This window comes from Colossoma macropomum, unplaced genomic scaffold (genome assembly GCF_904425465.1).
Source record: "Colossoma macropomum unplaced genomic scaffold, Colossoma_macropomum, whole genome shotgun sequence".
Lineage (NCBI taxonomy): Eukaryota > Metazoa > Chordata > Actinopteri > Characiformes > Serrasalmidae > Colossoma > Colossoma macropomum.
In genome coordinates, this window is record NW_023494799.1 from 40,075,598 (window position 1) to 40,363,955 (window position 288,358).

Consider the following 288,358-nt stretch of genomic DNA (forward strand, 5'->3'; position numbering starts at 1 on the left):
GCAGTGCTGAGAATGACCCACCACCCAAATAGTACCTGCTCTGTGAGGGTCCATGGGGGTCCTGACCACTGAAGAACAGGGTAAAAGGGGGCTAACAAAGTATCAGAGAAACAGATGGACTACAGTCTGTAACTGTAGAACTACAAAGTGCACCTATATAGTAAGTGGAGCTGATAAAATGGACAATGAGCGTAGAAACAAGGAGGTGGTCAGAATGTCACGTCTGATCGGTGTATGACCACAATTTTCCACATTTTTCCTGCATACAGAGATGTAATTTGAATTAACAGAGAATTAACTGCCCTAACAGTTGTGAAAAAGCTGCAGGGGTCAACAGCACAGAAATATTGTGCAAATAATATTCAACATATAGGTCACCTAATAGTCAATATGGAACCCAGCCCCCCAAAATCTATGCCAAAATTTGAACTCTGAGATCTGTGTGTATTTCTCTATTAAATGAGCTCTACCTATCCAGCAGTCAGTTAACACAGAAAACTAGCATGTCTAGCATGTTTAGCACTGTCAGACACACTTTCATCAACCTTGTGTGATAAAATAATAATTACATTATTATTACCTTATCAGGTTATTATGCTGCCCTTTCGCAAAAGAGCTGGTTAACAGCTTAATATTGCGTTACCATGAACTGCCGGCCACAAGGTTAGTTAGAGCCATGCAGATGTGTGACTGGAGCAAAGCTGCAGACATCGAAAACATACTTCACTGATTCACCATTTCTAAAGCTTTTTACATTGGCTTTCAGATGAAGTTAATGGAGCTTTATATTCTGTTTGAACTCTCAAGGTCGCTCACTTCCTGAAACTTCAGTTAGCAATTCACGCTTTTTGGAAGAGTTTATCCAGATATCAGCAATCATATCGAACCCTATACAGGATTTAACTGTTTAAAAACCTGCTTTACTGCTATTACTGTAATATGATGGCAGTCTTGCAGTTTACAGCAGGACAGCACGTAGGATAAATACAACTTTAATCATATTAGAACATTTAGCTCTGCTTCATGTTAGACAGTGTATAGCAGTAAAATTTAACAGCTTATTCGGAGAAGGAAAAGTAAAATCAAATGTTATAATTACAAAACTGTTATATGGCTGAACCATTTCTGTTTACATGAGTATTACATGCACTATGTACACTGAATTTAACCAAATGTGCTGTTTGATCTTTTTCAGAACAGCCAGTTCAGCTTCAGACTGGCCAGTTTATTGTGGTAGAGTTGAGCAGCTTCAACAAGAAAACCTTTGATAAGTTTATAATAGCAAAATTGTTATAATATGATTATATACAAAACCCTAATCATGTACTTTTGCTGATGAGCTCTTACACATATGTGGGTTATTCAAGGTCCAGATGACCTGCTACCATAGGTCATCCCATTTGAACACTGCTTGCCCACTTCATTCTCTAAGCAAGTGGTTGCTTACGTGAACATCCCTAAAGCAGGGGGTCAGCACAGTGGGGAGGGTTAAAGGGACCAGGATATAAGATACACGACATGTATGGCATTTCAATTCACTCATAAATTAGTTTAAAATTCGATAATTGTGACTGACAACTACAAAAATTGCAAATGTGATGTTAGATTAAGCAAATAACCTATTAAAGACATCGAATAATGCTAAAAAAGCCCTTTGCCCTCCAGACGAGGACGAGGTTAATTCTCCGTCCTTTGTAAAACTATTGGGTCTCTTCATAGTAACAGCAGACTGACTCGGTTTTCTCGCGTCAAAGCCCCAGACTCAGATGATCTAGTGGCAGCGTTAAAGACCAGCAGTGCTGGGTATCAGTGGTGGCTCTGTCTGTCTTCTGTCAGCGGCTCTGCTGGATGTGGGGCCTCTCCTGAAGAATGGCTCTCTGGGTAATCGAAATTGAATCTACCAATCCAGCATCCCCCCCAGTGGTGACAGTGAGGGGTGTGATTTCTAGTGGCCCTGTGTCCATACACAGACTGGACCATGGTTCAATAAAGCTGTGTTAAACCGTTTGAAGTGTGTGTGTGTGTGTGTACACCGATCAGACATAACATTCTGACCACCTCCTTGTTTCTACACTCATTGTCCATTTTATCAGCTCCACTTACTATATAGGTGCACTTTGTAGTTCTACAGTTACAGACTGTAGTCCATCTGTTTCTCTGATACTTTGTTAGCCCCCTTTTACCCTGTTCTTCAGTGGTCAGGACCCCCATGGACCCTCACAGAGCAGGTACTATTTGGGTGGTGTATGATTCTCAGCACTGCAGTAACACTGACGTGGTGGTGGTGTGTTAGTGTGTGTTGTGCTGGTCTGAGTGGATCAGACACAGCAGTGCTCCAATGTAAAAGTAATAAATTGCAATATATCATAGTGTATATATGATGTCATGTCACAGTATGTAGCATATTGCAGATTTTGGAAAACTGCAGTGGAAATTGGGTCATGGGGAATCTAGTGGTTCCCACATCTGGAAGGAGATATAAAATTTCAGAATTTAAAAGATTTTGAATTTCCTTGGGAGACATAAACAATGTATGCATTTAGTAAATATTTACATATGATATAAAGTGAGATAGTGTTTGTGTTTAGGTTAATCTTATATCACTCACGAGTCAGAACGCAGCCTTCAGTGCTCATTTTCATGGACGCTTCTCCTAAATCATCTTCGTTAATAGTCCGAAGGCTTTTTCATGGGCCTCTAACTAACAGCCCAATTACGCTAAGTGTGACGGCTGTGATTTGGCTGTGATTGCAGGTGTGACTGAGCTTCGCCCAGCCCCCACTCATTTACACCTTCCCCTCCATCCTCTCCAGGCACTCTTTTGAGTGCCCCGGGCTATTGAGTCACTGACCTCCCACCCACCACACTTTGGCTGGGCACACCTCCTCTCTAAGCGTGATGAGGGGCGAGTCGAGTGTTTAAAAAAAGAGTAAAAGAAGCCTAAATAGTTTCATCGCCCAGAAACGTGTCACATGACCTTTACAGTGCTCATTACACATTGTGCACATCGCACGATGAGAACGTTCCTGTTGTTTGGACCTTTTTGTCTCCTCTCTTCTCGCCCTCCTGTGGGGAAATGGTAATTAATTGAAATCATTTCCACGTGGAAGGTGGGCCAAGTCCCTCCTTGCGCCGCGGTGTCAATGGGTCGATAGGTATTTGGAGCATACAGTGGACACGGGTGATAACAACTCCAGTCACACTGCGTTAAATGATTGCCAAAGCAATGTGAGAGGTGGGGGGAGAGTAAGACTCAAGGGCAGAGGAGCTGCAGGAGAGAAAGTGAGGGATAAGCAGCAGGAGGAGGAGGAGGAAAGGAGCATTCCTCGGTGGATGACATTCTGGCTGCCTGGGCCTGATGGTCAGCACCCGCAAAATTGAAATATTTCAGGTGATTCAAGGCTGACCACATTTTTCACTTTTTTTTCTTCTCTCTCTCTCTCTCTCCCTCTTCCTCTCCCTTTCACTCTCTCTCTTGCTCTCTGAATTATCAAAAGGTTGACTGTAGGAATCAAACAGTCTCCTTGAGGGGAGTTCATGCGTGCGTTTAGTTTCATCCTCAGCGCTCAGAGTGAGAGAGTTCCAGAGCAAAAGAAAGCGCACTTCAAAAGCGAAGGCTGCTCTCTCTGCGGCGCGTGCCAAGCGGCGCTGTATCTTTAAGAGGCCTGTTACATGCTGTTGATTAGTTTTACTGAGTGGGTATGCAGAGACCAATAAATTAAATATGAATAAATTAAAAATGTACTCTAGCAGAAAATTGCTTGGAAAACAACCACCTCCCCATTAAAATATGTATAGTAATGCCTTTTATGTCTGGCAACATGGGATTAGATATCACTGTAAATTAACACGCCATCCGACCGTAGTCGAGAACTTTTCACTTTTAACAAGGACTTATGAAAAAAGCATTTACTCCAGTGTGTTCGCTAATTAATTTGATATTCAAATGAGCTAATGTATTATAATTGCAAATATCCCAAATAAGAGCAGTTCGGGGTGGGGAGGGAGTGGAGTAGTGTCAACAAAGATTGATGAAGCTTGCTTTGAAAAATGCCATCTGTTTCAAATGTTTACTTGAGGCGGAGCTAGGAAACATCTGAGAAACGGACGCCTCCGTCTCACCGCCGTTGTGCACACGAATACACATACACAGAAACACACCCACACCCTCCCTGACGCACGAGGCTGCTTCACTGTGGAGGTGGTCTTTCGGGGTTCACGCTCATCGTGAGGAGACAATGGTGTTACGTGTGCGATGAGTTATGAACATCAACTTTTCAATTGGATCCACATGTCAGGCTCAGATATGGAAGGAGTTTACAGGACTGTTGAAAAGCCAGAGACCACCCTTCATTTGTTTGAGCTTTAGTCAAAACAGACATTAAATATATAAAGAATCTCCAAATCTCCAAAGTTCAGTCTTAGAGGTTGGTTGCACTTTTTGTGATCCAAGTAATCCCAAACACATTCAGTGCCACGCCTCCTTCCAGCTCTGCTGCTACTTCTCAGACTCTTGTGCTCCCGAACTCCAACTCCCAGAATTCAGAGGATCACATGTCTCAGACCTCTCAGGCGCCAGCCTATCCTAGATCAGCTTTGCCCGATTACTGGTTCTCCTCATCTGTCTAGCCCCATACATACTGTTTGTTTGTCCTTATTTGTTTGTGAAGTATTGCCCCATTTTCACTGAGCGTACTGAGCGCTGTTGATCTGCATGTCCTGCTGTGTTTTTGACCTGATTTACTCTTTTGACTGTTTTTATGAAGCACCTTTTGTGCTGTTTTATCTTTTCTGGTTTTTGACGCTGCTTGTTACCTTTCTCTGAACGTCCCTTTTGGCTTTTGTTTTCTCTCTCCACCTTGTTTTCAACTTGGCCTGTTTCGTCACTACGAGTTTGGATTTTTTTCCTTTTTCATTAAAACCTCAAAAGTACTTTTTTATCTGCAAGTGTCTGATTTTTTTCTGACTTGTTACTTTCAGTGATGTTGAGGTCAGGGCTTGCGGTGGTCAGTCCCTTGTTCTGAGACCACCTGCAGCTTCTTTCCTTAACCCTTGTGTTGATGTGTTTGTTACTCAGTGGTCTGCTGGATCCTCCACATTATTGTTTTAGTAAATCAATACAGCCATAACAGCTTATATATAAATACCAGATGTTTAAAATATCATGTGTCCAGCGTAGGGTTCTCCTTTAGCTGTAGCCAGTCAGCAGCCTGTCTATGTTGTCCACCCTCTCACACACACACTCACACACACACACACACACACACACACACACACACACACATTCTTCATAGAAAATGATCAAAGGCCAAGAATCTGAGGGTGAAATAATAAATTGCATCGTTTTTTCTTTTGGTAAACATTGAAAGTGGGTCCCACAGACCTGAACACCACACAAGGGTTAATTTGCAAATTCTCCTCTTTTTTGTCTGTTTCCTTTTCTCAGTAACTGATTCTTGACAGTTTCTCACAGTGGAAGGATGGACAGAATCACCTGTGGATGTTTTCAGATCTGATCAGCTTGATTTTCTCCTCTCTCTCAGAGATGAAAGCTGTAAGTGTTGTTTATCTGATGGTGACAGTTTTGCTGGTCTACCAGGTCTTGCACTGTTATGGTCTCATTTTCTCTTTCAATATTTTTTTGAACTCCATCTTTAAAAGCTGATTTTTTCACTTATTTTCCTTTGAGTTTTCCCTTCCTCTGCACATGAATTATCCTATATCTAATCTTTTCAGAAATATCTCCTAAAATAAAGAACTTGTACTTAGTGGTCTTTTGACTTAACTGACATTATCTAACTTTGTTATTTTTCACACAGCAGAGAAATTTAAATAACAAAATGCAGATCCTTTCAAACTGAAATCAGAATGGACTTATTTAATGATATTTAATGTTCCTGGGCATGTTAAACCTGACTCATCATGTCACTCCATTTAAAAGACGAAATTCTTGTTCTCTCATAATCTTTTTCATAATCTAATGACTTTTGCCGCAAAAAAATCTTCTGACTTATTTACATCACAGTGCAACAGCAGGTGGTGAAAAACAGTCTTAACCCATAGGATCATGTTTGACCTCCTCCTTCTTCCCACCTGTCATTGAGTACAACACTCAGAGACCCTCCCTAAAAACACAGTTCGCTTGTAAATCCCTCACAGTAAAGACGGAAAATGCATTATGAATTCCAACTTACATTGACTTTAAAGCAGCCAAATTAGGACAATAGATACAGATTTTTTAGTGAGTTGCTCTTTTTTCAAAAGGATGACAATATCAACAACCAGGACATTTAAAAAAAGACCTATCAGTGATTTTGAAATATGAATATCACCCGACCCTACAGTACTTCACAAAAGTCAGAGGCCTCCCTTAGCTTATTTAATTTCAAGTCAAAACAGCCATGTAGTACAAGATATTCATTTTTCAGTGCCAGGATAAAATCACAAAAAATTTTTTCAGTATATAATCAGTCCATGCTTTGCCTTTATTGCTGCATCCATTCTTATCGTGAGACTTAGGCCCCGTCCCATTTCACCCCTCGCCCTACCACTGAGCCCTTAGCCCTCTGCTTTGCGCGTTCTCGTCTAGGGGTAGGGTGTCCCAATTCTTGTTGAGATAGAGGGGGTAGGGCGAAATGTTGGGGCTACATGACCCTCCAAACGGAGGTTTTTCAGAGACTCCAAACAGAGTGATATGAGAAATAAAAGAAAAACCAGTAAGATGGCTGAACAAGAAACCAAAGAAACCCACAAATGTGAGAATTTTCTTCGTTAGAAAAATGACAATAACCATCATATTATCTTAGTTTAATGTCGTTTCAGTGTATTTTGGTCGTTTTCCTCATAACAAGCATTAAAAAGTCTCTAATAGCATGCTAATGTCTCGGTAGCTAGCTAGCTAGCTAACTTTCCCGTTCCACCTTAAATAGTCCAGCTGTTCTGACGCCTGAAGCGCCAGAATGTAACCGCTGCATCATTTAAGGTGGAACGGGAAAATTCGTACAAGCATCTGGTGAATATCTGACTTCAGCTTCATATCACTGAAAAATTAGTGGTGGTGATAATAAATAATTGCCCCCCTCTTTGAAGATCATATGATGCCCTAAATGTAACTAAAGCCCAGCAGTGAGGAGCTGAACTTTACCCTCCTCTGCTGTCACTGCAGACTGGCAGGGTCGCCTACAGAGCAGCGCTGGTAGCTGTTAATGAAGTGATGCTCTTTTTATTTGAGGGTCCCATTTCAGAGGGAAGATTTCAACCACTACCCTGTAACTCAGTTCCAAGGGGTTAGGGTGACCCTCGAAAACAAGGGGTAGGGGTGAAAAGAAGAAATGAGACTGGGCCTTGCTTTCAGTTTCCCAAAAGAAATCTGCAGGGATATTTTTCCACACTTCCAAAGTTCAGTCTTAGAAGTTGCTTGTATATCTGCTTTGGCAGTTGGAGGTGGTACCCCAAGCCATGCGTGTAAGGCTCCTCCCCTGATTATAGAAGCAGGGACTGACTGTGGGAGGAGCCAGGACAGTCAGCCTGAGCCAGTTGGAGAGAGGACTTAGGGGAGAGAACCTTGGCTGGAGAGTGAGCTGTCTGAACTCAGGCTGTGTGTTTTCAGTTTAGTATTTGATTTTGTTTCTCATGTTTAAATAAATGCACCCGTGTTTGGCCTCTGTGTGTTCCTTGGGGTTCACCTTAGCCTTCCTGCCAGCATGGCTCTGCCTGTCCTGTATCAAAGCTGAAAGCTTTAGCACTTTTAATCTGATGGTGACCGTTCTGGTGGTTCTGCTGTTAAGAGTCCCATTTTCTCTGCATCAGTGAATGAGTTGTTCTTAACGGTAGTTTTGACAGAATGACGGGTGGTCTCTGACTTTTGCACAAAACTGTACATAAACACTAAAGGGGATACAGGACATCAGCGCATGCAACGAGCTTCCACAAAAAACATCCAAAACCAGTGCATTCACTACATTTTCACTACTGATTTACAGAATGTGAATCAGCTTTAGCTACTTTTTGCACAAAGTATAAAACTAAACTAGAACTTAAAGAAGCCAGCTAATCATGGTAAAACGGTAAACGGTGGAAGACTGTTGATGGTTGTTAAAATGTAGCGGATGCTGCAATACCATAAATGCTAACCCTAACCCGTAAATGAAATTCCACCTTAAATTCCATGGCATCTTAATTTTAGTGCTACCTTAAATGGAGTTCCACCTTAAATTCTGTGTCCCCATAAATGTTGTGCTATGTTAATTGCAGTTCCACCTTAAATTCGGTGCCATATTAAATTTAGTTCCACCTTAAAAGGAGCTCCATCTTATATTCCGTGCCACCTCAAATTTAGTGCTATGTTAATTGCAGTTCCACCTTAAATTCTGTCACCTTAAATTTAGTTCCACTCTAAATGGAGTTCCACCTTAAATTTAGTGCTATGTTATTTTAAGTTCCACCTTGATTTACTTTGCCACCTTAAATTTGGTGCTGTGTTAACTGCAGTTCCACCTTAAACTCTGTGTCGCCTTAAATTTAGTTCCACTCTAAATGGAGTTCCACCTTAAATTCTGCGCTGCCTTAAATTTAGTGCTATGTTATTTTAAGTTCCACCTTGATTTACTTTGCCACCTTAAATTTGGTGCTATGTTAATTGAAGTTCCACCTTAAATTCATTATTTCTGCTGCTATTGCTGTGCATTAGGCTGAGCGTGTGAGTCCGTGTGTACTGTGTGTGAGTGTGTGTGTGAGAGATGTCCACTCTGGCTGTTAGTTTAAATGTCCCGACCCTATGGGCAAGAATGTTGTCTTTGAACGATAATTTTACGAAAATCGTACGTCGAATTCCTTAGAAAAGCAGAAACAACCTAATCAGATATGGGCCCTACGATCCTGCGAATTTCGTGGCTCTAGCTCGAAAACTGTGGGATGAGAAACATTTTATTTTTTGAGCGTAGAATAATAATAATAATAATAATAATAATAATAATATCACGAAGAACAGTAAGTTTGCTTTTTCAAGCCAACTTAATTAGAAAATGCCTAAAAATTCCACCCAACCACAGGAAACAAACACACTGAAGGGGATCGGGGACATCAGCGCGCGATGAGCTCCCACAGATAACGTCTGCTCGACGTTGGGACTGACATTGTAGCCGCATTAGCTCATTACTACAATGTCACAGGCCGCACGGTGAGGATGCCGTGCATTAGGAGGGGAGGGAAGGTGGGGTGGGGGGTCTCAGCTGCAGGTATCGGATCTCTGCATATGAGCTGATTAATTAAGGGAGCCTCCATTAAGGTTATTGAGATGCAGCTCCCCTGGCTGAGGAGATGCTGGGTCTGGCAGGGGTGAGAGGCATTAGGGAGTCTCTCTCTCTCTCCTCTCTCTCTCTCTTTGTCTCTCTCTGATGACATTAGCACCCCTGCACCCCTCACCATCCCCAGGGTCGCACCGCAGGCCCAATCTCCGCCTCAACCTCCAGGATCTAAAAGGAGCCACCAAGTTTTAATCCTCCCCCCTCCCCCGGTGCCCATCTGTCAGGCTATACAGCTGGAGAAGAGGAGGAAGGAGTACCTTGTTCCAACTGGCCGCCTTTCTAATTTCCTCTGCCTCCATGGGCTCGTCCCAAACAAACGCCCCCTTTCTTAGCTGCCATGCTCCCCTGCTTGTTGCGTTGCACTCTCCCAATTTTGGCAGAAAAAAAGTTTAGCCTGCCTAAAACCTTTCGGGGACAAAAAAAAAGCCCACTTTGACGCCAGATGAAAGCCTGGCCTCGTACGTTGAGCATGAAGGAGTATAAAAATATCAGCTCTGCTCCGCCGTTCCCTACGTTCTCCAATCATCGGCTCTCTTTAAATTTCGTCTCTCTATCCCCGAGGCCTGCAGATGCACTCTCATAATTTACTGCAGGTCACATTCCACCAGCACAATTCAATTTGGGAATGCTCCCCCCCCCCACTCTCTCACTATCTCTCTCTCTCTCTTTGTCTCTCATTCTGTTTCTCTCTCTCTCTCTCGCTCCTTGCTATAATGAATTAGAACTCTGGCACGAGAAAATGAAGACCATATGTTGAAATCCCATCCCAGCCTCTGACAACACATTAGCCATACAGGAGGTTGTCTAAACAGACCTTATGCAAATTCTGCTCACTGCTTTGAAGAGGGGGGATGGGGGGGGCGCTTTTCAAACTGAATGAATCATTGTTATCTACAGAGACCTCTCCTCGCTAAGTCCAGAGCAGTTCTGGCTGAAATTCCGACCGATGGTGGCGAACGCCGCCTTAATGGTAAGCCGAACCGGAATGCGGAAAGTCCTAGATCAGGAGTTATTGAGATGATTCATCACACGCAGGTAACGTTCACAGTCATACATTGTGATTATTTAACGCCGCAATCCATCAAATTTGAGCATGCAAACATAATACACTGGAAACCTAACGCCAAACTAGTGTGGTCTACCATTCTGAGGAGGATAGTTGTTGGGGCTCTTTGTAGCGCCATCCGGTGGTAACCTCGAGGATATATCTGTCATTCTGTGCATCTGTGCTTCTGGCCTCTATCTCAGCAACAGCATCACTCTGGAGCCTAATCCAATGGCCAAAGTCATTCAGAAGTCCAGTTCAGAGTACAATCATAGAGCTCAATGGGGAAAAACAATATATTTTGTCGACAGGGTGGCATCATTTGTCATTATTTCCCTAAAAGTTTCTCCGAACCTCAACAGGAAGTGTGCACTAATTGGAAGTGTCACTTCATTGTTCCTATTTTTGAAGATGGCTGCGAGATAAATAAATACAACAGTGAAAGCTCCAGTGATGAGTGGCTCTATATACTCTACATGACATGCTCCACTCTAACGTCTCAGGGCACAGACGACATCACACAATGAACAAATTTATCATGCAGATTATCGGCAGCAGAAATATAGCTCACGTTTACCTTCAAAGAGTCCCGTTTCTGACACACACACACACACACACACACTACTGAATGCAAATAGGATTCTAACACAGCCTCAGTGAGTTCTGCTTGACTACTTTAATATTGTATCCATACTAAGGATTATTCTCTCCAGCAGAAAGACCAGTGCTTGAGTGGCACAGTCCTCAAAGTATCCCCTGCTGCTTTCAATGCCCATCCAAACAAGATTAGAGTCCTATTCACTCCGACTCCCAATCCTGCACTTTTCATGGTAACCGCCCTGCTGCTCTCCGCTTATACTGATATCGAATGGCTAATGTTAAAGCCCTATATGGCCTAATGCTTTTATTTAAATTTGAGATGCCCGTCACATTTAAGTGAAATTATAAAATAAAAATAATGCTCAGAGAATGGAGAAGGTGAAGCTGGGGGTGGACAATATGACAATATTTTATCATTATCATGATCATGCCACAATATGCTGTTGTGACAATATTGTACTTAAAGAACACTGAACTGCATGTTTTATTAAAAATAGAGCATAATTTGCCCTGTTTAATTAGATTTAGTGCAGTGCAGTGTGTGTGAGATGTACAATGAAAACTAAGTATTTATAGTTTTTGATATCATATTGTAAAGAGCAGCGCTTTTGTTTTTAATGTGTGGTGTGAAAATGTCTTGATGTGTCGTGATATTTTAGGCACACCGCTCACCCCGGTTGAGGTTGTGCAAAATACACATGGAAAATGAAATTGAAGGAGCATGAATTAGTGTTTATTAGACATGTAAAACAGTTTTACATGAGTTTCCCTTTAATGATTTGGCAAAAAGGACGTCTTCGACTCGGTTAGGTCATATTTAAGACTATAAAATAACATTTGCATTGTTGAAGCCATTGCGTAAATGTCATTAATGTCAATGTCATCTAAGGCCTTGTGACATTGGATCTAAAGCCAAAACTAGAGCTACCAAACCCTGTAAACCTCCGATACATTCTTTATTTCTTTCAACCAAGAAATATGTGCATTTTGCGTTAACAAATATTCAATTAATGTGCCTCAGGTAGTGTCTGCTCACTGGCAGAAGGTCAGGCAAATGAGGCTCAAGCTAGACAGGCTCACTGGGTTCTAACAGCTGTCAAATAGTCCACGGACCTAAAGCAGCAGGTTGGTTTTCCTTTAACTGGTATTTGCTCTCTTTTGCGAGCTGAGGATAAAGTACCTCATCCTTGACAGATGAGAGATATGTACAGTTCATTCAAAGACTGTCCATGGGAAATCACTGGCAGGTGATTGGGGCTCTAGGTATCCTTTCAGTCATCTGTCACACACGTGAATGGATGGGCTCACAGCTACAGCACTAGTGATCTCACCTAAGCCAAAGGTATAGTCTTAAAGACCCTACGAAGCTCTCATGTGTCCAGCAGGCCCGCCACACCCCAGCAAACCCTGGGCACGGCACTCCTCTCTTTTGGCACTCGGCGCAGCTGCTCCACCGCCAGCCTCGGTTGCTGCTGTTGCCGCAGCTCGGCCTGGGGCCTAGCTGTTCTTCTTGGCCCTCTGGCTGGGGCCTGGTTTATGGGGGCGGTGGTCTGTGGGGCCGGGGCTGGGGATGTGTAGTGATGAGCTCTCGCACTTGCTTGGGCACGCCGCTGCAGTTGGTCCTGCTGGTTTGGGAGAGGAAGCCCTGCCGCCGCTGCTGAGACTCTCCATCTTGTTCGGTGGGGCGTGGCGCTTTGCACTCGGCTGAGCGGAGGGTTTGTTACCTGTGTGGGACTGCAAAGATAAGACACTCACATTCGTTTCGCACGGGAGCAGCGAGCGCCGGCCCTCTGCCTGAGGCTGCCAAACTGAGGGAGTGGCACGCACAGCGCTGCTGCTCATGGGTGATGCTGCCGCCATCTAGTGGCAGCTTTTCAACACTGTAGGTTGCTTTTACTGCAACGGCACTACTACTTTTACAATACTTCAGATGATTTTGGCAAATTACAAATCAAATACTCAAATTTGCTCCAGACTGTGGAAAGCTGGCTCTGCACTTTCAGAGACCTGAGCACTCACAAACGACCGACCTGTGCACTGGACGAGCTGAGAGTGTTGCACATCTTTACAGGAGGTCCGTTCTTCTTTGTACCATTGGAAGAAGAAGAGGAATTTTTCTTCTTCTGACGCTACAGTAGATGATACATTGGGAAATGTATTATCAGTTGTGGTGCGTTTCAACATTTAGGAACTACAATGAATTACTGACACGAATATGCAAGTTGTGCAGTAAGGATTTGAAGTGTGCACCCAGTTTGGTCACCCCTGGTTAAATTGCATGTTTTGTTGAAGTGAAAGTAGGTACACATCCTCTACAGAGAAGAGACATCTGCACATTTTAATGCACAGTTACTGTTTTTTTGCCTATTTGCTGAATTTAACACATTGGGGGAAAAATATAACATAAAATGCAGACTTGTGCAAAAGTTATGCCATATTTTATACTTCATATTCTGTTTTTTCCTCAATATATTGGCTTATTTTCACTTAGAAAACTGACAAAATATGTCATTTGACCAGGGTGTTCAAATTTGCATGACTATACAGGCCCTTGTCTGCCCTGAGAGAGAGTGGCGACCTGTCCAGGGTGTATCCTGCCTTCCGCCCGATGACAGCTGGGATAGGCTCCAGCACCCCACCGTGACCCAGAAGGATAAGTGGTTTAGATGATGTGTGTGTGTGTGTGTGTGTGTGTGTATGTAGGCGCTTGCAGTGAAAGGGTTAAGTCACAGCTGTGTCATTATTTACCATTTCCGAGATACTAATAAGATGAAGATGGTTCAGGTTGTTTAGATTCTACTAATAAAGAACAAAAACTGGCAAAACAAGGCGAATGCTGCTTTCCAAATGGAGCATAGTGGGTGCTTACAAAGTGTAGTTTCAGGGCTGAGGCCTGAGCTTAACACAGGGTGTGTGATAACTGTCTGGTGTGACTGTGATATGTCAAGGTAATGATACCTCCTCTTTTTCTGTTACATGACAGGAAGCGACTGAGAAAGTACAGGATGTACAGTGTGCAGTATGCGGAATGGGCCACTGAAGCGCATGATGAGTACCTGTACAGTCCACAAATAAGCAAGTGGGGATCACCTACCTGTTTAGTGGGCGTGGAAGGTTTGCTGCTGTTGCTGTCTGTGTCGACTTCAAGGCTGAGCGCTGGAACGGAAGCGGGAACAAGAGCAGGAGCAGTAGGAGGTTCTGGGGAAGCCGCAGGCTCGGCCAGGCTGTCCTGGGAACGGCTGAGGGAGAGGCTGCTAAGGCCCGTACTCGGCTCGTCGCTCTCGCCATCCTCTGGCGCATCCCGGAACTGCCGCATCATCTCCAGCACGTTAGTGGGGGACGCATTCGTGGAGTTGTCTCCCTGAAACACATTTAGTTTGAATCTAATGGAATCCGTCATAAAGCGTAGTATTTCGGTGTAGAAGCCATTATCTTGAGATTTGTGTAGTGCACTACACAGATAGGGAGCCGTCTGAGATTAATCTGAAGTCTACGTCTCAGTCATTCTCTTACTTACAGGCCTAGACACAGATATTTGATGTGTCACTTCCAATTTCCACTAACCTACAATAGCCATACCCATCTTAAAACAAAGGGTAACATCTGTCAGAAGACCTTATACTGAAGTGAACGCACTTACTGTGACCCAGGGGTTATCCAGCAGCTCACTAGCTGTGATGCGATGTGCCGGGTCAACTTTCAGCAAACAGCGCAGCACCTTTTTTGCTATTGAAGAAAAACAAAGAATGTAACAACATCATCCACAGAGGGAAGCTGAGGAACGTAGTACGAGCCATAGAGGGAGGTGAACCTGCATCGCTGATGGTATCCCACACAGGACCCAAGAAGTTGAGCACTCCCTTCTTGATCAATTCAAAAAGATGTTCCTCGGAGCTGGACATGAAGGGCGGCTCTCCACACAGCCTACAGGCAGGGTTAAAGAAAAAAATGAACTCCGCCATTTTATGAAACATTTATGTAAAAATGGTATTTCTTTGACTGTCATTTGAGGCTTGGTACGGTAAGAGCTCCCAGCTACATTAGAAACACAGCTCCAATGCAAGGCTAATGAAGCAAACAAGACACTAAATGTATCTTGGATGACTGATTCCATTTGAGACAACTGGAAAATTGAGCGCTTGCAATGAAAAAAGGAACATGTAACATTTTTTGTACAAATCATATTAGCATGGTATGAAATTGTTTGGTGCCCTGTATTTAAAATAAAGGGGTCACTGAAACATAAATAAAGCAAAGTTTGGATTTTTAATGATACCATGACTTTAATGATACTTTTAATGATATCACCCACCCTCACACCTAACATGTCTCTACTACCCTCACTGTCCATTTTATCAGGGCCACTTACAATATAGGTGCACTTAATAGTTCTACAAGATTGTAGTCCATCCTCTGCATATGTTAGCCCCACTTCACCCTGTTCATTAAGAACAGGACCCCCATGGGACCACCACTGAGCAGATATTATTTGGGTGCTGGATCATTCTCAGCCCTTACTGTGTCCACTCTGTTAGAGACACACCCATCTTATTGGTCCACCAAAGTTAGAGATGACAGCTTGTCTGTTGCTGAACAGTTTGTGGGTCATCCTCTGTCATCCCTTTATCAGTGGTCTGCTTCTGGCAACAGGACACTGTTGTAAGGATATTTTTGGTTCATGAATTATTCTCAGTACAGTGAGTTGACACTGAGTTGTTTATAGACTCCAGGAACAAAGGCTGTTTGACTAACATCCCACTACTACATCAGTGTCACTGCAGTGCTGAGAATGATCCACCACCCAAATAACACCTGCTCAGTGGTGGTCCTGTGGGGGTTCTTACCACTGATGAATGAAGTAACGGGGGACTAACAACTTGCGCAGAGAAACAGGTGGACTACAACGTGTTATTGTAGAAGTACAAAGTGCGCCTGTATGGTAAGTGGGACTGAGAAAACAGACAATGGTAGTGGCCAGCGTGTGTATAGTGCATGTAACTGAATGGTTATCAGTGTGAAAGAGTGGGTGCTTGTGAACGTATACATGCACAAGCCTGGCTTGCGTTTCATGCATGTACGTGTGTGAGTGTGAAGATGATGAAAGGCCAGGATCTTCTTACAGCATGTACATGATGACACCGATGCTCCACACGTCACACTGCTGGCTGTATTCGTGGCCATTGATCACTTCAGGTGCTGAGAGGGCAAAGACACACGTCAATAATGAAAGACGCCCGCGGCCTCTCTGGTGTCTGAAGCCTGACGGCTGATGTTTGATGCCGTCTGCGGCTTTGAGCTGCAGCTCCTCTTCTGAAATGCTATCAGCTTCACATCACTTAAATTAGGTCAGCCCCACTCCACTGCTGCGGTTTAATCAGCTCTCATAGAACTTATTAGACCAGCTAATGTAAATTCATCAAATGACAAGCAAATGGGAGCACGGAGGATACGTGCAAAAGTGTGTTTATGTGTGCGTATGTTACCCATGTAGATGGGTGTTCCACATGTGGCCTGCAGCATGTTCTCACTGCCAACTCCACCCTTCTGAACAGACAGTCCGAAATCTGTGACCTGAGACAGAAAGACAAGCGAAAGTTAGGGTATTAAATAAAGACTGTACGCAGAGGTCAACGATGCCTACTGCCCGGTGCTCCTGCCCACATTTCACATTTTCTAAAAATGAAGAGATTGTGGCCCAAGTGGCCACATACCCTGGAGATGTTTTTGTGCTTTTTTCCGTTTAACAAGCCATCACACCAGTTTTCACACATAAGCTATGGTTTTGGTTGATTTTTAACGAGAATTTATTTTGAACGTAAACATAAATGTTCAGTAATATTTAATGAATGTTGACAAAACTGTTTTCTGTCTAATTTTAGCAGAAAAAACGTTTGTTGATACCTGAAATGTTGCAAAAACCTACACTGGATTATGCATTTCCGTATAAATTTAGTGACAGATTTCTCTCACACGCCTTTTACTCAAACAAACACAAACCGCTCGGTGGAGAGGCATAGTGAGCCCGAGGAGGAGGCGAGTGTGTTTTTAAAAGGAATGCTGCCACTTTTCAGCTCTTACAGAGAGAGATGTACAGTCTTTCTAAATGTAAAGTGCTCAAACAGCTCTATATAGCAGAGAAACATGGCCTCTCAGTTTGGATGGAAAAATAATTACCACACAGTAGGGGTGGGAATCTTTAGGCACCTCGCGATTCGATTCGATTACGATTCAGAGGCTGCGATGCGATAATAAAACGATTATCGATGCATCTTTTTTCTCTATACAGGATTTCTATCTTCCGACTGTCTGAGGACTTGGTAGTTTTAAAGCAAAGTATTTGTAATGATCAATAATGTAAATGGAAGTGATGTGGCAAGTGAACTAGAAGGCTCTTATTCAGAGACGCTGCTGCCACTCATCTGCGATAAAATGCGCTGTTGCCCTGAAATAAGATCCAGGGACAATGGGTGTCCACGCAGCGCGTTACAGCCACCCTTCCCGTTTTCTTTAGTGATCTTATAATTTCGGTTTGGTGGGGGCGCTGAATCTCGGCTCCAAAGTGTGCAGCATAGCGCGAAAGCCCTGGTTCTCAACGACCGAGAACAGACAGCAGACAGCAGGTCACACAGCCCCGAGGTCTGGCCTCGCCAGTAGCGAACGAAAAAACAGAGATTAAGACGAACATTTGGAGACTTATTCGCGTTTATAAGCAGCGCGGTGGTTAAATCTGCTGAGAGACTGTCTTTCTCTAAAAAGTTGCGAAAATGAACTCGCTTCTCTTTCTAATTTTCCCGTTCCACCTTAAATGGCACAGCAGTTACATTCGGCGCCTAAGGCAGAATTTAAGGTGGAACGGGAAAATTAGAACGAGAAGCGACTTCAGCCACGTAAAACAGCCGGACGCTGAGACATTTTACAAGAAACTCTTCTAGTTTTGGAGAAAAGGTTTTCTGGCGGAGATGGAGGAAAAGCGGCTAAAGCTGAAGCTTAAAGCAGAGGGAAGTAAATCTGCGCTCTCGTTTATATTTTTAGCCCATACTACGACATTAACACACACTGGACATTAAATGTTGTGGCTCCTAAGGTGGTTTGACTTTGCTGAAAGGACAAAACGGCTCTTCTTATCATTTGTGTTGTGACTCCTGATCTAACCTGGCTTTAATGCAGAGGGAGCCGGTCGGATTTCTCACTCACTCAGTAGTGTTTTTGTTATGTGCCCCACAGACTGTCCGGGCGCTGCACTTTCCCACTTCCAGTTCCGCCTTTTGCGTTCCGTCAATATCACGTTATAAATTAAATATTTAGAAAATCGATTTTTGACATTTATGAATCGATTCAGAATCGTTCACGTCCGCATCGCGATGCATCTAAGAATCGAGTTTTTCCCGCACCCCTACCACACAGTAAAATAACCAAATAAAAAGAAATATCATCATCAGTAGGTTATGGACAGCTTGGGGAAGTTGCAACATACATGAAGTTAGAAACGGAAACATGTCAAATGCAACTTTCAGTCAGATGGGAACAAACTGCTGGGCAGCCAAAATCACAATTATTTTTTAGTGCATTTTAGGTCAACAACTTAGCTACTGACATATATCCACCCTTAATAACAACTACTTTACACTAGGCCTGGGCTGGGCACTGTACTGGTAACGAGGTGTGAGTAATTGTGTTGAAAATAACCGCGGTAAATGGTAAAACTGGGCTGGGTGTTTTTGTTTCCTGTTCTTCCAGTAATTCTGGGACAGCCTCATACACTGAAGTGTATACGGGAGAAAACACAATGATAGCATATGAGCTTAAACTTATAGTCAAATAAACAAACGTAACTAATCTAGTCAGCAAATATTACACAAACTTCACTGTTTGTGGTCATTTAGTCTGATGCCTTCTTTTATAAAGCTACTTTGGCTGTTTCACCTGATGAACGAGAGCCAAGAAATGATTTCTTACCCGATGTTACCAAGTTTTTCCCAAGACATGAAGTCATTATTTCTGATGTTTTTCATGATATCTGTGTGCAGCACAGAACGCACTTATCACCTCACCCAGCACGTTGGAATAGTACTGTCTTGCAGTGGTTTGCATGAAATAAATCAATAAATGAACAAATGTTTTTTAACCCGGCAGTAGATAAGGTTTTACCGTAACTGGGGACTGTTACTGTAATAATTCGGTTAACCGCCACCAGGCACAAAAAAAATAATTAATATTATTTTTATTTTACATTTTCTCGTGAGACACACACACGGTCCATTTCAGCTTAGACCTACTTTCTATGCTGTCCTGCACTCACATGCTTTTTAAACATGAAAATCTTTAATAAAACGACATTCAATAATAAAACAAACTCAACATTTCTTTAAAAAGCACACAAAAGTGACTTGAATGCTAATAGCGCTCCCGTTTGGAGAAGCCTTGGACTGCTGAACTGCCAAGAGCGTGTGTGAGCTCTTATTAAAGGAACGATATGACTTTAGACAACTGGGTGCCATTACTAACCACCTCAGGAGGAGTGGTGATCTACAATTAGTATTTATGACAGTGACAGTCATAAATACAGAGGAATCTGATGTAAGATCAGTCCTGCTCAGAGAATACTAGCACTAGTGTTGTCTGAAATGGCTGCTCATAATAGGGACGTTTTGTTCATTTTTATAGTCACACTGTGGTCTAAACCACATCTAGAAGTCTCTAATGACCCTAACGAGGACTTGGACTCAGTTTGAGCAGCTGAGAGAAGATTGGGGATGTATTTTCACAGAAGCAATTTGAGCTATTCGGGTGACTACTGAGTTCTAGCATTTGCCTCATAGCTCACGTCTAAACTAAAACAAAATACAAATTGGACACTAAACATGTCTTGGCTGACCACCTGCATATGGGATAAAAGGAAAATTTGGTGAATTAGATTTTTGCTGAGCTATTCCTTTAATCTAAAATGAAAAAACAGTTTTTTAAAATTAAAGAATGTTTGTTATTTGCAAATACAATAAATGTGTTTCTATAATTCTTAATTTTGGCCACATAATTCAGTACTCTGGTGGCCTGAGTGACCAGTGCAGTTTTTAATATCTGTCTACCCCTGACGTTCAACCGAACCCAGATCAATAATGTGAGATGCACACACACCCACATCCACAAATAGCACGAGATTAGTCTGCCCATTTCCTTCTTTATTACTTTTAAAGCTTTTCACAATTAGGTTCTATTCTATACTGTTGGACCTTTAATGTAATATACTGCAGACATCCTGAGCTTGATCACTCTATCTTCTTTACGTCTTCATCTCCCCTTTACGTCTAGACTCCAGTTTGAATATTTATGGGCCAAACTGGCTTATGAGGAAAGGCCTCAGCCTAGCACAGCAAACTCACACACACACAGCGTCCCCCTGGCCCCGATGAATAATACATATGAGCAGTATATATGGTTTCAGTCGGGCCGGTAGGGGCGGGCAGGATAAATATCCTGGAGAGATGACCACCTTCTGCCAGATAAAAGGCTGTAATACAGGGCCAGGACAGCGCTGTCTCTCGGCCCCTTGGCCACTCTGATTTATTCCTCCGGCCCTGGCTCATCTCAACCCTCCGCTCTAGGTAGCAGCGTCCGCCACCTCCCATCAGCCCTCCGCCGCAGCCGCATGCTGAGGCCCAGCTGGTCGTTTGTCTCCGAGAGCTGCTATGCGCCGATTCGTTTTTCTTTGAGAGCACAGTATAAAAAAGGAGTTAGGCGGGAGGTCTGGTGTAATGAGACAGTGTTTAAAAAGGCAGTTACAGAGCGCGGGCAGGAAGCGGGACGGCGGGAGAGCCGAGCAACGGTGGAGAGAGCGTGGAGGTCCCGCCGAGAGTGAATGCCATACCACATGCCTGGGCGAGGAGGGAAGAGAAAGTTTTTTTGTACCTCTTTGGCACGGTCGCCCTCACCTTGATATTGACTGCGCCGTTGTCGTCGCTGTGGTGATAACTCTTTACAAGAATGTTTTCCAGCTTGAGGTCCCTGTGAACAATGTCTGGAGGAAGGGAAGAGTGAGGGAAGAGAAAAGTGTGAGGAATTCATTTGAACAATGAGAAATGCAATATTTTAATGACATTTTACAAAGGTTAACATATAGTACTGTGCAAAAGTCACAGAGCACCCTTTCATTTATTTAACTTCCAGTCAAAAACATTAAGCCAATAAGTAAAAGTTCATTTTCCAGTGCCAGAAAAAAAAATTAGGAAACTTCAACACTAAGTATTTTACCAAACCTGAGTTTTTCATTTGTTCACTCTTTACTTTTGTGCAGCTATTGTGCCACTTTAACCCTTTTATCTTTCAAATCTTAAAACCAAGCAGCTACAACTGTGCCCTTCCAACAAAAGGTTCCCAAAAGTTTCAATGGCATTAATATGTCACCCTTCAAAGATACACTAACCCTTCGTTCACACCGGCAGCGACTTTTTGCCTCTTGTCGCCCAAACCGCTGGTTGCTCATCGCCTGTGGGCATTTCTGAACTCGAGTGGACCGTTGGTTGTAATGGTTTCACTGACTCCAAGCACAAATCAGACGCATTCCAGCTCGAAATTAAAATCCTGGTGAGAAATCACTTGTGTGCCTATTTTAATTGAATCCTCATGTCTGTGCAGTCAGTTTGTGAGGAAAACGCTATTTGGTCTTTGTGATAACTGTCTACTGGAGACGAACGCGCCGCCGCCATTATTCCACCTGTAGTAGGAACAATTACCTAGAAACCAAAAACGGAGCGCACCGTTTCACAGTGGCGGAGATGAAGCGCGTACTACGCTGCTCAATGCTCACTTCCCATTGGTAATCGCCACATCGCTTCGCTCCTTATTTGCATAAAGTTAAACTCCGCCCAACTCTGTCTCATCGCTGACTCTCTTGCAGGGTAACATTCAAACTCACCTTAGCTGCCTTTCAAATTTCTTTCTCATGTGCATCTAAAATGGCTAAAGGAGATATTTCTGAACAGATTAAAGTTATCAAGAGTTTCCAAAACTGGAGTTTGATATACAGAAAATAGGACTCCTAACTGCTTTGCAACACCTGGTAGACAAAACTGTCACCTTCAGATAAACAGTTGAAAAGGCTTTCATCTTTGAGAGGGTGGAGAAAATCAAACTCCACTTTTGCTTCAGATATGAAAAAATCCACAGGTCTGTCAAGAACCTGTCACTAAAGAAAGTTTAGTGAAATTTTTCACTAAAACAAAAAAAACTGGACATGTGAGTGCACGTGGACATTTTATGGACTGATGGGTCTAAATTTTAGATCTTTGGAAGTAACACAAGGCAGTATACACACTGCTGATGTCTACAACCATCAGTCAGTCATGATGGAGGATCACTGCGAACTGTAAACTTTAAAACAGAACCATAATAGGAAAACCACACTGTTCGGCTGGCTGACATTATAATGGTGACGCCACTCCTTTCAACCATGAACTGGAGATCATAATACCTCTTTATGACTTTGCACATAATGATCTTTAACATAAATGAAAATAATGAACTTGAGACCAGTGTGTGTGTGTAGTTAATAAAACTGTGAACCCTCATAACCCTATGCAATGCACTCTAGTGCCCGCACTGCTATCGCCATCATTAGCTTTTCTAGATGTAAGGCACACCAACGCTTGGGGACTGTTGGAAAACACACCTATTAATCAGTATTCCTCCCCTGCTCGCCGTTAATGACTCATTAGCCCCATGTAATGGTGTCTCATTGCCAAGCAACGTCCTAAATTGCCTCTAACTGGAGATTTCAGCAGGAGAGAGAAAAAGGGGGGGAAATTGCAAAGTATCTTCAAATAAACCCCTCAGACTCAATTAAAATAGGTTGATATTTAGTCTGGCAGTTGTTCATTATTATCTCATGATCAGAATGGAGTCTCAAGCCCAGACCCCGGTAATGGCAGAGAGCCTTAATGTGGGTGCAATCATAAGAGTGATTATCAGACGTCAGTGGGAACAAAGCAATCAGGGTCCTGCATATGATCCGGTTACGATGTGACCAATTTGTGTACAAGGCCTTTTTCTGAAGGCATCATTGCAATAATTCAATCATAATGAGATTACATATATGAGAATGTGAATGTAAATGCTGTTGGAAAGAGTCTGGACCTCCCACCCTTTCACTTGTGCTTGTCGTGAGCTCTGGCTAATCATTCGTGTTAAAATCAAACATTGGTTCGTGAAGATTCACGAATTATAGGTTGAATGATGTAAATTTCAGTGGCAGGTTCTGTGGGATATACCTTTTTTGTGAAGGTAGACGATGGCCTCAGCTAAGCTGCTGATGATGTGTCTGGTCTCCTCCTCACTGAAGCGCTTGCTCTTCTGCAAGAGCCTCTTCAGCTCTCCACCCTCACACAGCTCTATCACCAGGTACATTTTCTGGAAAACACACAGTTCCACTTATTCCAGTGGTCTCTTCATGCTATGGGTCTTTTGATTCACACTCTTGGTCCTGCATTATATGTTTTGATGTTTTCCATGATCCAACTGATCAGCTGATGAACAAACATTTCCTGAGTGGACCAATGCTTCTGGCCACAACATTTCACATTTTGGCCACTAAAAATGCATAACCTGAGGCTCCGGTTGCCTTTGGGATTTTTCCCTTTTAACAAACCTAGGTTGGGTTTCCTGAAAGCATCTGATCACAAAGATTGGTTGAGTTATCGGTTAAGATGAACTTAACACTAGAAAAAGGGCCGTCTTTGATCAGACACGGAACTTCATCAAATTAGATTTTGTCAGAATTTGTTAACTGTAACCACTGCAGTAGCTAATGTGATGGTGTGGTGACCGTGGTGGTCACCCCTGCCAAGCTGTTGCTGTAAGATGCTGTTTCATTGGCTGAAATGTGCTAATATCACTCTAAGTAATAAGATCTTAAATACAATAAGGTGTTATCTTCAGTAAGGGGGGCGTAGTGTTGTGGTGTTTGTCAGGGCGCTGGGGTTTCTGAGTCTTTCGCAGGAACCGTGAACCAGCCTTGTGACCGGAAGGTCGCCGGTTCGATCCTCTGACCCGACAGGACATGACTGAAGTACCCTTGAGCAAAACACCCAACCCCCCCAACTGCTCCCTGGGCGCTGTGGATAGGGCTGCCCACCACTCTGGGAATTTCCCCGTTGTGGTTTTTAATAAAGGGTAACTTAATTAAGCTGGTGTTACACCAAGGCCCAGTCCCATTTCACCTCTTGCCCCACCACTGAGCCCTTAGCCCTTTGTTTTGCGCGTTCACGTCTAGGGGTAGGGTGTCCTGACTGTTGTTGAGATAGAGGGGTAGGGCGGAGTGTTGGGGCTACATGACCCTCCAAACGGGAGGTTTTTCAGAGTGATATGAGAAAAAGGAAAAACCGGCAAGGTGGCTGAACAAGAGAACAAAGAAACACACAAATGTGAGACTTTTCTCTGTTAAAAATTACAATAACCGCTGTATTACCTTAGTTTAATGTCGTTTCAGTGTATTTTGGTCGTTTTCTTTCTAACACGCATTAAAAAAATCACTAATAGTATGTTAATGTCTCGGTAGATAGCTAGCTAACTTTCCTGTTCCACCTTAAATAGTCCAGCAGGGCAAGATTTCAACCACTACCCCTTGTAACTCAGTTCGAAGGGGTTAGGGTGACACTCGAAAACAAGGGGTAGGGGTAAAAAGAAGAAATGGGACTGGGCCCAAGAAGCTATCACTGCTGTAGTTAAACAGTATCTAAGGACATAACCCAGTCTGGATCGTGTCAGGGCGGACGAGATCGCCAAGGAGGACCATCACAGTCACCACAACAGCAACGGTCTTATCAATGTCAAGTTTTTAGGAAAATTTCATTGTAACTCAATGTAACCTCACTTTTTCAATGTAACACCTGACTGGTTTTTAGTACATGTTCGTTAACTGTAATTGCAGTGTGTATACAATAAACATGCTTCTATTATTGTGGCCACAAATTCTTGGTTTTGGCCATGAGATTCATTGGCTTAGTGGCTTGTGTGGCCAGTGCAAATGTTTATATTCATCTCCCTCTGGTTGGGAACAATACACAAAACTTCAAACTAAACAGTGTTTGATCTGCCACCTGGCTTGGCCTTGCTCATCCTTACCTGTGGTGTCTCAAAGACCTCCTCCAGATGGATAATGTGTGCATGGTTGACTCGCTTTAGGATGCTCACTTCCCTTTCCAGCAGCTTCACCCCAGACCTTCCAGCCTGCATCGACAAACATGACACGAGATAGCACCGTGAGCCAAGCGCTTCAAAAAATGAACCTCCATCCATCATTTTAAACAGCAGCATGAAACATAATTACAACAAACTTACCTTCTCTTTGTTCACCTTCTTAATAGCCCACTTCTTCTGCGTCTCAAAATGAGTGGCTTCAAAGACGACCCCAAAGCTACCTTGACCTAATTTCCTCCCAAAGGAGTAGATTTGCTGTGGGATCCAAATGAAAAGGGCAGCATTAGGTCAAGTATTACACATCTCCCTTTCCACCCTTTTAACAGTAAACAACCTTCCATCGCTCCCTTAATGGGGACACAATGAGGGCGGTGGGGGCGGGGCAAGGGAGGGGAAGTTGTTTTTCAGCCTCCCCACACTCCATTAAGTCGAGACCTGAATCCTTAAAGTGGAACTTAATTTTCAAGTTTGCCAGTCTCTGGAGTTTGAGAGAATATAGTATTTCTAATCAAGTTACAAATGATTAAGTTGCTGCCGCAGTTCATTCAATCTCAGGTCTAATTAACTTGATCATTATCTCGACGCATGCAAGGCTGAGCACTGCCTGCTGCGGATTTGGCAAAGACAGCAGTCAGAAGCCTCCAGAGAGGAGGAGGCCAATCAAAAGCACAAAGAGGTGCAATTTGCCTCCAGGCCTTTGGGGGAGCTCTGACAAGAGGAGAGGGGTATAAGGTCACAATGTGGAGATGGCTATGAATGCACTACATGTCATAACAGGCCAGAAGTTAAGAGTTACCCATTGAAGTTGATATGTGGGACATTCTGCACTTGGCTTGCTGAAAGCAAGGAAAACAGATTCTAGCTCAGGACAGACAGTTCAAGGTGTTATGAAGGCATCACAGACGCTCAGCTGGTACCTGAATGTCGGCCTCATCCTCTATGCGAGTGTGTGCCACCTTTTTCTCAGCGCTGTTTACGCGGGTCCACTGGGAGGCCATTTTCTTAGCAGCTCCGGAAGCATTCGCCTGAGTCATCTGAAAGTGAGTCACAGTCTTTAGTGACCTGAACACTTCGAAGTCTAAATCTCCTTTATAGCCACCTTTTTGAAGTGGACTGGACTGGAGTTCATCCTTTTTCTTATTCTACTTTCCCTTTCTTTGTCTTTCTCATTTTACTTTAATATAATAATTACTTTTCATTATGTAATCTGATTTATGAAGGGGTTTTTTTTTACACTTGTCAAGATGCTAAACAAATTAAGTTTAAAAGGAGTTTAGGTTCGCTTAATTTAAAATGAAATATGATCATTACAAATGAAATTCTTGGAATAGCCTCTAATATAATTTGATGAAATATTAAGAGAGGAATATTATTTAAAAGTAGTACATGTGGACTGCTGCACGGCTCTGTGCTGTGAGGCTCGTAGCAGTGTGTCAGCTGGGGAAATGTGTTTTTTTCCGTAATAGCAGAGCCGTACAAACCACAGTTTCAAAAATGTGACAGCAAGTAAAATACAAATAAAAACAGAAAGCAGTGATTTGAAAATCCACTTTGGCCTGTATTTAAACAACACAAAGACGAGATACTTAATGTTTTACCTTTTTTGAAAATATATGCTGCGTGTTTCAAAAAAAGGCAGTTTAAGACTAGGATGTTGTGAAATACCCAAAAAACCACCTTAAACAAGTGACGCAGTCGTGCTTGGCTATAAGAAAAGCATCCAGGAAAAGCCTACTGCTTTATGAACAAGGGTGGGTCGAGGCTCCTACTTTGCCAAAAAGTGCATCAGCGAATAATCCAACAACGGTGTTCCTCAATGAAAATCAAAAAAGACTGCAAGCATGTTTGGTATTTAACCTTCTATGGTCCATAATATCATGAAAAGATTCAGGAAATCTGGAGAAATCTCTGTACTGAAGGCCAAAAACGGCGACTAAACCGTGACTTTCGATCCCTCAGCATTAAAAACTAGCATGCAACTCTGATGGATATCACCACATGGGCTCCGGAATACTTTGACAAACTAATGTACAGAAACGCCACCGACTTCTCTGGTCTCGAGCTTGTCTGAAATGGATTAACACTTAGTGTACTGTGGTCTGACGAGTCACCCTCTCATGCTGTTAATGGAAATAATGGTTGTGTTTTACAAGCCAAAGAAGAAATAGACTATCCAGATTGTTACCAGGGTAAAGTTCAAAAGTCAGTGTGATGGTGGCGAATGGCACGGATAACGAAGAAAAATGTTTTGCCTTTTAAATGACTTCTTTTTCAGATATCTCCATGCAATGACAACACCCTGCCACACTCTGCATATGTTAAAACAGTGTGGCTGTGTTATATGTAAGCAGTAGAGCACAGAGGAGTGTGTTATCGAGAAATAACATCACGGCTGTGATTTGGTCCCGTGATGTTATTGGCGATAACACACTCCTCGAGTGTTCTACTGCTTTAATACAACAGTTAAATAAATACAGTAATAAATTAATAAACTGGGCCGTGAACGCGGCGTTTAATATGCTTTAATGTTCGCAGTTCCTTCACCAAATTATAGTTCCTTAACGAGCAGCTTGTTGCTGCGTCAGAGTAACGAGCTCCGCCCACTCGCTGCACAGCCGGCAGTTCGTTCTCCAGCTCCTCACACTAAATTCCCAAACTGTCATCACCACTGAGCAGCTTTTCAGTCGGCAGCTGTGACAGAAGAACAGCTGAACAACCTGGAATCAGCCAGAAATGAACCCAACACCATTCGCCAAACTAAATGGGCTGTAAGATGCTTTACAGACTGGCTGGAACAAAACAACACTAATACTGATCTGGTAAAAACTGACAAAACTGAGCTGAACTTGATATTGTGGCAGTTTTATGGCTCAGTCTGATTTGGTCAGACTCTGAAGATCAGACTACACGTTTGACGAATGGTCTTGGGTTCATTTCTGGCTGATTCCAGGTTGTTTAGCTGTTCTTCTGTCTCAGCTGCCGACTGAAAAGCTGCTCAGTGGTGATGACAGTTTGGGAATTTAGTGTCGTCTCATCTTCAGAGTCTGACCAAATCGGCTGTCGGTCAAATGTGATCTTAAAAGTGTCCATTTTCTGTTTGTGGCAAAGTAAGAAGTAAAAACGTTCAAATGTCTTGAGCGTCTCCTACAGCTGTCAAAGTCGTTGCTTAGCAACGGCGTCTCAGCGGAGTGATAGTGTTTGTGAGCACAGTTTGAACGCTTCTCAACCAATCAGCTTGCGTGGCCGGAACTAACTGTTGTATAAAACAGCATGGCTAGTATGGCCTGCCTGCAGTCCAGACCTGTCTGAAAACGTGTGGCACAATACGAGTACAAAATAAAATAACGAAGGCCCGGCCAGTTGTGCAGCTGAAAAGGTGGCTTTTAACCTCCATTAATTTGAAAGGTGACATAACATAGTTGTAAACATGCTCGTGTCCCAACTTGAAAATTTGGAAGGAGCTTATATTTACCAAAGAAAAAAAAAAAAGATGTTCACAACAAGTTCACCACAAACACATAACCATGTCCAAACTCAGTCTCTTAGCTCGATTTCACTCCTCCCTCTTTACCCCACAGTCTCCACATTACCAGTTAAGCACAATTTACTCAACTTGAAAAACGTTCTCCGAAGCCAAATTAAATGTAAAGCAATTACAGAGTGATGACTGGGAGGCGGCGGAGTGGATCCACCACACGGGCTCTGATTAATTATTAACGAGGAAGCGGTGTCTTTAACCTCTCCTCTCTCCGCAGCATGATCTAGGCCTGCTGACAGGCCCCCTCATAACCGCGCAGTCTTCCTATTACTGCCCGTCTATCTGCTAATCAAAACGATTGTGACAGGCTCTGGAAAAGCCCAATCAGCTCAATCACGACTCGTTTAAGAGCAACAGAGGCGCGTGATGAGTGTATCAGAGAGCCACGGTCCGGTGTGCCTTGGGCTCGTGGGCCTCGGAACGAAGGAGGAAATGAGATATCGAGGTCAGGTCAGGGATGTGTCTGACCCTCCAGCAGCTCGCCATCACTCCTTAAGCTGCCTGGTGTTGGATCCCAAGCAAGAGCCAAGAGAAGGGTGTAGGCTTTCAGCTAATGAAGAACGGCTGAAGATAAGCAGGTCAAAGTGTGGTCAGAAAGTGTGTGATGTTTTTAAATGGCCTGGAACAAAAATACGTTATACACGGCACAAGAACAGGGGAATTTCTTTGGCATTCATTAACAGAAATCAGTAAATGAGTCAGTGTGGCACAGGTATTAACAGACGAGGCAGAAGCTGCAAAATAACTCTAACTCTGACATTCACTTTCAACATATCGACGTCTGAATGTGTTAGAACTATGCTTCGCGTAAACGACATAAAAGCCACATTTCAAATGGCACGGCGAGGGCTGAGTAATAGCGCAGCCTGACAGCACTCCAGCTGTGCTGAAATGCTGGATATGCCGCCGTATCCCATACATAGTGTTGCTGGTGCTGTCACCTCAGGAGGTGCCATTAGGCTAAGTGGAATGAAAGGATGTATGCTCACCGAGAGGCTGCGGTCTGCTTGAAGGCCATGTCAATTAACGTTACCCCCAGCACTTTAAACCTGCACAAACATACAAATACAGAGACATAAACACAGTGTATTTGAGATTTAAGGCCACAATCATACACCTCAGGAGTATCCTACCAGGCCAACATAACAACGTCATCACAGTAAACAGTTTCACAGACCGAAGGTGACTGCAACATCAAGACAAACTCGTACCAGAGTAGAAATTCACCTAATCAGGCAAGCAGATAACAGGCATCACATGATAATTGTCACAGAGATAAATGTTAGTTGCCTCAAAGCGCACCTTCTACCAGCTAGGAACCATGTGTTTCCTCCCATGTCCCCCAGATCCCTGTAAGCACTCAGCAGAAAGTAATTATGGCAGATAGGATGTCAGCAATCGAACCCCTGCCCGCCACCCCCCCTACATTTTTCATTCCTCGTCCATAACTGTCAGAGCCCCATTAGCGTTTTATTTACCGATTGTTTGCGGACGGAAGCGCACAACGTTCCTCTTTGCCTGCGAGAGAGATGCTGTGCCTCTGGCTCCAGCGCAAATTAAATGTGACAGCGGTATGATGCCTGGACACACAAAGATAATACAGGACCAGGATAGAGTTCTCTCCTCCACTCTCCCTTTTTTGCCCTCCCTTTTCTACCTCTTCATTACCCTCCTCTCTCTCTCTCGACTGAGTCTCTCTTAGTGAAATATCAGAACAGTGACATGAGATTGACTTATTAATAAAGATTAAATTAGGCCTAAAGATAATGGGGCAAGCCTTACGTATTGGCCACATGAGAGTTCCTGTTCTATTAGGATTTTCCTTTTTTTGATTGCTGTATGTTAAATGTAAAGGTTCTGATTAAAATAGTCTGACTGATTTTTAATATCTCTCTTTACAGGGGCAAATCCGGCAAAACGAGTTATTTATATTCTGAGAGTACACAGATCTTTTTCCCTACCTAAATATTTCATCCTCTTCATCTACAGCCTAATTATTTATTGACAGCTGGCTTTGATGACAAATGATAAACTTCACAGTCCTAATGAAGCTTGGAATTACATTACTTAGTGACAGAGCGCTCTGCATGTCTAGACTGCGAACGCTATTGGATTCCTTTTAACGCTTTATCTAAACATTTCACCTCCGAGTCCAGATGATTCTGGAAGGCTTAAAGGCACCTTTTTCAGAGCAGCAGTGGCAGCCGTACAGTTGGAGACCTTCAGAGGTTTCACGGAGAGAGCTCTGAATGCGAGAACCATCAGTCAGCAGCACAGAAAAGCATTTTACGGCTCTAAATGGTTTGCGTTTTTATTGTTTGGACACAGCAGAGTTCCTATTATGTCTGACAGGTTAAAGGTATTATCTTGAGCAGTTAATGGAACAGTCAATTCCCTATGGCCTATAATTTGCTGACTCTAGGACTCGTGACAAAAAACTGTGAATTGCATTTGCACTACAGCTCGTCTTGCACTAGCTGCACCATACATTTCATAGCAATGCGCACCCTTCAGTGTTTTGTGTTCTACGTTATTATTCCACAGTAGTGTTTTGTCTTGTATGTAAGGTTGCATGATCACTGTCCTGTTCCGGTTGCACCATCCTGCAAAATCACAACATAGAAAGTTATTGTCACTCCATGTCAAATGTACCATTTACTTTCATCTGAATTTTAAAAGCATCAAAAAATGGGAAGATGGGCTTACAGAGACAATTACTTTCCCATAGCTGCTTATGGATTAAATGACCATTTGCAAAATAATGACTGAGAGGCATCTCTGCATCTCTAAGGCTGTAATGATCATGAAATTTTAGCTGATGATTAACTGTTATATTAATAATTGTGATTAATGATTCAACTGCAGTTTTTGTTCATTATTTGCATAATTTAAAAAGTAGCCAAACTGGCCTTTTTTTGCCATTTTGCTTCCTAGTTATGTTTACTAGGCAGCTAACTTTGGTAGTACTGTCACATTTTTACACTGCGCTGTTGGGCATTAAAACACACTCTCGTAAAAATGTCTCTGTTACATGAATCATGCGCAGTCAGGCACAGCTTATAATGTTTTCTTTAAAGTGAAATATAAGAAAAGAAGACTTCTGTTCAGATGTATGATGCAAACTTTAGAATTAGCCACATAATTAATAAATAAAGGAACATTACTTGTGCTGCCCTCTAAACAGCCATACAGCTGGAGACATTCAAACAAGTTAGAGCACCAAGTTAAATGTTGGAATTTTTTTTTTTTGTGTCTCAATTAATGCCTCCTGTGCTTTATTTACATTTATTTGTCTCAACCCACCACATTCAATTCCCATCTTGTTATGTACTATACCAGAAAATGATTGCAGTCAGATTAAATTGCGATTAGGCAATTAGGTAATACAACCCCATTTCCAAAAAAGTTGGGACGCCATGCAAAATGTAAATAAGAACAAATGCAATGACGTGCAGATCATTTAAACCCTATATTTCTTCGAAAATAGTACAAAGACAACAAATCAAATGTTGAAACCGAGAAATGTTATTGTTTTTTGACAAATATATGCTCATTATGAATTTGATGCCAACAACATGTTCCAAAAAAGTTGGGACAGGAGCAACAAAAGGCTGGTGAAGTCAAATAGTGCAACAATTCAAGAATAACCTTTCTCAACATAAAACAGCAACAGCATCATCTACAGTACAGAATATCATTAAAAGATTCAGAGAATCTGGAGAAATCTCTGTATGCAAGGGACAAGGCCAAAAACCAGTGCATATGAACAGCATCCAGAAATGCTGCCACCTTCTCTGGGCCCGAGCTCAATTAAAATGGACTGAGGGGAAGTGGAAAAGTGTCCTGTGTTCTGACGAATCAACATTTGAAATTCTTTTTGGAAATCATGGACACTGTGTCCTCCAGGGCTAAAGACCACTCAGCTTGTTATCAGTGCACAGTTCAAAAGCCAGTATTCATGATGGTGTAGGGGGCATTAGTGCACATGGCATGGGTGATGTGCACATCTGTGAAGGCACCATTAATGCTGAATGATATATACATTTTGGCAACATGTGCTGCCATCCAGACGACGTCTTTTTCAGGGAAGGCCTTGATTATTTCAGCAAGACAATGTAAAACCACATTCTGCATGTATTACAGCAGCATTGCTCCGTATTAAGAGTCCAGGCGCTAAACTGCAGCCAGACCTGTCACCACTGAAAACATTTGGCACATTATAAAATGAAAAATATGACAAATGAGACCCCAAAGTGATCAGCAGCTGAAATCCTGTATCAAACAAGAACAGGAAAACATTTCACTTTCAAAACTACAGCAGTGTCTCCTCAGTTCCCAAACGCTTACAGAGTGTTGTATAAAGAAGAGGTGATGAAACACAGTGGTAAACAGGCCCCCGTCCCAACTTTTTTGGAACGTGTTGTTGGCATCAAATTTAAAATAGGCATATATTTTTTAAAGTTGGTCACCCATGCCATGTGCACTAATGCCCCCCTAAACCATCATGAATACTGGTTTTTGAACTGTGCACTGATAACAAGCTGAGTGGTCTTTAGCCCAGAGGACACAGCGTCCATGATTTCCAAAAAGAATTTTAAATTTTTATTTGTCAGACCACAGGACACTTTTCCACTTCCCCTCAGTCCATTTTAAATGAGCTCAGGCCCAGAGAAGGTGGCAGCATTTCTGGATCCTGTTCATATATGGTTTCTTCTTTGTGTTTTAGAGTTTTAACTTGCATTTGTGGAGTGATGAACTGTTTTCACAGACAGTGTTTTTCAGAAGTGTTTCTGAGCCCATGCAGTGATTTCCTCTACAGAATCATGTCTGTTTTTAATGCAGTGCTGTCTGAGGGCCCAAAGATCACGGCCAGCAAATACTGGTTTTTGGCCTTGTCCCTTACATACAGAGATTTTTCTTTTCATGATCTTTTGTACCGTAGACGATGAAAAGCAAAAGTTCTTTGCTGTTTTACACTGAGAAACGTTATTCTTGAATTGTTGCACTATTTGATGGTGCAGTCTTTCACAGAGTGGTGAACCCCTCCTCATCTTTACTTCTGAAAGACTCCGCCTCTCTGAGATGCTCTTTTATACCCAATCATGTTACTGACCTGTTGCCAATCAACCACCAGGTGTTTTTTTTTTTTTTTACATTACACAACTTTACCAGGCTTTTGTTGCCCCGTCCCAACTTTTTTGGAACATGTTGTCTGCATCAAATTCAAAATGGGCAAATATTTTTCAAAAACAATTAAATTTCTCAGCTTCAACATTTGATCTGTTGTCTTTGCACTATTTTCAATCAAATGCAGGGTTTAAATGATTTGCACATCATTGCATTTTGTTTTTTTATTTACATTTTGCACAGCTTCACAACTTTTTTGGAAATGGGGTTGTACATTTAAGTATACTGACCCAAAAAAAACACTTTTTATGTCGGCAAAACTGCAGATTTTGCCTTTAATACAGACGTCTGTAGCAATTATGTAAGTGCTTGTGCAACATTACATTCAGTGAAAGGCTCTAAAGGGTTCCAATCCGAATCCTCACCCAAACGAAGGAGCTGCAAACCTGTGTCAGCTTTTCATCACATCTTACCCGCTGTGCTCGGACAGAGCTGCTATAACCGTTTTTTTGGTTAAATAAAGTGATTTTGGACTTGTGAGGTTGAACCTGAAGCTCTTCACCACTGCATCACTACCACAGCTCATACCACAGCTTTCAGAACTGTTATTATCACTGGTACAATGTTCAAAATGCAGAAATCATTTAAATGAGTCTTATTAAAATTTTTCCAGTTTGTGTGGGTTCATCAGCAGGCTCATGTTGATGTTTCTAACAATGTAATTTACGACACCTTAAATTTGTTTGCATTGCTGTAGGATTTCGCATTATTTGCCTCATTAAGCAGGTGGCAAGTAAAGTCCTCTCGGAGAGTTCAAATAAACGCAGTCTATTCTCCAGTCATTTATACACGTCTGAAGTCTGATCAGGGTGTGGAGGCTGTAGAACCGACCGAGAGGAGATCAAGTTGCTCAACAGAAGTTGCACTGAGGACCATTCTACACTAGAAGTTGCTAAGAGACCAGAGCGGACATATTCAGAAACACAACATAGTTCAAGAACATCTCTCTCCCAACATGACTTCTTCCCATTCACACCAACCTCCACGCAGGTTTCAAAAGAAGGTCATTCAACAAAAACTTCTCTCCTTCCTACAACAGCCATGCAACTGTGTTTTATTATACAGCCTTTGTATGCCAGTCTGCACAGGCCGAAAAGACACTAAAGTGGGCCTGTAGTGGTCAAACTGATACGCTGAGATTTAATTAGATGTGATATCGGATCTGTTAACTAACCAAGTAAACGACATCGCTTATCAGACGTGCTGAATGTTGGGCTATACAAACACTAAACGTGTTATTTACTAGAATGTCGTCTTAATCTGTCCACAGCATCTAACGTACTCCATATGACATGAAACTGGGGCAGCGCAGTGAATCCGAACCGAGAAAGGCAACGTTGCAATGGCAACCGATATTCAGCAGCTTGACGCCAATAATTATTTAAATCTCACAGAAGTAGCAATTAACTCCCCCGTGACCTGCTCCAGCTAAATATAATTATCTGGCATAGAACCCGCATAGTAATAGGTGTCTTAATGCTCAGTGATGTTTCAAAACAGCCAGTATGCGGTGGGCTGAAGTGGCCAGCTAACTAACTCGGGAACATTAATTATAGGAAATCTGAATTATTCCATTTTAGGTTTGCAGTCCACACTGAATACACTGAACGTGGTGCTATTGACTGGAAGTCCAACTAATGCTGCTTTCTTTCTTTTTTTTCTCCCAGAAGCAAAGGAGGTTGGCTGTGCAACGTTAAGGCTGTATTAATTGCCATCCTCAGCAGGACGGTAGGTAATTCAGGTCTGTTTGGGATCAGCGTGATACGACGGCGTTTTAGGGCCACTGCTAAAAAAATAAAAATAGTAGAGTTCGAGAAAAAAGTCGTAATATTTCAGAAATACCAGGAAAGGTCACAATATTGTGGCCAAAGGCTTTGCGAAGGGAAGCAGCCCCTCCTGGTGTTAAATGAGGGGCGGTGAGTTGGTGGAGTTAGACTTTCATATCGATTCACCCATAAAGAAACACTCAGTCTCCCTGTCTCTCCTGCACATCAGCACCAGCCTGTTATTAGTATAAGAACCGGCTGAAACGGCTGAGCAGGAAACTGAGTTTACCTAGAATAAAGAGCCAGACGGACTCGGAGGAAACTGTCTGTCTGTGTTGTTGAAGGAGAATCTCAGGCAGGGTCGTCTACACGGCTGTCGGGGCTCCATCTCCCCCCATTCAGAGAGGACATGAAGTTTCACAGACAGTGAGAACGATGATCAAAATTGGAGCTCAGCCCTTAACCCAGTCCCCTCTGTCAGCTGGTTCTGAGACTAACTAACCCACTGACCCCTAACACACAGTAGCCTCGGTCCAGCACTGCCAAATTATCAGACACAGTAAAAACACCTATCTGGAACATTGGGACAGCGAAACCAGAACTCAGTCTAAATTACAGAACTATCGGGCCCTAAACAGAGTCTGGACTGGCAGAGTGTCTCTTCACCATCAGAGACCCACAGGAGAGACAGATCCTGACCAAGTACAGGCTCAGTGACCACAGTCTGGCCATAGAAACGGGCAGAGAGAAGACTGTGCGGTCACTGTGAGAGCGGTGAGGTCGAGACAGAGCTGCACTTCCTCCTTCAGTGTGAAAAATTCAAATTTGCACGAAAAAATTTCATAATAAAATTAAAAAACATTCTCCCAAATTTTGAAATTCTAACAGAATCTGAAAAACTACCAGTCGTCCTTGGAGAAGGCGGCACAGCGTCTCTCGCTGCGAAATAGGTGGCAGCTTGTCACGGCCTGAGGGACAGTAACACACCCCACACCCCCACCTCCCTGACCCCCCAAACCCTTCACTGTATATAGGTTAAATACACCGATTGTAATTATTTTTATTATATAAGTTGTCTTATTTTATTTACTGTATTTATTAATTTACTTTACCAAGCTTTACAACATTTATTATATTGTCTTATTTTATTTATTTAGTTCATTTATTTTAACATTGTTGCTGTTATTTCAATGACCATTACCATTGTTAATATTAATTACAGTACAGCAACCGAGACCCCCACGCGTTATGGCAGCCCCCCACAGTTAGACTACTTTATCCTCCAAATATTACGACTTTCTTCTCGAAGTCCGCTGTTTTTATTTTTATTATCAGAGGCCCTAAACGCCGCCGTGGAGTGAAACGCTTTGGCCTTTATCAGATGAAGCACAGCTGAGCTGGGTTTGGCTGCGCACGGCTCTACTCAACACCAGCTTCAGCGGCCCGGCAGCAGGTTAACTCGGTTCTCTGTGAAATCAGAGTGAAGCCCATTTAAAAAGCGTTCCTTCGCCTTTAGGAGCCAATCAGACAGCCTTTTCACTAACCCAGACCTCTCTAAAGCTAGCGTAAGAGTTCTGTATTCCGTACAGTATTTCGGCATTTTTCGCGTTTTAGTAGTTATTGCGGAAATACCCGAAGTCATACACGATTTAATGATTGGTTGGACTCTGCAAAATCTGCCTAGCAACCAATAAGCACTTTGATTGGCCACATTTGGACCAATACTTTTAAAGAAATAAGAAAAAAGCGTCATCTGTGTCGGTGTGCAGTCAGTACTCCCTACACCAGCTTCCCCAGAGGGAGCGGTTTTCCCTGCAGTTTATTAAAAGTTTTATGAAATCTAATTGCATAAAAATAGACATTAACTGATTATACTGATTATAAAAGTGAATTAATATAAACAATGTGTGCAGTGAATGAGGCTACCATGGAAAGAAGCCCAGTAAAGTGAGGCAGTGCTGTGAAGCTGCGCAGCTGAAAGGAGTCTGCTTAGATTAACAGCTCAGTACTGAACACGCTGTGTTTCATGGTGATGGTCCATTGTTTAAGTGTTAAATGTGATATTTAAACGTGCTAAAACACATTTTAACCGGCCGTGAAAGTTTCCCCCACCCCACTCACATTCGCATCCCTGGGTTTCCCCACTCGCCATGTTCGGGTCACGCCGGGGGTCGGTCACTATCTGCATAGATTTGACGTCCAAACCCAGCTTAGATGGTCTTTCCAACCGATTTGACGGAAAAAGGGATTTCTGACAATGTCTCAGCTGCATCTTTGACAAATGTCAAGAAAGTGTTTTTTATTACACAGACAGAAATATGTGCCAGTGTACGGAACACGGTGCTCTTACGTTACCCAGGTTAGCCGGCCGGGTCTGCCGTCGAGAAAGGGAGATTAAAGTTGAGTCGCGACGCTAAAACTTCGGCGAGGGTCGCCTTGGCGCGCCGTTAGTCGCGGCTCTCCGGTAAAGAGGAGAGTAGACCGTTCTACCTGGTTCTTAAGCAGCCGGTTGGGAGTTTAGACGCCGTCTTAGTTTTAACTTGTTGAAAATCAGCCCGCTAGCTTAGCTTAGCCACACTGCCGCTCCAGCGTGTGTTGCCATGGCAACCGTCTTAGCGCTAACCAGGCTAACTTAGCTGGTCCAAAATATCCACAGCAGAAGATTTGTTACACGACAAAGTTCTCCTTTAAACAAGCCGTATACTCACCTCCCGTAGCGGCTGTGCGGCTGAGTCCCTCGAGTAAAGCCGTCTCTGCTCATTGAAAAACCCGCCGCGCCGAGTTTCACTCAGTCCGGCGAGACTCTGAAGTTTGTCTCCCTCAAGGCGAGAAGCTCCAGCTGCGGCGCTGACTGAGGAACGAGAGCGCCCCCCACAGGCCAGCGGCCAACTGTCGAAAGTCCCCACAGCTCCATCTTTAACCCTTAACAACCCAGCGGTGACGAAAGCACACAGACCAGGTACTGGAGTTAAAGTAGAGACACCCAAGGTACAATATTACTCCAGTAAAAGTAGAAGTTCCTCCCTTTAGACCTCCACTTGAGGAAAAGTACAGAAGTATTTGCCTTCAAATGTACTTAAGTATCAAAAGTAGAAGTACTAAAAGATTAATTATGGCTCTGATGTCCTATTATCATTTTTTGTAACAAGACTCGCTTCATTAACTCATTTTGAGGTGAAAATACTCCAGTGTCTCTCTTGGTAAACCAGTCTTTTAATAGAGTCATTAATTAGTGACGCTGTTGTCTATTAAAATTATCATCAGCACAAAACACTGAAGGAAACAGTTTTAAGTAGAACTGAGTGGCTCTGAAATCACTTTTTACAAACAAACAAAGTTTCAGTTTAAGATTTATTTACAAGTTTAAGTTTGAATAAAAACTTTAAACTCAGATTCACAAATGAGTTTCCTTTACTAAACTGCATCTGTAGGTCTCTGTTCATAAACATAAACTAGCCAAAACTAATTTACTATAAAATGAAATGTGTTTGTTTAAATTCAGAAAAAGACACGTCAGTCACGACTGCATATGAGTACATATTTCTATATTGTGGTCTGTTTACACAAAGTTAGGTTAGTTCATCATTTATGTTGAATAGACTCTCCCAAAATTTTACGCTGCTGCCCTGATGTTGATGCTGCACTGGGTCGGTATGACCAACAGGTCAAAACAAGCTCAAAACAAAGTGACCGCTGTGCCCTGATTGGTGTTCTTGCTTTGTGCTTCTTTCATTTTGACATGTTACGTTTTTATACACACATAAACCAAAAGGAACGACAGATTTCTCATAATGTAGCGGAGTAAAAAGTGAGATATCTGACTTTGAAATGTAGTGGAGTGAAAGAAAAAAGTCACCAAAAATGGAAAAACTTCAGTAAAGTACAGATACACAAAAAACTACTTAAGTACAGAAATGAATTACATTTACTTTGTTACTGTCCACCACTGTAAAAACATTAAAAATTTCATTACTCATAATTTGAACAAAACTATTTTACAAAAACTAACGTTAGTACAATAAGACTGACCTTATAAAGGGTTTGTTAATGGTTCAAAATGAACTTAGTTTATTAATGGTTATTAATCAGGTCATAAACACCTTATAAATCATTAACAAGCTGTTATTACACATAAATAAAAAGGGCAGTGACCTTGCCGAATAGTGAGCCCACATTGATCTATAATGTTCTGTATCTATAAGTCCAGAATGTTGTTTACTGACCTTCATTTGTCTCCATCAGTCATTATTAAACCTGGCAGCTTCATTATTGTTCATATTCATATCCGTAAGATAGAACAGCTCACTGTTGCCCTTTTTATTTATGTGTTATAACTGCTTTGTAAAGTGGTACCGAATTTGTCTTTGGTGGGCTTCACTTGGTGTTTGTGCCCCCAGTGCGCTCGCTGTAGTGAATGTTCATTGGTATTTGTCTCCATCTGGTGGAGGCCCACAGCACTACAGGATGTAGCTGAATTTCTGTGAATTACATCAAAGTACAAGAATCCTTGATATGCTAACCCACAAAAAATGTAGTTCCATGACCACAGGACAGTTTTTCCCATCAATATGCTTGTTTTCATTGCAAATATAGGCCAAATTGGGGATACGGAGAAAACGCAACACCACAATACTTCAAGACATTTTCACAACACACTGTTTACTGAGATTTTCTGCCTGTTCCAAGTTATCAAAGCACAAGGAGTGTCACATTTTAAAAATACTGTCAAAAACTGTTTAAAAAGTCAGCTTTTCATTCCACCGACTTTTCTGCATAGTTAATCATTTACATAGAAACAGTCATTCAAGTGTTTTGATGTGAAAGTGGTTCATTGTAGAAAAGCTGACCGACTCAGATTTCTTTACTGTTGTGGTGATAGGAACCCAGGGTGACAAAACAGATATAGCCATTTTATTTTCCACAGTTTCTAAAATGATCAGTGTAGCAACACGAGTACTTTTATAGTGGTAAAAATTCTATTTTGCCTTTTCAACAGAAATCTTATATGAAAACTGTTATAAAACAATGCCATAGCCATCAAGTTTTATATCCTTAACTGTTTTGTGTGATCACTTTCTGTAAGGTAGAGTTTACAGGGATTAAGTACTGTGGACGTCTGGTTCCTTTCACTACTACTGTCAACAATTCTGTAACTGTCTCTGCAACACAGCATCTCCCATCAAACTACTCTGAATGACTTTCATTACATCTTTATTTAATTATGGAGAAATTTAGAAAAATGTGGTTCAGAATTCCTCTTTAAGTATAAGATATTCATTTTTCAGCATCAGAAAAAAAACAGAAAAGATATCATGTCATCTTTTCACTGTTTAATGTGTCCACAGCTTCCATTTTTGGGAGACTTTCAGTTTTTCAAAGAAATCTGCAGGAATACTCCAAAGTTCAGTCTTAGAAGTTGGTTACATTTACTGCTTCTCACGATTCGAGTGATCCCAAACACATTCAATAATGTTGAGGTCTGGACTCTGGGCTGGTCAGTTCATGGTTCTAAGACCACCAGAGGCTTTTTTGCTTGCTTTGCAGATTTTCTCAGGGAGGCTTGTTGACGGCTACACATCCTCTCAGACCCACAGTTGTCCTCTCACAGTGGAAGGATGGACAGTAACACCCGTGAGTTGTTTACAGATCTGAAGCAGCTTGATTTTCTCCAAAAATGAAAGGTTTCAGTTCTGTTTATTTGTTGTTCGGAGCCCCGTTTTCTCTGTATTTTTGTAGTTTTGGTAACTCGTCGTAACTGATTACTTTTCCTTTAACTTTTCTTTTTCCTTCCTTAAACAAGTAAATTATCTTATCTAATCTTTTCAGAAACATCTCACGAGAAACAAATAACTTGTAATTTATGGCAGGTTTGCCTTAAGGTAATAAATGAAGGTTGACTTTTGCACAGTATACATACCTGTGTATGTAGGTTGTGTGTGTGTTTGAGAGAGAGAGAGAGAGAGAGAGAGAGAGAGAGCAATGAAAACTGGTATTTATTTTTGTTAACATGTGACTCAATTTTACAAGACAGGAGATAAAATATAACAAGATGACTCGCTTTTATTCAGAGAACAGGCTGAGCAGAATTTCAGAACCCATGCGATACAACTAAGGAGCGAAACAACAGTAAATCTCCACACCACAGTGTTCCAAACCCACACAGTCTCAAGGTCGACCCGAGTTTCTGCCCCGCACTAAAGATAACAATCTCCAGATGAGGGGCAGCATTGCATGCAAATTGTCATTAAAGCTCTTTATATACTTAAAGCATCTTGGTCTTAATTACTACAGTGCTGGCATCCACTGACCTCACTGTGCTGTGGATTATAAAGATTAACTTCAAAGTGAATCAGTAAATTGGGCTTTATCAGTCAAGAAAAATAGACCATCAACTGTAGTTGTGCCATCCAGCTCCAGGCAGTGGACCAACAGTTTCAAGGATCAAAAAAAAATAAAAAAAAATAAAATGGGTTTACCAACAGTGCTCCTTTAATGCTTTAAATAATGCTTTTAAATACAATGATGCTGTATCAAAAACATCGAGCGCGATCATTCATCATTCCTCAACAATGAATGCCGAAACTGACAGCCTTTGAATAACGAGCGTCAATACTGACCATGGAACGCTCTGCTGCAGGTATAAGTATCTATATGTCATTCACTTATTACACGCATTCCATTTCAGCTACATAAAGAAAGGCTCAAGCCCACTTTTGTTCTTTCTCCAGAGAAAAGTCATTTTATCCATTGTAGAAACACAAAATGAGAACCAGTCAACACAAGAATGCCACAGCTGAAATGCGAGATTTATTTGAAGTCGTATGCCATAAGCTGTTGTTGGGGAGGCAATTTGCGCATAATTCTCACCTCATTACTCCAGCCAGAAAGATGAAATTTGCTCAGACGTTGTTGTTGCATTCCTTGATGCAAACCCAGACCCTTAACCATAGAGGGCTTTCAGAGAGAGAGAGAGAGAGCAAAATATACACACGGCACTTTGAAGTGAAGAGGAAAAACCTCCAGCTTTTGTAAACATTCCCCATCTTCGGTAATGATATTTGAAATCTGATTGAAGTATATACATGCAGCAGATGAAAAGGGTTTCAGAGGAAGATTTGGTTACCTGGAGCTCTCAGCTTTTCCGACTTCGCTAAAAGCACGAGGGCATGGAAGTGATTTCACATATGAAAGCAACGAGTGTGGATATCATTTAAGTTCATTGTTCTCAAGACAATGTAACTTTTGGACACATTAGCCGTGTCATTGATTTAACGTCATTAGACATATTGATGAGTAATGCTCATGGGAATTACACTACACCGATCAGGCATGACATTCTGACCACCTCCTCGTTTCTACGCTCATTGTCCAGTTTATCAGCTCCACTTACTATATAGGTGCACTTTGTAGTTCTACAGTTACAGACTGTAGTCCATCTGTTTCTCTGATACTTTGTTAGCCCCCTTTTACCCTGTTCTTCAGTGGTCAGGACCCCCATGGACCCTCACAGAGCAGGTACTATTTGGGTGGTGGGTCATTCTCAGCACTGCAGTAACACTGATGTGGTGGTGGTGTATTGGTGTGTGTTGTGCTGGTGCGAGTGGATCAGACACAGCAGTGCTGCTGGAGTTTTTAAATACTTTGTCCACTCACTGTCCACTCTGTTAGACACTCCTACCTTGTCAGTCCACCTTGTAGATGTATAGTCAGAGACGATAGCTCATCTGCTGCTGCGCAGTTTGTGTTGGTCATCCTCTAGTCCTTCATCAGTGGTCGCAGGACGCTGCCCACAGGACGCTGTTGGCTGGATGTTTTTGGTTGGTGGACTATTCTCAGTCCAGCAGTGACACTGAGGTGTTTAAAAACTCCAGCAGCACTGCTGTGTCTGATCCACTCGTACCAGCACAACACACACTAACACACCACCACCACGTCAGTGTTACGGCAGTGCTGAGAATGACCCACCACACAAATAGTACCTGCTCTGTGAGGGTCCATGGGGGTCCTGACCACTGAAGAACAGGGTAAAAGGGGGCTAACAAAGTATGCAGAGAAACAGATGGACTACAGTCTGTAACTGTAGAACTACAAAGTGCACCTATATAGTAAGTGGAGCTGATAAAATGGACAATGAGCGTTGAAACAAGGAGGTGGTCAGAATGTCATGCCTTATCAGTGTATATGGCACGTCTCCCAGGCGGTGACCATTTGCTTGAAATAATTCTCAGTGAGTCAGTTTCTCTCCCTTTAATACATTTCGTAGTAGCAGTCATGCCTATACAGAGTACGCTATTGGCTGCTTTCCTCTAGTAATCAGACTATCTTTGATTACTGTCTGTTGCCATTTTTGCATACAGACACATCCAAAAAGAGATTAGACTCAAGGTAACTTGCCCAAGCTACAATATCGTTCCCAATTCATGTAAGATTGCCCCAATATTTCTTGTGTCCTTTCGTGTCTGTGTTCAGACAGACTTCCTCCGCTTTCCAAAGACATTGTTAATAAGCTTGGCCATGGACTTTGAGCCGCTGTAGCGTCTGCGGTCAGATCTGTACTTCATTTGTTCCATCACGTGACGGATGAGTTTAGTGAAGAGGTTTGCGATGTCCAGGTAGTTCTCAGCAGCGGACACCTCCTGGAAGAGGCACTTGTGCTCCAGGGCTAGAGATCGGCCCTCTTCCTCACTCACCTGCCGACTGTGGCACAGATCCTGCTTATTCCCCACCAGGCAAATGGGTACATCCATCTCACTGTCCAAATATAAACCAATCATATCACATCAGGACTCCACCACAGAACAACAGCCTTCATAAGGAGAAACAGTAGGTGGAACAGTAAACACTCAAAGCTTAAGTTGATCTTAACGGTCTGCTATGCTTCGCCCACCACAGATCACGTTCCACCAGTGTTCAGTATTACACTGAAAGGCATTGTTAAGAAACTAGCCAGCACAGCAAGTATCATACCGCGACCAGTACATAACACACTGAAAGGAAATAGCTATAACTAATCAGAAGCACTCGATCCACAGATAACATTAGAATGAGAGGTACTTTTCTGGGGCTACCAAAGGAGCATCAGAAAGCATGATGTCCTGCTCCAGTGATTGATTGGTTTGGAAAACCAAGTATGGAAGCCATGAGATAGACTTGAGGTGGAAGACAGAGGGGGGGAAAACTCCCACAGAAGGAACCGCGGCTCACCATCTCTTTGTGTGAAGCGTCAGGCCATTATGGTTGTATTTGAGGGAACACATTAGACAGAACTAGGTTCTAGCCACCCATGTGATTTCAATTGCCTTGTTTGAGGACTCTAATAGGATCCAGCTGTCCAGCCTCACACTCTTACTCACCATTGTCTCCAGATGACTTTCAAATGACACAACAACTGAAAGCCCAAACCTTTCTGACTTTTACAGCTCTCTAATAAGGGAGTCGGCTTGAAAAAAATGGAGCTTATTGGATTTAGTTGAGCCCAGTGGACCAATTAGAGTTGTGATTCACTACATCGAGAATAATGGGCACAAAATTTGTCTCATCCTTGACTTTCATCACAGACAACCAAATGCATGTACATCCAGTTAGAGTGTGGCACTTTCTAGTCTGTCTCTTGAGCTCTTGCATCTGCATAGTTCTAAGCAGACAGCCTCCCCTCCTGCCCCACAAACGGTCTTCATTAATTCATTAAAGCTTTGCCCTCCTATTCTGGTCCGCATGAGCTGTCAGGTAAGCAGGGTACGACAGTGACTGTTACTCACCCTTTGCAGGTCTCCCTACGGCTCTCTTTGATTTGGTGCAGGATGTTCTTGGCATTGAGGAAGGTCAAGCGGTCGCTGATGGTGTACACCACCACAAAACCATCAGCCCAGTCCATAGGCTCCTCCAGGATGCATCTGCTCTCTCCACTCTGCCGGGAAGAGAAGGGGCACACGGGGGGGGGCCTTGTCAACAACATCGCGTGTCTCTGAAGACCTGCCTGACTGAATGGAAAACTGGACATCATGGCAGCGCCTGGGTCTGGGTTAATTAACATCGGTCCCTTTAGAGAGCATTGCAGGGCCGGAAAACAAAGGGAGAGCAGCTCCGCACACGTTTGAAGCTTACAGCACCCTTCGGTTCTCTAAATGAGCTAATGTCATTTCAGGATATCTGTTCTGCAGGGCTTTGACCGCATACAAAGACTTGTTGCATCCCCCAAAGAACCCCCCAAACGTTACAAAGCAGGACAGTGGTCATCTCATAATCTGGGCTTTGAGAATCAAAGTCCAGCAATAAGCACTTAAATAAGAGGTCCCAGATGCAGTGGCTATAAGCAGAAAGAAGCTCGGTTTTCAAAGGCAGTGCACTGTATGCGGCGCTCGAAGGGAAAGATCGTAAATCCATTCAGGACATAACATACATTTCCCATATGGAGGCATCCCAGAGAATCCAACCCTATGGCAGTATCTGCACAGCGACACAGTGATCTCAGAAAAGCCGATACTAGCACATAAACACATACCTGTGAGCATGGATCAAAGACTTCCAGGTTCAACTGTCTGCCATCAATGGAGAGCCTTTTATGGTATAAGGAGTCTGAAACGAAGTTGAAAGAAATTCTGAGAGTTACAACATACGCATGTACTGCATAAAATAAAAGATGGACTGTTAAATGTAAACATGGAGCATGGAAGGAAAAGAGGAAGAAGTGCATGCTACAAAAATCTTTGGCATCAATACATACTCAGAATGGGTGGATTAATAGAAGGCAGACATGGAATGGATGGTAATTGTATATTAAAACCTGCCTCTACATGGCGATGTTACAGCTGCTCCTTTTATACGTACGGTATGCATTGAGGATCTTAAAAAAGCAATCTTTATAAAGTGTCTACCTTTTGAAAGTGTGCTTTAAGTCAGCTGCCATTGATTTGTTTCTCATTTCCATTGCATGTAATGGGGAACCTTATTCATAAGTTTTGAACCGCGTTCCCCATGGATAGAACATAAAATAAAACTTAGTGCTGTAAGTTAAAACGGTTGGGGTGATGCCAGAGGCAACAGCACTGCAGTTAAAACAGTCACTGGATTATGTGTGTAACATATGAGTAAGATTCTGGACGTATTGTCACCTCATTAAACGTCAGACAGAAACTGTGCTGCACTTACTTGCATTGGAGGCGTATTCCCCAATGAAGCGCTTGGTCAGGAATCTCACCAGAACCGCTGAAGACAAGAGAAGTGAGATTCTTATTGAAAGCGATCATCTGAAGTAGTGCTGGAAAAAATTGAATTGTACCCTCAGGAGAGGAAAAGGGGGTAAACAGGTCCAGCTTCTCATCAAAGATTTGGCCAGTTGACAGCAAGTGCTGGTGCATATTTGGCACTGAGAAATCAGGTATGTTTGTTTTTGTATATTTTTTTTTCCACTACAAAATCGTGAACACACTGCCTGCTCTATATTAAATATTTGAGCCATGAAGCTGCCCTGGCTCATTCGCTCATTGAAGTCAGGGCTTGAGTTTCCACGCAGACACACTGTGGCAGCCACGTGAACACTGCTTTCTCTGCCCCTGCCAACTAACTTATACTCCACAGCTGTCAGGAATACAACCGTGATGCTGTGTATTTCCCTCCTAAATCCCTCTCAGTCCTACAAAAACATACCAGGCATGTCCCTCTGTCCTCACCTTTATCCCTTGCCTCTTTGATCAGAGCCCAGAGAGAAAAGGGCTCCACCACTACCTCTTAATTTTTCGGTCAGAGGGGACACTGTCTAATTATTTTCCGGTTATTTAATAGTCATCAGCACAGGTATGCAGCCAGAGGGGCTCAGCCTGTCCTTAGTCTGCGGAGAGGAACAAAAAATAATCCCTCATCAGTTTTAGCAATTACTCGCATGTTACAACCATCAATTTTAATTTCCCTTTCGAGTGATTTGAATAACAGTGACCTCGTTCCACCCCTCCCTCCCGTTTCCAGTACACAAAGTGCTTTCACAGTGTGCGCACAGGGCAGACAAAACGTCTCTCTGCATTGAGCAAGCCTGACACACATTACTGTATAGATGCATTGCAGCCGAACAAATGTGTGCAGATACGGTCCGATGCAGCAGATTGTTCACGCAGCTCACTCTGAATTCAAAACTCATGCTAGTGCAAAGGTTAAACTACTAAAAGTTTAGTCATATCCATGAAGAGCAGGAGAGATGGAGAACTCACCTGATTTGCCTGCTCCCTCACTTCCCAGCAGGGCTAGTTTGATGTCATTCATGGCTGAGGAACTGACACTGGAGCTGAGTTGCTGCTGGAGCTTTGTTCTCTGTACTGTCCTATAGAGGAATTCAACTAGTCTGTTGTTCCTACACGGCTCAACTGAAGCTCTATTCAGCAGGGGCGAGGGGAGAAGCCTCTTTCCCTACCCCTCTCTCTCTCTCTCTCTCTCTCTCTCTCTCTCTCTCTCACTCTCTGACTCAGTTACTTACTTGCTTGTACACATCAACGGATTCTGATCTCTCCCCTCTCTCCTCCCACAATGCGGGGAGCTCAAAAGCTGGGTTGCCAGGAGGTCATTCTACCATGGAGCACAAGCAGGATTTCACCTCCACAAGCATTAGAAGCCATTGTTCCACTCAGCAGAGGTTTTCCATGGTGAACTGTCTTAAACTGCTCTGCACAGAAGGCCGGAGCCCGTAAACCACCTCTTCTTCACCTTTATACTGGATCTGTGCAATCGGGAGCCTTTAGTTTGTTTGGTTGTCATGACGTTCCAGTCAAGGATCTATGTTCAACCACTGTGTACTTTCGAGGTGAATAGCTGCCAGAGCATTCCACTCAGACCCACTTTGTTGTCTACAAGACTTTCTCAAACAGTTCCCCGTGTACAGGCCGCAAATGAAAGCGATTCGTCATGTCCCGTTCAGCGCGGATGCAGACTTCGAGACAGTTGTAATGGGTCAGAGCATGGCTGCCCGATACCGTCCAGCACCCAGTGCAGTTAATGCTGAGGCTGTCTCCTGTATCACGGCTCACACACGACCTCAAACTGCAGAGCTTTCCATGCGGCCAAAAGCTTCAGCCGTATTTTGATTGCAGGGATTGCGTTCTTTGAAAGGGGAGCGCAACAATCAGTTTTCCTTCTTTCCACCTCATACAGTTCCAAAAGAATAGGGAGACGTTCAGCCACTAAAACCTCAATTTCATGGGCTGCTTCACTGGTCAGAAAGTATTTTATTACTTTTTTTTACTCTCAGACAGTTTTTCCCCTCCTCTCGACCCTTCAGTCTTTGACGGAGTTCACTTTGTGGTGTCCCATTATTATCCTGTTAGGTTTGATTTCTTTTCTGCCGACTGAGGACTTGCAGGCCTTCTGGAACACAAAGGATCAAATGTGCCCAGCACCGAAAAATATGTGGCACATGTTAGGCTATCTACTGTCTGACCATGGCTACATCTGTTTTGACAGTTTGGAATTTCATAAAGAAAGTGGTAGCAACGAGTTCCACCTCAACAGTCATGCAGAAAGGCAAGAAAGCAGGAGGCGACCAGATCAGGTGCATAATGGAATGTAAAACCGTGATGGATGTATTTTGAACCTATATTAATTATAAACCAAACTCACTCTACAATAATGCTAATTTCTGATACTGTCCTGATGGGATTCTAGTGGTGTGAAGCCAACATCGAACATTTTTTGGCTTTCTAAATTAAACACAGACATTTGAAGCTTCTAAAAGACAGTCCATGTTTTACTTAAAGGTTGTGATGGACATATGAACCTAAATTTGACCTTTTAGCAGTTTCACGGTGAATCTTTCAGTAGAGAGGCTGGCGTAGAGTCTCCTCTATGCCCATTGATTAGGCTGTCGCTTATATTTACAGCACTCGTTGATGTAACTAGGATCTCCAGAAGGCCTAGAGTAACAATTTTGGTCCTGCCTTATGGAAATTAAAATGTGATTGGTTGATTCCTCAATTTGTAAACATGCTGATGGTTAATCTAATGTGTAAGGCCTTCAATTCAGCCCTTGAAGTCTTAACCACTGGAAGAGATATATCTACCTAGAAGCCAATGAGAAAAACAATTCCTTATTGGCCAATTTTCTGCTGGGACTTTCAAGAATTTAACTCTAGACTCAACATTTACATTTACAGCATTTAGCAGACGCTTTTATCCAGAGCGACTTACAAAAAGTGCTTTGTCTATCTAGAGAAAGTATCTCTGCTAGAAGGCATTACATGAGAGAGAAAGCCAGTCCTGAGCTCAGATACTGCTAGAAACAAAAGTCCATGTTGATACCCAGAGAAAAAGGAACAGAGCAGTGCAACACAATACAATACATTTCAATAAGTGCAGTACATTACATTACAATGAATACTTAACTCAGTGCTCATTTAAGTGCTGTATAAAGAGACGGTCTTCAGTCTGCGTTTGAAGACAGCGAGAGACTCTGCTGTTTGGACAGCCAGTGGGAGTTCGTTCTACCACCTGGGTGCCAGCACAGAGAACAGTCTTGATGCTTGTCTTCCACGTGTCTTGAAGGATGGCGGGTCGAGGCGAGACTCAACAATTCTCTGAAGGCCTAGAGGGCCCTGAGGGTTCCCCACTGCGCCATCCAGTACCTTTGGGATGAGTTGGGTCGTGTTTGTGATCCAGGACTAATCATCCAACATCAGTACGTGACCACACTAATGCTCTTGAGGCTGAATGCAATTAAATCCTCACCGCAATGATCCAACATATGCAAAAAAGACATGTAAAAAGACAGAATATTCTTTAAGGGTTCTTTAGTAGATGGTTATATTTAGAACCATGAGTTCCATATAGAACCATTTAATGCTTGAATGGTTCTTTGCATGGTGAAATGGTTCTTCACAGTATTGGAAAATGTGTTGTATGTGGTTCTGTATAGAACCTTTTTGAAAATGGTTTTATATGGCATCAAAAAGGGTTCTTCTATTTTTACATGCAATTTAATTTAAATTTACATTAATTTAAAAAACAGGCCAACAAAACTCTCATAAAACAGTGTCTCAGGTATCAGACAACACATTCACAACCATTTCATGTAATACCTTTCTCTGAGGTACCTTTTAAAGGCTTTAAAGGGGACATCCATCAATTTTTCAAAATTTCTGCTTGATTAAATCATCAAGATTTTAACAGAATCACTCAGAGTGGTTCTACAGAAACTTACTGGGTTAGAATTGTTCAGTGTTGGTGAGGAACCAGAGGTCAGAAGCATTTATTGCCTTGAGTTTTATGACAGTTTTGAGAAGATTTTGGCCTAAAGCATCATCTTTTTTTTTTTAATCTGCTCATTGCCTTCCTTCAGATGTCTGCTTCCTATCACCACCACTGTGAACAATTCTGACTCTGTGTCTCCAGAATGGTGCATTCCACATTAAATCAATCTGAATGACCCTTTTTCACATCTTAACAATTGAATTATGCAGAAATGTTGCATTATTAGTGGAATTCACCTTTGAAACAGAATTTTATACAGTACAGCCTCCTGAACAAAACAAAATCACTTCAGCAGTCTAACACTCCAACTCATTCAGCCCACAATTCCACACTGCCTGGCCTTACTAACCCACACTTACCTCTGAAGTAATGCAAAAGCAGACTCCTGCAGGATCTAATTCCCCACTGAACAGTATTGAAGGCATTTATACCGACAGACGAAGAAAAGAATGAAAGGAAAAATTACCATTAAATTGCAGCAAAATATGACCTCTTTTAAAAGAGTCGTTAGCAATGAGCTTTCAGAAGCTGAGGGGGGTAAGAATGAGGCCAGCTGCTTCTCCAGAGTACAAAAAAGATTTAAAGGCTGGCACTGGAGTTATTGCATCACGTCTGCGTTAAGGACAGCCTCATGGGGGCCCCGTCTTTATCCCCCAATCTTTAGGAAGGCAATCAGGGGAGTAATCCTGCAAGTATTGGGGGAATTTTCCTTCCGACCCGGCCCGAGCTCTGATCTGATTTAAGTGTCATCAGGAAGCTGTCAGTAAAGATGAGGGAGGAAGTATCCTGTGGGATGAGATTTACAGTGCCTTTGCAGGAAAACTCAATTTGCCAAGACTGAGAGAGAGAGAGAGAAGGAGATAACGCAGAAGAAAGATGACCACCTTAGATGGTATCAAAGCTGACTGCATCAGTTTGGAGAGCGCTGAATCTTCCAGCCAAGGTTGCTGTGCGGTGATTAAGTAGAAACGTTATTTACATGGTTTTGATTTTTGCCAGATATGGCACGTTGTAAATAGTATGAAGTATGAGCAATTCTCTCGTTTACTAGGGGTTTTATTGGTATCCTGGGCACCGAGTTTTTAAATCCAAATTTAGACATAAGCTTAATTCAGTGTACAGTGAAAAAAATGCATTGTGCTTATGTGTACAGTACTGTGCAAATGTCAGAGACTGCACTTCATTTATTTGATTTTCAGTCAGGACAGTTATTACACAAGCTATTCATTTTTCAGAGGCAGGAAAGAAAGAGTAAAATATATTTAACAGAAAATTACACAGAAGCCTCAACAGCTAAACATAACATCAATTTTACAGTGTTCAGTGTCTTTATTAAGCCTTTATTACATCTCCCATTCTTTTCAGGATACTTGCTTTTAGCTTTTTCAAAGAAATCTGCAGGGATGTTTTTCCATTCTACCAAAATTCAGTCTTAGAAGTTCTCATGACACGTTCAGTAATGTTGAGTTCTGGACTTTGGGGCGGTCAATCCATTGTTCTGAGAACAACAGCAGCTTATTTGTTTGATTTGCATACACCGATCAGGCATAACATTCTGAGCACCTCCTTGTTTCTGCACTCATTGTCCATTTTATCAGCTCCACTTACTATATAGGTGCACTTTGTAGTTCTACAGTTACAGACTGTAGTCCATCTGTTTCTCTGATACTTTGTTAGCCCCCTTTTACCCTGTTCTTCAGTGGTCAGGACCCCCATGGACCCCCACAGAGCAGGTACTATTTGGGTGGTGGATCATTCTCAGCACTGCAGTAACACTGACGTGGTGGTGGTGTGTTTGTGTGTGTTGTGCTGGTCTGAGTGGATCAGACGCAGCAGTGCGTCTGGAGTTTTTAAACACTGTATCCACTCACTGTCCACTCTATTAGACACTCCTACCTTGTCGGTCCACCTTGTAGATGTAAAGTCAGAGACGATAGCTCATCTGCTGCTGCACAGTTTGTGTTGGTCATCCTCTAGTCCTTCATCAGTGGTCACAGGACGCTGCCCACAGGACGCTGCCCACAGGACGCTGTTGGCTGGATGTTTTTGTTTGGTGGACTATTCTCAGTCCAGCAGCGACACTGAGGTGTTTAAAAACTCCAGCAGCACTGCTGTGGATCTCCTTTTCTGTCTGTTTCCTTTTCTCAGTAACTGATTCTTGACAGCTTCTCACAGTGGAAGGATGGACAGAAACACCTGTGGATGTTTTCAGATCTGAAGCAGCTTGATTTTCTCCTGCTCCTGGAAGCCGTAAGCGTTGTTTATCTGATGGTGACAGTTTTGCTGGTCTACCAGGTCTTGCACTGTTGTTTGGAGTCACTTTTTCTCTTTTAATAGTTTTTTGAACTCCATTATTCAAAACTCCTGTTTTTCACTTATTTCCCTTTGACTTTTCCCTTCCTAAAGAACTTGTGTAGCTTGTATTTCCTTTTCTCTGTAACAGCTTTTTGACAGCTACACAGCCTTTTCAGACCCCCTAGCGTTGTCCTCTGACAGTGGAGCGATGGAGAAAAACACCTGTGGATGTTTTCAGTACTGAAGCTTCAGTTTTCTCCTCTCTCTCAGAGACGAAAGCTGCAAGTGCTGTTTGGTGACAGTTTTGGTGGTACATGGTTGTTATGAGTCCCATTTTCTCTACATCTTTGAATCATTTTTTATACTCCATTTTTTTACTTAAGTGGAAACTTAAGTACCCTGGCTTTGTTGAACTAGCCTGATATGGAAGACTAGATCTCGTCCTTTTAAAACTGTATCTTTGAAATTAAGATAAAACTTGAGGACATCATTGATTGCAACCCATTAGAATTTAATAGTAATGAGAAGATAAATTGAGCTATTCATCCCCATCCAGGCTTGAGAGGAATTTCGCCTGAAAGAAGTCGGTAGGCGAGTTTCTTTTCTTCTTTGAAAATGAAAGTTAGAAGAAAAAAGCGTATTGTTTCAGTGTAGCTGAGAGAGATGTCCAGTGTTTTTCACCATTAATGAAATTATCCAGGGCCCCCTCTCTTGGATGTGCGCCTCTTTTATTGGTGTAAGGCCAAACTGAAGAACAGACTGCACTTTATTAGTCCGCTTGACGCCCTCATTCGAACACAGCCTGAAGAGCTTCAAGCACACCTGCCATTCATTCCTTCTGTATGCTAAAGCCAACAGAAAAGCCCTTCGTCACTTATAGAAAATGTATCAATCATAATGAATCTCATGTATTTAGCATGGGCCAAAACTAACAATGGTACTGTTATTCTAAGGCATTTCAATATGGAATTCTTTGAAAGTTGAAATGATAATTTAATTAATTTCCTCTAATAATAATTGAATTAGAAAAACTGGGCAGAACAGACAGAACTTTTCAAAAAGGGCCAAGCATTCATGTGTCCATGGGTAGTAAGGAGTGAGTCGCATGTACTCAAGTAAGGATTTTGCTGGATTTGTACTCTCGAGTATTTTCAAATGATATGCTTTTATGTCTACTAATACAGTACTGTGCAAAAGTCGAAGCGGTCACTACGCAGAAGCTGTTCATTTTTTAGAGACATTTCTGATGAAATTGGATAGAATTCACTTGCATAAGGAAGAGGAATGCCAAAGGAACAGACATTTCCAAAAGTGGAATTAAAAAAAATATGAAAATATAAAATTAAAAACGGAACAACTCCTAACAATTGTGCACGACCTGGTGTACCACCAACTGACCCGGTCAGATAAACAGTACTTACAGAGAGGAGAAAATCAAGCCCTATTCATGCTTCAGATCTGAAAAACTCTAAAAGTGTTTCTGTCCATCCTTCCATTGTGATAAAGCAGCTCATGGCTGTGGATCTAAAAGGACGCTGTGACGAAGCTGAAACTGAGGAGATAGAAAATAGAAAAACATTTGCAAATAAACAAAGAAGCCTCTGCTGTTCTCAGAACAATGGACTGACCACTCCAGAGTCCAGACCTCGACAGTACTGAATGTGTTTGGGATTATTTGTATTGTGAGAAACACAAAATGCAACCAACTTCTAAGACTGAACTCTGGAGGTGTGGAAAAATATCCCTGCGGTTTTCTTAAAAAAACTGAAAGAAAGTCTGAAAAAGTAGTGTGGACACAACAAATACTGAAAAATTAACATTATATTTGGTTGTTGAGGCAGCTGTAATTTTCTGTCAGATATGTTTTCTGCTTTTTTTTCCTGATGCATGAAAAATGAATAACTTGTACTTAATAGATTAGAATGAAAATTAAGTTAATGGACAGTCTCTTGCACATTACTGTATATGGATATTGCAAAATTTCTATAATTAAATCATGAAAAAACTGAAATATTGATTGTTTGTACAGAAACTCAGAGAAAAATGCTTTATGAGAAACGTGGCTCTTTGGCTACATAGACCAAACCTGCAGTACAAAACCTGGGTGTGATCTTAGACTCTGAGCTCTGTTTTATCTGCATATAAACGCAGTCACTAAAGTAGCTTTGGTAACACTTTCTATGAATGTCACCTTTGTAAGCATCTATAAACACATTCATAACGTTATAATGCATTCATAAGACATTATAAACATAGCTATAAATATTTATAAAAATGCATTACACATTACAGCCATGTTTATTATGCATTGTGAATTGTTAACATCATACATTATAAGTACTGTTCATAACAAATTATAAGAGTTCATAAGTTGTATTTGTCCGCTCTAAGTAAAGTGAAGCGTACTGTACTAAAGCCTCCTCAGAGTGAGGCTTCAAGTTGAAGTATTTACTGAAGGATTTACTGAAACACTAAAACATTCACAGTAAAGCACATTACAGGCTTCAAATGTCAGAGTTTAAACTAGAGCTGCCATCAGTGTTTTACCCAATGTGGGAAAGGTAATGTACACCACCGTTAGCTTGGTATGTGTCTTTACACTCTCCAAGCTGGGACTGACTTCTTTGGCACTGACATTATAACATGTTATTAACACTATTTATAATGCATTATATTAACAATTCATAATGTATAATAAACATGGCTATAAAGTGTAATTCAGTGTAATTCTATTTTATAAATATTTATAACCATGTTTATAATGCCTTATGAATACATTATAACATTTATAGATGCTTACAAAGGTGACATTCATAGAAAGTGTTACCGTAGCTTTTTATCACCTGAGAAATTTCACTAAAGTTCAGCCTTTTCTCTCTCAGAGCGACGCAGAGAAACTCGTTCATGCATTTGTTACAGCAGAGTTGATCACTGTAATGGTCTTCTTACTGGATTTCCTAAGAAAACATTACATCCTTTACAACTCGGACAAAATACAACAGCATCCTAACGAAAACAACACAGAGAGATCAGATCAGTCCTGCTTTAAAAGAGCTGCACTGCCTGGATCGTTCAGGATAGACTTTAAAGCTCTGCTGCTGGTTTTTAAAGCTCTAAATGACCTTAAAGCACCTCTTACATCACAGAGTGTCTGTTTATGATCTTAGATCTGCAGATACTGACCTACAAACACCTTCAGTAAAACACAGAAAACGTGGAGAGACTCTTTCAGTTATTCTGCTTCTAAACTGTGGAGCTCAGTTCAGCTTTTATTAGACAGTCGAGCTCAGAGCTCACTTTGAATAAACATCTGAAAACGCAGCTCTTTAACTCAGCGCTTCACTAAAACTCTACATTTCATGGTATTTATCTTTTTATCACCTGTCTGTAAAGCACTTTGAGCTGCCACTGGCATGAAAAGTGCTATATAAATAAATTACTATTATTATTATCATTATTATTTGAGAGGAAAGCGACATACTTTTTAATCCATTGCATTTAATTATTTAGATTAGTTACCAATTTGTTTAATTTCGTGGCACTGGTGACGGCGTCTGTACTGCTTCGTGACGGGTCACACCTCTTTCTCAAGCTTTATCAAGAGCGCATCAAAAAGAGAAAAGCAGAACTCTATGAACTTCTGCATAAATGACTCACAGCCTTGACAGTAACTCCTAGATTAGATATTAAAAGATCTAGAGCTGCTTAAGCGTCTTATGGAAAAGCGTCTTAAAGGTAAAGAGCTATGAGAGGTAAAGTCAGGATGTCCTGTACTTACAAAGCATCTAGTTTTTATGAAATCCTGTCAGAGCAACTGTAAGTTATGTTGTAGGGGTGTGACTGTTTCTGAATTATGACACATTCTGAGATGTTTCTAACTCAGCACTGTAGCTATGATAAAGGCAAGGACATCTTCATCTAATCATTACTTCGGCTTTGTGTGCAGCGCACAGCACAACTCACTCTAAACCCTGAGTGCCGTGATATTTATGAGACATGGACGAAGCTGTCAAACAGCTGGACAGAGATCTGATCATTTCAAGATCTGATTTATAAAACCGTTGATCAGCAGGGAGAACCTGCCCAGGTTAAATATGTATTGGTATCTGTTTGGTCTGCTAACACACCACAATGAAGCAAAGCCACATCGTTCACATCTGAAAATTATTTGGCAGTTTTTCAACAATGTACCATGGATTGTTTGCACAATTTATACAGAACAGACAGCAGACATAAAAACAAAAAGGTACTGTTTTGTTGGAAATAAGCGTCAAACACTTGTGAGTTCAGCCTTTGCACGAACAATATTACAGAATAAGCAACCTAAACTGGAGCACTATAATCTTTCATAACTATGGACCATTAGAATGATTTGTAAAGTGGGATCTGAAAGGTAGGAAGAAACAAAATGAGCTGAACTGCATATTCAAGTCTAGATATATTTTAGTTTGAATACATTGCAACAATCCAACTAATTATAGCGTATATGATTATGGGAGAAATATATTCTACACAGCAGGATTAGCAGGTATGAATGAGCAGTATTACAAAGTTGATGTATCTATATTTCATTTCTCACGTACCCTGTCACTGAATTACGTGGAGGGAGACGCCACACTAAAGTTTCCGCTCCTTCCGTTCCACCTGAGAAAGAACTGCTTGAATATTTTAGAACTGCTACTAAATGAAAAGACATATCTGTAAAATATATGAGGGTAACCTAGCAACATCCAATTAGAATCCACTTCTCTCCGGAATAGGAGTAATATTTCGCCTCATAAATAGTTAAATCGATTCAACATCTCTTTATGTCCAATGTGAACTGATTTTTTGTTTTTAAGGCTATACAAAGAGCTCCCTCTACAGGTCGATTGAGTTAGTACAATAAAAAAAAAACAAAGCTGGAGTAATACCTCATTATTACATATATGGCATATAAAGCATACAAAACCATACAATATCACATTCTCTATAATAAATATATAATATCATATTACCAATCAACATTGCTCGTCTATGTCTACTCAATAGCAGTCGCCAGCAACCAGTCAGTTATCAAAAACAACTCCAAATAAAAGCTCTATATGCACTGACATAAAGTACATACTAGTGTGGAACAGCATAGCATAAAGATTAAGCTAAAACTCGGCTTATATTCCAAAGACCAACTTCCAGTTAGGCAATATGTAACAGCATAAGATGACTGATTTGTTTACAAAAGCTAGAGGAATAGCCTTTTTAAAAAAGTCACCTTGGAGCTCTATGGTGTATAAAAGGAAAGTCTTTTCTGTCCATTCTGTAAGGCAGAGCTAATAGTGGTGCCTCCTCCAGTTGAGCGAGTGCCTCCTCTTCCTCTTCCTGTGGCTCTGCTCTCTCCTCTCGGGCCAAGGAAAGCCGGCCGCGGCTGCCCGCTCAGCCTCCTCGTACTCATCGCTGTCCGAGTCGTCCTCAGGAGCAGTGCAGCTCAGCTCTGGGAACACCTCACTCAGCTTAGAACAGAAGAAGGCCTGCAGACTGTGGCCCGCCTGAGCCACTTCAGAATCCGGCTGGAGAAGGAAAAGCAGCAAGAAGAGAAGAGAGCAATACGTAAAGGAAGAACACCTTAATGAAGAAGAGGTTCACTTAAGACGAGCATCTAAAAGTAGGCAATCATGCTCAAACTACTCAAACAGCCCACTAACTAGGGCTGGTCTGAATAATTTGAAATCTTAAGTACTTGTTGGTGTTTTGTTTCTCTATTTAGTATTTGGACGCTTGGTCTTTTTTTAAAAAAGAGCTGGGCGTCAGCTGACTAATAATAGTCTACTAATATGACTACTAATAATCTTCCCAGCCTACTGAATGTTTTTTTGCAATGCAATAATAAACATATTTAAAATGAATAATTTTGAAACATAAATATTGTTTTTAAGGGTGATTTTGAGTGCTCATCTGAAAATACCAACCAGGATTCAAAGCCTGTAAAATGCTACTACTCACCCATAAGGAGATATACACCGATCAGGCATAACATTCTGACCACCTCCTTGTTTCTACGCTCATTGTCCATTTTATCAGCTCCACTTACTATATAGGTGCACTTTGTAGTTCTACAGTTACAGACTGTAGTCCATCTGTTTCTCTGATACTTTGTTAGCCCCCTTTTACCCTGTTCTTCAGTGGTCAGGACCCCCATGGACCCTCACAGAGCAGGTACTATTTGGGTGGTGGATCATTCTCAGCACTGCAGTAACACTGACGTGGTGGTGGTGGTGTGTTAGTGTGTTAGTTGTGCTGGTACGAGTGGATCAGACGCAGCAGTGCTGCTGGAGTTTTTAAACACTGTGTCCACTCACTGTCCACTCTATTAGACACTCCTACCTTGTCAGTCCACCTTGTAGATGTATAGTCAGAGACGATAGCTCATCTGCTGCTGCACAGTTTGTGTTTGTCATCCTCTAGTCCTTCATCAGTGGTCACAGGACGCTGCCCACAGGACGCTGTTGGCTGGATATTTTTGGTTGGTGGACTATTCTCAGTCCAGCAGTGACACTGAGGTGTTTAACAACTCCAGCAGCACTGCTGTGTCTGATCCACTCAGACCAGCACAACACACACTAACACACCACCACCATGTCAGTGTTACTGCAGTGCTGAGAATGATCCACCACCCAAATAGTACCTGCTCTGTGAGGGTCCATGGGGGTCCTGACCACTGAAGAACAGGGTAAAAGGGGGCTAACAAAGTATCAGAGAAACAGATGGACTACAGTCTGTAACTGTAGAACTACAAAGTGCACCTATATAGTAAGTGGAGCTGTGTCAGAGTGGTTCTTTTTTCCCTCCGTAATCCAGTCCAGCATTTTCTGCTTTGCTCTTACTCTTTGCCTCAAACTTTTTTAATATAGTGCCATGGCCTTGTTGATACAATATGCAAAGAAACAATGAATATGTTTCATAGTTTCATTAAAATATTCATGAAAATGAATATTTTAATATTGAATGCAAATGTGCAAGGTGAACTGAAATGATTGTCAGTTATTTTAGTGAGATAACAAACCGGATATGAAAGTGTCACAGGACCACAGAAAGCAAACAATTATTGCATATGGACAAGACAAGTGAATTAATCAGATGCCCGGGCATGGTAACCTATTCAGTTTTCATTAAATGTGCAACACTAATAAACAACAGAAAGTAAAATGAGCTGAGGAAAATATTTCACTCACGTAGTTGAACTTGGCACAGTTTTTAAACATCAGTAGGACGTCAGCCACGAAACTCGCTGGGGGAGTTGTAGTGTGACGGGCTGCTTTTGTTGAGCCTGCTTCGGATAACAGATAAGTCCATGGGCCTCTTGATGATCTGATAATAATGACGGGCCTTGTACAGAAATAGAAATGGTTTGTTTATCCTTTTTAAACAGAAGACTCTTTAAATAAATAGTGAAGTTTTTTTAAACATTGTTTTTGAGAGTTTTTAAGTTACCAGTGGGCTGACAGGCTCATGGAAAGGAGCGCTGAGAATGTTGCTGTAGATAAGCAGAGTTAGCTTCTCACATTTCTGTAACAAAAAAAATAAAAAAATCAGTTCCAGACAGTTTATTAAGTAAATACAATAGTTACCATTCGCTAACTGAGTTACTCCCACTGGACCCACAGTTTTTTTTTTTAGTTCATCTGAGAGGACACAATTGATTTACAGGCCTGTGCAGGAACTTTGAAAGACCTTTCTCATTTTTTTTGGATCTTGACCTCAAGGTCTTAAAAGATAAATCACACTGAGGACAGATGAAACCCAGCATCTCCCCTCTTACCCTCTGGTCACATGCAGACAGTCCAGATGGCGCGATGGCTGTGGGCAGTCGAACATCCTCGCAGTCATAGTTTACCTCCGGCTGCTGCACATCTCTGCACAGAGTGCACACCCAGTCACCTCTGTAGGAGTGAGAAAAGAGATAAAGATGGGTTGGATCAAGCAGAGTTGAAGGGGAAGGGAGTAGGGGTGGGTATCACTAGGAGGCCCCATGATACAATATTATGATCCAAAAATATCCTGGTATCCTAGATTACTGAGCCACTAGCCACTTTTGTTTATGTCTCTAAAGGAAAACTTTCTGTCTTATCTAATTAATTATGTCTGTCTCACTTCAGTCATTTTTACTGACACAGAACTGTGAAGTGGACAGAGCACCGTTAACCCTCCAGGCTCCATGAACTCACCCGCACATCACATTCGATCATTCTGTGTTTCTCTATCTCTGCAATAATACCGCGAAATCCGGTTCAAACAGTTCCTGAAACTGTAGAGTCGCTCTTTCGATTCCATCTTAGTCAGATCGCACATGACTCACATCCAGAGTTATGAGGCTATGAAGAGAGGCTGAGATACACGTCATCTGCCTCTCACCATAAGTAATTGGTGGACTCGTGTTCCGTCTACATTCTGTGTGAAACTGACCGATGGACACTCAGGAAATCACTAAGGACTGACCATCACGCCAGAAACCCTTCATTCTTCATTCAATCCACATCGGAGACACAAGTGAAATGGTGTGCAGAGAGTTTACAGCTGCTGAAGCTGCTGGGCATTATGGTCATTATCATGTCAAAAGGCGAATTTAAGAAGATATGCAAAAATCGAGAAAATGCCCTTTGACCCCAGAGGGTTAAAACAACTTCTAGCAGACGTTTCATGAAGAAGATGTAAAATGTTAGAGGAATACAGGGTTTTCACAAGGACTCATGCTGGTATAACAGTGGGATTCCTGCCTGAACGAGGAGTCAAACTTCCAGTCTTTGCAGGCAAACGCAGCAAAGCCCTACACTGCCCAACTGCTTCTACCTACAGTACTGTGCAGAAGTCAGACACAAGCCTACCAGACAATGGCCAGTCAAAACAGCCACTATGTGCAAGTTACTCATTTTCCAGCATCAGGAAAAATACAGAAAACTTATTTTTTCAGAAAGTTACACAGAAGCCTCAACAATTAAATATATCATTTTTTCAGTATTTAGTCACCTTTGACTTTAACAGCTTCCATTTTTTGTGATATTTGCTATTTGGTTGCAGTTTCTGCTTCTCATGATCTAAGAAATTTAGACTTATCGGTCCAAAAAAGAGTCCACATCCCAAATACCCAGTTTCGGTATTCCAGTGCATATTTTTGGGTATTGTATGCATCGCTTTTTCTCAGCGAGTCTTCTTGACAGCTACACATCCTCACAACGCTGAACTTTCTTCTCACAGTGGACGGATGGACAGAAACACCTGTGGAATTTTTGAAAGATGAAAGCTTTAAGTACGGTTTATCTGATGGAGAGTTTTGGTGTCTACCAGGTCTTTGTTTGTCCTATTTCTTTCTGTATTTTTTAAATAATTTTTTAACTTCAATTTTGGAAACTCCTGTTTTTTTGTTTGTTTGTTTTTTTTTACTTATGTTTTTTGACTTTGTTTCCTTGTTCAAGTGGATGATTTTATGTTTATTCTCCTCATAAATATCTCTTTTGGCTATTTTTGATATACATGAAAAGAAATATGCAAGTCAGTGAGGGTGTGTTTGGGCAGTGTGTGTGAACGTTAGTGTCTCTTTGAAGGGTCAGTGACCTGTTTGAGAACAGCTTTTGTTGGGAGGACAAAGCTACAACTCACTGCTTTTAAGACTAGAAGGATGTTCGAGTTAAGGTGGCAGTAGGGTTCACAAAACCTAAGAGTGAACAAATACTCACAGATTTGATTTTATACTTTATACATTTGTGTAATTTTCTTTTAATATATATTCTGTTTTTTTCTTGACATGAATGAAAATGAATAGCTTGTACTTTATTTCAATTCTGACTAAAAATGTAATAAATGGAAGGGTGGTCTCTGACTTTTGCACAGTACTGTGTTCCTCCACTGGCAGGTCTCACCTGAAGAGAAAAAAGTCTTCTTACTGGACGAAGATTTTTCTGTATAATTAGTCTATCAATAGGTTTAATACATATGAAAAATATGAATATTTAAATAATAAAACAACAATACTTGGGGCTCTGTGTATGGATACTATTTTTCAGTCATGACACTATATCATATCATTCTTTTTCTCCCATCCCTGGAAGCAAAGGAGGGCTAGCAGAAGGCCTTACGTGGGAAAGCTGAGGAGAGAAGGCACATGGCAGGCCAGGTGGAAGACCTTGGGGCAACGGTCACAGCATAGCAGGTCCCCTCCGATGAGGCAGACAGCGCAGAAATCCTCGTTCTCCATCTCTACGGGTTCCTCTGCAGCCTGATCTACTGTGGCCACGTCAGACCCTGCATTTGAGTCAGGAGCGACTTGCTGCTCCGCCTCCCATTCACAGTCCTGTTCGAGATTCAGAGTCACTTCTGCTGTGGAATCAGGTTCTGATTCCAGCTCCGGTTCAGAGTCTGCCGAGAGCTCCAAATCAGGGGGCTGCTCTGACTCCAAGTCAGACTCCACGTGTGGTTCCAAGTCTGATTCAACTTGTGGTTCCGATTCAACGCTCGGATCCGATTCCACTTGGAGTTCCGATTCAACTTCTGCCTCCGAGGCAAATTCAGCCTCTGTCGTGGATTCCAGATGTGACTCAGACAGTGGCACCGATCTGGGTTCAGATAAATTGTGGTCTGAAGTATGTTCTTCTTCAGATTCAGGCTGTGGGGAAGGTTCTGCATCACTGGATTGGACAGGGGGAACGTTTGCCTCTGTGCAATCCTTGTCCTTGTCCTGGTTACACAGCTCCTGCACTTGTAGCTCTGACGTGCCAGGAGAAGTACTGCATTGCAGATTCTCTGCTTGTGGTGGCTGCCTAGGTAGTACAACATCCTCTGGTCCATCGACTGGTTCTGCACTGGACACCTCCTTAAAAACACGTAGCATATTGACAGGAATCAGTTAACTGAAGGATAGAGAGGGGATGTTCCTATGTTTAAAACTACTGTTGGCAAAGCTACCTCAGTGGGAAGTTCTTTCTGTAGCTCCTGAGGGACAGCCCCTTCAGACTTCAGGCCTGATTCAGTGGGAGAACCGATCTTCTGATGTCCCTGTGGTGGGCATTTAGACACCAGGATCTTCAGTCGCTCCAGGCACACAACTGGGACCTTAGAACCCTCTGGAGCTTCTCTGCTACCATCGTACCAGAACCAAAGACAGATTACAGTTTATAGCAGTTCATAATTATATTTTTGTTCATTTGGAAGAATGAAAAGTTCCAAAAGTTCTACCTGGTTTCCTGAACTTCTCTCGACATCCTGCATTTTGTCCTAGATTTTAAGCCTGTATTTTCATAGGCATACGCGTAGACATTATCTGAAACAGAATTCAAACTCTGACATACTAGACAAGCCATAATGTTCATCATACAAACCCATGTTATATATTTAAATGTGTTTGGGATTTTATTTCTAGGTCTAAATAGTAATAATATTGTAGCATGTTTTCAATATACTGCATTTTTACAAAGATACACTGCTAAGCAAGTGAAATAGCGTCAGTACCTGGCTCCGTCTTGTAGGTGGTCAGAGAAGAACCGTTACCGCTGTGCGGATGGGCTTGCACTACTCCGCTATCTGACCGTGGCCTTCTTGCTTTGGGCTGTGCACAGTCCTTCTAGGGGATAAAAGTAAACAACTGTCTAAATTCATTCCATCTGTCATGTGAAGAAAACGTCAGATGATGTGGGGCAGAAGCAATCTGAAGACCAGAAACCAAGAAGTTTCAATCTGAGTGAACATGCAAAGAGCAAGACCAAGAATAATAATTAACGTGGGCAGCTTCATCTAATTGGTTCTCAGAACAGCAATGTGGAAAAAAAGAAGTTAGAGGATCTGTTTCCAAGACAACAGTTATCTCTTTTGATGTAAATCATCTGGTGCATCCTTTAAAGGAAAAAGACAATAGTGCCCTGTGTATTAGCGAGCGCAACAACTAAGGTGTTTTGGTCTGTTTTCCAGAGACGTGCTCTTTGAAATGAGGCCAAAGCTAGACACTAACACTCAAAAGGCTTGTGGTTTCGGTGTTTGTAGCGTTTGCCAAACAACCGCAGAAGCACTGTATGATTGTTTGATGCTTATACTGATGCTAGTTATTCATATGCAGATGCAAATGCAAAGTCTTCTTTTTTGCCAAGACTCAGAGCCACCACCACTAATGCTGGAGCAACTGTCTGAATGTATAGGTCTACCTGTTGTGCTGTGCATCTCTGCTCCCCAGTCACCGTTGCTAGACAGTGGGCATCCCCAGAAGGCCTGGCTTCAGAAGGGCCATCACATGGTGAGCTTAGCTCTGCTGGGACGCTGCTGGATCTGGTCCTCATCTCTGGACTGGCCTGGCTCTGAGCATCAGCGGCACATCCTCCAGCCAGCATGTGAACGTCCGACCCCGGGGAACTCTGCAAGAAAGAAGCCTGTAGTGATCAGTACTGGTGCTAAGCTAACACTGACGATCACAGCTCAACCTTGGTGCTAGCACCATAGCAACAGTGACAACAGAGGAAGCAGAGGAGAGGGCAGCAACTCTGAACATGACAAACACTGAAGCTGCTGCAAGAAGAGTTTTGAACGGGAGGCAAACAACGTCGCACCCACGCTTTTCTGACACACACGGGGACAAGAGACAGCCACCACAATTCGGAAGAGTAAAATAAGTCTCCTGATAATGAATGGCTTAGTTACAGCACCAATTATCGTATGTAAATCCCACATCTGGGGCACAGAAGGCTTCTTTGAATAAGCAGCATTAACACATCACAGATTAGACTCGCTCTCTCTGTCTTCCCCTCTCCTCCATGGCCCTTTTTCGCGCCTTCTTCCCTTGTCATAATTTCACTAATGCGAGAAGTTTCCAGAAAAGCCCAAGCGACTGCATCCTTCGCTAATGCCAACAAATGTCAGAGTTGGGAAGCAGTAGCCCGTGTGCTCAGCAGAGCCCCTCCTCCCTTGCTCCCTCTCCCTCTCTCTCTCTCTCTCTCTCTCTCCCCCTCCTTGATAATTACCACAGGATTAAAACACTCACCACCTGATAGGAGCCTCAGAGGAGAGGGTAGAATGAATCAAGCTGCGCGGAGTGTGTGTTTGTGAGCATGTGCGTATGAGTGGGTGCAGAGTGTAGGTAGGAGGTCTCCAAGTCTTGGGAGCTAATAGTGAAAGCTTCACAGCAAGTAAGAGAAAAGCCCAACTGCCAGCTCTCTCAATTCCCTCAGCTTCTCATTAATCTCAGGTTAAGTAAATATGTGGCTGCACCCAAGTGCTTTTTTCTCCCTTTCATATTCAAGTGACTGTTATGGGCAGAAGATGATAGATAGATATGAAACTACACTAATTTGCCCCAAGAGTACAGATCTTTGCAGGAAGCCTGCAGTTTGATTGGTGTTTGTCTTGCAATTTTTACCCAAGTACTGACATCAAGAGATCTAATAATAACTTCTGTTGTCTACTTTGTTACTCCTCCAGTTCTAGAGTTCGATGACTTGGAGCTGTTGCTGAGACGTGCGGTTGGCCTGCATGTGTGTGCGCGTGTATATGTGTGTGTGTGTGTGTGTGTGCGCGTATCTGTGAAGGTGGTCTTAAAAATGTGTCTGAATTCGTCCTGCAGACATGCTCAGTGGCGTCTCACCGTCTGTCTGCAGAGGTGCTGTCAGCAGCTGTCATGATGAAAACACATTACCTTGGCACAAATAAAGATGCCACATGCGTCGATTCAATTTCCTTGCTCTCTCTCTCTCTCTCTCTCTCTCTCTCAATTAATAATGAAAATGAAGGCAACCTTGCTGTCATAAAGAGCTCATGTCTACAACCCTTATCCTATCAGGTTAAACTATATGCAACATATCATCCTATAAATGCACTGCATTTGAGCTGAAAAGCACTACAGCTAAAAAAGACCACAGCCTTGTGTTTTGAAAGGCTAAGTCTCTCTCTATTTCGTCCTTGCTCTTGGCTATTCACTTGCATACATGAGATTCTGCTGTTTTCTGTGCATCAGTGAGGGCTTGTGGTGTGGGCCGTTTGAGCCATGCGGTTAAGGTGTGACCTTTTGCAAGCACAAAGAGAAAAAAACAACAACACAGGGTCTGGGGATTGTGGTCAGTGTGCAATGCGGTGGAGGCCTCTGCTTTGCTAGATGCACATGAGCAAATCTCCGGGCAATCCAGCTACTCACCTCTTCATCTTGACAGTTTGTGAGAGACTGCTGCTCTGGTGCTGGTGTAGGGTTGGACTCTGCGCTTGGCTGTGCTGGAGGCTGATCTTGTTGCTGTTGTTTGTGTAGAATGGATTCGAGGTCCTTGGACACCTGTTTTCGGCTGCGGGGTGACTGACCAAACGTGGACGCTCTGTTGTCCACAGCAGCCTGGTCGGTGACTGCAGATAGCTGCTCGTTCTGCGGCTGGTGGTTGGACCTAGAAGGCTGTCGGAGTGGAGCTCTGCCGGGGCTCAGCTGGATGGGCTCAGGCACAGGGGGGTGGCGTAGGCCGCTGAGAAGAATGCACCGTAGACTGGGGCTGCAAGGCTGTGCTCTCAGGCTCCCAGCGCCTCTGGAGTCTCGGAGGAGAATTGCAACTGGGTTGCTGGGGGCACTGGACCGAGTACTTGTCCAGCGGCGCTGGGTATTTTTCCAGCTGTACAGACTGGGCTGGTCTGCAGTGGAGGCAGCAGAGCTGAGGCTGGCAAAAGGCCTGGTAGGCACAGTCTGGCTCTCGGACCGAATGGCACAGGGTGGACATGGCCATGCAGGCCACGGGCTGCGGCCTCAGGATACTGGGTCGGCCCATGCCCTCGGAGTATGAACGGCTTCCGCCCTCAACGCTGAGCTGACCTACAATCGAGACATAAAACGTAAATGGAACGGCTGAGACCCAGCATCCTTAGGGTGTTACGTGTGTAAAGATGACAATCAAGATACATAAAAACTTTTAATCAAAAATTCAAATTGCAATTAAAAAAAGAATGAAAGCTATTATGCCAATTAGCATGAGAGCCTGCACTTTTAGCATCATCAGCATTATGCCTTTATCATAAATTCAAACAATGCGTTATATGCAAAGCAATTAACCTCAGAACAGCAGTAATTTCAATGGCATGGAAAAATATCAGGTTGGTCAGTCTACCCACCAAGAGTGGAGATCTGCTTGGTCCAGAAGCTGGCATCCCAGTTGAACTTAATTTTCAAAGGGGCCCAGGCTTCTGAGTGTATCAGAGGCTCCAGTAATTGCTGCATTTGAAGAGCAATCTGACAAATGAATTATAGATCAAACCTCACGATCACAGACAGGCACATCAGATCATAAATATGTATGCAATTCAAGCACTTTGCTGAAGCTTTTTCGGGCCGCTGTTCAGTGCTGGCTTCAGTTATATGTGGTCATTAACAAAGCCTGATGACGACTGTGTGAAAGTGTGGCCATCTCACACCTCTGTGTTTCACCACCCAGATGATGGCGTCAGCTACGTTTCCCTAAGAGTGATGTACCACAAAAGTCATTTGGGGACAATGGAATAAGTAATAATGCTTTTGACCATTTTATTTGGCCTAAATCATTTTAAATGTTCTTATTACAGCAATATTCTGTGGAGATCTATATTCTGGAGAAACCAATACAATCCTCCACCTCCTGACTCTCTAAAGCCCCACCTTAGCTGACTGTTCGCAACATCTCGGGTTGTTGGCGAGCCCGGCTCTACGCACAAACTGGACGACAAACTCATCAACATTTTACTGATAAAAACAGTAAAACACAATATTTATTATGTTGATACTTTCTTTGTCATTTATCTGGAAGAAAATCGTAGAGGGGAGGAAATTAGGTCATGAGCCAACCCAAGGTGTACATTTAAGGGTTAAGGCCTACCAGCTCTTTGCTGAACAGCAGTGGGTTCCTCCTGTGATGGGCCACTGCCCAGGTGATGAAGTTCTGTATGTGCTCCAGCTGACTGCACAGCTCTATCGCCCCCTGTAATTGGTCCTCCAGGCGCTGCTTAAAGCCACTGGAGATACTCTATTGAAGAGGACATCAATGACACATGTATTTCTTCCTGAAGAAGCAGCAGCCAAAGTCTGATATACATCATCCTAAGATTCACATCTGGATTCACGCAACATTACACAATTACATCCGCCTTTGCATGTGATCCAATCTGATGACATTTTGTTCTGCACGCACCATCTACGTCCATGGTCAGCTGGATACTTGGAGATGAATATGTCTAGAACAGCGCAGACAGGGAGAAAAGGAAAGGGGGAGAAAGTAATTACCTCCAGTTGCTCTATTAATAGGTTGGCCCGTTTGTTCAGCTCATTCATCATAATCATCTTGGCCATTTTAATCTGGTTCTCTGCCTTCCTCTGTGTGATCTTTACGCCATGAAGTCTGGGAAAACGGACGGGGGGAATGAACAGACATGTTGATTATTGATCGATGATTGGAGGATGAAAAAACGTAAAAAGGTATGATGTGGAAAGTCTTGGGCCCTTCGGGCTGCTGCGCACATCTGTTATGATCATTGGAAGAAAAGAGATCAATGGTGTTTGTGTCACCGGGCTTTAAACTTTGCATGCAATCATAACATTTCCCTGTCCAAGTTGGACTGAGTGATAGCCACAGCCAGCCCTGGCTCAACTTAGCAAACAATACCTTTACTGCTGCAATCATGCAGAGGTTGGAGTTCATCACTCTTTCATGGATTTTGCTATAAAAGGATTCTGGCTGCATGGACTGAGTGTACAGGTTCTTACCTGCCCTGGATCTGCTTGGCTGTGTTCTCCACAGCTGATCTTTTCTCCTCTACCCGAGCCATCAGATTCTCCAGGAGCCATCGCTGATCCTGTAAAGCCTTGTTGACGTGAACCAACCTGAGGACAAAGAACCCGGCCCTTAGTCATCAAAGTTATGTAGAAACGAGCGCATCTCACAACCTTGAATGACGGACAAACTACTCTGTGTCTGATTCATGAAACTGCTGTACGACATCAAAACAAGTGGTGATCTGAGCGCAACAGATGAATCAGCGTCTGTGCGTGGAAACTATATTTATAGTGAGCCAATAAAATGAGAAGCCTTCAGTATTAGTGCCTTTGGTCATCTTAGGTGGAGTTTGGGAGTGCGCTGCTGCCCCTACTGGCCAGAGTTTAACCAGATTTATAATTTTAAAATTAAAAAATGTGAAATTAACAAAACATATTATTTTAAGACAGTAGAATTATGTGTGTAGTGTGATTATTTTCCTAAAACATTGGTTACTTGAACTTTATTATTACAGTATATGAGTTGGTTTCTCCTGTACTGGCTAAGCTATGTTCTGGTTTTTTTTTTGGACGGAAGTTATTTTCTGTATCAGTGGTTCAAACAAAGGCATAGTGCAATATACACAGATCACGCATAACATTATGATCCTTGTTTCTACGCTCATTGGCTGGAGTTTTTAAACACCTCAGTGTCACTGCTGGACTGAGAATAGTCCACCAACCAAAAATATCCAGCCAACCGCGTCCTGTGGGCAGCGTCCTGTCACCACTGATGCAGGACTAGAGGATGACCAACACAAACTGTGCAGCAGCAGATGAGCTATCGTCTCCGACTTTACATCTACAAGGTGGACTGACAAGGTAGGAGTGTCTAATAGAGTGGACAGTGAGTGGACATAGTGTTTAAAAACTCCAGCAGCACTGCTGCATCTGATCCACTCAGACCAGCACAACACACACTAACACACCACCACCACTACGTCAGTGTTACTGCAGTGCTGAGAATGATCCACCACCCAAATAGTACCTGCTCTGTGAGGGTCCATGGGGGTCCTGACCACTGAAGAACAGGGTAAAAGGGGGCTAACAAAGTATCAGAGAAACAGATGGACTACAGTCTGTAACTGTAGAACTACAAAGTGCACCTGTATAGTAAGTGGAGCTGATAAAATGGACAATGAGCGTAGAAACATGGAGGTGGTCATAATGTTATGCCTGATCGGTGTACGCCGATGATCCAAAAAATTGACCACTCACAGATGTAGCGTATAACACTGATTATCTTGCAACAACGATGCACGTTAAGATCTGGGTTATATTAGACAGTAAGGGAACAGTTGGTTCTCATGGTCGACGTGTTGGACGCAGAAGAAATGAGTGACTTTGACAAGGGGCCGAATTGTTATGACCAGGCGACTGAGTCAGAGCATCTCTGAAACGGTAAGACTTGTGTGGTGCTCCCGGTCAGCAGTGTTGAGAACCTATTGATGGGATATGATCTGCAGCAGCTCCGACACACAACTTACAGGACTTAAAGGATTTGCTGCTACAGTCTTAGTGCCAGATACAACAGGGCACCTTTAGGGGTCTAGTAGAGTCCATGACCCGGCAGGTCAGAGCTGTTGTGGCAGTACATCCACTTTAGTACAGGTATTGGTGTGTGTACTTTAATTATTAGTATTATTTTCTATTTTTTCTGTTAGTTCTTGATGAATGAGGGCCATGTATGCTGACATCTAGGGCTGCATGGGAGGGACAACATTACATATGACTATTTTATTGCTACAGTGTGATAATAATTAATAAACAGTATACTGTGCAGAAGTACTCACGGCTCTGTACACCAGCAAAAAACATTCCACTTTATTTCAACTACAATAAAACAACTCAATAAAACAGCTCAACTAATATTACCTGAGAAATCAGGCTACATATGGATGTACTTGAAAGCAATATGCGACAGTGGCCACCTGACATACGCGTGTTTTTGTGACTTTGTGTCCATGTGTCTGAATGCGTGTGTCCTCCATGCTCACCGGTGGTCCTTGTGGGAAGACAGATGACAGATGCTGCAGGCCATGAGGTCACACGTCTCACAGAAGAGTTCCAGAGGCTCCTGCTTATGGATTGGACACATGACGACAGCATGCCCGCAACAAGCTGAACCTGAGGAGCACAACATGAAACGAAAGACAGAACAGCTAATCAGGACACACGCGATTAAAGGAGAATAACATCAGAATGTGTGAGTGGACTTACAGTCAGGGACGAGATATAAATATGTAAAATGCCATTTTATTTAAAGGTCATTTGATGCAAAGAAGGAGTCCATTGCTTTTTTATAGTTAGTATACCTTCATTGGCCATTCTTCTGCCAGCCCTCCTCTATCCCCTAATCAGTGGTCACTTTCTGACCACAGAACCACTCTTAGCTGGGTGTTTTTGGGTTCCCTCTCAATTTAAACGTGCTACTGACATGAGTAAAAACACTGATACACTTGTACCAAAGTGTGATACACACTACCATGTGAATGTTACTGTTGTGTTGAGAATAGCCCACCACCCAAGTAATATCTTGGTAACAGTGGCCCTGTGGTCAGACCAATGGTGAGATTAGCTGTTATGTAACTGTGCCTAACAAAACATGGTCTTTAGACTGTAATCATACATGCACAAAGTGGACGTATAAGACAGATGGACATCATAAAGTGGGGAGTGAGCGCACAAAGTAGGAGTTTCTAATAAAGCAGATGAGGACAGTATGATATTATAAGTGATGATGCTGGAGCACTTGATCATCCCGACACCTGACAAATACGTATATTACAGACACCTGACCACTGAAGGACAGAGTAAAAGGGGGCTAACATAGTATGCAGAGAAACAGATGGACTACAGTCTGTAACTGTAGAACTACAATGCCACCTATATCGTAAGTGGAGCTGGCGAAGTGGACAATGAGTGTAGAAACAAGGAGGTGAACTTAATGAAGTGACTGGTCAGTGACTACCAAACATATTCTACAGCAGTACATGTGTAGTATGATGTGGTACAACATTCAACTAATTGCCATAATAAACTAATTGGCACTATTAAGGACTAATAACTTCACAATCTGTGAATTTTATACACATGTAAGGACATCAGAACACAGTTCTGTATGACCGGCGCACGTTTAAAAGACGTCTTGGCTTCAATGAGTCCACCATTTTGTTAGTCTGTTTCTTTTTAGTTGGAAGAAATGCAAGCATCATAAAAAGCCTGTAAATATTTCTGGACTTATCCACACATCATTTTTCAAGAGGGAAAAAGTGGAGCGTAGCGTACCTTTGATCAATCAGCTCATGACTTATTAAAAGGCTTTGCCAAATATGAACGAGGCGACGCTGGGCTGCATTTGAGGAACCAAACAAAGCTTTCGGCGTTGCAGGATAAATAAAGTAACAAGCGGCGCAGGGGAGCAAATTACTTTCATGTGTGCGAGCAGGACGGCCTTTTTTTTAGAGACAAAAAAACGAGCACTGGACATTTAGTCATTCTGAGCCATTCGGAGTGGAAAATGTGCTATTTAAACCTCATTAAACATCACATCTTATAAAAACATTCATAAACCAATTTAATGCAATTTTCAGCGAAAAAAGTCAGACTGAGTAGCGAACCAGAGCGAGCTAAACATTAAATATTTAAATATTAGATCAGTTTGTACTGCGTGACAGCCTTTCCAGTTTTATACTCACTGCAGAATAAATAGCTTGTCCGGTGTTCATTCATGAACTGGTATTTTACTGTGGTTGTAAGGTCGTCACTACTGCTTAGTAATTAAGTAACACACCAATCAGTTAATCCAGCTACTGAGTATTCAAAGTTAAAAAGGCTATGAAACAATAAACTAAACAATACAATAAAAATGAACACTAACTACAGGTTTTAAAAATGTTCAAATACCGTAAAAAAGATGAACAAGGACATCTTAAAAACAATGTAAAGCGTCTCAGCGAGGTGTTCAGTCCCCACAAGCAGCCACAACCGCTTCAGTATGCCTTTGCATAAATCCTATAAGGTCCTGGAGACACACTGCCCTGCACATTTTAGTGTTTTCACTGCTCTCACCACACCTGATCTAACTGATCAGCTCATTATCAACACTTCACTGAGTGGTAGTGGGTGTATAAAAGCAAGGAAGGCTCTAAAATAAGGACCAGGGTTGGGAAACACTGGTCAAACAGGCCGGTCCAAATTGTGGGTTGAGATCTGGTGACTGTGAAGGTTACAGCATATGATTTATGTCCTTTTTCATACTCATGAAACCGTTCAGTGACCCCTCGTGCCCTTCGAATCGGGGCACTGTCATACTAGAGGAGACCACTCCCAAGTTTCATTATAGGATCATAGGATAAAGGTGATCAGTCAGAATAACTCTGCATTGCTTTGAAGGAACTCTCCCCTCTGAGGGAAATGTGGACCCAAATCATACCAGTAAATCACAAATCACAACCCCCCCCCAGCATTACAGGGTCAGTGAACCCCTGGGTCAGATATTCAGGCCTGTGCTGTTCTCCTGGTGTATGCCACACATGCACTTGCCCATTGCTGAGAACATAATGAAGGATGACTCATCTGTGTATATCACTTTTTTGTAAACCACATCTCTGTAGGCCAGTGTCTGTGGTTTTAGCACCACTGAACTCTTAAACATGCATTCGTCTTTGTAATGAGAGGTTTATGCACTGCAACCCAATAATAATATTCCTCAGTCTGGTCACATCCTGTATCGATGTTGCTCTTCTGTTTGTCCTACCGTGCTGCACTAATGTGCATCGCAGTCACTGAATGTGCACTTTTGATTCCAACTTACAGTCTTATTTACTGATGTTGTTCCCATAGAAGTAAATGCAGACGGTAATTAAGTCACCATTCTTACTGAAACTCGCCAGCTGAGCGGTGTTTGTGGCTTAAGCTCCTGTCATCAATGCCTTAATAATGAACCCTCTTTTAATCAAGAGTCAAGAGCCTGCTCAGTATATTTATACATGCTGCACAGCATGAAAGGATGTTAATAGCTTAATTGTACAGTCATGGGCAACATTTGGGCACCCATGGTCAAATGACATGTTCTGTATGCTGACTGAAAACAAGTTAATGCATCCTCTACAGAGAACTGTGTTATCATTTGAATGCACATTTCCTGAACTGAACATATTGGGGAATAAAATATAAACAGTGCAAAAGTTGTGGCACATTATATTTTATGTTTAATTTTTATACAGAAATAATACACTAAAGTTTGCAAAAAAATATCATATGCAAGCATGTCCTTGTAGAGTAAATGTAAGCATATTTTAGAAAACTGTTCATTTGACCAGGGGTGTGCAAACTTCTGCACATGACTGTATTGTGCAACATACCTCTCTGCAAGCATCTGCACTTGTTATGCTTCTCCACTCATTTAACCTCTTAAACTGCCAGCGCTCACAGTTTTATTACACACTTCTATAACTAAAGAACAGCTCAGCCGGTTTGAACTGAATCCCTGTAATTACTGAATAATAAGCCTTAGTATGTAATAAGCCTGGGCTTTTAAAGGTTAATTAGTCAAAAAATGCATGCAAATCGGTGTCCATCACTCATGCATTCCCAAATATTGGAAGTTCTGTTTCTTACCGTAAGACTAGTAGAAGAATTCTAAACAAACTGGCTATTTTTAAATGGAGTAATGGTGTTTAACTGAGTCATCAGCACTGCTGTGTTACTGGAGGCAGCCAGACGCAGTGAGGAGCTCTGATAGTGAAGAAGTGGAAGGTTCACACGGACAGCGCCTGCCATATTTGATTTACAGTGTGTCAGTCGCAATGGCCAGCAGGCCAGCGTACGCAGTACACGGCTCGCAGTCTGGAGTAGATGGAGGCATGTTCACACGTTCTGAAGTGTCAAAGAGAGAGAGAGAGAGAGAGAGAGAGAGAGAGAGAGAGAGAGACCACACGCTCCAGCAGCACCCAGCAGCCACAGCCTCAGAGCACTCTGGTGAGTGACCACATCCTGCACACAGGCTTGTACTTTCTCACTCGCATCTGCTGCTATTCTAGCTCTCTCACACACACACATAAACATTCTCTCTCTCTCTCTCTCTCTCTCTCTCTCTCTCTTGCTTTCTCTCTCTCACACACAGATTCTGTTTCTCCCTCTATTTATCTCACACATTCACCACATAAACTCTCTCTCTCTCTCTTTCTCTCTCTCTCTCTTTCTCTCTCTCTCTCTCTCCATCTCTGAGTCTCTGTCTCTCATGGGCAACAAATAAACAGATGTACAAAATACATACATTCTCTCTCTCTCTCTCTCTCTCTCTCTCTCTCTCTCTCTCGCTCTCTCGCTATCTATCTATCTGTCTTTATCTCACACATTTGCCACTTAAATTCTCTCTCTCTCTCTCTCAGTTCCTCTCTCTCTCTATCTTTATCACACATTTGCCACTTAAACTCTCTCTCTCTCTCTCTCTCTCTCTCTCTCTCTCTCTCTCTCTCTCTCTCTCTCTCTCTCTGCTACCTTGCAGAGACAGAGCTGTCAACACCAAAACATGCCAACCCTAATACACGAGCGAGCCGCACTGTGTGTTGTGGATTTGGTCATATCAGGCTGTGCGGACGATCGACGGAGCATAAGCAGGCTCGGACCGGCTGGACACATCGTGCTGCCTCAGCTGAGCAAGTATCGCTTTCAGAAAACTGGGTCACATAAAAAATAAAACACTACAATGCATCACGGAGGATAATTATTCACACTTATTATGAAATGCATTATTCATCGCGCTGAGCCCCACAGAGAGAGAATAAAGACAGCGGAAAAAGGGAAACAGGGGAATATGGCGCGGGGCAGATACGGCCTACGAAAGCTTAGAGCTTCCAAGCACCAAAGCTGGAAGAAGCCAGAGTGGAAAGGGATTATGAGGGAAAAGTGAAAGAGCATCTTGCCTGTTTCAGGCGCCACTGGTGGGCTGCTGGCTGTCTGGTGGAGGCGGGACTCTGAGGCCTGAGCCGAAGCTCTGTCGTGCTGGTGCAGGTCTGTGCACTGGAAACACAGCCACTTGTTGCAAAAGGTGCACAAACTCTGGGCCACTCTGGGCTCCGGACAGTCCGAACAACACTGAGAATACAAAAACAAGGATGAGACCTGGACCAATACAGTGGATGACCCCTTCAACACTCATCCTATTTACAAACATAGCACAGACTCAGCACTGGTATAATATAATAACAGAATAAGGGTCAGGCTGATACCAACAGAAAATGCAGGTGTAGATATCAGAGGAAAAAAGAATTCCGTAATGAAACAAGACGAAAATATCACAGAATTGCTCGTAGCGCAACATAAAGTAAAGTAGGTTACATGATAACTACGGACGCACTGGGCCAACGACAATACCCAGTATTCTTACATGTACATGTACACTGGGACTACATCAGAGGAATGTAACATTTACTTGCAGAGGGTTATAAAATTAATTAATCAACAGGCATTTTAGTGTAGAAGCCCTTCATCTCCAACACATTCTGCTCTCCAGTAAATTAATGTATCACCAAATATCAGTTTGACATATTGGTCAAATCCAATGCCAATACTACTCAGATACTATCGAGCGTCTTTACTGATAACAGTAGCCACAAGTGTCAAATTTAACACAAAAACGAGTAGCATTACACATCCTTTATTTGTGCTTTAGAGTGCTTTGAGTATAATATTTCACTTATCAGCTCATTTTAAAGCTTAGCAGGTTACAAAGAAAAAATAATTGGTTGGTATCACTTTCAGTTTCAGTATCAACGTTGGAAAATAAAAGCAGTACTGTACTACCTCTACTATTTCAACAACTGCAACAAAACTACTATGTAAACTGTATGCATGTAGTTGTGAGGGTGAAGAAGTGAAACGTAGAGCCACACAGTGATCCACTGGAGTTTAAGGGGTTAAACTCAGACTGAGCTGCTCTGTTACTCTCTAAAGCAGGGTTTAAATATCCAGCTCACCCCTGTAGAGACTTTCAGGCTCTTTGACTTGAGCTCTTTTGACTGGTTTCCAGGTTAATAAGTGTGAAACAGATTTGCCGTGTTTCAGTATTCCGGGAAAATTGGATTTGTCGATTTGCCTGTCAGTAGCCCTTGACTGACAGGGAAGCCTCCTGAGATCAAGTCCAGTGGGAGGTGCATTGGAAGAAAGTGGGCATGTCAGAGAGGCCACCCACCACATTTAAAAAAAAAGAGCCTTAGAACTACACAATAAGTTCAATTTGTGATGTTTTAACAAAAAAAATCATTTTGAATTCCAATGGCTTTTTCAAAGAGCTTTAAAAAGCTGATTAAAGAATGTAAATTTCACCTTTATTCTCCTGGCAGATCCAGACCATCCTCACTCTCACAGCGGCATACAGTACATATTACTTTCACGGCAGTTTCTAAATAATTCATAGTAGTTACAGCATAATAAATCTTAAGATTAGTAATGTAATAATAGGTTTAAGGGCTTGAAATAAGGGTCTTAAAAGAGGTAAGCTAACAAGTGCTCCTTCCAAAATATTAACAAGACGCTGAACAATGCAACACAAACACAAAGGCATGCATCATTCCAAACAATAACACGGCATTTAACAGCACGCAAAAGCACCAGCGCATTCCTCAACGCCCTCAGCAGAGGAGAGCGAGCGTGTCAGGGTCTTACCTTCTCCATGGCAGAGGCGTGATGCGAGGCTCCTCGGTGAGAGCGTGAGACGCTTCAGAGCTTCCAGCTCTCACTGCGCTCTAGAGCTCTGTGACAGCTCCTACCTGCGGCAGGAAGTAGTGCACGCTGCACACACTTCACACTTCAACCCCCAGCGGAGCCGCCTCCTGTGTGCCTCTCTCTCTCTCTCTCTCTCCGTCTCTCTCTCTCTGTGCGTGTCCTCGGGTGCAGCAAGCCGTGCTGGACTCCTCGCCGCCTCCCTACAGTGGCCTCCAGACCCACGCGCCTCCCGCCGACAGCCACCGTCATGATCCTTTTTCTTAACTAAGCCCTGTTCATAATAATTGGGAATTGGGGAGAGGTGATAATTATTTCTTTTCTAGGGCGAAACATCCCCGCAAGCCCTCCTTTTCCCAAAATGGAAGTGCCGAGTGACCTACAACGGTTTAAGAGGAAACGCAGTACGTGGCATGCATGAGGGGATAGCAGTACAATGTGTGTGTGTGTGTGTGTGTGTGTGTGGGCACAGGGGCGGCGAATCCTGCCCTCGCCCTCCTTCGCTCCTCACATCCCTGGATGGGCGAGAGGTGGGGGGACGGGTCCCACCGGAGCCGCGTAACACAGCGAAACGGGGTCATCCCGGGCTGCAGGACCAGATGGAAGCCGAGATCAGCTCTCAGAATGCCCCCCAAAGCGTGAAATCAATTAAGATTTTATCACACACGGCTCTGGAGGAAAGGAAGAAGCGCCGAGAGCTCCCCAAAAAATCTGCTTCACTACAGCTGTTATTAGCCGAGCTGCCACGATTAGTCGACGAAGTCGATTAGCCACGGACAACGTCGATTATGGAAGAGAGTTCACACATTGCTTAATTGGCTTCTTAACCTGCTGACTTATTAATCAGTTATTAATCTCAAAGCTCATTACTCAGTAGCTACTTGAAACTATACAAAACTATATAAAGCAAATATATAATCAAATAATGTGATCAGGAGACTGAAGAGCTGAACTCTGGATCCAGCAACAGGTTACTGAGGTTTGAGAGCTTAAAACAAAAACAGCTTATACGGCTCAATAATGTTAGACATTCCAACATACTGCTGTTCCACGGACGCAGTAGAGGTGATCTGGCCTCCACTCTTTAGGCTGTCACCATCAATTACATCATCATGTCAGTCATCATGTAATCTACCGAATATTCTGATGATTAATCAAATAATAAGAAACCATGTACAGAATATCAAAGACTCCAGGATACTTCACTGAAAAAAAAGGTAAAGACGCCCTTAAAAGACTTTATTTTTAAAAGCATATAAATAGATGCGTCGATCAGGCTCTGCAGGAAACCAGCAAGAGAATTCAAAACATGCATTACCATCATGCGAATGACAGCCTGCTGGAAATTTTTATTTGATGATTTTTTAGCAATGCTGCTAAATGGAGTTATAATAACTTTGAATAACCGAGTTTGGGAGGAGGAACATGCCTGAAACCCCGCCTCCTTACAATCTAACCCCCTATAAATTCACATCCTCACCTTTTGTTTTCTGTGACAAAATCCTCACAGTTCCCACCTCCACCTGATCTCCTTCCTGTCCCTCAGTCCAATGACAGGCCTACACCAGTTATAAGCGAGTCCGGCCTTATAGCTACAGGCAGAACCCGCCCAGAAATTCAGCCCAAGTTCTCAGAGTTCTCTCTCCTCCCTCAGCCCCTCCTCCCTCACACTACCACCACATGTTAAAGGCACAGTCCGAACTCGTGAATGATGATTCAGTACTCTGGACTGAGTTACCTGCACTGATTAATCTTCATGGTTTGTTTTTAAAGTGAAAAAACAAAAAAAGCTCTATTTTCTTTTCCAGTAAAGAACTTAAATGTAGTTTCAACCATTCACTAAAACAAGTGCAACTGCTAAGCAGATCAAGTTGTGCTGTAGTCCAGGCATCAAACGACTTCCCACGCAAAACATGAACATGGGCACAAGTGATCTGTTGTACAGACGTTCTAGCTACTGTAGGCTAACTTTGCATTGCCAGCTTTAGCCTCATTGTTATTATAAGTGATTCACAGGCTTTAAAGAAAAACATGTATTCACACTGCACTGTGCAAAAGTCAGACACCACCCTTCATTTAATCTCCAGATTTCTAGTCAAAATGGCCAATAAGTACAACTTATTCATTTCTTATTACTTATTCAACAACTAAATACAGTATGAAGCTTTCAGTATTTAGTGTCTCCCCGTTTCGTCTTTATTACAGCTTCTACTCAGGAGACTCGCTTTCAGTTTTTCAAAGAAATCTGCAGGGATATTTTTCTGCACCTCTAAAGTTCAGTCTTAGAAGTTGATTGCATTTTCTCCCTCCCACAATCCAAATAAACCCAGACACATTTGCTGATGTTGTGGTCTGTTGGTCCATTGCTCTGAGAACACTGATCAGATTCTTTGTTTGATATGCAAATTTTAATGTTTTTTTTTGTGTTCATTTTTGTCACTTTTGTGACATTTTTGCCCATTTCCTTTTTCGGTAACAGCTTCTTAACAGCTACACATCCTTTCAGCCCCATAGTGTTGAGTTGTGTTCTTACAGTGGAAGGATGGACAGAAGCACCTGTTGAATTTTTCAGACCTGAAGCAAAAGTGGAAGCTGATTTTCTCCTTAAACATAGCAGCTTTAAAGAGCCCATATCTATTGGCATCCTTGCATTTTATTTGAAACTTTCGATGTTTACATACTAGATCACTTTCCAAAAAGTGAGGAAAACTCATTTTCCCATAATGTGGGTTATTTTTCTAATTTGTTTATTTGGTCTACCAGGTCCTGCAATTTAGGTAACTCTTTGGCACTTTTTTCCTTTGAAAAAGAAATAACTTGTACTTATAATAACAGCTGCTTTGACTGGAGATGAAATATATGAAGGGTGGTCTCTGACTTTTGCACAGAAGTGCAGTAATGGTGATGAACTGTCCTAATGACTATTTAATTGTGTAACTGAGTTTAACTGAGTGATTGTAACAGCTCTATGCATTGTAAAAAACCGCCTGTTGCAGAAATGTAACTTTAAACGACTGTGACATCATCCAACGTTCAACAGCAGAGCGAGAGGAAATGGCAGAAAGTATAAACGTCTGATTCGCTGATTAGTTGATATAGAAATGACTGTAAGACACATCACTAGTTATCAGGCGGACGGATCAGGGAAAGGGGGGAGGGGGGAGGGGGTGAGTGGTGTGGCAGCGGTGTGGCTTAGTCAAGCAAAGTAAACAAGCCAAACAGAAATATCACACATCAGCACCGAGCAAAAAAAAAAACCCAGTATGAAACCACCTCTACCGCTGCGAGTCTGCCTGACAACAACCCCTGCAGCCTGACCTACAAATCTGACAACTCTCTCTTCCTCCAGAGCTGCACAGGGGAGCTTAAAACCAGCCGATTCCCCATTGTGTACTCGCAGACCCACTTTAAAACACAATTAGCCTAGCCAGGCACTCCGACTCGAGCTGGCGAGGCAGGCAGGCAGGCAGACGCGCCAGCATTTCAAAACTGCTGTCTTGCCTTTCATGCCCTTCCATTTAGCTTTTAAAACCAAAGAGCTCCCCCTCTCCCTCTCTCTCTCTCTCCCTCCCTCTCCCTCTGTCTCTCTCCTTGCCTCTCCCACTGCCAGCTATGGCTCCTCTTCCCTGCTAAGTGAATTCAGTGTGGGGTATGTTGCTGCCTGAGTGAGCACAGCTCTCTCCAGAGAGGGCACATTAATAGAAACTCAAGAGGAGAGGCTCTCCCCTGGAAGCGCACCTCGCTAACATCCATTAACATTGCGGTTATGAGATCACGATGAGGGAATGTCAGATTTATCCACAGCAGATGGTAATCTCATATTTCAACCTGCCCGTTTCATAACATCTTCATCGTTCCTCAAGGCACTGGTTCCCAACCCCAGTTCCAGGGACTACACACAACAATAGTTTTCCTGTGTCTTAACACACCTGACTCAGCAATGCAGAGCTGCTAATTACCTGATGAGCTCAATCAGGCGCAGGAAAAACACAGAAACGAACAGCCCAAGGGTCCGCAGGACTGGGGGTGAACATTTCTGGCTTACTGAAACGACAACGTGGGTAAATCCAAACTTTCCCAACTGAAAATATCAGATTTTTGTAAAACACTTATAAAATAATGTGCGAAACTGTTCAGTTAATAGGCTCAGTGTGGTTTTTAGTTATGTTAGTTAACTGATCTCTCTGTAACTGAACAGCCTGTTTGTCTTATTTTACATTTCTCTCTTCTGTAAAAAGGCATATTTGATATTTTAAATAATACAGTTGAGCTCAAAACACCAACTTCATATTTGGTATGTTTGTTAATTCATAACTGCTCTTTCCAGTGGTGTTATTTACTTTATGGCGGGCTTAGCCAGGCATGAGAAATATGCATTTGAAATGTGACAGTTTTCATTTTTCAAGGCTAATAAAGCAAAAGCCTTTATTACTCTATGACTAATTTTTGATGCAATGCACAAAAAATGCTGGAGAACTGTTTTTTGTTTTTTTTTTCCTTTCTGGTTTTGTTTTTTTTGGCAAGGTACAAAATGGCAAATATGTATCTCTGTTTTGGTAGTTAAACACATCTGCAGTGAAAGAATAATAGTCCTTGACAACTTCATAGCATTAATACTTCAAAAGTAATAAACTCAGCCGTTTGAACTCATTTAAAGGCAAAGACAAGAGCCATGTCAACTGTTTTTAAGATTATTTCAGAAACTGATGCACCGAACCTCTGAGCACAATGACATTATTTCTTAATAGTATTCAGCACATCTGAGATGGCCGGTCTGGTGGTGATTTCACATGGACCATCCAGGTTTTTTTGGAAAGCTGACGTCACACTGAAGACAAATAGGTGGTGACAGCTGGACAGTGTATTACTTCTGCTTCATTTAGAGGTGAGGCAATAGCTAAGCCTGCGGGGAGAAGCTTCTTCAGTGAAAACAGGGATTCTTCCTGAAATCCTCAATCGGGAATTACCAAAACAGTTTCACCATTCCCAACGCTGCTATCTGAGAGTGAAATCAGTAAACATTACTGAACTCTTACAGTCCTGTTGTGTAAAAGCCTGATGGTGTGTGGCTCCAAAGGCCTGGCAGAAGCATCATTTGGAAAGTGGGACTCTAGATGGTTCATTTCAGAGACACAAACCTCTTCCTCAGTCAAGGATCTCGTGGTTAACTGTGTCTAATTAAAAAGGTGTGATGTTCTACTATCACGCTATAAATAAACAGCCGCTAAAAAGAGCACGAGCCTTTCTTTAGAGAAAAGCAGCCGAGCTTTTCCTTCATGCAACACTTCAAGCGTCAGCACACCTCACCTCACACTTGGATTATACCAAAAATAACTGCCACATAGTGGATAAAAAAGGTGACAGGTAAGACAAGCCAACCTCTCATAACTTTAAAAACACACCACTGCTTTTGGACTGAGATCCTGCAGATGCGAGAAGAGTCGGGTCCTTTTAACTATTAGCCAACTGAAAAAACACTGCTTTGAATTTACATGATTAAAATGTGTCACATCAATGCAATTCATGTTAAAAGAAGCGAAGTGAAGGACATCAATCTGGGTCGGAGTTCGACACACTGTTTCAATCATGAACCATTTTTGTCAGTGTACTTTCAAAATATCAAACCACCCATGTAGTCCTATGTTTTGTGGATCATACCTAATGAAAAGGTGGGCTGGTGAGTGAGGGGCAGAAAAAATGAATACACTGGACATCAGCGTCATCAGTGACTTAGACATAAACAAGAACTCTCGGCTCTTAATCCTGGCCTGTCTGCTGTATTATTCTCGCTCTCTAACGCACCCAGTTCATCTAAAGAAGGGCTTGTTAATTAGCTCACTGGCTGGATCAGGTGTGTTGGCAGTGCTTCTCCAGGACTATGATTAAGACACACTGCTTTAGACTCAGCTGGCTTAAACACTTTCTGAGGACGGCTTATCCCGGATCATTTTTTAAGACTACACTCATCGTAAACAAGGCGAGAATCAGATCCCAGATCGGAGCTTTTCTGCTCAAAGATGAGAATGGATTTTCAACAGATCCACTACAGCTGTTAGAAAGTAGGTATGTCACAATCAGCCCTGAGGAAACTTTATTACAGAAGAACCCAGAAGAAGCACTTCAGTCCACATCTTCGCTCTACATCTGTGACTTTTTTGCCAGGAAAAGTTTGTGCCATTATTTACTGTAGAGTCCACTCTGATGAAGCTGCGGTCTCCTAATCAGAGTCATATGTCTTCTGAGGTTTTGTATGTAATGCTGATGGTAAAACTGTGGTAAAGCTGGAGAAATAAAAAGTATATATATATATATATATATATATATATATATATATAAAAACATACGTTTTATACCAATACCTCAGGCATCACACTGCATACATACGTTTAATGTAAGGTAGCTTTAAGAGGCATTAACCGCTTTGGACGTCTGGTTCCTATCACCACCACTGTGAACAATTCAGCCCCAGCAAGTTTTTCTACAACAGCATTTCACATCAAACCACTCCATGATTTTTTCTCACATCTTAGAGATTTAAATACTGAGAAATAAAAAAAATCATCAGATCCCTTTAAGTCCAACAAACACTGTAAGGTGTTTATGTTCTATAATGCAGCCTATACTGGACAAACGATCCTCCCAGTTACCTGACTGGTGCTGAGTTGAAGGGAGTTTTTCCTTTAATAACAAGTGCAACTACTGATTCTATCGAGCTGAAGCGAACACTGTTCAGATGCCCACATCACTGCCTTTACCACTGCCTTAACCCCCCCCCAGCTCTCCTCCTTCCCAAAAATCCTCACTCGGCGAAGGTAAAATCGCAGCATGCATTCCTCGCGGACTACGCAGCCTCCTAAAAGCGCCCGCGCGGCCAACTATAAACTCCCCTCTCAGCCCTTCCCTGCTGGTAGTGGCCTGTTAAACGGGGCTGATGAGAGAAGCGCATTTCCCAGTTTTAAAAAGCGCCAAATGATGCGCATCCACACACGACAGCGCCAGAACGATCCAGCACAGCTCACCTCAGCGACGGGACCCCGCTTACAATCCTGCGCAAACTGGTTGGAGCCGAGACCATCAGCGGTTAATGACGCAGCCTAATAAACCGCCGCTGCGCTGCAGGTTAACGCGCTCGCGGCTCTCAGACCGCACCTCGCTCCTCGGGAAGGAGGTGCGTGTAGATCCCGGCGATCCTCCCCGCCAGGCGCCCGGAGACGCCGCAGCTTTCGGACGTGCCTCTGTGCCGAAACTGTGACCGTCCTTCGCCGCGGACAGTCCGACTTTTTCCCTTCGCTCGCCAAACTGTGAGAAGCCGGACCGAAGTACGATCGAACCGCAGCGATAACTTTCCGCTGAGCTAGAGCTCCGAGAACGCGCGCCTCGCACGGCTTCGCTTCAGCGCCGCCCGAATATTAAAGTTGCAGCCTGATATTCGGTCAGCTGGCACGGAACGGCCAGTGCAAACGCATCCTGCCCACTGAAGTTCTTTACCTTGACCTGCCCGCCGGTCCAGTCCAGTCCGGTCCGGTCCAGCAGATGTCGCCTCTGTCGCACTCGTATTATTTCTATGCTGAGGGAAAGTATCGCCTAAAATCGCGAGATTCTCAAAAGCGCTTCTCCTCCGGCCGCGCGGCTCCAGCAGCCAGGTGATGCTCTGACAGCCCTTCCGAATTTACTGACCGCAGTGTGTTCAGATAAACTGGGACAACAGATAAAGTGGCTCGTGCCAATGACAGCCAATGACAACACGTTATTTAGAGGTTGCTGTATTGAACACGATCACGTTTTTGATTGACGTGACATCATGACGGTGGGCGTGGCTGCTTTTATTAAACCAAAATGCAAAGAAAAATACAACAAAGTATGACAGCAGAAAAATCCTGCTCTGAAATGTTAAGGCTGTTTTGTCATTATGTCACTGTTTGTTCTTGGGTTTTAAAATCATAACTGACCATGATTTACCAACAAATTGCATAGTGCATAATCTTATATGACCTTCTGATAACGCGCTGTTCTGTGGGAGAAAGATTCTCATTATTGTGACGTAATATCTCTTAATATTTACTTACTATGTCATAATAGTGAGAGAATGTTCTCATAAGAAAGTTATGAGATGCTAAGTCATGATTATGACAGTCAATATTATGAGATGCACTTAATATCTCATTATTATGAGATGCTAAGTCCTAATTATGAGATATTTAGTCATAACTATCAGAAAATAAGTGATAATTATGGCAACGTCTCACAATTATGACTTACTTTCTCATAATTATGGCTTAGTATCATAAGATTCAATCTCACAGTTGACTTAATATTTCATAATTATGACTAAGCATCTCATAATAATGAGATATAAAGTCATAATTATCAGAAAACAAGTCTATGACGTACTTGGCTACTAAGTCATGATTATGAGACAGTTAGATGTAATTATGAGATTGTAAGTTGTAATTATGACATAATAAGTCATTATTGTGAGATGGTAGAGATAGCAAGTCACAATTGTCGTAATTATGAAATAGTAAGTCATAAGTTTGGAGAACCTTCTCACTAGTATGACTTCCTAAATAGCTCTATATTTTCCCAGTGGTGTAAATGGGCTTCCACTCTATTCAGTAGCTGACTAGCAGCAGTGCAGGTGGGGTGGTTTGCACTGGTGCCCACTAACATCTTTACTGGACATTGTATAACTCCACTTACATACGTTAAGACCCATAACTCATATATAGCTACTTAATAACTTAATAATATGCAGTACTGTGCAAAAGACAGAGACCACTTCAATTAATCTCCATTCAAAGCGGCTGAGAAAAGAGAAAGCTGTTCATTTTCTGGATGTTTCTGAGGAGATTAGATATAAGACAGTCCACCTGCACCAGGAAGGAGAAGGTCAAAGGACAATAACTGAGAAAACAGGAGGTTCAAAAACTGGAGTTGAAAAGTATTAAAAGATCATGGAAGACCTTGTGGACCAAAACTGTCACCAGCAGATATAGAACAGTAGTAAAACCTTCCTCTTTAAAAGAGACAGGAGAAAATCAAGGACTGACCACCCCAGAGTCCAGACCTCAACAACGCTGAATGTGTTTTTGCTCACTTGGATGGTGAGAAGCAGAAAATGCAACCAGCTTCTAAGACTGAACTTTGGAGGAAAAATACCTGCAGATTTCTTAAAAAATGTACAACAATTTTACAAAAATAATGGAAGATGTTCCGAAGCCAAAGTCTGGACACACTAAATAGTTTTTTTTGTATTTATTTGGAGTCTCCTGTGTGATTTTCTGTTAAATATGTTTTCTACTTTTTTCCTGATGCTGAAAAAGCAGTAACTTGTGTTTAGTGGCTGTTTTGACTGGAAATGAAATAAATGAAGGGCAATCTCTGAATTTTGCACAGTATTGTTTGACAGCCTTTAGCCTACAATGGAGCCCCAACATTGAGACATAGCAGTGGTGAGTAGACAAGTATTACACTGCCATTTGTTTAATCACTGTCAAGGCAAATGATATATGCTGGGCCGATACGATCCTAGTTAAACCACAGGTTCTACTGATAATGTATTTCAAATGTGGAAGCAGCACCTTCATCACTCTGACTGCCCACTCCAGCTGAAAGCCACCCATACGAGATGAGGTAAGATGAGAGACATTGACAGGCACTAATTTAAATGGAACAATCACCTGCAGGTGAGTGGTTTTATGGGACTGTTCTAATATTTGCCAAAAAGTGTACTGATTTACTTGAACTCACCCCAGTGCGTGCAGTAACACTGGGGTGGCACTGAGTCTCAAGCAAATGACTGAAGTCCAAACGAGCTTCTTGTTAAGCGTTCAGTGGGACGAGCGCCATTTCCTGTAGAGCCCTCCACATGGGCTTCCGTCCCACTATTTGATTGTGATAGTTTTTAAAAGCACATTTAGGCGGCCACACGTTCTGACATAGAGTTACACCATCTGTGCTTACTTTCAGATTCTTTGAAGAAGTACAGTCTGAATTCTGCCTTTAACCCATTTTCTTTCTCGCTGGTCTCTGCCTTGGCTCTTACCGCCTCTCTGCCTTGTTCTTTTTTTACAAATGTGCTGGGCAAAGACAAGCTCCAACGGTTCTTTGCCATTACGAGGGTAAAATGTTTAATGAGAGGAAATGAGAAGAAGCTCGTATAACATTGTGAGTCACAGACAAAGAATAATCTGAAAAGCTTTATTGATTTTTTTTACAAAGCACTGCAAGTATGGTAATTATACTCTTCAAGTGTTAATACATGTACAAAACGCAATGCACTGAGCAACATCTAGCGTTAAATACTACAGAGAAACTGTACATCCACCTCACATTAGTTGCCATTTATTCATCCGACCACATTCGGTACATGCACTTCTGATTTGAAAGCTACTGCTGTACCAATATAACCGTTCATCCATGCAGTACCGTTCTAGCGTTACTCTACTCATAAACAAGGTACCAGGAAACTTTACGACAGAACTACATATGAGGGTCACAGGCACTATTATAAATATGTACAATAGATTTAATTACTCAAGTCAATCCAACTGATGCATCTTCAGATATATGAGTCGTGTTAGACCTTCAAACGCAGTGATTTGCCATCGGTTGATGTACAAATGTCCTTAATTTTTGGTTCCATGTTCCATCAGTTCTTTTTATGGAGAAGCTTCCCTGGAGGAAGATTGAAAAAGAAACAGTGCTATTGATTATAAAGCATGTCCAGTCCGTTTAGTGTGATGGATTAACAAAGACAGGCCCTTCAATAAAAACCTTCTCACATTGTTTCTCAGTATTAAAGAGTACAGCAGACGTCTGTATCCTGGTGACACCTATTTGACTGATGTTCATAAAATGACTAATGTGATGTAAGTTTAGTCAGTGGGTGTACAGAGTAACAGAAACGCCACATGGAATACTCATTGGCCGATTTATCAGGTACATCTACAATATAGGTGCACTTTGTAGGCTTTACTTTATTGTTCCTACAGGGGAGATTTGTACTTTTGCTGCCCAGCCAGGGAGCAGCACAGTGTCGCTAGCAAAGCAGGCCAGCATGGGGCAGTGGGGAGTTGTGTCTTGCCCAGAGGCACAACTAGGAATACCTGGTCAGTTCTGGGATTTCAACTCACAACCTTCCTGTTACTGGCTCATCCCTACTACCACCAAGATTGCCACACAATTTAATCAGCCCCCCTCTGGCCCGTCCATCAGTAAAAAAGGACCACTATAGTACCACCACTGACCTGACGTTTTAGGGTGGGGGATCAGTTTCAACACAGCAGTGACACCAGAATGGGTGTTGCAGCATTAGCCACCGCAGCATTAGCTACCTTATTATAGTTTAAGGTCCCTGGGAACACTGTGTAAAATACTAAAGATATTTGTACGATACTGGGGTGATATATTAAACACACAGCACAGGTTGAATTAAGGGAGAAACGAGTGGCTTTACATATGCAGGTCGTGTTGACTCTCCACTGTGACCCCCTAAAAACATCATCCAGCGTTTACATGGAGATGTCTTTCAGAAAGTTAAGGGTCTTATTCACTTTTCTGCTGGACGTGCATCCAGGGAATGCTGGCATGGCCATAGAACAGACAGATAAATGGACAGACAGACAGACGACAGGCAGACAGATGTGCTAGCTTGATAGCTCAGTTATGTTTGCTAGGTTTGTTTTCATTAAGTCATCAACTTTCACTTGGCATATTTCTCCAACTCAGACATTGAGAGACCACAGAGGAATGCAGTTGTCTTCAAGCTGTGTGGGTGGGAGGAGCCATATCAGCCTGAGGATTGGTGAGGATATTGCATTTATATACACACCGATCAGGCATAACATTCTGACCACCTCCTTGTTTCTGCGCTCAATGTCCATTTTATCAGCTCCACTTACTATATAGGTGCACTTTGTAGTTCTACAGTTACAGACTGTAGTCCATCTGTTTCTCTGATACTTTGTTAGCCCCCTTTTACCCTGTTCTTCAGCGGTCAGGACCCCCATGGACCCTCACAGAGCAGGTACTATTTGGGTGGTGGATCATTCTCAGCACTGCAGTAACACTGATGGTGGTGGTGTGTTAGTGTGCGTTGTGCTGGTCTGAGTGGATCAGACACAGCAGTGCTGCTGGAGTATTTAAACACTGTGTCCACTCACTGTCCACTCTATTAGACACTCCTACCTTGTCAGTCCACCTTGTAGATGTAAAGTCAGAGATGATAGCTCATCTGCTGCTGCACAGTTTGTGTTGGTCATCCTCTAGTCCTTCATCAGTGGTCACAGGACGCTGTTGGCTGGATATTTTTGGGTGGTGGATCATTCTCAGCACTGCAGTAACACTGACGTGGTGGTGGTGTGTTAGTGTGTGTTGCGCTGGTCTGAGTGGATCAGACACAGCAGTGCTGCTGGAGTTTTTAAACACCCCAGTGTCACTGCTGGACTGAGAATAGTCCAACAACCAAAAATATCCAGCCAACAGCATCCTGTGTCTGATCCACTCGTACCAGCACAACACACACATTTCACCACCACGTCAGTGTCACTGCAGTGCTGAGAATGATCCACCACCCAAATAGTACCTGCTCTGTGAGGGTCCATGGGGGTCCTGACCACTGAAGAACAGGGTAAAAGGGGGCTAACAAAGTATCAGAGAAACAGATGGACTACAGTCTGAAACTGTAGAACTACAAAGTGCAACTATATAGTAAGTGGAGCTGATAAAATGGACCATGAGCGTAGAAACAAGGAGGTGGTCAGAATGTTATGCCTGATCGGTGTATATTCACATATAAAAGACAAGAATTTCTGCAAAATATGTCTGCTATTCAGAGGACATATAAAAGTTATTCCTAGGACAATGTATGTGTACACTGTGTGTCCAGAAGAGCAAGATTTACCCTCTTAGAAAGTAAACACACATTTAGATTTCCAGGGGCCTTCTAATACTCTCAGAGACTGTCACTCATCTTTTTCCACGCACAATTTGTGTCAGTCATCGTCTAGAACGTCCACAGTGTTCTTTTTCTGACCACAGGACCCCTGCTGGGTGGATGTTTTTTTGTTGGCAGACTATTCTCAACCTAGCAGTGACATTGAGGTGTGTAAAAACTCCAGCAGCACCGCTGTGCCTGGTGCAGCATCCCACATACTACTGCACTAGTACGCTGTCAGTGTTACTGCTGTGCTTGGCAAAGTCCACAACCCAGACAATATCTGAGAAGTGGTGACACTTTGTATTGAAAGATGGGCTACAGTATATAACTGTAAACATATACAATGCACCTACATGGTAGGTATGCCAGATTAAATGGCCAATGAGTATCTCTTGTGGTGTTTCTGTTATTTTGTAAATGCCCTGTATAGAACACACTCCAGGTCTTGCTTCAAACTAATGAAGGGGCTCAGAACAACTGCTAAACTCACCGAGTCCTTTCAGAAACTTGTTCACTCCACTCTGCTCTGTATCTGGTAACTCCTCCAGGTACTGCTCTACTCTCTGCTCAAACAGACCTGAAACAATACAACCACATTTCACATATTCATTTCATTTTCATAGTTAGGCATTGAGTGATTTTAGCCATTTGTCAAAACCTCAAAGTGGCACCAAAATCACCAACAGATGGCAGCAGAGAGCTGGATTTAAACTTGCCCCACCACTGTTTTCCAATTACAATGGGTGTGGGTTTCATAAAGCCTGCAGCTAACATGATGTGATGTTTTGGTGGTCACTGACCCAATTTAGCAGTCCAACCTATAATTCCCCTTTACCTTTGGCCCTGCACTTCCTCAGCTCTCGGTCCTGAATGAACCCAGCAAACATCTGTGACTCCATGAAAACACCCAGGAAGCGGCGGACGCTCTTGGAGGCCACAGACTTGCGGAAAGCTTCGCGCTGGAAAATGCGCTCCCCCCTCTCGCTCTGGGTCAGGAACAGAGAGTAGTGGCCGATGGTCTCCAGGAAGAAGCGGATGAAGGCTTCCGACACCACGCTGTTCAAGGAGTTGCACTCTGGGGAAATTGGAAAAAGAGGCATCACCGACATTCATTAATCAAACGACTAACAGGAAATTAAGGATGGGCAATCCTTTAATTATCATGTTAGATGATATTATCATTTATATTTAAAAAAAAGGGATGCTCATAAAAACCCACCGTTCATCCTCCATTCTTATCTTTCATATTTGAAAAGGGGATGCTAATAAAAATCTGCAGTCTATTAGACTAATTTGGCACCTTTAAATTTTGTGTTTTATATTGTAACTTTTTACAAGCAGAAGCTTTTTTCTTTGCAGTTTATCTCCTGATTACAACTGTGCATTACTTCCATCTCAGGCTCTAATATTTGTCCTAGGTCATTTCTACAAGCACTGTATGCATCTGAGAGTGACTCATGCACGGTTTCTTACGCAACCTGTGCGCAACTAAGCGGTAAATGTATTTATCAGTGTCTCAATGCAAAAATACAGTGATAATATGACGACAATACTGTCAAATCACTCAAGCTTACAGGAGGTTAAAAAACAGAGATTGGTGGCCTTGCCCTGTGCTCCAACATAGTGAGTGTGTTAAAAAAACAAACAAAAAAACTATTATTACATTTACTTTTGAGTGCATCAGTCTTACTGACCAATAAACAACAAGGACTCTAGCTGTTTGGACTACATTCAAATCTCTGATCCAGTGTTGTGAAGTTCTACCTCTTTACGATGGTTTAACGAGGCAGCAGCAATAACCTGTTACAGTCAGCTAACAGCTCAGCTGCGCTGTCAGTCTCAAGCTAACCAGATGCTACTGGTTTGATGCAGTGTCAGTCTCTTTACCATCATCTGACTCGCTGTCAGAGTCTTGATTGATGATGTCGTTCCTCTGCTCCAGGGCCTGCTCCAGCGCAGCTTGTAGCTTGCGTGGTAAGAGGGAGGCCTCATCGTCCAGCTGCACAGTTACACAGTTACAGCGTTGACGTTTATTAGCAACATTTGTCTGCATAAATTCTCCTTAACAACACTAAATCTGACAAGATCCACTTGTTTGCATTTCACCGGTTCCTAAATAGGAGTTCACACAAAAAATGTAAATGATGCTAACAATAAAAGTTCATAGAGGCTGGATAGCATTCAACAAATACGCTCATGCTAACTGATTCCCATTAGCTTTGATTTATAGTTAGCCATCATTAGCATAAGTTTAGTGTATGTAAGGAAGTCACAGCAGACATGAACTCTGTGGTCTACTTTAACACAGACACTGAAGTAGTTTTTTTTTTTGAGTATTTTGACAGACATACCTGTCTAATGAACTTATCTGTTCCTAGATCAACCATCAGGGCCTGAAATGAGAGAAGATCAGTTAGAATAAGACCAACATTCTGCTTTAATCACATGGCATTCATTTGTCGTGGGAACTGCACTAAGTCACATCATCTCCAGATGCTGATCCACAACAGATGGCGCTTGACAACCAATTAAAGCTGCAGAGTTAAAAATGACAAGCGTCTTAAAGTGCTGCTTGTACGTACGCGTTCACCACACAAGGTCAGCACTAATGGACTTTACAAGAGCACTCGTGGTCAAGAAGTAACAGGGTTGACGCCTCTTCCTACAAAACTGCTCAGTGAGTGTGAAAGGCCCAGTAGGGAGCAGTCCTGAAGGCTGTGGCCAGCCTGGCACTGCCCCTCAGGCAGCTGGGAGCAGTGCTCATGAAGGAGAAGGGGGGGGGGAGACAGGCTGCCAGAAACACAAAGCTGGAGCTTAAGGAGCTGACGCCAATTTAAAGACTCGTACACAGGAATTGGCCCTTGTTCTGGGCACAGTGTTCCATGTGTGATGCTTTCTCCCTGCTTCCTGGAAGCAAAGATGAATCTGGCCTGACTCCCTTCATTTCTTGGTATATGAGCTCAACGCGGCAGGTCAACGGCCAGGCAGTTTATTTGACTAACTGAGGACTGAAGAGACAACAGCAACAAGGAACGTTAAAAAAAAAAAACAAAAGAAAACAAAAAACGAACGGTTTGGGTGATAGAAGGTTATGAAAAGGTTATGATTAGGGAAAACTCACTTTAAACAGCAGTGGAACAGGAGCTGCTTAAAAATTGCCTGAAATCATTTTTCCTGTGTAAAATGGACGAATATGTTAGAACATGCCTGTGAGGGCATGAATGGGCTTAAATGTAGGTGTGTTTGTGTGAACTTCTACATCATACGTTTTAGTGGTGACGCGGCTGATGTGTTTGCAAATGTAGTCAGAGTTTGGATGAGCAATAGTCAAAAAAAAATACAGAAGGAAAAAAAAAGCTGTCTGTCTGCTGGGGGCAGATAAACAGCCTGCTGAATGGGTGTAACTCCTCTCAGCTCGGCTCTCTCAGTCCCAGCGGTGATGAATCACTGTTCTCTCTCTAAAGCTCATCAGATAAACCACAATCTGGCCTGGACTGGTACGGGCACAACATCTACCACAACCGTGCCGAGAAACCTCAGACAAAGAGTAACTCATTAGAGAGCGAGTGACGAGACGAGAGCCGTCAGAATTGCTCCATTAAACTTTTGAAATATACATTGAAACTGCTCAACAAATCAGCAATGATTCAGGCTTAATGATGATAATGCAAAATTTACGTTCTCTTACTGGTCTCTCAGTGTTTTCAGTGGCTTTAAAGGGTTCCTGGTTTCTTTTCCCCAGTAAAGTCTTTTGGAAATGTTTTAATGTTTTTTGTTGTGTTCTTATAATTTGGCTTAAAAAAATACTTTATTAATCATAAATATATTTGGTTGATTACCTGATTTCTGCTAAAACTGATAATGACAGCCTTAGACAAAATAAACTGCTGGTATGCTAGTCTCACGGGGTTAGATGTGATCTCATACCGAGAAAACATGCCTGGGGACAACTTGTAACAACTTGTGTGGACCTTTCAGTTATGTCTTCCAGGCCTGTTGAACGCTAGAGAGCGCTACCGAGCAAGTCCAAAATGAATGGGCTTTGGTTCAAGATCATTGTTTGTGAAGGCTTCATCATTTTTAAATGAACACAGAACATCATAACATATTAAAATAAATAGTGCCGTTATTTTTTTGAGCTTTTTAAAACTCCAGTTTTAGGTCTTTCTAAAAATGCCTCATGAATGTGTTTGAGTGGAGTGCAAAGGGAGTGCAAACTGCTTTGCTCAGCACACCAATCAATGAGCACTCAGTAGCAGTAATGCTAGCGTCCTACTGCCCAAAACCTGTTTGCTGTAGAAAATCGGTAAGACACTGGTCATTTCTCTGTGACTTGTCACTGGAATACATCCTCCTACTTTCAAAAATGAAAGAAGGTCCACACAAATGGTTCGAAACAGGTCTAAAGTTCTCATTTTTAGCATGTAGATCTATTCAGCCCTAGAGCTTGTAGGGCGCCCTCTAGCATTTTGCAGTCAAGCTTTTGGTATAACAGGAGGAAGCAGCCAGGCTCTCTTTAAACTGGCTCTGATTAAATGTTTGTTCCTGGATTGCAGTGAAATAGCATCCTCCTTCTAAAACCCACCCCCAAATTCCTCTAGTCCGAACTCTTTCATTGTCTGGAGTACAATCAATAACAAAAACAAAACAAGCTAGCTTGTGAAATGCTTTTGTAAGCTAAATAAATTGTTTTTCCTTGTAAAAGGTAACGTTCATTTTTACCATATTAAATATGTTCTCTGCACATCCATGAGTTGATGACTTAAAGGCCTGTAGCTGGTCGGACAGTATTGACGAGCGCACCCACTTTGATCTCTGCTTTCATGATGGATTGGCTTGATTTAGGACTGTGTCCAAAACCGCATACTACATACTACGTTGCTGAAGGCCCTACCATTGTTGGTCAACTCTTCAGACATACTATTTAGTATGGTAGTAAACCGTTTTGGACGCAGCCAGAAATTTCACATTCAGTTTGTCCCACCTCTAATAAGTCTACCACCCCACCCACATTTAGCCCAAAGTTTCTCATGGTGGTCCCCAGACGTCCTCATGACAAGATCAGGACTAGTGCCATGAGACTACTTATATATATGCTTACATACATCAAAAGTGTGTAAGAGAAATGAGCATTACCTCCTCCACTGGCAGTTCCTTAAGTTTGGGCAGTGAGCTGGACAAGATACCCACAAGGAAGGGCGTGGGGCAGCAGACAATGTCCACCATTGAGGTGGGCAGCACGGGGATGAAGGTATGCTGCCAGGAGAAGGGGTACAGCAGGGCCACCACCGCGTGCACACAGCTGGACAGGGTGCTGCAAAGAGACAAAAACACACTTGCTGTCATCACCTGGCCTTAATAAGCACAAACCCACAGCTAAATCATGCACAGCTCCTCAGCAAACTCGGTTATGGACGCTGCTGTGGAAACAGAGCACGGCCAACCCAGAGTTTTCCAGTTTATCCTGGCTTTGCAGAAGAGTCAGTGGAATCTGTGATTACTTGAGTATGCAAGAAAATAACCAGTGGCCGGCTCATTAGATACTGAGGAAGTGCCACTTAAATGCAGGCTTCTGCACACAAACCAATTGGATTTATCAACTCCATAAGTGAGGGGGAGTAAGTTTATTTGCACTACTGAGAGCAATCACAGGTCAAATGTATTCTATGACGAACACTTATGTCACAGAGTGGGAGCAGTTTAGTTAATAGGATATGTTCCTCTGGAGGCCATGATAATCAGTCAGGGACACAGACATGGTAACATCCAGCTGCTACAAGCCGTGTTTTGTCTAAGGCAAAAAGGAAAGGAACCATCATGTGTTGCTGCCAGGGCGAAAAAGACAGCAAAAACAAACAGACAGCTTTCTGGGGGACTCCAATGCTTAACTGGTTTAGAATCCACATTCCCAATTAGAGACAAAGCCGTGCTTTTCTCTACTCTCTTCTAGCTTCAGGGCGAATGATGAAGCAATAGATGACATTATAACAACAATAATAACCTGTCCATCTTGCCAATCCCTTTTTTCCTTGTTCTAAGTGGTGGGATTAGCTTGCTTTTTCGAGTGCTAAGTGGTCTGATGTTATAAGGAATTAGAGCTGTCATTAGTGATGTTTTGTAATCAAGAAATTGGTTCTGATGATTAATAATCAGAGGTCAAAACGGCAATAAAAACTGACCTAACTGAACAATCCTCTTTGAAGAAGAAGATTTTTGAAGATAATATTTTATTGACAAAATATTCTAAGAAGCCCTTAAAAAGGTTTCATTAAAAATATAAAAGACTACAATTAATGCATAAATAGGGCTGAATCTCAAATGGCTCCCTATAAAGTGTGCTGTATACACCACGAAACTCTGGTTACTACAGCCAAACAGAGCTCTAAATGTTAGACAGGGAGTCAGGCAGTTAATGGCTGAATGTAAATGGCTTTTATTCAACACATGATGCACTATTCGGGTAGAGAGGCCATTATTTCTTGACCTAATAGTGCACAACATCGTGAGTAGGGAGCCATTTGCAATTCTAGTTGGGTATATGCATCAGATTTTATGCCTTTTTCGCCAGTTTCAGGAGCAAATCAGGCGTGTTCTGCCTGAATGTTTGGTATGAAACTGCCACAATGCATTCAGTTCAGGGAGAGCTGCACAAAACGTGGAGTGATCAAATGATGCGCGACAAATGACAAATTCCGCATGATTTACTAAAGCGGCCGGCTTTTAAAACCAGCTGTAAATTTGCATTTGGGTCTCAAAAGACCTGCTGTTGAGAGAATTCCTTTAACAGCAGCAGCTACACAGAGGAACGAGCCTCAAATATGTGCTGAAATGTCTGATGGGATAGAACTCCACATATTAACATCGGGATCTCTTCATCACTGAACTTCTATTTTCTGTTTTGTCTGTTGTTTGTTTCACAGCCTCTTTAAAGCCTCCTCACCTCATGAGTGAGCAGTTGGTGGGCGGGGCTATACACAGTCTGCATGACAACCAGCAGTCTTAGTAAACTTAACGTTGAATTTGGGCACATATTCTGGTCTCATCTGCATTTGTTTGTACATCTGACCCTCTATTTCTGACCATACAACTGTTAAGTACGCATTACCATCATGAAAACTGCCAGCTGACCACTGCCATTTCACTGAGAAGGTACGTTTTAATTGATGATTTTAAATAGAGTCATCGAGTTTAATCAAGCGTTCATAACAGCCTTACTTGTTTTTTCAAGTGCGAAAATGGTCTGAAGGAATCTGTGAGATCTCACAGCTGGAGCTAAGCACCAAAGTCACAAATAGCACGCTGTCCTTCTCACGGCCCGCGGGTTGTTGACAGTGGCTGACCCTCTCTCCCTCTGTCCCCTAATGCCACACAAGCCCGTGTATACAGAGGCAGAACAAATAAACCAGCAGAACCGAACCGGCTCCGGCTGTAAATTAGAGCGGATTAGATCGAGAGCAACGATCGAAAGTGGTATGTAAACATCATACTGGAGATAAAATGCTTTCATAATTATAACAGTCATCTAAAGTTACATTTTCACAGAGAAGCACAAAAGAATGGCACGTGTGTGTGTGTGTGTGTGTGTGTGTGAGTGTGAGATAGAGATAGAGAGAGAGAGAGAGAGAGAGAGAGAGAGAGAGAGAGAGAGAGAGAGAGAGAGAGAGCAACGACTGCTTCTTTTAACTACAGTGCAAATTAACTATAGTCTATTAGTTACGTAACCAAATAAACATTTTAAAGAAATCAAACATTACATTTACAGTTTATGGACGGTAGAGCCCAGCCAATACATATCAGCTGACTGATAAAATCAGCCAACACTATATTTATATTCCTATCATTAATATTATATAATTATTATATTATTATGACTATGTGAGCATTTCCTGTTTACTTGAGTTTGACAAAGTCAACAACAGCAAACTCATCATATCATATCAGTCAGTAACGCACTACTTATTTACAGCCACTGGTCTGATTTAGTTTTAATCACATAAAATGATATCGGCTGGTATTACGGTGATATGCAAAAGACCTTCCTGGTTAAATGATATGTTTTGCTTATTTTCTAAGTATATATTCTTTACAGAGAACACACTTCTGCACATTTTTAATAAAGCATACAATTATTGCATAGTTATTGTTTATTTGCTGATTTAGCACACTGGACAAAAAATTAAACAAACATAAACTGTTGCAAATAAATAGAAATTGCACACTGAAATTTGCCAAAAAAAAAGGCCATACTGAAGTTTGTTCCCTACAGAGGATGAGTTCACTTCTTTCCACCTAGAAAATCAACAAAACATGTAATAAGACCAGGTGTTCGAGCTTTAGTATATGAATATTCGTTATCAGACTGTTTAGCTCCTTGATACTGGCATTCGTGACAAAATGTTCGTATCAGTAGGGCCCTGAATACATAAGGTGTTCTAGGAAATATGTACCGATAGTCTTAACTGTGGCATGTTTGAACAGGGAGAGCAGAGGAAGAGGTTTTAAAAGTCTGGCCACAGGCAAGACAGAATTTAATAGCCCCCACCTAAGCTGTCAGTAAGGCTCAAGCCTCGGAGATACATACATATACACTTGTGAGAAATGAGGAGGGAGGAATATGAAACCAAGAACACAGTTTAAGCACTGCTTTTACTTCGCTTAGAAAATGTGTCAGGTTGTCAAAATGAAACTTTAATGAGCTAAAAGCAACACACTGGGGGTCAGTGTAGATATAAATACAGCTGATGTGTGTTGAGTGAAAATGATAGTGTGCTAAATCAGCACAAGTATGGTTGGACTACTTTCCTAACACATTCCTCCTGTGAAGATAACAATGCCATAGCTGGAGGTCAGTGTGATATACAATATCACGCCAAATAATCATGGGGACTAACCATTCCAAAACAACACAGACACAGAGAGCCACAGTGGTCTGGTATACAAAAACACTGAAGAAAAAGCAAAAATCCATGTCTTTCTACTGGGGCTGTCACTGTTGATTATTAGTTATCGAGTAATCTAGTGATCATTTTGAGGATTAATTAAGCAATTGAGTTTTTTTAAAACGACCAAACAAGCGTGTTCAGTTAAAGTCAAAATGAATTTAACTGAACACATGTATACATGTACGTATATATATATATATATATATATATGCTGCTGTCGGAACAAAACCTTGTATCTCCATTTTTGTCGAATTTGAGTATTTATCAGAATCAGTACCTGTTGCCTTTTACATTGTGCGTAAATTTCATGATAAATGGACCAAAATGACTCGTCTGGTTACACTGACTTACGTTACATATATGTTGGCCCTACTATCCAACGCCAGAAGTCCAAGATATCATAAATGGACCCTCTTTCTTACCTTTAGAGAACTGAAAACATGTTAAAATGTGTTAAAGCACTGATGCTTTTTTAATCAAGTTATTCATTTGTTTATTCAAGCTATAACAGCCCAAATCACTAGCTCGAAAACTGTGTGGCTTTCTTACACATCTTGTATATGTCACTGCTAAATCTCTCCAGCAACCCCCTAAAGAACATACGCAGTGGAAGAAGTGCACAGGTGAGAATGGATGCACCCCCCCCCCAAATGCTCCTATTTTATCTGCTAAACTCAAATGTGGTGAATTTTGACGGCAACGTTGCCGTTTTTATAGAAGTAATGAGATCGTCAGCTGTTTGGCTTCTGGCTAAAGAGGCTTGTGAGTTCAGCTGTATCCTGTAGGAGCTATTAAGCATGTGTTTTTACATGCTGTTCCATACTGATAAGTGCTGCAGAACACTAAATATCCTCTTAACCTTAAAAAGTCAGTAGCTAATATTGTGCAACATGTTCTAGAACAACAGAAAATATGTTTTCTGTGTTGTGACCATTTCATAGCGCATAAACAACAACGTAATGCCATACGAAAGTGATAATATACAGTCCTTAGCAGTAAAGTTTGCCTCCAAATTTGACCCTTTCTCTTTTTCCACTTGAGGTCTTTCCTCGGTGTAACACAAAGTTCTCACACCTTCTGTACACCAAATGAACGTCTCTCACTCAAAAGGTAACCATCTACACTCACAATCTGCCACTGATAATGAAGCTGAGCCAGGGAAAGTAATTTAGATATAGCACAGGCGGATCAAAACCAGCCAGCGTGCTAAAGGTTAAGCCTTTCCTGCCATCAACCAACCACTCAACACACAAAGAGAAGGAGCTGCACAAGCCAGAACACCAGAGCAGTTATTTTAAGTTAGTCCAGTTAAGTAATCCCTGTATGATGGATTTGTGACACTGAGAACCCAAGCTGTGGAGCTGACTCATCTGCTTGGCTGCGTTTCACTGTGTGGCTGGGCAGCTGATTTCTCCAAGCATCAACACGGCTGATGCAAAAGTGTTGAAGATACGCTGGGGAGAGTTCCTCAGCGCTACAAGAAGCCGCTTTAGGTCCACTAAAGTTTCACAATCCTTCACGGCCTACGAAGCATGGAAAGGGTTAAGAGAGAGCTTGAGCAGCTCTGAGAGAGCTTTTCCTAACATGGAATGAGTTTTCTTTCTGTCAGATCATAAGCAGCGAATATACATTATAGGCCACGGAGGCATATATCACGCACTGTTGGCAGGGAGCACTGGGACTAGGTTACGGTGGGCTTTCCCATGGGGGGCTTTGGCTACGTGGATGATGTGGGAGAGAAAGAGAGAGAGAGAGAGACAGAGAGAGAGAGAGAGAGAGAGAGAGAGAGAGAGAGAGAGAGAGAGAGAGAGACCGACCATTACTGTGTACATACCCACCCAGGGACACACACATCCTACCTGTCTGCGTATCCTGTTTTGAACGGTGCCTAACCCATGGGTGTCAGACTTTAAAAGACTGCAACTAGAGAGCTATTATGATGAAGGGGTGTGTGCTCTGTAAAGTAAGCCTTTTAAAACCAAAACCCAAAGAACAGGCTTTGAAAAAGGTGTGTTCAGTTGCGAAGGAGATCCTGGTGGTTTTGTATTTCTTTTTCATCATGATGTTTTGCCCTAAACATCCATCATGAAACATCTAGATGGTGTGACTGACCCACACCTACCCCAGCTAGAGATGGCACCAATCCCATACTCATTGTTCATAATGGGCACATACCAGGACGAAAAGACAAAATCCAATACTTTCTCTATCAAATCTAGCCTAATTGATTAACTGATTAGGGGTGGGGGGAAAATCGATTCTTAGATGCATCGCGGTGCGGACGTGGACGATTCTGAATCAATTAAAAAATGTCAAAAATCGATTTTCTACATTTTAATTGATAGTGTAATGTTGACAGAATGCAAAAGGCGGAACTCAGAAGTGCGGAAGGGCAGCGTCCGGACAGTCTGTGGGGGCACACAACAAAAACACAACTGGATGAGTGAGAAATCCGACCGGCTCCCTCTGCTTTAAAAGCTAGGTCAGGTCAGGAGTCACAACCCAAATGTTAAGAAGAGACATTTTGCCCTTTCAACAAAAATCAAACCACCTTGGGAGCCACAACATCGGGGCTGAGATACAGCGTCCAGTCTCGAAGATATTTTACTGACACAGTGACCCCCCACAGCCCATTAACGTCCTTCCACTTGCAACAAGTACTCAGATAAAATTTCATTTTCTTTCTCCTAACGCCAAAATGTTCTTGAGGATAAAGGAACAGTGCCAAGTCAAGAGGTGATGTGGTTGATTACAGGGTTTTGTTGACACGTTCCTGTGAGACTGATTCAAAAATGACTGAGGGAGCTCCATGTCTGGTAAATTATAGAAGCTAATTCATTCTGGAATTATTACTTAGCAGACATTGCAGATTTGTGCTGAATGAAAATCACAGATCTCATTGGTGATTAATGAAAAAACAGCATCAATCCGGGTTAAACTAATCCTGTTCAAACAGTGCTTTAGAAGAAGCATTAACACCAACCAGCTGACATACAGGTACATTACACATGACTGAATCAGCAGATACGTCTACGTCAAGTTTTGGACCGTCTTTAAATTGTGGTCTATTTGTTTTTTCTGTATGCTATAAACTGTTTGAACAAGCGTGTTTTGATACGCAGAATGCCTCTGTCAGTCACCCAGTGGTACTGAGGTCACTTATCAGAGAGGAGTACGTACACACACACACACACACACACACACACACACACACAGGAAGTACATTCCTTCCCTTCACAGTCACTGCCTGCCCCAGGTCCCCCCCCACTGCTGTTTGTTTAAACTAGCCACTGATTTGTGGAGATTAGATTTTCACAAATAACCCGCTGCCTAATGTTCCCCGCAGCCCGCCCACAGGCTTCCGTGACTGAGCATGTCCATTTGGGGGGGAGGGGGTCCACCAGAGCCCCTGGGGACCCAGCTCTCCATTTCATCCTCCATCCGCCCCTGCCCAGCGTCCTGGGACTTGCCAGGGACCGTGCCCCATGGCTCTGCCCTGACCCACTTCCACATCCAGATCAACAAGTCACTCTTGGGAGTTTGGCCCGTGTTTGACTGGGGCAGCGGCGGGTGCGGTTCAGAGATGCCTCCCCTGATTAATTTAGCAGTGGCCTCCATGGAGCAGACATCGGGTCCCACTGCTGCCCAAAACCGCAGTGGAAAGCTGCTATTAGCCAGATGTCCTGGGTGGACACTGAGGAACTGACAGAATAACTGGGTCGGGACAGCGAAGTTGGCCACTTTATATTCAGAGGAGACATGCAAGCTTTGGTAGAATTATAGTACTGATGCTATGGTTGGTATTCCATTCAGAAAATTCAGGAGTCCCTGAAAACAATGTTTGCCCCCTTCCTCTGAAACAAATCCTTGCCTTTATTTTTAGATCAAGTCTAAAAAAAGTCTAAAGACTACACAAATGTAAACATCATTAAAAGAGTTATATTGCTGTGAGTGCATGGAAAAATGGATGTGACTCTGCAGTTCAGTGTGGAAGGTCGTTATTGGGAACATCTGGTCTTGCTGCTTGTCACAGTGGTCGGCATGTTTTTAGAAGCCCAGCTCAGTTGTGGAGGATTATTTGACCATGTTTGGTCTGAAGAGGGAAGATCTTTGAGAAAGGCAATAGAGGCCACATGCAGTATGTGATGTAATGCTACTCAGACACCTTTCACTCATCTCACAACCTCAGCCGCACTCTGTATATAGCATAAATGTGCTAAGTCAACAACCAGCCACTGTTAAGGTCACAAGGTCAGTCCACGGGTGTCTTACCTGAGCTTATTGGCCACAAAGATGACCCTGCGCTCCAGCAGCAGTGAGGCGAAGACACGTACCACTTGTCTCACACTCAGACAGCTGAAGAGGCTTTCGAAATCCACATGCTCCAGCCTGGAGTCTGTAGGCCTCCTCAACTCAATCACCTTTGGAAAGAACACAGTAAAAATCAGCATTTTCGTAGTGAAAACAGAACAGGTCAAACTGCTTCTATCGAATTTTGTTTGGGTAGTTTGACAATTCGACACTTTGGTTTTTGATTCAGGCTGCACTGATTACATCGGGATTCAGGCAGTATTGCAATATCTTGTGTTTTTGCGATACATACTGCAATATTTGAAATATAAACTGGATGAACTATTCCAATCAAAGCTAACTATCACTCTAGAGATGGAAATGGTGCATTTAGAGAGAAAATTAAGACAGTGGTTCAGTATTTTTGTCATAGTTTCAGAATTTAGACAACTACCATCTAAAAATTATAATGCTACAAACTGCAATAGCAATACACCTTCTAGCATATATTAAACCACATTAGTGAAGCCTTGATACAACATGGTCAACAACTGGCCTGCATTATTTTGGTCCCATATTATTCATACGAATGGCTTAATGCATTCCAACACCCAAAGAACATCTGTGATTGGTCAGGATGCTCACAGCACACAATAATACATTCGGTGACTGGTCAGGAGCTCATTTGCACATTAGCGCTAATGATTCAGCTATCTTACCTCGTTACCTGCGCCAGGCAGGAAAGTTTTCACTTTGATAGTTTTGCCAGGGGCTGGGAATGGAGACTCCATCAGACTGCGCATGAAGGGGTAGACCAGCGCTGCCGAGATCCCTCTCCTCCTCTCCACTTCATCCAGGATCTGAAAAAAAGGTACCAAATTGGACTAGGGGTGGGCGATATGGCAAAAATATGACATTACAATACTTCAAGCCATTTTCACGACATAAAATTATGAATGGTAACAATGTTTACTCAACCTTTCACACACTGCACTGCATACATCCAATCAACACTATCAGACAGATGCAAAAAGTACCTATTTCTGATGTTAAATCAACTATTCTCTATCAATAATTCAATTTATTTAATAAAATCAAAAATTCATTTAGATTTGTCGTCTCACAAAATACCTTCTTGAACAAACAAATTGCAATATTAGGAGTATAAATTAGACATCAGATGTGTTTAATCTTTACTTTTATTGTTCATCGATCTGAACTGTACTGCTCACTCACTCGGAACCCATAATTCCCCTGGCATCAGATTTAAATGAGTTAAAGGGAACGTAACCAAAGTCTCGGAATGTATCACATGCGAAATATTCAGTTCAATAGCGTTAAACAGGATTAACGTGACATAATTTATTACCATAACGCTAAAAACCGTCACATTGTCCACCCCTAGTCAGAGCCCTTAGAGCAGTGGACCATGTGAAATGAATTACATAAAGACTATGTCATCGCGGTTCGGTCTACAGGCTTCACATAGAGACTGATTGCAGGGTGTCATCATTTGTTTTTTGCTATCTGAACTGTAACCTTACACTGCTGGGCCATGTTTTGCATCCATTTTGGATTCAGGGTTTGATAAAAGTGGCTCATTATGCATCATTCCAGAAACATTTTTCTCAATCTCACAGACATTTTCCATTTGTCACCATGCTAACCGATGGCTGGTTGCAGTACAGTCTGCTTCTTTATCTTTCTTGGCTTTTCCCACAATAATCTTACTCTCACCCTCAAACTCCCTATGACATCATGAAAGATGTGGCATGATGGTTTCGCTTAAACTTGCTGTATTCTAGAGATACACACTCTCCTAAGAGAGTGGATTTATGGAGAAACTGATAGGACCCAGTACAAAGAACTCTGTGTTTAATGTTCTCATGAGTGAGCTGGAAGAGGAGGAGGCAAATATGCGAGGATAACGGAGAAAGAGAGATTAAAATAAGGATTATTCAAAGCAGGATCACTATGGATTCGACGACTGGCTAAGCGCCAGCAAGAGTCAGATATGGGAGTTCCCACACAAAAATCTGATATATGGCCATATATTCTCTATATGCATATGTTTTCAGGATACATTTTTGAAGTGATTAGATATAAAACAATACACTTGTGTAAGAAAGATGAAAGTCAAATGAGAACTAGAGAAAAAACAGGAATTTCCAAACTGGAAACTGAGACTCCTGATGACTATGCAAGGCCTGATAGAACACCAAAACCGTCACCATCAGATAAACAGTACTGCAAGCTTTCATCTTTGATAGACATGAGAAAAAAATCCATCCTTGTCCATCCTTCCACTGTGAGAAGACAACTCCACACTATGGGTCTGAAAGGATGTGTAGCTTTTAAGAAGCTGTTACTGAGAAAAGGAAACGGATTAAAAAAAGAAAGAAACAAAAATCTGAAAATCAAACAAAAAAGCTGCTGGTGCTCAAAGAACAATGGACTGACCATCCCAGAACCCAGATCTCAACAACATTGAATGTGTTTGAGATTACTGGATCATAAGAAGGAGAAAATCTTCTAACCATCTTCTAAAAGGTCTCTGACTTTTGAGTAGCACTGTACACATCTACATAAATGACTATACATAACCCACACTAACCCATAATTGTACTAATAAATGTAGTACTACATTCTGTCTCATGGCAAATGACATTGTCTAAATACAGGCCGGAGTACGTGTTTCTACAAACCTTTAATGGGACATAAACAATACAAATATAATTTATATTTAGCAGAGGTAAAAAATCATTTTAGAAGATTCAAAGTGCATGTGCACTAGTAAAATAAGTTACATATATATTTATATACTCAGTGTATCTGTAATATATGTTAGTGTATGTATGCCATATCCCATGTATGCATAATGTCACTGTCAAAACAAAAACAAAACAAAAAACACATGAATCTCCTTTTTCTTTCGATTGTTATCTTTCCTCATCATTCAAGCACAACATCTGTCTTTGCGCTGTGTCAACGTTTCAGCGTGAATGGACCAATGGAAACAGTCCAAAAATAACTTGGAAAAAAAATCTCACTACATTAACTTACATTATAAGTGTTTTATATAAGATACACCATCTTGGAGTTTTTTTGTTTGGACAGTAAAGACATACAATGACCAACCACTTCATTAAGAACACCTCCTTGTATCTGTAACTGCTTGTTCATTTTATAAAGTCCATTTACCGCAGAGGAGCATTTTGTAGTTCTACAGTTACAGACTGTAGTCCATCTGTTTCTCTGCATGCTTTGTTAGCCCCCTTTTACCCTGTTCTTCAGTGGTCATGGACCCCACCGGACCACCATGGAGCATGTATTATTTGGATGGTGGATGATTCTCAGCAATGCAGTGTCACTGGTGGCAGCTGTGCTATTGTCTCTGACTTTACATCCACAAGGTGGACCAACAGGAGTGTCTAATAGAGTGGACAGTGAGTGGACACAGTGTTTAAAAACTCCAGTGTTTGTGTTTGATCCACTTGTACCAGCGCAACACACACTAACACACCACCACCACATCAAATAGTACCTGCTCTGTGAGGGTCCATGGGGTTCCTGACCACTGAAGAACAGGGTAAAAGGGGGCTAACAAAGTATCAGAGAAACAGATGGACTACAGTCTGTAAGCGATCCTATCTGGTAAGTGGAGCTAACAAAATGGACAAAGAGTGAAGATACAAAGAGGTGCACTGAATGAAGTGGCCGTTTGGTGTATATAACATATATGTATTGTCATATATATATATATATATATTTTTTTTTCATTTGGGCTCAGATGGTGGAGCAGTTTCATTGCGGCTGCCCTGGGGGAGGTGGGGTCAGTATGGAGGAGGCATGTCTATGACCTCACCTTGGAGAACAGGTCGAAACATCCCAGCCTGCTGATGACACAATACACTTCTGGAAGGCGAGGTCCTTTCCCGCTCGGCTGCATAAGAGGAAAGATCAAACACATGAAATGGCAAAGAGCATGTAACAACAGACCGAAGCATTCACCATAATTTCCATAGTCAATATACAGACAGGCAGAGAGAGAGACAGAGAAAGAGTGAGAGGGAGAGAGAGATAGAGGGAGAGAGAGATAGAGGGGGAGAGAGAGCCATCCTCCTGGTAAACCACTTAAAACGGTGCTTCAAAAGGTAAAAACCACATCAGTGGGTTTAGGTGCGCCACAGTTTGCCTGCTGTTAAATTGACTTGTTATGAGGTTCTTTTTAAAACGTGAGGACTGAAGCATTAATGTAACGGCTCTATTCGGACTACACTGACCCCGGGCTGGATTTTATGATCTGTCTTCATGGTTAAACTTTACTTTCACATGGTGATAATCCACGGTCTCAAAGAACAGACAGTCCTCAGTATGAGTCCTCCATTCTAAACAACTAACAGGTGCAGCTGCACAACGTTAATGATTAGTCATACACAGTCCACTAAATAATCAAAGCCTAGCCTTTTTCTGAGGAACCAGTCAGGTTATTAGAACTGTCTTCCAGCACACACACACACACACACACACACACACACACACACACACAAAAGAATTCTCGATTCCACTTCTCCATATTAGGTATGCAATTCTCCTCTGCTGCCTTTTTACAAATGGATGATTAAGTCAAGCATGTGGAGCTGGGCTGAAATCCTCAGGAATGCTGCCCTGATGCCAGCCCCTGGACTTACTCCATGCAAAAAGTTCACCACAGGCCTGCTCTCAAACGGGACATCCACATCTACTCCAGGAAAAGAAACTCCAGCACTTTAGGTCCATTTTTATCAAATGTCTCAGAGCAAGAGAGATTCCCCTTCCTATGAGATCATATTCATACATTTACAGTACAGCGCAAATGTCCGAGACCACCCTTCGTTTATTTAAATTCCAGTCAAAATAACCATTAAGTACAAGTTATTCATTTTTCCGTAGATTAGACACATGATAATCCTCTTGCATAAGGAAGCGGAAAGTCAAAAGAAAAAAGTGGAAAAACAGGATTTTCCAAAACCGCAGCTCAAAAAATGACTAAAAGCTCCAAAGAGATGGGACTCTTCACATCTGTGCAAGACCTGATCGAACACCAAAACTATTTCCATCAGATAAACAGTGCTTGAAGTTTTCTTGTTTAAAAGAGGAAGAAAATCAAGCTCCGCTCTTTTCAGATCTTAAAAAATCTGAAAGAAATTGTCCATCTTTCCACTGTGAGAAGACTCAACGCTATGGATATGAAAGGATATGTAGCTGTTACTGAGAAAAGCAACTAGAAAAAAATAAGAGAAAACTTGCAAATCAAACAAAGAAGCTGTTGGTGCACTCAGAACAATGGACTGGCCACCCCAGAGCCCAGACCTCAACATCATTTAAAGTGTTTAGGATTTTTCTGGATCATGAGAAGCAGAAAATTCAACCAACATCCAAGACTGAACTATGGAGGTGTGGAAAAATATCCCTGCAGATTTCTTTGAAAATTGGGAGCATAATAAAGGCAACGAGTGGAGACATTAAATACTGAAAAAACGAAATTTTGCATAATTGCATGTTTTCTGTTTTTTTCCAGATTATGAAAAGTAAATCACGTGTACTTGAGGGCTGTTTTGTCTAGAAATTATAAGAACGAAGAGTGGGCGCTGACTATTACACATTACCGTATAAGCCATGCACTGCTCCTAGCACTGACCCTCAGAGGTTTGAAACATATGGCTTTTCTGCTAGGTGCTCAGAAGCTTCCGTGGTAGCTCATCAAGTGGATAACTGATTTTCCATGCTTTAATACACAGTCACAAACTGAAACCTGTCACGTAACAAAGGCAGATCACACGCGCTGGCGAGAGTTCAAAGAGTTCGCCTGTACTGATGAGATCCTTAACTCCACAGCTCATAGTCAAGCATGCTAAGCTATTTCCAAACAAAGCAAAAACCGGGGATCGCCATAAAACTACAAAAGAAAACAACTTACTGCATCTTTCTCTACACTGACAAACATTTCTTTTCGTTCTTCTCCTGAGAAAGTCCCGTTAAACCGAGGGGGGAAATGTTTATGAGCAGCTGCTCCTCTTTGAGCAAAAAGAGAAGGAAAGAAAAAGATACAGCCTGACTCGCACTGAAGTGGCTGACCAGTCATCATTTAAACTTCATTCATGGGCTCACCCTGTAATTACAGTGACGCAACATATGATGTATGTGTAGTGTCAGAAACCCAAACCCAACAAACACTACCAAACAAATGGAGCAAAGAAAGAGGAAATAACGAGGTGAGCAGGGACTTACCAGGAGCCGCCTGCAGTACCCAAAGCGCCGGCTGCCATCTTCTCCAGTCAGCATGAAGGAGAACGTCTCACTGTACCAAAACAAACAAATCATACCCGCATTACTATTTCATTTTTGCAGGGGAAAAGTATTCAAACCCAGCAGGGTAGAAACCGTGTTGACGCTGGTGGCTTAGTTAAGATTCACAAGCATCATGGGGAGGAGGTGAGGCAGCTGGGGTTCCATGCAGGAGAACCAATTACCTGCACTGGAATTACTAAGAGAAAATAGTTTGGGGTGAATTGGTTTTTTCATTCTGAGGCTAAACGCAAATAAATTTTTATAAGCACACACTGCCTAAAAAGAGCAATTACAGTTTAATTATGAATGATTATGAACGGGGTGGGAAAGCCACATGCATCTTTTAGCCTGATATAGCTGTTATGGAACAGTAATTAAGCAGAGCAAGTCCAACAGAATAATTTCTGGCTAAACACATGGTAAAGTCATAAGGGGCATAACAGCTCTCACCTCAAACCTTGACTGTGCTTTTGGAAAAGATGCAGTCAAGCAGAAGAAGAAAGACTTTCAGTGGTTAGTCATGTGTAGGCAGAGGCAGAGAGACTGAACGGCTGGTACTGAGGGGGCAATACCTGCTGTACTCAGACACGGGGCTCCAGTCCTTCGCGTCTGGGAAGCAGAACTGGGGGATGGCTTTGAGACGCTGCTCGGCTTCTCTCATCTGCTTGGTGGGCCTCTCTAGCTGCATGAATAAGACAAAAAGGACAACTATCAGACAAAAAAAAACAACTCTTTCTGCTATTTCTCTGCAGTTCCCCCACCACTGCTATGTGAAATATGTCTGGAACGGTCATCTCCCACACAAGGTCATTCCCCCTTCCTTGTCCCCAGTGCCCCACTATTCCAATTCAAGATGATGACGTCAGTAGGGTCGACCCTCAAGCTGGCAGACAGCCAACATATTTTCAGTTTCTCAAGGGGACACCGTCACTGAACCATATCTAAGCTAATTAAATCCCCATTTCGGCATACCTAAACACTTGCTGGCTGTGGCAACGGTCTCCTGGCAACAGGTCTTTTATACAATCTCAAATGCGAAGGAAAAGCCAAAATATTCTATCTCTAAATCTGAACCAATGGCAGTGATGCACACTTAACAGACTGAAACCAAACAGTTCTAAAGTGTCTACAGAAATTAAAACCACTACATGAACAGAAGCCACTCCATGATGATTTGGTGTTCAGATAAAAACACCGAACATCAAAACGTCGTCAAATCATTACCTTGGGGAACTGGTAGGTGACCTCTGGGATGTAGGAGTTCTTAGTGGGCTTCTTCTTCAACGACACCACTACAAAGTACTCAAACAGCTCGCGCTCCTGCCACTCGATAAGCTGGAGCTCCAGCGTGCGATAGCTGGGCGCCCGACGTAGCATGGACTGTAACTTCAGCAGCCTCTGAGTGTGAGCTGAGGACACAGAGCACCAATATTGAAGATGAGCACTTCATCATGCCCAAGTAGCAGAGCCCAGATCAGACTGCTTACAGTACTAAATATCACTCATAGTTATGTCACAAAATGTATGTACATTAAGGGCAAGATGTACAAAGGCTTTTGCACCAGGTTTCAGGCATAATGAGGACAGATTCTACCCAAAAATGCATCATGTACGAAACAGATGGCGCTATCCGAACAAAACCTTGTTCTTCCAAAATGACAAATGAAGTGAATATAACACTTTTTTTTCCTAGTAATTTTGGAACATTTCTGTTGGACTATTCACCATTAAATTTCAACACATGCAAAATTAAAAAAAGTAAAAAAGGAGATCTGGTTTTGTGCAACAACACCACGAAAACACAAATGTGCTTCCAGCCTCATACATCAGCATTTCAGGAAGAATTGTGCAAAACATGGATTACACAAAAAAATGGAGATATGGAGATTATCAGAAATGTGGCTGATTACATAATCCATTTGATGAGAAGTCACAACATAAATCTCCTCCACCTCTTAAACTAGGTATACATGGGCATTAGTGTCTTAAGAGTTGCTGGGAGACTTTCATTAGCAAAGCCAGCGTTAGCAACCAGACGGATACACAGGCACGTGCTCCGTTCACGTTGTGACTCCTGCGGCATTCACCTCCTGTGTTACTGTTCCTCTTCTCTTTTCTGAGCCAGACTGGAATTACACCCCGGCAGAATGTTATGGTGGGAAAGAACTTCATTTACTAATACTGACATCTCTTCATCACGGAACTTATCTTCTCTTTCGTTCCATGATTGTTGATGGCTGCGCTTTTTCATTATTTCCTTCTAAACCCTGCACCTCACAGGCATGAACCTCTGAAGCTGTGCATCATTCTGCCCATGATAGGAACTCTGGGTCTAAGTGTTTCTCTCTATTGAAAAAAAAGAGCGCCGTCACTGCATCCTGTGATGAACAAAAATATCCAAAACCCGTTACGGACTAACACCTAAAACTGTCACTGGATCTTAATTTGAATTTAGTCTTTTAGAAGTAAAAAATTATATATTTTTTGAGAAAATAAATATATTAATAGTCAAAATATGAATAAAGCTAAGAAAAATCTCGAAATTACATACAAATGATATCACATGAAAGTAAGTCTATTAAACATCTATAACAACACCAGATATTCAAACTATAAGCTACTACTCTGAAAGTAACTGAATACCATACCTGAAAGCTCGCTGGCCTGTGTGGTGTATTCTGGTGAGGCTGAGGTCCTTTGATATCAGTATACATCTGTGTTAGCTTGCATGTACCAATATTCATATTGCTAATACTGCAAGTATTTACTGACCTTATAATTCAGAGTTTCCAGTGACAATCAGTGGAAAAATGTACGTACAAAATATAACAGGTTTGGAGAAAACCTGCTTAGATACAGAGTTCCTCATTATTAGGCAGTCCTGTGCACAGTTTGCATGGTTAGCTACAGTGTTAGTAAACGTTACGCTAATTTCAGATGTACTGTGGCCACATCAGGTCTCATGTACGCACATCTGGTGCATATATACTGCCAGACAATCCTTTCTAAGATGTCCTGATGTGAAAATGTATTAATATATTGCAATTACAACATTATTTGTGTTGTCTTTAGGATCAACAGCTAACGTAGGATGTTGGCAGCCAGTTAAAGTCTTACAAGGGATATCTGATAACAGCAAACCCTCTGGAGAGCGTTCTGGAGACATTAACTTATGATGCACATTCAGGGTCATGTACAGTTGGATGCTCTGAGGAACAAAGGCTTTGATGACTATAAAATTAAATAAAATAACACTTAAACAAAACAAACCGCCCACCAGGGACCATTATTCAGCAACATGTGCTGAACCCCTCACCTTTGAACCTGTCATCAGAGTCACTCTCACTCTCACTGTTGTCATCTGCAAACAGAAAAAAAAAATTATTTGATGTCAAAGGGCAATTTGGCAGAGCTATGCTTGGACCGAGCACTGACCCCTGGGGCACTATTTGGAAAGCTAATGTATTATCAGTGAAAACCTCTACCTCTTAGAGAAGCAGTCTCTATATTGTTGAGCGAGAGTTTCTTTAGTCTCTTCTTGCCTCTTTTCGTGCAGTAGATAGAGTTTATTCTCTGCACCACCTGATGAGGGAAAAAATGATGTTGGTGAACACTGGAGGAATGCGGGTGAAGTCTAAAGTGAGTCATAGGAACACTCAGTAAATCCTGTGACAGTACGGGATATCAGAACCTGTAAATCTCCGACACTTAATCCTGTTTCTTTGGTGTACCATGAAGGGACTTAAACATCCAACCTTGTGGTTGTGGTTATGAGTCATTTTACCACTGCAATTCTGGCACGGCCCACAAACATCATTCATAAGCTGTTGTCATTATAGCTGTGTTAGTGTGATTGTTCAGACTACGAATAACCTTTTAGAACCGTTCAAGAGGCAAAGAAATCTTGAAACGTCTACCCAATCCTGCAAATCCTTTAAGAATCCTCTAAACTAAACTTTAAAGGTGATTTAAAGATGATTGAAGCATAACAAGCTGCTCAAACAGCTACGTCACTAGTGGAGGCACCTTGAAACACTCCTGAAAAACAGTTTGTATCTCAACATATCTAAACCAAATTATTTCTTTCAGATTTTACTGATTGCATCTTAAACCGGTCTGACTTCATTTTATATGGGACTGTTGTTGATAAGTATTTAATGAAATGCATACTGTGCTCATTACAGCTGTCGGTTCAGCTACAACTACTGGTCCAATATGTAGCTCAGGAAAAACAGTGAAACTTAATCTCTCAGTCCTTCAGGGCAAGAGACCGAAAGTGGTATGGCGCCCTGTTTGGTGCAGTTATGTGAACTTGAGCAATGAGTTACATGTTTTTCTTTCCTTTTTTTTACCTTACAGCTAATATTTATGAACTTTAAAATGGACTGTGCCAGAGAAGAGAGCACTTTCCCCAGAAACATCTGCTTCCACAAAGTGAGACTCACAGTACTGCTACATATTTCCCCAGTTACGAGCAACTATGATTAGATTGCTGTGACCGAAGGTCTGACTGCAATAAAAACAGAATATGCTGCAATATGTTAACTGTAGATTAACTTTGTATACTGCAGTAAGCAAATACTGTGCCGTGCAAAAGAATTCAACCCCTTTAAAAATCACCAGGTCTGTCTGGGTTATGATGACACTTTGATATTTTGTGTTGTGTCATTTATTATAAAAGGCTAAAAATTCAAAATGAATGAATTAATTTAAAATGACACTGCCTTAATGTAAGAAAATATTCTGTGATAAAAAAAAATGACTAGCTGAACAATGCTGCTTGCATAAGTATTCAACCCCTGTGCTGTGGCAGCTCCAAGTTTAGATATATGAAAGATGCGCTAACGAGGACACACTTGGCTTACAACTGGTCCTCACCTGTGAATCGTTAAGACGTTCAACTTTTCTAGATGAAAGACCCCCTTTACCAAAGTACCATTGTTCAGACTGTGAATCTGAACCCTGAGAAGTCTGTCTCTCAAAACTCAGCACCAGAGCATAAAGAGGGAAGCCACAGTAAGGCCAAAATCACTCTGAATGAGCCACAGAGTTCAGTGGCTGAAATCGGAGTGAAGGTGCACCAGAGAACGATATCAGGAGCTCTGGTTTAGGTGACTAGGTGACTAGAAAGAGGCCACTACAGAAGAAAAAACACTAATAATTACTTCTTTAACAAACATCCCAACAGTGGGTGGCAGCATCATGTGGTGGGGATACTTGTCCTCAGCAGGACCTGGGTATCTTGTTAAAATGTGGATGGTGCAAAATACAGAGAGATACTGCAAGATAACCTGATCCAGTCTGCTAAAAAAACTAAAGCTTTAGAGAAACTCCACCTTTCATCAGAACAGTGATCCCAAGCACAAGGCCAAGGCGACAGAGCATGAGTGGAACAGCAAAAAGGTGAATGTTCTACATGTTCTACATGTTCTCCAATCCAATCGAGAATCTGTGGCACTGTGTGAGAAATGGCAGTGTCATTGAACCAAGCTGAACAACCTGGTGCCAATCTGCCATGAATAATGGGTGAAAGTCACTCTGAAATAATGTGCAAAGGTGGTACAAACTGACTCTAACAGACTTATTGCTATTGCTGCAAATGGTGGTTCTACCAAGTAAGTCTAAATGTGTTGAAACCTTACACAAGGAGCATTTTCCAGTTATTAAAGAATGGTGGAACAGTCTCAACAGTCATTTGTAATCCAGAGAAATCTGGTGGCTTGTAAGGAGGTTGAATACCTGAATGGCACTGCATAATATACATATATATATAGGTCATTCTAATACAGTTATCCAAGGAGGTTTGCTCCACTCTACCTTGGGGATCCGTCTCTGTCTGCGGGAGGCCAGCGTGTCACTGGCACTGCTCAGGCTGTCATCCAGCAGCCCACAGGAGGGCGAGGCCATGTCCAGCTGGGGAAGCAGCAACATGTCATCGTGACTGTGCCTCTTAGACAAGCGGGACAAGCGGTGGCTCTTCCTGTCAGCAGGGCCCGGGAGCCGCAACGACTGACTGCTTGGCTTAGATGGGAGCTGGAGGCAGAGGAGAAAAGAAGAACATTAGGCTGTGTCCAAAAATGGAACCCAAACTGAAATGTGATGCACTATAAGATGGTGTTATAACCTCTTAGATAATCTCCAGTAAGGTGTGCAGTGTGTCATACAGGGAATTGTTTAATTACATGAACAGTGTGTTTAGGCTGTGACCTTATATGTTTACTTGAATTTAATCAACTGTATAAAAAGGGTAGGATCGATATGACAAATCTGTCACCAATAACGATCAATACGACAAATCTGTCACCAGTTAAGCCCATATTGATGGCAGGGAGTGAAAAATTCTGGTAAACAGTGATCTAATATGTTAAAAATTCAACAGATGTAAGTTTGTAAATCAATGTAAATTGTCAAATTTCTTAAACCTAAAATCTTACATTTATTAAACAACAGAAACACAAAGTCTTAAATACCATAAATATTGCAGCACCAGCTTTCCAGTATTAGTTTTTTAGTTTTAGTGTTTTTTATTTTTATTACTTTTTTACACGGCTAGTTTTCATTTTAGTAACAGTTTTAGACAACTATAACAGTCTTGCCAGGCACAGGTCCACACTGCGTTCCGTGGAGCAGATGATCTGATCGTTGTTATAAAGGGAGTTGTAGAGTTACCTGGGGAGGTGTAGTGGACTTCCTGTCCTGGGATGTCCATATCCTGTTGAGCGAGTCGTTAGACCTCTCGGGTAACAGCCGGGACTTGCGGCCCGCGCCTCTCCCCTTCAGATCCACATCCTCGTACGGATTCTCTTTCATAGACTCTGAGAGAGAGAGAGAGAGAGAGAGAGAGAGAGAGAGAGAGAGAGAGAGAGAGACTCAGACTAAAAGCAAACATTGGCAACTCAAAAGTAGACTTGAAAGGAAGGAAGGTAAGGGGGTCTTCTTAAAGAGTGAGTGGGAGGGAGACAGATTCAGAGGGAGAGGGCAGGGGGCAAGAAGGAGTGAATGGAGCAGCGAGGGGCATCCAGTGAGACAGCTATTGAGGGCTTTGAGCAGATGAGTCACCCAGGTTTACTTCTGGCAGGCTTGAAGCTCAAGTGCATTGTCTCCATGAAATAGTTTCTGTTGAACGCAGGTCCTCAGACTCCACGACGCATCCAGCACAACGGGCCAATGATACGCTAACATAGGAGCATGTAGACGGACCACTGTGTCCTCAGAGTCCTGAAGCATCAGCATACAGATCCCCTCACACTGTGCTTTACCATAAAGCATAACCAACCACAGCAACAATCACAATCACAGCCATGAGCACATCAGGGATGAGTAGCAGTTTGATTAGTAATGAAAATCAAACTGTAAATAACTTCTCTCTAGTGTCATAAGTTCTCGTATTTAAGGAGACGTTTTAAATATGTAATTAATTAAAGGATGTCTGATTTCTATACTCCACCAGAGGACAGTTCAGAGCCTGCGTCTTACCTATTTTAGTGACGGAAACACAGAAAGACTACTGCAGCCACCTAAAGAAGAGACGACACAAGAAGAGAAGCGCCTTACAGCAATCGCAGCTTTACTATAGATGAAGCTTTGTATTAATGTGTTAATAAACATGAACCTCAACTTCATTTTACCTTCTATTTTTATTCACAAGGTGAAACAAGGCACAATGTGATCAGGCTAGTAATGATAGCCGAGGCAACAGATGCTTGGTATTCGTCTGTTATTAGGGGTGTAGGAAAATAGTAACACTTGAGTATCACGATATTATGTTTCGTGATACTGTATCAGTTCTCAAAAACACAGTAATGATTTTGTAAATAAATAGTTAACACATGCAAAGATTCATGGCAGATAGTGGTTCACTTTGTGGTGTGTTTAAACCCCCAATCGCTAGTGTTGCAGTCTGTCTTCAGCCATTAGACTCTCACATTTCAACTTAAACAAGCAGCATAAAGGCTGCACCGCTAACATTAGCATTAGCTGAGTAGGAACACCAGATAACGTGCAGAGAGGAGAATTAACACCCTCTAATATCTTCTGGATTTCTCAAACGCTAGAGGGCGCTCCCGAGTGAGTCCAAAATGAATGGGTTAAGATGAAGCATTTTAGCAATATCATAGTTCATAAATGCTTAAACATTTTTAATGTAAAAGAATATTTCCTGAACACAGAGCAGCATAAATCATTTTAACACAGCTGTTATATTTTTAAGAGCTTTTAAACTCGAGTTATAGGAGTTTAAAACGGCATCTTATGTATGTTCATAACGTCAGTGAGCGCGAACAGCCAATGAGCTGCTCCGCTCGTCAACCAATCAGCACTCAGTAGCAGTAATGTCAGCATTCTGCTGCCCAAAACCCGTTTGCAGTAGAACAATGGAAACAAACAGGTGAGTTTTCTTTGCTTTTTAGTGAAATACAAACTTCTACTTTCTAAAATTAAAGACAAGTAACTTTTCGTTTTAGCCGTTTAGCTCCATTCACCCCCATTCATTAAGGACTCGCTCACAGGCGCCCTCTGGTGTTTTGCAGTCATGTTTTTGATATAACGGGGGAAACAGGAAGAGGCTAAAGTCTTCATGAACCTGTTCTGGCAACGCTACCACCCATGGCTGAACAGTCAGACTGGTGTTCTAACAGTTTGTCCCACCCATCGAGCGAGCTGGTCTCTACTACTACAGTGTTCATGTTAATTCAGTCTTTCTTCAAGTCTCTGGTACAGTCTGTTGTATTATCCAGCTCAATATAACTTCTTACCCCCTGATAAAGTGATTTAATCCTGGTAATTTTTGGTAAGGAGATTTAGATGAGGCTGAATTGGCTTCCTAATCCTCAGCTCCTTGTTCGAATTTTCCCGTTCCACCTTAAATGGTGCAGTAGGTACTTTCTGGGGCCTAAGGCGTTATAATATCTGCTGCACAATTTAAGGTGGAATGGGAAACTTAGAACAAGAAGCTGGAAGGTCGAAGGAATGAATAGGAAGCTGGTGTGCAGCTTTGCGTGATTTAGGCTATCAAAATGTCCTACATACGGTTTCATGTAGAGCTCTACCTATAAATCTGCGCTACAGTAGGACTTTTATTTTATTTTAACTGATTTAAGCAAACGTTAATTCCTTTGTTCAGACTCCACAAAAAGCAGGGTTATGATGTTGGATGTTACAGGGACTGAGATAAATGAAAAGCAGATTCCACTGTTCTGACTGTATAAAAAGTAAACATTTTCTTTTGCTCAGATTTTATGCATATGGGGGTGGGGTTTTTTTTACACCATGACAGTTTTCCAAAAATTATATTAAAAAAAAAGCAATATATCTCTTTCCTTACAGCACAGCAATATATTAATGTCAGCATATCATATTGCCAGGTTCTTGTCAATTCACAGCCCTACTGTTTATCCTAAAGACTTCAAATTGACTGCCTTTCTCAGTGTAAATATGAAGTCACACGTTGGGTTTTATGGCTTTTTGCCAGCTGTTACTGAACGCAAAATAGCAAGCTGACAACTTCCCAGGCATTGTCCAGTGCTGGACGTTACTGCCTAGTGGCACTTATCAATGCCAAATGGTGGTGACATGTTCAACTTCATTGGACGGACGCTGCACACCACCTGACTAAGCCATCCAACGTGCTGTAACATCATTCAGTCCTGTGTGGACTGTCTTCCAAACAATAAATGCAAATCAACTACAATGCAAACAAAACGCCCAGTCCCAGATTACTCAAATATTTTTCAAATAATGCCTTACAACTTTTCTATTATTACATATGACTGAAATGCCCAAACATACAGCACAATAAAGAGGAAACAGCCAAGTTAAAAATACTAAATGATCCATAACTTCTACATTTGGCCGATTTACATCTGTAAAACAAGTTGGCAGCACTGCATGTATAGGAAGCCCTTAATAGGGTTTTATTGTGGGTAACAGTGAAAAGAAAATCTGCGTCTTGGTCCACGTCTGGAAGCAGAAAAGAACACGATGTGAAACAGTGAGCACCACTTCCACTCCAACATGTGCTCTGCATTCCAAAAACCTTTGGCCTGCTGCTGATCACTACAAACAAACGCTCGCTAGTGAAAGGCGGGACTCACAAAGCCCAAAAGCTTCACGAATCCCAAAAAAGCTTTACCCAAAGTGATGCCTAACTATACACCATCCTTAACATCTAGAACACAAAAATGACAATCATCAAGGCTCTTCCATCTCACTCAGAAGACAGACTGCTGAGAATCACGGTAAATTTAAAGCTGAGAGACAATGACAGGGCCGCAGTCACCCCAGAGTGCTCCATAACGCTCCCAAACGAAGCTACGTAATGACAACATGCTGGCAGAAATGATATGCCTCCCTGACCACCGATGTGCTGGTGGGTACTAATCAGTTTCTCTGCTTACAGAAACAAACACAAAGAGAGAGCTGGGCACGACTCACTAAAACACACACACCCATCACTCGCACACACAAGTACACACTGTGATTGCTCCTTTGTGTACACAAGACAGGCTTTCAAAGTGAACTGGACAGAGAGTTCAGACAGGGAAGCAGACAATGTGCGTATCACGTTACCAATAAAAACAACACACTGAAACTTCTACAGCCATTTTGTGAGCATTACAGCAGAAGCAGGCATTCATGTGGTGGTCAGAAGTTTCCTCTGAACCAAAGGGTTTGAGTTGTTTAAACACTCTGTGGCACCACTAAACTACAGTGTGCATCCATCAACCCAACCAGCAGATTCCATCATGTGAAAGGCCTGAAAATACACGTTACACAAAAGAAGTATTTCTGTAGAGACACTGATATTTACATCAACAGAAACCTGATTAGGGCGGCCACATGAGAGAAAATGGAAGTTTCTTTGAATGGAAGCCTTTGAGCTCATGCATTAAGCAAACATGCACAGCCTTTCTTCCAGGAGATTTGCATCAGTGTTGAATGTAATTTGACCCTGTCTGCAGGACCTATTTGACAGATCAATCATCACTAGACTAATGTGCTCAGCACAGGTAGCCTGAGGCAGCCTGAGGCAGCGTGGAAAATAAGACGGCTGAGTCTTCAGCTGCTTTCTGAGCGAACAGCGAGTGTCTACTCCAACAGTAACGCTGTAGGAGGAAAACCATCCATGATTTCTCCTCACCGACAAACGCACAACCTGATAGCACTGATGAGTGTGACCGTAAAGGTCCTTGTACTTCGTGTTTATATGCAAGTTCCAAAAGGAACACACAGCAAAAAATCAGTGTCAAAAAGCTTGGTTCACATCTGGAAGCAGAAAATGACAACATGTGAAACAGTGTGTACCACTTCCTTTCTAATACACACTGATCAGGCATAACATTCTGACCACCTCCTTGTTTCTCTGCTCATTGTCCATTTTATCAGCTCCACTTACTATATAGGTGCACTTTGTAGTTCTACAGTTACAGACTGTAGTCCATCTGTTTCTCTGATACTTTGTTAGCCCCCTTTTACCCTGTTCTTCAGTGGTCAGGACCCCCATGGACCCTCACAGAGCAGGTACTATTTGGGTGGTGGATCATTCTCAGCTCTGCAGTAACACTGACATGGTGGTGGTGTGTTAGTGTGTGTTGCGCTGGTCTGAGTGGATCAGACGCAGCAGTGCTGCTGGAGTTTTTAAACACTGTGTCCACTCACTGTCCACTCTATTAGACACTCCTACCTTGTCAGTCCACCTTGTAGATGTAAAGTCAGAGACGATAGCTCATCTGCTGCTGCACAGTTTGTGTTGGTCATCCTCTAGTCCTTCATCAGTGGTCACAGGACGCTGCCCACAGGACGCTGCCCACAGGACGCTGTTGGCTGGATATTTTTGGTGGGTGGACTATTCTCAGTCCAGCAGTGACACTGAGGTGTTTAAAAACTCCAGCAGCACTGCTGTGTCTGATCCACTCAGACCAGCGCAACACACACTAACACACCACCACCACGTCAGTGTTACTGCACTGCTAAAAAGTGCACCTATATAGTAAGTGGAGCTGATAAAATGGACAATGAGTGTAAAAACAAGGAGGTGGTCAGAATGTTATGCCTGATCGGTGTATGATCTGCATGTCAAAGACATTAAAAAAAGAAAATTTTACTTCTTAAGATTTCCTGAAACATAAAAAAGATCTTGTGCTGTAAATTATCTTACTTTATTTAAGAAACTCTTAGATTGATGTCAACCTAAAATCAGCGAAAACTAGAATATGCATCTTTTTTTATAAGTATTTTCTTATTTGGTAATTTCTTGAAATGGGAATCCTTGAACAACCTTATTTTCAGAGTACAATGGTTCAGAATATTTTGCGAGACTACAAAGCTAGACTTCTGTCCAATTAAATTCTTGAAATGTATTTTTTTATCCTGAAATTTCTGCTTTCATAGAGGAGTTTTAAAACATTTTAAGAGGTGTATATCACCAGCTAATTGGTTTAAATACAACAATCCTACCCAAAGTTTCTAAAAGCTATCTGATTAATCTCACACATACAAATCTAGTCTAATCTGTTAATCTTTAAATAAAAAAGTAAGATCCTTTTTTTTCTGGCTTGTCAAGGTTTCATTTTTTTGCGGTGTATTCCAGCTCCATCTGCTGCATCTGTAGCTTTAATTCGATTATCATGGACAATAAGTGTCTAGTGCTTCAAACACAAAACAAAGCCTAATGCTGTGTGGTGAGTGGTGTCAATTCTAACCGTGTTCTAAATCATACGCTACAAATGTGGCAGGCAGAGATGAGGTTGGAAAACGATTGGGTGTTCCTTTAATACAACGCTTGTAATACACAGGTTTCATTATGTAGTGTTTCCCCCACCATGAAATGGCTCCCAGGATGTAACTGGTAGACTAATGTTTTCTTCCAAGCATTCATTATTATGTAGTATCAAGATTTGGCCAAACATTTTCAGATGCACTGTATTCACATCATCCCATGGATCCAGCCCTGATATATATAGCAGCATGATGTAGCAGTGAGAAGGTGTGCTGGATTGTCCTGGACTAGCAGCGTCTACCTTTAGCACTGTAGTATTTAGTAACAGTGGCCTTTAACCCTTTAAGACAGATGCAAAAAAAACTGGCTACTTCTGCCATGTTATCTACTCTTTTTCATTAATAGCATGATTTCTGAACGCTGTTGTTTATTTGATGTGTAAAGGATGTGATCAAACAAAGCCAAATATTCAGAGATCATTTTTTTAGGGATACATCGATACCGATACTGGTATCAGCTGTTGGGCTGATACTGTGCTCATTTACTCGTACACATAAAAATGCACCGATACCAACATTTCAATACCCACTGATGACGTAAGTCGAATGTACACTGCTGTGCTAATGAACAAACACAGTAAAGGAGGCTCTGCTCACACAGAGAAAAGCTACCGCCAGACCTACACTGTCGGGTTTTACATACACACAATCACAACCGCTTCCCAACACATCTAGCGACACGAAAGCTAGAAAAACAGACGATTCCTGCCAAAGTACGTCTGCGCCATCTTTACTCTGGTTCACTGAATAGAATAGCAAGTTGTAAATGTTAATACAGTGATTTTTTGTAAACTAGGCTGAAGAGAAACCGTACTGTCCAATCATGTACATCACCGCCTCGTTTTAGCTTCAGTGCCCAGCGTTAGCAGTAGGGGTGGGGGAAAAATCGATTCTTAGATGCATCGCGGTGCGGACGTGGACGATTCTGAATCGATTCGCAATTGTCAAAAATCGATTTTCTAAATATTGATTTATAACGTAATGTTCACGGAACGCAAAAGGAGGAACTTAGAAGTGCAGCGCCCGGACAGTCTGTGACGGCGCATAACAAAAACACAATTGGAGGAGTGAGAAATCCGATTGATACTGTCTGCATTCAAAGCTAGGTTAGGTCAGGAGTCACAACACAAATGTTAAGAAGAGCCATTTTGCCTTTTCAACAAAAATCAAAGCACCTTGGGAGCCCCAACAACAGTATGTCTCAGTATGTGCTGATGTCCTAGTATAGACTAAAAAATATAAACTAAAACTCAGACTTACTTTGCTCTGCTTTAAGCTTTAGCTATAGCCACTTTCCTCCCGTCTCCGGCAGAAAACTTTTCCGCAAAAGTTGAATAGTTTCTTGTAAAATGTCTCTCAACGTTCGACTGCTTACGAGGCTGAAGTCGCTTCTTATTCTCCAGCTTCTTGTTCGAATTGTCCCGTTCCACCTTAAATTCTGACCGAGGTGCCTAATGTAAATGCCGAAGTTATAAAATCACTAAAGAAAGCGGGTAGAATAACTAATGTGCTGCATGGACATCCACTGCCACTGGATCTGATGTCACTGGAACAGCGTATTTTATTGCAGATGAGTGGCAGCAGCGTCTCATGTGCTCCAAACAAGAGCAGTGAATGAGAGCCTTCCATTAGTTTATTAATAAAAGATATTGGAAGTAAATTCATTATGGATCATTACAAATACTTTACTTTACATTCAGCTACAGCTCAACCAGCCAATCAAAAGACTTCAGACGTAAAACTCCATGTGAGCTCCTCAGATGCGTCAGCCTCGGATGTGATTCCTGCTGTCGCTGTGCTGCTGTTGAAAGAGACAGATCGGGGTTCAAACCTGTGAAACGTACTTTACTCACAGCTGTACAGAAGAGCTTTTCTAAAAAAACCCGCTCTTCTCCACTGCAGTACTATTCAATAAAATCTAACTAATGTAGCATAGCTAGCTAACACGTCATTTAATATAAGCTAGAGTTTAATGATTTACCTGTTAAGGTAGATCGCACTTATTTACACTAACAACTGCTTAATTCTGGTTAGGTTACTCAGTATGGTATCGGATTCAGTAACGGCGTGTACTAAAAACATGTAATCTACTCGATTTGAAAAAAATGTGATCCATGCATCCCTAATTTTTTATTATTCACAAACTACCATTTTGGACAAGAAAGCACATGAACAGGAAAATAAGTCACACATCAGCCACAAACGACTCACGTTACTCTGATTAAACAAATCAATAATAAGTGCTCAGTGATCCGAACTCAACTCTGATGGAGCTCATAAATAAAGGAAGTCTAGTGCCTAATTTATATAGTGATAGAAAACATGGTTCTGCACAGGAAATTGCAGTTCTACACGCTAAAATCAATAAAGTGATTTTACTGCTGCCTACAGGGACCTGCAGGTGGCGCAACTCCTCTGGTAGCAGATTTAAACAAGCAGCTTTTTGATCCGTCGAGTTCATGCGCTTTCCAGCAAACTGATATATTAGCTTGGGGTGTCTTTACTGAAGTATGGTGTTGTACCTCTAAATAGAGGGTAACAAAAGATGTGAAACTCAAGTGTGAAGTTTCTTGAGAAAACACATCTATACAGCCTTTGTTTGGGCTTAACAGTTCAAACCGTTTTCAGCATTAAGCAACTATTAACACAGTTTTTATATATTTACACAGAATTACATGTGAATTATTCTCTGGCCCAGTATGGAGTGTAAAGCATTGTTGAAAATAAACGTACAGAGAACATAAAGTGTATTCACATGTATTGTATTATCTTTATTGTTAAAAATAATACTGTTCAGCGTTACTTCAGCCCTACGCACATTTGATGAAATCACGGAACATTGTTACCTTTCGACAACCTGGCCTGAAAAACAAAACAAAAAAGAAATTCGGGGGGACACTGTCATGTCATGAACATAAATATCTTTGATTCGAACTGTACCAAGTACCAAACACAGCAGGTACCAAAAATTATACTGAGGGGCCTCATAATTGCAAAAATCTGACACTGGTTATTGTATCAAGTGAGAACTAAATCAAGGCTTATCTTTCACTTCCTGTCTTTGCCTCAGAAACAGGCCGTTGACCTGCTAACCACAGCTGGCTGCATGAGAAAAGCTTTAGGAAACCAGCCACACATGGCTCCTTCAGCTCCATCAGTCCTGAGATCAGCGGCTGGGGACTGCTGACAGCCCACAAAGACCATATATTTCTCTGGAACTAATCAGCATTCGCAAAACCGAGGTGTTCACTGAAACAATGGGGGCTTTGTCAGGGCACCGCAGATAGTCACACTGCTCCCCAACTGCTACTAACACATGCTTCTTGGAACCACTGGTCATCTATGCTGAAACAACATTGCCCCCTCTTCGAGCATCACAGGGCCTGCAATTCCCGCCAATGTTCTGATTCAATCGCATAAAACACAGCCCAGAAGAAAACAACCGCAAAACTCTCCTGGCTTCATTGTCCAGAAGCTGTCATCTGCCTGTCCAGCCGGAGCTCATTCTTTCAGATTCCTTTATAGGTTAGTGTCTGGTGCCCAAGCCCCATCAGCAGCAGAGTTTATGGTCTGGCTGCAGGACGAGACAGAAGTACACTGTCGCCATGAGAAGCTCCTCAGGGTCCGAGCATTAGAGCGGCTACAGGCCATTTCCTAGCGGGAAGGAATGTAGCACATAAAAACCAGCCAGAGCGGCATGCCAGCAGTTCGTCACCCTCGACCGAGAGAAGTGATTTTACTGACTACTTGTGAAAGCAGTGAGAAGCACAGAGTCATCAGGTGATGAAACCTTTTGCCTACGGATGACTGTTTTCACACTAACAAGCCGTTCCCACAGTAAGGCATGTTTAGCAATAGCGGCTGTGTGGTTTTACAGAACAATGACAGCCAGAGTGCTTCCTTCTACACAATGGAGGGCTGAGCACGATCTGAACACACCCCTCCATGCCAAGCCACCCGAATATGGAGCGTCATTATATTCACAGAGCAACACAAAAACAGTAAATAGTTATTAGTAATGTTTACATAGTATTATCAAAACAAATACTGTCTCTTATTAGACATTTAAAAAAGCAACTTACAATGAATAAAGATTAACAGTTTGTAAAAACTATTATCTAAATCCATACTATTATCAACATCCCAAAGGTGCTGTAACTATTTTGGCTTGCCAGATTTGGCTTTTTCCAAAGAAGAGGATGCACACAATTCTAAACCATGACTTTCAAATTCTCCTTTGCCAGTATTACGTAACCCATCTGTTATTTCTGGCTTCTATATCTCCATTGTCTGGAAGCACTGGCAACCGACGCACACCATCAATCATTACACAGAAAATGCTTTCTGAAACCACAAAATTGGTGGGAAAGGAACACTGCTGGCTTGTCTTTTCTTGCAGAACTAGGAACCAGTCTGATGTGATCCACTACCAACACCTCACCTGCATGAACTACTGCAAGGTCTTGATGGCTAAAGTCTGACTGGTCACTGAAAACAGTGAAACTGACTGCGCACTGTTTGAAACGATCTATTCACCAAGCACTGCCATACTAAACCACAAACGATAGCAATCATCCATCTTAGGGCAAAAATGTGGTTAGATATATCTGAATTCAATATTCATTGTTTATATAATATAATGCAATATGGTTTGTCATTTAATTTGGAGAATTCGCCAGCAGATACAAAAAAATAATCAAGCTCCTTAATTTTCATTGTGGTTTCAGGTTTAGGACAGAATGAGTCAGTGACCCAGTTTTGAACCAAATTCGGAGCCCATTCGAGTCTGTCTGTCACTTCTTACCTATGATGTCTTCATAGGCATTCTCCTCTAACGTGCTTTTGGAGCTGGGGCGACTGTGGTTCTCTGTGGAGGCCGTGCCATTTTCCGTGGGCGAGGAGGGGTAGGAGGAGGGCAGGCTGGCAGCATCTTCGGATTCACATGATTCTCTGGAGGATGAATGGGAGAGAAAGAAAAGAGAGAGCTCAGCTTTGAAACACACAGAGCTGTTTTGCTAAACCAGTGAAGTGCTGGCCAGTTGGTCTGGCTGCCTAACATCCTCCCCCTGACTGATTCCAATCAGGCCAGACCACCTGAGCAGATGAAAGCCCCCTTCACATGATGCACGGAGTCCAAATATGTATCATCCCTCAGTGTCTCTCTCCTGGACTGCCAATTAAAACGAGAAGCAGAGAGAAGGGCCCGGGCATGCTGTTCAAATGAATAATAGCCTTATTATGCTGATGGTAACATAGGCTCCAATTGGACTGCAATTTCCTGTTTATCCACAATAAGCCAAACAAAATGAACACTCTTACTCTTCTATGTCGGCGAACTCATACCGGATACAACATCAAAGCGTCAGTATATGAAAAGCTCACTTAGAGAGTCAAACCCCAAACAATGTGATGCTGGCTCACTAAATGCCTATGGCTTTTAAACAGTTGACTCTGCAACGGCCACAGGAACGTCAGCCGGGGACTCTGCCACACAGATCCTTCCCCGCTCACACATCATGAGAACCTGGCTCGCCTCCACACTCAGTGACCGACCTAAACAATCCTGACTCCAAACCTAATTCAAAAGGCCTTGAGGAACGAGAGCTATAAACAAAATGTTAGTGCTCCACAAAGCCATGAGAGCTTCCTCGCTGAGCAGCATTATATCAACATAATGAGAGGAGATGAGGCAAACTCTTTGGGTCAGTTACAGCTTCTAGTGATGGTGCATTTGCAGCACTTTACTATGAAGTTTAGTAATAAATCAAATATAAGTTTGGTCTGTTCAAAGTATGTTTTCAGCCAAGGACTAAGTAGTAGTTTAGTGAGGTACTGGAAAAAAAATAAAGAATGTTTTACAGACCTTGTGAAAGTTACTGAGCGGCCCTTACTTCATTAGTACAACTTGCAGATATTTAAGCACTGCCAGTGCGAATAAATCTCACGTTTAAGATAAAAGGAACATAAAAATACATATTACTTCAGAAGACATGAGAGCAAAACTGCATGCCGTATAATACGACACCTGAGTAAGAGGCCTCAGTTACTGTTGCCTAATATGGGAAAAGACATGCTGGGAAAAAAATGTCAGAGGACTCTATGCTGATCTCTGCTTACTATCAAATGGAAGCTTTCAGCAAAGTAACTCAGTTTGAAACCTAAGGGTCTGAGAAGTGGTTGAGGCCAACCTTCGATGTGTGACTATGCAGTCAGAAACAAACGGCAATAACTTATGGCTAGAGCTACATCAGCAGGGTCAGCGCTTGGCCTGCGACCCTTACTCTTAACAACATTCTCAACATAACATTTATGCATTCCAAGATAAATAAATGATGTATGACTTGCAGGCCCAATCCTAATAAAGAGAAGAGACTAAATCACTGCTTCTCTGTACAGATTTAGAACCTCGTTTGGAGGTTTGTGAGAAAAGGCCCACGTTCCTTAAGGCAACATCTGCATTAACAATAATTACAGATGAAATTGGCAAAACAATGTATGAGTAAAAGAATCGTGTTTCTCACCTATCCTGAGACCTCTTGGCTGAGATTCCGCCTGCCTTCAGGTGGCGTGTTATTGTGGGGGTTGTGGTCTCAGAGTTGAGAGGTAATCCATTGCTAGGCAAAGAGTCCTTGTGGTTCCGATTAGCATCATATTCAAAGGTGCGCTTAGGTTTAGGCAGGGGATTGACAGGGGTGCCTGGCGGGCCCTGTGCAGAAGGAGGCTCCAGGCTCTCAGACCGAATGGAGCTCACGCTGAACCTCTGCCTGAACTTTGAGAGTTTTTCCGTCCCAAGGCAAGTATCTGGCTCAGTGGCAACAGAGCAGATGCTGCTCCGCTTGCTTCCACAAGTGCTGTCCAAGTCCTCCATTCCAGCAATAGTGAAAGACTTCCGTGATTTGTCCAGGCCATAGCAGTTGCTGAGATACGGTGGTGGAGCAGGGGAAGGACTTTCCTTCAAGGCTTGCTCGATCTTCTGTATCCGGTTTAGTACGGCGGAGGTCTCCTTGCGAGCAGAAAGACTACGGAGAAAGAGCCCTGGTGACTCTGCCTTCGCGGGTCTCTTCTCTCGTTCTCTTTTCTGGAACTGTCTGAGGCACTCTCGATCTGAAGCCCCTTCCTCCTCCTCTGTCTCTGGGTAGGAGCATTCAGAGAACGCTGTGCTCATCCTCCGCATGCCCTTGAAGTCAAAAGTCTTTTCGCTGCAAGGAGAGGACAAGAGGCTGGGGCAGCCTTCGCTTCCACCGCCAGGCCTCTTCTCCAAGCAAAGACTCATCCTAGCCTGAGCCACCTTACGGCATTCCCAATCCGAGATCTTCTTGCGGATAGCGGCAGACGAGGCACCGCTCCCAGTATGGCCGAGTGAGAGGGTGCGCTTGTGCCCGTGGTTGGTGGAGGACGCTAAGGAGAGGGTACTCCAGCTGAGAGGTCCAGGACACAGTCCATCGCCCGCTGGAGATCCTTCCTGTGGTTGGTTCTCCTTCTGCTCCTGGTCTCCTCCAGTAGACGGCTTGTAGATACTGAGCTTCTTATCCAGATAGCCAATGCTCTTAGCCTTGGTGAGTCTACTTTTGGATTCAAACTCACTAGACAATGTGGAGCCAGGGCGCAAGCTAGCTGTCTTATAGCTCCAGTTTCTCTGAGATCGGAGCTTTGTGTCAGCTTTAGCAAATCTGCCCTCCTGACCGGTGTCCTCAGTGTCACTAAGCTGAGATTGACACGACTCCTTTACAGCAGAAAGAATAGGAGGTGGGGACACGGACTGAGACCTGGAACAAGAGCAAACAACAGAGGGAACTTACAAAAGAAACTCTCCCACATCAACATTATTTTGGTCCATTAGACAACCTGAAAGAGGCAAATGCAAAACTGTGCTGAGAAAGTTTCTCAACTCTTTTCTGTAAATGTTGTGAGAAACTAGGCATGGAATGTAAGCCGTTACCCAAAGGTGTTCTCTGCTTGCCAATGAGTTAATCTGTATATCTCTGCAGGCAATAGAGAAAAAAAACACTTCAGAAGTCAGCGGAAGAAGAAGAAACATGGATACAAGTTTCAAATAATAGGCAAAGCTGGCTACGTCAAATGTTCGGTGGAAAGTACCACAGCAATTTGACATAACTTTGGCAAAATGGAAACTCACTTCAAGCCAAAACAAATACAGCTCAGTAAAATGCATGTGTGGATTTTTCCACATAATTAAAATGATTTGGGGTGAATTTATATGGACCTCACACACAAAAGCCATGGGAAACCATCAAACGAGCGGGATGAAAATGAGCCTACCTTCACCAGTCCTCAGCCATTTCTCCTGGTCGTTTGTCCTGGCTCAAACTGTTTTACTCAGACAGACTACCTGACTGCCTCATCGTCATCATCGTTCCCGGTCTCATTGTTCACCACGCAGACACTACTCACTGCTGAGCAATAGGATTAAGGACTCTGCTGACCTCATTCCGGTCTCCACAAAGACGCAATCGCTTTCTCACTCATTTCAAAATCTCAAGAGCATTGCTTGTGAGATTCCAGGAACTGGGACTTGACTCGGCTCGTACCTTAATGAAACTGAGGCAGCCGTATCTGATGTCACAGCAGTGGTTAGAATAACAAGTGCAAGTTGGGAGGAGGCCAGGACTGTGATCCTGGGTGCAGGCTGGGACAGATTGCTTAACACCTCACCTTCAGCGCCCTTCCCCAAAAGGGAGGAGGAATGTAAAAGCACCTGAAGCCCTGCAGGCCTTCATTAAAGGGCCAATATGACAACAGCTCTTACACTCACAAAATGCACCACCACTCAGTGTAGAACTCGCACACAAAAATGTGCAGCTCTAATGGTCTAAACACAAAGACAGAGCAATCCTAAAATCCATAGTGCATTACAGGCTCACTGCTTAAGCTATTATTTAACTGCCTACTACGTTTCCCTTGCACTTCATTATAATGATAATTAATCATACTTCATAAACCATGACTGGAGTAAGTTTCCTATTTTGCCTGCCAGTTTTCTCAACGACAGCGTTAATCAGCTTTGACAGTCCAACAATATGCATTGGTATCCTGGATTATATCATCACTGTTGGAGTGCGTGATTTCCCCTTTTAATCTCTTATTTCTGCCCACACCTAAAACTTTCTACATAAAAATGCAGCACACAGAAACTGCAATTTCAGTTCAGCAAAGATTACAACGAATAAAAGAAGTTCGAAAGTTCAGTCTTTAAGGGAGTCAAACATACAAGACATCATAAGCTCTCTGAAGAAGTCTTAGCATGAAGAGGTGACATTAGTGAAAAATACAGCGCTTAATCCTCCCCAAGACACGCTGGGCTTGATACGACTGCAGAATGTGCTCACAGTGCACCTGAATTTAACGTTCAATGCAGTCACAGCCCCACCTACTGTGCATAGCCCCACCTACTAAGTGCCCCATGAGACGCAGGGATTAAAAGCTGTAGTGGAATAACAGAGCTGTCAATGAGCTAAAGACCAAACACAAAGTGAAGGTTCAGTGATGAAGAGACATCAGTGTTAATAAATTAAGTTCTTTCTCACAAAAATATTCTACAAGGGTTTAATTTTACCCGAGCTAATAAAAGTAGAACTGTAAAATGATTATATGCACATATGTGCAATATGCCTATGTGTAATTCACCGCTGCACATCACTCTGTAAAGGCTGAAATAATTTTAAAGTCAGAGACGTCGGCTCAGATGTCGCAGAACAGTTTCGGAGATGCAGTTTGAGGTTTTCAGACCACGTTATACATCTGTAAGTACTAACGTTACACACAGCCTAATGAAGTTCTGGCTAGATGTTTAGGTCTAAGATGCAAAATCAACATTAAACATTAAAAGGTTTAGAACATCGGGCCGCCTGAGCAGTCACTCTTAAGATCTGCTGTTACAAAGGGCCCTTGGCTCAGGTTCAAGCATATAATTCCAGATCGTCAAATGGAAAAAGACAGGAAGCTGCCAAATCTGACAAAGAAGTTTGGAGAGTACTGTTCAGAACACAGATCTTTTAATCAAGTCTGGTATTGACATCAAAATCAGATCTCATCAGAATAACTCATGTGGATTTGCCCCATCACTGAAAATCTCCTCTAAACTGCATCATGCCTTCTCCAATCCATCAATCGGAATTCCCCAGATCGGAGTGATATGAGACTATTACTGCAAATCCACATTTAAATTCAATCAGCCATGGAATAACACAGCACGTTAAAAATACCCCCCTAGGCCTGCCTGGGGCGCCACTCCAAATGTCATAAAAGATTATTTCCATGACTACAATATTCAGTTTGTGCAAAGTCCGTTACACGAAAGAAATACATCGAGTCCAGAATTCTGACATGGAACCCAGAGTGAATCTGTGTCTGTGGTCTGAGGAGGGTCTCTGGATGCCTGGACAGGGCCAGAACAAACAAGCCCAAATCTAGAGCTCTGGGACTGGGGAAGCTCAGCTGTACTGGCCACACAGGGGCCAAGCAGTATGCCAGTTTTGGTCTGGCTCTTCCCAGGGCTTGAGGGCAATGCTGACCACAGGCCATTTCCTGTTTGAAAGCTCTGCCATAACGGAGAAACTATGGGGCTCCACTAGCACACATCAAAAGGTGCACATTAAACCAAGAGCTAATGGGCCTCGACTCAGCCCCTAGAAATATGTGGGAGTTTCATCTGTGAGTGAGTTATTTTTTCAGTTATTATCTTTCCTACAAAAAGCACATATGCCATGCCTACCTACGGCCAGCCCCCCATCACCCCCCCACATAAATCTACCTCCTCAGCATGATCTCCTGCCCGTAAAGACTGTGATTTAGCAGTAGAGCCCTCTTTATCCCCATCTTTGCCACACGTTCTTCAGAGGGTAGGAGAAACTATGCAGTCTGGGGTTTTTTTTTGTCCCACTAGTTCGCACAATTTCCTTAGGTAAATATTTCTGACATTATAGAACTCCTGATAAGTCATTACACAAGCGACTTCTGTTCCACTCAGAAGAACGACTTTACTTGTCCCTTTGCCAGAACACACTTGATTGTGCTTTCACTACTGGCAGAGAGAACCACTGTTAAATGACGGCCGAATTACAGAAACTTCTATCATTCAGTTCCTGACACGGTACCCACACTTGACAGGCACCGAAAATGCCATTAGACTCAAGCACTATTATAATCAACACTCGCAATCAACACAGCCTTTTGAAATAGATTATTACAGCCTAAATAATTACTACTGGGTAGTGTTATCAAAGAACATACCAAGAGAACAGCATGTGTTTATTCATCCTATTTGCCTTAAGTGAAAATTAAACATACACCAGGAGTCTACGCAATCTTGATGACATATCCAGAAAAAGCAATGTCCATATGGAAGAATTTACATCCTCTGCCAGCTTCTCGTTTACAGCAGCAACATCTGAACTTCACCATAGCTGGACCCAGAGGAAAGATTACACTTCAACAGCTGCCCATTCTGAACAGAAGACATAACATGATTTCTGCTGCTAGAGTCCACGGCATTTCAGCAGAGACTGACTCAGGCTTTATAGAGTTTACAGTCATCCGGCAGAGTCAAACAGATTTTATAAGACCCAAAAGTTTTGGGTGCTGGAGCCTCAAGACTGGCTAGCAACCCCAGAGTTAAAAACTAAACTCATTACCCGTTTTTGCCATGTTTGTTTGAGTGAGACGCAGCACTGCAAGACATCCATCGTAAATGAAAAACATACTGCCATGGATTTACAGCGAAATTCCAAACAGGACTTGGCCCTACAAAAGCATCGCAGTATGAAGATCTTTGTAAGATAGGAGAGTCTGAGCTATGATGCTCACCTGTCGGGGATCTCCTGTGGGCTTTTAGCCCCTCCTGTTCTGGACACAGCCTTGGAGCTCTTGTTGGCAGTCATTTCCTCCCTTGGACTGCCCACTCTAACAGACAGAAAAAACGTAAGTAAATCAGATGCATGACCTAAAATCTTTTGAGTTGACTGATTAGACACTGTAACCATCTTTATCGCAAAATGCATAATATGAAATGAGTCTGCATGAAAACAATGGCATTTGGCACTACATGCAAACATAACATTACATAATACAACAACATCTTAATCTTCAGTTTTAACCTTCATTTTTCAGGTAATGCAAAATACACACACACACACATCTTCTAAGCCGCTTATCCTTCTGGGTCGTGGGGGGAGCTGGAGCCTATCCCAGCAGTCATTGGGAGGAAGGCAGGATACACCCTGGACAGGTCACCAGTCCATCGCAGGGCAGACAGACAGACATTCACACAAACACTCACACCTAGGGGCAATTTAACATGTCCAGCTGGACTGACTGCATGTGTTTGGACATGCACACTCCACACAGAAAGGACCGCCGGGGAATCGAGCCCTTGGCTGATAATACTGACGGATACTGACAACCTGTGATTAATTGTTATCACCAAAAAGCACAGATACTAACCGATTTTTTTTTTTACAACAGAGTGAAACCGTACTCAACTGACAACAATCACACGTCAGTAACTCACTGTTTAACTAATAATATTAAAGTACATTTTTTAAACTTAAAATATAAAATGACATCAGCCAATTTTATCAGTTAGCCTTTTAAAAATGGTTTGCCGCAAACTTTTCACACTAGTCAGGCTCTGATACACAACAAGCACTGCATAATCTTGCCACATAATTTGAGTTAATTGGGGAGGGCAATACGACAAAATCATTTCAATGCTTAATTACATCATGCTAAGCTTTTCTGAACGTATTATGGGCACCGTCAGTACTTCCACTGATTAACCGCCATGTTTCATTAAAAAGCACGTTCCTAAGGAGCGTAGCAGTCCGAAGTTTTTACTCTTCTTTGCAAGATTGTGAGTTAGAATGTAGTACAGATGTAGTGCAGCATAATACGTGTAATGTTCAATAAAAAAATTACTCAATTTTTTAACATTACTCAAAAATATTACTCAATTTTTTAAAAAATATGGCATTACTGGTACATTGTGTCTTGTTTCCGACATACTGCCCAATCCTAGGGTCGCTATAATGCAATGCAACATTATAGAACAAGAATTAACAGTTTTGTCTGTGTTACAATATTATATGTGTTCACAACTGCTTGTCTAATTTCTTATGATATAACAGTATTTATTAATATATTAATTTGATGGATGATCTATGGGTGACTAACCCTTGTGTGGTGTGTTTGTTACTCAGTGGTCTGCTGGACCCACCACATTATTGTTTTTTAAATCAATACAGCCATAACAATTTCTATAAAAATACCAGATATTTAAAATATCAGCGTAGGGTTTTCCTTTAGCAGCTGTAGCCAGTCAGCAGCCTGTCCATGATGTCCAACCTCACACACACACACACACACACACACAAACAGCCGGCCATGTAGGAGGAGAACAGAGTGACGGACACAGCACCTCAACACTTTTACTCCCCGCAGGTTCACCCAACACCACATGTGTAATACAGGGAGATTCACTTGAAAGAGGCCCTGAATATTCTGCTATAACTCCTGTTAGGATGAAGCAATCTGAACCAAAAAAATACACTACACATCTTGACGTATGTGTAATCGACTGCATTACATGCGTGCTGGAAGTGATCTTTCTGCCAGACACATGAAGGGGATACGGGGGGTTTGCACCCGGAAGTTCCGATGGCTGTCCGGCGCCTACCTCATCGCTCCGATGCAGGGCCATCCCAGCTTGTTCAAAGCTCCATATACTGAGGAGCTCATTGCACGTTGTTTCGTTCAGACTGCTTCGTCCTAGAGAGAGTTATTACAGAATATTCGGGGCCTCTTTCGAGTGAATCTCCCTGTATAAACGTGTAGGGGGTGAACAGTGTGATGTCTGAAAATGTGAACACACTGAAAATGTGTTATTTTATATGTTCTTCACAGAAAATGAGCAAAGGCTGAAATAATAACAAATCACATAATTTTTTATTTTGGCAACTACTGATAATGAGTCCCACAGACCCCGACACCATATGAGGGTTAAAAAGGTGTTAAGAAAGTAACTAGAAAAATATGCACTTAAATCAGACAAGCTTCTGAGGTTGGCCTTTACCTACACTTACCAGCACAACTCTGCCTCCAACATAAATATCCAGTTCTAGATGTGGACTGTCAGATATCAAATACATGACTTCACTGAACTGCAAATAGTGTCAAAAAAAGAAATCTAAATCTTCTGCTTGAGAAACAATGTATTTTTTTTTTAAAGCAGGTGGTAAGTAACATTAACATACATCAAAAATAGTTCTGAAAGGAGGTTACACGGTTCTCTCAGCGCAAAATCCAATCAATGACATCACGACCCCTGAAGTTCAGTACAGAGAGCGAGAAAGGGATTTCAGCTCGACGAGGGCTGGGATAAAAGATTATTTGCAAACAGAGAAAGTTGCCAAATACTGTGCAAGAGAAAAATCTATAGAGCTCTACTGGGAGTCAATGTTTCAAGTATTCTCTAGCAGTGTTTGAACAGAGCAGCCAAAATTAACAGAACAAAGCTGGTCTCTGGGCTCATTAAATAGGCTATTGATTGCTTTTTCCCATGAATGTTTGCACCTAGTGGATTAAAAAAAAGCTTTTTTCCTGGTAGATATTAGTTTTACAAGCTGTGCAGAAGAGAAGTGACTTTCATGCTTTAAGCTTGTAGGTTAAGCTGATCGCTGGGACCAGGGGAACCGGTTTTATTCTTTATTTTGTCACAGGAAGGGCCCAGGAGACACTGGACTATCTTGATTTATAGTAGACTGCACTCTTTGCACAAAACGTTACTTTATTACCGAGCTACTCGTTTGATGGTCATAATTATTACTGAAGATGTGTCCTGGGACTGTGGCCCTGAGCAATTTGCTTTTGTTGCATTTATCTTTTAGAAAAAGTGTTTAACTGTGACCCTGATCTCCGATCAGACACTTCTGGGCCAGAGAAATGAGTTAACACTTACACTGGCAGCACAACGGCCGTACATAAGCATCGCTGCTATAAATTGCCTTTATGCTAAGCAATGGCTTAATCAACATTCTCCTACCACCACAGCCCCAGATGCTGAGCACTTAGCTGTTTCCTCCCATCAAACCAGAGGGCAACCTCATCTGAGTGCAGAAGAAGAAAAAATAAGTTCCACACAGCAAAAGGAAAAACCTACCAGATGGGGCTAAGGATGGATGATACAGTAAAACTATCACAGTACTTAGAGACTTTTTCCACGATGCATGATAGACATCACAATATCTAGTTTTTCTGGGATTTGTTGATTTGGAAAAGCCAAAAAAAGAACCGTAAGTAGGGCTGGGTACCGAAAAAAGGCAGTACCAAGTACAAAGAAATTAAAATCTGTGACTTTTTTGGTATTATGGATGAAAATTACATCGTGAAGGATTATCAGAATTATTTAAAAAAGGAAGAAGAAAAGAAAAGAGAAACAAACGTGAGACGACATCTGAGTCTGGCTGGCTCCTCGATGCATGGAGAGCACATACAGCCACTCTGTCACAGAGGTCCAAGCTCTGGCAGTATTTTGTAAAACTAAGTTAACGTTAGATCTAAACAGCTCCTGCACAGTTAATGCTTTAAACTTTAAAACATTTGATCACAAATGGGATTTATCTCCGATGAGACACGGCACGAGAAATGGCACTACTCCATCACCGCCGGGGAAACACACCACAACCAAACACAGACATAAAGGTCTGCAGTAAGGACATACAGTGGGGTCCAAACATCTGAGACCACTGCTGAAAATACTTCTGTTTTGCATTGCTTTCTTATTTAATATAAAGTTCGTCATGTCAAATGATAAAAGTTTTTCATTTCAAATGATTTTTAGACATGACCATTTCAGTGAAAAGTAGAACTTATTAAATAAGTTTCAGAATTTCTTAGTATTTGATACAGTATGTCCATTTTTTGCTTTATCAACAGCTCCAGCTGGCATGGACTCAAAATGTTTGGGCAAAAGCCTCTGATCAGTATGTGAAATCCACCTGAGAGTCGTCTGAACACATTTTTTGTAAAAACAGTAAGGTCTTGTACAAAAGCCTCATGGTCTATTTCACAACTTTGACAACTCAATTTGAATAGTGATGTAGAAATAGTGCAGAATTTCAAATATTACTTCTTCATTTTGACTTTTCAGAACATTTTTTAGGATTCTAGAAGTTTCTGTGGTCTATTTCCATGTTTAAATGAAAAAAAAATCCAGATTTTCGATGTGGGCTCGGACTGTCGGGCTACACCGTATCAGCAGGTAAGGTAACAGTCTGCCGGGCAGCTTCCTGACTTCTGCACGAGAAGTTTAACTACTGTGAGATTCATCGTGTGGTGAGCATGTTTAGAGTCAGTCAGCACCAAAACTAGCACTTATTAGCTCACCAGCAGGCCTGCAGGACTGAACTACACACAGTAAATCACTATCCAAGGGTTTCATAATTGAATCCTATTATCTAATTGTTATATAATGATTCACAAAAGAATTTCTTTCAATACAATAATCCAATTTTCAGCTTATTAGAGCAATTAACACAATGAAGGGACAATACTTGAAACAAAAGCTGTGCTTTATAGTGTCACAGTCTAATGATCTAGCCACCAGTGAATATGTTAGCCACAAGCTAATGCAATAGCCACAAGCCAACATGCTAGTCATGATACAACGATACAATAATATAATGCATTTGTGCAGTCAAATGTGTATATCAAGCATTTCATAATGACTTCAAACCTCGGCCACATTTTAAAACCAAAACCATCTGTTAATTATTGTAATTATCGATTTAAAGCTCCCTCTTCCTCATCACTCAGAGCGATGCTAGCCAGCGCAGGTGTCTGTTAGCTGAGATAACAGATCTGGAGGTTCGCGTTCTCCTCCAAGCGTGTTCAGCTCTCCAATGACTCTGCATTAGCAGCAGTTTGAAAACATGCAGCAGCTGGCTTCACATGACCTGGAAGACGCTTATGTTTGCCTTCGTGTGATTGGAGGAGTCCTAATTAGTGGGTGAACTGGATGCTACTAAATTAGGAGAAAAATGCCCCCCCCAGACAAAACAAACAAACAAACAAACAAACAAAAAAACAGCATCAGAAATTTAAATTTCTGCAGAGAAGAAACGACGGTTCATTCTGTCTTTGGTCCATTTAGACATCTTTGGCTTCATACTTCAAACTGCACTGCAGAGTTTGTTTTGAAGCAAACCCAGACCGACTTGGGGTGCAGCAGAGTTCGGATGACATTCACACTTGCTCTAATGTAAACCGGCCCAGCCTGAATGCACCCTTATTGTGTACTATGACTACCCTGACCAATCATGACGTTTTCTGTGTCGATGAATTAAGACTGTTGATGTTGATGAATTTCATCAACATATTGGAAGATATTTCATAATTGCAACATACTTCAATATAATTACATAACGCTATTTTGTCAATTTTGTGAATCTCTAGCCATTGTCTTAATTCCACCTTTTTACTAGCTCCATTTGAGAACAGTTTATCTGGGTAAATATCTGACTTTTTTCCTCCAATAACTCAACAGTTACAGCAAAAACCCAAAATATCACAATTTGACTTTTTCCCAGTATCATACAGCCCAGCTCACAGCCTGGCAGCTCTTCGCTGCTGAGCTTTCAAAAGGCAATATTCTGGTTTATGAGGAGGTCAGTGCGAGATCCACTCTAATAGGTGCTGGGGATGGCTTGTTTACAGGAAGTTGTTGTATGAAGTAGCGAGCCAACCAGCGACAGAGCCGAAAGCCCTACAGAGACAAGATGAGGGGAGCGACGGCATTCCTTCTGTCAGCCATTTCCTGTTTCGGAGCGCCGCGAGATGAACATGCATCTTCATTTCAAATCTAACCCGAGGTCTGCTCTGTTCCGAAAATTCCAGCCTAGACTTTTTGCCCTTGCTGTTTGTTTTCTTGCCCTTGTCCCTGGAGGAAGGATAGTCCCCTGTAGGCTGTGGTGTCTTAGGAACACAAAGAACTGCTAGATCTCCAAAAAAACAGCCATGGTGTAATCTACTAAATCCAAAAAAGCACAGCTTAACTGGCTGGACATGAAAGAAATCACGAGCTGTAGAAATATCTGCATGGATGCATGCAGTACACTTACATGGAGACATACATAAAAGATAATAAGGACAGAACTGCCAAGTTGTGTTTCAGCTTTGAGTAAGTACTCCTGACTGAACTGGAGTACTTCCTAAAAGACTGTTTTAAAAAGGTTCTCTTCATTACAGTGTTCTAGAGTGGTTAGCAGGGAGTGCAAACAGATCAAATGGACCAAAAATATTACCAAAAATATTTGTGGCTCCAAATTTACAGGCTCTGAAAAAATAAAGATACAAATCGTGGTAGAACATCGCCTGAAGAACAAATATTCTTTCTTCCATGGCGAGGGCGCTTCAAACACAGAGCGTTTAGATGGAACTGTTTTTTCAAACGAGCCTGAATATTTTTATTGAGCTGCTGAACGATGAACAGCTGTAAAAATACAGTCCACTGTGCTCAGAAATATATTAGACCATTAAATCATCTCTATCGCTAAGCCTAAAGTGCAAATGCAGCGTGAGTTTAGAGGCCCGAATCAAGATCAGCTTACCACTTCACCAAACCCCTCTGCCACGAGCACTTTCCACTGCGCTTCCACTAAATATTAACGCTCTTATACTAATAAAGCATATTCCAAAATATATTACATTCTCATGGATGGATGTGTGTACATTTTTTGAGCATTTAGCGCTGGTGCTATAAAAGTTCACTAGCCAAGTTAATTTTTTATCACCAAGACAAAAAAGGATTCTGAAAAATATTAAGCTCAATTAGGCCCAGTCCCATTTCACCCCCCGCCCTGACCACTGAGCCCTCAGCCCTCTGCTTTGTGCGTTCATGTCTAGGGGTAGGGTGTCCTGATTCATGTTGAGATAGAGGGAGAGGGTGAAGTGTTGGGGCTACATGACCCTCCAAACGGAGGTTTTTCAGAGACTCCAAACAGAGAGTTATGAGGAAAAAAGAAAAACTGGTAAGATGGAGAATAAGAGACCAAACAAACCCACAAATGTGAGAATTTTCTCTGTTAAAAAATTATAATAACCATCATATTATCTTAGTTTAATGTCGTTTCAGTGTATTATGGTTACACGCTAATAGCATGCTAATGTTTCAGTAGCTAGCTAGCTAACTTTCCCGTTCCACCTTAAATGGTCCAGCAGTTCTGACACCTGAAGAACCAGAATGTAACTGCTGCTCCATTTAAGGTGGAAGGGGAAAATTCGAACAAGAAGCTGGTGAATATCTGACTTCAGCTTCATATCACTGAAGAATTAGGGGTGGGCGATAATAAATAATTGCCCCCCTCTTTGAAGATCATATGATTCCCTAAATGTAACTAAAGCCCAGCAGTGAGGAGCTGAACTTTACCCTCCTCTGCTGTCACTGCAGACTGGCAGGGTCGCCTACAGAGCAGCGCTGGTAGCTGTTAATGAAGTGATGCTGTTTTTATTTGAGGGTCCCATTTCAGAGGGAAGATTTCAGCCACTACCCTGTAACCCCGTTACAAAAAAGGGGTAGGGGTGAAAAGAAGAAATGGGACTGGGCCCAAGTATAACAAATTGTCATTTATACTGTGGAGCCCATATTAGAATTGTATTTTAATATTTATGTTATGCAATATTATCATTCATTTTCTCCACAATAATTCAGACTTACTACAAGGCGAGTAAAAAGCCATTTTTTGCACCTTTCAGTATGAAGAAACCCACACCAGCAGGAACACACATTTGGTTGGAGTCATACATTTCTAACAGAGGAACAAAACAGTGTATTACCTGAAGGCTTTGGTGTTAATCACTTAATGCTAAATAAAGACGTTTCATCAAGCAAACCTCAAACTCTTAAATCATTGTTACCTTTAAATATGATATTACAACCCTAAACTAAACAATCTCTGTGCAGTTTGTAAATCATGAGACCCAAACATCTGAATTTGTTCTCTAGCGTTCATATAACCTGATCGACTACAACTACCATAAACATCAGAACTCAACCTGCATCGCAGTTTGCTCGACTACATTTGAGCAGTCAGGAAACGTTGATCAATATTGGACACACCACACAGTCAGAACAGCTCACGAATAACTGATAATGAAAAACTGACTACAACTTCCATAAGTATTTGAACTCTGGTCAAAATATTCCACACATGCACACTGTCTCTTTCTCTGTATTCACACTGGATTAATTTCTCCGAGCGCATGCGCACTGTACAGCTCTGTGATGGGCAGATCATATTTTTTGCCAAAAATGTGAAAGATTGTTTCTGTTCATCAGCAATATAAGTAACGATAAAGCCTGGAGGACAAGAGACTTAACAGTAGTCTTGTGAATAGGGTTGTCAAAGTTGGCCATGGCGGGTAAAGTATTTGATGCCAGTTGCCCAACAAGTGCAACAAGCTGCAGCTCGCCTTCAATGGAAAATCAGGCAGAACCAGTTCAAGAATATTAATTGATAAGTTTACTGACACACAAACAGAACATGAGCGAAGGAGGTTAATAAAACACAATATCGCCACAGTCTTGTGGATACGACCACATTTTGTTAGATAATCCTCAGCAAACACAGGACTATTTCATTAGGATGTTTTTCTCTCTATATGCAGCTTTAAAAAGGGGTAAAATCTAGTTAGCATAGCTTAGCATACTCAACGTAGGTTTAAACAGAAAAACGCTTTAACAACTTAAGATCGTCTTCAAACTTTACACAGACGGTAGGAAAGTAAGCAACAAATCGCTGCTGCCATTTTGTCGTTTTTCAGTTTTTTGATATAATCTGAAAACGCCTGTTGCTCTTTACACTGTGTGTAAATTTCATGATGAATGGATCAAAAGAAACGGCACAAAATGACTTGGAAAAAAGTCTGGTTCCATTGACTTACATTAAAAGTAAAGTATGTTTTTTCCTTCTCCTGTAAAGTTACCATTTTAGAGATACAAGGTTTTCTTCCAACAACAGCGAACTTATATTAAAACATATATTTGTCATATTCACATGTAAAAATTGCATGTACATCAATATCCATAACGCCCAACCAGAGCAAAAATGTCTTCTGTAGTATTCCAGTTCACTTGTCCATAACTGACCAAATAACACATTCATTATCATGCCTAAAAGGCCTGATACAGAAGGCATTCTTCGTTCTACGGTTTATGCTTTGGATCATGTGTTCCTCTCAAGCATCTCAGTTATACAGTAGTTTCATTTTCAGAAATGTGAAGAACAATCCCGTCTTTCAGAGATAAACATCTACAACGGGAAGGGCAAGAGCTGCACCCACTTCTGTGAAAAATATCATTGCTTTGGTGATGCTGCAGAAGGAAGACGGCAGAATATGAACATCCAACACTACGAGTCATACAGAAATGAGCATGATAAAATCATGATCCTAAAAATATTTACTTGGCAGATTATACAGATTGCACCCGTAATCTAAAACACAAGGACTGTAAGGAATTTTTCCTGAAAATACGGTGACTCATGATGACTAAAGATTCTGTTGAGACGAATCCAGAAGTCTCAAGGACTCTAGAGTCCAGAAAGGAATCTGTAATTGTAACTGAAGGGAGCTTCTATGTGACGAATCACTTATAACTCAGATATTGTGTGGTATGTGCTATAAACCCAATCAGAAAGGGCTTCGTTTAAACTGATACACCTTTTTCTGAACTATATTTACCTCAAGCAGAAATCCCACTAGAGATGGCAAAACACTGATACTGATTCTGAAACACTACGTTTCAGCTTATAGTCACACTGACCAATTCTTAATTGAAGCACTTGATTTGAAAGTTGTGACTGCAAACACAAACATTCACAGATGTTCGTTTGTGGTCATTTTCCACTGGAAAACAGTTTCCACCCTGCTTTCATGTCAAATGTTCGGAAATTGTTTGCCTCATCTTTTACTGAAACATTAACTGGTAAATGTGATTCTGCATTATTCATGGATTCACAGCATGTAGCACAAAAGATGCACACTTACAATAACTGACACGTTTTGGGCCAGATTTACTAAGAGAGGCACTAGTTAACAACAGTCTACTGACCCTTGTGCTGGTAGGGGTGGCCGGTTTAGCACATTGTCTACTAAGAATTTCCATTCAAATGAACACAGGTGTAATTTCTTAATTAACCTATGACCAGCGTGATACCACCATGTGTTTGGCTCCCATGCTTTCTGTACGAGAGCCCATCTCCACCAGACAGGACAGTGTTTTAATCCTCCTCTGTTTCGGGTTAAAACTTTGACTCATTAGGTCCTTGTGTTTCTCAATATTTTGATTCAGTAAAATGTAATAACTCATGAATTCAGTCACTCATCAGAAATTCAAGGAGTAATGAAGTAACTATTGTTTTACTTTCTTTTAAAACGCATGTTTACTTTTGGCTGAAGGGATGAGCTGAACTAGAGTTCTGTGCAAAGCACCTTTGGAAATCATGTGATGCTGTAAGATCCTTGTTTAATTTTACTGAGCGCACTCTGATCACTTGAGAACTGTAGGATTTTGAAAGGTACCTTAATAAACCACAGCACAGGAATAATAATGTATGCAGTAGCTTTAGAAAAGCAGGTGTTGCAGAATGTAAGACTTCCAATATGTGCTGTTAACAGTCAGAAAATAAAACTGTCCAATCCCAAAATATTAGGAAAATAATACAGAAATAATTGGTAATCAAACTAAATCACACACAAATATTGCAAGTGTTGGTTGAATCTACACAAATCTGTGATCGCAAATTCCTGGAAGGACTGCTACAGTTAGAAATGGACCCCCATAGACCCTCACAGAGCAGGTACTATTTGGGTGGTGGGTCATTCTCAGCACTGCAGTAACACTGATGTGGTGGTGGTGTATTAGTGCGTGTTGTGCTGGTCTGAGTGGATCATACACAGCAGTGCTGCTGGAGTTTTTAAACACTGTGTCCACTCACTGTCCACACTATTAGACACTCCTACCTTGTCAGTCTACCTTGTAGGTAGCTGCACAGTTTGTGTTGGTCATCCTCTAGTCCTTCATCGGTGGTCACAGGACGCTGTTGGCTGGATATTTTTGGTTGGTGGACGATTCTCAGTCCAGCAGCGACACTGAGGTGTTTAAAAACTCCAGCAGCACTGCTGCGTCTGATCCACTCAGACCAGCGCAACACACACTAACACACCACCACCACGTCAGTGTTACTGCAGTGCTGAGAATGATCCACCACCCAAATAGTACCTGCTCTGTGAGGGTCCATGGGGGTCCTGACCACTGAAGAACAGGGTAAAAGGGGGCTAACAAAGTATCAGAGAAACAGATGGACTACAGTCTGTAACTGTAGAACTACAAAGTGCACCTATATAGTAAGTGGAGCTGATAAAATGGACAATGAGCAGAGAAACAAGGAGGTGGTCAGAATGTTATGCCTGGTCGGTGTACATTACTTATATATGACTTACACCCAGGTGTAGCTTTTTAAAATTCAGTTAAATTCCTTCATAAAAGAGAAAAGAACTAAACAAAAAACCTCACAGTGCAAACGTGTAAAAATTACACTGTAAAATACAAGAACTGGAATTCTATTTTAATACTCAGCTACTCACTGTTCTTATGTTAACGTGAGGCTATGTGTGGCTACTATGGTTATCACAAGGCCAACTAGAGGTGGGTGATATGGCAAAATCTCTATCGCTAAGCCTAAAGTGCAAATGCAACGTGAGTTTAGAGGCCCGAATCAAGATCAGCGTATCACTTCACCAAACTCCTCTGCCACGAGCACTTTCCACTGTGCTTCCACTAAATATTAATGGGTTTATACTAATAAAGCATATTCCAAAATATATTACATTCTCACTGCAGGGATGTGTACATTTTTTGAGCATTTAGCGCTGGGGCTATAAACGTGCACTAGCCAAGTAACTTTTTTTTGGCACCGAGATAAAAAAGGATTCTGAAAAGTATTAATCTCAATAAGTGTAACTAATTGTCATTTACACTGTGGAGCACATATTAGAATTGTATTTTAATATTCATATTGTGAAATATGATCATTAATTTTCTCCACAATAATTCAGACTTACTACAAGGTGAGTTAAAAGCCTGAGGACAGCAACATTACAGAACCAGATCCGACTCATTATTTCCCCCTCTTTAATAACCAACAGTAGCTGCTGCACTGTAAACATTATTTGTAGATTATGACATAAAAAATAAATGGCCTGGCTGCCTGAACAGTCTGTCCTAAACTTCAAATAATAATAACCAAATAACACAGCAAATGACGCACATTGTTCAGTGAACTGTCTATCTGATGTTCAGTAAATTCAAGTTTAAGGCAGCCATTTACTCTTTTTAAGCTTTAAAAAAAAAACAAAAAAAACCTATTTTTTACAGTGTGGTACTGGAACAATTCTGATACTGGGATCGGTCATCTTTTAAGGGCCACACTACAGAAACTGGTCACAAATCAAACATCTGTTACTCCAGATGCCACAATGTTGAAAACATTTACATAAGATTTCCTTGAACAGTTGCGACTCCTTTGATTCGTCCATATTTCTGAGGCAGAGAAAAGAAAACCTCTTTGTTCATAAGGTCCTTGAAAAGAATCTGGTTAAAAAGTAAGCCTTTTCTATCAGCGGCACTAACAAACACTATCTGACCAGCCCCCTTATATGAAAGGCATGGTGTGGAATGTTCCGGGGTCAGAAAAAGACTACAGGCCTCTGGCCTCGTCAATAGACAGGGCGGTCGGTCCAGAGAGCAGTGCACCACGAACAGGAATGCACTAATATTTGCCTTGTCCATCAAATGCATTAAGCACAGAGGGAGCAGCAGGGAAGAGGAAGGATTCAGTGGAGGGATCATTGATTAATATGTTCAATGCTTGACAGTGAGGGATTAACTGAAAGTCAACACATGACGTCCAACAGAGGGAGCAAACAGCAGTATGCAAAAGTTTAGGTGCCCCTGGTCAAATACACAGTTTACTGACTTCTGCACATTTTAGTGCACAACTACTGTTTATTTGCTGAATCTAAAACCCTTAAAAAGCATAAAAAAAAGAAAAGGTTATGACACAATTTACGTTTTATGTTTTTTTCAGTATGTTAAACTCAACAAATGAATAGAAATTGTGCACTAAAATGAGCAGAAAAAGGCCATATTTAAATTTGCTGGTACAGGTGATTAGAAAGTCAACAAAACATGTAATCTGACCAGGAGCGTCCAAACTTGTGCATATGATATCACGTCTAATTTTATTCAGACATTTGAAGGACAACAATTGTTGCTGTTTATTGACTATGAACTCATCAAACAAGTAGTATCTGTTGAAAAGCTGCAGCTTATTAAAAATATTTAAGAAATAGCTTATATTTGGGACGCACAATGATATTAGAAACGGCAAATAATTGTTTATAAAATATTGTTGCCATTGGAAAACAGACAAAGGTTAGATTTGACTGATCTTTAATGATTTTTATTTTACTGCTGAACATTTAGGGGATGCTGGGTCATATTTCTCCGTAATGCTTCTGAAAGTGTTAATCCCTGTAAGTGGTACAATTCAGTGTTTTACAGTTGAAAGCAGAGACGGACTGTAAAGCTCGGAATTCGAACGTTATTTTTGTGAAATGTACAGTCATTTATTTTCACACAGTTCTGATTCCCCACAACAGGCACTATTAGCACTGCAGTAGCTTTAAGTAGAGTCACTGAAAAAGAGGAAAACCACAGTGTCAAATGTTAAAACAGGAAGTGAAGCAGTTTATTACCCAAATAATCTGTTGCTTATTGTTATTAGTATGCTATTTTTAATTCAATCAGTTAATTCTAAAAAAGGAATATAGGCTGCAGGTCACAAACTTTTGCTGCTTTTGCTACGGCTCCCTTCCCTTCCTCCTGCTCCTCTCCTACCCCAGAGGAATGCAGAGGAATCAAGCAGAGGAAACGAGCTAAAAAAGGGGGCAGCTGACTCCTTCAGACGTCATTAATGCTGAGGGTGACCACTGATGAACCGAGCCTATCACAGTGTTTACTCGAAAGTACAGCCCTGACACTACAGAGAGTCGGCCAGTTCACATTTGTATGATTTTCTACTATTAATCTATTTTACACCAAAGTACACAACACAAAGAATAAATATACACAAACATAACTGGATTACTCTGTGTTTGTCCGTCCTCTCTGGGCGTGTCTGCAGTGATGTCACTCAGAAATCTGTGAAAGTCTTTCTGGGTAACATACACTCAGGTATCGTCCACTGGAGGCCACTTTGATGGGTATTTTAAACGGCTTTTCTCGTCTCCTCCGGTGTTCGGACAGCCGGTAAGATGGCTTCACAAAAGTGGTTTGCAGGTCATGAAGGAGGAGGAAAAAGCAGTAACTTCAGGGTTACAGCAGGGATGCCTCAGCTTCCTCAATCCAGGGAGGCTTCGGGCTGACTTACATTTTTCATCTTACAAATGGTAAAATCCCAAATCTTAGTTGGCTTTACACATAATATTACAGGTTTGGGCATTTTGTACTTTGTGTGGTCTTCATTTTTCTAGCGCTCAATGCTTTGGTCATTAAATTCTGCTCAACATTACAAACACTTGAATTTCTCTTAACCTCCTGATGGGCTACTACCATTGTACTATGACTACCCTTGAGGAGATGGCTTGGGCAGCTGGGAAATGTTTGATGCCACATACACCCAAGCAGTTCACACAATGGATAACTGACCACAACTAACATGAGCTTTAAGACTTTTTTGATACACACATTCATACAAGTTCTTTCACACACACACTGGACTTTCGTGTGTTTACACAGGCTTGGGTTCTCTCATCATGTGCAACAACACTGTCGCCCTGCATAGCTCCGTATATGTATCGGCATCGACAGTCAAGTACATTGTAAATATCAGACAGCGGCGTTTGCCCACTATTCCCATATTGGTGCATCCCTAGTTTTTAATGATCCCGAGAAAAGGTAAGCCATAAATCTGTTCTCTCGTCTGCTGCACCTTTTTGGCAGATGGGTCTTTCTGTTTCTGCTGATTGGCTTCCTCTAAGGTTATAAACCCACCGTAGTGCTCCCCCTCAGCCAAGAAAGCAATGAGCAGAGCACAAACCTCTGCACATTCTCAACTCTTTCCAGACATCATAACCCCTGGAGAGGCGATGGCTGAACTCAACCGGCTCGTGTATTCAGCGGAGACTCTTTTGTCTTCTGGAGATGATTTGTCTCTCTTACTTTCTCCCTTGTACACAACAGTACCTTGGTCTGGACTGTTGTTACAGAATCAGACGAGTCAGACGTGACTGTGTGAGAGTTGGGGGGTTAGATTACTGCATAAATACCTAAGGAAGGAGGACCCCCCTTTCAAGACCCTTAGCTTCCCACCATCATATGGTGTTCATCAGGTACTCACATGGAGATATGCATGTGTTACATGTCTCTGGTGGTGTCATCGCCCAAGCCTGTCATGTTTAGACTGAAGAAATCGAGGGCGCAAGTTCCGTCTGGGTGTCTCGAATAAAGTGAGAGCTTTTCAAACAGTCCTCCACCTGGACGAATCCCTGGTGCCGCTAATTAACTGCTCAAAATTCAGGCTCCAGCTAGGAAGAGTCTTTATGTGTCCTATGCAGAGCCAACAATGAAGCTGTCTTTTGTCTTCTTTTGACTTGGCTTTCAATGCCAGGGCCACAGAGGCCATGTCCCTGCGAATAATGACAGAGCATTTGTGTTTGAGAAGGGGGGAAGTGGGAGGGGGCTGGGGTGGAGGGGGGGGGGTGGAAGCTGGACCTTGCTGAGCTCTGAAACGTCTTTCCATCTGAACCCTTTTCTGTGCAACTCAGGCTGTCACAGCTCATAGCAGCTGCACACTCCCCAAACAATACCCGCAATGCCTCGCTCCCAGAGTCCTTACTGGAGAGGCCAGATGGAACCAATTCTTTAAACCCCTTTCATTCCATTTCTTCCCTGACTTTCAGCTGTTTACAGTTGTTTTTTTTGTTCTTTTACGAATGAGAGAATGGGTGATGTGCTGTTCTGCATTGTGAGGAACATTGTGCAACAACCCAATAAAGTCTTCAAATCCTGGACTGAGCTGAAATGCCAAACTGATCTGATTTCATTTCCACTGGCAATCACATATTTATGCTTAGAGAAGTCCAATAAAAGAACTAACTACTCCATACATTAGTCAGCTGTACGTCTCACATCATTAATATTCGCTATAACTTTCTTGGTTCATTTACTGTACATTTGGTGCAGCTTCCTTGACTATAAAGTCATAATCACACACTGCTAGTTACATTAGAAGCAGAATTCTCAACACTGATGTCGGCTGTGGCCACCTGCGATATCTGCATGTGGTCTCTGCAGTCAAGCCAAAATTAACATTTAGCCTTAAGGAGGTCCTGTCAAAGCATTTATCATCTGGATGGAGAGACGAAGCAATCCTTTTTGACAAGGATGGAATCCAAAGAAATCTCCTCTACTGAGCATAAAACAGAACTTGTTGTAATCCCCATACAAAACATGTTCTAATGTCCTTTTTACACATCGCTGTTGTCGGACGAAAACCTTGTATCTCCAAAATGGTAACTTTACAGGAGAAGGAAAAAACCTACTTTACGTTTAATGTAAGTCAATGGAACCAGACGTTTTTCCAAGCCATTTTGTGCCGTTTCTTTTGGTCCATTCACCATGAAATTTACACACAATGTAAAAGACAACAGATTTTTCAAATTATATCAAAAACTGAAAAACATAAAAAAAATGGAGATGCAAGGTTTTGTTCCGACAGCAGTGATATCTGTATGTCTATATGTGGAGGAGAGCATCACATCATGACACGGAAGAAATAAAAGCACTGTTATTAAAAACACTATAAGGTCAGTCCAGTTATATTCAACTAGACCACAAGATTCATCCTAATACTTCAGTGATAAGATCTTTTTTTAGTATTATAACTTCAATGACTATTACGGCTGCACAGTGTATCAGTTAATAATCATAATCACAATATTGGACTGTGCAATAATGACACTGCGTAAGGCTGCAACAACCAAATGAACATGCTAACCAGTCACAATGTCTTTGTTTGCAGTGAATATACTGACCAATCAGAGTCCTTACTGAATTAAGGTATTGATGTAATGTAACCGTCAATTAGGTCAAAATAACGCAGGCCGATCTTTGACCATTTCACATTGAATCACCAAAGTATTTTAAAGGAATGATGTAATATGTAAAATGTAATATATCTTCAGTTAGAAAATTCAAGATGATCAGTTATTTATTTAAAAAAAAGAAAAAAAATTGCGAACACACTGTAGCATCTATTTGTATGCCATCAAATCCAATTTCTCTCGCGCGAGGAAAACTACTTTTGCGCGTGAGGAAAACCCCTTGCGCACGAGCGCTTCTGCTTCAGCGCGAGTAACTCTGGGTGGTTTTCCTCACAAGTACTTGACTTCGCTTGTGCGAGTAGTTCTCTTCTACACTTGAGCAAGCAAAGTACTTGCGAGGAAAACCACCCAGAGTGACTCGCGCTGAAGCAGAAGTGCTCGTGAATTCACCTGACACTCAACTGTTCTTTCTGCTTGCAATTAAGCTTCTGCTTACGCAAGAGTTTCATTCGTATCTGACAGCTGTGTGCAGGTCCCGACATATGATTAGTTACTACTGATTTCTGGAACTGTGTTGTGATTGGCTGGCTGTCAGCAGTTGTCAGAGCTTTTGCTGCATATAAAAAAAAATCGGGAACAGGACTGTCACTCTAGAAGACGACCTTCAGAGTCCGCCTCGCGCGAGAGCGGTTTTGCTTATTTGCGAATTTTTAATTAGATTTGATGCCATAGATATGCCTGTGTGATGTGCGTACATGTAACAGACAGTAGCCACAGCTACACAGTGGAGGAAGTCATACTGTGTCCTGTTTCACATCAACAATCCTTCGCAACTTTAATTAAGACCTGAGCGCAGTCTGAGCAGGTTGAGAGATGTATTATACAGAAAAGATCTGGGTGACTATTGACTTCAAGTGTTTGTTAGCAACATTAGCCTTAGGTCCATTTGCTCCAGCACTAAAGAAGCTGAATTTGTACACTAAATGTCTTGACTGATCAACTAATCCTGGGGTCAGGGAGATCTGTGCAGGTTTGCTTTTGACCAAGCCATTCCTTTAATACATTGGAAGGCCCAGTTCTGTTCATGTTCTGTAGCCACAGCTGTAGCTGTGACAGAATCCACACTGATTCTGTCTGGTAAAGACTACAAACACCAGACTGAAACAGTCATACCAGGTACAACTCAGCTCCTCAGAGGCTTAGAGACCTGAGCATCATTAACGACATTTACATGCACACCAGTGTATTCGTGTTAGTCTGACTAAGGGTGCTAATCTAGCTAAGCCTCGATCATGTAACCGACATGGTTCGATTGTCATGGTCCAGCTCAAGGCTTGGTCAACCTAAATTTAGCGCAATCACAACAGCTGATCCAGGCTGGTCTGATTTCGCGATTGATTTTGAGAGGTAAATGCTTAGATTACTCCCCTGACTCTGGGCTTTTTCTGTAGAACCACATGGGTGATGACAGCTTTTTAACATCACAACAAACAGTCACAAAAGGTGAAAGGGCTGCACTTTGGCGGAGAGGAAGAGACTTCAGACACGTTAAACCTTCTGTCAGACATGGACATCGTTATAAATGTACATGGAAGGAGAAAAAAGGAACACAAATATTTTTAAACTTAAAAGTTGATGAACTTCTGTGCATCATGAGGGGGAAGTTTCACTCTGTAAAGTCACACTTTGACGCCGTACATGTAAATGGAACTATAAGCGGTCTTGGTTTCCTAAAATAAGAACTTTGCTGTTGTGTGCATGTAAATATAGTTATTGTTTTTAGCTCGGGACGGGATCAGGAAGTGCCAGATTCCAAGCCTGGAGGGCCGAAGCAGACAGCACTGCAGAGTCCAGCGTTCTTCCTCATTTAACACTACAGCTTACGATGGCCTTCAAAGGCTGAGTTTGGTCTGTCAGAAGAGGGAAAACAGTCTGCAGGGCTGAACCTCTTCAAGGCCTCAGAGTGACACTTCTGGACTAGACAGAGCATGTCTTACATGCTACAAGCTAAATGAAGTAAATTAACTTTTGACATTTTCCTGGGGTTCAAAACCCAGCTCCTGGAGCAAGTCGTAACTGGCTTATGGTCCAGAGGGTTTTAAATGACAAGCAGGCCAATGGCTTCATTAATTGCTGCCATTATATGTCAATTCAGGGTTTTCTATGGTCGCCGTGATGAAGAATATAAAGGAGAAGTTTAAACATAAATGACAATCTAGCGTAACGTCACATAACCTTTCAGAAATAACTGCAAATCTTAAGACAAAGCACCTGATCTGGGCCTAACTCAGGGAAAACTGGGAAAGCTGTCCGAGTCAAAGGGATAGATACAGTAAAGTCAGTCAAGTTCTTTAGTGAACAGAAATAATAAGGAAAATAAAAAAGTGGGGATGAAATGAATTCATGAAATGAGGTCACGAGATCACTGGTGTTGTACCTAATGCAAACATTACTCTTACAGCTGTGCTGAGTCATAATACAGAACAAGAGGCAGCTTGTCCAAAAACTCATATTAACTATGATGTGACCAGATATGTACAGTCATAGGGCTCAGAGATACGCAGAGAAAATATCAATGCATGAAGGTAATACGGTGCTGGATACATAGTCGAATGTCTGGTGACATCCTGCCCTCATCCATATTACGCAAGCACTGGACGGTGAACAGAGGGCCTCCCATGTTTGAGCTGACAATCAGGGCCAATGAGAAGGAAAGGTCATTGTTCCATCAGCACAATAGACAGCCTGTTCAGAAAGTTCAGGAAAAAAGGCCTTGCAGCTGCAGGGGCTGCTTCAGCCGAGAGCGGGGGGCACACGTTACTTTCACCGCTCAGTGTGAAAACCCCTCGACAAGAAGAGCACACAACGAAAAAAAATCAAAGTGAAGAAAAGAGGACGTCGCTGCTGTCGGAACAAAACCTCGTATCTCCAAAATGACAACTTTACAGGAGAAGGAAAAAACATACTTTACTTCTAATGGAAGTCAATGGACAGACGTTTCCTTTGGTCCATTCATCATGAAATTTACACACAATTCCAAATTATGTCAAAACTGAAAAACGTCTGCTGCTCATTTTTATACCCTTGCATTTTCATTCTTTGATGTTTCTTTACTCCACAGAACTTCAGAATTATACAAAATGAATACCAGAGAATTACTGCCTTAAAGAGAGACGACACGATACTGCTTGTTTCTTTTCTGATACCGATATAGAAACCTTGCCTACTGACCAACACTGACGCTGACCCAACACTTCTTTAAAATAGGCTACTTTTATTTAAAGCACTTCGTTTAACATGAGCGTCCAAAAGTAACGTTAGGCCATCATGTTCACTGCTGCACTACCACCCCACAGCTCACATCATCACCCCTCACAGTCTGGGTCTGAGTCTGTTTCGGGCTAGATTTGATAAAAGAAGGAATCCGGTCCGATCCTCTTTTCCCTTCTGATATCCGATACAGCTTTTTCGTCCCGATACCGATACGAAACGATACCGATACGCCTCCTTCAGCCTTAACCGTTCATTCACAGCGCCGGTAGATGAACGTTTTGCTACAATGACTCAGTTTAAAGCAGTTTATTTCCGAACTGTAGCCGATATGAAGCGATACAGCACGAAACAACACAATACCAGCTCCGTCGAGCTGCTTTTCGCCCCACTGTGATAAGAAACAAGTATCTGTCTGATTTACAGCGGAGCCAAACGCGTTTGGAGGAGTCCCGCTGGCTTTCTGAGAGGAACACCCCACTTTGCTGTACTTCGCTTAGCCTTGCTGCTAAATAACCAAAGCGTGGAGAAAGTTTTACCTCAGCGAAGTCCACTGCTGTCCGAGCCATTCTGTCCAGCTGTTTCCCACAAGTACACGAGTTATCCTCTCAGAAGTGCCCCGAGACGCCTCGGTTTGCCGGTAATATCTGCAACTTTTCCTCCAAACTTCCAGTCATGTTCTTTGAGGCGGACGAAACCCTGCCTGCTCCAGACGGGCTGCTGGCTGAAGGCTGAGCCAGTTTCCATGGAGAGGGGTTGTTTTGCCCCCCACTCGCCGCTCTTCACGTTTTCTCACTCCTACACTAAACTGAGCGAGGCTTGCACAATCAGTACCACATGGCTGAGTTTGTCGGTAAGAGAAGTTGCAGCGTCGCACAGACAGCTGGGTTATTCCACAGAAACATCCATTGTTGTGTCCCTATAGCGTTTAGAGATATATTACACTTAAAAAACATGTTAGGGTCACAATTTATTTATACTGTAAAATAAAACAATAAGTTATTCTAACAGTTACACCTTCTTTAGCCATAAATTCAGTAATATTGTTTTTTTAAATCAATCATATAGAATTCCAATCACCACAGAAGAGCTCGTCCCCACAGTCATGTGTGAAGGCTGAGGCCATATTTTGAAAAAAAAACATTTTTCTGCTATTTTAACTACAATAATCTATACATGACTATGGAATATATGAATTAACTGACAAAGATAACAAATGGCAAATAAATATTATAAAATATTTAATGAAAGTTGTCCCCAGGAGTCGTGTCACTGGAGTTACCGTGTAACAAAAAAATCTCTTATTTTGAAATAAAAGTCACACTGATGACATCACTCGACTTCCTTTTACCTGTTTTCTGAGGATGTATGAAGAAAAGCTCATGGTGAGTCCACTGTGTCTTTCAGTTATCAGAGATTTTCTCATTTAGCTCATGGTTTCATATGAAGCTTTTAGCTGAAGTCACTGGTGTGACCGACTTTATTCTGAGGTAATTGTGAAAAAACAGAATACAAATGGATTAAATTCCATATTTTAGTGGATATTCCATGATTGACGACATGTGGTTTGATGCTCTGTAGCAGCCGTTTAGTAAAATGCATTGTTCATTAAAATGTCTCTGGTGTTCCTTTATTATGTGTAACACCAATGAGGATCAGTCACACCAGTGACTCCTATGGAGAGACAGAAAAGTGGACGTTTCTGTAGAATGACCCAGCCATGAAATGCCTCACATTACAATGTCTGACGTTCACTTCTTAAGGGACTCTCATTAATTACTCTCCAGTCTGCAGGTCGTCATTGTTCGCTGTCATTTTGCTCAGCACAATTCAAACAAAGGTGATCCTTTAGTCTCTGTGATTGACTACACGGGTCAAATGGTGTCAAAACATCTTTTTTTGGCACATTAACAAAACTGTTTCTGGACATTTCTTGTCCAAAAGCTGTGACTTTGTTACTCTGACCCTGACTTTCCGTCTGATTTTTACTTAAAACACTAAACTATAAATATTCCCATTGTATGTTTTGTTTTGAATGGGGAGAACAAATTCTTTTGGGACTATAATTAGGCCGCTGGCTCGGACTCCAGTGGATGTCCACGCCTGCTGGGAAGCCCACAGACATGCAGAGCCATCCGCTGATTTACCATTTACCCATGTGCTCCAGTTTCTTCGGCAGCAGAGAACAAGCATAACACATTGCTCACAGCTGTGTAAACCGAGGTATGCAAAGCCATGCATGGGGAACATAAGTTGCGTAAGTGGACAAAGAATCTTGGAAAACACGCTCACGGATCAGATCAGAGGAATCGCCCGAATCACCCTCCCCTGGTCCAGGACTGCGTAGTGATCCAACACAGTGTCATTAATGCTGAGAAAGGGTATTACTGCATTCAGCATGTTGCCTTGAGAATCTTGAGAACCAGCGCATGTTCCAACAAAACTGGCTCAGTCTGAAACTGCATACCGCCAGCTGGAAGTATGCAGTCGGTTTCACTGTATCAGCTGGACCTTAACGAGTTCACTACGTCAACTGAATATGAACTTCATGGTGAACTTCCTTTTCTGAGATGAGAACAGTACCAGTAACTGTTAACTGGAAAAGTTCAGCTAAACCCTGACGCTGTTCAGTCGTCCCAACTCATGTCAGCTCAGCCCAAACCACTGCTTCCAGGCTCTGAGATGTGGTGCACCACACTGATCTGTAATTTTCACTCTCTGATGATAAAGTGAGGTTTGAGCCTTCAAATGCACTCACAATTAGAACTGGACTTGTACAATTACAGCTTCCAACACTTGACACGACATGCTGAGTAATCATGAGCTGTACTGAGTCAGAGTCATGTGTCAGGAGGCATACTGGCCTCAGCCTTTGAGTTAGACTGAGAGCTGTAAGAAATGTGGTGAAGGATCTACATGAGATGCTTGTTTCCATTGTTAAAGGGGACTTTCACCAAGTTTTCTAGCTTTCTTACGATTCAGTTGTTGTGATCTAAACAAAGTCATTTAGAGTGGTTTGATGTGAAGTAGTGCATTGTGGAGAAACTTGCTGACTCAGATTTCTTTACAGTCATGGTGGATGAAACCAGGGGTCCCCATGTCTACAATGCAAATATAGCCATTTTATTTACTGACCAGTGAATCTGCACACAACTCTGAGTTTTTATATTATTGATATAATGTTGAAAATGGTAAAATCAGAGTTTTTCTTGAATCTCATTTTGCAGTAGAATGCCCTGTCGTGAATGTAATTTATGAATAAATTTTAGGCCACAGCCTTTTCTCAAAACTACCGGAAAAAACAATAAAAACAATATCTCAGGCATCATATTCATAACAATATCATGTAATAACTTTGATGTAGCTTTTAAAAGCATTAAACCTTTCAGACTTCTGGTTCCCATCTCCATCAAGTGATAGGTGGACTACAAGACACTAGAACCAGACATTTCACATCAAATTACTCCAAATAAATACATTTACATCTTAAATATGTATTTACACAGAAAATAGGTAGAATGTTCCCTTAACATACCCAAGACAAACTGCTGAAACATTGCTACAGCCACACAAAGATTAAAGTAGCAGAAGAGCAAAACATACATTTGGAAAAATCTGATTAGAACAACTTAGAAATAGAAAAGTAGAGCAACACAGGAACACAGATATATAATGTTATATACTGAAAAGGTAATTCATTGAATTTACTTCAAGTGCAAATATATTACATCAGCACAGTTTTGTTGATGTAATATTTTTGATTCATGTGGAAATTATGTACACACTGCAGCCAATTAAAGAAAATCCATCAGTGAAGGGAGACAGGCAGCCATCCAGTCAGCCAAGATTTTGATATATCTTTACAGATTCGATCTCACTGTCAAATCACAGTGTGTATCCTGTCAGTCTTCTGTCGGTATGAGAATGCTCTAGCTGTGTCTAACTTGATCTGGTGACCTGAGAACAACCCACACCAAGAGCACCACCGAGCTACAACAATGAACCTCAGACTGAACAGCTCCCATGGGAGCGGAGGCCTGCTAGGATCATCACGGCACAAAAATATGTGGCTGGCCGTGGGCTACATCTGAGCCAGACAGGCCTTTTTCTAATCAATGCAGTCATGGAGAGTCGTCCAAATCAAAGCGTAATGCATTCTCAAGGCTGCGGCCTCTCCACACCAAAGTGCGGCTAGGAAAACCACAGAATTAAGCAACCTCCTAGATCCTGTTGATATCCACAGATTCTTGTTCACAGACTCCCAATAGTGAAAATGACTGTTATGTTTTACTCTTGACCTTTGTTCTTTTATCCTAATTCCAGTGAATGTATGAATACAGTTGGAAGCAATTGGCCAAAAACCATGACAAACCAGCTAGGCAGCACATCTGGGGGTTGTTTTCCATCATCAGCACTTAAACTTAACATTTGAAACAGTCCCAAGAATCCAGAAAGAGTGGGCTGCCATACTACAGACAGAGCACCCACTGCCAAATATAGAAACTCTGATCAAACAGTCCATCTCTGCCTGCAAGAGTGAAAGAGAATGTAGAGACTGTGGGATGGGTTTTTTCAGTCTGTCCATCATGATTCCCATACTAACCCCTTAATTAAGACTTTATGGGGGAAGATTATCAAACTTTCTCAATTTAAAAAATATCAATTATTTGTTAAGGGTGGTGATAAAGTTACTCCTTAACATGGTTTAAAAATCATACATTTAAATTTACCAACATTTCTGGATAAGTCAGCAATGATTATTTTCCAATTTTGATGATAATCAGGACGGGCTGGTCATCATAAAGCTGTATTAGGCAGGCTAAAGACACTCCTCAAGGGGGAGCTATCAGCACTCACGTCACTGGTTTGCATTATTTAAAGATAGAAATTCACATCAGAAACTTCTACAATTGCATGTATGTAAGTTACAAAATGTGTATATGAATACTCCAGTAATATTCAGTTATGCCTTCATTCACTGTAATGATTCACTGTAAAACCACTGTGCATATAGTCAAGTCAAGTCAAGTCAAGTCAAATTTATTTATATAGCACCTTTTACAACAGATGTTGTCACAAAGCAGCTTTACAGAGAATCCGGGTCCCCCAGTGAGCAAGCCTTGGCGACAGTGGCAAGGAAAAACTCCCTCAACAGGAGGAAGAAACCTCGAGAGGAACCAGACTCAAAAGGGGAACCCATCCTCCTCTGGTCGACACCGGATAACAGCACAGACACAAAACGGTATAAGTGGATACAGTTTAACACCAGTGTGCAGCGCGCCGGCCGCATCTCAGGTCAGACCCTTTTAGGACAGGCAGCCACTCAGCTCAGGGAAAAAGAGGGGGAGAGGGAAAGAGGGGGGGATGGGGGGGGGTAAGAGGGACATAGCTAGGAAAACAAATTAACCAAAGGCTCGACTAAACAGCTAAGTTTTTAGCCTAGACTTAAAGATGGAGGCTGTGTCTGAGTCCCGAACACAGACTGGTGGGCTATTCCAAAGCTGGGGGGCTTTGTATGAAAAGGCTCCTCCCCCTGACGTAACTTTATTTATTCTGGGTACTAACAATAATAGCAGTGGAAACTGATGCCATGTTTTCTAATGATGGTACCTAGTGGTAGCATATATAAAGTAAATAATATGGGTCCTAAGACAGAGCCCTGTGGAACACCATACTTTACTCTTGTGAGAGCTGATGGTTCACCATTTACATTAACAAACTCAAAGCGATCACTAAGGTAAGATTTGAACTGTGAAAGAGCTTCACCTGTCACTCCTACTAGTTTCTCAAGCCTGTCTAATAGAATGGAATGGCCTATTGTGTCAAAAGCTGCACTAAGATCGAGTAAAACCAGTAAGGATATGTTTCCTTTGTCAGCGGATAATAAAAGATCATTTACAATTTTCACGAACGCTGTTTCGGTACAGAAATCCAGCAGCACACAGAGCAAAACACCTGAAAATGTGCTTTATTATTCAAAAACAGCCAAGAGAACTCAGTAAGTTTTTCATGTTGGATGAGTTATGGCGGCTGCCTCTTCAGATAAACTAATGAGCTGGGTATGTTGGATGCTGATGAGAGCTCACTTGGTCTTCTACACAAGGTATTTGGCTTTAATTAGCTAAGTAGAATGTGAAGAAAATAAACTAAGCAATAATAATTAGACCATTCTACCATTCAGGCCTTATATGTTTACTAGGATTATGTTATGACCTATTTAAAGCCAGGGCAATAACTGAGACAGTAATAAGCTATATATGTACAAAATCATCATTTATAGGGTTCCTTCTACTGGGAGGTGACTGTCCCAAACACTAACCCCTAAATTTCACCCTTGTAAAAATATTACTTGTCTTTTTTCCTTTTTTTTTTCTTTAAAGTTCTTTGGGATTTCTTTAAAGTGAAGCTGAAAGATTTACATTCATCATGTTTAATTTTTAAATATTATTATTATTATTATTATTATTATTATATATTTTTTTAAAAAGGCTGTGCCATGTTTTCATGTCTTGACCGGAACACACTATTTTCGTAGTGACTAAATGGAATCTGCAATCATTATTTTACTAAAATAAACATAATTAAAGCCCAGCGTCATTTAAACCAAAAGGAGTTTAGTCTAAAGTCCAAGTAAGTGAAAAGTCTTAAATGATTTTTAAACTCTGACGTTGAACCAGTCTGGCAGAATCAGCCAACCAGTAAAGAAACGAAGAGGATTTTTATACAGTTGTATTACAGTGTGTTAGCTGAGCGTTTAGCTACCGAAACGAGTGTTTTTGATACATTTCACTGAAACACAGCCTCTGTGTTATATTATGTATCTATCCTTGTACAACAACAGTGAGGAAAAAAGGTGACCGTCCTGCCACCAGTACCACTGTACACTTCACATTCTGAACAATGACCTCTTACCACTCTGCCCACTGTCTGTGTACAGTGACTCTGAAGCAAAGCTGAAAATGGATTCATTTTGGGAAATCAAGCAACAAACAAAAGCACAAAAACCCCAAGATGTAATAAAATTGTCCTGTGTTTTGAGAACAATTTCAAAACGACAGTTGGTAGATAACTAGTTCACTCAGTTTTCGTTGTATCTGGAGTAATTATCAACAACAGCTGTCTGCCCAGTGGACAGTGATGTCCAGGGAAGACTTTAGAGGGATATTTCCCATCCAACCTCTGCACACTGGCTCACCATCACGTGTTGGACGCGTCCTCTGGGGCATCCTATCAACCCTGAGACCGGGAACACTGACGTATATCTCAACACTCTGTGCTTCCCTTATCGCACAGGAAGTTGACCGTTGGTCCAGTACATGAATTTCATTGCTTTTAGAAAACAACAAACAACTTCTGATATCCTATAACTATGCCCAAGTGGAACATGGTGGACACACTGTTACTGTCATATCAAAACTTTGTACATATGTTTTTTTAATGTTTTATTATTATTATTATTTTATTTTTATTTATTTTGTACCATTTTTACCATCTGTAAATGCCACCTGCTCTTTACAGTGAACATTACATAACTAATGTGAAATTATTTAAAATGACTTTCAATAACGTTTTGGTACGTCAACATATATTAAACATAAATGTTTTTTCCTGTTTAACACGTCCTACTACTTTGTTGACCTGCCAGTGAATTCATTAAAGTAACTACTGTTATGTCAATATTAGTGCTATTAATTCAAAATGGCTTCCTCCAAACACATTATCCTAATAACCATCCACGATTTGGCTGAACTGATCGCTCGGCGTCGAAACTGCTGACCCACGTCGAGCTCATTTCCATTAAACCTATAGCTGTGTAGTTTTCACACCTGTTAAAGCAATTCAGGCACAGGAAAACATTATCCCTAGACTGCTCAGCTCCGCTTCCTTGAATACATTTGTAAAGTCTCCATCAGTCATGTTCAGTGAAACCCACAGAGGCACCAAAATAAACCGGCGTCTTTTTTCCAACGCTGCTGGAAGTTCGCCGCACCCTACACCACAAAATACTCCCATCAGAATCGTATTTTGCAGTCGTCTGGGAATTCAAAATAGTTGGTCAGAGTGTTGGGCAAGCGACTGGATGTGAAGACCAGCCATCAAGACTGAAGGTATTATGTAGTGTTATTATTAATAAAATATGATTCCCTTTTTCACAGCAGCCATAAATATGCAATTTCTGCCTGTTTTGAAGGTCCCTCAGTGGAACTATACATTACTTTTCTTCAGTAACATTGATGGAATATATTTTCATGGAAAATGTATTCCATATATATAGTATGATTTTGATTGTGCATGTGTTTGTGCTGTTTTATCTCAGCATGGCTGTCTTTGTGAACTGTGTTCATTGCAGGGCATTTTCACCCCTCATTGCTCACTAGCAGCTCAACACAGCGTTACAGCAGTTCACACACCAGAAGCTCTATCATCAGGAGATCATGAGTTTGATCCCTGGCCATGCCTCAGCCGTCCATGGTCCGGAGTCGGGAGCATTCCTGGTCTCCCTCTCTCTGGCCATTGGTTAGCTATTGTAACAGAATTAGTAGTCAGTGTTTTCCATTCATGCACGGTGAACTATTAGCTTGCTTCACATGTCTCAAGGAACCCTTGCTAGCCTTCACCCTCAAAGCTTGGCGAAGGCTTCATCTTGAGGCAGATTATAACATGACGGAGGGACAGGGTTAGTCTCTAGGCGGTAGTTTGGATATCAGTGGCTGAGACTCAAAGCCTCGGCTTTCAAAAACAGTATAATTAAAATGCGTTCCAGCACAATGTAATCACTCATTTCATCACAATAAGACAGTCGTAGTTTAGAGTAATCCAAACAGTAACATTCCTTCACTGTGTTGTGATTTATGTTTGATGAAGTATTTGAGGATGTGTGGAATGTGTGTTCAGGAAATCAGAGCTAAAAGTACAACTAAAGATGAGAAGCAGTCTAATCTGGCAGAGTTTATTATATACTCAGCTGGTGCTGATGTGTATGAATAAGCCAGCTAACACGAAGGGTTGGTTTCCCAGACAGAGATTAAGCCTAGTCCTGGACTACACAGCATTCTGAATGTGGACTCTCCATTGAAAGGAAGATGTAGTCCAGGACGAGGCTTAATCCCTGTCCGGGAGACCAACCCCTAGAGTTCGACCTTGAACGGCTCAGTTTAACCTCCAAAGCAATGTGGAAATCAGGTTTAATGAGTTGCACGTTTTTTGGACCAAAGGTCATTAAAAATGAGCCGCCAAATAAGAATGAAGCTTCCAAAACAAATATCTGGAATAGACAAAATAAGAGCATAGATATGGGAGGGAAACCTTGAGGGGTCGGGGGTGGGGTGGGGTGGGGGAGCGTTGCTGTAATCATTTCCCACACTATGATCCTAAGGGGCAAACCGTCCCAGATGATGGTACTGCTGTCCAGAGAGATAAACGAAAAATAAACACACAGAGCTGCTGCTTTAGCTATAGATCAACCCACTTTCAGAGCACTTCAATCAGACTCTCAGCTCACAATCATCTCTCATACAGGCTTTTAGAACAGCTCGATCTGTTTATTGGCTTGAACGTTCAAACAATGACGCATAATAATAATAATAATAATAATAATAATTCATCGTGATCAGTTATAACTGCAGCTCGGTTTTCTCCCACTGTTCTTTTAAAAGGTAAAGAGCGCCCCCTCGTTTCTGTTCAGTGTCAGCTGTGTCAACATCCTTTGGCCATAGAGAAAAAACAGCCTATAATCAGTCATACAGATTCAGTATATTATACAGCGTCATACAACGATCCATACGTTGATGTATGTATGTCACACCATTCGGGTCATTCAGTCAAATCAGATTCATAAATCAAACCTCATTCACTCTGTTCAATAGTAAAGACGAAACTGAAGTTGGCTCCTTATTCACCAACTTTTCCGTTCCACCTTAAATAGTGCAGAAGTTCTATTCTGGCGCCTATAGCCCCCAGTGTTACTGCTGCACCGTTTAAGGTGGAACGGAAAATTCGAATAAAAAGCAGACTCTGTTCGTGGGAAAGGCTCGTAGATGCCCTATTAAAGTGAAGCTGCCACCAGATCAGACTGTAAACAAAGCCCATTTCTTTATTCTCCTGTCAGTAACTCCGTCTCTCCTCCATCACTGTCACAGAACTCAGAAGGCCCAGTAACCGTTTCACAGAGCAACAGCTGAAAACTTCTCCGAGCAATTTTGATCTGCAGAGCAGCTAAAAGGGGAAACGGGTGCAGTAAAAGCTCTTACCTTCACTGCCTCTGACTGGAACTGCTAGTAAAAGAGCTTAGATATCCACATCGTCGGCTTGTCCAGGATCTGCGCCTCCGTGCAGCTCAGAGCGGAGTGTGTCGGTGTGTGAGAGCGCTGTGTGTCGGTGTGTGAGAGCGCTGCCCTCTCAGCCCCACAGCGCTCCCGAAAAATGAGGAGGGCAGGAAGCTGTGAGGTAAAAACCCAGTTAGGCTGTTTCAGATGCGAAACGAGTGAACTGGTTCCATTTAGTCGGCTGCGTGTTTTTTTTGATGGATTTGTGCTTTTGTGAAGTTTTTTCAAATGGAAAAACTTTTACTTTGTGAAGGAAGGGAAGCTGATTTCAGCTACTTTACAGCCCCTCACCTTTTAGTGTTCAATTTAATCATGTTAATCTGGACTGTTCTGTTGCTCTCTGGAGCTTAAGCATTTTATTTTCGGCCAAAGTTTCTAAAAAGCAGAAGAACAGCTCATAAGAACCTTCAGTCCCGATGCTGATATGTGCTAGATATATAAACAAGTTCTACTGCAGTTTTTAGGGAACTCACTACTTGAGTTAAAAGAAAATCATATCTGTATGTATGTATGTGTATGTATATATATAGATACACACCAATCAGGCATAACATTATGACCACCTCCTTGTTTCTACGCTCATTGTCCATTTTATCAGCTCCACTTACTATATAGGTGCACTTTGTAGTTCTACAGTTACAGACTGTAGTCCATCTGTTTCTCTGATACTTTGTTAGCCCCCTTTTACCCTGTTCTTCAGTGGTCAGGACCCCCATGGACCCTCACAGAGCAGGTACTATTTGGGTGGTGGATCATTCTCAGCGCTGCAGTAACACTGACGTGGTGGTGGTGTGTTAGTGTGTGTTGTGCTGGTCTGAGTGGATCAGACACAGCAGTGCTGCTGGAGTTTTTAAACACCTCAGTGTCGCTGCTGGACTGAGAATAGTCCACCAACCAAAAATATGCAGCCAACAGCGTCCTGTGAGCAGCGTCCTGTGACCACTGATGAAGGACTAGAGGATGACCAACACAAACAATGCAGCAGCAGATGAGCTATCGTCTCTGACTTTACATCTACAAGGTGGACTGACAAGGTAGGAGTGTCTAATAGAGTGGACAGTGAGTGGACACAGTGTTTAAAAACTCCAGCAGCACTGCTGTGTCTGATTCACTCAGACCAGCGCAACACACACTAACACACCTACTTTCAAATTATGAAGGTAAGGTCTTTCAGCTTGAGATCAAAACCACCCCCTTTGTTTTACAAATGCATGTGGACATAATTTACACCAACCAAATTGATCACTCTTTTGTTCCCTCAATGAATTGTCCTCTTTTGAACTGAACTCAACAGTGGTTCCTGATCCCCAAGTTAACCTTGTTACTGTAACAGTCAAAATTAGATTGGCTGAATCACAAGAAATGACATCATTTGATCTGATAAAAAGGTAGACTGTAAAATGAGCAGTCACATTTTCGTCTTTTCATTGTTCTCCTGATTAGTGATGTCAAGCTAAACATACGAGTCTCCAGTTCTTCTTTCTTTCTCTGCTGACAACTAAACACTATAATGCCATGCAAAACATAAACACAGCTATTTATCAACCAAACAATTTAAGCTAAATCTTACTGTAGTCTGCCCATGACAGTCTTTGAACATGAATTTTTTAATATACTGAAATATCCACCATGACCTTCCTGACCTTTGACCCAACTCCTTGCAAGACTTCAATTTTATTATCCCAATATATTAAGTTACTGAAATAAACCAAGTAGTCCATAAATTACACAGAACTGTATTGAAAATTAGAAAGTATCACCGATACAACATAAACATTTCTTTCCATCACATCATGAAATCTCAAAAGTTTATCCAACACAAACTCTGAACTGAATGACGTCTTCCTTCAACAGAAATGCAGATGCAATACTGTCCTTAATAATTAGTATGAGCACAGTTCACTTCAGCTAGACAAAAGGTGAAAATGTAGATCACATTTCTAATATTGTTAATTATATGATTCATAAGAAACTAAGACTGCAATTTAAAAATGAAGACAAGATGGGAATCACGACCTGCCTGAAACGAGAACTTAGCCAAGAATGACTTGCTTACCGTATTAGTAAGCGAAGGGTTTATGTATGAAGATGGGGACCATTAATTATTTAACGAAATAATCCGCAGTGCTCACTGATAATGTAAAGCGCGAGTTTTTCAGTGTCCAGAGTTTTTTAGCTTAAACAAATGTTAACCGTGTTCATGTAAAAAAACAGAGTCAGCTGCATAAGGGGATCATATCAGCATGTAAATTGGCACTTCTACCTCCGTATTCAGGTGGGACTGATCTGCATCAGTAGTAAACGTTTTCCGTTAATAGGAGTACATAATGCCATGCATATTTTCTCCTCCATTAAGTAAAAATTTAACCAAACTGCATAAATGCTAAGTGGCAGAATTTCACACCGGATGTCTTGGAACAAACATCACAATGAACCAGTCGTTTACCCTACACAGAAACACAGAGACAGGTGAATGCATGTTTTAAAGAGGGGCACTGCACCGGTACGGGCAGGCTGGAGTGAGCACTGGACAACAGGGGGGAAGACCCAGCCCTCGGCACAGTGACAGCGCCCTGTATGATAAAGTCCAGGAGGGGGAGAGCTTTTAGCTGAGCACCACATGCCGGTCGAAGACAGACTTGCGCTGTTCCTGGACCTGCCTCCTCCAGCGCTGCTGAGCATGCTCCACTTTATTCAGCATATTGGGACGAGAGCGTGAGTGAGACAGCACATCATGGGCGTTAGCGAACGGCTGCTGGTCCTAGAAACCCAAAGAAAAACATTCATTAGTGCAACATGAAAATAGTAAATCTCTGTGGCTCAATTCTTACATATTTCTAACACCAATTTTGTTCCAAACGCACAATGACAATGTGTTCTATATAACAGGGTGTTACAGTACTATGACCCAAATATTAGTAGGAAAGGTGGTCAAGGAAACATCAGTTACACAAACACATACCCCGACATCGTCTTCACTCTGGATGAGCTGCGAGTGGCCGAACAAGCGCCTCTTCAGCATGGGCTCGAGCAAAGTCAAATAAACCATGTACAGCAGGAGCAGCCCCAGCACAGACAGGTAAATAATGATAGTTGCCTGCAAAACAGGAAGAACTGTTGCTTAGCCTTCTAAATAAAATGGAGGATACACCGGCCTCTTTATTAGAAACCCCATTCTAATACTGAGAAGGGCCCCCTTTGGCTTTAGAACAGCCTGGATTCTTCATAACCTGGATTCAACAAGGTGCTGGACACTTTCATTAATAACTTCTGGTCCATTGTGTCAGAGCAGAATGACTGCAGATTTGTCAGATTCTGTGAATCTCCTGTTCTACCACATCCTAAAAGTGCTCTACTGGATTCAGATCTGGTTACTGGGGGGCCTACTGAGGTACACTGAACTGTCATGTTTACAGAACCAGACAGGAATGAAACCTGATGTGGTCTTCTGCTTTTGTAGGTCAGCCGCCTCAAAGTTCAACACATTGCACGTTCAGAGATGCTTCACCAATTAACACTGTTGTAAAGAGTGGTTATTTGAGTTAGGCTGCCTGTAAGGTTGAACAAGGCTTGCCAGTCACCTCTGACCTCTCATCAGCAAGCATTTCTGCTGCTCACTGAATGTCAAAAACACTGCTGTACAATCTGGTGTGAACTCTAGAGGCTACTGTGCATGAAAATTCCAGATCAGCAGTTTCTGAAATACTCAAACCGCCCTGTCTGGCACCAACAATGCCACAGTCAAAAGCGCTTACACTCTCAGAAAAAAGATATGAAACTGTCACTGGGGTGGGACCCTAAAGGATACACCTCATTACCTTTAGTCAGGGAACATAATTGTACCAAATAAAATTATATTTTCTAGGTTGTATTGACTCTACACACCCCGTCTCCTCTCCAGGCTTTATATTTTACTGTCCTGCTTTAAAACATTCGGTTATGAAAGAGCACAATTACATGCCTTTCCACAAGGAAAGACCACTGTTGTACCATTGAGGATACTTTTAAACTGTTTCCATCTTGATGAATGAGAAATGCACCTCCACAGTCCCTTTATTTTTAACAGTGTAGAAAACATTTTTCATCGTTCTGATGTTTGATGTGAATATTAACTGAAACTGCGGCACGGTGGCGCAGTGGGTAGCGCTGTCGCCTCACAGCAAGAATGGCCTGGGTTCGATTCGAATCGTGGAGTTTGCCTGTTCTCCCCGTGTCTGCGTGGGTTTCCTCCGGGTTCTCCGGTTTCCTCCCACAGTCTGAAAACATGCAGTCAGGCTGATTGGACATGCTAAATTGCCCCTAGGTGTGAGTGTGTGTGTGAATGTGTATGTCTGTCTGTCTGCCCTGCGATGGACTGGCGACCTGTCCAGGGTGTATCCTGCCTTCCGCCCAATGACAGCTGGTATAGGCTCCAGCACCCCACCGCGACCCAGAAGGATAAGCGGTTTAGATGATGTATGTATGTATGTATGTATTAACTGAAACTCTCGACCATTACAGGCTGAGTAAGTGTGCGTGTGTTCCCAATAAAGCGACTGGTGCGTGTTTACTGAACCAGCCCTGCAACAAAATGTACACATGACAGAAGCTTAAGAAAAGGCAGAACACTCACTTTAATAGTTCCAGAACTTCTCTCCTCATACTTGCACTCACAGCGCAGACAGTAAGCCTCCACGTCTTTCCCCTCAACTGGCATCGGCTCCACAACATGGAGGCAGTTGCTGTGAATATGAAAACACATTATGGCCAACATTGTACAAGTCTCTGCCACAGCAGATCACTGATTAAACTGAAGTGTTGCTGTTTAACTCGATTACCAATCCTTCAGTGAAACGTTCTGATTGTAGATCTGCCCCTCGATGTCTTTATAAGGTGGGCAGATGCATTTACACCGGATATCCTCGGATTTCTGCAAAACAGAAAGTAAATAACCAGAAAAAAGCAGAACAAGGCAACAAATTCTGTGCTTAAGCTAATGATCAATAAAGGCCACGGGCTGGTTGGGTTCTGTGTGTTTCGCCTTAAAACACTAAACCGCAGTACAGGTGCCTGATATATAAGATATATAAGCGTTTTAACTAACTAATCAACCAATTTCTGCTGATGTTACTGACGTCAGCGTTATTAAGACGAATGCTAGCGTTATTTAGGCGAATGCTAGCGTTATTAAGGCGAATGCTAACGTTGTTAGGGCTAATGCTAGCTTGCTAACTCGAATCCTGTATGTAAACAGAGCGCTAACTCCGCTTATAAGCGAGCTAGCAGGACTATTTACACCAACAAAGCGGTGTAAACCTTATACAACAGTCAGTAAACTGGATCAGAACCGCCATTAAAGCATTAAAGCCGAATCTTACCTTGGCTTCTGCTTTCTGTGCGGACAACATCAAACAGAGACAAACCACCGTCAAACCGGCGGCGCCCCTTCGGCTCTGCGGCGGCATGGTCCGCTTCCAGCACCGGCAGCGAAGTCGAGCGATAAAATGGGCGCCTCGACTCGGTGAGAAGTGGCTGCAAAACAGACGTTTATCTAAGATAGTCGCTCGGTTCTGTTTCGGATCCAAACCAGCAACGCGCTGTTAGCTGGCTGAAGCTGTTCTTCCGCAAAGATCAGCTGACCATCATTAGCCTGCGCGCAAGACACACCTTCCCCTCGGAAACCAGTCAGTGGGAACCAAGAGGCCCGCAAATGAGCGGAACTCGAGTTAAAGAGAAACTCGAGTCGAGTCAAAGTTTATTTACACAGCGCTTTTTATAACAGGTGCTGTCGCAAAGCAGCTTTACAGAAAAATCCGGGTCTGAGTCCCCATGAGCGTCGCCAGTGGAGACAGTGGCAGGAAAAACTGCCTCAGAGCAAGAGGAAGAAACACTGGGCCCAGTCCCAATTCTTGTTTTTACCCCTACCCCTTGTTTTCGAGTGTCACTCTAACCCCTTGGAACTGAGTTACAGGGTAGTGGTTGAATCCTCCCTCTGAAATGGGACCCTCAGATAAAAAGAGCATCACTTCATTAACAGCTACCAGCGCTGCTCTGTAGGCGACCCTGCCAGTCTGCAGTGACAGCAGAGGAGGGTGAAGTTCAGCTCCTCACTGCTGGGCTTTAGTTACATTTAGGGCACCATATGCCTTCAAAGAGGGGGGCAATTATTTATTATCACCCACCACTAATTCTTCAGTGATATGAAGCTGAAGTCAGATATTCATCAGATTCTTGTTCGAATTTTCCCGTTCCACCTTAAATGGAGCAGCAGTTGCATTCAGGCGCTTCAGGCGTCAGAACTGCTGGACTATTTAAGGTGGAACGGGAAAGTTAGCTGGCTAGCAACCGAGACATTAGCATGCTATTAGCGATTTTTTTGCTTGTTATGAAGAAAACGACCAAAATACACTGAAACGATGTTAAACTAAGATAAAACAGTGGTTATTGTCATTTTTAACGGAGAAAATTCTCACATTTGTGTGTCTTTTTGGTCTCTCAGTTGTATCTATCCAAGGGAAAACCACTTTCCAAGGCTGAAAAATAGAAAAGTCTATTTATAGACTGACTCCGTGACCTCTAGGTTACGGCTAATGGTGGTAATTTGTAGCAGAGCCCCTAACTTGATGAAACGCTGCTGTGTCATACTCACCATCTGTAGCTTTTTAATTGTAGTCCATTTTAACTGTAGCCTAAATATCACTCTTTAACAAAGCTGCAGTCATTTGAATGCTTTTCCCCTATTTGTGAGATCACATCATAACATAAAACAAAACAGCACAGAGTTTGTTTGTTTTTATTTACATGTTAGATGTACAGACATAAAAATATAGACTTTAATTTAATCTCTATAACAAATGAGTAAGTAATCCTAGCTCAAAGTCTTGTAGTCAAAAGGTACCGCAGAATTCCCAGAACTGATCGATCAATTTGCAAATGTGTAAGATTATGTGTGCACCAGTTTTCCAGACTAAGATTAAACCTGAGCCTAAATTAACAAGAACTTTCAGTGGTTATTCACCACTTGAACTGCAATTTAGTTTAAGACTAAGTCTAATCCATGTCTGGAAAACTGGCCCTTAATATTCCAGAGAAAGCACAAAGCCATTCTTTCATTAGACAAGTTACTCAACAACTAGTGCTGTCCAGAATTGCTGACCTGGAAAAAATGTGCATATTTTAACAAGTTTATTACTGTAGACAGATGAAGCCTACAGATTCTCTACCAGGGTGGCGTTTAGGGTACCGGCCACCATACAACGAAGAAATACAACACCATGAGAGTTTAACTGAATCTAATACCTTTGTACATAATATACAGCCATTCAAATCATAAATGCTTTAACTGCCACTACATTTTCTCTAGTAGTGCTTTGAAGATTTAAAATAAGGTGATATGTACTATATATATATTTCATATACAACGTCTCATCTCAAAAAGCAACAGAGAAGATCTCCTTTATTTCTCAATGCCAACATGACTGGCATGTACTATGCAGGACTAAGTCAATTTCAGAAATTAGGGAATGTACAATGATGTGGTACAGGAATGGTTTTAACTTGTTTCGTTTTGACTAGGAATGCACCGATATGGGAATTCTGGGCCTTTATCTGATATTTTTCTTTTACATATTTGTGCTATTGCCAATATATACAATTGTGAATGCATCCACCCGGATTAGCACTACGGATTTATTTTCAGAAGAAGCAGTAAATTGAGCTTGAAAAAGTTCTGATATTTTTAAAGCGATTATCTGCAGATACTGATATGATTCCGTTATCACTGTGCATCCCTAAATGTGAAGACGAAAAGCATTTTGAATTTGAAGAAATGTCCAAGACAGCTTTGTATATGATTTTCTGTCAGAGGACAGAAATGTGTCAGTCTTTGATTTTTGCTCTCACACCCACATCCATATTGTAGATATAGGTCCAGATGCTTAGGACTGTGAGGTACACAGGACGCTGTCTTTCAACAGCATCACACTGTATCTCATCTGTACAGTAACAGTGGCAGCTACCAATTCATTCAATGGAAGTAAAGTTCATTTCCATGTGGAAAAATATCCCAATAAAGTCATTAGTGAAAAAAATCCCAGGCGTACGTTCCAGTCTTCATACAGCCGAGACAATTTGGATTTTTTTTTCCAGGTTTGTAATTCAGTGGCTGTATAGTGACTCCGTAAAGAGTTCTCTGCAGATTATTCCTAAGGACGCAAAAATCGCAGAACTTTGGAGCGAAGGAATTTGATAAATGATTTTGGGAACATCTCTCTGGATTCCTGAGCCGTGTAATTGAAGAAGTTTTGTGGATGAGCCAGAACGTCAAAGAGACACTTCATCAGTTTCTTATCCTGAAGAACAAAGATCAAACATTTAGAATCAGTATCTCAATAGTATGATTCAATCATCAGAGAAAATAGAGACACTGTGCTGCATTTCTACCTTTATCCACAAGGTGGCAGTACAATCTCATTTGTCAATCCTTTACTAAGAGCTCTAAGGAAAGATGAGAAACTTCATTTTTACCTTTAGAATTTCCTGATGGTTCTCAGAGGCGTATAGTCTTCCATCCCGGACTATGTCCTCAATGAGCTCCTGGTAGTCCTCTGACAACGAACAATAAGTAATCAATGTAATATTCACATTTATTTGTTTTACACATCTACAACATCTCCTGTTAATCCCATCTCCGCTTTTCTCTTACCATCATACGTTACGTAAGGCACCTGGAAGCCTTTCCCACTGTTGCCCTCATTGGACCTGAACTGGATCCACAGCTTCTTAGAGCGCGAGGTGAAAGCAATGGGTCGCTCGTACGTCTGACACGTCTCATACGTTGTCACTGAATTTGGAAGAGCTGTGGGACACAAAAAAACAGCTGCAATCACACGCAGTTCATTCCAATGGTGTATTTTAACAGGAGGACACACGTATACGTTACTCATCATCTTCGCCCAAAATCCCTGAGGTTCACAGACTTCTATTCCAGATCAATGAGCTGAATTGTTTTTCATTTTCACTTACAGCTCTTCCGCATGACCAAGTAGTCCCCACACTCATCCTCCATGGGGAGGAAGATCTCAGGGACCACGATGAGGATCCTGCGCTTAGGAGGTGGATTGATGATCCAGGTGCACTCGATGTTGGCCGGGTAGTCACCGGGGTAGTTGGGTGACTCGATGTAGCCGGTGTAGTCTCCAAGCTCCCCTCCACAGTGCCTGTCTGTGATACGGTCAGGAGGGTGTACTGAATAGTTATTAACTGGTAAAACAACTAAAAATGAAAATAACAATTAATGACATAAGCAGAAGGTGAATGAAAGCGAAGGTGAGACAGAAATCACATATACTCAATGAACAAGTGTAGCTGATCAGCTTGTTTGATGTTGTCCTTCTTTATTTTTGCACCAGAGTTATGAGAGTAATGTAGTTAACAAGTACTGGAAGCTTATAGCCACCAGATTAGTGTTGTGCACATTCCCTACATAAATCATCACTCATCAGTTTGTTAAATGACCTCAAATAGACCTGCTTATGTTCTACCTGACACTGTATGACATTAGCTATGTCACATTAGCTATGTGACATCAGGGGAGAGTGGGGCACAGCCTGAGACATTTTGAATTTTGCAAAATAATTTTAAATCTAAACGTATTTGAGCAGGATGAATCATTTTTATATATAAATAGCGTAGACGTTTCTACTACAGATGAAAACATAGACTTTCCAGCATGTCTGGAGTAATTTAGCCAAAAGTGGTGGGAGTTCAAACCTTATAACTCACCCAAAAGGCAGAGTTAACTGTAGCACAGTTTGAGGACTAGTTGTAACAGCTGCTGTACAGTATGGTAAATCCTAACAAGCACAATTATTCAAACCAGTTCTATATTTTTTGAACTAGATGAGCTTTTCAACACAAATACATTAATAATCTCTGGAAAAATTTATGAAAAAGTAGTGAGGAAAGGGGGCAGCACGGTGGCGCAGTGGGTGGCGCTGTCATCTCACAGCAAGAAGGGCCTGGGTTTGATTTCCGGCCGGGTGACCAGGGTCATTTCTGTGTGGAGTTTGCCTGTTCTCCCCGTGTCTGCGTGGGTTTCCTCCGGGTACTCCGGTTTCCTCCCACAGTCCAAAGACATGCAGTCAGGCTGATTGGACATGCTGAATTGCCCCTAGGTCTGAATGTGTATGTCTGTCTGTCTGCCCTGTGATGGACTGGCGACCTGTCCAGGGTGTATCCTCCCTTCCGCCCAATGACAGCTGGGATAAGCTCCAGCACCCCACCGCGACCCAGAAGGATAAGCGGTTGAGATGATGGATGGATGGATAGTGAGCAAAGGCTGCGGCAAATTTATTTTCAGCCACAAAGTGCAAGAACTAATTTTAGAACACACACACACACACACACACACACACACACACACATTATCTAAGCCGCTAATGTTCCTGGGTCGCGGGGGGCAGTGCTGGTGCCTATTGGGCGGGAGGCAGAAAACACCCTGGACAGGTCGCCAGTCCATCACAGGGCAATACCAGAATAATAAAATGTAAATATATTCACATGATGTTTATAGTACATTTTGGATGAATCTGTGCACAAAAAACCTCCAAAAAACAACTGTTTCACATATGAATGTGTACATTTCTCTCTTATCATTTTTTGGGAGGCTTAGTTGTAACACTGCATTACAAATACCCCTCACCGTGTGGATACTGGCCCAGCTCGCTCTCACTGAGAGTGCATATTACAGTCTTCAGGAGGAAGATCAAAGTAATTCAGACATCAATTCTCAACTCAGTAACACTAAAGATGAAAGAAGTTACTTTAATGGTATAAAATCTTGAGAAATATTTGTTGGATTTCGCTGTAAAATTCACAGATGATGTTGCTGGGAAAATACGAGGAGATGATCAAAAGCATGTTCTACTTGAATCTATTTAACTACATAAAACACGTTTCTTTGTGACCCACTCTCCTTTACCTGTTAGCTACATTAGCCTCGCAGCTCCAGTGCAAAACGAAAGAAGCTAATTTCACACTGAACATGTCTGATCATCTACATTTGGGCGTCTGAATCGTCGTTTTAATCTGAAGTTCAGTTTCATCCTCTTTTCACTGTTCTGGTGGTTCTACGTTGTTCTTACAGAACCTTTTTTATTGTATTTATAAGTCCTTCTGAGCTAACAGAAGACGTATCTTGCATACTTTTGCACTGCGTGATGTTGGTCGAACCATCAAAGTCAGTGGTGGTGTTTCCAGGACAGGCCACACAGTAGTTCTGGCCGAACTCCACCTGGTATGTTCCCACAGGGCAGCGAATGCAGCGATGAGTGCTGGTGTTGTAGTAGTGTCCAGGAGAACACTGCACTGTGAGGGGAGAGAATACAGAGCATTGGGCATTGAATCCCCCAGACATAATCTCAGCATTCTGACAGCATTATAGAGTCAGTATTTACTATGAAGAACAGAGAAGTAGCTCCAACTGATCTAACAGAAAAAGGTACTGTTAGCAGGACTTTACAGGTGAATTCCATAGATTTTTCCAAATGTCAGTCGTTGAGATTTAATCAGTCATTCAGACAGTTTTGAAGTGACATGGTCAACTGCAGAGAAACTTTCAAACTCATTTTCTCTACAGTGGTGGTGATAGGAACCAGGGGTCAGAATGTAGACAACACAAATATAGCCTTTTTACTTACTGTCCAAGACAACCAGTGAACCTACCTGTGTCTTCTGAGTTTATATAAGTTATGTTGAAAATGGTAAAATAGTGTTAAACCTGAAAAAACAACTTTTCTTTTGGAACTATTTTGCCTTACAATGCCCTGCATGTACTTTTCCACCATGAATGGATTTAAAAAAAAATTGAAAAAAAGTTTAGGCTAATCTCAAAACTAGTGCCCAACAGTGTCTCAGGCATCAGGCAGTGCATTCATAACCATTCAGTATAATAACTTTCTTTTAGAGGCTTTAGCAGTTTGGACGTCTGGTTCCTATCACCAAAACTTCTACCACCAATTCTGACTCGTTAAGTTTCTCTGGAAAGGAGCATTTCACATCAAACCACAGACTTTAATTACAGCTTAACAAATGAATTTTGCAGTTTAAGTCAATAGAATTCCTGTTTAAGCACTGGAAGCATGTTATCTTCACCTTTGGTCTCGCAGGCCTGGAAGGACACTGCACCATCGTGCTTGGTTATGAGACTTCCCCCACAAGGGAAGCAGAAGGTGCGACCCATTTCCGGCTGGTAGGTGCCTCGGGGGCAGGGCCGACAGGGCACAAAGCCGTCAGGAGAGAACTGTCCAGGAGAGCATTGCCCTAAAGGCCAAAAAAAAACAGAAAAGAAGATCTGAGACAGGCCAGCTGTGGTCTCTTGTCAACCCCTCCTCTCAAAGAAAGCAGGTTAAGATGATGTAATGCAAGTTCATTATCTTGGACCGCACAGGCCTTCCCACATCTCCTAAGTGACATCAACAAACTGGATGCCATTGAGGCAGCCCTGATAGCCCCCTTTGTTGTGTCTATCAGGAGAAAGCGGAAGATTAGATCTGGGCCTTGGTGACTAACTGCCTGTGATAACAGTGTGCTGTCGAACAGAAACATGGCGGTGCCTTTTCCTCTTCACACGAGGCAGCCAGGGGATCTTTTGTGAGGGTGAAAGAATCAGCAGTGACAGTATTCTTAAGATTCCTCTACATCACAAACAAGCCCCACCGCATCTGCCTGTGAGATTTTTATCAGCACAGGTAAGCTTCCTACTCTTCCTACAGACAAAAAGCAGGATGTGATTCAGGGTATAAGAGAAAAAGTCTGATAGAGCAAGCTATAAAAGATAACGGTGCTTGGATAAAGCTTTGGCAAAAACATACAAACAACTGGGTTACCAACAGATCTGAGAGCAGAAGGACCTCAGTGAGAGGGAATATCTCGGGGATAAACAGGCTGCGGGCTTGTCTGTTCAAGGAGAGCTCTTTGGAGATGTCTCACCTCCACACTCTGCGATGCTCCGGGCTCCTGTGGCTCTCGGGGTGGCCCTGCCGTCCTCCGGACCCGGGCACACCTCACATGACACTTGTCCTTCCTCATCTTGGTACGTCCCGGCTGGACAGGAGACACACCTCCCCTGCTCGGTGTCATGGTATGTTCCCACACTGCAGCTCACTGGATGGAAGAAACATAGGAACGTGAAGACGCTCATCTCATTAAAACATTCAGACGGCCCCACGTTACAGTGCTAATCATCAAACGTAATCAATCAAGACATGTTTGTTGCTCAAAGTTTGCCTCTTCAGTTTTGCACTGAAGGAAAAGGGCTATCAAAGTAATGGAAGCTTATGTACAGCACTGCCTCATTTTCCCATAATTCATACACTGAGATATATACAAAATCATTCAGAGTGGGTTTATAATGCTTCATTGTAGAGAAACATACTAACTCAGACCTTGTCTTCACTGTGGAGTTGAGAACAGTTTTATTTGATTCAGAATGACCAGTGAACCCACGTGTCTGAGTTTATACACGTAACGTTGATGTAATACGTAAAAATGTTAAAATAGTGGTAAATCACAAAAAAGAAGTTTTCTGTGGGGACTTTTTTGCCTCTCCACCATGAATGTGTTTAAGGCCAAAACCCTTTCTTAAAATGATTTTTTAAAATCTCAGATTTTAGGCAGCATATTTGTAAACATGTCATGTGACAGCTTTCTGTGTTCTAGCTTTTAGGGACATTAAGCCCTTTGGACAGCTGGTTCTTGTTAATATGGTTCTGACACAGTAAGACTTTGTTTAAAGATTTAATTATACCGAAATATAAAATATGGTCTAATTCTTTAGGATGTCTCAAATAGACACAGTGTCCTCTTTTTTGAAAACATAGGGTGACCATATTTTAGCTATGGTAGTAGCTAAAAGGGTAGTAGCAGCCATCTTCAAGCTTGCATTTTGTCTGCACCCACGTCCATTTTTATAGCTCACAGTATGTCAGAGTCAGAAATCAGATTATATTTTATATATCTTAACACGTTTATGTGGCTCGAGACGAGTGTGTGATGAATCAGGCATGCAGCTCGCTGAATGCTTACCCAACTGATGTTCGTTCCTATTAACTGTTAGGTACACTAGCATCATATCTACAGTACAAACCAAAGGAGGCAAACCTCAGACACCAAACATGTCCTGGCCCATTGACCACATTCGGAGGAGGAGGGGGGTTTTTTGTTATCGTCTGATTTTTTTTGCTTTAAGCTGTTTAAAAGGGCATCACGAATCATCCTTACGCGGCTATTCCAAACATTCCGACAAAGAGGAGAGTTGAGCTTCTCCTCAGCCACTTAGCTGCACACATCAAAACACAATCCCATCATAAGCACCCACACCTTAGAAAGCAGACGCTGCACAGCTCCCAGGCAGCTTTGCCCCCTTTACCTCACAAGAACTCATAAAGGCTGATTACAGGGAAGCCAGCAAAGTCTTTTTAATGTTTGCTTTGTAAAAACAAAATTATACAGAGTGATTTATAGCAAAGCCTTCAAGTGTGTTTTGCACATGCCGGACTGAACTGGCTACTGACTCTGCACAGGGGTGAACTGGTGGTGGAAGCTGATGTGACTATTTAATGAAGTTAATTAAGTGCCTCACACAAGTTTAAAAGCTCTTTTTAGCTTAGCAAGTCTGTTTTAAAGTAGCCCAACATTCACAGGCAGCCAAAAAGAGGAACAGCGTCTAACTAGAGTCACACAAAGGGCTTTTCTAACAAGCCAAGCCTCTGCAAATTGCTTGATCCTTCCCTTAAAAAACATGAGAGTATAACTTTCAGGATCAGTTCATTTTTTTTCTTCTTTGTTTCTCTTGAGCAACGACCACGGAGAACCACCAACGCATTGTCTCAGCTTGGCTTTAAGAGTCAGAGGAGGAGAGGAAAGGAAGAAGATGGAAAATGTGTGTGTGTGTGTGTGTGTGTGTGTGTGTGAGAGAGAGAGAGAGAGAGAGAGAGAGAAACCTTGAAGCCTTTCAAATGCAAAGTGGTGATTCTATTGAGTTCTCGAATTGATGGCCCCAAAGAGGTTTAAAGGACCTTTCACCTCTATTCAAGTCCCCTGGACTCTTGCTTATTTGATGACATAGGCGAACACTATGGTATCACAGCGGTAAGGAGCTGAACCCAATAAAAGGGGTCAGGATTGTGAATCCCCCTATTGAGGGGAGCCCAATCGCTCCCCGCGCCCCATCAGGCAGGGGCCCAAACAGCTGATGCTAATTGATTCCCATGGTGTCGCTGAAGTCAATTTTCTCGAGCAGTTCACTGGCTGGGGTCACGTCGAGTGGCCCTTCCTAAGAAGGAATTTGGCACTTAAACTGCCCGCTTGAATAAACAGCCCCACTGAAACGTCTCCCTTACGAAAACAAACATCCCAACAATAACCCGCCGCATTTACACGCTACAGAAGGAGAGGGCAGCAAAAAGCGCAAATGTTTTCCAAACAAGCTGCCTTTATTTCTAGCTGTTCCACTGTAGTGGTCAGGATTTGGGAACACCTCTGAATGAAGCGTGTACCATCAGCATGCATCACTTTACCATCGGAACTGCTTCCTAAAACAGAGTTAGAACAATATATAGCGAATCAGGAGTTTGAATTCACATCGATGAAACTTTTAATGGCTCCTCAGTCAGTTCACTACTATTTAGAAAACACTACATAGTGAACAGTAAATTAGTGACACCTGAGTTAACAAGTGAACCATTCTGACAAAACCAATATAACTACTGCTCATATCTATCTTTCATTCAAATATATAATATAAACATGCTGCACAGCACTAACCCAAAATAAAGCAGCAGTACATTTTGTAGTTAAATCATAAGGACGTGGCAAACAATACAACTGACAGCACACATTTCCAAGGGCCTTCTAATAAACCCCCTTCCTCCCTCAGTGAAGCTCAGTGGCTGTGCTGATGTGGGGATTTTTCCTCACCCACTCCAAGCCCCACTGGGGTTTACAATGGAGTGGGCAAACTGAAAAGGCTAAACTGCACTTAGCGAGGGCAGGCCAGTGGGGGAGGTGGCGATGGGGAGGAAAAAATATAGCTCCTTTTAGAGTGGAGGGTTAAAGCTCCCTTTGAGCTGCCTCTTGGAAATTGTACGTCTGCGCTTCTTAGTCATCCTCCAGCCTGCCTAATGATGCTACGGGCTCCCCATGTAAAACCAGCACCATGACATCAACACACCATCTGTGTGCGCTGGGATAGTCTGGCAAACACAAATAACGTCCCGTATTATACAACAGTTCGTTTTGACTACACAGTCTGATTGGAAACGGGATGGAAAATGTTCTACTTGTGTCGCTGTGTCTGATAACAGAACACTTTTCCTTAGTGAATAAATAGGAATGCCAATATTATCAGAATTATATTGGTATCGGCAGATATTTGCTTAAAAGCCTGTGTATCTATTTTTTCTTAGAAAATCAATAAAACATACCATTTGACCAGCAGAGCCCAAACTTGCATATGACTGTATATTTGATCATAATTAGGTCTGCTTCGCATTAATTATCTGTTACATAAAAGCAACAGAAAAGTCAAGGTTGTGTATTTTTGCAGGTTATGTTAAGCTCGTGTCTGCGACCATGGTGTCATTCGCGATAACACAGTAGTGGAAAACAGTGTCACAAACTAAAGCTGAATGTTTTTTAATGCCATCTTTCCTCTAAATCAGAAGCCATTGTATGAACTTAATGGTCACTTCAGTCCTCTCTATTATCAGGCTCAAGTGGAAACTGCAACTAGAATGGATCAAACGCTTGCAGCCCATCCCCCCATTGCAACATAAAGAAAGAGAGAGAGAGAGAGAGAAAGAGAGAGAGAGAATCAAGCTGGTGAGAGGCAGGCCGAAAGAGAGCGCTTTAAAGCTTCTATAAACAGCAGACATACATCAGACTCGAGTGAGAGAAACTCCATTTCTTCCACCCTTTCACTGTCTTTTTTTCCCAGGACAGAAAAAGTAGTGGACACAACCACGGACACATGAAAAGAACCCCACACTGGTCCCTCACAATGTTGACATGAAGTCCTTTAAAAGCTAATGGAATTGTCCAGCCTTACGATGGTATCATAAAAGAGGCCAATGAGCTTTCAAGCTTTGGCACCAACAGACCTTTTGCAAGAGTCCGTCTCTTGGTACCTTATCTGCGTTAGAAACAATGAGTCATCCACACAAACAGCCCAGCTCAAACCTTTGAGTTTATTCCAGAGGTGCTGGGGAGAGACGGGGGCCAAGTGGAGAACGTACTGCACAGGGTGGACGTGAGCCATGCCAGCGCTGGAGCTGGAACAGCTCGCCGAGACAGGAGCCAACAGCTTCCCTACAGGCCACTTTCCACTCCCCCAGACTCACCCCTTTAACACCGCACACACCAGCTCGCTCACTCCAAATACTCTACACTGAACACGGCGTAGGATACTGTGGCCAACATGGATGAAATAAGAGCTTCAGTCAAAAGGACTTATTATAAGTCCCATTAAAACTCCCAGCTTCAGTAGATGGCGGCGGACTAACTGACCAACTTGAACGTCCTGAAGTGTGAGTTAAGTAAACGCCCTGCGCTTGAATCGATCGGCATGTTTGGTGTTCAAAGTAGATTTGCTCATGAGGTTTCCGACAGTGTATGACTCTGTTTACTCTAAAAATATATAAAAATACACAGTAAAAACAGGAAAAGCAGCAACCGTCTGAGTTTAGTTTTTGTGCTTGTCCGTTTCTATAGACAGCAGTGGGGCTGAATGACTAAGGTAAAATGTTCAACTGTGTTTTTCTAACATTGTGACTGCGATTTAAATTACAATTATTTTATAATATAATATGAATTTAAATCTGCTTTCTGGCCACAAAGACCAGCTTTCCTGGCTTGAGGCCTGAACAATGAACATAGTGTGCCAGATTACCCGGTTAATAGTGGTTGTATCGTCATGTGCACAGCAGTTCTTTGGTTGCTTCTAACACACTTGATCCATGTAATGAAGGCCTTTCAGGAGCATCTGAATGTTAGAACCAGGAGTGCTGGATCTGAACTCTCTAGGGTGGTAGATCCCCAGGACCAGGTTTGGGCACCTATGGTCTAACTCAGCAACAGCCAGTCCGAAGCTCAGGTTTAAATCTCTCCACTTAAAACTCGTCAAGACACCATCGTTTATTATGTAGACTATAATAAAAATTGCAGCTATTTGTTCTGATGTGCCTCTGTAGATGCCGTATAGATGCTCAGTCTGTTTTTCAACTAAATATCCATTTAATGCAACTTGAGGTTGAGAGTGACAGATTCTACTAAATCTAACCTTGACTTCAACCTAAAACTCCAGAACATCATCAGAAGGTTTGTTAATAATTTAAGTATCTATAGATTAACTAAAGGGGAAAATCAAAATAAAGACTGAAAATTGCACTTTTTAATATTTTATATTGTACAGTTTAAAATATTTTTTTTCAATATGAATAAAAGATCTTTTAGCCCTAGATAACAGTACATTATACATATCTCATGCACAGTGATAACTGGTGGGGTATGAGCTTCCATTGCTTTTTAGCTACATTAGCCTCGTAGCTCTAGTGCAAAACTAAAGAAGCAGACATTGGACCCCAAACTTGTCTTAGCAGAACGACTACTTTTGGGTCAAGGGTGAAACTGTGCGTTCCCTATTGCTTTAAGATACTCCAAACAGGGTCTCTTGTATACCTTATCATAGTGTACAGCATGGAGTCACTCACCACACTTCTTGTTGACTAGTGTTTGTCCAGTGCCGCAGTGCTCAGGTGTGTCCCCAGGCCGGGGCAGTTTCTTAGCCAGTTCATACTCTGAGCCGGCGAAGTGCAGGTGGAACTGCTCTCTGTTGATGGACTTGCGTAGAGTCCGGATGGTCTTCTTCAGACGCTTCTCGGAACGCCGCCTCACACACGCCAGGTCACAGCCCTCTGCTGAGAGAGACGCTCGATACCAAACCTCGACCATGGCAACACCATAATACACACACGGCATCCAAAACATGCACACCCCCCACGAGCTCATCCAGATACACAAGTACATGTTTCACTCTCAAAACAGGAGATACTTTCACTAGCTGATTTATTTTTAGTAAAAAAGCAGCGAGCCGAGCATCACTCAGTAACAAATCATCACTGCCACAAGAAAATACACCGCATCTCAGAAACGGTAGCTCTGTAGGAAACGGGCGGAAAACGCTTTAATGTATCTTTACATCTTATTCATTTTTGACTATTTCTATTGGTCAATTTGTCATGAAATATTCACACAATATAAAGGGCCAAATGGTATGAGAAACAAAAAAAAATGACAAAACAATTTGGAGTTATATTTCAGAGGTTTTCATATGGCAGCAATGAAATGCAAGCAGACAGCGAGAAGCAGAGTGTTGGGTTTAATGAAGACGGGCATTTGCAGGCACTGCAGCGAAACCAACCTGTTACCTCCTCTAGGTTCACATCCAGCTCAAACTGGGCGGTGATGGACGAGCCCTCGTCCTCGCCCGCCTTTCGCCCGTGCCGACTACGCTGCCGGCGGCCCGAGGAGCTGCAGTGCAGCCTCACAAAGCTAAACTGCACATTCTCTGTAGGCAAAGGCCTCTTATCTTGAGAAACAGACACAAAAACACACATGGTGAGACTGATTTACCAAAAAGGACATTACAGAGTTCACTCAGCAAGTAAGGGAATGAATCTCTAATGGTAATTTAATCAAATCATTATTATTATTACATTACAGCCATTTGATTACATCACAATTAAATTCTTTAGGAAATGTCTCAGTGTATAATGAAATCTTATTTCACCATAATTCTACTTTATTAAACTGTTTTTTACATTTGGAAATAACCTGCAAAATGGCATGTGGCCCAAAAAAGAGTGTTTTATTGAATTTTATTACAATTATTAGAAATTTGTTTCAAAAGTCACACAGTTGCTTTTATTAAACAGCAACAAAACATAAAATGATTAAATACAGTAGGTAAGCAATTTCATTCATGATTATTAATATTTGTAATTCTTACTCAACTTAACAGACAGATGGGGTTTTTGATCATGTGAGCATTAATACAGAATTCAACTGATGTGTTTGGTCACTGTTTCCCTTCATCTTTTACTCTGTGAATAACGAATGTAACAAAATGCCTTTACAGCTTCACAGCCTGTTAAGGAGAACACTGGAGCCACCGACTCTTTCAGTGATCATTTAGAGTCACTGGTGGCTCAGCTGCTGAAATGCTCACCACGTTTGACTCGTTCAGCTCTCTCTAACACTGTCAGACTGAAGTGCAGAATCAGGCTATTCATAGTAGCCACTGCACCACTCATGCATTCATGACCTCACCGCACCACTGGCTCCCTGACCAGCCGAGAAGTATAGCTTATTCTGTCAACTTCCCTACATGAACCACGACCACCTATTCTCTGAACAGAGACCCTGCAGGAGGTCGCAGGTTTACGCCTGTCACTTCAGTTACCTGTCAGAGCCTTGTTGAAACTTTCAGTGAACTTGTCCTGACTCCGTTTCAGGCTGCACTTCCCCGGGCCGGATTTAAAAGTAGCCACTGTTTTGATCCTGTGGCCACAGGTAGCGTCTGACCCTGGGGGAAAGAAGGGAAGGACAATGACGTTAAAAGACCAAAACCTCACCTCTTTATTTTCTGACATATTTATGTCACATTTACAGTTTTGATTAGAACGATGTCTGTTTGAATCAGTGCTGTGCTTCGGCTGTGTCCTGTTAATACTTTCATAGTGGTGGGAAGTGAAACTGTATTGTTACCAAGGCAATGAGAGCCACTGTCATTCCACTGTCCACCAGCTACACCTGGCAAGGGCAGCCCACAGGTCACGGTATAGGAATCCTCTGCCCCTACATAGACAACATACCACATCAACAGCAACAGTGTTAGTTTGACACTCACAGCCTGACACAACACAATCTGACAATGCTTTATTAGGACTTCGTATTTATTCATTTATGTTTTTCTTTGGTTTATTCATTTTGCGTTTTGATCAGTATAATTTGCATTTTTATTAATTTTGTATCATGGTATAAATTACATTTCTGACACTTTATATATATATATATATATATATATATATATATATATATATATATATATATATATATATATATATGTTTATAATATTTGATATAGCAAATGTAACCATTTCTAATGCTTAAGTTACTTTTGTAGGTTGACAGTGGCTTATTACTGGTTTATTATATTGGGATGTCCCTTCACTCTTTACGAAGAAACACTTTTAACAACCAAAATAAATCAGAAAAAAATGATTGAGCAAATTAGTAAAAATAAAACTGATTATATTATATAGATTATATAGATAAAGCTAAGTCAATATCACTTTCTAGCACTAGCCCCACTAGCCCGACAAAGACGGTGCTAAATATTGTTTCACATTTTAAGAAGTTGGCTTTTAATTCGACAACTTTTTGTTCGAATTTTCTGTTCCACCTTAAATGTGCAGCAGTTATAATCTGCCACCCATACATGTGCTAGAACATAATTGCAGCACCATTTAAGGTGGAGTGGGAAATTCAAAAAAGTAGACAACTTCAGCACAAGGCCGTGAATGTAGTGTCATGTTATGCATCTGACTGATGTGTGTGTATATATATATATATATATATATATATATATATATATAGAGAGAGAGAGAGAGAGAGAGAGAGAGAGAGAGAGAGAGAGTGTGTGTTTTATGAAAACATTATTATTATTATTATCAATCATAAAAAAATTGAGCTGCATTTCAATCATTTCAGTATTATTTTATAATTAGTCATATCAAAGACAGAGACAGGGAATTTCCACCAAACTCCAGATCAGTCGCTCTTACCACTGCTGATGTTAACCTGCGACTGGCAGGTGAGGTAGCAATGCTCAGCCCCTCCATGCTTGCTGCAGTTCAGGGTGGGTTTGGCTGAGGCTGCCTCTGCTGAAAACCCGTCTGCTTCTAAATGTACAAGATCACAGCAAACTCGCAGATAAAGACACACAAAAGGATCTAGAACGGACTAGGAAGTGAGGAGCAACCGGAAAAACTGAACAAAGAGGGTTTCTAACTAAAGGTTTAAACAAAGCAGGGAAAACAATTTCAATACAGGTGGATTCAAGTTAGTGGTTTGAGATGTGTGACAGAAAAGGAAACACAAGAAAGAAACGAGGACCTCAAAGTATCTCCTGTTTTTTTTTTCTTTCGGCAATGGAAAAATGAGGCATGTTGAAGTGCTGACTGATCAAACACACGGAGCCCAGGGGGCACAAAAACAAAAACATTCAGATATCACTCAGATCTGCTGCCATCTTACCAACACAGTCCTTCTTGTTCCAGTGCAGCCTGTAGCCGGCGTGGCAGTGACACTGGAAGCCCCCCATGGTGTTCTCACATGTGTGCCTACACCCTCCGTTGTTCACGCTGCATTCATTAATGTCTGAGAACAGAGTGCCAGACTTAAATATTCCCAATAAACACAAAGGTTAAATAACAGAAACACTTCACTGAACCTCACAGTTGACCCATCCATGCCCCACAAAGGTGTTCCTTCATAGACCCTGTTGTGAGGTTGGACAGGTTTTGGACAAAGCTGTTAAAAATCTCATTCAGCCTAGTTTGACGTTTAGTCATACTGTCATTATCTCACCCTACGTTACAGATACAGCCAGCATCCCCGACTGAATCATCTCCGAACTTCATAGAAATCTGACTTTTTTTTTTTTGTGGGACTTAAAAATTTCTGCTTCTGTCTCGCTTCACTGCCATCACTGAGGAAGGTCTCTTTATCGATACAGCGCAGCACCAAAACACACTTCTGCACATTTTCACTGCTTTCACTGTTTATTTGCTATTTGCCTTAGTTTTGTCATTATATGCTGTTACCTGAGCCTCCTTGTACATTTATTATTGCACTGCCTTTTTATCTCAGGATGGATCTTATTGCATATTTTTTGTATATTTCTATTTGTATGAATGCATGTAGACAGGTTTTTGTATATATTCTTGTTTTTATATTGTATCACCCTTATTATTATAACTGTCCTGTGTTGTGTGACTGATACTGGCAGCTAATTTTCCCCCAGGATCAATAAAGTATCTATCTATCTGTCTGTCTATCTGTCTATCTGTCTATTTGTCTATCTGTCTATCTATTGGGAGAAAAGAAGTAAAAATAGTTATGGCACATTTTATATTTTCTGTTTTAATTTTTTTAAATATGTTCAGTTCAGCAAATAAACAGTAACAGTGCATTAAAATGTGCAGAACTGTGTTTTAAAAATAAATAAAGGAAACAAATAGAAATTAAATGAAAACTAAACTAAAATGAACAGAAAATGCTATATTTACATCTGTTCCCTGTAGAAGATGTGTTAACTTATTTTTGTTTACAAAATCAACAAACATGTCATGTGATCAGGCATATCCAGATGTTTGCACACAGCTGTATGTGTGGCAAGTATGATAAGGAAGATGTCTGGAAGTCTTTTAGTGCCGTGTTCATCAAGCCGTGAACTTTCTGCTTCGCGTCAGATGTTTATCCCTCAAAATGTAGTCAAACAATTGACAAAAACAAACAAAACCGAAATACGTACAGTTTGATATTTCAAATGTAGGCAAAATAAACACAATTTGAAATGAATAATGCACTAAATACTGGTATTCTGACATTTACTGAGCTACAGTTTCTCATTAAGTTTATGGGATTTTTTGCCAGTATTTTGTAAAATGTGACCAATTTTGCAACAGTTGCAACAAAAGAATGTATTTATGGGCGGAGCCAGGGGCATCGCTGGCCTGGGCTTCTGGGGCTGAAGCCCCGAATGTTTTTAACCAGCCCCAAACCTTCACCCACTCCTCAAAAGATAACAGAGACAGAAAAGAAAGAAATCGTCAGAGACGGAGAGCGCGGGAACGTCCCTCCCATCTTTTTCTTTCTCTTAGAGATTTATGCAAAAGATTAAATGCATGAGTTCATTAAATTTCTATAAAAAATAAATCTACTACACTGTAAAAAACACTTTAACCCCTAAAAATCCCAGGTTTATTATACTCTAAGTCTTATTGTTCAGTAACTACAGGGACCCCAGTGCAAACAGGTTGAGCTATTCTTAAGTTATAGAAGTGTGTAATAAAACTTTGGCTGTTTAAGGGTTTAACTTATAAAAACAAGTAAACTGGTTGTTTTAAAACCTCAAGTTCACGGAACATTAAACAGTAAGTTCAGACATTAGACAGTCATCTTGTACCTTCTGTTAACTCATATTTTGAAGTACTGCAAATCAGACTTACAGCGTCCAAAAAATGTTGTACGTGAAGAAATATATTCAAATGGACAAAATACACAAAATACTGTAGAGCCCTGCAGACCTCGAACAAGGTTTATGAGGACAAAAACTGACCAAGACAGAATGTGTGAACTTTTATATTTAAATATTTTTTTTCTTGTTTGGGCAAGAAGAGTTTCACTGAATGACCAACAGCTGAAACGGTTCTGTGCTAGCAGGACATCTGAGAGGAGAAGAGTAGGAGAGATTGATGTTGAGAGAGAGGAAATGAGCAGAGGACTTTAATAATGTCATTATTGGGGAAACGTCTGTTTATCTCAATTTATTTTATTTTCTGTTATAAATATTGTTCCTTTTCTGTTACTCTGCTCTTCTTTTCCTTCGTTTTTGGTATGATTTTGTTTATAAGACACGCCAGTCAACGCTGCTGAATCGATGCACGTTTTGTGAATACATTATTTTAAAAAAGTAGTAACTGCACACAGGTTTCCAAACAACCTGCGGAGACGACACCCCGAAACAACTCTACACTGAATTGGGCTGAGCCCCGGATGTTTATGTGCACAGCCAGTGCCCCGGAGCAAAGCATGGATGGGTCCGATTTTTTTTGGAACATATATGTCACATAATTTCTCATATGTCATGAGAAAACGTTTATAAGACATTTCACACATACCTCACATATGATGATAAAAAAGTGCTTTAAAGCCAAAATCACACATTAACACTGTTCTGTTTACCTAACTCAGCTGTATTTATGTAGCATACACTACCAATCATTCGCCAAATAACAATTTTTGTTATTTTATATAAAATAATGGATTTAAATGTTCCAAACTATTCATCAAACGTATTTTAGAAGTTTTATTCAATATTTCAAAAAGACATAATGTTAGGAACAATAAGTGACTAAAATGATAAATACCAAACTGTAATTATCTGTTTACATAATTTGTTGTCGTTATCTTGTACGTGATTTGAACTTCACTTATGGAACATGAGGAATTCTGGAAGATATTATTGTTGATGCTTTTGCAGTCATTTTAGAGTCTTCTACAGCTCCGTTCCTCAATCTGGACCCAACTAAATTTCCTCTTTTTGCAGCTTCCCAGTGTCTGGATAATTAAGTGAAAGACTTACAACACTAGCAGTCTAGAATCAGGTTATAATTACCACTGAGTTGTTTTTATATTATTAAAAACACTGATTGCAAACTTTTGAATAGCAACTCCATTTTATTTCATCTGTATAATATTGATAAAAATAAAGATCAGATATTTTTACTGTTCTTCGTTATGCTTCCTGTTTCTCCTTCTGGCCTACCTGCCCTGAAACACCTTTAAAGGGCCCATGTTCTACATTTCATTTCCCCCCCTGCAGCCCAGTAATGATGTTTGTGTGGTTTTATGTTCCAAAAACACTTTTCTACATGACTATTTTCTCTTTATCTCTTAAACAGGTTGTTTTAGTTGCTGTGCCTTTAAGTCTGATATATGTAAATGACCCCTATTTTGATTGGCCGTCATGTACTGTACTGTACGTTTTTTGTGACATAACAAAAGGAATGCTGTTTTTGCTTTGTGGATTCTCTGTGTGGACTGTACGGAGTGGATAGTAATGAATGGCACTCTGTGATATTTTTACATTGTTTATATTCACATCAAACTCTTTTGAATGAGTTGTATGAGCTTCTTTCAAAAAGGCAAGGGAAATTTGGTTTTCCTTCATATGGGCCCATTAAACATTTAAGAAGACTCACTGCTTGGGCTGGGGCTGGGCTTAGACCCTTATTATCTCTCAAATTGCTAATCACAGCTTTAAAGCTAGAGACATAAACATGCAATCACACACACGGAACACGCCAGCCGGTCCTACCTCCACAGTGTGTGAGCCCGTAGAGCGTGTAGCCCTTATTGCACATGCACTGAAAGCTCCCAGGGGAGTTCACACAAGTATGGTCACAGGTCCTCTCAAAGAAGCACTCGTCGATATCTATAATTAAGCAAGAAATACATACATGCAGTGCAATGTAATTATACCTGGCTGTCAAGTCAACATAGGCCCATTTTGGGTTCTAACATCAAATATTGAATATGAAAGAAACAATCCAAGTCTTGGTTAATAATAACAGGGAGAGGTGCATTCCTCTGAGCGTTTGGACCAAAGAGGGTGTGGAGACTGTATGCTTTACCAAAATCTATTCTTAGAGCCTTTATGCTTTGCTCTTGTTAAGGATCTTCAAAGGAATCCGGCAAGTCGATACTGGCACCCTTCAAGAGACTCCCACCCCGTCTTATCTCCCAGTGCTGCTACATACGCCAGCCCCCACCCTGTTTCCCTGCGCTGTGCCGGATCAGCGGCTGGAGGAGAGCAGGAACGTACCCTGGCACGACCGCTCGTCCGTCAGGAGTTTGAAGCCTTTGCGGCAGCTACACTCAAAACTGCCGACGGTGTTCCTGCAGAAGTGGTCGCAGCCTCCGTTGTGAAATTCACACTCGTCTATGTCTAGAAAAACACAAAACAGCAGCTCAGCCACAAAACACAGTCTGGTCCTCCAACTCTAGCATGTCTGTATTCTAAGCAGTTGACCGGGGCAGACGGTTGTTTGGACCTTTGCAGGTTTTGCCGTCCGGTTGGAGAGTGAAGCCCACAGGACAGCTGCAGCGAACGCCCGTGGACGTGTCTTTGCATGTGCTGTCGCAGCCTCCGTTGTTTACGGCACAAGTCTCTGGAAAAACATGAAGCCAAAGTTTGAATCATATTTGTGCATAAATGTGTCACTCATTATTAACAATATTAATAGATCAGAACCACCATCTGTAAATGATGCCCTCGTTTATAGTGATATTAGAGATTACAGACATCTGTCATTTACCATCATCATCAACATAGGATTTTTGACTGATGTTACTTTTTACTGTATATAATGTTGTACAAATAAAGACTAGACTGTACACGTCTTCAATGTACATGTGGTCTTTGTGTATCTATGTATTAGCACTGACTCCTGTTTCTGTCACTGCCTTGACTCAATGGTATCTCGACTTTGCACTAGTTTAGAGGCAATTTTTCAAACATTTCTGCATAATTCAGTTGTTGAGATGTAAACAAAGTTATTCAGAGTGGTTTGTCATGAGATTGTGCATTCTAGAGAAACTTAATGGCTTGGATTTCTTTTCAGGGCTGGTGATAGGAATCACGGGCTGCAATATCCACAGCACAAATATTTGCATAAAATTGCTACACTTGTGAACCTACACGTGTCTGCTGTGGTTTTATTATTTTATTTATTTATTTATTTTTTCTTTTCTACCATGAATGTGTTTGAAAAAATGTAGAACAGCATTTCTGGCATCAAGTAAAAAAGGGTTGCTGTCATGCAAAAAACTTTCATGCAAAAAACCTTTTATGTACTAATAACTCCAGTTACCCTTTGTATTGTGCTCAAATTCCATGATGAACAGACCAACAGAAAAAAGCCAAAATTCTGTTTACATTAACTTCCAATACAAGTTAAGAATGTTTTTTTCCTTCAGACAGCGACGATATTCATAACCATTTGTGTAATGACTTTCTGTGAGGCAGCTTTCAGAGGTATTAAAGGCTTTGGACGCCTCTGCTGCAGTAAACAGCTCTGATCTGGAGGTTTGTGTAGAATAGATCATTTCAAATCAAACCACTCTAAAAGACTTTGTTTACATTTTGTTTTAAGACTGAATCCTGCAGACATTTTGAACAACCAGTGGAATTTCCCTGATTCCCAGAAGCTTTCCAAGTGGGCAACAAAGCACTTCTTTAAATGGTTACAACTCAGACCTTGAGAAATTCATATCATCAGTTATTGGGTTCTATTGCCTTCAATATGTCAAAGATTCAAAATTCTAACAGGGTTAGAAAAAACTTGAACCAAAACATTCTAGATCAGAACTCTTGCTCTGACACTATGCGTAATATGATGCCTGGTGTAAAACCAGTTACTGCCAATTTACTGTCTAGCATGAATGACCTCCAATGGACAACCATGTCAACATACCTACAGTGCGTTCCCAGATTATTAGCTACGTCTAGTTTGTATTTGCACCCACTGGGCTTTTTTATTCGGTACATTTAACGTTTAGGTTTACAATTACTGACAGAAGCCCATCTATTGCTCCACAATTTACCAGCTCCACCACCCCCCCCCATTCATCAATGCAAAAGGACCACCATTAATAAGATATAGTTTACGTGGCAGACGATTCTCAGCACAGAAAAGAGACCAACATGGTACTGGGTGTTGAGGTAGACGCATACTAGGTGTAGCCGTATTGCTGTGATTTTTAAAAAGTATCACCGCTGGGTTGAGAATAATCTGCCCACCAAAGATCCCGCCAGTAGTTTCAGAAACTGACCACTGTTGAGGGGCTACAGGATGACTAACACAAACTGCGCATGGAGGTGAGCTGCAGTCTCTTACTGCACACCTACAAGGTGACAACAAAGTACGTGTGTCTAATAAAATGGCCAGTAATTGTCAGTAAGTCTATTTTCAATCACTATAAATTTCTGGTGGACATTCATGTCAATATAGACACAGAGCAGAAACACCACAATGTCAGTAACTCAAAGCACACACACACAGAGCAGAGGCCGTATATGATCTGGTATACAGTAGGTCTCCTCCCTCTCAGTCCACACAGCAAAACATGTGAAATGTACCACATCGTCACCAGGGCGTATTTTACAGCAGCGGGATCTGAGGCGAGAAAGCGCGGATTCTCAGCCATTTCACAGTTTGCTTCAAAGCCTGAGGAATGCCCAGCACAGCCAGGAAATACCCCTCTGTATTTACACAAGACGCTAGATTTGGGCCCAGTTTTCTTGGCTGCTACTGAAACGCCTAATGCTTTACGTTTGGATTAAATGGAACTCTTTCACATTCTTCTTTATGTGATCCCACTTTGGGACACAGATTGTAGCTAGAACACGGGAAGGGACAGAATCCCGGTTCTATGGCTTATCTGCAGTAGGCTTTTTTACCCATGAGTAGGCGCCGCTTGACACGCTTGTCCACATCGGCGAGGGAAGTGACATTGTGGTCAGACGTGGTGGTGGCCGCTTCATCTCTTTCTGAAATGTAGACAGAACAGATGATTAGACCACTGAGGAAGAAGCTGTTCATATGTAGGTAGACACCATCTCACCCCACGTTTCTTCTGAAATCAGGGTATTAAGAGGGACATTGTTCCCCTTCTTTGTCTCTATTCTTCATTCAGCCATAAGCGCTGAATTATATTTGTAATTTTGTCAGTAAACAAACTTAGCTAAATGCATAAAATCAACAGTTTTGTTTTAAATTAGGAGGAAATGTCCATCATGAATGCAACCTACACAACCTACAATCTCTCTCGAGTGGGTTTTTATTCAAAGGCATTCTGGAGAATCTTTGTACCAGGTGTGCAAAATGCTACAAGACGGCTCGTGGCTTGTTTATGTCACTGTGATACGAGTTCATTTAATCACCCAGACTGATCTGTACTCAACAAGCCGAACAGATAAATTCACCCTCCGTCATTCAAATCTGTTATGTGGCAACCACCACAGCGGACCTCCCTGACGACCAGCTCAGTGTTTATGTGTGAATCGTGATCTTGCCGGCGAATGCATGAGGTAGATAACAAAGAGAAAGCAAAGCCGAAGACAGTGCTGGTAGGACAGAGGGAAAGACGAGGCCGTGATAAACGCGGACCCCACACGCACTCGCTTGTGGTGAGCAGACACAGCCTGCAGGCTCCAGCTGTTGCTCCTCACTATCTGATCTGAGAGAGTGTGTAAGGGGCTGGGTATGAGCGCTTGTGCGTGCGCACGAAATCCCCATCACCTGCTCTGTTTGGAAATGGAAGAATTATATAGCAGCTACAAGCGACTTGCCAAGAAACAGTTGCAGAAACTGGGGGGCAAAAAAAGATAAAACAAGCAAGTGTGTTTCTTCAGTCCACAGGAAGGAGAACCGAACTGCACTGAGATGGCCAGATGCAGAAGAAATGATGTCCCGACTGATGTAGAGCTTGGCTGATAAAATCACATTAAGATTCTACCCATTTAATGGCCTTCAATAAAGCACTGATGATGCATTGTGATATCGCAATGCAGAACAGTGGCCATGTGCATCGTAAAGAGATGAGACAATGCACTGTGAAGAATGGGCACGCCAACTAATGCAGCTGCATCATTTGCACACAAAGTATTATTAGTAAATGATTTTAAAAATTCTGTTCAAAATGTTGTGAGAAGACTGAATCATAAAACTCAATCTTGTGAATCAGTTCGTGGCTCATTACACCCCCAGTCTCTTTAAATATCACTTAAGAAAACCACTTTTGACAGTTGTAAGCTGGCCTGATCATATTTGATGACTGATTTTCATCAAATACGGTACCGATCTGATAACAGGTACCTGTATGAGCCGGCATCAGCAGAAAATGCTGGTCTGGATATCAGAGGGAAAAAGGAATGACTCAGATCCAGACGTGTAACATTAACACGCTCACGTAGTGTGATGTCATGTTGTTAGCTGTTTATTTCTTCCTTTGTGGCTGTAGAGCGTTTGGGCATGATAGCCTACATTTACATGCTCATCTTAAGTGAACTGCTTACATTAAAAACAGTACATTTTAAAGGTGACACTCAAAGTTTCAAGAAGGTTTCTAGAATGGAGATTATGTGGAAAAGGTGCAGAGCTTTTTCCCTTTTGGATCAAGTATTAACAACAGAGGATCAAACTGGCACTCGGCAGAACAAGAATACAGGAACTTGAAAAGATCTTCAAATGCAATGAATTGTCTCCACAAACAACAATTAGAATTGTCCAGGCTCTTCTCCGTGGCCCGTTATGGATGTGAAAGTGGACAATAAAAAAGTGAGGCAGGAAAAACATTGATGCCTTTGAACTTTGGTGTTGTTACTTGGACGGCAAAGAAATCAAACAAATGCATCCTTCACCAGATCAGGCCTCAAAGCGTCTTATTTTGGACATATTCTGAGAAGAACTGCTGCATTGGAAAAGATCACTATGCTTGAAAGTGTTAAAGGCACAAGGGAAACAGGACGACCAGCAACAACATGGACGGATACAATCAGAGGAATCATGAACCAACTATTCAGAAGCCTGAAGACCCAAACAGAGGACAGGTTATTCTGAGGAAACACTGTCCATATGGCCACCAGAGGTTGGAAACAAGTTAATGGCATGTAATAATAATTACAATAATAATAATAAGAAGAACAGACTAACATGATAAAGCAATCATTTACATTTTTGATGATATGCATTTACATCAACATGATATCACTGATATTATCTACTGTTGGAATTTTTCGCTCCTTAAAATCAGTCTTGGTGTTTCGTGGCCCCAGAAAGAAAAACAAAAGCTCATAGGTTCCTTACCTTTACAGGAGCGGCCGTCGGCCTGCAGCGAGTACCTGCTGTGACACCTGCACACCGGCCCTTGCTCTGTGTCTTCACAGATGTGTTGGCACCCGCCGTTGCCATGGTTACAGGTCACTATGACACAAGCACATCAACACAGTTAGATCAACGCTTCTCAGCTCAACATCGTGTTAAGACTGTAGCTCCCACCCTGGTCCTGGAGGATCCCAGACCAGATGTGGGTGGATAAGCTTGTGGCTAGAGCGTAATGCTGCCTTCACGTGCAGAGGTTAGACCGGATATCCCATTGTTTTCAATGCAGACTGAGGCCATAAGCACAACTTTCCTTTAAGAGTTTTATTTTTCCAATGCTGCTGTCGACTGCAGAGGGGAAATAAACTGGATGTTGATTTTTTTCAGAGCCATCGATGCCAAATATTTAATTGTCGAATTCACCAAAAAAACAAAAGAGTACAGATCGTCCTCCTGCCCTCCCCACCTTAAATGAACAATGTACACTGCTAAATGTCCTCTGATAATTATCCATGTTCACTGTCACAATGGCAGTGTTTGCCTGGCGTCATGCCACTGTCAGTCACGCACCGCCATGATGCACAGAAGAGTTTTTCAATGCAAACATGTGAACGCAGCATAAAATTAGGACACTATAAAGAACAGCACATTTCCAAATATTGTACTTATATAATGTTGAGTAAAAAAACTGAAAATGGAAACAACATATTAACATTAGGCACATTTTTGGCCACTTATTATTTTTGCTGTAATGAAAAATGTATCAAATCGAGACGCCGCTATATCAGATCAAATCAAATTCTGTTTTTGCAGCCTAGTAGTTACTGTTCACTTCTAAGACACCTGATCCAACCAATCAGCAGATTCACAGGCCAGTCCAGAGTTGAAATATGTGTGTTAAAACAGGGAAAAGCACTAAAATGTACAGTTCAGAGATACTTTAGAACCAGAATCAGAAGCCACAGAGTTAGGAGAACCTTACTGATACGTACAGATGCAGCCACGCTGGTTCTTGGCCAGCTCGAATCCCGGACGACACTCACAGAGCACTCCACCTTTGGGCGTCTCTCTGCAAATGTGGGCACAGCCGTGCTCTTTGTTCATGCAGCTCAGGCCTTCTGCGAGGAAGAGGAACAGTTAGCCAGCTTGAAGTATTACCGGTGTTATAGTCTAGTATATAGTTATTGTTGTATTAATGCCCACCAACAAAAGTGCACCATCACTGTTGCAAGTCAAGCCTACAGAACTCTGGCAAACATCTGACTCAATATAATGATGAACTGTAGCTCATTCTCTGCACCTGCATTTATAGTACCGGGAACATTTCATGTTCCTGTCATTTTCAGCTCATTTTAGATGACCTACAACAACACTGTCCTGCTTAGTAGTGCAGCATTTTAAACTGGAAACACTGTGTATCCTTAGGCTTGTCGCCGTTATTACAAAAATGCCTGATAGCAATTTTTGAGCTAATTGTAATTATATAAGCTGACTGCAATTATTATCCAGAATTATTAACTTTTAGTTGTGTAAAAAAGTAGCACAGATTTGCACACAGTGTATGTCTTTAAACGGAACATAGAAAAAGTTGCAGCATTTTACTACAGCAATGCACTTGTAAAATAACTACATCCATTTTGTACTGGATTGCTTTGCGCACAAATGATTAGTATTATTGTTCTTTTCTATTTTTATTTATATTACGGGTATCACAGATGATATAGACAACTGTTTTAGATACTAGTTAACTGCAAATCAAACAGTTTTTCAGGTTGTTAAACTATTACACTCAAATTTGCACACACACTTTTACAGATACGCGCTCGACTGTACGGATATGCCAACGATGAACTTGATGAAAAAAAAAGACGTCTGTGAAATAAGGGCCAAAATAAGGGCCAATTTGAACGAGGTGTGTTTCCATCATTCAGTGCATTTACTGAGGGGGCAGCGGTGAGTAATGTTTGTTTAATTGCGCTAAGCCTGTAGTCTGTTGTCATTTGGAAGCTATTTACTGACAGCTAATCAGCCAATTTTGACACTTTTATGTCACTTTAATAACAAAACAATTACACTGTTGGTCACTTATTTAGGTAATCATTTATATGGCAAGTAATCACCAGCTAAAAAACAAACAAACTGAGTTTGTCACTAGATTGAAAGAGATTTTTTGCAGAAAGTTCTGTCCAAAGCTTTTTTCAACTTTGCAACAACGGCATTCGTGGGGAGCGCATGGATCAGTTTCACAGAATCTGCATTATACTGCAAACAAAGTGTTACTGAGCAGCTCCAGACGAAAAGAGGAAACAAGAACTTAAAGTGAGTAAAACATTCAGGTAACAGCCAAGTCAGAGCACAGTCCAGTTCCAAAGAACACTATTACCCTCAGAAAAAGGTCAGTCATTTCCTACCAACACATTTACACTTTCACGCAGTGTTCAAGTGCAAGTGTAACTTAAGTGCTAGCCAGATTAACACCATCGCTAACTAATCACTAAGAGCACACGCACTTCTACCCTGATCCATCTGTCCCTATACACACCTGTGTAAAACTCTTTTCAAATCCAATGCCATTTAATTCCGTGCACTCTGACCTGTCGTCAATAGCACTCCTCCGTGCGAGTGTAACGGGTCAGCTTCCTCTATTCACACTAACCTCCAGTGGACGTGTTAATAGGATTTAGCAGGTTTGCCCAGAGAAACCCAATGGGGTGGAAAGCCTTGCAAACTTCAGTGCATTTTACAGAGGGGTGGGAGGGGTGTGAGTGGGAGGAAGGGGAGGAGGGCAACAATGCTCATGGCTGAGAAGCTACAGACACATAAAAAAGGTGCTTTATTCTCATCTAAGAGCCCGGCCCCAGAGGGCTGAGTGTTGCAGTTATTAACTCGTTTTGTTTCGCAGAACGTGGGACTCCCTTTCCCACAGCATGGGCCTTTTGGAGCCGGGCTGCTGTGGATAATGACCCAGAGAGGGAGCCCTACTTAAAAGCTGTCATCCCCCCATTCTGCTGTCAATCACTGGACCTTATGCGCGGACATTTACGAATTAGCCTGGATTCTCCTTCGACCTTACCCCTGACACGGCCCAGCGACACCTCTGATATACAAAAACACACTTCCTTTCCCAGTGTATTCAGTATCTCTGCTCACTGTAGCCTAAAAGCATCCGGATAATGACTTTTAATGAAGCTGTCCTGTTTCTTACATCGTCACCATCACATCAAAACCTCATATGCAGTTTACACTGTGTGAACATTTAGGGATGTGTGGACCAATGAAAATGATCCTTTTATTATATGAAATTAGCACTAGGCAATATATTAAAGTGTCATAGTAGGAGTCGACATTTCAGTTAGCATGAATAACATTTTCTTTTCTTAAAATATCACTAAAGGTAAAAATGACAAAAACTATTTATTTGAAAAGTCTTGGCAAATGAGAAATGGCTGTTTTATGGACAAAATATTAAATTAACTATATCACTAAAAATGACGCTAAAACTCAAAACAATATCATGGTGTGTCAATATCACGGTATACTGGTAAAGATAATATATCGCCCAGCCCTACATGAAACTAAACCCCATTTCATTAATGCTCCATAAAGTTTAAGGGGAATTCCACTCATTTTTCGCAAATGTTCTGCATAATTAAACGGCTAAGATGTAAGCAAAGTCATTCAGGCTGGTCTGATGTAAAATGCTTTGTTCTAGAGAAACTTATCGAGTTAGACCAAGTCACAGTGGTGGTGACAGGAACCAGATGTCTGAAGCCTCTTGAAGTTGCATCTCAGAAACATATTACGTAAAATTGTTATAACTTCACTGCCAGATACCTGAAACATTGCTTTGTGACAAGCTTTTGGCCTAAATAGATTTTTTTTTAAATCAATTCATGCCAGAGAGGCACATATAAGGCATTATGAGGCAAAATAGTCCACAAAGAAAAACTAACTGTAGCTTCACTGGTGGTTTTGGATAGTAAATAAAATGGCTACATTGCTTTGTTGACATCTGTATAGAAGTCATGTACACATCTCAGTGATAGTTATGCAGAGACTTTGAAAAATCTGTGGATTTCCCCTTTTATAGTGCCTTTTTTCTCATATAATGTTATAATTGTCCACATCCACGTTTAGAAAATTAGTTTTTAGTGCGTTTCTGTGAAAACCTCCATATGTGGAGGGATGAAAACTGTTCTTGCAACAATCCTCAAACTTTAATTCAAAAGACTCAAACCCATTCAAACAGTCAGTCTTGCTAGCCCACAGAGAAACCCATGCAAAATGGAAATGGCGCCGTTGAAGACGTGTGAAGCTACTCACCCACAGAGCGATGGATGCATGTGTGCTGATTGTCACTTAAGAAGAAGCCGTCCTTGCAGCGGCACTCATAGCTACCCATGGTGTTGACACATACATGCTGACAGCCACCATTGTTAAAGAGACACTCATCCACATCTGAAGGGAAACACAACAGCGCTGAACACTAAGTCCATAAAACCCTAAACTCTATATACTACAAGTATTTGGTCAACGCCAGTTGACCCCATAATGAAAAGAATAACAGTTCAACAAAGCAGCACAAAATTACCCCTCATGAAAAAGACCTTTAGTGTTAGCAGAGGAATTTCTAAAGGACTCCTAAGAGAATCCTGGTCAGTAGACAAGGAATAATACAGGAGGTGTAAATATTAAAAACATTATGAATGTATTTTACAGAATCCTAAAATATTACAACAGTTTCTGCCATCCTTAAGATACTACATCTCATAGTCATCTCTATTAGCCACGACTGGAACGCTTCTCTTTATCCTGTGTAATTCCACTGTAGTCTTGCAAGACACACTGATCAGTGTGGCTTTGCTGCATTCATCCATGTGAACAGTTACAGCTCATCACACTTCAACAACACCAGCTTTCTTTAAAAAGGGACTTCTTACCGAGACAGTTGTGTCCATCGTGTGCTAAATTGAATCCATCGTGGCACGTGCAGCGGTAATTGCCAGGTATGTTGTTGCACTCGTGTACACAGCCGCCGTTATACTCCGAATCACATTCGTCAATGTCTAGGAAACGGGACACAAGTCACGGTTGATGAATGCTCACCGTTTCTGGACACTGATGGTCATTTCAATAAGAAAGAGCTCTTTGAAGTTCAAAAGCGCACTAAAATCTGTATTTCAAATATCCCAAATATATACAATACTCAGTCAATTAAACTGCTGTTAAATGTAATAACTCTGCTGGTTTAAGGCTGAACCTGCAGGTTTGCTCAAACACCAGAGATTAAAGGGGAATTTCACCATTTCTGCATTACTGCATTATTAAACGGTTATGATGTAAACAAAGTCATTCAGAGTGGTTTGATGTGAAATGTTCTAGAGAAACAGTCAGAATTGTTCATAACAGTGGTGATAGGAACCAGACTTCTTTTAAAGATGAGTTTAAAGGCTCTATAAGCTACCTCACAGAAAGTTACTACATAAAATAGATAGATTTATTTGACAATTATATGAATCATGTAAAACTGCATTCACACCCAACTTACAAGCAAATGGTTATGAACATGTTGCCTGATCCCTGAGATACTGTACTGATTTTTTTAGATACATTTTTGACTTAAAACTTATTTTTATTTTTATTTTTTTTGTTTGAGTGGAGAGGCACATGCAGGGTGTTATGAGGCAAAATAGTCCCCACTAGTATTTATCACAATTTTACATTTATTTTACATTAATTACATTTTTTTAGTTTTAATTTCGGCATTACATTGTTACGACCTCCTGTGTCTAGGGGAACACTTAAGGTCGTACATAAAAAAAGACAAGCCAACACCATCCAACTGCCAGACCAAGACACCACCAGCTACAAATAATTGATCACTTACCAGCATTTATTTCTTTTAACTTGAACAAGTTAAAGGCACCATCTTATAGAAGTTGGTAAGTCTAGTTTTAAACTGATCAAATGCAAATGAGCTTACACAAAAGATAAACTTCAGGGGGTGAGATAAAGTCAAAACAAACTAGAAACAAAAGACAACTAAACTAATCTAACTCAAAACAAAATTACAATTATAAGACTACCTCCCTGTCCCAAACCAGGAGGAAGCTAACTAAAAACTCCTCTGGTCATTTTGGATACTAAATAAAATGGCTATATTTGTGGTACAGACACCACTGAAATGAAATCCAAGATAAGTTTCCCATCAAACCACCCTAAATGGCTTTGTTTCCATCTCAATGATTGAACTACGCAGAAATTTTGATAAATCGGTGGAATTCCCCTTTAAGTGTCGTTTCTTCTAAAAGACAAGTGCAAGTCCAGTCGCCTCGGCTGCGTCCAAAACCGCGCACTACCGCACCAAACAGTGTGGCAAAACGGTACAACATGAAATCTACATTATTCCTACATCAGTGCGGTGGGTATAGGATGGATAGTACAGTGCAATACGTGGATTTGGACGCAGCCGTCGATTCGCCACCATAGGTGAAAAGGAGAAGCCCACCTTCACAGTGTTTCCCGTCTCCTTTAAAGCCCGATCTACATGTGCACTTGTAGGACGTCGGGGTGTTTTGACAAATCGCGTCGATGTGACACGCATCGCTGCCCTCCGCGCACTGATCCGCATCTGCACCCAAACCAACAGCAAAATTGTTTATCGATCAGCAATAAAAACACTGGAGCAGATGTGTTTCCTAGCCTGCACGAAGGTTAGCGGCTTAAATAAAGCAACACGTGACGTTGTACCAAACATAACAGTTAAGTCTAAGGACAGTTAAGTTAAGTCTGAGGACAGTTAAGCTAAGTCTAAGGGTAATAATAACGGGGCCGCTCAGTCTCTCACTGCTGTGAAGTGCGGGGTGCGGATGGCTGAAGACTCTTACCGGCGAGGTGAGGAAGCGCGCCGCTTTGGCGAGAGTTTAAGAGCAGCAAAAGCAAACAGAGGCGCCTCACCATCCAAACAGCCCCCATAGCGCCGGGTTACCCGCTCAGACCGTCCTGGAGAAGAAGCGTTTTAGGAAGAAGCGTCTCTGAGGAGCCGCAGGAGCGTCCGCCGCATCTTCACTGCGCTTAAAATCGACTTGCGCTCACGAGACCCGCGCGAGAGTGAAACAGCAGCTCCTCTCTCTCTCTCTTTCTTTCTCTCTCTCTCTCTCTCTCTCTCTCTCTCTCTCTCTCTCTCTGTATGTGTGAGCGGGGTGAGAGAGTCAGAGACACTGAGGGAGAGAGAGAGAGAGGGAGAGAATTGTGGGGGTGGGGGGCTAAACTGAGCCTGATGTTGAGGTAATCGGCTATTTCTACCCAACATCTGGACTTCGGCCACTTTAAACCTGTTGACCAGTTCAGCGTCTCCTTTTGGTGAAAAATACCTGTTTTCCGGTTTTTGTCCTGTCCGTTTGTCGCGGCTGTCTGTCTGTTCAGCTGGACTCGTTTCAAAGCGACAGTCATTCTGCGGTTTCATGTCGTTCCCGCAGCTCCGTTGTTCTGTTTATTTACAAATAAAACGCGTAAAGATTTCCAGAACGCAAAAACACACAGATTTCCACGCGCGGAGATTTACTGTGGATCTTGACTCTCACGCAGAGTTTGGGAAACGGAAAGGCAGGATGGTGTACAGCGCGCCCTCTACTGGCAATGGCTGGAAATGACTAGCTCAATTGAACTGATTCACAAAATGTAACGCTGAATTTTAATGAAGCCCGTTTCCTACTGTAAAATAAACTCGGGCAAACAGAGACTTTATGAATAGAGACCTTTGTCTCTCGCTTGGAGAAGGACATAAATGCAGGATCTCATTAATGCACATTGCATGAAGACACAAATTGGCCGCAATGTATGTGAAATAAAAGGTCCAAAGCAACAGTAAATACGACCCTGCAGCTTTGGATAAGACCACCTCGGCAACTGCTAATAGGCTAATCAAGTAATATTCAGACAAAGGCTTTAAATGTAAACAGTGTAAAACTACAACATAGTAAAAATGCTATACAGTGGGGCAAAAAAGTATTTAGTCAGCCACTGATTGTGCAAGTTCTCCTACTTAGAAAGATGAGAGAGGTCTGTAATTTTCATCATAGGTACACTTCAACTATGAGAGACAAAATGAGAAAAATGAGAAAAAAAAATCCAGGAAATCACTTTGTAGGATTTTTAAAGAATTTATTTGTAAATTATGGTGGAAAATAAGTATTTGGTCACCCACAAACAAGCAAGATTTCTGGCTCTCACAGACCTGTAACTTCTTCTTTAAGAAGCTCTTCTGTCCTCCACTCGTTACCTGTATTAATGGCATCTATTTGACCTCGTTATCTGTATAAAAGACAGCTGTCCACAGCCTCAAACAGTCAGACTCCAAACTCAACCATGGCCAAGACCAAAGACCTGTCGAAGGACACCAGGAAGAAAATTGTAGACCTGCACCAGGCTGGGAAGAGTGAATCTACAATAGGCAAGCAGGTTGGTGTGAATAAATCAACTGTGGGAGCAACTGTAAGAAAATGGAAGACATACAAGACCATTGATAATCTCCCTCGATCTGGGGCCCCACGTGAGATCTCATCCCGTGGGGTCAAAATGATCATGAGAACGGTGAGCAAAAATCCCAGAACTACACGGAGGGACCTGATGAATGATCTGCAGAGAGCTGGGACCAAAGTACCAAAGGCTACCATCAGTAACACACCACGGCGAGAGGGACTCCAATCCTGCAGTGCCAGGCGTGTCCCCCTGCTTAAGCCAGTACATGTCCAGGCCCGTCTGAAGTTTGCCAGAGAGCATATGGATGATCCAGAAGAGGATTGGGAGAATATCATGTGGTCAGATGAAACCAAAATAGAACTTTTTGGTAAAAACTCAACTCGTCGTGTTTGGAGGAAGAAGAATGCTGAGTTGCATCCCAAGAACACCATACCTACTGTGAAGCATGGGGGTGGAAACATCACGCTTTGGGGCTGTTTTTCTGCAAAGGGGACGGGACGACTGATCCGTGTTAAGGAAAGAATGAACGGGGCCATGTATCGTGAGATTTTAAGCCAAAACCTCTTTCCATCAGTGAGAGCACTGAAGATGGAACGTGGCTGGGTCTTCCAGCATGACAATGATCCCAAACACACTGCTTGGGCAACGAAGGAGTGGCTCCGTAAAAAGCATTTCAAGGTCCTGGAGTGGCGTAGCCAGTCTCCTGACCTCAACCCCATAGAAAATTTGTGGAGGGAGTTGAAAGTCCGTGTTGCCCAGCGACAGCCCCAAAACATCACTGCTCTAGAGGAGATCTGCATGGAGGAATGGGCCAAAATAGCAGCTACAGTGAAGCAAACCTGGCGAAGACTTACAGGAAACGTTTGACCTCTGTCATTGCCAACAAAGGTTATGTTACAAAGTATTGAGTTGAACTTTTGTTATTGACCAAAGACTTATTTTCCACCATAATTTACAAATAAATTCTTTTAAAATCCTACAAAGTGATTTCCTGGATTTTTTTTCTCATTTTGTCTCTCATAGTTGAAGTGTACCTATGATGAAAATTACAGACCTCTCTCATCTTTCTAAGTAGGAGAACTTGCACAATCAGTGGCTGACTAAATACTTTTTTGCCCCACTGTATATTATCTGAATGTAAACCTGCTAAAAACCTGCTAAAACTAGTATTAAAACCAAAGTGGGTAAATGAAGGAATAGCAGGATCAGTTTGGTGCTAAAGTTAAACCTCATTAAAGTGCTAATGAAAGATAACAATAGCTTAGTGGTTACTTGAATAAGCAGGCTACTCATAAAATAGAAGGTTCTGTCAAACGCTGCATGTGTTTATGATAATATGACAAAATCATTTTTAAAGGTATATTATAACTGTAATATCCCATGCTTTCCTTTTATTTATGGAATCCTGTTTTAGTGTGCAGTGCCCCATAGTGGTGACACAACCAAAGGTCGAATAAAAATGTTTCCTATTTTTTGGTTTATTATTGTATTTTTAGATTTTAGTTTAAACCCATTAGATGGTGAAACAGACGGTCACTCTGTAGTCCACTTTGCGCCCACATTAGGAACTACAGGGCTGCATCCAAAACCACAAACTAACACATGAAACACTAAAGCTCTAATGGTGATGTACTATTTCTGATGTACTGTTCAGTGTGGTAGTCTGTGGTTTTGGAAAAATGACTGGTGTTTTTGAAAATTGCTGCCGTGGTGCCCTGTGGTCAACAACAACGTTACAAAAGATACGTTTTATCCTGTATACATTTTTCCTCTGAGTGACGCTGGATACTCTGAATTACGAGGTGTTTTAGCAGTCAAAATACAGATAATGCTTCATGTATGCCGCTAGAAAGGGAACACAATGAAATGATGCTGTATGATATTATTATATAACATCACCAGCTACTTAAACTGTAGGTTACTATGGTCAAAGCAGCCTAACTACCTCTTTGAGGAAGCTTGCTGGTGTGCGTGAGGTATTCTGGTGAGGTTGCCAGTCGTGTGTCAGTTGCTATCCTATGTCAGCAGTGTTAGCTTGGAAGTATCATTCATAATTTGACTCCTTATTAAAGACCTTGTAATTCAGAGGATCCAGTGATTCAGAGGAAAAATGTATGTGAGGAAAAACGGTTTTGGAACATTTTTGTTTACCACAGGACACGATAGTAGCAGGTATAGCAGCAAAACAACATTCATTTTTCCCATAGAGAAAACCAGGAGTTCATAATATGGGCATGGCAACGACTTCATAATGGAGACATACAGGGGCGTCACTAGGGGTTTATGGACAGGAAGGCTAAGCTTGTCCTGGGGAGAATTTTTGGCCCAAAATATCTTTTCATTATGAATGTTTAGAGAAGCAACAGCCAGAAAATGTATCAATGTATCATTTGGTTAAATTGGCACATGAAGCACAGAGTTAGTGTGACTGAAACACTGTATCTGTCCACAGAACAGACACAGATCAAGCAAAGGTACTGGACTCAAACAATGCTGTCTCCTCTCTCTTAGAGACAGTTTACGGCGCTGAATCGAAGTGTTTCCTATCATTCCAGTTGGAGATGTTTATGGAGTCCTGCGTTAGCAGTGATAGGCAGGTGAGGGCCGTGATGTGAATTTAAGGATTAGAAGTGTATGAACAGGTACGGTTTAAGCACAAAGGCACAGCACAACAATGAATAAACCCAGTGACTACAAATGATGACCAACGTGGCACAATTTCTTTTTTCTCATTAGCTCTACTTTTTTGTGCTTTGCTCGACCAGTCTCCTACTCAAGGTGCGAAATATGGTAGGTCCAGGGGGGTCCAGGACCCCTAATTAACTTGGATGCCCTGAATGTCTCAAAATCTAAATTCCGGGCGGTTCCTGAAAATAAACTTATTATGATGTTATGCTGTTTATTAGGGAAACATAAGCGCTCAGATACAAATTATGGGTGAATCGATATGAATCGATATGAATCGATACTCCGCCAACTCACCGCCCCTCATTTAATACGAGGAGGTGCTGCTTCCCTTCGCAAAGCCTGGCAATATTGCGATCTTTCCTATTAATGCCACTCAGTAGGAGCCACTTTTATTACCGCCGCTGCTCCGTCACATTTAAATTTACATTTACATTGCAAATAAATTGCCAAAAAACATTCCAAACACAAAAATGCATTTCAGAATATTTTGCCATGTTAATAATATTAGTAAATATATTTTAAAACGCACTTAAAATATATGATGTTACAATTTATGGAGAAATATTACACATAGAAAGGTATTATAGAAAAGTAAGTGTATGTAAATGTATTTATGAAATACATTTGAAACTGTATGAAAATTGCCAAAGTATGTTGTCCAGTGCACTTTACTGTTTGGAAACCCTTTGAAGTGAATTTGTATGTCTTGAAATAAATTTACTCCGGTATCTTTATTGTAAATGTTTGTCTTTTAACAGGACAAAAGCAAGTGTTGCAGATATTGATACTCTGTGAAAATGTAGTTTGACGATTTGATATCTTGTTTATTTGGCATATATTTTGTGTGACTTTCTTACGTAAAGTACAACGCAACACACAGAAGTCAGTACCGTTCATTCAGTTCATGTATATTTAGCTACATCTTTAACCTTTATTAAATTATATACAATTGAAAATATAATAACAAATACAAATAATTGCATTTTAGATAAATATTTAAGAAATACATTTTTGGCCATTTTCATATATTGCAAAAATATATTTTAGAAATATATTTGAAATATACATATTTTCTCCTCATGGGAAACTTGCAGATATTATAAATTAAGGGTCCAAGTATTTTGCATTTCCTTTCCTACGTTCTTTCTTCTTTTGATGTCATTGTTTTGGTAATGCTTTGGTGAAAATTAATTACTACATTTATTAACATGAATAAACCATGAACATCAACATTATTAAGACATAAATAATGTTTACAAAGTATTTAACACTTGTAATAAATTATGTTTGTTAGTGTCACTTAAATAAAGAACACTTGGGTTGTATTATGTTTATTCTATCTACGACATTTTTTTACTTTTTTATTTTTTGGATTTAATAATTTGGCAATAACTCAACACAGTTGTATATAGTTAATATTTACTATTTCATTTACTATGTCATCATACGAACAACCATCACAGGAGGAAGTCAATTTAAATCGCCACATCGCTAAATATTCTCTGAACAAATCAGAATAACAGGCTAACATAACTACACCGCGTTTTAGTGAGGCTTTATAAACTCATGTGTGATGTGAGTTTTTTACTCAGACATTTTTTTTTCCTATTTACTTCATAATAAACTTACAGCCTGCAAGGCTTGTAGGATGCAACCTATTAAGGAATATAGCGGTTCCAGTAATTCCTGATCTCCAAATGCGAAAACACTAAGCGCCACAAACCGTCAGCCCGGGGCAAATCCCTTTAGATAGCGGTGGATCCTGTGACTCTTCATCGTAGCTGTGCAGCTGAAATACGCCCAAGAGAAGTTGCTAATAAACGTGTCAGGTGCACAGCGGTCGCTAATAGCACTGCAGGCAAAGTGACTGTCATAATAAAAGTGGCCACGATGTGGCGGCAATGTGGCGGCCGCTAAGTGGACGCGATGTGGCGGGTGTTAATAAAAGCGGAAGCGATGTGGCGGCCAATAATGACAGCGATATGACCGCCGTTAATAAAAGCGATGTGACCACCGTCAATAAAAGCGATGTGGCGACCGATAATAAAAGCGATGTGGTGGCCATTAATAACAGCGATGTGAGCGCAGTTAATAAAAGCGATATGACCGCCGATAATAAAAGCGATGTGACGGCCGATAATAAAAGCGATGTGGCGGCCATTAATAACAGCGATGTGACCGCCGATAATAAAAGCGTTGTGCCGGCTGTTAATAATAGCGATATGGCGGCCGATAATAACAGCGATGTGGCGGCCGTTAATTAAAGCGATGTGGCGGCCGATAATAAAAGCGATGTGACCGCTGTTAATAACAGCGATGTGAGCGTCGTTAATAAAAGCGATGTCGCGGCCGTTAATAAAAGCGATATGGCCGCCAATAAAAGCGATATGACCGCAGATAATAAAAGCAATGTCGCGGCCGTTAATAAAAGCGATGTGACCGCCGATAATAAAAGCGATATGACCGCAGATAATAAAAGCGATGTCGCGGCCGTTAATAAAAGCGATATGACCGCAAATAAAAGCGATATGGCCGCAGATAATAAAAGCGATGTGGCGGCCGTTAATAAAAGCGATATGACCACCAATAAAAGCGATATGGCCGCAGATAAAAAAGCGATGTGGCGGCCGTTAATAAAGCGATGTGACCGCCGTTAATAAAGCGATCTGACCGCGGTTAATAACAGCGATGTGAGCGCCGTTAATAAAAGCGATGTGGCGGCCGTTAATAAAGCGATGTGGCGGCCGTTAATAACAGCGATGTGGCTGCCGATAATTAAAGCGATATCGCGGCCGATAAGAAAAGCGATGTGACCGCCGTTAATAACAGCGATATGACCGCCGATAATAAAAGCGATGTGACCGCCGATAATAAAAGCGTTGTGCCGGCTGTTAATAACAGCGATGTGACCACCGTTAATAATAGCGATATGACCGCCGATAATAAAAGCGATGTGACCGCCGTTAATAACAGCAATATGACCGCCGATAATAAAAGCGATGTGACCGCTGATGATAAAAGCGTTGTGCCGGCTGTTAATAACAGCGATGTGACCACCGTTAATAATAGCGATATGACCGCCGATAATAAAAGCGATGTGACCGCCGTTAATAAAAGCGATGTGGCGGCCATTAATAACCCCGACGTGGCGGCCATTAATAAAAGCGATGTGGCGGCCGTTAATAAAGCGATGTGACCGCCGTTAATAAAGCGATGTGACCGCGGTTATTAACAGCGATGTGAACGCCGTCAATAAAAGCGATGTGGCGGCCGTTAATAACAGCGATGTGGCTGCCGATAATTAAAGCGATATCGCGGCCGATAAGAAAAGCGATGTGACCGCCGTTAATAACAGCGATATGACCGCCGATAATAAAAGCGATGTGACCGCCGATAATAAAAGCGTTGTGCCGGCTGTTAATAACAGCGATGTGACCACCGTTAATAATAGCGATATGACCGCCGATAATAAAAGCGATGTGACCGCCGTTAATAACAGCAATATGACCGCCGATAATAAAAGCGATGTGACCGCTGATGATAAAAGCGTTGTGCCGGCTGTTAATAACAGCGATGTGACCACCGTTAATAATAGCGATATGACCGCCGATAATAAAAGCGATGTGACCGCCGTTAATAAAAGCGATGTGGCGGCCATTAATAACCCCGACGTGGCGGCCATTAATAAAAGCGATGTGGCGGCCGTTAATAAAGCGATGTGACCGCCGTTAATAAAGCGATGTGACCGCGGTTATTAACAGCGATGTGAACGCCGTCAATAAAAGCGATGTGGCGGCCGTTAATAACAGCGATGTGGCCGCCGATAATTAAAGCGACATGGCCGCCGATAATAAAAGCGATGTGGCGGCCGTTAATAACAGCGATGTGGCGGCCGATAATTAAAGCGACATGGCCGCCGATAATAAAAGCGATGTGGCAGCCGATAATAAAAGCGATGTGACCGCCGTAATAACAGCGATATGACCGCTGATAATAAAAGCGGTGTGGCGGCCGATAATAAAAGCGATGTGGCGGCCGTAAATAAAAGCGATGTGACCGCCGATAATGAAAGCGATGTGGCGGCCGATAATAAAAGCGATGTGACCGCCGATAATAAAAGCGATATGACCGCTGATAATGAAAGCGATGTGGCCGCCGTTAATAAAAGCGATGTGGCGGCCATTAATAACCCCGATGTGGCGGCCATTAATAAAAGCGATGTGGCGGCCGTTAATAAAGCGATGTGACGGCCGTTAATAAAGCGATGTGACCGCGGTTAATAACAGCGATGTGAGCGCCGTTAATAAAAGCGATGTGGCGGCCGTTAATAAAGCGATGTGGCGGCCGTTAATAACAGCGATGTGGCGGCCGATAATTAAAGCGACATGGCCGCCGATAATAAAAGCGATGTGGCGGCCGTTAATAACAGCGATATGACCGCCGATAATAAAAGCGATGTGGCGGCCGATAATAAAAGCGATGTGGCGGCCGTAAATAAAAGCGATGTGACCGCCGTTAATAACAGCGATATGGCGGCCGATAAGAAAAGCGATATGACCGCCGATAATGAAAGCGATGTGGCGGCCGATAATGAAAGCGATATGACCGCCGATAATGAAAGCCATGTGGCGGCCGATAATGAAAGCGATGTCGCGGCAGTAAATAAAAGCGATATGGCCGCCGATAATGAAAGCGATGTGGCGGCCGATAATGAAAGCGATGTCGCGGCAGTAAATAAAAGCGATATGGCCGCCGATAATGAAAGTGATGTGGCGGCCGATAATAAAAGCGATGTGACCGCCGTTAATAACAGCGATATGACCGCCGATAATAAAAGCGATATGACCGCCGATAATGAAAGCGAAGTGGCGGCCGATAATAAAAGCGATGTGGCGGCCGATAATAAAAGCGATGTCGCGGCCGTTAATAAAAGCGATGTGGCGGCTGATAAGAAAAGCGGTGTGGCGGCCGTTAATAAAAGCGATATGACCGCAAATAAAAGCGATATGGCCGCAGATAATAAAAGCGATGTGGCGGCCGTTAATAAAAGCGATATGACCACCAATAAAAGCGATATGGCCGCAGATAAAAAAGCGATGTGGCGGCCGTTAATAAAGCGATGTGACCGCCGTTAATAAAGCGATCTGACCGCGGTTAATAACAGCGATGTGAGCGCCGTTAATAAAAGCGATGTGGCGGCCGTTAATAAAGCGATGTGGCGGCCGTTAATAACAGCGATGTGGCTGCCGATAATTAAAGCGATATCGCGGCCGATAAGAAAAGCGATGTGACCGCCGTTAATAACAGCGATATGACCGCCGATAATAAAAGCGATGTGACCGCCGATAATAAAAGCGTTGTGCCGGCTGTTAATAACAGCGATGTGACCACCGTTAATAATAGCGATATGACCGCCGATAATAAAAGCGATGTGACCGCCGTTAATAACAGCAATATGACCGCCGATAATAAAAGCGATGTGACCGCTGATGATAAAAGCGTTGTGCCGGCTGTTAATAACAGCGATGTGACCACCGTTAATAATAGCGATATGACCGCCGATAATAAAAGCGATGTGACCGCCGTTAATAAAAGCGATGTGGCGGCCATTAATAACCCCGACGTGGCGGCCATTAATAAAAGCGATGTGGCGGCCGTTAATAAAGCGATGTGACCGCCGTTAATAAAGCGATGTGACCGCGGTTATTAACAGCGATGTGAACGCCGTCAATAAAAGCGATGTGGCGGCCGTTAATAACAGCGATGTGGCTGCCGATAATTAAAGCGATATCGCGGCCGATAAGAAAAGCGATGTGACCGCCGTTAATAACAGCGATATGACCGCCGATAATAAAAGCGATGTGACCGCCGATAATAAAAGCGTTGTGCCGGCTGTTAATAACAGCGATGTGACCACCGTTAATAATAGCGATATGACCGCCGATAATAAAAGCGATGTGACCGCCGTTAATAACAGCAATATGACCGCCGATAATAAAAGCGATGTGACCGCTGATGATAAAAGCGTTGTGCCGGCTGTTAATAACAGCGATGTGACCACCGTTAATAATAGCGATATGACCGCCGATAATAAAAGCGATGTGACCGCCGTTAATAAAAGCGATGTGGCGGCCATTAATAACCCCGACGTGGCGGCCATTAATAAAAGCGATGTGGCGGCCGTTAATAAAGCGATGTGACCGCCGTTAATAAAGCGATGTGACCGCGGTTATTAACAGCGATGTGAACGCCGTCAATAAAAGCGATGTGGCGGCCGTTAATAACAGCGATGTGGCCGCCGATAATTAAAGCGACATGGCCGCCGATAATAAAAGCGATGTGGCGGCCGTTAATAACAGCGATGTGGCGGCCGATAATTAAAGCGACATGGCCGCCGATAATAAAAGCGATGTGGCAGCCGATAATAAAAGCGATGTGACCGCCGTTAATAACAGCGATATGACCGCTGATAATAAAAGCGGTGTGGCGGCCGATAATAAAAGCGATGTGGCGGCCGTAAATAAAAGCGATGTGACCGCCGATAATGAAAGCGATGTGGCGGCCGATAATAAAAGCGATGTGACCGCCGATAATAAAAGCGATATGACCGCTGATAATGAAAGCGATGTGGCCGCCGTTAATAAAAGCGATGTGGCGGCCATTAATAACCCCGATGTGGCGGCCATTAATAAAAGCGATGTGGCGGCCGTTAATAAAGCGATGTGACGGCCGTTAATAAAGCGATGTGACCGCGGTTAATAACAGCGATGTGAGCGCCGTTAATAAAAGCGATGTGGCGGCCGTTAATAAAGCGATGTGGCGGCCGTTAATAACAGCGATGTGGCGGCCGATAATTAAAGCGACATGGCCGCCGATAATAAAAGCGATGTGGCGGCCGTTAATAACAGCGATATGACCGCCGATAATAAAAGCGATGTGGCGGCCGATAATAAAAGCGATGTGGCGGCCGTAAATAAAAGCGATGTGACCGCCGTTAATAACAGCGATATGGCGGCCGATAAGAAAAGCGATATGACCGCCGATAATGAAAGCGATGTGGCGGCCGATAATGAAAGCGATATGACCGCCGATAATGAAAGCCATGTGGCGGCCGATAATGAAAGCGATGTCGCGGCAGTAAATAAAAGCGATATGGCCGCCGATAATGAAAGCGATGTGGCGGCCGATAATGAAAGCGATGTCGCGGCAGTAAATAAAAGCGATATGGCCGCCGATAATGAAAGTGATGTGGCGGCCGATAATAAAAGCGATGTGACCGCCGTTAATAACAGCGATATGACCGCCGATAATAAAAGCGATATGACCGCCGATAATGAAAGCGAAGTGGCGGCCGATAATAAAAGCGATGTGGCGGCCGATAATAAAAGCGATGTCGCGGCCGTTAATAAAAGCGATGTGGCGGCTGATAAGAAAAGCGGTGTGGCGGCCGTTAATAAAAGCGATGTGGCGGCCGTTAATAACAGCGATGTGGCGGCCGTTAATAAAAGCGATATGACCGCCGATAATAAAAGCGGTGTGGCGGCCGTTAATAAAAGCGATGTGGCGGCCGTTAATAAAAGCGATGTGGCGGCCGATAAGAAAAGCGATGTGGCGGCCGTTAATAAAAGCGATGTCGCGGCCGTTAATTAAAGCGATGTGGCGGCCGTTAATAACAGCGATGTGGCGGCCGTTAATTAAAGCGATGTGGCGGCCGATAATAAAAGCGATGTGACCGCTGTTAATAACAGCGATGTGAGCGTCGTTAATAAAAGCGATGTCGCGGCCGTTAATAAAAGCGATATGACCGCCAATAAAAGCGATATGGCCGCAGATAAAAAAAGCGATGTGGCGGCCGTTAATAAAGCGATGTGACCGCCGTTAATAAAAGCGATCTGACCGCGGTTAATAACAGCGATGTGACCACCGTTAATAAAAGCGATGTGGCGGCCGTTAATAAAGCGATGTGCCGGCTGTTAATAACAGCGATGTGGCGGCCGATAATTAAAGCGATATGGCGGCCGATAATAAAAGCGATGTGACCGCCGTTAATAAAAGCGATATGATCGCCGATAATAAAAGCGATGTGACCGCCGATAATAAAAGCGTTGTGCCGGCTGTTAATAAAAGCGATGTGGCGGCCGATAGTAAAAGCGATGTGGCGGCCGTAAATAAAAGCGATGTGACCGCCGTTAATAACAGCGATATGATCGCCGATAATAAAAGCGATGTGACCGCCGATAATAAAAGCGTTGTGCCGGCTGTTAATGAAAGCGATGTGGCGGCCGATAGTAAAAGCGATGTGGCGGCCGATAATAAAAGCGATATGACCGCCGATAATGAAAGCGATGTGGCGGCCGATAATAAAAGCGATACGACCGCCGATAATAAAAGCGATATGACCGCTGATAATGAAAGCGATGTGGCGGCCGATAATAAAAGCGATATGACCGCCGTTAATAACAGCGATATGGCCGCCGATAATAAAAGCGATATGACCGCCGATAATGAAAGCGATGTCGCGGCAGTAAATAAAAGCGATATGGCCGCCGATAATGAAAGCGATGTGGCGGCCGATAATAAAAGCGATGTGACCGCCGTTAATAACAGTGATATGACCGCCGATAATAAAAGCGATATGGCCGCCGATAATAAAAGCGGTGTGGCGGCCGATAATAAAAGCAAAGTGGCGGCCGATAATAAAAGCAGTGTGGCGGCCGATAATGACAGCGATATGACCGCCGATAATAAAAGCGGTGTGGCGGCCGATAATAAAAGCGATATGACCGCCGATAATAAAAGCGATATGACCGCCGATTATAAAAGCGGTGTGGCGGCCGATAATAAAAGCGATATGGCCGCCGATAATAAAAGCGATATGACCGCCGATTATAAAAGCGGTGTGGCGGCCGATAATAAAAGCGATATGACCGCCGATAATAAAAGCGGTGTGGCGGCCGATAATAAAAGCGGTGTGGCGGCCGATAATAAAAGCGATATGACCGCCGATAATAAAAGCGATATGGCCGCCGATAATAAAAGCGGTGTGGCGGCCGATAATAAAAGCGATATGACCGCCGATAATAAAAGCGGTGTGGCGGCCGACAATAAAAGCGATATGACCGCCGATAATAAAAGCGGTGTGGCGGCCGATAATAAAAGCGATATGGCCGCCGATAATAAAAGCGGTGTGGCGGCCGATAAGAAAAGCGATGTGGCGGCCGATAATAAAAGCGATGTGGCGGCCGTTAAGAACAGCGATGTGGCGGCCGATAAGAAAAGCGGTGTGGCGGCCGTTAATAAAAGCGATGTGGCGGCCGTTAATAACAGCGATGTGGCGGCCGTTAATAACAGCGGTGTGGCGGCCGATAAGAAAAGCGGTGTGGCGGCCGTTAATAAAAGCGATGTGGCGGCCGTTAATAAAAGCGATGTGGCGGCCGATAAGAAAAGCGGTGTGGCGGCCGTTAATAAAAGCGATGTGGCGGCCGATAAGAAAAGCGATGTGGCGGCCGATAATAAAAGCGATGTGGCGGCCGTTAATAAAGCGATGTGGCGGCCGTTAATAAAAGCGGTGTGGCGGCCGTTAATAAAAGCGATGTGGCGGCCGATAAGAAAAGCGATGTCGCGGCCGATAATAAAAGCGATGTGGCGGCCGTTAATAAAAGCGATGTGGCGGCCGATAAGAAAAGCGATGTGGCGGCCGATAAGAAAAGCGATGTGGCGGCCGTTAATAAAGCGATGTGGCGGCCGTTAATAAAGCGATTTGGCGGCCGTTAATAAAGCGATGTGGCGGCCGATAATTAAAGCGATATGGCCGCCGTCAATAAAAGCGAAGAAAAGCGATGTGGCGGCCGTTAATAAAAGCGATATGACCGCCGTTAATAAAGCGATGTGGCGGCCGTTGTTAATAACAGCGATATGAACGGTGGCACAGAATTTTCCACCTTAAACTCTGTGGCACCTTAAAAGAAATTCCACCTAAAATTCTGTGCCACCTTAATTTAATGCTACCTTTAAAAAGTTCCACCTTAATATTATTGCTATGTTAAAGTTCCACCTTAAATTCTGTTCCACTTTAATTTTAGTGATAATAAAAGCGATATGACCGCCGATTATAAAAGCGGTGTGGCGGCCGATAATAAAAGCGATATGACCGCCGATAATAAAAGCGGTGTGGCGGCCGATAATAAAAGCGGTGTGGCGGCCGATAATAAAAGCGATATGACCGCCGATAATAAAAGCGATATGGCCGCCGATAATAAAAGCGGTGTGGCGGCCGATAATAAAAGCGATATGACCGCCGATAATAAAAGCGGTGTGGCGGCCGACAATAAAAGCGATATGACCGCCGATAATAAAAGCGGTGTGGCGGCCGATAATAAAAGCGATATGGCCGCCGATAATAAAAGCGGTGTGGCGGCCGATAAGAAAAGCGATGTGGCGGCCGATAATAAAAGCGATGTGGCGGCCGTTAAGAACAGCGATGTGGCGGCCGATAAGAAAAGCGGTGTGGCGGCCGTTAATAAAAGCGATGTGGCGGCCGTTAATAACAGCGATGTGGCGGCCGTTAATAACAGCGGTGTGGCGGCCGATAAGAAAAGCGGTGTGGCGGCCGTTAATAAAAGCGATGTGGCGGCCGTTAATAAAAGCGATGTGGCGGCCGATAAGAAAAGCGGTGTGGCGGCCGTTAATAAAAGCGATGTGGCGGCCGATAAGAAAAGCGATGTGGCGGCCGATAATAAAAGCGATGTGGCGGCCGTTAATAAAGCGATGTGGCGGCCGTTAATAAAAGCGGTGTGGCGGCCGTTAATAAAAGCGATGTGGCGGCCGATAAGAAAAGCGGTGTGGCGGCCGTTAATAAAAGCGATGTGGCGGCCGATAATAAAAGCGGTGTGGCGGCCGTTAATAAAAGCGATGTGGCGGCCGATAGAAAAGCGATGTGGCGGCCGATAATAAAAGCGATGTGGCGGCCGTTAATAAAGCGATGTGGCGGCCGTTAATAAAAGCGGTGTGGCGGCCGTTAATAAAAGCGATGTGGCGGCCGATAAGAAAAGCGATGTGGCGGCCGATAATAAAAGCGATGTGGCGGCCGTTAATAAAAGCGATGTGGCGGCCGATAAGAAAAGCGATGTGGCGGCCGATAAGAAAAGCGATGTGGCGGCCGTTAATAAAGCGATGTGGCGGCCGTTAATAAAGCGATTTGGCGGCCGTTAATAAAGCGATGTGGCGGCCGATAATTAAAGCGATATGGCCGCCTACAATAAAAGCGAAGAAAAGCGATGTGGCGGCCGTTAATAAAAGCGATATGACCGCCGTTAATAAAGCGATGTGGCGGCCGTTGTTAATAACAGCGATATGAACGGTGGCACAGAATTTTCCACCTTAAACTCTGTGGCACCTTAAAAGAAATTCCACCTAAAATTCTGTGCCACCTTAATTTAATGCTACCTTTAAAAAGTTCCACCTTAATATTATTGCTATGTTAAAGTTCCACCTTAAATTCTGTTCCACTTTAATTTTAGTGCTACCTTAAGGAGAGTTCCACCTTAAATTCAGTGCAAACCTAAATGCAGGTCCACGTTAATTTCAGTGCCAGCTTAAAGTCAGTGCTACCTTAAAAGCAGTTCCACCTTAAAGTCTGTGCTACCTAAGTGCAATTCCACCTTAAAAGCAGTTCCACCTTAAAAAATTAATTATGTGTGCTGATCCTGCTGTGCATTAGGCTGTGAGCGTGTTAGACTATGTGTTCCGTGAGTGTGTGTGTGTGTGTGTGAGTGTGAGAGTGTGTGTGTGTGTGTGTGTGTGTGTGTGAGTGTGAGTGTGTGTGAGTGTCAGCAGCCTGTTGTGACATCACAAATTTGAATGTCCAGAACATTCCGCCCATTCATTTCCTATGGGAAAGAATGTTGTCTTTGAACGATAATTTTACGAAATTCGTCCGTCGGATTCCTTACAAAAGCAGACACACCCTAATCAGATATGGGCCCTACGATCCTGGAAAGTTTCGTGGCTCTAGCTCGAAAACTGTGGGATGAGAAACATTTAATATTTTGAGCGTAGAATAATAATAAGAAGATTACGAAGAACAGTAAGTTCGCTTTTTCAAGCCAACTTAATTATGAAATTATAAATCATAATATTCATATACGCATCATTATTATGAGATAGGGAGTCATAATTAGGAATACCAACATCGCGAATCATAATTTTGAGAAAGTTTCTCGTTTTTATGACGAACTAAAAAGCTTTTTTTAATGGTGGAAAGGGGCAGCCACAGCGGCGAGCTCCGCCCCACTAGGTGGCGGTGATGTCGGCACAGTTCAAGACACTGTGAGACGCATGATGGAATAAATAAGGCGAGGCAGAGCAGAGAGCGCCGCCTGTGTGCTGCTAACCCCACCGCCTGTGTGCTGCCGACCCCGCGGCTACGGAGTTTGACCTGTTCGAGGCTTCTTATTCAGATTCGTATTAAACACGGCGGCCGGAGCTGCGCGCGGGATGGATCCGAGCACTACGATTCTGCGAGTGAAGCGGAAGAGGGGCACCGACCCCGCGGACGCTCTGCTGCTGGCGTGTAAGCGGATCCGGCCGGAGTCGAGCTCAGCGCCGCCCTCAGCCGAGCCCGTCCCGGAGCCCGCGGAGGCCGACATAGAGAGCTCGGTCTTTAAGCTCGTGGCCACGGTGGCTTCACAGGTGGCGAATCCCGGGTTTCGCGCTGTTTTACTTCTCTTTGAGCTTCAGTTACCTGGATATCGTCGCTCGCGCTGCGGTTATTTTAGTACTAATTAGCTGAGAAATAAACCCGAAGCCATTATCATCACTGTTATTAATGTTATTAATGTTATATTACGATTGTTATTGTTATCGTTATTAAACGAGGGCAGAGTCTGTCGGTCAGTTTAGCTCTATACACGTTACTGTGGTTAGCTCAGCTACATTAGCTGCCCGGTTTGTTGTGCTTTGCTGTTCCTTTATTCGCAGATAGACTAGTAAATATTCACAGTTTCGCTAAATATGAATTCAGCTATTAATCCAACTTTTATGTTTTGGCGTGAATGTTTATCCAGACGCCACATCACTACTTCAGCTGGCCACTTACTTAGCATTTTTGTAGTTCTACAGTTTCAGACTGTAGTCCATCTGTTTCTCTGATACTTTGTTAGCCCCCTTTTACCCTGTTCTTCAGTGGTCAGGACCCCCATGGACCCTCACAGAGCAGGTACTATTTGGGTGGTGGATCATTCTCAGCACTGCAGTAACACTGATGTGGTGGACGATAGCAGATGAGCTATCGTCTCTGACTTTACCTCTGCAAGGTGGACTGACAAGGTAGGAGTGTCTAATAGAGTGGACAGTGAGTGGACACAGTGTTTAAAAACTCCAGCAGCACTGCTGTGTCTGATCCACTTGGACCAACGCAACACACACTAACACACCACCACCACCACGTCAGTGTTACTGCAGTGCTGAGAATGACCCACCACCCAAATAGTACCTGCTCTGTGAGGGTCCATGGGGGTCCTGACCACTGAAGAACAGGGTAAAAGGGGGCTAACAAAGTATCAGAGAAACAGATGGACTACAGTCTGTAACTGTAGAACTACAAAGTGCACCTATATAGTAAGTGGAGCTGATAAAATGGACAATGAGCGTAGAAACAAGGAGGTGGTCAGAATGCTATGCCTGATCGGTGTATTGTGTAAAACGGTTGGAGGTAATATTTTTAAAGACAAAATATCGGTATTATTAAGAAATAGGGTACCATTAGGCCAAACCCATATCTCAAATCTATCATAAACAGTATCTCAGGCCATGGGCTTCATAACTATTTCTTGAACTACTGTTTCAATTTTACCAATGTAATTATGCAGAAATTAGCGAATTCTGTGGAATTCCCCTTTAATGTAAGTGAAGTGAGTGTAACTGTAGTCAAACCGCACAAATGCTGAACATCGACACTTCAAAATAGCAAAGATTTTGCAACACGTTGTCTGACCACCAATAAACACTCAACTCTCTTCTTTGTCACATCTTTCCTAAGGATGCTCCAGTCCAGACACACGTCCGTGAGGCTCTGTCCCGCCCTCGCCTGGCTCACGCCCTGCGTCCCTCTCAGGGCAGCTCCCAGAGGATCATTGGTGACTTGCGCAGTGCCAAATGGAGCACCAGGCGAGAGGAGCGGTACCGGATCCTCTCCAGCCACCGGGCAGGGGCTTCCAGCAGATCCGTCCACAGCAAGAGAGAGGGAGGCCCAGGAGAACGGTGCTCAGACAGAGACGGATCCGTGTTTTCCTTTGGGAGATGTGCAGGTGTTCGATATCGTTCAGGAGGAGGAGGATGGGGAGGATGAGAAAGCTCTTGGCAAGGTGAGAATCAGTTGAGCAATGAGTGTGAAGTAGAACCAGGACAGCAGGACAGCAGGACAGTGAGATGTAGACGCACTGTTTGTCAGTGAAGGTAGTTGTGGACTTTATCGTAATGTTATGAAAAGTAACTATCATATACCAAAGCTTTGGTATATGTATGTACATCCTGGGTATTTTCAGTAGTTCTAGAACAATGAGCTGCATGTATCATAAATAAGACCGATTTTAACCACTTCTGAAAGCTTGTTCATAGCAGGCGTTAGTATATAGTAACTCCGTAAACTGTAGGGACGTGAGTCGTTAGGATTTTATTGATAGCGATTCTGATTATCGATACTGATACTTATCAGGACTTTTATTAATACTGCTTTCCATAAATTGGTGCAAAAAACAAAAACAAAGGAGTGACATGAAAAGATGTGAAAAGGCTGTGTTCATCTCTCTACAGTTGAAAATATTAACAACCATAAGTTCAAAATTACTTTCCCCTGGTTATCAGGAGGCTCAGGTTCAGACTTGGGCTATTAGCAGTTAGGGATTTATGCTATGCTAGTTCTTGAATTTTAATTCAGTGCAGACTGAGCTAAATATCACTACTTCCCCACTGATAAGCTGATTTAGGTTATCAAACATCCTAATTATTCTTTTAATGCTGGAAACATTTTCTAATAAGGTCATTTAGACTATCAAACTGTCCTGTCTGTGGCTGAAGTTGGCTTCCTATCCGTCAACGTCTTATTCAAATGGTCCAGTTCCACTATTAATGATTTCCATTTGGGGTGGAATGGGAAGATTCTAACTAGAAATTGGCAGATAGGAAGCAGTTTTAAAGTTTTAAGCATTTTTGGTGACGTGATTTAAGCTATCAAAATATCCTGCCTAGAATTTTATGTAGGGAGCTACCTATAAATTTGTGCTATGGTGGGACATTTTGACAAGGTAGCAGACGCCATCAGAGCACTGGGAGGCTGCACTGAAGATGTTGGTACAGCAGCTGCTTTGCTAAAGCAAATACGCTGCACTGCTTCAGATTTATAGAACGTTGTATTTATGCTGTTACACTTTTTACATACAGTTACCGCTTTACATATATCACATTTAGCTACATTATCAGTAAGTTTAGTAAAGTGAACCCATCCTTTTGAATATCTTACCCTTTCAGCCTTGACCAGAGCACAGAATGACCCTCAGCGTTCTAAATCATTGAGGTGGTCGGTGGTATCTAGTCTAGCCCCGTTTGAAAAAGCCTGCTGTGTAGAATTAATTAACATAACATAAATACAGCAGAACCTTTTTCCAGGTATCGGTATTTTGGTACTGACCAGTCAGAAACCGGTACCAATTTAGTACCCGTTCTCGATACTCATCCCTCATAGACTTCAGAGTAACAAATAGGCCCAGTTATTTTCCATACTTGCATGTTTACGTTGCAACAAACAAAATTTGAATTGGGCGCATTTTCATCAGTTGGGTTGAGGCAAATGCATGTTAGTAAAAGAAAGCAGAAGAGAGTTTAGCGAACTGGTGCTATGAAAAGTTTAGCAGGAGGCATTAAGTAACGTTTGTCTTCTTGAGATTGAGCTGTCTGTTGTCAGTTGGAAGCTACTAAGTATTAACAGCAAGACAGCTGATCAGTCAGTTTGGTTGCTTTAGGCTTGAACTCTTATAACAAAGACAAATAGTTAAACGCAGTTATTTTATGGTAGTCAATCAGCTGAAATGTCATGATCGTGACAGGCGTAGTAACAAGCAGCTGATCGCCCTTTTCTTCTCCCCAGAATATGAAGTCTGACCCAGAAACAATCCTGTGCAATTCAGTGAAGATGATTCGCGAGAAGCTGACCTTGTCAACTGATGGACTTGGAACCGAACATCGCGAGAAGGAAGATGACTACGTCTATGACTTGTACTACCAGGAAACAGCCACACCAGGCTGGATACAGGACATCTTGTCTGTCAGACCCTATACAGAGGAGGGGGAGCTGGTGAGTGGACAGTAATGGGGATGTGCGTTCTGGCTAAGTATCCATAAGAGTTAATGACTTAATGATGGGTGAATCAAGGAATAGCAGAATCAGTTTGGTGCTAACACTGAACCTCAATAAAGTGCTAATGAAAGATAACAATAGCTTAGTGGTGCTACTTGGACAGGCTACTTATAGAGTAGATGTTTTTACGCCAAACGCTGCATGTGTTTATGATAATACGATCATTTTTAAAAGTATATTATAACTGTAATATCCCATGCTTTCCTTTTATTTATGGAATCCTGTTTTAGTGTGCAGTGCCCCATAGTGGTGAATCAACAGAAGGTCAAATAAAAATGTTTCCTATTTTTTGATTTATTATTGTATTTTTAGATTTTAGTTTAAACCCATTAGATGGTGAAACAGACGGTCACTCTGTAGTCCACTTTGCACCCACATTAGGAACTACAGGGCTGCATCCAAAACCACGAACTAACACATGAAACACTAAAGCTCTAATGGTGATGTACTATTTCTGATGTACTGTTCAGTGTGGTAGTCTGTGGTTTTGGAAAAATGACTGGTGTTTTTGAAAATTGCTGCCGTGGTGCCCTGTGGTCAACAACAACGTTACAAAAGATACGTTTTATCCTGTATACAGTTTTCCTCTGAGTGACGCTGGATACTCTGAATTACGAGGTGTTTTAGCAGTCAAAATACAGATAATGCTTCACGTATGCCGCTAGAAAGGGAACACAATGAAATGATGCTGTATGATATTATTACATAACATCACCAGCTACTTAAACTGTAGGTTACTATGGTCAAAGCAGCCTAACTACCTCTTTGAGGAAGCTTGCTGGTGTGCGTGAGGTATTCTGGTGAGGTTGCCAGTCGTGTGTCAGTTGCTATCCTATGTCAGCAGTGTTAGCTTGGAAGTATCATATTCATAATTTGACTCCTTATTAAAGACCTTGTAATTCAGAGGATCCAGTGATTCAGAGGAAAAATGTATGTGAGGAAAAACGGCTTTGGAACGTTTTTGTTTACCACAGGACACGATAGTAGCAGGTATAGCAGCAAAACAACATTCATTTTTCCCATAGAGAAAACCAGGAGTTCATAATATGGGCATGGCTACGACTTCATAATGGAGACATACAGGGGCGTCACTAGGGGTTTATGGACAGGAAGGCTAAGCTTGTCCTGGGGAGAATTTTTTAATGGCCCAAAATATCTTTTCATTATGAATGTTTAGAGAAGCAACAGCCAGAAAATGTATCAAAAAAGACTTTGGTTAAATTGGCACATCGTAGATTTTAAGTCTAAGGTTTATTTTAGTGAGCTTTTAGCTACAATCCTATCTTCAGCTTCAGCGGTTGCCTAAGTTAATTTGCAGAGCCAGTAAAACTCTCCCCCATGTTTTCTGATATGATTGGCATACAATTTTCGAGGTCTGATCAAAGCCAGTTAAAGAGGAGCCTGGCTTCTTCCTATTTCCCCCATTATAGCAAAAACAGGACAGGAGAACCCCAAAGGGGGCTCCTGCAAGCAAGTCCTTAATGAACCGGGGGTAAATAGACCACTGTAGTCGTGTCGTCATTTTGTAGTCGGCGCCATGCTCTTATGCCCATATTAGGAACTCCAGGTCTGAGCTCCATTTTAATATGGCCAGAATGAATAGAGTTTTCAAAAAATTGTACAACTGTCTACAGTTTCTGAGGTAAACACTAATAGTTTGTCTTCTATACACATCCTTTTTTCTCTCTGGGTGATGTGCCAGTATGTGTCAAGGTTACATTGAGAATTGATCTTTTTATTGATTTTGGTTTTAACTAATTAAGCAATAGAAGACAAGAGGGAGTGTGTTATCGAGAAATAACATCACAGCTGTGATTTGGTCGCCGTAGATCATCACAGCCGTGATGTTATTGGCGATAACACACTCCTCGAGTGTTCTATTGCTTTAATACAACAGTTAAATAAATAAAGTAATAAATTAATAAACTGGGCCGTGAACGCGGCGTTTAATATGTTTTAATGTTCGCAGTTCCTTAATGAGCAGCTTGTTGCTCCGTCAGAGTAACGAGCTCCGCCCACTCGCTGCTCAGTCTGCTGTAAGCCTCACCTTTTGAAGTACAGACTGAGCCATAAAACTGCCTCAATATCAAGTTCAGCTCAGTGTTGTCAGTTTTTGCCAGATCAGTATTAATGTTGTTTTGTTCCAGCCAGTCTGTAAAGCATCTTACAGCCCATTTAGTTTGGCGAATGGTGTTGGGTTCATTTCTGGCTGATTCCAGGTTGTTCAGCTGTTCTTCTGTCACAGCTGCCGACTGAAAAGCTGCTCAGTGGTGATGACAGTTTGGGAATTTAGTGTCGTCTCATCTTCAGAGTCTGACCTCACCTGTTAAATTGTCTCACTTGTTAAAATGTAACTGTTTCACTGCGTTGTTGGTCTGTATGTTGTCTCCCAGACTTTCCATGATTCATTGTAACAAATACCAAAACAGTGGTGTTTTGTTCTGAAAAAATGACGCCTAAAGTTATGAGAGAAGCCACAGTTATTGTGATTGAATTGATATTTACAGGTGCCTGAGGACGTAGCCTGGGAGGAGGAGGTGTACGAAGATGAGGACGACGAGAATGAAGAGCGCAACTGGAGAAACGACTATCCAGATGAGGAGGACAGTGAAGAAGACAGTGATGCTGAAGAGCGCTATGGAGGTGTGTTTTTGGTTTACATTTGATTCATGTTTACTAAACAGTTTGTCGGCAGGCCTTAAAGCAGATGTGCGTAATTGTAGTTGATCAGCCAAGACATGTTTGTTGTCCTTTCTTCTTTTGTTTTGATCTGGAGCTACAAAGCTAATTTAGATAAGTTGTAATAAAAGCCACACTGCATGCCTAAATCATCGCACCCTTCCTCAAACTTCATTGAGTTGTTAGTTCTCTCAAATAGACTTGCTTATATACATTATACACCATAACATTCTGACCACCTCCTTGTTTCTACGCTCATTGTCCATTTTATCAGCTCCACTTACTATATAGGTGCACTTTGTAGTTCTACAGTTACAGACTGTAGTCCATCTGTTTCTCTGATACTTTGTCAGCCCCCTTTTACCCTGTTCTTCAGTGGTCAGGACCCCCATTGACCCTCACAGAAACACTTCATGTTTCAAAATGTACTATTCGCTGCCCAGGTCATATATCAAAACTGAACAGCTGGTTTTGAATTCGTTGTTTCTGTGATGACCACAATCAACTCCTCCTTTACATTTATCCACATCTTCACTCCACAGCAGTTTAGCTCTACCTACTCATAAGGAGTCTCACCTCTGAGTGCTTTTTAAATGAGACAATACAGGGCAGTCAGAACAGAGCGTAACGGCACAGCAACAAAAACTGCCTGAGGTTGGAAAATGGTCATGTAAAAATGAATTAAGACCATTTTTGATACATAAAACCACAGTAATGGCATAATAATAATTATATCAATAATAATAATGTAAAAGTCTTTTTGATGAGTTGACTGGAAACGTTTCCAAACTAACATTACATCACTTCATTAAAAGAAAATGCACAGGGCAGAGACTGCCCTGCAGGGTCAGCACTCCCCAAAAACTTAAATGTGGAAACGCGTCTACAAGAGGTTCAGTATTGATTTATTCCTGCTCTTACAGTCCTCAGAATCTGACCAAATGGGCTGCAGATCAATATGATCTTGAAGTTATGTAATGTATCCATTTTCTGTTCTTGTATGCGCTGAAGGAGAAACTTGGTAACGGTTAGTTGCAGCGGGAAAGAGTCTCATTACTTAGGTGCTCAGTGGGATGAGTTATTGTAGAAAAACGTGCTGTAACATGCGTAGAACACGTCCATAACACTGAGATCGTATCATCTGAGCTAACTGTGGTATAAAAGCCAATATAACAATTGTAGCAAACAGTGTTTAGAAGATTTGTGTGAAGTATGGCTTTTTGAAATGAATGAAAAGAATCAGGCTGATTTTTTTGGAGAGGTCTTTGTCATAACTAGTATTGTTCTTTCAGAAATTCTGATGCACTTTGATGTGTTTGCTACTACAATTGCCAGCTAATATTACATTTGTTTTATCAGTGATTGGACAAAATGAGGTCATTGCTTTGTTTAGTCATGATCAAATCAAGAACAAAACACAGACGCAAACACCTCTGGCTTTGTTTAGGTGTTAAATTCCGTTCGCATGGACCACCGAGTGCACTGATCAAGTAATAACTTGGTTTTGTTGAAACTGAGGAGCCGACAGCTTATTTTCTTACCTAGAACCAGGCTGGTCAGCTAGCTAACAACAGATAAAAGCTAATAGCCTAAACAGCTGCATCATAAATATCACATTTGAATTAAAGTATTACGATATGATTCACGGTAAAACAGCAGTATAAAAGTCTAAGGAGGGTCACTTGAATGGCTTACATGCTTCAAATGTCCGTGTTTGTCAGAAGTCACGTCAAACCCAGGCTGACTCCCAGACGCCTTACATACTCCCTAAGTAGTGTGCTAGCCTTGGAGGTTTGAAATTCTAACTTCTAAGTTTCAAATTTTAAAGATTTTTATGACTATTTTTCAGCGATATTTTGCACTGTTGGGCTGCAGAAGTCGGTACTTAAATTCCCACATAGTGCACTATGTAGGGAGCAGGGAGCCGTTTGAGACTCGTGGTGGTAATTTGGTGACCAAAAAGTACTTATAAAGCAGACATTTTTGCATTAAACAGCGCTGTGTTGATACGGTCATTGTTATACAACAAAGTTCATGAAATGACCGCAATACACAGCGATGGGCGACCGGACGTTTTTCTCTGCGTTCAGCGGTCAGTGTTTGCTTGGCAATGATACCATACTGTAAAAGAGCTACATTTCTTGGCAAAATACTTTTGTTTATTATTAATAATATTATTTTCAGAATAAAGTAAAGTACACATTTTTATTGGCTGCCGTTTTATAAAAGCAGTAAGCCCCTTGAAGCCGTGCGTTACTGCGATTTTTATCAGGGGGAAGGGAGTTTTAGGCACTCCGCTCTACATTGGCCTCTCTGGGCTTATTGGTTTAATAGGCATCACTATACTGGGGCTTTTCTCTTCTGCAGGCTGTTGGAGTGAGGAGCATTCGTACAGCCGGAGGAGCTGGGAGCGCTACCGGAAGGATGTGATGAAGGAGCTGGATGACGAAGACGAGGACGAAGACAGAGAAGACTGTGATTCTGACTGAAGCCCTCTGTGTGCACATGTGCGTGTTTGAGTGCGAGAGGGGCCATTTTTACTGTGTGGTGTTTTGTTCAAAGTGAACGTGTGGTAGTTGATGCATATATTAGCTCGGGGTGCTTTGCATTGTGTGGTAGTGAGACGGATGATGTACTACGTGGCGTTGCGTTGTTCTGCGGCTGTTTGACGTGCATGGTAGAGCGGACAGGCAAGTATGGTAGCAGTTGAGTTTGTATACGTGTGGATTGATTTGTGTTGTCGAGTGTGTGTTTGTTTTAACATTCCCCGTTTCCAAAGGGTGACAGACTATTTGTACATATGTAGATGTGTATAAAACAAAAAATAAAGATTTGAAAATGAATACTGTGGTTCTAAGGTATGGTTTCTGTAGGTATTGGAGTATCTGCATCTGATGTACTGAGTGACAGTTTTATTGATGGGCTATACAATAAATTAAATAACACTAACTGTAACATGTGCCTCCTCAGATGCACTTTACAAAAGTGCCCCAGGTTTAAGTCTCTTCACTCTGTCCTCCCTCAACTGCCATGTAAATGAGTTTACCTACGTTAGTCCAGAACAGTGCGAGGACGCTCTAATTTAAGTCATTTCATTCATGCTGTTACATATTTCAGCTCGTTCATCCTCATTAATCTCTCTGAACATTCCTAAAATGTGGAAGAAGACCAAAGGACAGCCATTATTGCCTTAAGACATTACACAATCGATTATACTGCATTAAAACATTTAAAGTATGCAGAGGAAAATTACGACAAACATACACAGAGCATAGGTGCAGCTGCAAACGGCAGCGTGAGAGAGGTAGCGGGTGCTGAGTCAGGGGTCACAAATCCACTAATGGCTGATTTGGCTGCAGGTTTTCATTCCAACCAAGCAACAGCGCCGAATAAGTAATCAATTGTTTGAAAACTTGATCAACTGATTAAACAAGAAGTCAGTTGTGCTTCTGCTGGATTGGAACGAAAACCTGCAGCAACACCGGCCCTGACCGTAGGTGACCCCTGCTTTAAACTATCCACAACGTTTATGGAACAAGTGACAACATAAAGGTAACAGAAGCCCAAGAACACACCTGTACATGACCAAACAGCAGCATAACGGCAGATCGGATATGAGTAGTTCATCAAACAGAAGATTTCCCCTCACATCGTTTGGATAAGAGCTAAGGCTTGTGGTCATTTCATTCTTCCAAAAAACTGCTAAGGACTAATCCTGTGACTCGTCCAGCTCTAAAAGGCTAAAACACCTCACGTGAGTGAGGAGCTGAGGGCTGCAGTTCGCTGATTTCTCTGTCACACCCACTAATCTTGGTAATAAACCAGTGAGTTGGATCAGGTGTGGAACTTAAGCCCAAAATTCAAGCTTGTCCAGTAGTAAAAGAGCTGAAGGACATTCCTATTGGACAGTCTTCATCTTTGGGCTTAAGTTATCTGGCCATCTGAGAAATGCAGCTTTGTGGAAAACCCCCTCAGGACCACCACCAGTTATACTTACTTAAAACAGAACTTTGTTAATAAATAAAACACTTAACTGATTTAAACCACCACGTCCGTAAAGTCAGAGAAAACAATCCAAACAAACCCATTAGAAAAACAAATGCTACAACAGATTAACAGCTTTCCCTTTGGGCAACAGGAAGACAAATGAAGTCCACTGGCGTGTGTGATATTCCAAATACCACAGTGTCCGTCTTGTCCCTGAGAGGAGGGAGCTGAAATGAATGTTTGTTTTTAATGTCACATGACTGAACATGTGACAGTTCCTTCACCTCCACTCGAAAGTCTTAATAAAGCAGGAGTCCGGCACAGTTTGCATCTGTGCTTCCCTGTTCCCTGCATGCCTGGCCATCAGGAACGCTCGTGCAGGAGTGAAGAGGACAGGATTCATTCGGTCAGGTCCATCTCGGTGAGCACACAGAAACAGGTGAACTGAGTGAAGCGGGTGATGGAACCTGTGGAGGAAACAGACACATCTAATGAGACTTGGCTCAGATTTGGACAGCTCTGCAAAAAATTCATACAATTTTCTCCTCACCCAAATGGAGTCGATCTGCCAGGACACGTCTGGTGTCCAACACTGGCTTCTTTAGTTTCATGCTAGAGCTACAAGACTAATGTAGCTGCAGACACTAATTAGCAGTGCGATGCCTGAAGCACAGCACTGGAGGAGCTGAGGGACAGTCCAGTAATCCTGGACAGTCCTCAGCTCTCAGATTAAGTTACAGTGAACAAGCTTTCCAGTTGTATGTGAAGCTGGAATTTCCCAGAAATGCATGATACGGTTCAGCAAACTAGATGGGCCGTGAAACGTGCAGATCTATCATTTAAGAGGAGATGCTGTTTGTCCACAACACAGAAGGATAAAGGATAAACCTATTTTAATTGGAGGATTTGCTAATATTAAAACACATTTACTAAATCATTCAAACACATTTAATACAACAGTCTTTGCTTTATTTATTTATTATTTTTTTGCAGAACTGTTGTATAAAAGTAAATGAGCTCTAAGTCGTGTGTTATCGTGAATAACAGCACAGCAGAATAACAGTCCCTGTCGTCATACTTACAGTTAGAATTAGAATTTTATGCCTGTATTATTTTACAATTTCTCATCAGTTTCTACATATGGATTATAAAATCCATTCCTCTGTGAAAACTGACTTTACAGTTCAGACACTGTGTCTAAGCTGAAATCTCCATTTGGGGTAAAGGGATGTTTTGTCACCTTAATCTACAGCCATGTAGCCTGAAGTACAATAAAAGCAGCCAGAGAAAAGAGCTCACGCAGTAGTTTGGTGATAAAAGGAGGGCGTTTGGACTCCGGCAGGTGGATGCCCAGGAAGTAGACAGGCACTCCTGACAGAGCGATGGCGATGCCGATGAGGGAGTTGAGGGTGTCGCTGTAGAGAGGAACTGCCACCAGGAACACCGTGCAGAGACAGAAGATTACGGGAAACACCAGAGACAACTGCAGCACACAGGAGGGGGACAAGAAGGAGTTAACAAGTGCCACTCGGAGTCAGGACACTTCTGTCCCTGTGGAGGTGAATCAGTCAGCGTTAGTGTGATGTGTGTTTAGTACGGCTGTGACGTTCAGGCAGCGTCATAAATTAATACTCGTCATTTTTGATTCAGTGTCGTCAGAAGCTTCCTACATGTAAGGAGTTAGGAACGTTTTTCACATCTGCTGTTTAAGGGAATTCCACAGATCTGCACTATTCAATAATATATAAACATATCTGTTTGATGTGAAATGCACTATTCAAGAGAAACCTATGGAGCCAGCACTGTTCACAAAGAGTGGTGAGAGGAGCCAAACAAACAAGTCTAATTTAAAATGCTTTTGCTGATAATCCTGTCAGATATTTTACGGATTGTGTGCCTGTTTTCTCATCAGGAAGCAACACATTTGTTCAGAAGATAAAAAAAAAATTGTGATTTTAAAATGATGATTTTGAAGTTTTAACTTTTTTTTTAAATCATATTTTCTCCAACAGGGCTGAGAGACAAACATAACAGAGTGGAATGCAAAAAATGATAATAGAAATATTTTGGAGAATAAATAAAATGGCTGTATTTGTGTTGTAGACATTTCAACCCCTGGTTCCCATCAGCACCACTGTAAAGGAATCTGAGACCGAGTTTGTCTGCAGTGAACCACTTCATCACACCACTCTGAATGGCTTTGTTTACACCTCATCCAATTATGTAGAAGTTCTGAAAAACAAATGACGTTCCCCATTAAACACCATGACCTGCACTGGGGACAGATGATGTGGAGAGCAGGTAAAATAACTATATTTGTGCTGTAATCATTTCACATCAAGCCCTATAAACAAATAAAAATTAAAAAAATAATAAAATAAAACTTGACCACATCTCATCTGACTGAACAAATACCAATGATGAACTGAACTGCTGCTTAATGGTAATAAAAGAAGAGGGAACTTCTCCATGTTCCATGTTGTGGTAAGAAGCCGCAGCCGAGGCTTCCTCTCTGACTCTCTGACTCTGTATTCCTCCATACTCGTTTAATTCTGCTCTCTCTATATTGATTCACCTCCAAGTTTCAATTCTCTTTTCTTTATTTAATCATTTCCCTCTGTCAGTTTGATCGTTCCCTCAAATAGCAATGCAGTACAAAGCATATCAGTCCAGTTTTACTCTGTTTAATGTAGCCGGTCAGTTTTGCTTGATGTTATAATATAAAACGCCACACTTATAATAACCAGCTCCCCTAATGAGGTAGCTGATGTTTGGTAGCTGCCAGTGCTGGATGATGCGCTGAAGAAATGAGCTTGTGAAAGGAGGTCTGGCTCAGTTCAGCAGGTTTAGATGAGTGTTTGCCGTCTGTTTCAGTTTTAACCAGCCCTCATTTCCCCTTGGGGGGGTCACCAGCGGCACCTTTCGGCCTGTTTCATCACTTTATTAGCTCAAGTGAAAGGTGAAGGGTGGGAGATGAGCCCTCGGAGGGGAGAGGGATCGAGCGAACACCAGCGTCGACTTCAGGAGCAGATCTTACCCAGAAGTCTTTGCGACATGACGCATTTCCCTTTTCAACCGCAAAAATCATGGTGGGTGGCTGTTTATAACCTATAGAACTAAACTACTTCAAAAAGCTTTACGTTTCAAATCATAACATTCACTTTCCACAAACACTATCACTCCGCTGAGACGCCGTTCCTAAGCAACGACTTTGACAGCTGTAGGAGACAGTTGGTCAGACTCTGAAGATGAGATGACACTAAATTCCCAAACTGTCACCACTGAGCAGCTTTTCAGTCGGCAGCTGTGACAGAAGAACAGCTGAACAACCTGGAATCAGCCAGAAATTAACCCAACACCATTCGCCAAACTAAATGGGCTGTAAGATGCTTTACAGACTGGCTGGAACAAAACAACACTAATACTGATCTGGCAAAAACTGACAAAACTGAGCTGAACTTGATATTGTGGCAGTTATATGGCTCAGTCTGATTTGGTCAGACTCTGAAGATCAGACTACACGTTTGGCGAATGGTATTGGGTTCATTTCTGGCTGATTCCAGGTTGTTCAAAGCTGCTCAGTGGTGATGACAGTTTGGGAATTTAGCGTGAGGAGCTGGAGAACAAACTGCTGGCTGTGCAGTGAGTGGGCGGAGCTCGTTACTCTGACGTAGCAACAAGCTGCTCGTTAAGGAACTATAATTTGGTGAAGGAACTGCGAACATTAAAACATATTAAACGCCGCGTTCACGGCCCAGTTTATTAATTTATTACTTTATTTATTTAACTGTTGTATTAAAGCAATAGAACACTTGAGGAGTGTGTTATCGCCAATAACATCACGGCTGTGATGATCTACGGCGACCAAATCACAGTGATGTTATTTCGAGATAACACACTCCTCTGTGTTCTACTGCTTAAATATCAAACACGATTATTCAAATGGCAACAATGTGGCTTTTATCCATAATGAATGAATGAATTTCATACGAACGTAAAGAGAATCGTTCACTTTGACTTGCACAGAAAATGTGAATATAACTCAGACTAATAAATCAGGTAGACCTGAATATGATGCTCTATTTTTGCAATTAATGAGTCACATTTAAAACAACATTTGATTAAATGTTTACATGTTGTAAAACAAACAAACAAAAAACTGATTAAAAACTGGCGCCCATTGGGGGGGCCACGGACCACAGGCCGAACACCACTGCTCTATTCTCACCTTCAGTGGTCGAGGTCTGTCTGGCTCCTTCCAGCGCAGATAAATCTGCCCCGCGATGGACAGGCCGACAAAGAACCAGTAGCTGAAGCTGTAGTAGTTAATCAGCTGGAAGACGTCCTCCACAGCCAGGTAGATCAGAGCCATGGCACACTGGAAGTGGGAAAACAAGTCCAAGTGAGTGGTCATGCAGTGATGCACAGTCAACACTAGATGGTGCCACAGTTCACCACCTACATTAAAGACATCAGCTTGGAGGAAAACTGTAGACCAAAGTAATTAAGCTTCAGTCCTGGAGGGTCAAAAAACCACACATAACTATTATAACTATTATAACTTTATAAGTTCAGGAAAAAGGCAGACACGATTAAAAAGGGCTTACAGGGCACACTTGGAGACGATTAGGTTTGTTGTGAACGATACTTATCCACTTTGAAAACATCTGAAACACCTTGGTTTCTTAGCCCAAAGGAAAACGGTTCAGCTTAAAGGAGAATTCCACCAATTTTCCAAAATGTGCGCACAGTTAAATTATTACAGTATAAACAAAGTCATTCTGAGTGGACTGATGTGAAACGCTCTATTCTAAAGAAACATGCAGAGTTAGAACTGTTCACAGTGGTGGTGATAGGAACCAGACGTTTGATGTCTCTAAAAGCTTCCTCACAGAAATGTATTACAGGAAATGGTCACGTCCACACTTCCTAAAACCCGAGACACTGTCTTATAAAAGTTTTGGCCTAAACATTTTGTAAAACCCATTTACGCCAAAGATACATGCAAGGCTCTGTTCAGATTTACAACTATTTTACCATCAACATTACATAAAAAACCTCAGAAGACACATTTACCCATTACCCAGTGACACATTTTCACATTTCACCGACTGTTCTGGACAGTAAATGAAATGACTATATTGGAGTTGGAGGCCCTGGTTCCCATCACTTTATTCATATTTCAAACACTGCACTATGTAGAGATTTTGAAAAATTGGTGGAATTACCCTTCAACAGTCCATTTAGATGCGGCATCAGTGACACAGTTGCATTCATAGGGAGGGTCTTGAGTGGGAAAGGTGGTTGTGTTTGTACTTGAGTACATTTTTTTTTCCTTGTGTTTTCCATTCATTTAACTGTTTCTAAAAGCAGACATGCTGTATGTTGAGCAAATGAACACAGTGAAACTCTTACAGTTCAACCTGCGGCTTCTACATACAAATATTTAAAGCTGTTTGTAAGATTAGTAGATTTGGAGACTGTGGAAATGTGTAATTGCACTCAGTCAAAATTTGGCGAAGGGCTTTACATTGTGAGGATGTATGTAAATCACTGTTCTTATCATATCTTTATCAGTATAATGTTGGTTTAATTTAAGCCGGATCTTTTTGAGCCTGAGTGCGTTTGAGGATAATATGTAAAGACGTATGATGTCGTCTTACAAACTCCCACGAAATCGTTTAAGGCACTTTTATATGATATTGTATAAAAACTCTATTTATTTTCACACCATTTTAAACCACCAGCTGCCTTTTTTCATTGTGTGAACATTTCAACAAGATTAAAATCTTGATTAATGTACATTAAATGTTCGGGTGTGATCCTTCAGTCGGGTCTGAGACCAGCAGAACTAAGAAAAGTGTACTTACATTGAAGAGAAGAGCAGGCACTGGTGTGAACCTGTGCACGTGAATCATCGATAGAGCATCTGGGAGATGACCCTCCCGAGAACCCACAAAGAACAGTCTGCAAAAACAAACAAATAGAATTTAATAGCATAAATAAATAAACAAAGACATTCAGCAAAGAACATAATCACTAGAACAGGAAAGTCCAGTCTAACAACATTATTAGAGTCTCCATCACTTCTAAAAACAGCCATAAAAGTCACCACAATCATACAGTTCCAGTCCTTTGCACATGGATTTAAAGGGGAAATCCACTTTTGTATTTTTTAGAAATTCTGTATAATTCTGTGGTTAATATGTAAACCAAGTCTTTAAGAGTGTTTTAGTGTGTTTCTAGAGAAACCTAGATTTCTTTACAGTGGTGGTGACAGGAACCAGGGTTATAGCACAAATATAGGCATGTTATTTACTCTGCAGTGAAACTAGACGTGTCTAGGTTTTTTATATGTAATGTTGATCATGGTAAAACACTAAAGAAATTTGGGGACTATTGTGCCTCACACAGCCCTGCATGTATCTCTCAGCCATGAATACATTTAAAAGAATATGTTTTAGGCCAAAATCTTATCGCTCAATCATCGTAAAACCATGTCTCAGTTTTCATAACCGTTTCTTGTATTATAATAATGCGCTATATTGACTGTTTACACCAAAGCAATTTAATTATGTAGAAACTTTGAAAAATCGCTGTAATTCCTCTTTAAAGCTTCAGTCCAAAGAGTGAATTAATTAATAGAGATTCATCAAATCATTTTGTGTAGTTAATCATGATTAAAAAAAAACATGTCTTATTTGCTATTTTACCCTACAAAAAGATTTTCCCATTAAAAGAGTAAAGCATTTTGTTGTAGCTATGAGTGGACAAAATAAACATAATCAGAATTTATTACTCTCAGTCATTCAGTAATATTTTCATCATTTCACATGAAGCTGATAAATAAACTCATCATTTCCCTGGAGCGAACGCAGTTTCCCATTTCAGTAAGAGCAACAGTGGCTGCATGTTTCAACCAATGAATGTATATCATATACATTATATTACACAGTCAATGGTTCAACCTCCACTAAATCAACAGAGCTTTCCAGGACAGATCACTTCTTCATGGTTTCTTCCATGTAAAACTGCTGATTTTCATTCTAAGGAACATAAAAGATTCTTATTGGATTATTCAAATACTGTTTATTTAAAAATGCTGATATTCGAATACCAAAACAAATCCATTCAAAGTGTGATCCATACTACATAGATGTGAAATAACGCCAGTGTGTCAAAGGAGGACGTCATAAAGTGTGCACAGATCGACGAAGCCCACCTGGACGCAGCAATGATGGAGGCGTTGAGTCCACCGTAGCAGGACAGAGCCACAGCTATGGGGATGGTCCAGCTCATCACTCCTAAGGTGTGGTCAGCAAATGTCTGTGGGAACAGGGAGCATTAGAGACATGTACACTCACTCAGACACTCACACTCCTTAACATTGCAACACAATCCATGTTTGTTCATTTCAGCATTTTGGAAGGACAGTTAACCAGCGTAACGTCGACGGGTTTTACATGTGTACAGACCACAGCAACAGCATCGCTGGCGAGAATGGAGCTCATATCCAGCACGGCATAGTAGGCCACATTGGTCAGGATATAGATGATGGTGACAATGGGCATAGACACCGCTATGGCCAGAGGGAGGTTCCTATAACAGAAGGAGACGGATTAAGTGACTAGGTTTAAGAAGAATCTTACTGAAGCAGCAAACTTAAGCGAACATACATTATTTGAGTGGGAAAGGTAGTGCCGTTTGTACTTGAGTACGTTTTTCTTGTGTTTTCCATTCATTTAACTGTTTTCAAAGGCAGACAAGTTGTATGTTGAGAAAATGAACACACTGAAACCCTTACAGTTCAAACTGCTGCTTCTAAATGAAAATATTTAAAGCTGTTTGTAAGATTAGTAGATTTGGAGACTGTGGAAATGTGTAATTGCACTCTTTTTACGGCGAGGATGTAGGTAAATCACTGTTCTTATCATATCTTTATCAGTATAATGTTGGTTTTGCATTTAAGACCTGAACATCAAGCAAGAAACATGATGTCGTCTTACAAACTCCCACGAAATCTTTTCAGACACATTTAACTTTTAAATTATTGTTTTTTTCAATTTATTATAAATTTTCAATATTATTCCACAGTTTTTCAGCCTAATCTCCATCTGCGGTTTGTACTGTACGGTCGATTAGCACAGACATCACTTCTTGTACCAGAAATCCAGTTTACTCAAAACACAACAGAAGTTGATGGGAAGCTAAATGTGTTAATTAAGTGACCACAGAGCTTAGGAATAAACACTGCGCCGCTCTGTAATATGGTAATGGTCAGCCATATTGGCAGGGTTAGTTGTGTGTTTACACGCTACAGATGTGCACATAAGAGCAATGCCCGGCGGTGCTACAGCCATCCATGGCTGGGAGTCCAAGACAGCAAAATTTGCCTCACTATTGCTCAGCATGATGCTAACCAACATAAGGGTCACTGACGAATCAGGACTGGCAGTTAGCTTCTCCTCCAAACATGCCGACTTGTCCAACAACCTTGCATTAGGGGCGAATATGGTGGCTGGCTTCACATGACTGAAGAAGCATGTGCTCACCTCTCCCCTCCTAGCGCTGGTAGCATTGCATGATTGGGGAAGACCTAGTCAGTGGGTGGAACTGGACACGACTAAACTGGGGGGAATATTGGGGAAAAAACAGCCTCCCAAGGGGAAAAAAAACATATGGAAACATTCTTAATCCAAAAAACAAAAAGCCTGACAGACTTAACAGCAACGATTGGTGGAACTCATTTAGGACTGAGGGCTCACAGGTGTTTCTTTACAATGAATGGAAATAAAAGATGATTTTCCTGAAAACTAAGTTGAAATCGGACAACAGTATGATAACGTCTTCCAACCTTGTAGCTCATGGTAAGTCTACGTTAGCCCGTTAAAATTCTTTGGCTAAAAATCAAATTCCTTATTGTGATTATGAAAGAGATTTTACTTTTGGCACCAGACAGCTCAGCTAAACTACAAAACTACAGCTGCTACACACTCAGGTTTCAGGGTGAGACAGCCACGAGACAACACCTTACCACAGCTGTTACGTAGTTTTATTCAGCTTTAATACTGGAGGAGCACCGTAAACAGCAATTCTGTTCACTCACTCTCCTTAGGGTTCCTAGGAAATCTAGTACCATTATTAAGATGGAATAACACTGATTTACAGCTTAGTTTACTAAAACCTTTGACTGGAGAATTCATACGAGTGTTCTAACAAAATGTGTTCACAAATTCACAAAACCCAGCAGCTGCCCACTGGCCTCTGATATGTGTGTTAAGTCCACATGCGATAGTACGATATAAACGCTCAGAACAGTGACTATGTTGAAAAACACTGACATATTTCCTCAATACAACAATCACTACTTGTGCACACCTTTCAGGATTCTTGATTTCCTCAGTGACAAAATTGAGAGTGTCCCAGCCTGAGTAGGAGAACAGGGCTGAGTACAGGGCCAAGGCTATGCCTCCTGGATCACGAGAGGACCCTTCGAAGAAGCCGTCGAAGTTTTGAGTGTAACCTGTGAAAGAAGCAAATGGAAAATTAAAACTCATGCCAAAGATAACACAGCTGAAGGTGAATTTAATTACTTTTGGCCACCACATTAAAATACAGCAGCTTCTTTGATTATAATTTTGGTTTTGCGAGAATGCAAATAAAACCACCATCAGGCAGTGCAGTCATCTGCTTCACCATGCATGTCTTTTTTTAATGCAAAACTACAAAGAGCAGCTCACCCTGACACAGTTTGACTATCCCTGTAATGATGATGACGATGAGGGCCAGGACTTTTGCGTAGGTGAAGATGTCCTGCACCCTGGTGCCCCACTTCACATACGCTGCATTAATGAACGTCAGCAGACCTGCAGCAACCAGGAAAACATTTAGAAGTAATGAGTATGTCAGGCAGGCTGTGGTTTTACTGCAGGAACCACACAACTAATTCAGTGACAGGAAGGACAGACTGTACAGAAAAGAGCGAACACAGTTAATCTACTTGGTAAGTGTGAGTCTGGGAGATGGGCAGTGCTCAGACTGTAGTTAAAGGCTTAGTAATTCACACAGGACAAGCACAATGGGCCTTAACTGTGTTTGTATCTCGGCAAGAGCGAGTAGATCGGAATGTGCAGGCTTTGAAAGACTAACAAAGATACAAAGGTATCCAAGAGCAATAGGTAGCAGAGGAGGAGGAGCACAGCAAAACAAGAAGAACAAGTTTCGGGAGGGCAACATGGAACGAAACAACAACATTTAAAGTGACTGATTAACAGATATATTAGATCAATAGGATTGGACACGAGGCAGGCCTGAGGAGAATGTGCCTCGGTGTTTCGCTGGCTACATGTTTGAAAGAGAGACCAGCAGAGAGAGTTAGAGAAGACAAGAGAAGACGAAAAACAACAAATGAGCAAGAGGCATCTAAGAATGTCTGTACAGAAAGAAGAAACGTAAAGAAAAGGCACAAACCTATTTACTTGTATCCAAGCTTAAAGCGATAATTCAGCAAAAAATAAAGATCTAACTTGCACAATTCCCCCCTCACCCCAAGGGCAGTGGATCAGCCAGGACATGTACGCTGACGGGAGTTTGTTTCTCTAGTTGTGCAGTGAAGCTACAAGGCTACTATCATAAAAATGTATGTAATATAACAGAAACCATTTTAGTTGTTAGCTACATCAGTCTCAAAGCTCCAGTACAACTCTGGAATAAGTCTGGACCAATTGGTGTTTGACCAGTTTGTAGGTAAGGGGGTAGTTCTGCAAAGCCACTCCTTTAAGACACACTGACCTATATTAATATTCTTTGAGAAATTAAAGGGAATTTTTTCAAAATGTCTGCATAATCGGATAGTTAAGAGTCATTCAGAGTGGTTTGATATGAAATGTGTCATTCTGGAGAAATTCACTGAGTCAGAATGATAGGAACCAGATGTCCAAAGCATTTCAGTCTCACAGAAATGTATTACATGGAAAGGTTATCAATACGCTGCCCGACGCCTGAGACAAAAGATATGTTCCAGCCTGAGTAGGAGAACAGGGCTGAGCTCAGGGCCAAGGCTGTGCCTCCTGGATCACAAGACAACCCTTCAAAGAAGACTTTGAAGTTCTGAGTGTAGCCTTGGAGACGAAGCAAACGAAAAATTCAAACTTATCCCAAAGATAATGCAGCTAAAGATAAATTTGACTTTAATTACTGGGTCGTTCGCCACTGTATGCAAAATGTTTGAAATTTTGGTTTTACTAGAATGCAAATAAAAAGACAATCAGGCAATTTAGTCATCCACTTCATCACGCATGAGTTTTTTTTTTTTCTTTTGTGGAAAATTACAAAGAGCAACTCATCCTGGCTCAGTTCGACTCTCCCTGTCATGATGAGACAGGATTTTTGACTAAAGCCTGAGACACCATTTTAAAATTGCTTGGAAATAAGATTTTGGCCTAAAATGTAATGTAATATATTTGGGCAGTAAGTACAATGGCTACATTTATGTTGTAGACATCATGACTCCTGGTTCCTATCACCACCACTAAATAAATCCAAGTCGGTAGGTTTCCTTACAATGAATCATTTCACATCAAAACACTTTGAATCGGTTCATTTGCACATCAACAACTGAACTATGCAGATTGACAAAAATGACTCAAAAATACTGAAAAAGATCTACTAACAAAAAATATCTAAGAACACGCTGTCAGACCTCAGTCCCAGAGGGCCACAGCACTGCAGAGGTTAGTGTTCCACCTTATTTAACACACCTGGCTAAGCTCTTTAGCTCTCTATGAGCTGGATTCAGTGAGAACACTAACCTTTGCAGAGCTGTGGTACTTTATGACATGCTGAGTTTGACATCCCTGCCCTAAAAGCACAGCACTCACAGATGCAGGCAGCAGCGAGGAGTCGCGAAGCCGAGTACGGCGGTTCACAGCTGGGGAACAGTGGCTGCACCAGGTAATTGGCAAAGGTGATGGCTATCACAGCCTGGCTGGTGGGCTCGATGATGAGCAGCGACGTCCACAGCCGGATGAAGGCAACAAAACCTCCGAAGGACTCCAGTATGTAGGCGTAACTGGCACCCGACTTGGTGATGGTGGTGCCCAGCTCGGCATAGCAGAGCGCTCCAATGACTGAGAAGATCCCACCGATGGTCCAGATGACCAGAGATAGACCATAGGAGGCGCTGTAGATCAGCACGCCTTTGGGTGAAACGAAGATACCCGAGCCGATCATGTTGCCCACAATGAGGCTGATGCCGTTGATCAGAGAAATCTCCTTTTTCAGCTGCATGCTCTCCTTGGGCTGAGAATCTTCTGTGGCATCTGGAGGTTGGCCATTCATTTTGCTGGTGTGGTTCTCCATTCTGCCTGTAGGCTGTGGTAGAGGAAGAAGAAAAGGGCAGAATGTGACCTGTTCCAACCTGCAGGAGGAAAACAAGGTTAGTGACATCAGACGCGTTGATCAAAGAGTTTCTTAACATTGTCCAGAAGGTCCACAGCAAAGCGCAGCTCAGTGGTTTCCAGGGTCTAAAATGTGATTCAGCTTATCGTTACTGTTCTATTAAGACCTGTTCATATTATATTATAGGCATAGATTTAAGCTGGGCGGGGAGATTTATCCCCCCAATAATTAGATAGTTGAGAGTCATTCAGAGTGGTAACTCCCTCTCAACACATTTGGGCCTATTGGACCTGTTAAATTTGATCAAAGTATGTTTGATATTATATACCAATAAATAGAAAACAGCTATGGCTTAAATGGGGAGGTTCTTTGATTTAAATCCATGTTTTCTGTCACGTCTCAGTATATAATATTTTTTATGTTCCTGTACTGTAGACTGAGTCAGCTACACCTAATGCTGAAGACTGCCAAGGATGTTAAAAACTAAGCAGACTAGCTGTGATAAGGCAAGATATCGCCACCTTGTTATCTACCACAGGCTGTAGCTCTCCACTGGATTAAGAAGACTAATGTTGTAGCCTAGTTTGATAGCGATAGCTAGTTAGCAGGTCTAACAGATTTATTCACTTTCCTAAACCCAGAAAAAAGCTTCTACATCTAAGGATGAACTGCGTCTGAGTGATACATACATATGTCTTACTGGGTAAACACCCTACACTATACCAATAAGAGTCCTTGGGCAAGCCTCTCAACACTGCCTTCACCGACCTGTGTAAAATGATCAAATTGTAAGTCGCTCTAGATAAGAGTGTCTGCCAAATGCTGTAAATGTAAATGTAATGTTAGGTTGAGTCTCGCTGTAAAGGCATGAGCAGTGATATGAGCTGTGCGTGGAAATGAAACCCACTGACACTGATTTTTCATACGTTTGAAAATGCCATACGGTCTTTACAGAGGGTGAACACTTCTTACCAAATGGACCAACTGAAATGGTCCAATGTTACATTTGTAAAAATCTGATTAAAATAGGCAACTCATTTGTTTGCAGGATGTCGCTGTGTACATTGTGTACATACGGCTTAAAATTTCAGCAACTCGAACCACCTTCTCACACGCCTGCATGCCTGGTAACAACAGGGATGACAGAAAGGCTTTAGGACTGGCTAATAACACCACTAGCATGTTAGAGCGCTAGACTATACAGTGCTGCAGCCCTCCAGGATTGGAATTCACATCCCCTTCAAATTCCAAAACGTGCAGATCTGATCAATATTAATGTAAAATTCTAACATTGGCCGAAAACAAGCGATAAAGTGAAAAAAACAGGGTTAAAGCTAATTTGTTTAAATGCAAAATGAAATACCATTACACTGGTCACACCTAGACTCTAATGTGTTGGACAGGTGTGAAGTCAGCACTGAACGGAATAGCAAACATACTATGCATGTGTCAAATGTCCTCTAATTGATGACGTAACCAACATAGAGAGAACTTTGCTCAGAGTGATACTGCTGTGTATTCAACCATTCGCTTCCATTTTAGGAATTTTTGGGCCAAACTAATTGAGGAAACATCTATACCTAAATCTTATAACCATGTATTAGAGAATTTCTGACAGGCCACGGGTTTGACCAGTCAACATTAGAGCAAGGTAACAGAAAAATGTTCCTTTATAAATGATTAAGCGCGAGCTCCTGAATCTGCAGCTACCCACCACTTACAGTGGAGCGCTGATAACACATTCCTCAGATTAGACGAGGACTCTCCAGTTTTAAGTACGTGCACAGAGAATAGTGCACAGTCAGGTCTCTACAAGCAATTCATTTCTCAGGACATTTCTCATGACAACAGGCCCCCAGAGCCCATCAGGATGCAAAAAAACAACTTGAGACTTCTAGCTGGATCTGTCCCCGCTTCCCATCACTGAGCACGATTCCCAGAACATCATAACCCAAACATCTGCGCTCATGCTGTAGAAATGCTTGGTGCAAGAGGAGTGTGTACTAACGTTTCCCTGGAAACCACCATCGTCACTGTGGTTTTGACCTTGTGCTCCACTCCACTGTGTGAGCCTGCCTGGCTGTTGATTCATGCCCTTGAGGCACACAGGCTTGTTTTCTTGTTATTTTAGGAGTGCCTGACTGTCCCATTGCTGACTTTGTTTTTGTGAGGCTTTTGTCAGACTGTCTTTTTTCCTCTCTCTCTCTCTCTTTTGGGTCAGGACCAAAACATGAAACAGGGGGCTTGGCTTAGATAACTTTCGATTCAATTCCAAAACAACTAATAATATATATATATATATACACACACACACACACACACACACACACACACACAGATAAGCTCGCTTGTCTCGGTCCGCTTGTTGGTCACCTTCAGCCCCTCAACACATTAAACTCATCCAGAATGGAAGCCACTCAAATTGTGATCGGACTCTTTTCTCACGCAGTGGTGTACAGAGTTAGTCCCCTTAAAAACACGCTCCCCACCCTCCCTCTCTCTCTCTCTCTTTCTATTATCTATCTATCTATCTATCTATCTATATATCTATATATATATATATATATATATATATATATATATATATATAAATTCTGCATTAAATTCAGTTTTACATCATCATCATGCATCACTACAATTCCCAGCATGCACTGCGTCATTGCGTACATACATCACATACCCATTGGGAAGCTACAGAGAAATCCACTAATACACCTCTTATTATTGATTAGGCTAATAAATACAGGCGTGATACTCGGTTTCCCAGCAGTAACATCTGTCTGGCTCTACAGTTTCACATATCATGTCAAATATAATGTTAATTTTAAAAGTTTGCTGTAAATATAAACCTGTAAAACATACGAACTGCCTGCAAACTACCTTCAGAGCATCTTTCAGCTCTGCCTCGTAGAGGCGTTTTGTCACGAATTAAACCAATAGAAACAGAAGCAGCAACGTTCGCTTTTCACAACAATCTGGCAACGCGCGTGGATTCAACGTAAAATCAGGCAACCTCTTTTGTTGTGGAAGCAGCGGAGGAGCGTGTTTTTACGGGGACTGACTCTGTACACGGATGCAGGAAAAGAGCCTTGAGCCTAAACCACGCTGACCAGCGCGTGAGAAAAGAGTCCGATCACAATTTGAGCGACTTCCATTCTGGATGAGTTTGACGCACAGGCGGACCGAGACGAGCGAGCCTATCTGTGTCCTAAAACGGGGTCTAGAAAAGCACCAGGACTGGGTCTAATCAACAAAAGACGCTCCAGTTCTGCTCATCACGTCCAGCCAGTTCTCCTGTCCACAGAGCCAGTTTCCCCCCTTCCTGCTACCCCTGCACTGCACTGAACCTGGCTTTAATGTCAGAGCCCAGTTACTGACTCCCATTCGGAACTGGACAATACTCTATTTCTATAGTCCAGACTATTTCTATAGTCCAGACTATTTCTATAGTCCAGACTATTTCTATTGTCCACATCCGAGACCTCTGAGAAAACACGGCTCCTTCTCCTCTACGGCTTCATAATTTACCACATCCTGTTTATGAAGTGAACACGGCAGCGGAACCACCGAGGAACCGCTGTAAGGCTGAGTGTTTCCGAGCAACGCGGCGACTTTACACCAGAGCGATACATCAAAACAGCGAAAATGCGCGCAGCTCATTCGACACAGAGCTGCTGGAGCGAGCGCAGCACAGATGAAACGCACCGCGGCGCTGTTTTGTTCCAGTAATGACATTTCTCGTTGACTGAATTTAAACGTAACCGACTCGCAGTTCTGACCATGTTTTACCTTTTCGTGCTCGCCGTTTATCCTCTCGAGCCCCGTCTCAGCGTCCGCGCTTCGGGCAGCATCTCTCCTCCCGGCTGAACCTGAACACCCTGCGAATCAGGCAAACTGCCAGACAGTCACGTGATGCCGGTAACATCGCTGTCACGTGGGTGTCTCTTTAATGGCTAAATCCACCAATCACAATCCAGCCAAGCGGCCTACGTCAGAATATCGATTAAAGGCAGTGCAGGATTTCTCTTCCAGATTCGACTAAATCAGTTAACTTTAATATAAAGAGCTGAAATGCAAACAAAAGGAAAAAAAATAGATAAATAGAAGATACTGGCATATTTTCTGACACTCTGTTTATGAACAGCTCTATTATTTTATTTTTCCCATTTTTTGTACATATGATGTCAATATTTTTAAGGCTTCGCATCTTTCTGTACTCACCCACTATCCCATCATACATACAGCACAGGGACACCTGAAACTTGGGTTAACCTTGGGTTACGCCAGCTGCAATGTAAACACTATATATATTATATTATATTATATTATATTATATTATATTATGTTATACAGCCATGCAAGTAAAAGGCACTTCACTTTGCTATTCCATGCAATTCCATGAGTTCTAGGGGCTGCATTGTTAAAGGGGAATTCCACTAACAACCTAAAAATTTACTTCATGTGGTAACAAGTAAATCGCTGCTGTCGGAAGAAAACCTCATATCTCCACTTTTGTCATTTCTCAGTTTTTGACATAATTTGAAAATACTTGTTAGCCTTTACGTAGTGTGTAAATTTCATGATGAATGGACCAAAAGAAACGACCCAAAAAAGTCTGGTTCCACTGAATTACATTGAAAGTAAAGTAGTTTTTTCCCTCTCCTGTACAGTTACCACTTTGGAGAGATACGAGGTTTTGTTCCGACAGCAGTGAAATGAACTAGTTTTGTTCAACCTAAATACACACTGTGAACGGAGGACTCTTTTAATCGATGTCATTTTTTGACTTCCATTGCTTGTTACCACAAAAAGTCATTTTTTGTGTTGATCTGATGAGCCATTTTCCACATGCAGTGATAGAACCAGGGGTTCTGGTTAAGGCTAGATTTGTCTACAATGCAAATCTAGCCTTTTTGTTCACTATGCAAAACCATCAGTGAACCCACACACTTCTGAGTTTATATATCTACTGTTTATAATTGTAAAATTGTAGTAAATCTGAAAAAAATAAAACAGGACTATTTTGTGCATGTACCTCTCCACCATGAATGGATGACTGAAGGAACATTGCAGGTCAAAATGTTCTCTCAAAAATGTTGTGAAATAATGTCTCAGGCATCAGGCAGTAGATTCATAACCATGTAATGATGTTCTGTGAAGGAGCTTCAGAGGCACTGAATAATTCAGACCTCTGGTTCCTATCACTACCACAGGGAACCACTCTGACTCAGTACGTTTCTCCAGATCAGAGCATTTGACACCAAACAACTCTAAGTGAATTTGATTACATTTTAATGATTTAATTATGCAGGAGTTTTGAAAAACTGGTGGAAGTCCCCTTTACTGGCAGATGATAGTTCCAGTTAGAGGACGTCCAGTAGTGTGTGAAGCCTGTGAGGTGTGGACAGATTAGAGAGGAGTAACCAACGCTGGACGTTGAGTTTGTTTGCTGCTTTTAAGTCAGTCAGGTATTTCGAGTCTTTTCCATGATGGGGAGTCTGATGGGAGTCATCATGAAGCAAAGCTAAAACCATAAATAAATCACTTATCTATCTATCTATCTATCTATTTATCTATCTATCTATCTATCTATCTATCTATCTATCTATCTATCTATCTACTTTCATTTCTATCTATCTATCTATCTATCTATCTATCTATCTATCTATCTATTTCATTCATTCATTCATTCATTCATTCATTCATTTATAGTTTTCTCTGTCATTTATTTCAAAATAGCAAGCTATGAGCTCTGGTCTGATTAAGAATGACTCTTTTGATAAAAACATAAAAATGTAACATTTAAAGGTTTTCAAACTTTTATTCAGTTATAAACAAGGGGTCCTCTTGGGACCCCTGAATATCTCAAAATCCCTGAGAATAAACTTATTATGGTGTTATGCTGTTCATTTGGGAAAAATAGACACTCCAATACAAATTCAGGTAGAACTCATTGTTCATGCTTCTCCCACGATCAGCGAGCTTCTGTCTTTGATGTTCTTAACTAGCTGGAGATGCAGCACTGGGGAATTAAAGGGGAATTAAAGCACTCCATTAAAGGGGAATTTCACATCGGAATTTCTGCATAATTTAATGGTTGAGATGTAAACAAAGTCATTCAGAGTGGTTTGGTGTAAAATCATGCACTGTAGAGAATCTTATCTCTACAAAAACTTTGGGCACTATTTTGCCTTAGAACGCCCAGCATGTATTCCTCTGCCATGAATGTATTTAAAAATAAAACTATGCATATATATATATATATATATATATATATATATATAATATTTATAATCAAAACTGCAGTTGAACTGTGTCTCAGCCATTATGCAATGTATTTATAACTGTTTATTTCATGTAATAACGTCCTGTGCAGTGGCTTTTGGAGGCATTAAACACTTCAGACGTCCGGTTCCTATGACCTTTCTGCATAACTGTATTCTTCACGTGTAAACAAAGCCATTCAGAGTGGTTTGAAGTAAAATGCTCAGTTCTAGAGAAAACAAGATAGTCACAATTGTTTACAGTGGTGTTGGTGCTAAATGCCTTTAAAAGCTCCCTCACAGAAGTTTTTTTACATGAAATGATTCTCAAATTCTTAAAATAATGCTCAGTTCCAGAGACATTGTCTTATGACAGTTTCGAGATAAGCTTTCAGCCTAAAAAACACTTTTTGAAAAAAAAGATATGTACAGGAGGCCCTACGGCAAAATAGTCTGCAAACACAACTTTACTGCTAATGTAAAATGATCAGCCTTTACGTAACGCTGAGGACACTCATCTGGTTTTCGTTGGCAAATAAAATGACTATATTTGTGTTGTGGACACTGTGACTCCTGGTTCCTATCACCACCACTGTAATGAAATATGAGTCGGTGTTTCTGTGATGAACCGTTTTACATTTAAACTACCTGAATTGTTTTGATGTGACCTTGTTTACATCTTAATGACTGAATTATGCAGAAATGAACAAAAAACACTGTAAATCCCCTTTAAACATTTAATTACGTGGAGGTTTTTTTACGTAGATTTGACTGCTCTGGGAATCTCATGTGGAACCAAAGACGAACATAAAACCAAGCAGCACATTAAATATTACAGCTTGAGTGGCAATTTTAACATGTGCAGCTAAAGGCCCCCTTAGAGAGGGGCTTCCACAGTTTTCTATGAAATCACACGAGTGAAGACCAGCCATGTAATTAGACAGAGTCTGTGAGGAGCAGAGTGGCACGATACGGCACACAAGACACAAATACACACGGGCAGAATGTGCTGGATCCAGTTTTCCCCCAAGTTTAATAATTTACAACCATTTACAATCCACAGTAGCTTAATCACATTTAGGATTCATTTAAACATAATGTTGATTAATGCACCTCTGCCACACATAAGACATCAACATGTCATACTATGGAAAGAAAAATAATAAAAATGTTCTTGTTACAAGATACACGACGTTTGGGCTACTATTTAAGCAGGATAAAGTCTGCTACTACTATAGAGCCGGTTTCTCTTTGCTGTACAACATGCACAATTTCCCACCTTTCAAACAACATGTTTAAAAAGTAAACAAGCACAAGGCATTTAAACTGGACATGCAACTTTGCCCTTAAAAAGATTTCTGAAATGTAACAAACTAATGATATAACTAAGTCACTAATACGATCAAATGCACCGTAAACTGTATCATGTTAAAGAGGAACAGTCTGCTTGATGAACGGAGAAAACGCAGTTTCACTCATCAGCAAGGTGTTTTATATACAACGCTTGTTTGGTTTTGTAATTATCACTAAACTGACCTCTTTAGATGAGCTTTTTCCTTTATTCCACCTGGAGGGTGGGGCCGTCTGGAACCAGTGACTATTAAACTTTTAACACCTCCACATGACACAATCCTGGTGATTAAGCACGCTTTACATGTTGTGTGATGACTTTGACGTAATCTGATCAATCAATTTATCTGATCAAGCATAGTAGCATCACACCTCCGAGTGTCCAGTTGTTTTCTTTATCTTCTGAAAGACCTCCGCCTGATCACCATGCTTCTCTAGATACTCTCTAGATGTCAACGTTAAACAAAATGGGAATGCTTGTGTGAAGAGCTGCCTGGCGTGACTTCACTTAGCCTGCCTGCCCCTTGGACGCCATCTGGGTGCGGCTATAGCTGTGAGTGGCTTCTCTGGACACCAGACCCAGGGTGCTGGCCACCAGGAGAGCGACATTCTCGCCCAGGCAGGAGCAGATGTCCAGCAGACAGCGTGTGCGAGCGGTCAACGTGAGGGCGGCCGTGATGAGCTCGTAGGCCTCTCGCGTCACTGCCTGCCTCGCCCGGAGGACGTCCAACAAGTTGTTGAGTCGCCCCTCGGTCATACAGTGGACGATGGCCTCTCGCTTCTCCTGCAGGAGCCGGCAGCAGCTCCAGCCAGCAGAACCGTGATATACTGCAGGAGACAGGAGAGACAGGGCTGAAGTTAATTTTTAGAAATCACGATAACGGAAGCATCTGAATCGTACAAATTATTGGTCACTCGAAGAAACAAGCAGAGATTAGGGTTTCAGAAGAGGACTGGGCACATGCTGAATACTATAGTGGCTCTGGGGCCCTCAGAGAATTGTGTTGGAAGAATCTTAGATTTTTTGGTCACTCCTAAATTGGAAGCCATCCAAACACGATTCGTAAATCAGGGGCACTGCTGGACGCATCGTGGAGCTACAATGTCCAACCATTTCCAATGTCCAATTATTGCGAAAGGAAACATTCAGTGGTTGAAGACATCCTGGGACCGGAGACTGATGGTTCATGCTTTATTCTTACTTTGGTCACATTGCAGAACCTGCACAAGCTAAATATCGACAAATATCGACTAAAGATTCTACTGACGGCCAGCATTACTCAAAAAAGGCTCAAGGTCCTCCAATAACAGCACAACGGTTGGAAACTTTTATAAAACACTGGGAATAAACAGACTCTATACAAGAGAGAGGAAAGGAGAAGTATAGCCTGAACCATCTCGTCTAGATGTAACAGAATTAATTATGCAGAGATTATTCCTGACATCAACACAAACAGACATATTTCAAAAGCTGAGACTCAAATCTGTTTATACACAATACAAACTGAGCTGCTGTCCATTGTGTAACAGATGCATGTAAATGTTTATTTAGGGATGCATGACTGGAAAATGCCAAGATTGGAACCAGCATATTTTTTGCTCTACATGATCAGCAGATTTTTCAAATTGTTATTTTTATTTTGTCGGACCTGTGTTGCAGTTTTAATAGAGTGAGTCAGGTAAGTGCACTGTATTTGAATCCTGCTGCTCAACTTAAACCAAAATCTAATGGCATATTAATACGGAACTACATACATGCATAACTTTATTTGCTTCATCTCACTAAAACAGGGACTTTATTTTATATTTGCAATTTTAAAATAACATTAACAACACTAAATTGTGACTATATTGTTACTTATACTGTGATCATGTTAGAAGAAGGAACCAGAAAAGCTCTGGTGCATTTATGTATTCATTTAGCCCACATTCACTGTGTGAGCTTCATGATCAGACACCCTGTAATTACATTTGATCAACACTCAACTTCAAAGAGTTGGAGGCCTACTTTAAACTACTTTAAAACCGCTATTTTTCAGTATCTTCAAAACACAGTATGACATACATTTTATTACACAGTGTTGCCACAGGCAGCCTGTGAAAAGCACATCATTTGGCAGATCTGACGGGACTTAACGCACACCCTGATGAAGACTAAGCACTGTTAATAGATATGGTAATGATAGAATAAGCAAATACAAACCACATGCAAACCTAATGTAATAAGAGTTATTCTCATATCAAAAGAGCTTTTATTTTGCTACTCAAATTATCAAAGAGACAGTTCCACAGAGAAATTACACAGCATTATTATTTATCAGGCATCGCTGAGGAATTCACATAGTCCAGGTTCATTGAGACACTGTTGTAGTAACTTTGGGTAACTAGAAACTGTAATGACATATATATATATAAGGATGCATGGTACTATGCATTAATTATAATGTCTGTAAAAGCTATATTTACCTAGGATCAGACTAATATATGTAAATAAATTAAAAAAAAATTTATATATATATATATATATATATATATATATATATATATATATAATATTCAGAATTAGAAGGATGTTGAAATGGATTTCTACCATTTGGAGGTCACAAATTTCCCAGTTACCACTTGGTCATGAACACAATATAAATACTTGGCTTCTCTGAGGAGAGATTTAGAAAACGGTTACACTATTATATATAATGGCAATGTATTGTTTATTTGTTTATTTATAACAAATTAACAAAGATACACTTACCGCCCAGATAAATAGCTCTGCACATCTTTTTCTCAGATGGTCTAATACTTTTGCACAGTACTATACCTTCAACATTACGAAGCAGTGACTACATCAGTCGACTCATACTGGTTACCATTTTAACCTTGGGGACACAGCAAAGCTACTTTAATATCAATTATTACTCATATTCTTAACAGCAAGAAGCTTCATTTTAATTCTAAATGTTGTTGCATTATAATAATAATAATAATATTTTCATAATTGATGCATTTCCACACAGTTCTGCTCTGTTAACCACAGGTCACCTTCATTATTGTATAGGTTGTCCTGTTTTATTGATGTGTATATGTTTGTCTGTCCTGCAATGGAGTGGTGACCTGTCCAGGGTGTATACTGTCTTCTGCCCAATGACAGCTGGGATAGGCTCCTGCACCCCCCACGGCCCACTAGGATGAGCGCTTTGGAAAATATATGTGTGTTTTATTGATAATAAAGTTCAACACATACAATTATCCAGAATTTAAATACACCATATAACCTTGAGCTTTGAAAATCAGTCAGAATATTGTGTCAAAAATAGACGGACTGCTAAGCTTTAAGAGCAAAGAAACAAAACAACAGTGATCATTTGACTCCTCCACACCGACCACTTTCCTTTACCCTCATTATTCACTCAACAATTCTATTCCTCCAGTGATCAACATTCAGCTTGACCTAACAAAGCTAAACGTCAATGATTTGATTAAGCTGTGCAGCAAAAACAAATGATATGCGCTGCACTCTATAAGGTCAAAAACTAAGACCAATCCTGAGGAAAACAGCAGCCCTCATGGGAGGAAACACGCTGGACACAGATAAGGCATCGGTGGGTCTGTCGTTCAGGAAGCCAGCAAACAGCCTTGCAGAACTGCTTACTGTGCACATGCGGGAGCACAACACACACGGGAACTTGTTGCAATGTTTGTTAAGGGTAAATTTGCTCTAGCTTTACTCAGCAGGCATGTTAAAACATGTTAAACAAAGGGTCCCAACCTGAATTGCGATGGGAAAAAAGATAAACGAGAAAGTTAGATTTGCCATCTGTCTCACTCTTACCCTGGCTTGCAAGACTGGGACGCTGCAGGGAGGCCTGTATCGCTGCTGTAGGGGAGCCACACGGTGTGTTTGGGGGTGTCGGGGTCCGTGTCTGACTCACATCACAAAGGACGCCACACCATCTGAAACCAGGGCTATTGCAAGTGATGCTGGACGTTCCCTTGGACAAAACCGGATTATTCGCAGTACCTAAAGAAAACCAGTTGAGACAAAAACTGTCAGAATTAAAGTGAACAAGTAAGAACAACAACACTGGTCGCAGGCCCAGTCACTCACCCTTACAGCATCCAGCTGGAGGGGAAGCCCTTGCAGTAGCCGGGACAGGAAGGGTTCCTCTTGGACTGGTCTCATCTGACTTGGGGATCCGTGGAGCAGCTTTACTCAAACAAGGCCCGTTCACTGGAATCGTCTTAGAGGTCAGGTTCTTTCTGCGCATGCCGCCACTGTAGCCCTGGTGAAGCGTTTATGGTTATTTAGATCTCAATGTAATTTGTTTAAATTTGCTTAATTCATTTGGGTAAACATACAAATCACGAGCAAAAATACAAATGTTGTCCTATAATGTGACACTTGGTGGAAGTGCATGTGGAAAAGGGGAAGTCCGGCAACTGAAAATCTGTTTATTTTAAATAAAAGTATTAATGCATTTGCACTAAAACTGTAACTGTAGTTACATTTGTCAGATTTGATCTTAAGCTTAAGTGTAAAAGTTAACAACTGGTTTCTCTTTCATCTGAGCCAAACTTTAAACACACGCAGATTATGAAATCATCAATATGACAAAGATTATGTACAAACAATTTGCCAAAAGGAATTTTTTTTGTTGTTTTATGCATTATTTCAACCGCTGGGATAGGCTCCAGCACCCACCGCGACCCAGAAGGATAAGTGGGTTAGAAAACGTGTGTGTGTGTTCAATATTTCAGGAATTCTGTGAACAGAGAACTTAAAAAAACGATTAAAGTCTCGATGCTGTACATCTGTCTCTTCTTAAAATGTCTTTGTTGTATCGACAGCTTTCTAGTGTCCTAATAATTACTTGAAACCAGTGAAGTTGCACGGGACTCACTCATTAAAATAATTTTGCACATTTGTCTGCAACCAAAGTCATTTCATATTGTTGAAAATTTCTAAACAGAATTGATTTCTGAATGGACGTGTTTCTTTTAACAGCATTAAGTACAACTTTTCAAAAGTAGAACAGAGTTTTAAACACAGAAATGGTACTTTAGTACAGGAGTGACGTATTTGGAGTTTTATCGCTACTCTAGATGAGCAGAATGAAAACATGCTCAAACCAGCCAAGCAGGTGAGAAACAGAAGACTATGTCCAAACAAGATGAGGCAGGTCTCTTACCTCTAGGTTGTTGAGTTCAACGGGAAGCGCCCATGCTGTAGGGTTTTTACAGCAAAGCATCGCCCTCTCCTGGTAGAATAGCAGAAACACACGTACATTCAGAGGATTCACAAGCTTTTGTGGGCTCATGTGCTGAAAGTGGTTTCAGGTTATAGATCAGAAGCCTAAAGTGTGGCCTGTGGCTCATTTGACTGGCCTCCCATAAAGTTAGTTCAAACCCCCCCGTCACCCAATAAAATAAACAATATATTTTACATCATATATAATTTACAAAATGATTATTTTTCTTTTAATAATAAAAAAAAAAATGTAATGTTAAAAAGCACATTTTTTAAAACATTTGAAAGCTACCAACATAAAAAGCTTGTTCACCCCCGTTATAGATTATATATTAAACAAGGAACGATTAGATTTTCCTTAACTGAGGACTGACAGGATTGGAAAGTACCTTGCACTCTTTTAGCCTGCGGGCAGCTGTCGTACCAGCGTCTGAGCCTAACGTCGCCACTGCCTTCCTGAGTTCAACTACACACTCTGTATTGGAGTCAAATGGAATTTTTAGTAAACAGCAGATATGTTTAGTTTCCACACGGCAGCTTCATCAGAAGAATATTCTTACACCAACCTTCAGCCAGCGGACGGCGGTTTGGTTCACTGGACAAGCATCTGATCACAAGCCGGGTGAGGACATGGCATTGGGGAGTTTCCAGGGGCAACAGCTTAACTTCCACACCAGTCTCTACCCCCTCCTGAGCAGAGAGTAGCAGCGTCTGCAAATGATCCGTAACTGAAAAAATGGAAAGGAGGTGTTATTTTTGTGAGAAATCTGAGAAATTGGTCTAAACAGCTACAGGCTGTTCACTGCATATGTTCACACGTTACATAAGGCCAACAGAAAAAGCAAAAGTGGAAAAAACAGAAGAGAAAGTGTGAAGCAACTTGTAATGCACTGTCTAAAGATTAGGAACAACATGACGAATACAAAGGGAGGTAAAATAAGCCGGCCCAAAAATAGACTTTTTTGACTGTTTCCTGTAAGTCAGTAACCGCATACTTTTGCTAACTGGGAGGAGGAAAACAAAGCAATTACTCACAAGCTTATGAAAAAGCGGTAGAGGTGATGACAACACCTACCTTCGCACGGCTGCCTTCGATTCAGTGCCTCCCAAATCAGAACACCGAAACTAGAAGAGACATACGTTTCGAGGTGAGATGACTGGCAAAAAAACCACAACAGCACCACTAACCTATTCAGGATTACAGCGTGTGAATGTGTGTATTACAGACTAGCTTAAAGGAACAGGACTCGCACTCACCTGTACATGTCAGCCTTTATAGATGGTGCACCTCCTTGTATAACTTCAGGGGACATATAAGCCAAGTCTCTAAAACATGGACTACCACTATGGGACGTCGGTGCCCTTAGATCTAAGCACGTCTGCTGGCCCCAGTCACACAACTGCATATAGAACAAATACACACTGTGCTCAATAGTTCAGAATCAATAGTTTTGATAAAATAAAACCAATTTGGTGGCAGAAAATGTTTCTAAAATGTTTCTAATACACCATTACACATCAAATAGTCTGTGCGACCTTAATTATAATCTGGGTGCGGTTTCAGCGGATTATAAAAGTTTTGGTGATGGATTTTTATGGAAACAATTTGAACTCTGTGGGTGACTGACTTCCACTGGTTATTAACAACTTTAGCTTCACAGCCTCAGCTCTAAACTAAAGAAGCAAAGTCTAAAGGAGACTCCAAACATGTCCCGGATGAAACGAGTGCATCTCGGGTAAGTGGAGAATTGTGTAAATATAGTTTTTGGCTGAACTAAATACAATGACAAAAAGTGATTCCAAAGTTTTGAACAGTGATGTACATTACAATATCCATCAGCGAGTGGTACCTTAGCCCGGTACTGCTGGTCAAGAAGGACGTTGGTGGCCTTCAGGGCTCCGTGAGGCAGAGGAATGGCATGCAAGTGGTTCAAACCTTCCGCCACATCCAGAAGGACCTGAAGCCGGGGGGCCATGGGCAGGTCTGGATAGACGTGTGTCTGACAAAAGTGAACACATCACAAACATAACCGTCTATTTACTGCAGCAGTCACTTCAAATTTCTCAACCTACTGACAACCTCAGATCATCTCAAGCAGGTGAGACGACTTTATCCGAGCACAAAGAGAGGGAAATTAAATTAAGCAGATCCACTGGTTCTACCATGAAACCTCACCCACATAGACAGTAATGAACAAACAAAGTAATAGACTCCTGTTAAACGAATGAACTGAGTAAAATGTTTTTGCTGAATGAATGAACTCTGTTAGGTTACTAACCTACATTGCTGACAAACCATTTTAATCCTCGAGCTCATATTTAAGGTGCTTCAGGCTTTCTGATGCAAGAGTGATGCAACTGTCTCTGACAGGCATGTTTAGCAGTGGCAGGACATACATTACAGCTACATGCAGGGAATTTCCACACAACCACTGAAGTATCTACAGCAGTTACATGGAAGACTAACCAACCAATGAGTGTTTTGCTTCCATTTCTGTAAAAATACCAGAGGTAGTTTTCGTGCAAGTCGGTCTCGGGGCTGCATGACAACTCACTCCTGCTTAGTTGGTGTGACAAATTTGTATGATAACCAGGTTGTCATTTCCTTCACGTTTGTTTTGGTCATATGATTTAGAAAGATCTTAGAGTGACCATTAGACGAAATTTAAACGTGAAAGTCTTTTGTTTGCCTCTTGAAACAAACACAGCTCCAAGCTCTATAAAAAGGTCTGGACGGCCCCAGACCACAGCTGTGGTCGGCCCCCTGACCACAGATTACTGTGCCTTTAGATTTTAGTCCATCATTGCTGTCCAAAATAAGTATCTCCAAAACAGGAGAACAGGGGAATAACTGAAACTCTGCAGTCCAGATGAGCAGGATTTAGAAACACTGAACTAAGGTTTGGTTTCCCAGACAAGGATTAAGTCTAGTCGTTAAATAAACTGCAGTGCCATTGATGATTCACCATTTGAAGTGAATTGTCTAGTCTAGGCTAAGGCTTAATCTGGATCTGTGAAACTGGCTCTGAATGATTATATGGTAGACAATTACCAGGCAAGTGCACAGAGATCCCAAAAAGGGGCTGGAGTCCCTGGCCTTCTGCCCTCACACTGTACAAGTGCCCTCTTTGTTAACGTGTATAATGAAGGTCTTTTATGCGGCCATTAATAAAGACAAATCTCCCGGAACAGAACTAGTGGGTCGGCTCAGGTTCCACAAGCTTGGCTGCTCTGAGGTGCCCCCTGGTGCAGTACTAAGGAGATTTCATCTCTGACCAGTCACTGATGCTTCATCACCACAGGTCTGGAAATCCCCCCAGCAGAGCTCTGATAACCTCTTTCAGAAAATGTCACAGTGCAGGACGGAAAAGGGCTGCTAAAAACTCGCTAAACCGGGTTTTGGTTAAAAACAGCTTTTCGCGGGCTTCTCTGCCTTAAAGAGCCCATACCCTACTTTTTCCTTTACTGTATTTTATCCTCTTATAAAATGTGTGTGGGCTCATATACCAAAAAAAAGACATATTAAATTTTTCATGTGACCATTTCCAACCTCTTTTTATCCTCTATCAGGCTGTTTTTGTTACGGTGCCTCTAAGACAGATATATGTAAATTATCTCTGTTCACACTGGCTGCCTTGTACCTTATTCAAAAAGCAGTCTGGGCTGAAACCGTCCTTATAATTTTGGCCTAATTGGACGGGACTAAACTGCTGAAGGCTCGTGTCCATATGTGGACTGTATGGACTGAGGAGTGAATGATATGTTTTGAAACTGTAACAATGTTTGCACACTGCATAAAACTCAAAAAGAAAAACAAAGAAAAATGGATTTTACATGATATGGGCCCTTTAATTAGTTATCACTCACTAGTTTATTGCAGTAAGACAGCGTAGTGGGTGATATTACCGTGTATGTGGGAGTTTTAAATGGCAATAATGCTGTTATTTGAGGCTGCCTTGTACTCTGAGCGCTAGGTTAGGTAAGAGTGTTTGTAATACGCTGCTAATTAAACTAAGGCTGACTGATGCTCCAGTTGTCTTTCTCCTAGAGCCGGTCTGACTACTACACCTGGAACAGAGGCTCACCTCGTACAGTAAGGAGTGCAGGGATCCCTCAGCCATCCAGTCCCACACCAGCCCAAACAGAGAGGGAGCCTTGAACAAACCCAGGGGGACAAGGATTCGCTCAGAACAGACTCTGCCTAGTGTGAGTGCGTTCTTCACCTGGGCAAGCCGGTCACAGCTGGGAGAGCAGCAACACACACACACACACACACACACACACACACACACACACACACACACACACACAGAGAAATATACACACACACAGACACACAGAGAAATATACACACACACAGAGACACACACACACACACACACACACAGAGACACACACACACACACAGAGACACACACATAGAAATATACACACACGCAAAGACACACACACACACACACACACAAAGACACACACACACAGAAAGACACACACACACACACACACAGATACACACATACACACACACACACAGATACACACACACACACACACACACACACACAAAGACACACACACACACAGAAAGACACACACACACACACACACAGATACACACATACACACACACAGAGAAATACACACACACACACACACACACACAGAGAAACACACAGAGACACACCCACACACACACACACACACACACAGAGAGAGAGAGCACACACACACACACAGAGCAGACAGAGAGAGAGAGAGACACACACCCCAAGGGAAAGAGAAGCGTTACCCTTTTCATCAAACAAAAACTATAACTGTGGTCTCTGTGTGATACGATGAACGTGCACGACTTCAAATGGACTTCAAAGCCATATTTGTTTACCATATATTTAGGCTAATTAAGTGTAATTATTAAAATGGTATTAAGTGGATCCAAATAAACGGTTACAGGTTATCTAATTTAGCTAAACGGTTAATCTAATTTAGCTTCTTCTTCTTCAGAACTTTCCAAAACATGAAAAGCCCGCCCCGCGCTCTCTCACCCTTCGGCGGTGGAGCAGCCGAGCAGTTTCACCGCCACGCGCCGCGCTGTCCTCGCCAGGTGGCCTCGCAAACACGCGTCGACGCTCGTTCTGACCAGAGCCACGTCCATCAGATCTTCTTCACGGAACTCCTTCAAAACAGAGGCCTGAGACATCGTTCCGGGTCTTCCGGCTCGGTTAAACGCTTCTCCCGTCTCACGCGGCCAGCCAGAGGCGGGGAGGCTGGCGGTCTGGCGCTCTCGCTGAATGTGAAGTGGAAAGCGCTCGTGCTCGTGGTGCATGACATCATGTGTTTATGTCTCATCCGATTGGCTGGTGGCCTCGCAGAAATCCCCTCTTCAACCGGCCGCTTCTTTGGTCAAGCCGCTCTGTGTCCGCGCGCCTCGGAGGAGAACTCAGCGGAACCTTAACGGTCATTTAGCGCAGAAGCTGTTTAACACGACGATCACTGGGTTTGAGCTTCAGTGTAGAAAAACACTGAAAAAATGAACGTTAAAAACTAGAAAATCGAAATTTAATACTGTACATTTCAGCTTCGTCTCTCACCTATATGAGCAGTCAATGTACAAACAAACAAACAAACAAACATGTTAGAAAAGTACAAATAAATAAAAATTTATGGGGCATAAAATCAAATAAATTATGTTTTGATCATTCATGCATTTATATAAACTGGGTCACATTCACTTCCAGAATTAGCTGATTTTCAGTGGAAGCCATTCTTCTATCTACCATGTTTTCTGTGCCGCTGTCTGCCCCACAACCCCAAAGCATAAGAGACCCACTTCCATGCTTAACAGCTGGCAAGTTGTTCAGTCCATCAAATGCTGCTCCTATTTCCTAAATAATACCTTCAGATATTGAGACCAAAGAGTTCTATCTCTACTTCTTCAGTCCATGTTTCATGGCACTTGTTCCCAAAACGCCTCTGGTTTATCTAGAAGTTGTTCTGCGTACTTCAGACGTTGATTTTTGTGATAAAGTTTCCTTCTCATGACTTTTAAAAGCAGATCATATTTGTTCCACCAGTACTGCACAGTAAAATGAAGCACCACCAATCCTGTCTAAGGGGTCGAACAAAGTACAGGTAACAGATGGACTACAGTCTGCAGTCTGGGGTGGAGCTGGACAATGGACAAAAAGTGTAGACACAAGGGGTTGTACTTAATGAAGTGTCTGGTTAATATATACACAATGTGAGCAAAAATACTTGGACACCCCTCCTAATTATTGAGTTCAGGTGTTTCAGCCACACTCACTGCTAACAGGTGGATATATTTAAGCACACAGTCTTGCAGTCCCCATAGACACACGCTGGCAGTAGAGGGTCGTACTGATGAGCTCAGTGACATTATACATGACTCTGTCATAGGATGCCGCCTCTGCCACAAGTCAGCCTGTGACATTTCTGTCCTGCTAGAGCTGCCCCTGACAACTGTAAGTGTTATTATTGCCATGAAGCAGCTACAAAGCCGTAGACCCCACAAACTCACAGAGTGGGGCACCGAGTGCTGAAGCGCACAGTGTCTATCCTCTGTTGATTCACTTGATAAAGAGCTCCAAACGGCCTCTGGAAGCAACATCAGCAAAAGAACTGCACAGTAGGAGCTTCACAAAATGGGTTTTTCCATGGTCGAGCAGCTGCACACAAGCCTGAGATCAACATGCACAGTGCCAAATGGGGTGAGTAATGTAAAGCCACTGGACTCTGGAGCAGTGGAATCACATTCTGTGGAGTGACGAATCATCAGTCAGTCTGATGGGCGAGTCTGGGTTTGGCGAATGCCAGGAGAACGTTACCTGCCTGACTGCACTGTGCCAGCTGTAGAGTTTGGTGGAGGAGGGATGATGATATGGGGCTGTTTTTCAGGGGTTGGTCTAGAACCCTCAGTTCCAGTGAAGGGGAATCTTAATGCCTCAGCACCAAGACATTCTGGACAATTGTACACTTCCAACTTTGTGGAACAGTTTGGGGAAGAACCTTTCCTGTTCCAGCATGACTGAGCCCCAGTGCACAAAGCAGCTCCATAAAGGCCTGACTGGGTGAGTTTGGTGTGGAAGAACCTGACTGACCCACACAGAGCCCTGACCTCAACCCCATCCAACACCTTTGGGATGAACTAGAACGGAGATTGTGAGTCAGACCCTCTCGTCCAACATCAGTGTCTGACCTCACAAATGCTCTTCTGGATGAATGGGCACAAATTCCCACAGACTCTCTCCAACATCCTGTAGAAGCTTCCCAGAAGAGTGGAAGCTGTTAGAGCTGCAAAGGGGGACCAACTCCATATTAATGCCTATGGATTTAGAATGGGATTCATAAAAGCTCCTATGGGTGTAAAGCATAGGTGTCCCAAAACTTTTGTCCATACAGTGTATATATACATATTGGTTTAAACATTAGAAAAACAATAACAACACAAAAAAAAACAAATAGAAAAAAGGGAAAGGCTGCCCTCCTCGTGAAAAAGACATATAAAAGTGCTGAATCAAAAAAAGCATTGAAAGGTAGAAAAAGGTCAGAAAGCAGCTGTTTTATTTCACCATAATATATAGCTGTGTGAGATATGATGATTTTATTTTGAGTTACTTTCACTGGATCTTGCACTTACATCTAGAGCTTTGTTATTGAATCTGAACAGGGAAACTCTACCCCAGTACACAATTCCCCTTTTTAAGCTACAAAAATATCCACAAATCCTAAATTTAGAATCCACACTGAGCATTGCTTAAAAGAGCATTGCTACAAATGTGTCACAGCTGTATATGTTGCTATATGTCTCCACTTCAGGCAGTGTGTGTGTCCTCAAGTATAAAGTGCTCCTACCAGACTACAGACAGCGGGAACCCCCGTCTCCTCAGGCTCACGTGTTACTCTAGAGCTCACATGTTAGGGGTGGGCTGAGGACTGCAGACAGAACAAGGCCAGGCCCATCTATAGGGCTGGGTACTGCTCAAAATCTTTTGATATCATTAGCAAGATTGATACCTTGACCTCAATACTAATTTCTAAACAACTTTTTTCAAAAGCTTTGTTTAGATTATAAACCGAAAATGAATGTCACTTAAAAAAGAAAAGCAGTGCTGGAAGTGGATATATTTACAGACTGCAGTGAGGCCATATTAGCCAAGACATACTTATGGAATGTTATTTAGACAGCCAATCATCAGTCTCGATTTTGGAACAAGCATGTGTATTGGCTCGCTGATACTGAGTACTTAGAAATAAGCTGTGTTCCAAGAGCTAAGCTTCAGTTTAGAAAGATGGGTCCTCGTTGGGCCATCCTATAAAGACCCCTCGTTTGTGTTTCATATTTCTTTTGTCACGTCATCAGAAAAGAGTTGGAAAACAAAATTGTAGTGTATTTCATTTAAGCGTGAAATCATTTATTTGGTACCGTAAAAGTACTGAATTTCCCTCCCCAGCCCTGTCCATCTACTCTACATACTGAAGTGTCTTTCTGAGAAAAATTCTAAAATTGTAATTTCAACAGGTCTCTCTAAGGCCATGGTGTTGTCATTAGATCTGACTCAGTCTGAGACTGTTGATCCCAACTTTCACATGGTGATCGTGTCACTGAACACTGAAACACTCACTCTGTCTTTCTTAGGACAAGTCAGCTTCCCCAGCTTTCCACCAGGAGTGCAAAAAGTAGAACAAACCTTATTGTTCTGCTTTTCTGAAGGCTTGTCAAAGTCTATAAGTCAGACTGAGCCGAGCTCTCGACCACGGCCTTCGTGACCAGAGGAAGGGAAGTGACTATTCTGTGTAACAGAAAAGAGGATGTCCAAAAACAAAAGGCAGGATCTGGTGGTGGAGTCACAAAGCCAAGTCATAATTGTAAGTACTTTTATGCAATCAAGACACCCATTTAGCACAACACATCTATCTATCAGAAAAAAAACAGGAAATACATCTTTAATATTTCAGCCTATAAAAAAAGTTACAGTTGTGTCCTCCCAGCAGAAGATTCCTGAAGTTGGCAATGACTTTTGTTCCCCTTTAACGAGACACTAATGTTCACACAAACAACTATCCAAACACCTTAGCTGCAAATTTCATTCTCACGTGCATCGAAAAAGACTAAAGGATGTATTTCTGAGGAGATGAGATATAAGACAATCCGCTTGCATAAGGAGGGGAAAGTCAAAGGTAAATAAGCACAAAAATGGAGTTTCCAAATCTGAAGTTCAAAAAATATTAAAAGATACAGAGAAAATGGGACTCATAACCACCATGTAGAACCCAGTAGACCATCAAAAGGGTCAACATCAGTTAAACAGTGCTAAGCTGTCATGCTTGAGATGCTTACAGATGTATTACAACGTCTGCAGCTGGCGGCTGGTTTTTATTGGCATCAGAAATGCAGATAATTACAAACGAATTTTAGTCCGTCATGCAGCACCTTCTGGAAAAAATTTGTTTGGGAAGAAGTTCGTTCAAGATAACGAGCCCAAACACACGGCCGAGAAGATCAAGACATACTTCAGCATCACTGAATGTGTTTGGATCATGAGAAGCAGAAAATGCAGCTATTTTCTAAGACTGAACTTTGGGGGTGTAAAAAAAAAACACGTAAATATTTTTCTATCATATCAATAAACTAAGATATCATATCTTAGTCTGACGTTTGCACAGTACTAACACATCTATGTCTTGTTTAAACTTCTGTTTTTCTTTTTTTATGCTTTTTACGTGTCTTGTGTTATACAGCAACATTGGAAAACACTGTACGACACAAGTCACTTTATTTATATAGAGCCTGAAGATGCTATATAACAATGTGCTATTAAAAGTATTAGTATAATTAAACTGTTAAAAGAATAATTATTCCATTTCAGTTTGAATTTTGAATTGGATTAATGTAGATATGCCAAATCAGGAGGGACAATCATGAAGTGCATTGAGTGCGTGATATCAGAAACAGGAAGTATGCCGACTGAATAAGGAAATAGCTTTATTATGTGTTAACAGTGCTGCTGTTTGTAAAAGGCTTTATTAAGTTACTGCCTTGTGCTCACGATCAAACACACGATCATCAATAAATACATTCCCTTTTACAACACATTGGCTGTGTGACTTTCAGTTCAGGCAGCGTATCTTTAATATAATATTAAACTCACTGATAACATTGTTTCTGTCTGAGTCGTGATGTTTTTATCACCAAGCCAAGGCATGTCATGTTTAATCAGGTCCGCGTCTAATAATTAACCAATATTTGACATGTTTGAGATAATAAAAATGTGTTATATTTGATACGGTATTTTGTTGAAGTACATTACATAATGAACATTACATTAACTTGCAGCATACATACATACATCATCTAAACCGCTGGAGCCTATCCCAGCTGTCATTGGGCGGAAGGCAGGATACACCCTGGACAGGTCGCCAGTCCATCGCAGGGCATTAACTTGCAGCATATTCTATACAATAATCTCTCTTTCTATATGGACCATTATTTGATTTGTCTCTCATCTTTAGGGAAAATATACAGTAACATTACACTGTGATGTATTTTATCATTAAAGTAGCTTAACCTGAGGTTCTGGTTTCCTGGACATGAATGAAGCCTAATTTTGGACTGAATTTCTTGGCAATGAAGAATCACCACAAAAAAATCTATTTAGTCTAGGATTAGGCATAATATGGGTCTGGGAAACCTCCCTAAAGGAATTGATTAAATATTCATAACTATCCATATTATGGGACTAAAAGAATCTAACTAAAAGAGATCTCCACACATTTACCCACTACACTGCATCTCAACTTCATGGAAAAGGTTTTGTGAAACAGCCAGTTACAATGAATAACACATCACGTGATTATGTTGAGCTACGTACCTGCAAATCATTGATTTTACCGGATCAGTGGACAAAAATATAACAAAAAATTTTTATAGGGCATTTAAAAAAAAGACCTCTTCCCCGCAAACGAACCCAAGGTTTATTGCTTTTTATTTTGTCCGGTTCCTGAGCCATGACAACAATCATGAGGTCATCGAAGATAGCATTTCTGTTACCAGCTGTGTTAACTAGCCAGCTAATAGGGCCAGCTGATTAAACTGGTGCTTGTACCACTGTTTATTTAGTCTGCAGTTGATTTTTGTAGTTAGATCATTTTTAAGACAGATGAGCGGATTAATGTATGCTTATATGTATGTATATACACCGATCAGACATAACATTCTGACCACCTCCTTGTTTCTACGCTCATTGTCCATTTTATCAGCTCCACTTACTATATAGGTGCACTTTGTAGTTCTACAGTTACAGACTGTAGTCCATCTGTTTCTCTGATACTTTGTTAGCCCCCTTTTACCCTGTTCTTCAGTGGTCAGGACCCCCATGGACCCTCACAGAGCAGGTACTATTTGGGTGGTGGATCATTCTCAGCACTGCAGTAACACTGACGTAGTGGTGGTGTGTTAGTGTTTGTTGTGCTGGTCTGAGTGGATCAGACACAGCAGTGCTGCTGGAGTTTTTAAACACCTCAGTGTAACTGCTGGACTGAGAATAGTCCACCAACCAAAAATATCCAGCCAACAGCGTCCTGTGGGCAGCGTCCTGTGACCACTGATGAAGAACTAGAGGATGACCAACACAAACTGTGCAGCAGCAGATGAGCTATCATCTCTGACTTTACATCTACAAGGTGGACCGACAAGGTAGGAGTGTCTAATAGAGTGGACAGTGTATGTATATATATATATATATATATATATATACACACAGAGAGAGAGAGAGAGAGAGAAAGAGAGAGTACAGAATGGCAATCACTGCTGAAAATACATATGCAGATGATAAAAATGCTGTAAATACGTAAATAATACCTCACAGATGATTTTGTGTCGAGAACCATATGGTGCATCAAAAAATACAATGCTAATTTGGCTAACCAGCGGAGCAGCTAAGTGTGTTGCGAGCAATTTTGAATTACTTTATGGAACTGAGACATTATGTTGTAGGCAGCTCATAACATGCAACTATGCATGGAAGTTCCACTGTGTAAATCCAGCCTTAATAAGTGGATAATATCTTCATTTTAATGACTGAATAATAAACCCAGGGTTTGAGGGGGTGATAAGAAGATGGTCTGGCTGGATAACTTGCTCCCTTTCTTTCCTCCCAACAGGAAAAGACAACATCATTTTCTTTTAAGTAGATTCTTTCTGTGAAGTAATGATCTCCCTCTCTAGTGTAATTTCAGTGCTCTTGCACTCAACTTTATGACAGTGACATCAGGGATTTGTCAGCTTCCGCTTTTTAACGCTGTTGCTTTTAGTCCGCTGACCTTGAATGTGTGTGTGTGTGTGTGTGTGTGTGTGTGTGTGTGTGTGTGTGTGTGTGTGTGTGTGTGAGTGGCTGATTCCCTCTGTGGTAATCAAGTGATCTCCCTGTCACTTGCGTGCCCCATCTTACTCAGGGTGAGCTGTAAAAACCCTGTTGTGCAACTTTCCACAGAGTCACTGCAACTTTATTACAGAGTGACTTTCATTTCCATTTAGTACAAATTGGTGACTTTCTTTTCCACATTGCCAAATACTTTGAGTCTTCAGCTCCCAATTTCCACAAAAGTAATAGTGGGTCTTTTCATGCTTTTCTAAATATTTCCATCAGCATTCACAGTGCATTACGCAATAATAAAAAAGTAAGGACTATTTAAAGTAACGATTTATTAACGTAGAATGTTAAAGGAGATTAATACATGCTAGTCAAATTTGCTAACTGTAATTGTTATTTACAGTGTTTGCTATAGGAATCAGGGATCATATGCAAACACTTTGATTGTGAGCTTCTATGTGTAATCGAGAATAAAGGTAGACATTCTTTAAAGCACTAACTCTCCACTTTTAAGCTGTAAACAGACCATAAATAAAATCTCTATTGACTTAAAAACATGGTTCCAAACTGTCAGAGCACAAGGCCTGTAATATCATAAAAATGGATTTTTATTTATGTCTCCTGCCTTCACTGACCAGATATCATCAGGTATCAGCAGACAGTAACACGCTGTAGATCAGCCAGAAACACATTTTATAGGTACTAACAGTGTGGGAATAACTTAATTCAGTTGATTTTGTTTATTATATAGAGTTTTCTATATCAACAACATGAAAATATGATTAAAACTAAACAAAAAAGTTCTCTGACTTTACTTGATTCAAATGTGTAAATCAGCTCACATCAAATCAATTCTTGCCAAAAGTGAGTAAAATGGAAGAAAAAAAATGCATTGATGTAGCTTAAACTATAAGGCCAAAAGAATGAGGACACCTGGGCTTGTTGGACATCCTATTCCAAAACTATGGGCATAATTGTGGGGTAATCGTGTAAAATATCTCTGTATATTGTAGCATTAACATTATCTTTCACTGGAACTAAGCGTCTGAGCCCAAAACCCTGAAAAACAGTCCCCGCTCATCATCCCTCCTCCACCAAACTCTACTGTTGGCACTGTGCATTCCGGTAGGTAACGTTCTCCTGGCATCCACCAAACCCAGATTCATCATCAGACTGGCCGATAGTGAAACATGATTCATGACTTCAGCTGCTCCAGAGTCCAGTGGTGGTGCTTTACACCACTCCAGCCGACACTCAGCATCGCACATAGTAATCTTAGACTTGTGTGCAGCTGCTTGGCCGTTGAAATCGACTTCATGAAGCTCCTGAAACACAGCTCTTGTCCTGATGTCACTTCTAGAGGCAGTTTGGTTCTCTGTATAGTGAGTGATGCAACAGAGGATGGGCAACTTCTACATGCTATATGCTTCAGCAGTCGGCGGTCCCGCTCTGTGACTGTGCGTGGTCTTTCACTGAGCTGTTGTTGCTCCTAGATGCTCCCATTTCACATCAATCGCACTTACGACCCTCTACTGCCAGTGTTCGTCTATGGAGGTTACAAGGCTGTGTGCTTGATTTTATCCACCTGTTAATGATGGGTGTTGCGGAAACACTTGAACTCAATAGCCAGAAGAAGTGTTTACACACGGCAAAAACTATTCTATTCACCTGGAACTGAAGCACACGTTTGAATCAAGTGCACTTCTGAATTTATGTAGCTATGTGGATTATTCTGTTATATTGTTTCAAAGTCCTCAAAACTCATTTTGTACTACTAACTGGTTTGGACTTTAGAATAAACATATTTTGCTTTGAATGACTCTGTACTTAATTATGTATAGTTTATTAAAACAAATGATTGAACATTCCATTTTGTCTCTACCAATACAATAATAATCCTTTCAAAACTTTGATCTTATCTAATTTCGAGCATAACACAAAAACACTAACCAGTACATGACTAGTGAACACAGCTTTGAACAGTTGCACACACATACAATCATAATGTTTTCTTTAAAACACACACATAAAATACTTAATTGAAGAAAATATGTGTTTCAGTTGTGATGATTCTTAATGTCACACACTGATTTTCTGACTTTGGGACACATTTACTGCAAAACAGTGGGATCTAGCTACTCTCCATGTGGCCAGGAGGGACAGGGGTGCAGCCTCACTTACTGCTCTAAAATGCAGGGGTGTGGCTAAAATAAGCTCCACCCACAGCCTGAAACTCTTTCTGTAGTGACATGAAAAGTGGGACAGAATAAAGATGAATAAATGTGTACAGTGATTCCACATCAGTGAGCTGAATTACATTCTTGACAAAAGTGAGTAAACTGAAAAAAAAAGAAAAAAAATCACATTATATTATTTTTTCTGCAAAATTTAGTGCATAATTTCTATCGATTTGCTGAGTTTGACAAATTGGGAAAAAACGAAATATAATTTTTGCATAAGTCACATTTTATGTTGATTTGACCCAATATTTTCCGTTTAGGAAAAAAACAGTAATTGTGCATTAAAATGTGCAGAAGTGTGTCTGTAGAGGATGTAGACTTATTTTCGTTTTGAAAATAAAAAGATAAAATTTCTTTCTCTCCCTGTAAAACCCAACAGCACATCTTAGTGACATAATCAACACAATTGACAAACCACAGAAAGCAAACTGTTGAGAAAGTAACTCAATAATAATTAATTATTATCATCAATTATATATCAATTATTATCAATTAAATAATTAATTACTTAATTGTTTTGCATGTGTTCAGTTAACCTACAGTGACTTAACTCAAATGTATTATATTCACGAGTTTTCTTTAAGTTGACTTTCCAGGCAAATCCAATCAGGCCAGTAATGGGTTGTTTTTAAAGACTCAAGGCTGAGTGGCTGTTTTGTTTTTCCCTCTTTATAACTATATAAGTCCACGTGTGACAGAAGACAGACTGGATGTGTCTTAAAAATATATTTCTTTAGCTTTTGTGTCTCTGAAAACTGGTATATTTACATCGTGGCAGATCAGAAGAGAATCTCCAAACTGCCCTATCAGACATGGTGATAGTGAAACTGGGTGAAAGGTCACTTTGAGGAGATACTGACTGAGAGCGACAGTTACAGATGTCATTAGAGTGTGCATGACGGACCCACATAGATGCCGTCTTTGCTTGCTGAACTTAACCAGTGACAGTGTGTTCTGGTTCTGAACCAGTCCAAGTATTGTGTTTTCTGTAAATATACATGTAATTGTCGTTTTAATATAGATTTAATTGCTCGCTGCTCTCATCACCTCTCCTTTCTGTCTCCTCTCTGTTCTGTTCTTCCATCTCCTGTTTTCAGATTCTGTTTGCTCTGTATTTTGTTAATCATTGTTTATCATTATTCTCTCACCATTTTATAAACGCGTGGTAATTCATGTTTGCTCTCGCATACAAAATAATATAACTGAAGAGAGTGGGAGGGGGGGCTCCAGCCAGGGTTCACAGGTCTTGGGAGGTCACCTGTTGGAGGGTCTAAATATGAGGCAACCTATAAGAAATCTGGCATAGATTTGGTAAATTTATATAAATTATCTTACGCAGTACAAACAACAGGGGTAGCAAACAGGACTCCCAGTTAATTTTCTTTAAATATATTGATGAAGTCATCCCTGACTTTTTTGAGAACCATGACCAAAATATTCCAAAACACTGTGTTACTGATTATCCTTTGTAATAAACAGAATTCCTTAAAAGCCAAAAGCATTGTAAACTCAGTTAAACTGGTTAAAATTTTCTTGCAGTAATAAAAATGATGATATATTCATATTGAGATGTTGTTGCTCTTCAATCTAATGTTGACCACAAGGAAAACTTGGACAAGACGATAATCACCTTGTTTAATTTTGTCAAAAAATTCTGACTGTATTCAAGGAAAGAGCACACAGTACCCCGAGGTGTCTCTCTTATAGTGGGACCCTTTGTGGGGGGTGTCCATGACCTTCCCAGCCCCCCTCAATTTGAACCGTGCCCCTAAATGATTAGAAGGGACCCTGTAAGTAACTATTGTTAGGTAATCAGATTCATTTTGTCATTAGCTTATTTACATCTTTTTTAGAAAGTTTGGCTTCGTTCTTTTTCATAGTTCATAAAATTATTTTTGAACATTTTCAACAAATGAGAAGAGACTTACAGTAACTGCATCGGTGGATCCACTCCATTCGACACAGACCAACACTGTGGACGATGTGTTACGATGCTGCCCGATCTGAACCCCACATGCAGGCATCTTTTTACCTTGACGTATTAGCAAATTAGCTTGGGGTGTTTAATGCTGAAGCCACTATGTAAGCAGTTTCAATCTCCTTCTTCCTTTAATACTTTGTAGTATTGTTCCTCTCTATGGGTAAAAACAGGGGGTATATATACAAAAACCTACTCAACATCAGATGTAGTTGTGTTATAACTGATGTTTGGGGGAAGAGCATGACTGAAACCCCTCCTTCTTTCAATCCAACACCCTATAAATTCACATCCTCAGCCTCTGTTTCCATGATGAAGGGTTCGCAATCCCCACCCCCACCTGCATCAGTCCTGCTACAGCTATGAGGGGAGATCTGGTCTTCTAGCTGCAGACAGAAGCTGCCCAGAACTCCAAGTTCTCAGAGTTCTCCCCCCTCCCTCAATCAGTCTTCCCTCATACTACCACCACCATGTTGAAGGCACAGTCTGAACTCACAAACATTGTTCTGGATTAGCATGAGAACCTGTCTGAATCTCAAATAGCTCATTACTCCCTGTATAATGCACTGCATGTGTCATGAAATTATGGCTTCCTAACGTTGGAGAACACGACATACAAGGAAGGCAGACACTTTCAACCATTAGTTACCCTTCACAATTGCACTGATATGCACAACTAATCCAACACAATAACAAAATTAGTAGCAACAGCAACAATGTGTCCTTTTTAACCCCTAAGACCCCCACGGCAGTACGGCCCGTGGCGGACACCACACAGCCTCCTTGCTCAAGGATAGGCCGTCCTGGTGACCCACACAGTCCAAACAAAGTCTCTGGGGTGCACAGTGTCCTGGCCTGTCCACCGTCTTGGCTGTGGGGGGCTTAATCCTTGGCAGCAGGCACCCACAGTCCTCTCTTGGGGCCACATCCTTGGTGCAGTGGCTCCTCAGCATACCCCACTGTGGTTTTGCTGTTTTCCTCTGACCCTGATGGGCAACACCAGCTCAGTGGGCATCCTCTCCTTCAGTACGCATAGACTGAGCAGGATGTGCAACTGCTGCTCCTTCTTTACTGTGCACTGGTCACAGCGATACTCCTACAGCTCCACGTCCTCCTCACAGCAAGTCCAGTGCTACTGAGAATGACAACAGCAGTAGCGGTTCTCCCCACAGCCACCTTCTGCGCTCTCGGTTATCCACTGGGTCATCGATACTGGGAAGTGTGCTGCAAGCGTATGCTGCCCGCAGCCCACAGGGTTCCATCCACTGGCACTGGCACTGCGTGTTCAGCTCATCCAACACTGGCAGCTTCAGCTCTCGATCTGACTGCGTACCCTGCCCTGTTCCTGGAGGTCCCCCAACCCTCAGACGCTGCATGTTCAGCTTTTCCATAGCTGGCGGCTTCTCCCACAGGGAATGAAGGGCACGCTGCCAGGGAGCCTCGACTCTCTGCCTCAGCTCTGCCGCCAGCTGCCACAATTAGCTTTACTTCTCCAAACCCAGCATTTCCTTCCTGACATTAAGCACGGCCCCAGCCGCTGTAAGGAAATCCAGCCCGAGTGTGCAGGCATCCTATGTAGAACTCGTACACTCAGCTCAGGCCCCCCACCACGACCAGGAGCCACCTCTCGCCTCTCATCTCAACCCAGCTGCTGGTCATGGACTGGAGTTGGATGGTCTCTGCTTCCCAGTTGGCAGCTGTGCTGCTCTCAGGACACAGTTCTGTTCACTAGTTACACCACAGAGCCCATCTCCCTCGGACATTATTGCTTTAATAAGCACAATTACAACAGCACCAGCAACAGCAGCAACAATAAGTGTCCTTTTCCACTGGAGCTTGGTGCCTCCCGAGAGCCACTTTGCATGGCCATATCTCCTAAGCCCCCCACAGCAGCGTGGCATGTGCCAGACTCCACAGTAATATTCTGTACGCATGCATGACACATGCGCGGTGCTAGCTGGGCAGGGGATGCTGACGCAGGTCGGGTTGCATCAACACCTGTCATACATTCAAAACAAGCATGTACCAACAACGCTTGTGAGTAAACCAGTGACTCTGGGCACCAGTGACTCAGCCACGCTAACCAGCAGCACATCTACAGCTATAATACCAGCTTGAAAATAGACTGGTTGCAGGCGTTTGTTGTGGCACAGAGAGTTAACAAAAACATCACTGGGATTTCAGACACACTCATATTACTTATTGAAAACACTAAATCTGAACACTGTACAGACCATTTACCAGTGTGTTTATTAAACAACAAAAAAGAAATGTTGGCTTGTGTTGTGGTCTTTATTTATTATTTTTTATTAATTGGAGTGACCCCTCATCGGCATCTGGAACCAACAGGCATAGTGATTGATTGTAAATATGAAGTTTAGTGTAATAATACAGTAATATATATTACATTATCATTTTTATTACATTATATTACATTATCATAGTTTTTTTTATGTACATGTTTCAGTCTAATTTGGAAGACCACTATCAATCAGTATATATATATATATATATATATATATATATATATATACGTGGCCACAAGAACAAGATTAACCTGACTTTAGGTTTGACAGAAGCCTGAATACTGATGCATGTATTTTCAGTAGTATCTCCTTGCTGATCAGTCTTTGAACTCAACTTTGAATATGGTGCTGAACTTAAAGTTCAGGGGTGTTTGAGCTGAAGTCTAGTATCTCAGTGTGGCAGACTTGGCCCGGCTCTGGCCGTCTTTTATGTCTGTCTTTTCTTTGTCCACAGGGTGGAGCCAGTGGGGCCACTGGCTGCCTTGAGTAGCATGGGAATAAAGAAGTGGCTACATTTCCAGTTAGGCAACTGCACCACATCTATACTTTGACGTTTCCGTGTTCATGTACCCCTTTTATGCTGCTATGTCTTGAGATGGCAAAAGATTTTTAAAAATTGAATGAAAAGTAATTAAATATCTAATATGTTGAACATAATATGAAATATTGTTTATTTAAAGAAAAAGTGTTCAGTTGTGAATGGAAATTCATGCAACATGTTTATTTTCAGGTCAGTTAATTGGAACAAATCTTCATTGTTCTATGAAGCCTTACTTTGCTTTTTGGCAGAATGGTTTTTGAATGAATAGAGAGAAAGAGAATATTTCAGAAGAAGGCAGTGTGCCCCCCTTCTGATGGGTGTATATGTATAACGTATATGTAATAAAGTCATTACCTTGTTAAAGACTGATCTGGTGTTTTCCAGTCCTGCTTCTGGAGTCCACCCACACTGGGGTTTTCCCAGCACACCCAATATAATGCTTCCTCAAATTTTACATTACTGTGTTCCCAATATTGATTTTAGTCAATTTATAGTTAAAAATCTTTAACAATGAGTGAAATATACTTAAGGATGAAAAGTAAACGTTATATGTGAAATAAATGCTAATGAGGTAAATGATTGGAAAGTATCCACCGTAGCGGAGTCCAAAATAGTTTACAGTCGTGTAAATAATTAACCAAATGACAAATGACAATAGTGGTGCATGTGTGTTACTGAGTAATCAGCCCAGCTCACTCTTACTGGAATGTCACAGTCATGGAGCTTTAATGCTGCCACTTATAATGACCTCATTGTCCTTCGAGATCCCAGTGACATCATCCAGAATCCTGGTAGCAAAGAATTCCTTCTGACGTCTCCGGCTCGTGCGCACTTTGTGTGAATAGTTAGGGATATTTAGTACAATGTATGGTATTTTCTATCAAAACAAAATGTTTAGGGACCATATATAGAATAACGGTGCTGCCGTAGCAGGAACACAGTTCGACCTCCCTGATTCTTTCAGGCAGATGGTTCATGGATTGGCGGTATGATGTTTAGAGCTACGCTCCAGGTAAGTCATAAAACATAATGACAAATATGACAGAGAAAACAAACAGAAACAATAATAACACTTATTAATGGTGTTTTATATTATATTAATTTTCATTATCTATAAAGGCAAAACTGAAAAAAGGAAAGAATAACCATTCCATGCACAATAAGTACAAAAAAAATGGGATTCTGTGCTCTTTTAGTTTTTCCAAACATGGTACAGAAGCTGCGACTGTAAGGAGCAATTAAAAACACAAGCTTATTAGAAAGACACATTCACGGTAGATTACAGTTCTGCTGATGAATCTTATGGTCATGTATTTATTGGTGGCCTAAGACAGGAAATGACTGAGTGGTCACGTGTTGTTGTCTAGATACACAGACATCCAGACATTCATCCTGTCATGCAGTGGATAAGTTCAACTGAAGCCCAGTAGATGAGCCATTATTCATTTATTCATTCAATGGTAGTTTGACGTTATGATATCGACACAACAGACTATTTTGTTATTGTGGAATATGAAATCTCACTCACTGGAGAGTCACTACATAAGTAATTGCATTGCTGTCTGAATTTACTTGCCTACATAAACAATAATAATAATAATAAACAGTGAAAAAAAAGATGATCTACTAATAAGAAAAACTAATTCGTAACAAACAAAAATAACATTACATTTCTTTAGGCTTCGCTGTGAAACACACAGAACACTTTCCTGGCCACACAATGTGCTTCAACGTCCACACAAATTTCATCAGCTTTTATTTGTATACAACAGAAATAGTCACAAAAATACACAAATACAAAAGACGCGCTTGTGTAAAGCTCAGCTTCAGAATAAATAAAAGTGCCTCACAGTTCAGGGTGGCAGAAATATACAGTGTATCCATTTCAAAGACAGTTAGTCATTATTTTACCCTCAATACTTTAAGGAACATAAAGCAATTTGGAAGACATCTTTGTTTGGCATGAATCTTAAACACCCCACAGAACACAGAACGTATACAAACACTGTTTACAGAATAACCACCAATTCCTCACAACACCAGCACAGATTAGAATCAACCATGCTGGTCATTTGACCATTAGAAATCTAAAGTTTATTTGTGTCTGACGTACCAATAAAGATCAATTTAATTTCTAACCAGTACATATAATGAGCTATCAAATCACTGGCCGTTCGATAAAAATGTGCTTCTTATTTTACTTAAGAATGAATCCAGTAGTTTTGCACAGTAACAAACCTTAAAGTGCTGGAATCTTTTATAAGGGAATAAGCTTACACTACGAGACTGAGCTGACTGCAGGTGAAGCCCTGCATATTATCTCCAAATCCTCTCTATCCTTTTCACTTCAGCTCAGTGCAGAACTTTAAGGAGGCATATCTAAGACCCTGACCTGCAGGACATGAATGCAGAAATAAACACGTAAGAATGCCCTCGTGAACAAAGGAAGTGACTACATTAAAACATGTGTGATAGTCACCGATACAAGCTCATCTTCAAAAAGGAGTCATCTAAAGAAGCAGATTTCTAGCTCTTTTCTTGGGCTTGTAACATGTGCTGCCGTGTGGATCCAGTGCTGCTACCATCCGTACCAAATCCAGGCTTCTTCCGCATCCGCTCCAGTGCATAAAACCGCAACATGAGGAAAAATCCTGTAAGAAAGTGACAGAATCTGTTATTTGCTCTGTTAACGTAACCTAAGACATGCAGTTAGCTTCCAATTAGACTTCCAAGCATTTAACTGATTTCAGACTGTGGCATAAACAGTTAAATACCAGCCTTTCAAGAACAACAGTGCACTGTTAACAAACAAAATCTTTGGCAGGAACATTTTCTTCTGATATCATTTCCACAAGAACATTGTGATATTCCTGGTACATTGTTTCACATCAACACAAAGGCCTTTGCAGTTTCGGCCTCTGATGTCTCGGTTCATTAGAGCCCAGAACTGTGAGTGGACTTTTCATTTTAGGACCTTTGCTCAAACAAACAAACCGAAGGGACTGTTTGACTTGTCAACCGAAAACGTCAACATTAATTACAACTATATTTTAAGATGATATAACAAACATCATACGCCGAGCAGGCATAACATTCTGACCACCTCCTTGTTTCTACGCTCATTGTCCATTTTATCAGCTCCACTTACTATATAGGTGCACTTTGTAGTTCTACAGTTACAGACTGTAGTCCATCTGTTTCTCTGATACTTTGTTAGCCCCCTTTTACCCTGTTCTTCAGTGGTCAGGACCCCCATGGACCCTCACAGAGCAGGTACTATTTGGGTGGTGGATCATTCTCAGCAGTGACACTGATGTGGTGGTGGTGTGTTGCACTGGTGTGAGTGGATCAGACACAGCAGTGCTGCTGGAGTTTTTAAACACCTCCTTGTCACTGCTGGACTGAGAATAGTCCACCAACCAAAAACATCCAGCCAACAGTGTCCTGTGGGCAGGGTCCTGTGACCACTGATGAAGGACTAGAGGATGACCAACACAAACTGTGCAGCTACCTACAAGGAAGACTGACAAGGTAGGAGTGTCTAATAGAGTGGACAGTGAGTGGACACAGTGTTTAAAAACTCCAGCAGCACTGCTGCGTCTGATCCACTCAGACCAGCACAACACACGCTAACACTCCACCACCACGCCAGTGTTACTGCAGTGCTGAGAATGATCCACCACCCAAATAGTCCCTGCTCTGTGAGGGTCCATGGGGGTCCTGACCACTGAAGAACAGGGTAAAAGGGGGCTAACAAAGTATCAGAGAAACAGATGGACTACAGTCTGTAACTGTAGAACTACAAAGTGCACCTATATAGTAAGTGGAGCTGATAAAATGGACAATGAGTGTAGAAACAAGGAGGTGGTCAGGATGTTAAGCCTGATCAGTGTATATGCTGACTGTACTTAACTGAAAATGAGTTGTAAATAAATGGTTTATATGTCACTTCATTTTTTGAATATACCTTGCAAAGAGTTAATGATGCAGAAGAAAAACACAACAGTTTCTGAGAGCTGTTCAAAGAAGATCAGCATCCACGTGGTGCCGAATAGACAGCTGAGGCCCCAGATGCTGAGGAAGGCCACACGGTTCCTCCTCCACTCATCTCGGTTATGAATCTTTCTAACCACCAGGAAGAGCATGATGCAACCAGAGCTCACCACAGCCGCCAGCAGGCCCACGTTTATGATGAAATGGGCTAACAGGGCCGCACGAGACTCTGTCATCCAGCACCTGAGAGAGAAGAGCACAGAATCAGTTTAATCAGTCCAGGCATATGGACGTCCTTAGTGCAAGACATACATGAGTGATTTAATTTTCCTTACATGCGATACGGCTTTGAGACATCATCACTCGGCATAACCATCCTTTCACCGTAAACGTTCCCCATGGATGCCAAAATTACAACAGGGACACCTGGCAAACCTGGAAAAAACAAGAAGTAAGTTTTGAGCAAGGTGAGTTCAATCCTCACAGCAGTTCTCATGGCCGTCCCCGAGGGACCACTGCCTCTGGGAACACTGCCTCTGGGAACACTGCCTCTGGGAAGAAAATTTTAGCACAAGCATTGGCTCTATGAATAAAGTTTAAAACATTTATTAAAGGGTCTTCATCATGGGAAAACCATACCAGTCACTCCAACATCCACACGATCAATATATTGAAACCAGTGGTGGACGAAGCACATAAACCAGGTACTGGAGTTAAAGTAGAGACACCCAAGGGAAAATATTACTCCAGTAAAAGTAGAAGTTCCTCCCTTTAGACCTCCACTTGAGGAAAAGTACTAAAGTATTTGCCTTCAAATGTACTTAAGTATCAAAAGTGAAAGTACTAGAAAGATTAATTATGGCTCTGATGTCCTATTATCATTTTTTGTAACAAGACTCGCTTCATCAACTCATTTTGAGGTGAAAATACTCCAATGTCGCTCTTGGTAAACCAGTATTTTAATGGAATGTCATTAATTAGTGACGCTGATGTCTATTAAAATTATCATCAGCACAAAACACTGAAGGAAACAGTTTTAAGTAGAACTGAGTGGCTCTGAAATCACTTTACAAACAAGCAGAGTTTCAGTTTAAGATTTATTTGCAAGTTTAAGTTTAATAAAAACTTTAAACTCAGATTCACAAATGAGTTTCCTTTACTAAACTGCATCTGTAGGTCTCTGTTCATAAACATAAACTAGACAAAACTAATTTACTATTAAATGAAATCGTGTTTGTATAAATTCAGAATAAAGACACGTCAGTCACAACTGCATATGAGTACATATTTCTATATTGTGGTCTGTTTACACAAAGTTAGGTTAGTTCATCATTTATGTTGAACAGACTCTCCCAGAATTTTACGCTGCTGCACTGATGTTGAACCGTGTGCTGCACTGGGTCGGTATGACCAACAGGTCAAAACAAGCTCAAAACTAAGTGACCGCTGTGCCCTGATTGGTGTTCTTGCTTTGTGCTTCTTTCATTTTGACATGTTACGTTTTTATAAACATATAAACCAAAAGGAACGACAGATTTCTCATAATGTAGTGGAGTAAAAAGTGAGATATCTGACTTTGAAATGTAGTGAAGTGAAAGTAAAAAGTCACCCAAAATGGAAAAACTTACAGTACAGAAGTACAGATACACAAAAAAACTACAGTAAAAAAGTACAGTAACTAATTACATTTACTTAGTTACTGTCCACCACTGATTGAAACTAAGCTGAAAAACAGCTCATTTTGTGATGTCAAAAAAACTATGTGTCTATGTATATCTACCTACTCGACCAAGCAGTTTAAGCAGTTTAGCCAACGATTCAAGCTAATTAAAAGCAATAAAAGAGGTACAACACAGATCAGCCAATCAAAACTGAGGTAATTAGACATATCAATCTTAAAAGCACAATAAAAAAACTATTTTTGGAACATAAGGATCAACAGAAAATCTTTTCAGTACATAAACCTACTCAGATGTCAAAGTGGTGATTAAATACAAGAAAAATGTAGGATATGAACTTAACTTACCAAATCCCAACAGGTACCAAATCCATGTCTTTGGCGATGGGCTGAACACCATGTAGATCATCCAGAATGTGTGGAGCACTTCTACAGCCATCCAGCAGAGGGTGCTGAGCAGTGCGTAGTGCAGCAGCGCCCCCACAAACTGACACACTTCATCTTGCCCCAAATTGGCTATAGTGCCAGTGAGGACGAAAGAGAAAGCAGAGGAGAAAAAGAGCCACTACTAAGCCACGGTGCACCAGACTGGACTGATCTTTAGCTCTCCTAAAATTCAGAAAGAGTGGCAGAAAAATGAGACAACAATCACCACATGAAGAACATGTTAACAAATCTCTCGAAACATGTTGTATTGTTGTCATTGTCTTTTGACACGACACAGATTTCCCACTGAAGTAACACAAAGGCTGCAAAAGACCTTTTCCAGCAGAGTGAAACGAAGAGGACGGCACAGCTGACGATGGACACGGCACAGCCCACTGCTGTAATGAAGGTCAGGGCCTGTAGATGGTGCAGTTTTCTTGTAGGGTTCACTTGCTGTGAAAAATGAATGAGAGAGGCAGAGCAACTAAGGCAACGCAGTACGTTTGTCAGTATGTTTGTATTATGTAAATAAGAAACAACTAATGTAAGCTATTTATGCTGTACTTGTAGGTGATTACTGACAAATTAATGCATTGCAGAGCTGAATTTCTTCGTTTTGTTCAGGAACCTGTCACTCACCACAAGAATAGCAAAGTATGTTAGGTGGTTGCAGCAGCACTCGGTTTCCTTTGAGCTGATATGAACTGTTTTGCAACCTTCCATCCTCCACTTAATCTCTTTATCTACAGTGGAAAGAAAAGACTGAATGAGACACTTTGTCATGTGTGATATCAGCATTAGACAGTATGTTACGTCATGTTGCTTGGAAATAGAACACAGCAAGATGTGGCAACACTCTCTCTCTCTCTCTCTCTCTCTTTTGACCCACCTTTTCTTGTATCCCATGAAACACATTTTGCAGTTTGATTTGCCTGCCAAAAAACAGACACATCAACAGTCAAGTAACAAGGCAATTAGAAAAGTCATTGTGCATGCAGAGGAAAAACGACCAGTCATATTAAAAGTTTCCCAGTGAGTGAAGAACAGATGCTAATAAGAAGAAAAAAAAAACAGGTTAGCTTGCTGTCTTTCATTTCGCGCATCTCTAACTTGAGCATGTCTTAACCTTCACAAGCTCTTTGAAGTGGTTTTCACGCTGGCTGCGTGACAGTAGAGAATATACACAGCCTCCTGTTCGGAAACGGATGTCCAAGTAAGACACATGCAAGCTATAACCACATTAGGCTTTATCCTTCACTGTAAACGGTAAACAAAAGGTTATTTGTTGTAACAACTGTGACAGCTGAGTTACTCACACACTTACCAGAATGTCAGAGTGATGGAACTTGATTCTGACAGGCTCTGGGAGGTCTGCGATAATCTCATTTTCCACCGAGATCCCAACAACTTCGTCCAGAACCTCAGCAGAACCCTGGAACTACATGGAAGTAAGCCAGTAAACCAATGCTGTCCAGTCCAATGCATAATACTACATATTACTGTGAGAAAATATCGCACCTGAAACAATGTGCTGCTCTTGAAGTAGGTGCAGACTACTTTAGCTGTCTTTTGTGCAGGTTTTAGGCAGGCAGGTAGGTGCACAAGGGGAACCATGTTTGCTGGCACATGAGGTGGGGCCTAGAACAACACATTCAAATGACTTTCAAACATGTATCTACATTTATACCCGATTCAAATATGTCATATTAATATGAACACAAGACATTCAACATACTTTTCGGATCAAATGTTTATTCTCTATTTATTCTCAATGCAATTAGGCATCCAAAAGGCAAAATCTTGTGCGTGTGTTTGTGTGTGTACTCCTACCGGCAAGGTGACGTTGTATCCTGCAAAATTTTCATTCATCTCAACTACAGCACTCTGAGCACATGGTAGATCCACACTGCCGACAGTTTTGGACCTCATCACAGCGTCCTCGATCCTACGGACGCACATTATTAGAGAATTAAATTGGTTGCCATTATTAAGATTAAGCTCTACAGGGCTATGAATGTCACATTGATTATGTTGTGGTATTCAAGGCATCTGCTCACAGACCATTTCAACCACTGAAAAACAACCACTCGACTTGCGTCTAACCATGCATGGTTCAATATGCAGCTCCAAAACACACATATTTACGCACACGAATGGGTGGGTTCACACAAAGAACTGCTTGGTTAGCACAGCTTCAGAATTGCACACATCTATGTTGCTGATCATTCCAGATGAAATAATGTCATTCTCTGGACAGACATGAGCTGACTGAGAGAATATTCTATATCCCACCACCGCCCATGTCACGTGGTTCAGCTTCCTGTTTATGTGCAAACTTTCATTTTACACTTGTTGCAAATGGCCCAAGAATACAGTGACCATCATCTGACAGCTGGTGTTATTAATCTGTAAGAACTGAATCTGTGAAACAAGCATTCCAATCTTTATGTTGCCGAAATGCTTAAGTGAAGATCTGAAACATGAAATGTGGCCGTCTTACATGTTCGCCCCTCTGGATTCCTGGACTGCCTTATCACAGAACTCTTCCTCTGCAAAAAAGAAGTGACGGGTGAATCATTAGATGCTGTTTCACTGCACATCAACACAATACTAGACACCTTAAACCCTAGGCTTATAACTGAGCTACTACTATAAATGACTTGGTTACTATTATGTAACTAAAATCTAAGACACGTTATTACGGGAGTGAAGAGTCACGTACAACTTCAAGGGGTTAAATATGAAACCGGAACTTAGGTCACAGTCTGTATTGTCAATGCTGTAACAAAACCTCGTCACATATTTTTGCATGTCATGTTTTTCCCCATTAGAAAACACCAGCACATACATTAAAGGTAGAACTGTTTTTCTTTGGCCTTTAAAGGTACCATTTCAGAGATACGAGGTTTTGCTACAACAGTGATGCCATGCATTTGGTTTGTAAAATGACACAATCTGAATCTTACTGCAGTTAATCACGCCGCCTTTGAACTCATAATAGGCGACGACATCACTGGTGATGACGTCCCCATGGATGCTGCCGTTCGCGATGCCATGGCGCTGGGCCTTTTTCTGGTCCCCGGAGGAGAGGTCAGTACAGCACGTGGTCTGCACTCCATGAGAGTCACAGAGTATAGTATTCGTGTAGTTCACCTCCACGATCAGCATGTCCAACAGAGGCTCCCAGAACACACAGAAGGGAGTGGGCCCCGGGGACGGGGGCAGGGCCCAAACTTCAGATCTGATACACTGAGCTGTAATCTCGCCCCTGATAGACAGGGAGCTGTCACTGGCTGAAATGGTGACATTCTTACAGCCGGTCTTTAAATCGACTGTCAAGTTTCGCGAATGATTTCCATGAATCCAAGTTCCACACAGCTTGAATCTTTGTCGTTCTCTGTTGCCACTATATGAAAAAAACAACAATAAAATAAGACAGAAGAACATGTGATCACTTCTTAACTGGACTATATTCTCTTGTTTAGCACATACGAGACGAGTTTCGGCTCAAAAACATACATTAAAACTAGAACTGATTATGCAGCATCGCATTCTGTGCACTGCAAACACTCACCTTGCCTTCCAAAGAATGCAAGAAAGGCCAGTAACAGGATTCTCCCGAAGGTTCTAATACCAGTATCCATCACAACATCTACAAAACAACCACAAAAATACCATAATCAAAGGACGTACTGAGCAAGCACTGTTGTTTACTGCCTCATATGCAGGCGACTGACGAATTAACCTTTTCATCTCCTTGAGACCACCGGTGGTTCCAAAACACACTTCGTCATATTCTTCATAACTTTCATATTTCATAAGCTACATTCTAAAGGTGGGGGTCGTATGAGAGCTGTAACTGTCTTCTTTCCAGTCAAATAGATGGGTGATGTAATTTTAAACCCTTATAATAAAAGAAGCTGAACTCACAAGTTTTTTTTCTACTGAAAGTCGACCCATTTTTCCACAAATCTGGGCTATAAACTATAAACAGATGGCGTCTCTTCAGTGATCTGCACTGTAAACATTATTTTTATAAAATAATACAAAGAGCGTCTAAGATTTTTAGCTTTCAGCAGTAAATTGTAAGCATATAGCAATATGTGTGATCATAAAACACACTTTCTGCTATTTTGAGGGGAACTTTTACAATAAATAAATAAATAAATAAAATAAAAATTTACATTTATTTCATGCAGTTACTGAATAATTTGCCTTGCGATTTGGTCATGAAAATTCAGATGGACAAACCAAAATATACCCTGGTGAATAGGAAAATAAATGAATAAACGATTGGAGAAACATGAGGAGTGCATGTTCTGCACAATACAACTGAGCAATTATCATCCTACCATATTCTGCGGCATATATTTGATATCAATTTTAGATCACGATGGCAAGAGGAAAAATCGAAGTTAATTTGAAAGAGAGTTCATTATTGGGGTGCTGATGGCGGGAGCTACACACTGCTTAACTGTCTAGCATTTCAAAAGGAAAAGTAATGCAAGTAACGTCTGCATTTCGATCTATAGGACAGAAATCAGTGAATAAGATTCAAAACTGTGATCCAAAGCACTCGTGATCGTGGTTCTTGTGCATTAGTGCGATATGTCAGAAAGACAGCATAGCAGCTCAGGTGACCGAGAATGTCAACGCAGGACGTGATCAGACTGTATCAACAAACACAGTCCATCTACAACGATGTAGAGAGGGATATTATTGTAGGGCTGCAGTTCACAAACCCCTAATTACAAAGACGAATACATGTTTGAGAGTTCAGTGGTGCTAAAAGCACTGGACTACAGAGATATGAAAAAAGTGACATGGTCAGACTCTCGACAACTGGACCAATGCGTGTGGA

General features: G+C 41.8%; 9 protein-coding genes and 1 pseudogene across 11 annotated transcripts; 1 reads left to right on the forward strand and 9 right to left on the reverse strand.

The window, feature by feature from the left end:
- Positions 1-12,447: 12,447 nt before the first annotated feature.
- Positions 12,448-38,463, reverse strand: stk33 (serine/threonine kinase 33). Its single transcript, XM_036585959.1, has 13 exons — positions 38,340-38,463; positions 26,058-26,174; positions 25,282-25,395; positions 25,066-25,170; positions 23,214-23,352; positions 20,880-20,965; positions 16,434-16,521; positions 16,071-16,146; positions 14,762-14,874; positions 14,591-14,676; positions 14,045-14,311; positions 12,981-13,079; positions 12,448-12,684 (listed from the first exon to the last, which is right to left on the reverse strand). The coding sequence occupies exons 2-13, from the start codon at positions 26,172-26,174 to the stop codon at positions 12,448-12,450; spliced, it is 1,527 nt and encodes a 508-aa protein (XP_036441852.1). The 5' UTR covers positions 38,340-38,463.
- A 5,328-nt stretch (positions 38,464-43,791) lies between these two features.
- rerglb (RERG/RAS-like b) lies at positions 43,792-48,409 on the reverse strand. The gene is made up of 5 exons (XM_036586634.1): positions 47,832-48,409; positions 46,780-46,836; positions 46,133-46,206; positions 45,390-45,538; positions 43,792-44,382 (listed from the first exon to the last, which is right to left on the reverse strand). The coding sequence occupies exons 1-5, from the start codon at positions 47,881-47,883 to the stop codon at positions 44,097-44,099; spliced, it is 618 nt and encodes a 205-aa protein (XP_036442527.1). The 5' UTR covers positions 47,884-48,409; the 3' UTR covers positions 43,792-44,096.
- Positions 48,410-57,301: 8,892 nt separating this feature from the next.
- trim66 (tripartite motif containing 66) lies at positions 57,302-78,784 on the reverse strand. The gene is given in 19 exon segments (XM_036585960.1): positions 57,302-58,697; positions 60,360-60,410; positions 60,412-60,513; positions 60,619-60,693; positions 60,947-61,067; positions 63,258-63,991; positions 64,084-64,255; positions 64,354-64,438; positions 64,627-64,738; positions 65,313-65,519; positions 67,289-67,543; positions 67,578-67,942; positions 68,239-68,356; positions 68,976-69,122; positions 69,380-69,494; positions 69,860-69,976; positions 71,905-72,034; positions 76,837-77,008; positions 78,578-78,784. Coding segments are annotated over 19 exon segments (3,324 nt in total). The 5' UTR covers positions 78,587-78,784; the 3' UTR covers positions 57,302-58,460.
- Positions 78,785-88,818: 10,034 nt separating this feature from the next.
- dennd2b (DENN domain containing 2B) lies at positions 88,819-166,719 on the reverse strand. Of its 3 annotated transcripts, none has more exons than XM_036586904.1 (20): positions 166,606-166,719; positions 135,734-135,829; positions 130,432-131,676; positions 128,715-128,860; positions 117,806-117,951; positions 116,954-117,169; positions 114,622-114,718; positions 114,453-114,497; positions 112,361-112,545; positions 111,709-111,818; positions 111,077-111,146; positions 108,672-108,749; positions 105,526-105,666; positions 104,789-104,937; positions 96,711-96,888; positions 93,926-93,967; positions 93,462-93,573; positions 92,410-92,649; positions 92,065-92,151; positions 88,819-89,311 (listed from the first exon to the last, which is right to left on the reverse strand). In XM_036586904.1, the coding sequence occupies exons 2-20, from the start codon at positions 135,805-135,807 to the stop codon at positions 89,286-89,288; spliced, it is 3,387 nt and encodes a 1,128-aa protein (XP_036442797.1). In that variant the 5' UTR covers positions 135,808-135,829; positions 166,606-166,719; the 3' UTR covers positions 88,819-89,285. The 3 variants fall into 3 exon arrangements, with proteins under 3 accessions (XP_036442797.1, XP_036442796.1, XP_036442798.1); XM_036586903.1 differs by lacking the exon at positions 166,606-166,719 and adding an exon at positions 156,895-157,196; XM_036586905.1 differs by lacking the exons at positions 135,734-135,829; positions 166,606-166,719 and adding an exon at positions 132,191-132,498.
- Positions 166,720-168,396: 1,677 nt separating this feature from the next.
- Positions 168,397-172,484, reverse strand: tmem9b (TMEM9 domain family, member B). The gene is made up of 5 exons (XM_036586642.1): positions 172,038-172,484; positions 171,498-171,589; positions 171,293-171,401; positions 169,643-169,777; positions 168,397-169,441 (listed from the first exon to the last, which is right to left on the reverse strand). The coding sequence occupies exons 1-5, from the start codon at positions 172,122-172,124 to the stop codon at positions 169,286-169,288; spliced, it is 579 nt and encodes a 192-aa protein (XP_036442535.1). The 5' UTR covers positions 172,125-172,484; the 3' UTR covers positions 168,397-169,285.
- A 2,332-nt stretch (positions 172,485-174,816) lies between these two features.
- scube2 (signal peptide, CUB domain, EGF-like 2) lies at positions 174,817-205,550 on the reverse strand. The gene is made up of 23 exons (XM_036586643.1): positions 205,334-205,550; positions 204,955-205,077; positions 203,387-203,512; positions 202,770-202,904; positions 199,439-199,564; positions 198,432-198,548; positions 196,025-196,114; positions 193,617-193,733; positions 193,388-193,510; positions 192,881-192,997; positions 189,034-189,156; positions 188,562-188,678; positions 187,483-187,572; positions 187,178-187,300; positions 186,137-186,304; positions 185,427-185,633; positions 179,650-179,823; positions 178,813-178,980; positions 177,865-178,026; positions 175,684-175,881; positions 175,364-175,516; positions 175,186-175,265; positions 174,817-175,010 (listed from the first exon to the last, which is right to left on the reverse strand). Exons 1-23 carry the CDS (start codon positions 205,419-205,421, stop codon positions 174,864-174,866), a joined length of 3,072 nt encoding a protein of 1,023 aa, XP_036442536.1. The 5' UTR covers positions 205,422-205,550; the 3' UTR covers positions 174,817-174,863.
- A 16,426-nt stretch (positions 205,551-221,976) lies between these two features.
- On the forward strand, positions 221,977-231,548 carry slc7a6os (solute carrier family 7 member 6 opposite strand). The gene is given in 6 exon segments (XM_036586282.1): positions 221,977-222,305; positions 223,654-223,821; positions 223,823-223,978; positions 225,757-225,963; positions 228,534-228,669; positions 231,073-231,548. Coding segments are annotated over 6 exon segments (984 nt in total). The 5' UTR covers positions 221,977-222,110; the 3' UTR covers positions 231,195-231,548.
- Positions 231,549-231,960: 412 nt separating this feature from the next.
- slc7a6 (solute carrier family 7 member 6) lies at positions 231,961-248,983 on the reverse strand. Its single transcript, XM_036586281.1, has 10 exons — positions 248,881-248,983; positions 244,572-245,110; positions 242,433-242,558; positions 242,071-242,215; positions 240,168-240,291; positions 239,915-240,018; positions 238,563-238,659; positions 236,921-237,070; positions 233,992-234,175; positions 231,961-233,159 (listed from the first exon to the last, which is right to left on the reverse strand). The coding sequence occupies exons 2-10, from the start codon at positions 245,050-245,052 to the stop codon at positions 233,092-233,094; spliced, it is 1,479 nt and encodes a 492-aa protein (XP_036442174.1). The 5' UTR covers positions 245,053-245,110; positions 248,881-248,983; the 3' UTR covers positions 231,961-233,091.
- A 3,380-nt stretch (positions 248,984-252,363) lies between these two features.
- On the reverse strand, positions 252,364-263,211 carry si:dkey-181f22.4 (receptor-interacting serine/threonine-protein kinase 2). Its single transcript, XM_036587392.1, has 11 exons — positions 262,992-263,211; positions 262,035-262,191; positions 259,800-259,949; positions 259,207-259,349; positions 259,025-259,074; positions 258,516-258,677; positions 258,339-258,424; positions 257,891-257,959; positions 256,810-256,984; positions 256,534-256,722; positions 252,364-253,532 (listed from the first exon to the last, which is right to left on the reverse strand). Exons 1-11 carry the CDS (start codon positions 263,144-263,146, stop codon positions 253,213-253,215), a joined length of 1,656 nt encoding a protein of 551 aa, XP_036443285.1. The 5' UTR covers positions 263,147-263,211; the 3' UTR covers positions 252,364-253,212.
- Positions 263,212-279,139: 15,928 nt separating this feature from the next.
- Positions 279,140-288,358, reverse strand: part of LOC118819396 — a 14,684-nt pseudogene continuing 5,465 nt past the window's right edge.

Excerpts from the sequence above, each read along its gene's own strand:
- tmem9b (XM_036586642.1), bottom strand. The coding sequence starts at position 172,124 with ATGCCGCCGCAGAGCCGAAGGGGCGCCGCCGGTTTGACGGTGGTTTGT. Across the intron at positions 171,402-171,497 it reads AACGTTTCACTGAAGGATTG|CAACTGCCTCCATGTTGTGG; the intron begins GTAATCGAGTTA and ends TCATATTCACAG. Across the intron at positions 169,778-171,292 it reads GAAGTTCTGGAACTATTAAA|GCAACTATCATTATTTACCT; the intron begins GTGAGTGTTCTG and ends CCTGTTTTGCAG.
- scube2 (XM_036586643.1), bottom strand. The coding sequence starts at position 205,421 with ATGGGGGCTGTTTGGATGGTGAGGCGCCTCTGTTTGCTTTTGCTGCTC. Across the intron at positions 193,734-196,024 it reads CAAGCGGCGCCTACTCATGG|AGACTTGTGCCGTAAACAAC; the intron begins GTAAAAAAGCCT and ends ATGTTTTTCCAG. Across the intron at positions 178,981-179,649 it reads GAGCATCGCAGAGTGTGGAG|GGCAATGCTCTCCTGGACAG; the intron begins GTGAGACATCTC and ends TTTGGCCTTTAG.
- slc7a6 (XM_036586281.1), bottom strand. The coding sequence starts at position 245,052 with ATGGAGAACCACACCAGCAAAATGAATGGCCAACCTCCAGATGCCACA. Across the intron at positions 242,216-242,432 it reads GATAGTCAAACTGTGTCAGG|GTTACACTCAAAACTTCGAC; the intron begins GTGAGCTGCTCT and ends CTTCTTTCACAG. Across the intron at positions 234,176-236,920 it reads ACAGACCTCGACCACTGAAG|TTGTCTCTGGTGTTTCCCGT; the intron begins GTGAGAATAGAG and ends TGTGTGCTGCAG.
- stk33 (XM_036585959.1), bottom strand. The coding sequence starts at position 26,174 with ATGACTCAGGCGAATGCTTCCGGAGCTGCTAAGAAAATGGCCTCCCAG. Across the intron at positions 25,396-26,057 it reads AGGATGAGGCCGACATTCAG|CAAATCTACTCCTTTGGGAG; the intron begins GTACCAGCTGAG and ends TGGATCCCACAG. Across the intron at positions 14,312-14,590 it reads TGGATAACCCCTGGGTCACA|GGAGACAACTCCACGAATGC; the intron begins GTAAGTGCGTTC and ends AATGTGTTTCAG.
- si:dkey-181f22.4 (XM_036587392.1), bottom strand. The coding sequence starts at position 263,146 with ATGTCTCAGGCCTCTGTTTTGAAGGAGTTCCGTGAAGAAGATCTGATG. Across the intron at positions 259,950-262,034 it reads TGCACTCCTTACTGTACGAG|ACACACGTCTATCCAGACCT; the intron begins GTGAGCCTCTGT and ends CACTTTTGTCAG. Across the intron at positions 253,533-256,533 it reads TCCCAGTCTTGCAAGCCAGG|TATATCACGGTTCTGCTGGC; the intron begins GTAAGAGTGAGA and ends TGTCTCCTGCAG.
- dennd2b (XM_036586904.1), bottom strand. The coding sequence starts at position 135,807 with ATGACTGCCAACAAGAGCTCCAAGGCTGTGTCCAGAACAGGAGGGGCT. Across the intron at positions 131,677-135,733 it reads CCACAGGAGATCCCCGACAG|GTCTCAGTCCGTGTCCCCAC; the intron begins GTGAGCATCATA and ends CTCTTGTTCCAG. Across the intron at positions 104,938-105,525 it reads TGCCTGGCGCAGGTAACGAG|GTGATTGAGTTGAGGAGGCC; the intron begins GTAAGATAGCTG and ends TTCTTTCCAAAG.
- rerglb (XM_036586634.1), bottom strand. The coding sequence starts at position 47,883 with ATGAATGACATCAAACTAGCCCTGCTGGGAAGTGAGGGAGCAGGCAAA. Across the intron at positions 46,837-47,831 it reads TGAGGGAGCAGGCAAATCAG|CGGTTCTGGTGAGATTCCTG; the intron begins GTGAGTTCTCCA and ends TCTTGTCTTCAG. Across the intron at positions 44,383-45,389 it reads CGTAGGGAGACCTGCAAAGG|TGAGATGGATGTACCCATTT; the intron begins GTGAGTAACAGT and ends ATATTTGGACAG.